Raw genomic sequence first — 273,606 nt, 5'->3', positions numbered from 1 at the left:
CTTATCTCTTCTATCATACATGAATATATGATGACATATATCGTGAGTAGTAATTAATATAAGAATGAGGTCAATAATTATAATTACCTATCTCACGCCATTTCCATCTATTAAATATTCTAACACATACTCTTAAACATATATTTATCATTATCTAGTTACAATAGATTTTATTTTGCATCACAACTCCATATGTATTCAATATATGTTTAGTTGAACTATTTGTTTGTGAATTGATATTCTTATCTCTTCCATCATACATGAATATTTGGTGATATATATCGTGGGTAGTATTTTTATATAAATAATTATAAAAATAATATATTAATAATGATAGAAATAGTAATTTAGAATTTTATATTGATGCACTTTAATATATTATTATAATTATATAATTTAGATTCAGATTTATGAGTAATTTCACTTGTAATAATAATAATATAATTGGATAATTTATATGCAAATTTAGGGAAGTATTTGTATTATTTTTATAATGGCATATGTGGGTAATTTATACAAATATTAAAGGGTTACTTTAGTTTATTTTTATAATGGCAGAGGTGGGTAATTTATTAGGAAAGATAACAGATTTGATGGTTATTATAATTAGAGTTGTTAAATTGATGGCTGGATGTTTCTGATTTTTGTGAGAATTTATAATATTTCTCTATTTTTTAAAGTGTCCCCCTATGATGTAAAAGTACCAGAGGAGCCTCCAATTAGTAATAGTAAGAAGGCGTGTGGTGACACTTTAGCTATGATGTGACAAAATAGCATTGTGGCATGCTGGTTACATCAACCAATCCTTATCACGAGAAGATGCATGCTTTGTTCGTGGAGAATGAATCATTAGCTATAGCTTCGGACCCCCGGCCGTCACCCTACCCCAGGACCCTGCTAGCTGCGGCTATATAAACGTGGGCAGAAGCATCTCATCCTCCCACCGCCACTGCACGGACGAACCCCGAGCTTCCCAGCGTTCGAGAAACAAGCCTCTCGCACAGCACCGTACCGCCACTAGTAGTAGAAACCAGCAAGCCACTGCGATCGACCTGCTCCTGCTCGGCTCCTCCCCACACACGAGCGGTTCGGCCTCAACCCATCGATCGATCAACTGATCAAGCGATCGAGACAATCCCGTGCCGCACCTAGCTAGTAACTGGCGACATGGCTTTCGCCATCAAGGCTGCATCGACCTCCAACTCGACTTCTTCCCCGGCGGTTCACCAGTTGTTATCGCTCACGACGCGGATGGCGTCGGCCGCAAAGATGCCGGCGGGGCGGAGGAATGCTGCAGCGGTCATCAGGGCGGTCGCCGCCGCTGTGGCTCCGCCGCCTGCCCCGGCGCCGGCCAGGCCAACGGGCGACCAGCGGTGCCTCAGACCATGTCCAGGCTCAAGGCGCAGGGCAATGTGTGCCCTCCTGTCATACATAGATTGTAGCCTAGGCTTTCATGTACGGATTCTTAACGAGCTTTGGTGCCGTACGTGCGTGATCGCAGACGGCGTTCATCCCGTACATCACCGCCGGCGACCCCGACCTGGCCACGACGGCGGAGGCGCTGCGGCTCCTGGACGCCTGCGGCGCCGACGTCATCGAGCTCGGCATGCCCTTCTCCGACCCCTACGCGGACGGGCCCGTCATCCAGGCACGCACGCACAACTACCAGCGCGGGCGCGCTCGAGCTTTGAGCTTTGCCTGACGCCTCGTGCACATGATCTTTAGGCCTCGGCAGCGCGGGCGTTGGCGAGCGGCACGACGACGGATGGCGTGCTGGCGATGCTCAAGGAGGTGGCGCCGGAGCTGTCGTGCCCGGTGGTGCTCTTCTCCTACTTCAACCCCATCGTCCGGCGGGGGCTGGCCGACTTCGCCGCCGCCGCCAAAGATGCCGGTGTAGACGGTCTGATAGTCCCTGACCTCCCTTATGCTGCCACGTGTGCCCTCAGGAGTGAAGCCATGAAAAACGAACAAGAGCTGGTAGTCCATTCCTCATCCATCGATTTTATTCCTATATATTCTACCTTATTGCTTTGACTGACCTGAACAATTGCTGCATCCATTGATGCATTGTGAGCAGCACCTGCATGCATGGATCAATGGATGCAGCAATTGTTCAGGTCAGTCAAAGCAATAAGGTAGAATATATAGGAATAAAATCGATGGATGAGGAATGGACTACCAGCTCTTGTTCGTTTTTCATGGCTTCACTCCTGAGGGCACACGTGGCAGCATAAGGGAGGTCGGGGACTATCAGACCGTCTACACCGGCATCTTTGGCGGCGGCGGCGAAGTCGGCCAGCCCCCGCCGGACGATGGGGTTGAAGTAGGAGAAGAGCACCACCGGGCACGACAGCTCCGGCGTCACCTCCTTGAGCATCGCCAGCACGCCATCCGTCGTCGTGCCGCTCGCCAGCGCCCGCGCCGCCGAGGCCTGAAGACGATCAAGTGCACGAGGGCGTGAGGACGCAAAGCTCGAGCCGAGCGCACCCGGCCGCGCTAGCTTTTCGCACGCGTGGTGGTGGGATCGCGTCGCTTGCTAGCTAGGTAGTTGTGCGTGCGTGCCTGGATGACGGGCCCGTCGGCGTCGGGGTCGGAGAAGGGCATGCCGACCTCGATGACGTCGGCGCCGCAGGCGTCAAGGAGCCGCAGCGCCTCCGCCGTCGTGGCTAGGTCGGGGTCGCCGGCGGTGATGTACGGGATGAACGCCGTCTGCGATCACGCACCGCACACCAAAGCTCTCATGCATTAAGAATCTGCACACGCAAGCTGATGCTATAATGTATATATGTACGACAGGAGTCAAAGTACACACTTTGCCCTGCGCCTTGAGCCTGGACATGGTCTGCGACACCGAGAGGCACCGCTTGCCCGTTGGCCTGGCTGGCGCCGGGGCTGGTGGAGCCGCCGCGGCGACCGCCCTGACGACCGCCGCAACCTTCCTCCGCCCCGTCGGCATCTTCGTTGTGAGCAACGACGACTGATAAAACGCCGGGGGGAAAGTCGAGTTTGAGGTTGACGCAGCCTTGATCGTGAAAGCCATGTCGCTAGTTACTAGGTGGCACGGGGTTGTCTCGCTCGCTTGATCGATGCGTTGAAGCCTATCCACTCGCGTGTGGGGGAGGAACCGAGCAGGAGCTTGTTTCTACGAGAGGTGGTGGTGTGCTGGGCTTTTTTCTCGAACGCTGGAAGGCTCGGGGTTCCGTGCAGTGGTGCTGGGAGAGGGTGAGATGCTTCTGCCCACGTTTATATAGCCGCAGCTAGCAGGGTGAAGACCGGGGGCAGCCGGGCAGGTGCCAGTCGTCGGCAACGCGGCGGCGTGTACGTAAATGGGCGCGTGTCGCCGAGCCACTCCCGATTTGTGCCGTGTGGCTAGCTCATGTATCCAGCGGCACACGGTGGAGGCAGCAACCGGCGGCAGCAGTCAGCGGAGTCGGAAGCGGCGAACGGTGGAGGCCGAAGCGGTGAACGGTGGCGGCGGCGGCGGCTGCGGAGACGAGATGCGACGACTAGAGGATATAGGAGCGATTGAATCTTGCCACTTGCTCGGAGCCAAGCCGCACATTTCCTGAGCCGAGCTAGCGCTGCGTCTGGCCGCGACCCGCGAAGATCGAATCGCAGCATTTGGAGCCGCGTCTGCCGTATGCCGTTGGATGCATTTTCTAGCCACGTGGCATAAATCGGGAGTGGTGCTGCATAGAATTTTTTTCCGCGTCGATTGGGATGATGTGCTATCATGCATGAATGCATCGATCGAGCATATTACTACATTCGCCGCGTCCAAAAAACGTGTGTGGTCTGCAAGTTGCATGGTCGATCTGAAGATTGCTACCATGGCACTCTTTATGATCAAAATTAGATGATTTTTAGAATATTTTTGGAGATATATACAGCAATCTTTATTGTACAACTGGAACCATTTGATGCTCATCCACAACTATGGTTGCGAAAAACAATAAGTAGAAATTAAATCTGATCATTTATAGGGGCATGTCGGGTAAAAAAGCTAGGTGTTTTCCCATCGATTCAAACCCAGCCCGACCAGACTATCGGGTCGGAGATTATGACCCGAGCCCGACACAACATGTGGTCAGGTCAGGTCGGGTCAAACCTGATTTTTTGTATACAAATTTTGGGGTTAGATCAAGTTTTGGGTAAAAAAAATTCAACCCGTATCCGGTGCGAGTTTTACATTGGGTCAAAAACTTTGACCTGAGCACAGCCCACGTATTGATTGCATCGGTTGGATTTTTTTCGGATAGCCTGGGACGTGTTTATCAGATTAGGCAGCCATGATCAAGTATATACACACACAACTTGTTCACTTTGACGTACACTACTAGGTAATGGAAGTTAATTAAGCTTCTTTATATATTTTTACAGAGGAACCATTCAAGGGAGAGATTGATCAGAACACGTCTTAATGTAGGGAGAAGCTAGCAGTAATTGTAATAATAGTTAATGTGCCATTTCAATTGCATATCCCTGACGGCGGCGTACACGTTGAAGGTTTCATGTGAGTGTTGAACAATTATTTTTCGGCCGATAGGAGGGCCAGTAAAAACTATAGTGATTTTAATTTGCCAAGTAAAAGTTGGCCATTTGTAGTCGGCCGGCGGCGTTCAAACTTCCCGGGCAGTTTATTTTAATTAAAATCGCCAATGAGTACGACTCATGCGTGTTGCTGACTAAAAACTTCAAAATTTCAGTGACATCATGTACAAATGCACCAGTTCGTAATTGGTGACATCATCTACACGTGTACTCCGTTTTGTACACGTAGATGACTACTGCATGTCATCAGGCTGTCACGAGTGTCCTAGCATGCAATTCTCGGTCGTGGAGTCTGCCGACTGCGAACGATATGGTAATATGATACCCGACTGTGGTCCGTGGTTTAGCAATTAGGCTGGGTTAAAGTCGGCCAATTATTTTTGACGCTAGGTGCCATTGGCAGGTAATGTATTCTGCGTGTTTTTAAACGAGTTGTCCTGCTCTCTTAATGCATAGTTTTATAGTACAGTTATCAAGTCTGAGAACTAGATAACGGTATCGGATGAGTTCGATGGACATGAGCGGAGCTACGTTGTAGCTGCTAGGTGCGGCCACACCCACAAATTTTTTAAAACAAGCTATTACTTCTAAAGTTTCACCATATAAACTCAAATATCATCCATGTGATCTAACTGGATCAGTTTAAGAAAGTGGGATGGTCACGAGAACCACGATGCCAGTGGCACATCAGTCACCACTCAACAGAACTCTAGGCCATTGGTTTCTCCAAAAATGGGAAAATAACTCCAGGGCTTGGGCTCTCTATACATCTCACACACTACTACAGAAACACTGATTTGTCCCAGTTGGAAAACCCCTATTGTCCCGGTTTCCCAACTGGAAACGCCAGGCCGGGGCAATAGGGGGTGCCCTTTTGTCCCGGGTTTGGCAACCGGGACAAAAAGCACTCTTTTGTCCCGATTGGTAACACCAACCGAGACACTGGCACACCCTTTCGTCCCGGTTGGTGTTACCAACCGGGACCAAATGTCCATTTTTTTCCTGTTTCTCTTTTCTCAATTTTTTTTCTATTTCAATTATACTTTTACATTTCAATTAAACTTATGTATTGGAATTCAGTGTGTAAGATCTCCACTAATATATACATATATATAGTTACTTATATAATATTTGTCCAAGATAATTTCCATATATATTATTGGAGGGCTTAAATATATAATACATACATACTCATAAATAGAAATATAATACATACACACACACATATATTTACATAGTTATATTCGTTCTTAATTATATATATACGTGTATATTATCATATTTGTTGCGATTGTCAATGTGAGATTGTCCATCATAGTAGAATTCGCCTTTTGGATCGAGGACTTGCTCAACAATAAATCCGGACAATTATTCTTGAATCGCCATAATCTTTTCCTCCGGTATGAGTTTATCGTGCATCTCCTCGACCTATGGAAAAGGGGAATAATTAATTTCGACTAATTAAAATACGAGTTCAAACATTAACAAGTTTTTTACTTACTTCCTCCTCCCAATCTGTCAAGGCCTTTGGAGGACCTACCAGACCCTGGATGTTCTCGCATACATAGTATGCACATAAATTAGTGCCTTATTTCTGCTTCATACACTTTAAGAGAGAAGAAATTATCTGGTATTTACATGAATATATAATAAAAATAATGAAACGTGCAACGAATCATCCAAGTGCGTACCGCAAAATCTGTCTTGATCTTCAATTCCTTGTCCAATTTGCCTAGATGATTTTTAGCGACTTGTTTCCAAACCCTGTGCATGATTAGAACAATTATAGTCAAGTAACAAAGTGATTCAAATTATCGGTTATCGACGGAGTAGTGGTAGAATTACTTTTTTATCATGTTAAGAAGATCTTCGTATTGTTCTGGATTTCTCCTCAATGAGTCCATAACCACGAGTAGGCTCTTCTCGGGAATTATGACAATTAGGACCCAGTATTCACTGCAAGATTATACGGATGCAGTTCTTGGTAGTTAAGGTTTAAACAATTCGATTACATAATAGAAAGAGTTAGACGGAAGGAATCACTCATGCAGAGTTGTAAGAAAACAATATCATTTGTTTGTTGTGATGAACGCTTATGTACTTGAACAAGTTTTGGAATATCTCATCGGAATTGTCGCGTAGAAGCCTCCAATTACAAGTAATTGGGTCGATGAAGCCGAGCTGAGAGTATCCCTTTCACCTGCAAGTTTGTATCTCCATTCTACATTATACCGAATAAATCAAGGGATTAATATGTTGAGATCATACAAAACAATATGTAAGGATAGTAAAATACTTACAGAACCCACAACCTGACCATAGAGATGTCGATGTCCTCCTGATGGAATAGTTGGTAAACTTCTTCCCAGTTTATCCATATAATGGCCTCCCCCCGTAAGAAATCGTCATCTTTAATCTTTGCACTCTGCATGAAGATGCAATAGGCCATCGCACGCATGTAGTGCTGGTGCAGCTTATACATTTTCGTTGGAAGCACAGACACTACTTCGGGGGGTACAAGAGATTTGCCCAGCTCATATGTCCATTTGACGACCACATCGGCCTTTGGAATATCTTCTCCCCCTGCAATCTGAGCCGCCGTCAGGTTTGATTCTTTCAAAAATGTAACAAAGTCTTGTTGTTGCGTCGTCTGTCCCACTACGAGAGGCTCTATTGATTGTTTATTTTGGGCTCCGAGCTGTGGAATGTCGGACGATGATGACTTTGATTGTCTCTTCTTTTTCTCAGTAGTTTTGATAATTGTGCGGTTGTAGTCTGAAGGGGGATCTCTCGGAATGAATTTTCTCTTATTTACTTCGCACATTCCCTTAAAAAATTTCAAATCTCCCGGATTTATCACTTTCTCGGGCTCCAGCTTCGCCTTCTGCTTGAAGTGCTCTTTAACTCTTTTAGCAGTCCTCCGGTCGCATTCTTCAATACTCAGGTCCCAGGGTTTAATAGGAGCCTCCTTGGTTTTTTTTCTTCTTTTCCTTCTTCTTTGGAGGCTCCTTAGCCGGTGCAGCTACCTTCTTTGTCGGCGGCTGTTTCTGCTTCTTTGCCGGCGACGGAGGGGGTGACCATGGAGAATGTGTCGGTGAACCTTGCCGAGACAGTGCTGCCCTTGGGGAGTTTTACGGAGATGACAGCCTTGGAGAGACATGCTGAGATGCCGGTCTTGGTGTTCGATCATCCGACTTTAGGACAATATAGCGGTTATCCCATAGGATGTAGCCATGAATGGCTTCTGCTAGTGTCCTCTCCCCATCGCCTCCAGGAATATCAAGCTAGAGCGTCTCCCAACCCTGGCACACCTGCTCCACGCCAACTCTTGTATATCCTGCCGGAATTTGCTGCCTGTGGTACACGTCGCCTGGTTGGGTTGGCATGGCGGTACCGTACGCAACAGTGAACATTAAGTTCTTAATGGCAGTCTGCAGATCATAAGGTGCCCGTTGGGTGATCTCATCCACTGGAAATCGTTGCAGGGCCAACGCTTCAACTGCGGCTTGGATCCCCGTTGGATCGACGGCGACGTCTGTGGAAGCGCAGCTGCTTTTCCGCTGAGACAGATGATCGGCTGCGACATTAGGCTCTGGAGGCACCGATTGCACTTGCTGTTGCTGGCTCATTGCTATGGCCACTTGGCGTTGAACCTCTTCCTCCAGTCTTTGATCGTGTGACATGAGCCGTTTCTCTAGCCTTTGCAAGTGCTCCCGCTCATCATTCTTTCTTCTTTGCCGGCTTCTATATGATTCAATGTAATCTCTGAACCCATACTTCCACAGAACCACGCCTTTGCCTCTTGTATGGCTCGGATGCTCTGGATTCCCAAGGGCGTAAGTCAACTTGTCCCTCTCTCTATCCGGCTTGAATGTTCCCTCGGCCACTGCTTGTATGGCCTCCTGTAGTCTCTGGGCAGCTAGCTGGATATTTGGCCCATAGATGCAGGCCCCAGTCAATGGGTCCAAGCTTCCCCCGTGACCATAAAACCAGGTCCTTGACCTTTCAGGCCAGTTCATGGTAGCAGGTTGGATGCATCTGTCAAGCAGATCCTGCTCCATCTTCTCCCATTTAGGTATTGCAAGCTTGTAGACTCCTTGGCCTAGAGTGTGATGGTACACTTTCTTCGAGGCGTTGTCTTTGGCCTTCTGCACCTTCTGAAGCCCAGGCTCTGAAGACTTGTATTGCGCAAATGCATCCCAGTGACCCCTGAGCTTTTCGTGCTCGCCGGTAAACACGGGCGTGGTCCCGGTCTTGATATATTTCTTCGTCAAAGTTTTCTTGAATGATCACAGCTGTTCGGCCATCTTGCTCAGGGTCCAGCGCTTGCATATCTCTTCGGATTCAGATGGAACCGTGAAGTTTTTCTTAAGCTCCCGCCAGCACCATTCTTTTTCTCTTTCGGGTACCGCATCCCGTTCCTCGCTTGGATTGGAAGCTTTCCATAGCCTGAAGCTGATCGGGATGTGATCCCTCACAATACATTCGGATTGTCTTATGAATTTTTTTGTGGCAGCTTCTGGAGCGATCGGTTCGCCATATGGACCAACTTCTGTTATAATCAACCGCCTTTCCAATTTTTTTGTCGGGCCTCGCTTCGTCTTTTTCTGCTGCGACGATGATCCAGACGGCTATAAAAAACATTCATAGTATTCATATAGATTCAGATGAAAATATGATTTTCCATACAAGTAAGTATAGTTGTGATATGTACATTAGCACTTTGTACATCAGCAGCGTCATCCTGAAAAGATGGTGCCTCAATTCCGTCACCGGACATATTCAAATATATGTCGGTATTGCTGCCATCATCAGCTTGTTCAGGGGCATCTCCTTGACCTTCGGCAATCATATTCAACAGGAACTGTTCGTCTTCCGCGTCTGTGTGTCGCGGGTCCATCGTAACTAAAATATGAATACAAATAAAATCCTTAAGAAAATTCTCTAAATAATCCACATATTTAGATCGGTAACGATCGGAAACTATCGGAAACGATCGGAAACATTCGGTCGGTATCGGTAACGATCGGAAACGATTCGGTCGGGATCGGAAACTATCGGAAACGTTTGTGTGTTAGCGCGAGTTTGCGAGCTCGAGAAGTAACATAAATAACATAATTAAATAATAAATACATGATACATTAAATAATAAATACATGATACATTAAAATTGAATTCTAATAATATATCCAAAATTAGATTCTATTAATATATCCAAAATTGAATTATAATAATATTTTCATTATTAAATTCTAATAATATATCCAAAATTGATTCTAATAATATTTCCATAATTGAATTCTACTAATATATATATATATAATTGAATTCTAATAATATATCCAAAATTGAATTCTAATAATATTTGCACAAAATTTGCACCTAATTCTAATAATTGAATTCTACTTAATATATAATAAATAAAATTAACACCTAATTCACTAAAATTTACACAAAATTTAGGGTTTGGGGGCGGGGCGGCGGCGGTCCACGGTCGGCGCCGTTTTCACCTAATGCAGCTCAGGGCGAGGTCGGGACGGCGAGCTCGGGGCGGCGCACGGGCGAGGCGGAGGTCGAGGACGACGATGGCGCAAGCGATGCGGCGGTGGACGATGGGCGCGAGTGGGAAGGAGGGACGACGTCAGCGCTCGGGGTGGGGGCTCGGGGCGGCGGAGATCGAGGACGACGGCGCGGTGGGGCGGCGCTCGGGGACGGCGTTGCTCGGTGCGGGGCTCGGGGATGGCGGAGCTCGGGACTGATGGCGCAGTGGGGCGGCTGAGCTCGGTCGGCGCGTCCTCTGGTGGCGGGGGATGGCGGTGCTCCGGGACAACGACGGCGGCGAGCAGGAGGCGGTGGCGCAGGGGACAGCGGCGGCACGAGCGAGGAGGAGATCAATAACTGACCAAGTGTTGAAGGAAGGCGGAGAAAAGGGAGATATATAGGGTGGGGGCCTTTTGTCCCGGGTGAAGCCACCACCCGGGACAAAAGGGTCTTTTGTCCCGGGTCGTGGCTTCACCCAGGACAAAAAGGTGATTTTGGGCGGGCCGGAAAAATTCCCAGCCCGCGGCCCACCTTTAGTCCCGGGTGGATCTACCACCCGGGACAAAAGGGTCCGTTTTCCCTCATTCCCGCCAAATCTTATGTTTATTTTTGTTTCTTTTTATTTCTCTTTTAAAATATGCTTTCATTTGTTAATTCAGTTAGAAAATTATGATTCCAAAAATTATAAACAAAATTTCTTATCTCTATATAAACTTGATACACACAACAAAAATGATTAATTTTCATTCAAGTGATTGGGTCAACGAAATATTTAACTTTTTTGAAATCATATTTGTTATTTTGACCATGCAAAAATATATTAGGTGTATAAATTTTTTCAAACTGTTGCTTTTCGACAGAAAGTGGATTCTATCAAGATATTAACGTTTAAAAAGTGAATTTTACATAAAATTAAGCAATTTCATGATATTAATGAGTATTGTGTGAGTTTGTGAGATAGTGTGTGTGTTAGTGAGATTGTGTGTGTTAGTGAGAGAGTATAGTGTGTTAATGTGAATGTAATTTCATGAAATAAATAAAATTAGTTGAGTAATCCATATTATTGTATGAAAATTATACTTGTGTCTGATAATTAAGTGGAAATTATAAAAAATAATATATATATATATATAACACATAAAGAATAAGGGTACAATACATATATAATAAAAGTATTCGAATTATCAATACTTTTGTATATAATAGTAGAAACTGATTCAAGTACATCAAAGATTAGCGGTAACAGACTCTCTCTTGAAAAATGTCCCTTGATTATGATCACGGCGCAAGTATGGAGCATCATCATTGGCTAGCAGGATGCATGGATCAGCATTTACTTCGAAAGGTGGAATGGCAACAAAGTTATTATATTTTTCTGACAAGTCTGTTTTGTCCTCCACTCCAACGATGTTTCTCTTCCCTGATAGAACTATGTATCGATTAGTCTCATGATCCTTTTGCTTGTTTATCCCCTTCTTTGGCTTGCTGGACATGTCTTTAATGTAGAAAATCTGAGCGACATCCTGAGCTAGGACAAACGGCTCATCTCTATACCCAAGATTGTTGAGATCAACTATTGTCATTTCATACTCATCTTTTGTTACCCCTCCTCTAGATAGCTTAACCTATTGGCAACGAAATAGAGGCACCTTGAAATTGGGACCGTAATCCAGCTCCCATATCTCTTCAATGTAGCCGTAATATGTGTCCTTTTTTTTCATTATTGACTGTGGCATCCATACGAACACCGCTGTTTTGGTTGGTACTCTTTTTATCTTGGGCTATTGTATAAAATGTGTTTCCATTTATCTCGTGCCCTTGGTATGTTAAGATATTCCAAGATGGTCCCCTAGCCAATAAGAACAGTTGTTCACTTATATCCATGTTATGCATTAGATGCTTCCGCAAGCAGCTGCCGAAAGTATTTATGTGCTCACGTGTAATCCATGCCTCAGACTTTTTCGGGAATTCGGAGAGCAGAATTTTCTTGTGTTCCTCGATATACGGGTCAACCAAGGATGATTGTTGAAGAACCGCATAATGCGTTTTCTTGAATGAGAAATCATTTGTGCAGACATAAAATTTCTTTCCTAATGTACCCTTTCCAGTTAGTCTCCCCTCGTATCGCGATTCAGGGACCCCAATCGGTTTAAGGTCATCAATAAAGTCAACACAAAATTCAATGACCTCCTCAGTTCCGTAGGCACTGGCGATGCTTTCTTCTGGACGAGCTCGATTACGAACACATTTCTTGAGTACTCCGATGAATCTTTCGAATGAGAACATGTTGTGTAGAAATACTGGTCCGAGGATATCAATCTCTTTCACAAGGTGCACTAGAAGATGTGTCATGATGTTGAAGAAAGATGGTGGAAATATCAGCTCAAAGCCAACAAGGCATTGCACCACATCGTTTTGCAGCTTTATCAAATTGTCCGAGTCAATTATCTTCTGAGAAACTGCGTTGAGGAAGGCACATAGCTTCATGATGGTTAACTGGACATTATCAGGCAGAATCCCCCGCAGCACAACCGGAAGAAGTTCGGTCATAAGCACGTGGCAGTCATGGGACTTGAGATTTGTAAATTGCTTCTCTGCCAAATTTAAGATTCTTTTTATATTGGATGAGTATCCAGATGGAACCTTTATACTGCTCAAACAGTCAAACATGGTTTCCTTCTCTTCCTTCCTAAGAGTATAGCTAGCAGGACTTAAGTATTCTCGTCCATTATCTCGCTGTTGTGGATGTAAGACATCTCGTTCTTCCATACGTTGCAATTCTTGACGTGCTTCTACTGCATCTTTTGTCTTTCCGTAAACTCTCAAGAATGCTATCAAGTTGACACAAAGATTCTTCGTGAGGTGCATCACATCAATGCATGACAAACATCTAACACTTCCCAATACGGTAGCTCCCAAAATATAGATTTCTTCTTCCACATGGGCGCCATTCCGTTTTCGTTCGAAATAGGTTGGCTACCAGGTCCCTTTCCAAAAATAACTTCTAGATCTTTTACCATGTTGAAGACGTTTTTACCACTATGGTGCATCGGTTTGGTTCGGTGGTTCGCTTGGCCTTTGAAATGGTTGCCCTTCTTTCGTACCGCATATCTGATGGGAAGAAACCGACGATGACCCATGTATATAACCTTCTTACAGTGAGTCAACTATATATTATCGGTATCATCTAAATAGTGTGTGCATGATTTATATCCCTTGTTCGAATGTCCTGACAAGTTACTAAGAGCAGGTCAGTCATTGATCGTTACGAACAGCAATGCTCGTAGATTGAAATTTTCCTATTTGTATTCATCCCACATCCGTACACCTTCATCGCCTCAGAGCAATAAGAGTTCTTCGACCAATGGTCTTAGGTACACATCATTGTCATTTCCGGACTGCTTTGGGCCCGGGATAAGCACTGGCATCATGATGAACTTCCGTTTCATGCAGAGCAATGGTGGAAGATTGTACATACAAATAGTCACAGGCCAAGTGCTATGACCACTGCTCATATCACCAAAATGATTCATGCCATCCGTACTCAAACCGAACCTTATGTTTCTCGAATCCAAATCAAATTCAGGGTACGTTCTATCTATTTTTCTCCACTGCGACCCATCAGCGGGGTGTCTCAACATCGAGTCTTGCTTGCGTTCCTCTTTGTGCCATCGCATCAACTTAGTATTATCTTTATTTCTAAACAGATGCTTCAAACATGGTATTATAGGCGAATACCACATGACCTTCGCAGGAACTCTCTTCCGGGGGGACTCACCCTCGACATCGCCAGGATCATCTTTTCTAATCTTGTAACGCAATGCACTGCATACGGGACATGCATCCAAATTCTCGTATTCGCCTCAGTTGAGGATGCAATCGTTGGGGCATGCATGTATCTTTTGCACTTCCAATCCTAGAGGGCAAGCAAGTTGTTTGGCTTCATACGTTGTGGTAGGCAATTCGTTGTCCTTAGGAAGTATTTTTTAACAAGTTTGAGTAATTCACCAAATCTCTTGTCGGATACACAATTTGTCACCTTCCATTGCAGCAACTCCAAGGTAGTGTCAAGTTTCTTCAATCCATTTTGACAATCTGGGTACAACAACTTACTGTGGTCCTCTAACATATTCTGGAACTTCAACCTCTCCGTTTCACTCTCACAGTCTGCCTGCACATTGTGCAATGCCTGCCCCAGATCATCGCTGGGACCATTTTCTGCTACATCTACTTCGGGCTCTTCCATGGGAATATCGTCATCGAATGCACCGAATCCAGCATTCCCGAGAAAGTGGTCGTCAAAATCTTCTTCTTCATTGTCTTCCATGGTAACCCTCTGTTCTCCGTGCTTCGTCCAACAAACATACTTCTCCATGAAATCATTTGCGAAAATGTGGCTGTGTAGGATTCTTGAAGATGAGTAATCCTTTTTATTATTGCAATGAACACACAGGCAGCACATAAAACCATTCTGCTTGTTTGCCTCAGCCGCAGACAAAAATAATGCAGGCCTTCAATGAATTCGTTCGAACGTCAGTCATCATTGTACATCCATTACCGGTTCATCTGCATTTTAAAGAAATCGATTTTAATTCTTTACACGTATCGAATAAATAAAATATATCAAACCTAAATTAAACTAAATGTAATATAACATGAATAATTAAAAGATCGGCAATATCCATCATACATCTTGATTAATTAAAAGGAATACTTAATCCATTACAGAACTTAACAAAGCAGTACTCAACATGAAACTTAAAAATTCGGACAACAACACATAGATTTTCAACCGTCCTTGCGTGGGAACGCAGAATGCTCTAACGGATTTCTTGCTGGCGCAGAAGAAGATGGTGGAACTGAAACCTCCGAGTTTGGTGGTGACGAACCGTAACGCCACAATAAATCCTCAAGATCAAACGGAGGTTACTTGCCCCTTGCCACGCATTCTCTATATTTTTTTCCAAATAACGGAGCGCTGCCCTATGAAAAGCACTGGGTTTCTTGGACCGACGACCTACTCGAGTTGTGCCCTTCTCTCCAGAAGGACAACGATCACCCCCACCGGCGCCACTCCCTCCACTGCTAAAGCCATATTTTACTGGAAAATACCTTTATTTTTCACAAAATTATAAATTCTTACCATTACAATGCAAATATTATTTACTATTATAATTACAATGATCAGATTAATAACTCTTGCAAATAACAATGAAATCATATAAAAAAGACAAAATTTCTATAACTCCTAATTATTTTGACACCCTTCAGTTCTAGGAGAACACTCTTTTCAATATCCAGAAACACCCTTTAGTGCCACCTCCGTTGAATGGAGATCAACATCGTATACTTGTTTCGAAATAAAGATTTTTTAAGCTTCTAGATGGTTTCAGTGTGAGCATGAACGAATACATCACTAGAGTGTCAAAATAATCCATTCATAATACAAAAAATTCTAATATACTCATTTCATTAATTCATTCATGAATACAAAAATCAACTATCCACAATATGGTCATATATACAAGTACATCACATGAAGTGTTTACACCCATTCTAAAAATTTCTACTATCCACATACTCATCTAAATCTAAAAGAAAATCACACCTACATATGCAATCTAAATGTCCAAGATATGAGCTAGCTACACATTTTCTCTATTTCTAAAGCATGAAATAAGCTATACAAGCCAAGGAAGAAGAGAAAAACAAGCCCCAAACCTTTAGCGCCGATGGATGGATGGGGAATCAAAGATCTTCACAAATATGGTGAAGAAATGAGCAAGAACTCCCCTCTTTCGTGTCAAAAACAACAAGAACAAGTGAGCTGAATGGCTCGGGCGGGGGAAGAGAGAAGGGGATAAGGGGGCTAAGGAGTTTTGTCCCGGTTGAAGACACCAACCGGGACAAAAGGGCCCTTTTGTCCCGGTTGGTGTCTCCAACCGGGACAAAAGACCCCTGTCCCCCTGCTGGCCCTGCTAGCCGTTGGACCCGGGACAAAAGCCACCTATTGTCCCGGGCCCAAAGGCAGTTATGATAAATGGCCTGGAACAAAGCCATGTTCTGTAGTAGTGATATTGGGCCTCCATTCTTATTCTGGACCGTACCACACGCTTTTTTTTTGTTATATTGTTTTGCTGACTGGATCAGTTTTTGCTAAACCAAGCCCATCAACACAAACAGACATAATCCTACCTCGGCCCATTGGCGCACATTTCAGCACACATGTGGCTCAGGCCCACTTCGTTATGACACGACCGGAGAGAGTGAATAAAAAGGCGAGGGAGCAACCCACCCACCACCACTCCTCGATCCCCACTTCACTCGCCGACGACCAGGCGGCCCCGTTCCGGGCCGTCGGCGGCAGCCGGAGAGTGAGGCCGAGCAACCAATTGTACCTTCGCCAGCAGGCGCAGTGGACCCGTCGTCGGGACATGGCCGGGCAGCCTCCACAGGGCCCGGAGGACGACTTCCTCGACCAGTTCTTCTCCATGGCCGGCGGCTCCTACTCCGCCGCGGCCGCGGGGGGCGGCCGCGTCGCGGGGGACCAGCCCTTCTCCCTCGCTCTCAGCCTAGACGCGGCGGCGGCCGAGGCTTCCGGGAGCGGGAAGCACGCAGAGGGCGGCAAGGCGGTGAGAGCCCCTCTCGCGTCTGTATTCTGCCGTCTCTGCTTTCCCCTTTTCTGGCTTTCGCCTTTGCACCAACCAAACTAGCGCGTGTGTGCTGCGTGCTAAGCTTCTCGCTCGCCTCTGCAGGATCGGGAGGTCGTGCAGCTCCCCGGGCTTTTCCCGCCGGTGTTCGGCGGTGGTATGCAGCCGCCCCAACTCCGCCCCAGCCCGCCTACCCAGGTACTAAGCACGCACTGCAGCGGAGGTGTGGAAATCATGCGTGTTTTCATGGCTAATTGCTGTTTTTCCCCCGCCTAACCATGCCATTTCCTTTTGTTTTCTGGTTGGGTTTTAGGTGTTCCACGCGCAGCAGCCGAAGCAAGGCGGGGCGGCTGTGGGGCCTCAGCCGCCGGCACCAAGGCCGAAGGTGCGGGCGCGGCGTGGGCAGGCAACTGACCCCCACAGCATCGCGGAGAGGGTACTGAACAATCTCTGAAGTCAAATCGTGTGCCTGGGTCTTCGGTTCCAGAATTATTTTGTTAGTGCGATCTGTATAAAGCCGTAACCTGACATTGTTAAGGGGATCAAGGATTAGATTTCGGTTTAGTGTTTCTCATGGTTTAGAATTGGGTTGCCGAGTGCTTACTCCTAGGTGGTTGTTCGATATCCGCAGGCAATCATTTGTCCCATGTGCCACTTTGCACTTTGTGAGTAACAGCTCTGAATTGTCCCATGTCCTGTTTTGTATGCTCTGCATTTTCCTTCGGTGCAAGCAATCAGTATCTCAGGTTCAAAGAGGGCTGTTGTGTTCACTAGTCTACGGACCGTGGTTTGGCGGGGGCATGTGGTCTTTTCTTCCTGAAGTCTCATAACTGTTATGTTATTGACTTATTGTATTGTATTATAAGTTGGATGATTCATATGTCATAGTGCAGTTGTGTAGCATGTGCTTTTTTCTTCAAGGTAGCCTATTTTCTTTGAACTTCAGTAATAACATGCATTAGTATCAGGAGAATTATGCCTGCTTCTTGTGCTTATACTTATGGATGTCCACCTAGTTTAAGCTTTACGTTCTTTTCACTTTTCATTTGTTTTCCATTTTACAGTCCTCTATTTGCTTATTCAGCAGTATTATGAACGTTGTTTGTTCTACTGCAGCTACGAAGAGAGAGAATAGCAGAAAGGATGAGGGCCCTACAGGAACTGGTGCCCAATACAAACAAGGTAATATTGTTATCATATTTGTAGGTGTTATTATAATGATGAGGACCCTATGTTGCTATGGTTCACATGCCTGCCCTTCACAGAATTTCAGCAAGTGGTCTAGGCTCATTCTGTGCTGACAACACTATACTAACATTGTGCTTTTTGTCATTTTGACAATTAAGTCTTGCGCTTTTGAAGAACGTATTATCTCACCTGATACTATGCTAGATGAGTGTAGTATGCCTTTTCTTGATATAAGCAAGCACGTATCCTCAGGATCATGTAAATATTTGGGACAACACTTGATTTTGAATTCCCAGATCCAGATTTTCTTTCACCTAGTAATATGACAAGATGACGACACACAAAATTCTGATATTATGTTTTATTTTAAACTATGCAGACAGATAGGGCAGCTATGCTAGATGAGATCCTCGATTATGTGAAGTTTCTGAGGCTTCAAGTCAAGGTGCAGGTCATTATGCTAATATATTTGAAGCGTTAACCACCAATTCCGTTACTGTTTTGATGAAACCTTGTACTGTAATGTTAGGTACTAAGCATGAGCAGGCTGGGCGGTGCTGGTGCTGTTGCGCAATTGGTTGCTGATATCCCTCTTTCAGTTAAGGTAAGCTGTGATTTGTGACTAATGCAGGATTATGGAGTATTGCCTTCTGATAACTTCACTTTACAGCCATGCACATAGATTTAATATGGGATTATCAGCGCAAGTTGCTCTTGATTTTTTGTTCTGCTGTATCAAAATCAAGACATAATCATACCACCACAGTTATGACAAAGTGTTGCTCTTTTGTGCAATTTTGTAAATCTTAATTACAAATTTTAACCCTAATGATTGCCACTTGCTTGTCTGTTTTTCAGTTTGTGAATTGCTGATTGGGAACACATAGTCTTGTACAGCAGCTCAGTGCTCAAACTCCAACCGAAATTGCAACTAAATTATTAGATTTGCAACTAAATTTTGGTGAGGTTTAGATATGTTAGGTATTTTTTTATCAGTAGACAACATAACATTTTTTTTCTTGCAAGAATAATTCCAGTTCCAATTTCAAAATGTATTAGTAAATTTGTCATTGACATATATTTCTCTCGTTGAAGTTTCTCTCTTGCTCTTTTCTAGGCAATGGTGTTGAAAGTGGGGTCCATTCATCATCTTGTATCAACCATGGATTTTTATTCATTTTATGATATATTTTCTGATGTTACTACAAACTATTTCTACTCCTTGATTTCAGTGACACCACTGTAGGCCTACCTGTTCAAACTAACGAATCATTTCATCTTTACTATACAGCAGCTAGATGAAGCATATCAGCCATACTTTCTTGATTTGCCATCGCTATCTCTGTATCGTCTAGTTTTTCTTATCAGCATGCTTCTTCATGGATTCATAGGCATATGCCCTGCTTCAAAGCCCAATTTCTGCGCCTCGCATATCCTCAGATTGCTATAATATAATGAGATTCCTTTCTTTCTCGAATCATCGTGCCATGAATCGGAAAAATGAACTTGAGTGTCGTTTTCCATCTCTATATTTTCGTATCTGTTGGTTGTTGAATTGGATCTTGCTTTGATTTTGTTAGGGGGAAGCAAGTGATAGTGGGAGCAAACAGCAGATTTGGGAAAAGTGGTCAACGGATGGCACGGAAAGACAGATTGCAAAGCTGATGGAAGAAGACATTGGGGCAGCGATGCAATTTCTCCAGTCCAAAGCACTCTGCATGATGCCAATCTCTCTAGCCATGGCAATTTATGACACACAACATTCTCAGGATGGCCAACCAGTGAAGCCAGAACCCAACACTCCTTCCTAGTACAGTAGCAGCAACCATAGCATGCATCCTTACAACTACTAGCAGGCACCAATCTATCAAAGTGTAAGATAAACTGCTGGTTTTCGATTCACTAACAAGGAGGCAAGAAAAGACCTAAAAGATCCTCTCCACTTGAGGTTGTACCAATGGTATATGATATCACCTTCCTTTTCCAATCTTTTTTTCAAAGGTGCTTTAATTGCAAGGATATGGTAAGCAATAACCTGCTGATGCTCCTACATCTTTCAATGCCCCCTATGAGTGTGAGTGATGGAGAGAGCTACTAAAGAGTCTGGCATGTTCTCATAATGTTTCTTTCTGGGTCTGTAGTGCACTAGCCATACACTTTGTGGTGGGGACTGCTTTTTCGGTAGTGGGTGTATGGACTAATCAAAAGGGTTGATGTATGCGTGTGTCTGCTGCCTGCACAAATGGTTGACAAAATTTGAATACAAGATGAAATGGAAGATGGTGTTGATAGCAATGTCGTTCTTCTCCATTTTTCCAAAGTGAAGGGCCGAGGCTTTGGTCAATGGAGGCTGAGCATGCATTTCGGCGTGCTAGTGGGTCTGCTATCTACTTGCGATACTTTATTTATCGATGCACACTCTTGATGAGAACATTAGTATAAAGTTGGGATGGGATTAATCCTTAAAAGTACTGGCATCCTCTGTCATGAGTTATCTTCTGCACCATTATTGTTTCGCATAGTAATTTGTGGACAGCAGGCACTGTTCACTGCCAGTAATGGCGTGTTTACTTAGGGCGTGTTTAGTCCGCGAAATTTTTTGGATTTGGCTACTGTAGCACTTTCGTTTTTATTTAGTTATTAGTATCCAATTATGGACTAATTAGGCTCAAAAGATTCATCTCATCATTTACAGCTAAACTTTAGCTGTGCAATTGGTTATTTTTTAAAACTACATTTAATGCTCCATGCATGTGTCCAAAAATTCGATGTGATGGGGAATCTTGAAAACTTTTGGGAACTAAACAGGGCCTTAGTTTGTGGACTACTTCTGAGAATCTACAATCTGGGAAAAATGAGTGATTGCATGACTTTGGTGGTTTGTTTTATGATACTGTAAATAGTGCATTGAATTGTGTGCTTGCTTCTTGTCAATTGTTCACGAGCATTATTCCCATGAAGCACCTTATCTTTAGATCGCTTCTTTTTGAAGTTAGGTTGTTTGGTGGAATTGCCTCTGCAATCTGGGAGCGTTTGCGGCTGCCAAACTTTTATGTTTACTGGTTTGAACTTTGAAGTGTTGGTTTTCAAGAAAGAGTGTTGCCCTCATGTCTGCTTGAGGCGTTGTATTTTGTTGCCATTGTTTCACCTGTGTTTCTGTTTGATCAGTGTTGTTGAAAACTATTTCTAGTTAGTGCTTTTCTTCTCCCAAATGGTGTGTTATACTAGAATCCTGGAGTTATATCTGTGGTGTTATGCTAGAATCATTTCCCCCAACTTATTTTTTGTTTTTCTGTTTTGACATAAGCATAGTCAGTAATACCAAAGTTTCACAATTTGTCTGCTCAAGATAGTGTGAAACGAACTTATGTTGAATAGCTTCACACACATAAAAATATACCTTTTTATGGTGATTGGTAACAGTTGTACATTTCTTTGGTTCCTTTGGCTTTGTGTGCGCGAAACCTGGTACTGCTACACATGTTACTCCATGCTCGACACTCAACACAGCTTAAAATGTCTCTGGAGCTGATGTTCCTTTGTAATATCGTGTTCTTTTTAGCAGTAGTGAATGGGCGATCAGACTGTTTCCCACGTAATGCTGGCTGATTGTGCCGCGCCTCTGTTTCCTCGCATCATTTTGGCAGAAAGGATGTTTCCATGTTGGGCTCTGAAACTGCTAAAGTGCTGAACCCGTTGCTGATCGGGAACTGCAAGGTAGGGGTGGGAAGGAAATTGGAGCTGATCATGCCGGATCATTGTTTTCTTGCGTAGTGGATGGCAAAAGGACGGAATAGTTGTGGTGTGGTAATAGGTCATGACCCTAATATTTTCTTTACAATCCAATTTGGCTTTTAATATTTTTAGTTCAAAATTGTATAAAATTAGAGTCGGTCCTTTTAGGATCCGGTTCTTAGATTATTTAGGTCAAAAATTAAGGCTCTTTACCACCTCTAGGTGTGAGGTATTCGTGCAATCTCTTTGATATGGTGTAAGGTGTTCGTGCAGTTTCTCGATTAATTCGTTGAGACCCAGACTTCTCATCTTCCACGCTCGCTGCCAGATGAGAAGATAACAGAATGGTGCAGTTGAGCTGACGGGCCAATGATGAACGAAAATGGACCAGCAAATCAAATAAACATGGCCCAACAAATAAAAAACATATTCATTCCACAGCTGTGGCACAAATTTTAAAGGAATCGCATCCATAGATATTTGAGTGAAACACCCTAGAGATGAATAGAAATTCCGTATATTTTTAGTAAGCAACCAAGCAGACCTAAATATGCAGGCAGGCCCAACAGTTCTGGCAATTGCACTTTTGTGGCGAAACGCGCGAAAGCGCACGACCCACCCGGACACGGCCCAATCCAAGCCCCACCTGGCCACCTAGCGGCTAGCGCGCGCCACGCGAGCGGAACGCTCCTGGTCTTCCTCCGCCTAGGGTTCCGGCCATGGCGCACGGCGGCTACCCACGCCGCGGCGCCGCCGTCCGCCGGCCCAAGTCCTCGGCCTCCGCCGGCGTAGCCGACCGCAAGCGGAAGCGGCCTGCCACCGCCAAGACCGCCTCGCTTAAGAACCAGGTCCGCTCCACCGAGCGCTTCCTCCGCAAGGTACGTGCCTAACCCCGGGGTCTACTCGGTCGAGCTCGGGACCCTCTCGCTGCTCCTTGTTCTGTCCCGTCGATGGGTTTTAGCTGTTGCCTGTGGAGCAGTGGCTGTTTGGCTGCGAGCCTCTCGGTTCTCCAGTTAACTGAGACATTTCGCCAACCATGGAGTTGGACTTTAACTAAACATGGTAGTTTGGCATCGATGATTAATTGCTCGATTGCTAGTTATTGTTCACTAATTGCTAGGCTAGAGGCCTGTTGATGTTTCGACTGAGACCTCCCTTTGTTGCATTCAGCTCAGGTTCATGGTGTAGCTGGATTACTGTTCGTTTAGACAGCTTGTAAAGGTGTCATTCAGTATCAATATTGATTGAAACAATTAACATATGATATCTGCTGCTCAAGCTGATTGATCAGAAAAGATTATGAAAGGTCTCCATTTGTTCTTGTCAGAAGAGAAGTGAGTGAGGGAGTGTAATTAAACTTGATTTAAAAGGGTAGTCATGACTATGCTCATGCCAAGGAGGTGCCTTGTCTGTTTCTGTTTTCATGGATCGAGATTCTTTTCTGTACTCCCAATTACGGCAATGAACCATAGAGCCCTTTTTGTTTAGCCATGTTGATATGTCGATGCTATATGTTCAATTTTCAGGACCTTCCTGATGACATTAGGATTGCTCAAGAGAAGAAACTTGAAGAACTGAAGAAGCAGCAAGAGCTTCAGAATCAACTGGCTGTTCAACGGACAGTACAGTTGAGAGATAGGAAGATAAAATTCTTTGGTCTGTTATTACTCAGCTGTTTTATTCCTATCCATATCTGGTGCCTTTTTTTTCTGCGTGTCTGTGCTTACAATTTTCTTGGTGTTGGTGTTCAAACTACAAAGAGAGGCAAAAAATTGAGAGGATGATACGGCGCCTTGAGAAGCGGCAACGCTCAAATGGTGATGATGTTAGCAATAAGCTGTCGAAATTGCGAGAAGACCTTGAATATGTTAGAGTAAGCTTCCTACACTACTGCCCTGATGAACCTGCTTGAATCTTTCTCCCATTGTTTATCTGAACCTGCTTGACTTGTCAGCTAAAGCTTATATATCCTTCCTCATGTGTAGTTTTTCCCAAAGAATGAGAAATATGTCTCACTGTTTGCTGGAGGGAATACTGCGGATGCGGTTGAAGAGAGGACCAAGTGGCGTAAACAGATCAAAGAGAATCTCGTGGCTGCTGCAGCGAGTGGAAAAGATTTAGAAGGTGCATGTTTGTGTTACTAGTTCTCTTGATGACCTTTGAATGTACTGTCCATTTGACTGGATATCTAGTACGTAAATTACTAAACTCAATTCTTGACCATTCAACAGAGACAGCAAGTGATGATGATACCTTGGATGTGAGTGATGACGACTTCTTTATGTCTGGAAGTTCAAGTGATGAAGAGGCTGATGATGAGTGGACTGACAAAAGTGCTAAGTATGATTCACAAACCACAGCTCTTGGCCATTGCAGTTGCAACATGCTATTATGCTATCACTTATTTATGCAAAGTTCTAAATCTAATAAAATTAATTGAACTGTTCTTGGGTGAGCATGCTAGTGCTGTGCTAATGTGTTCTTATTTCTTTCTTTCTTTTTTTTGCTTGGTGTGCTAATGTTACTAGTACTAACCTTCTGCAGGGAGCCAGCTTCCAGTGCTTCAGGTAGGGCAGCATCTGGCATGTCAAGTGATGAAAAGAACCAGGTACTTTTAGAAGGGGCTGTTTTAGTTTTCTTCTGAGTTCTGACAAGCTAATACAATTTGCATTTCCTTGTATTTAACCCCACCTATTCTGTTTTGCAGCGTCAGAGAGATGCTCGGGTTCTTATGCCACCACCTCGCTCATTAGCTCCAAATAGAGGCAGATCTGCAGATAAACGTGTGATATCCAGCTCAAGCAATACTTCAAACAGCACAAGCGGCGAATCATTTAAGAGTAGAAGATTACCAAATCGTCCTGGGGATCATAACAGCAATCTGAGTTCCAATTCTGGTGCTCATAAACCACGTCGCAAGAGGAGGCATAAGAAGAAAAAGAAGCTGGTATAAATTTGCATCAACACTGTGCATCTTTTTAATGAGGCAATATTTTACAAAACAAAAGATAAATTTGTTCTAAAACCTTGCATCCAACCTGTTTTTTTTTAACCGCACTATGAGGTTCTATCTCTGTGGTCCCTTGGATGCTTCTGTGAAATCTGCATTTTGTTATCATCGTATTAGTATGCCCAAATAATCATAGTCTACATGTTGTGTGGGCACTCATAAGGCTTCGAAATCAAAAGGATTGTTCATGTATCGTACAATTCGCAAGTGGGGATATACACAAACAGTAACTGTGATAAAATACCAATAGCTTGGACAATTCTTTTTAAGATCATAGGAAGGGAAATCTAGCCACATGATGTTTGTGTAGCTGGTACCTATGTTTAGATAAGTTGATGATGGTATCTGCCCAGTTGGTTTTGCCTTATACCATTTGTCTGCCATAAAGAAGATTGTGTGATTAAACGTCTCTTGTACTTGATGTTATTAATCGATATATGCAGTCTCACGATGCTACTTGTGTACCTCAACAGGCATGAATATTCCTGAAGCGCGTGAACCTTGGGGGCCGGAAACTGAGATTCCCAGCAATGTTTGACTTTGATGATTTTGTGTGGTGTGCCTGAGCAAGTTGATGATTTTGTATGTCCCTGGTGTAAAACTACTCTGCATCCATTTGTTCACGGATGTCACTTACAGTGCCTAGACCCTGGCAATCTACCAATTACAGAACGGCGTGTTGGGTTTCCTCGCGAAATTACGTTTTTCATGATCCCTCATTAACTCATGGTACTGGAATGGTGGAATAGGGACAGCTCCATGGCTCCATGGCTCCATGGCTCCTGTGTCTTGATCTGAAATGGGGTGCTTTTATCCTTGCTAGGCTGTGAATTGGTTGTCTGCTGGCTGCTCCCAGCTCTCTGAGATCTCATGACCTGTATGCATGATACGTATGTTGCATTGTCCCCCAGCTGTCTGATTCGCATCTACTGTGTGGTGTGGGTCTGCTGCGCGTTGTCCGTTGCTGGAGCGTTTTCACCGCCAGTTGCAAAGGGGGCTTTTACTGTTGTTCTATAGTGCCCGGATTTCCCCCTTTACCGAGTGATGTTTACAGTGCCAGTAACATTTCGTTGTCGCCTGACTCGCTGCCTGAATTTCTCTTGCAGCCATGCACTTGCCTGGAGGTCCCGGCTGTGGTGGCCGCTGCGCTGCAGTGACATTCTGGCTGCAGGTCTCCTGGTGCCGTCGTCATCGCCCATCACCCATCCAGGGATTCCTCTGCGTCTTCTGCTGTGCTCTATGCTACGTGTCGTCACTCTCTAGTGTTCATGTGGTAAGCATGTATGCATCTGTGTGTTGCACGGGATCTTTTACTGTTTGGACGCTTGTGTTGCTATCTGCAAATATCCATCATCCTGCGTAACAGAACAAAAGATCAAAGGGGATCGGGGAGGGAATGCGTGCCTGTTCCTTTTTGGAGATTTGAAAGCTTGTTTGCCAATTTTTGGCACGAATCTTTGATATTATCGGTACAGAGATGGTTGCGGAAATGCACGGTTGTCTTGTGCCTGGCCATCCATGGCGCAGTCTTAACGGCAATCTCCCTGCTGTACCAAATTAGTTGTAAACGATGGTCATTGATGGCTATCGGTTAGCAGAAAGGACTTGTCGAGTTTACTCAGATCTAGTGCCTTGCAAGTCGCGATTTTTTTTTCCGTTACGACTTTTTCTCTCATGAACTGCGACGACACGCACTGCGAATGGGAAGACATGCATGAAGAGACAATGAAAAAGAATCAGCTTTTTTATCAGACAGAGCAGTTGGCACAAAAGTTTTTTTGTGAATTTTGTCATCGGGATGTACTAAGAAGAAAAGAACGTCGACACAATTTTATATGAAATCAAATTTCCCTCTCTTTTCTTTCACATATTTCGCTCATCACACCATCAAACTTTTTCACACATACAAAAGGGAAATTCAAAATTACAAATGAAACAGCTTCAGCTTATGTACACAGATCCTAGTTCGTCCCCTCCGCTACTTGGCTGAATGTGTGTGATCTGCAGACCAACACAGCACTGCCCATCTGATGACACGGGACAGCATGATGAGTACCCCGCCGTCACGCCCGTGTGTGTGTGGGTGTGTTCGTGTATGGGCAACCTGGCCTTAGAACACGATGCACCTAGGCATGCACGTATGGGCTGGCCGCCCTCCCCATGCCGCAGGTATCCATCGTCCGACGCCTTCAATCCCATCCATGTCTGTAGATCGATAGGAGCACCATGCGCATCCATCGAATGATCGATGATAGATCTCTCGTGAGTCTGACCAGATGACCTATACATCTGGTCCACACGCGTCCAACAAATTCTCGCGCGATGTGCGGACCTCGACACTCGGATCATCTTGCTTCAGAGCCCCTCATGATCCTCAGCTTCTTGCAAGAACAGATGAACATACTGCGAAAATCCACAGAAAATATATAGCAACTCGTCAGATCAGCTGATCCCTCCTTTGATCCATATATCCATGCATGGATCGGTATTCAGATCTTGGTACTTACTCCCATGGCACGTCGCCGGCGAGCATGAGGTCGCCGTCCTTGTCCTCGTAGGCGATGGCGAACTGGCAGGCGCCGTCGGCCGCCGAGGAGAAGCAGCCGAAGAGCGCGTCCCTCAGCTCCCTGTACCCGCCGTACGTCCGCAGGTCCACCTTCCGGAGGTAGGGCGCTCCGTCCATGCTCACCTTCACGTACAGGCCCCCCTGCTCCCCCTTCGTCGTCCTCGCCTCCGCCGCCTCCGCCGCCGCATGGAACGCGTTCTTCCGGTACGCCCTCACCGGCGGCCACCCCACCACCTGCACCCTGCGCGTTCACAAGCACAGTACACAAAGCGTCAGCTCAAGCTCAACTGCTGCTGCTGCTGAGGAAATTCAGATGAATTTAAGTCTCGCCGTCATGGGCCGGCGTGCAATCAACACGGCACTTACTTGGAGGCCGGCGCGGCGTCGTCGTCATGGCCACCGGTCCCGGAGGCCTCGCTCTTCACCGCCGGCGACGACCGTTTCGCCGCCGCCGGCTTCCTCGCCGGCTGCACGACCGTAACATCGCCGCCGGGCGGACCGAGACGCAGCTCCGCGTCGATCATCTCCATGGCCGAAACCACAAAAAGATCTCGGATAGATGCAACGACGACGAACTCGCCGAGAAGATAGCTAGAGAGGAAGAGGAAGAGAGTGAGAGACCGTGAGCCTGCCTGAGTATAGAATGCTTGGCTTGCACTGCTCGTCGTTCGGTTGCGTGCCTTGGAGGCTCGCATATATAGAGGCGGTTGGTTTTTGGTTAGCAAGCAGCTAGCAGTTGCGTGCACTAGTCCAAGGCTCCAAGCCCACTTGAAGCAGGGCAGCTAAGCCAGCTCGGACCAGGAGTCCAGGACACGTCGCTAGCTAGCCGTATGGCAGGTGGGGCCAGGGGGACACGGAGAGCGGGCTGTGGAGGCCGGGGTTGTGTGGCGCGCCGGGGCCCGGCCGACAGGCGGCGGGCCCAGGTCGGGGGTAGATTCCTTGCGACGGACGGCCGTTGCCGCGGGCCGGCAGCGCATGTGGGTGCGGCTGGGGGGTGGGCCAGGCGCTGCCGCTGCCGCTGCCGCTGCCGCTGCCAACCAGGCAGGCGGGGCTCACACGTGTCGCGGCTCGGCCAGTCTGGTCTCGCTTGGATGGGCCGGGGGCGTACCTCATGCATGGGCCACGTCGGCGCGTCCTCCGTGGTGCTCTGGTGGAGTGTAGACGTCGGATGGAGCTAGTGGTCGTATCGTACGCGTAGAGCGAGCTAGCGACGCGCGGCACAGGAGATTCGTCCTGGCGCCCCCGCAGAAGAGTACCAGACAGCCAGACAGTGCTAGCCTAGCCAGCCTGGAGACTTAAACCCTCTGCAAGTAACCTTGTTCAAATCTGAAATACGTTGTTTACTTTTTCAAAAAAAAAGGTCTGAAATAAATTGTAACGTGAACTCTTAGAACACACCTCCATATATCCAATGAGACAACGATGAACAGCAGAAATGTGTTGAGGACAATAGCAAAACTACTTTTTATATTTACGTCGATTATAAGATTTATTCGAACAAAATCCTTAGAACGCTGCCGTTTCGATTCAGTTGCTCCTGCACAATCAGGGGATGAGGAACAAAATCAACATCCCGGCCGGGAACCAAGCAGGCAGGTCAATGATGAACCATGCAGGCCAATCAGCCGCACGATACACTCGCGCGGCCTGCCCAACGATCGACGGATCGGCCCGGCATGCACCTTGCGCGCGGATCTCATGCGTTGCTGCCCTGGGGGCATCGGGCATGGCCCAACGGCGAGCATGCACCAACCAGGCAGGCAACGCACGCAAAGAGGAAATCATGCGGCGCACGCGCACAGACACAAGCATGCCGGCGTGGCAGCTACTACAGGAGAGGAGGAGGGTATAGATGAGCGCACCAACCTACCCAGAGCAGAGAGAGCAGCGGCACCGGACCAGACATGCTTTCGCCTGCCCGGTTGGTGCCTGTCCCCCTCTTGACAAGGTGTAAGGCGACCTCCAACGGTCCCATGTAAATGGCCCTTCCCCCTACGTAGGGGGAGCTTTGGAGGGAGGGAGCCCTCCAACGGCTCCCCCCATAGCTCCCTCTATATATGAGGGGAGTTGGAACTCCCCCCACATATAGAGTGAGTTCCAACTCCTCCTATATTCTAATCACACCATTTCGTCGCGATATTAATCTCGTTTGAGCCCCGTAATATGATAATAATATGTATTATGACAGTACAAATATTGTATGATTTTTTTTAAAATTCAAAAATGATAAAAAAAATAGTTAGTTAATGAGTGATAGTATATATGGGGAATAAACATGGGGGGAATGATTGGATAGAAGGAGTTATAGAGGGAGGAATCTTTTGAAGGGAAGTGGTAAAATATAGTAAATAATACGTTTGGGGGGGGAGTTGGATGGGGGGAATGGTTGGAAGTAGCCTAAGGAGCCAGCAGCACGCACGCACACGCATCTCCTCTGAACTCGCGTCCCCCGGCCGGCCGCCGCCGCCGCCTCGCGCCACCCATGCAATGCAGATCAAATCCTCCCAACCCACTGGTGTGTGTCGCGTCCACAGCTCCGGTCATGGCGGCTCGGGCATGATGGGTCGGTTAGTTGCCCTGCCAGTAGGTGCGCGCATGCAGCGCCTGGAACGATCGCTCCAACTCGCTGTCACGCCCGCACGTACGTGCTGCGCAGCCGCGGCGGCGTTGATTGTTCGGGCGGTGGCCGGTGGGTCACGGCATGTGCAGTAGCTAGACGGTATCGGTGGATGGATGCGAGAGCGAGAGGGCATGCCTGCGATACGTCCATGACGCCCGGCCGCCGTCGATCGCGAGGGATTGGGGCAGGGGAGAGTGCCGATCGAGCTCCTACCGCCCGGCACGGCCACGGCGTTGTGCTGTGCAGAGATTATGGCGCCGATCGAGTTGCCCGGAGCGCCGGGTCGATAATAATTGGAGATCGATCGAGCAACTTGCGATCGACGACGCACTAGTTCGTTCCTGCAACTTGGAGACGGTTCGTTGAGCGGTCGAGCGCGTCCATGCCGGTCGTCGTCTCGTCTCCGGTGGCAATGGCATCATCGCGAGGCAAGCTATATTCCTGAACAGTGCCGGGGATTCAGAAAGAAGCTTCGTTCCAAGTTCTCCGAAATGAAATAAAAGAAGCTTCTTCGATCTAGCTAGCTACCTAGCTAGGGAGCATGATTGCATTGGCTCGCAGTGCACATCCTCCATCGATACGGCATGGAGGCACAGGGACGCCAGGCCGGATCGACACATCCGGGCCCGGCGGGGCTCCGATCCGGCCGGCCGGAGCAGGCAAGCGCACCCGCGCGTCAGTTACGTAGGAGTAATGGCCAACAAGTCCCCCACCAGTCCACCACCACCCCTTCTGCTCCACGGCCGCGGGAGGAGACAGGAGAGGATGATCACTCAATGCAAGCCGCTGCCGCCGCCAGTTCGTCCACGGGAGCTCGCTAGCGCGCGTCACGCCACGAAGCCGGGCCGTGCGCTTGCCTATGCGCGCCGCACCTGCCCGCTCTCTTTACTCGCCTGCCGGCTGCTTGCCCCCGAGCAGCCAGCTCCGCACCCCACCGCCGGGCCACGGGCAGAACACGCGTGGCGCGCGCGCCGGCCACCACCGCGACCGCGCGGGGCGCGTACGTGCCGCGCGGGCGCGCACCCGCCGGCGGACGGGCTCCCCCACCGGCGTGGGCGCGCGTGCCGTGACCCCCTTCCGGGCGTACAGCCGCATGGGTCCTTGTCGAGCTACCTGTTGGTTCTCTGAAACTTGCATAGTTCCACTGGAGATCCCTGTTCCTGATCTCCTACGTCTTCAGCCAACGCCACTGGCTCTGAGCAGACGCCAAGCTACGGCTTTGTCTTCAGAACTTCAGATCACAACCGCAGGACCGATACATTGTTAGGAACACGTACAGTTCGACAGATGTAGCTGAACATTCACCTTAAGTCCTGACCAAAGATCTCAGGATCGACCTTGATCGCGTGATCGAGATGGGCCTACCGATACGTCTTGGCCTAACCGACCCATCAGTGTCTTCAGGGATGATAGATACAGGAGTAACAGTAAACCGCACGGTTGGCATATGCAAGGGCCTCGTCAGGTTGGTCGATGTCGACAATGGCCGCTTTGAAACCCCAAGACTGAAGACCAGGTTCACGGTCACCATCTGGGTTCTCAACAAGATAAAGACGCCGGCTGAGTGGGTGAAGGTCGCTGTGCCCTCCGGGTGAGCGATGAGCTCTGGACGCTCCCAAACTTCCGGGACTCGCCGCTGCCTCGGTCGGCACCTCTGCGCCCAACATGGTGAGCTCCAAGGGTGTTGGTCTTTGCCACTTCATTCTGGAGGATAAGTACTGTCATTTTGAGGACTGGATGATCACGTTCAACATGCATCAGAAGCATCTGTTGTCGTACGGGTGCCGGTACAATCCTCCAGCTTCAGGTGATCATTGTGATCTGTCTGTAGTCCCTGCCAATCCTTCAGAGCAAGTAACAACAAGCCAGGGGAGATTATTCCCTATCCGCTTTTCGGTACATAGCGTCAAGTCTGATAAGATCCGCCAGAAAACCAACAATTCTTGCAAGCAGAAGTAATTCCTCATGGTAACAAAATTGAATTACTGCCGATGCACAATTGATCCAATTTCAGATAGTTTCGCCACTATTGGCTTGTTGTCCTAGTTTCTCTAATGGAATGTTTGCCGAGCTAATAATTTTTCCTATTTCTATGATATATATATAGGGCCAGTTTGTTTGAGGTGCTAGCCTTTTCTTCCTAAAGCTAATAATAGCTTTTAGGTGATGCATTTAATAATTTTCTGCACTCCAAAAGCTAAAGAAGCTAAAAAAACTAAGTTTTTCAGGTTTCCATATTAAGTTATTAACTCAGTTTTTCTAAGCTTTAGGCTTTCCGAAAGTTGCATGAGAAGTTCACAGTTTATTTGAGCATCTATTTTTTTCACACTGAAAAGGCGTCCAGAAGCTTAAACAAATATGGCCTATAGTCTCCTAGATCTCTAGCAAGTCTTATGAATGCCTCAACATACGCAGTGCACCTAGACAAATTTCATTTTATTTAACATCTTGGGCGATATCTTTGGTTTAAGCTTTACTTGCTTGCTCTTCGGGTAATGTTTGCGTCCCAAGTTGTATTTTTCAAATAGTCCGGGTGTAAATCTTCCATTGTTATAATATAATAGCTGTCTTGATTCCGGGCCGAGGAAACCGAAGCTGTGGGCCAGCGCGTCGTGGGGGAGAGTCGGGAGGGGAGAAGCCCCGAAGCCGTCCCTACGCCGCTTCGTGCTCGGGCTCTTCCGGCCGGCGGCATGGACAGCGCCGTCCTCGCTTGCGAGGCGACAGCCGCCGCGGCCGCGCCTGGGGCGGGAGGGGGCGGAGGAGTCGGGGACGTGGTGAGGTTGAAGCGGTCGGCGCTCGCGGCGTGCCTCACGTGCCCGCTCTGCGGCCGCCTCCTCCGCGACGCCGCCACCGTCATCGAGTGCCTCCACACCTGTGTGAGTGCTCACCCTGGCCCACCAACCTTCCGTAAATGCCGTGCTATTTTTTTTGTTTGGGCAAAGGTGTGTGTTCCGTGCCCTTTTGGTGTGTCGAATTCACGTACTCCGTAAGTTTGTTGTAGTCTTGTAGAGAGGCTAAGCTCTAATGTTCCGCTCCCGGATGGAAGGCTGGATTCACTTTTTGCACTGTTTTTATTAGGGAATTGAGGTGATATGAGCGGTCGATTGCATGAACAGTGGCGGGTTCTGCCTATATACGCCGTGATCCATGAGAAATCACATAGCTTCTGCTTTTACCAGGAGGATGTACTAGGTAATGTTCAATTAAATGTTTCTTATTCATGAAAAGGTTACTTAATATTTTTATTGGGGAATTGTGGTGATGGAGGCTTGCGTTAACATCATAACACGGGGAAGGACTTTTTCTAGATTGCTCCCCCTTATACGGCAAGATTTGTTGCGAGCCTTTTTGTGAACGTGTTTGGAATAGGTGTATGCCACATTGCATGAAAAGCAACAATTTTGTGTATGGAAACATAGTTGTTGGAGTTTTATCGAGTGGGCTTGTTTTAAATAGTAACTATATGATTGTGTGGTTTGATGATTTAATAGTTCGCACCCAAGGTAAAAGTTAACATCGTAATTTTTTATGCTTGCCATCTGAAATTAGTAAATGTCAGGAAGTGAGGGGCAACCTGCACCTTTAGAAGTTCTGGTGAGTGTTCCAGTGTCTTTGTAAAGTTGGCCTTCTTGGTTAATGCGCACTCTGCAATATGTTAAGCAGATATCTATGTGTGAATTATAAGGTTTATAGGGCAAAAATGTTTTTTTTTGTTTATCCTGCTCTGGAGATTGTTCGATAACCTCTGTCTTGAGAAGAAATATGTTGTGTTGCATTCCTCGGTGAGGGAACGAAGTCCTTATTTATGGCGAGGTGCTATAGCATGTCGCCAGAGGGACTGAGGGAGAGCTGGAGGGGGGGGGGGTGACTTCTGCTATGTTTTTTTATAACTAATCAATGCACTTTCAAATCCAGCTGTGTGATCTGCTCAGCTGTGCAACTTCTAGTTCACTAAGGCCAATCTCAGTGGGAGAGTCATGGGAGTGTCATGAGCATTAAATTTGCTGATGTAGCAGAAGAGAGAGAAGAGGGAGTGTCATGAAATATGAGAGGAGTGTCATCACCATAACACTCCCACAGCTCGATTACCTAGTTCACAGTCTAGGTAACCGTGTGATGACACTCCCCACTGAGACTGGCCTAATGTTTCCCTTTGGATGTGCCAGCTGTGTGATCTGGTCAGACCCAGTTCACTAATGTTTCTATATCTATATTAGATTTGCAACTTCCAAAAAGGTAAATTATAGTTGTGCCTCTGCCATTAATTTTATAAGTACTTTTAATCAGTTTGCAGGAAGTGCATATTGGAAGAGTTCGTAAATAAGGAGTCTGCTGCTGCCCTATTTGTAGCATTGATTTGGGCTGTGCTCCGTTAAAGAAACTCAGGTTTTGTTTCTATTTTCTTGAAATATTTACATTCATTTCATTCCATAGTATTGCATTATCTTAGACTTTTTAGCTAACTTAAGGCATTGTTCAATTTAATTTTGTATCACTGCAAAGGTACCCCTTTTGAGTTATGGCATCAGTATTGAGTAAGCTAGTGCGAGTGTGCAACATTGCACAACACATGCACCAAATCTGGAAGAATATTTTATTGAACACCTCCCCTCCCTGGTATTCAGAAGTGAGGTACCCTGTCCTTAGCGATCTACTGTAGCATGTGCCGCACTGGCTTTTTGACATTTTGTTGCATGAAACAACATGTCATGTTGGGTCAACTTGCTTTGACAATGCCATGATTTTGGTGTATTAGTTGCATGATTTCATCATTTAAATTGTTACCAATCCATGTAATCTCCTTATGTACAACCGTGGCTACATGATGGTCATAACATGCTATATGTATGTTTCCTGTCTTATTTGGTTATCTTAGTTTTCTAGTTCCTCTGACCACAATAATGTGAAGATGCTTAATTTTTTATTTCTGAAGTGCCTAGATCACCCCATTAATTTTAACTCCAATAAATTCATCCCTTTTTAGTTTCAAAGCAACATATAATATATAGCATGTTAGGTTTTCTTGAAAGGTACTTGATCGATTTTATAATTTATGGCTGACATCTAATTTTCTGTACAGAATTGATCATAGTCTACAATATGTAAGGTCAAAGATATTTCCTAAGAAGCAAAAGGTTGAGGGCCCAGAAGTCAAATCATCAGTTGCATCACCTATCAAGAGGAAAGAACAATCTTTATTTTCATTGACGATTCCTGCTCCTCGAGTGTCTATGCAAAAATGCTTGACAAAGAGGAGAACAAAAGCTTCATGTTTAAACCTCTCTTTGGTATGTAGCTTTTCTTTTTTCTGATATCCTTATTAAATGATTGTACTGAGAAATTCTGATGGTTTTAGTTTGATAAATCCCACAGTTTAAAAAGCTGCTAGTGGCCAGATAACTCACTCTTGTCTTTGCCTATTTTTTCCTCTATTTTGTTTGCACATACATGTAGTATCAGGTGACTAATAAGATAATGCATATCAATTGATCCAACTGTTTTGAACCGATTAGCGTGAGCCTTAGAGTGTTCCTGTATGTGTTATGCCTTGGGAACATTTGTTTAGTCTTCCTTTTTGTCTCGAACATTGATATTTTCCATGTATATCGTTATCACTTTCCATGTTGATAAGGTTGCCTGGAACCTGAATGTGATTTATCCACGCATCATATGCACAGTGGACCCCAGAGCAGCGTGAGCAATACCTAGGAGAGGATGATGCACTCCGCCAGGCAGAGGTTCAGGCAGGACTCGTGGGCATCCAGACCATACTTCACGGTGATGATCTATCTAAGGATGACTCATCCGATGCTGACTTCGTTATTCCAGATGTCACACCTTTCAGACGCACTCACGACGATGAGGTAGGTGGCTCTGGTTCAGCAGCACCTCAGGCTACTCAGACTCCTCCAGCTCCATTGGCTCAGTCCCCAGTGCCTGATCTTGCCTCACAGCTAGCAGTCTTAACTGATCTTGCCTCACAGCTAGCAGTCATTAAGACGATGGAAAATAAAACTCAACAGATGCACCAGGCTTATCTTGTAGAGTCGCAGAAGGCAGAGGATAGGTTTTGGGTTATGCTTGAGCACCAGAAGAGATTGCTTGAGACCATTGAGCAGCAGCAGCGCCGGTTAGACTACTACTTTCAGTACATGTTTCATGGCGTTCCTGTCCCTCCTCCACTACCTGCCCAGACCGTTCCTCTTGCACAGCTTCAGAGTCCGGTAGTGCCTCCGCTGATATTTCCAGTAGCTACACCAAGAGTTATTCCTCAGATACCGCAGCCAGCTGCTTCCGTGCCATACTCACTTGGCACTTGCGCAGCTGGATGTTTCGATGTCGTTTCGCTCTCGCACATCAGCGCTACTAGGACAGGATGCCACTACTTCGACACCAGCAGCGTCTGTCTCAGTGCCAGCGTCAGCTGGTGGGCTCGCCTAGTATTCTGTCACTCGCCAGCTCGGTTTTACCTATAGCGAGCTTACTGGTCTGGCTACTCCATCACTATCAGCTTCAGCACAGATGGATGCCGAGCAGACTGCAGCTTAGACACGTGCCCATACTTCAGCACCAACAATTCTGCAAGTTCCAGATATGGGATTCTCAGTTGCACCGGTTCTTACAGCTACAGCAGTTACCACTGAGTCCGTCCCATGTGTTATAGCTCCCGTCGCACCCTCAACGTCCCAGTCCATTGAGCAGTCCTCCACAGAGTCAGATCCAGTGATGGTTGCTCTTCGTGACATGACTCCGTCTCCCAAGGACACTCCTGCATCTCCTCCAGCTTCTGGCGCCTAGAGTTTTTGATGCTTGACGCAAAAGGGGGAGAGAGTAGAGAGATAGAGTCAGGGGGAGCTTCTGGTAGCTAGGCTTTTGGATCTTAGATGTGCCACTCTCATGCATCATATTTACTTTTGTGCACTTGTATATATTGCCGTATATACTGCCTGCTACCGTGTTTGACATGTGTTTGCGCCTAATCCATATCATTTGCCATGTCTTTTGATAATTGCTTATGTGTTTGATCGCTTGTATCTTTATTCATACGTGTTGTTGCATTTGACTTGCATGAACTTGGCTAACACTTTTCTCCTATTTGGAACAAGTTCATGCACTTCAAGTATGTCGTACCTCACATTCCTTTCAAATTATTTATTTTGACGTTGTATTGTCATCAATCACCAAAAAGGGAGAGATTGGAAGAGCATCTAAACCTCTAATTTGATTTTGGCGATTAATGACAACATAATTATTGCGACTAACATGTGTTTTGCAGCAGCAATCTTAAGTTAGTGCAATAATAGGTTTTCTTGGTATTCTTGGCCCTATTGTTGTGGTTTTCATTGTATTGTTTCAAATGGTATGCTCGAAGATCAAGGATAAGCTAGTTCTAAGTGTCATTTGATGTTGAGAGACACTTAGGGTAGTTTAGGAATTTGTTTTTCCTTTGGCCGTACTATAAAAGGGGGCAAGGAGTAGTAGCTTGACCTAGATAAGCGTAGAGTTAGGTGTGATGCACACTTGTGAAAATCTAGTACTAGATAGCTTAGCTCAGTTCAAGCCATGAGAAGCAAAGATATGAGTTAGAAACTCAAAGAGATTGAATTGGACGAGTTGACTTAATTCAGAAAATCTAATCTATGTTGGCAGACTAATTCGGCATGTAGTAGAAGTGGTGACCGACTAATTCTTCTTAGCCAGTCGCACTGTGACTGGCTAAGAAGAAATCCAGTAGTGACCCCTTAATCCTGTGGTAATTATTTTTGGTTACTGAATTAGTCGGTCATGGAGTTATTCATTGCAAAACCTTTCTGGATTGATAGATTAATTCGGTCAGGGCATGGACAGTTGACTGAATCAGTCGGTGGGGGTATTCAGCGTTGCAAACCTCTCTAGATTGGATTGATCCGGTGTGTGTGAACAAATATCATGATCGAATCAGTCAGTCATGTGTCAGTGGCCGTTGGCCGACCGATTGATTCAGTTCGATCAGTGCATTCTTTCTATGACTGAATGAGTCGGCCAGTGTTGCGTGTGCAGCATTTCTTTGGCTTGGCTCTATATATTAGCGTGCGCGCTCTCTCTCTATATACACTCTGTTCGTTTGGCTGCAGTTGATGGCTGGTATTGATTTGTTATAAAAGAGAAATATTGCTGTCTGGTGTTGATTTGGTACGAGAGCACTGCTGGGGACTGGTTGGCTGGGAAGCCAAGCAAACAGAGTAGTAGTTTATTCCATAACCGAGCCGGAACGAAGACGAGGTATAGGTAAATTTGTTTTGTATTTTAACTAGGGCCTTGGTATTTGGAATTGAAGATTTTGCAATGAGATACATCATAATGCCCAACAAGCTTATATTTTCCTTGTTTGAAGACAACCACGGTACACTTGATTAAAATCAATGCATATGTGCCAGTACGTGGGCAACACAACAATTGTTCCAAGGTAGTGACGCCATGTAATCAAGGGATACAAATTGAATATGATAAAATCCAAATTTATTATCTATCTGCTTGAAGAACAGTCTTGTCCGTTGTAGTCATTCTTTCAGCTAGCTTTTAACCTCTTACACAATGGCATTGTAGCCTGCAATGGAATCAGGAAAAAAGATGTGTACACCCATCTGTGACAAGATGAACCTTCAATTATATGCTAGCAAAGTAAGGTTTCTGCCAAATGAAGAGAGTGACCCATAAAAACATAAGATTTGCAACCACACAAGCCTGATAGCAAAATCTATCATGCTTGGCCGGATGAAACCTAATGAACCAGAAAGCCACAATTATCTGAAGCCAAACAAATTGATCACAATCAGTGGCGGATCCAGGATAAATATTAGGAGGGGCTTTCTTCTACCTCTAGATAATTTTAGCCTCTCATCGCAGTGTATTAATGTCAAAAAGTTGGCTTAGGAGGGGCTCCATTGATCCAGCAGTGGTAGGAGGGGCTGGAGCCCCTCCAGACCCACCGCTAGATCCGCCCCTGATCACAATACTTTGATGTGTGACTAGAAAAACTTCAATTAGATGGGATGTAGCAGAGATAGGTTTCTTGTCACAAATAATGACATATATGCACATGCAAAAAAGATACTATCTTCTAAAATAGTGCAACCGAACCATAAAAACCTCAGTTATTGGCGACCATACTAGTCTACTCACCAATTCTGCAGTCTACACACTAGTCTATGCATTGTGGATTTGTGGTACATAATTTGTTAGCAGCAAATAACAACATATTTAAATGTAAATAGCTTACCTACCAAACACCCTGGTATAATATACCAAGGATAATGCAGTTTGCAGGACCCATCTCATGGAAAAGCCATAACAAAATGTTGGAGCTGAAGAATAGACTGATGATATTCAAAGGTGCAGGGTTGCAGACAGGAACCTAACCTATGGTCATGGAAGTTTCGCAAGAAGATGGTCCTGGAGCTCAAGACTTGTATAGAGGGTGTTCCACAGGCAGAGGTCAGGTTAGCAGTAGCACCAGCAGAGGTTGGATTCATGAGATGTTGATTGCGGTCTAGCTATCGCCTCCAGCAGGGTCAGAATGGTTGTCGCAGAAGGATCGATCCGATCATCCGTATCCATCTGTATCCCTCCAGAGACAACAAAAAGGAGATGAGGCATTGGGATTCAACAAGCAATCCAGATGTATACCTCTAGGTAATTCAGATTTCAGGAACATTAAAAAATTAAGCAACACAAGAAATCGAGATTGGATAGGGGCAGCATCATGATTAGGAGAGGATAATTGCTTTTGACCATCCGAGCAGCCTGGTGTAACTGACCTCTTTTTTTGCAGAGCTCGTCTGTGTATGCCCTTTGTACAACCGTTGTTCGGCAGCCTCATCTCCATGGTCATGAAACCTGCAGTGGCATCCTGATTCAAAAGAAAAAAAAAGAATTATCTATGCTGCACCAATGAGTATTTCCAACATTCAAGAAACAACAGTGATGGCAATGATATGCAGCATTGATAAAGACAAGCTGATAATATACTGGCAATGCTGTATATCTCTGGGAAATCAGTAGCATTTGTGTCGATGAACACAGGCTGGCTTTACTAGGCAATTAAGCTCACCTCTGTATCAGGCTTTGCCAGAAAAATAAGCAGTGCAAAGTTTAGGAAAATTCGCCAACATATATACGAAAGAGCTTAAAACTGCATATGTCCTTTGTCAAAAAGAAATAAATCACCAACTTATATACAAAAGCTACTTCAGGAAATGAAGTGTATGTTTCCATTAATATGATAATCATAAAATAATTAATTGCATGGCTACAGGAAAGAAGCAACATGCATGTATCATATACTGGAAGGATATACAATTTAAATAAAGCTTTGGTCTGCCTATGACAGCACTACTAATTGGAAATCACAGAAAATGATGATGTATCTTGAATACATATAAGAAGTGCATAGAGCCACATAGGTTGACACCCGAACACCTCAAAAATAGTGGCTTTAATCTTCTTTTGCAGCCTACGGGCTGAATAGCCTAGTTTAGAATCTGGAGATAATTGACACAAATTTACAAACTAAACAGAACCTCAGCAAGGTAAATTTTAAAATTTCTATATATGCAGTATGAATTCGTTTCAGAAAAAAATGCCATGGAATATGGGCATTTTTGTTCAGAGCAGATAAATACATCCATCCACCCAAAAAAATATATTTGTTAGTTTTGTGTTCCTTTCATCCATAAATGTCAACCACGATCAATATTTAAGGTCTGCAAGGTTCAACATTCCTGATTATATGATTGGAAGGATAAGGTTAATTCTTATAGTCAGATTCTGCAAGTGGAGTTTTTTAAATAGCAATTGGTTCATGGAAAAATACCAGAGATACAGGCTATATACCAAGTTAAATATGTAGTTATCTCCCTCCAGAAAACAATTTAATGACCAAATCACACCATTCTTCCTAGAATTATTTAAAACTAACTCCCCTTGCTCAATCAATGAATCGATAAACAAATAAACGTTATGACCAATCAATGTTACCGCAAGACACCAAAATCACACTCTCCAATCTCAAGCAGTAGCTTATGTTGCGATAAAAATTAAACAATAATTTGCACTGGGCATCATCATCATATGCATCCCAAGAATTTGAATGAAAATATTCTATCATCAACCAATCTGAACAGAGAGGATTTTGCTGGAATTACACGTCAAACTTTACACCTCTGGATACAATTCAAGTTATATGTCTCAATGTGTATTCATTTTCACGGATAAAAGCAAACCAGGTGACATTAATTTGCACATATAAAACCTATTAAACTGGAGAATAATTCTCTAAGTTCTTAAGAAAACTGCAAAAACAAAGAATACATACACCTGCCTGGACAGGATGTACATTAGAAGATGCTCCCCGGCAACCTCTCCTACACCCAGCTAATGCACCAATGCCATGACGACGACCACGATGTCCCGGCTGTGATCAGCCACATGACCATCGACCCTGGTGTTTTCAGGCTGCACAAGTGAGAGAGATAAAGAGCAGAGAAATCTACTGACTGCATATAAGAGGGGGGGGGGGGGGTATTTCGTCGCGCGCATGTTCACCTTTGTTGCCTGCAAGCAGTGGCGGAACCAGGATTGAGTCGAACCCCGGGCCGAGTTTTAAGTATAGACGTCCACAAACTCACAGTTCAAAAGATACATGAAAATATAAACAGAAAGATAGATAACATACAAAAAGCGTCATCGCGAAGTAATATATTTATTCTTCTTCAGCAATTGATCCAAGTCATTTTTCAACAATTAATCTAAATCCAGAGGTAAAAACTACTGCAAAATGAAAAAAATTTGGGCCGAACCCCGGGCCACGGCCCGGGTGGCCCGGGGTGTGCATCCGCCCCTGCCTGCAAGGCTGCAATTAGCCAGCACAGAAATTCGAGCTCCACAGCCAAAAGATATCAGGGCTCCACGACCAAACGTGAGAGAGCGGCGTCGAATGAGAAATCTCTGGGAGAGGGCGCGTCGAGTGAGAAATCTCGGAGGGAGAGGGCGGCGACCGTTTCAGATCCTTCGAGCTTGACGTTGTATTTGTTAGAAGCGACGGCGAACAAAACGATGAAAAATAGAAAGATCAAACCGCAGAAAGACACGAAGATTTAACGTGGAAAACCCCTCCAATGCGAAGGGTAAAACCACGGGCGCCAGCCAGCAAGAACTTCACTATATCGGGTGTTTGTGTACAACGCCTAGCGGCGGCTTACAAGAGGAATAATAGGATTGATATTCTCCGGTGAAGCCTATGGGTTAGATATATATAGGAGAGTCACGTGGTCTCCTCAACTTCTACTAGCAATGTGGGATTAAAAGTTTGCACCACATGGGCCTTAATGGGCCAAGCCCAAATTCCAACACTCTCCCATCAGAATTTGGATCACAATATAACATACTCCACCTTGAGACAAATTCCTTCTTGTAGCATATCAAAATCATCACCTGAACACAACAAAGAACAGAACTTCTGGCGCCAAATAACCTCTTGGGCTAAACTGTCAAACCAACTAAGTTTGAGCAAAGCTCAAACTTAGCTACAGGAACTGGTTTAGTCATCATATCAGCTGAATTATCATGAGTACTGATCTTGCATACCTTCAATTTACCTTGTGAAATAACATCACGAACATAATGGTACTTGACATCAATATGCTTTGTCCTTTCATGAAACATCTGATCTTTAGTGAGGCAAATAGCACTTTGACTGTCACAGAATAGATCAATGCAAGAACCAACTCCACACAGCTCAGTAAACAAACCTTTCAGTCAAACTGCCTCCTTGCACGCTTCAGCAATAGCCATATATTCTGCTTCTGTGGTAGACATAGCAACAACAGGCTGCAAAGTAGCCTTCCAACTCACAGCACAACTGCTAACAGTGAACACATAACCTGTGAGTGACCTGCGCCTATCCAAATCAGCAGCATAATCTGAATCCACATAACCAATGAGTCCCTGATCAGTTCTCCCAAACTTCAAACAAGAATCTGCTGTTCCTCTGAGGTACCTGAAAATCCACTGAACTGCCTTCCAGTGTTCTTTACCAGGATTAGACATGTATCTGCTAACCAAACTCATAGCATATGATAAATCTGGGCGAGAGCAAACCATGGCATACATCAAAGAACCAACAGCACTAGAATATGGGACTTTTGACATGTATTCAACATCCTCCTCAGAACTAGGGCACTGAGCAGCTGACAATTTAAAGTGAGGTGCAATAGGAGTACTAACTGGCTTTGAATCATGCATATTGAAACGCTGAAGAACCTTGTTAATGTAATTATGCTGACTAAGAAATAATAAACCAGATTTTCTGTCTCTAGTAATCTCCATACCTAGAATTTTCTTAGCAACACCAAGATCCTTCATATCAAATTCACTACTCAACAATTTCTTTACTGTAGTGATTTTTTTTCTGCTCTTGGCAGCAATAAGCATGTCATCAATATATAACAGCAAGTATATAGGTGATTCCTCAACAATCTTAATGTAAACACAGCTATCATATTCAGATCTTTTAAAACCATGTAACAACATAAATGAATCAAACCTCTTATACCACTGACGAGGAGACTGTTTCAAACCATACAAGGATTTCTTTAATTTGCAAACATAATTCTCTTTGCTTGGCACTATGAATCCTTCTGGCTGATCCATGTAAATTTCCTCCTCAAGCTCTCCATGTAAAAATGCAGTCTTCACATCTAACTGCTCAAGCTCAAGATCATGCATAGCAACAATACTAAAGAAAGTCCGAATTGAGCTATGCTTCACAACTGGAGAGAACACATCATTATAGTCAACACCAGGAATCTGACTGAAACCTTTTGCAACTAACCTTGTCTTAAATCTTGGAGGCTCACTAGAAGACAAACCCTCCTTTCTCTTGAAGACCCATTTGCAGCGAACAGTCTTCTTTTTCTCAGGCAAGCTTACAATCTCCCATGTGCCATTCTTCTCAAGAGACTGCATCTCCTCATGCATAGCTGAGATCCACTTCTCCTTATCAACTGAATCAATGGCTTCAGAATATGTTGCTGGCTCACTAGCATCCTCCACCTGTTCAGCACAACTCAAAGCATAATAAGTCAGATTACACTTCTCAATTAAACGGTTTGGAGGTCCACAACTCCTCTTTGATCTGCGAAGAGCAATAGGTAAATCTACATCCTCCTCATGCTGCAAATCAGACTGTGAAATTGGAGGTGAGTGCTGAACAGTATCAGGAACACTATCTGAAACATCATTACCAACAACTTCATTTTCCTGGTCATCCATAAGCTCCACCTGCACACTAACTTGTGACTGCAATTTCTCAACTAAAGCATCATCTGTGGACAAACTGTCAGTAAACATCACAGATTCATTGAAAACAACACTTCTGCTCATAAAAGTCTTTCTAGTTTCAGGATTCCACAATTTATATCCTTTGACTCCCGAACCATAACCAAGAAACAGACATTTAATAGCTCTAGGCTCTAATTTTCCATTATCAACATGAGCATAAGCAGTGCAGCCAAAAACTCTCAAGTGTGAATAATCTGCAGGTGTACCAGACCATACCTCAATAGGAGTCTTCTTGTTGAGTGGAATAGAAGGCGATCTGTTGATCAAATAACATGTTGTATTAGCAGCCTCAGCCCAAAAACGCTTGTTCATATGGGCATTGGACAGCATGCAACGAGCCTTCGAGATGATAGTCCTGTTCATACGCTCGGCCACACCATTCTGCTGAGGAGTGTATGGTATGGTGTGATGCCTAACAATACCTTCTTTTCTGCAATAATCATCAAAAGCATCCGAACAGAACTCTCCACCATTATCAGTTCGAAGCACCTTGACCTTCTTCTCAGTTTGCCTTTCTATCATAACTTTCCATTCTATAAAAGCAGCAAAAGTATCATCTTTGCTTTTCAGAAAATAAGGCCAGACTCTTCTAGAGTAATCATCAATAATGGTAAGCATATAACGAGCACCACCATATGAAGGCTTACGTGAAGGACCCCACAAATCAGCATGAACATAATCAAGTGTACCTTTTGTGGTATGAACAGAGGTATTGAATTTGACCCTCTTATGCTTACCAAATACACAATGCTCACAGAACTTCTTGCCACTCAGAATGCAGCCATCCAGCAGGTTTCTCTTCATCAATTCTGCCATACCGAGTTCACTCATGTGTCCAAGACGCATATGCCAAAGGTCAGTCTTACTAGGTTCAGCATTAGCAACATTAGCAGCAGAAACAGAACCATGCAAAGTACAACCTCTGAGAACATATAAATTTGAAGGATTGAGATCACCCAGCAAACATACAAGAGAACCTTTAGATACCTTCACAACTCCACCTGAACTGGTGTATTTGAGTCCTTCTTTATCAAGTGTGCTCAACGAGATCAGATTTCTTTTCATCCCTGGTATGTGCCTTACATTCTTCAGTATGCGAATCATGCCATCATGGGTCTTGATCTGAACAGAGCCAATGCCAATAATCTCACACGGGTTATCATCTCCCATGCGCACAAAATCACCGTTCTGCAAAGACTCATAGGAACTGAACCAATCTCTATTAGTGCAGATATGAAAAGAACATGCAGAATCAAGAATCCACTCATCATGACCAGCAACACAACCAGCAAAGACAACCAAACAATCTGACTCAGAGTTTTCACCAGCAGAAGCAACACTAGCCTTACCATCAGATTTATTTTTCTTTTTCTCCTTATTCTGCAATTTCCAGCAATCCTCAATCATATGAGATTTCTTCTTGCAATACTTACAGAATTTCTTCTTGGGACCTTTGGACTGGGAGCGGCCTCTACCGTCATTGCTCTTGCCACGATCGTTGTTATCACTTGAGGATCTTTGCTCTGATCTGCCTCTGACATGCAAAGCGTCGCCCCTAGAGGACGAGCCATCTGTCTGCACCATGCCTTTCATCTTCTCCTTAGACTGGAGTGCCTCACAAACTTCCGCAAGGGTTAGTTCATCACGGCTTAATAGTATGGTGTCACGGAAACTTGCATAAGAACTTGGCAAAGAGCATAATAAAAGAAGACCTAAGTCCTCATCTTCATACTTAACCTCCATCGACCCTAGGTCTGCAACGATCTCCTTGAAGACAGATAGGTGACCCATCACCGAATCACCCTCCTGCATCTTAAGCGTGTACAGCTTCAACTTCATATGCAATTTACTGGTAAGATCCTTCGACATGCAGATCGATTCCAGTTTTAGCCACAATTCTGCAGCAGTCTTTTCCTGCAGCACTTCTTGTAGAATATCATTAGATAGATGAAGCTGAATAAGAGAAAGAGCCTTACGGTCCTTGCGCTTCTCCTCATCGGTCCACTCATCCTTCTTTTTCTTCCCGAATTTTTCCAGCGCCTCATCAAGATCATTGGTTTGCGCCAGAATAGCTCTCATCTTGACTTGCCACAGCGAGAACCTTGTCTTGTAGTCCAACATCGGTAGATCATACTTCATCGACGCCATCACGAAACCCAAACTTGAAACCACGGCTCTGGTACCACTTGTTAGAAGCGACGGCGAACAAAACGATGAAAAATAGAAAGATCAAACCGCAGAAAGACACGAAGATTTAACGTGGAAAACCCCTCCAATGCGAAGGGTAAAAACCACGGGCGCCAGCCAGCAAGAACTTCACTATATCGGGTGTTTGTGTACAACGCCTAGCGGCGGCTTACAAGAGGAATAATAGGATTGATATTCTCCGGTGAAGCCTATGGGTTAGATATATATAGGAGAGTCACGTGGTCTCCTCAACTTCTACTAGCAATGTGGGATTAAAAGTTTGCACCACATGGGCCTTAATGGGCCAAGCCCAAATTCCAACACTCTCCCATCAGAATTTGGATCACAATATAACAGTATTGCCCCCGGCACCGTGGAAACTAAATCAGATCCACCATGGAATCAGCTTGTCGCCGATGGATGAGTTCCCGCGTGGGTCACAGGACTCCAGCCGGCGGTCGACGGCAACAGCGGCGGCAGGTACTGATCTGGGGGCGACGGCGCTGGGAAAGGCGCGACTCGCGCAGCTCGGAACGGCGACGGATGAATCGATCTGCTGAGGGCGAAAGGAAACCGTCATGAGGGGTGGTAGTTAAGGGCAAGTGAAGCACTAGAGTGATTTGCAAAGTTTTTTTTTAAGATTAAGGACGGCATTAGTGCTTAGAGAGTAGCAGGTGTGCACACACATTCTTTTCTTGATCTAGATCAAGTGAAGTCTGTTGTTTGTTACTCTTGGTGATAGGCATAACTAACGGCTTGGTGGTGGTGTTCTTGGTGAGCTAAGGAAGGTTGTGCTTGTGCTCAGTTTGGAATCCGCCGACATGGAGTTGGAGAATATCCGCTAGGGAGCACTTGATACTTGTGCGGATCAAAAGGGAAACGACACCCTTGCGTGGGTGGTCTCCCAAGAATTAGGAGAAGAGTGCCGATACTTTTGATACCTCGGAATAAAATCGGCATTCACCTCTAAAACTTAATTAGGTGCGGCACCTAGGGTTTGAACCCTGGGCGGGGCACCCCGACCAGTGGCCTTTGCCACTACACCATGAGCCCCTTCGCGTTCTAACTCTCTCTTTACTTTCGGCAATTTCAATTCCTAAATTATATATCATGCTAGTATATAGTTTAAACTAGATTGCAAAACTTTGAAACGACTAGAAATAGCCGCGCTTTCTAACATTTAGGCAGATGACGTGATTAGGCTTATGTATATGTCTTGATTCTGGAAAAATAAATTAGTTAGAGCGTAATTCAACCCTCCTCTTAGACATCTTGATCCTTATGAGGGGATACGGCACGTCCAGCGATACGGCATGGAGGCTCAGGGACGCGGCCGGGTCGACACATCCGGGCCCGGCGCCCGGCGGGGCTCCGATCCGGCCGGCCGGAGCAGGCTAGCACACCCGCGCGTTAGTCACGTAATGGCCAACAAGTCCCCGCCACCATCCCTTCTGCTCCACGGCCGCGGGAGGAGAGGATGATCACTCAATGCAAGCCGCTGCCGCTGCCGACACGGGAGCTAGCTAGCGCGCGTCACGCCACGAAGCCGGGGCCTACGCGCGCCGCACCTGCCCGCTCTCTCTTTACTCGCCTGCCGGCTGCTTGCCCCGGAGCAACCAGCCCCGCACGGCCGCACCCCGCCGCCGGGGTACGTGGTCCTGGTACGCAGGTTCCAGTTCCACGAACCGTATCCTTGCCTGTTGATTCTCTGAAACTTGCATAGTTCCACTGTGAGGAGACGCCAAGCTCCCGCTAACCCGCTTTGCCACTAGAGTTCAGAACTTCAGATCACAAAAAAGAAAAGAGCTGCGGCAAAAACACCTGAATCTATAAGCCAACAACAATAAAAAAAATACAACTAAGCACGCCACAGTTACAGACAACAAATCAGCAGCTACAATGTATACGCATCAAACAGCGGATCAAGTGCTTCACTTGAAGCTTTATTTATTTACGGGTCCATCCCCACCAGGAAAGGACATATCCAAATAAAGGTCGTAGAGTTTTTCTTTCAAAGAAACAAAAAAAAGGGGTCGTGCAGTATCTATGATACTAGCTTGGGCATATAGTTACATCTTTGGGTCGTGCAGTTATTTTATCTATAATATATAGCATATATCCAAGCACTTATCTAGTTCTTTTCTGCCTCGGCGTACTTCTGCGTGGCCGCCACCATCTCCATCAGGTCCATCTCCTCCTTCACATGCACAGTCTCCATCTGAGCTGATCCGGCACCGGCAGGCTCAGCGCATCCGAGGGCGGCGTCGTCCCACATCATCTCCATGTCAATTTCAGGATCGACCTTGATCGCGTGATCGAGATGGTTGAAGATGTAGCTCATGTCGACGTCGTCGTCCACCGTGAAGACTTGGAAGCAGCTGCCGTCCTCCTTTGTGTCAAACAGGCCTTCACACATGTCAACCACTGAAAAGTCATCACTGCAGATAGGGGCTAGGAGTTCTTCACAGGACTGATCAGTCTCGCTGCAATTGTACTCGTGCACGCCGAGCATCCCCTGGGAATCCAGTATGTCGGACGGGCTGTGCTCTAGCATTTCATCGATCTTTGCCGACTTCGATCCGGGAGTTGCAGGTGACGACGGTGGCAGTGTGGGCTGAGCAAGAGGCGCAACGTTCTTGCTTGGGCCGATGCCAAGGCCTTTGATGTAGTTCTGAAGAAGTGTGCCTGACTTGGGGCCCTTGGAGCTAGTACGGCTACGCCTTCGAGCAAACTGCCTCCTCTTTGTTGCGTTCCAGTGGTTCTTTATGGAGTTCTCTGTTCTACCGGGCAGGCGCTTAGCAATCTCTGCCCATTTGTTGCCCACTTCCTTGTGTGCTTGTATCAGGACCATGTCTTCCTCCTCACTCCAAATGTCTTTCTGCATTTGCGGGTTCCATAAGAAGGAGTGGGTTACTCTAATCCTTGTGTGAATGGTATTATTGAGATACTATCATGATGTCATGAAATTTTATAATACCAAAAAAGACATCTAAAATTGTAAAAAGCTGAATGCCAGTTTTGGGCTTTACAGTTTCTTGTGGTTTTCACCTTTTTTCTCTTTATCTTTATACACATTTCTAATGGTGATTAACTAAGCCTGATAGAATTTCTTTTCTTTTTTCTTTATATACATTTATCTTTATATACATTTCTAATGGTGATTAACTAATGGTGATATACAGTTTCTTGTGGTCCTCGTTGTTGTGACTATCTATCATTCAATTTTCGAACTTATTACATATTTGTTTTCCCCCATGTGCAGGTAAAGAGAAATTTTCTTCTGCTTTTACTACTAGACCAATAAAAATACATATAACTGATGCAACCAAATTAAAGAAAAATACATTTTAAGGTGAATTACATGCTAAGAGATAGTTAACTGCCAATTTGAGTATGTAAGTAACATGTGACTGCATACAATACTCTCTCTTCTCCACAAAAAAAAAGAAAATAATTCTCTGTCGTGTCCCTATCTCTCTGGTCTTTATGGTTCTCCCCTCAAGACACTTGATTATCTAATACGCAACCAAAAAATTACTAAGGTTGACTAGTAACTCCAAGAATTTAATGCGCCCATAATGCATTGCATGTTTGACTATGACCTTTGTCTAATATTACTGAATGTGTTGAGATCAAATTTACAGAAGGCCAATATTTTTCTTAAAAAAAATGCCAAGCACTGCAATGCAGAAATTAAATACTAGCATGACTGATAAGAATACTCCACTTTACTTCGCTACAGATTTAGAAGCACAGTATAATATTGGTTTTGTCCCAGCAACAACTCAAAATGAAAAATTGAACTGGAGAAAGAGGTGCACCTTGATGTTCGGCCTCAAATGGTTGTGCCATCTTTCTCTGCACTGCTTTCCCACTCTTCCTGGCAGCATTTGTGCTATGTAAGACCACTTCCTCAGTCCAAACTGTTCCACTAATTTTACCAGCTTCCTGTTAAAATTTCCAAAAATGAACCGATTGATAGACAAGAAAGAACAAGTCACGACTTGCAGTAGAGTTTTTTACTTCTAGGAGGATAAAAAGTAAGCATCGATAAATTTTACCTATCCTCTTCTGGTGTCCATTGCCCTTTCACAACATTGGGTTTCTTCAAAGAATTGCTAGAGGTCTTCTTTCTTGGCACAAACCTGTCACTCATCTCATAAGCCTTATATGATCCGAGGCCACTTTCTACGGGATGAGGAACCTCGGTTTTGGGAGTCAGCAGAGGCAGCTGAGATCCAAATCTGTGACCGATCGATGAAGCATGGTTGAAGATGGGCTTCTTGATTTCTCTTTCTTCAAAGTACTGGTGCCCAAGGTCGTCGAACGTTGCTGGGGGTACCATAGAGCCAGCAGATATATAGTCCCCAGTAGCTTCAAATGGATGATCAGCAGGATGGAAGTCATAGTATCCATTCTGCTGCATGCAATCAAATGGCAAGTAATTACAAATCCCTGCGTTGGGTTGAAAGCAACTGAAATCCATTGGGGATTTCAGAAGCTCTGTAAGGTAGGGGGAGAGAGAGAGATCGAGTAGCAACCCCTCTCAGGAAAGAGTATTGTACGGGGTGTCGTAATATATAGAGTCCTAAACAAGACTTGTTCCCTTCAACACAACAACTTAATGAAACTTAATATTTTATTACTTATTGCTAGTTAATGACCTTATTTACTGTCACTAATACTAAACGACTTCTTGCATTCCATGGAAAGGTAATAAAGGACCCTTTAATCTCAAACTTGGCATACACACATCTTACTGCTGCAGATATCACTAGTGGTACGGTATCTGATCGAGTGCATGGCTGCGTGACATCTAATGACACAACGCAATTCAGATGCAGGATACGGTATACGCAACAGAAAACACAATTCAAATAACAGTGTGCTAGTTCAGGCTTCGGGGGCATTCAGACAAGGAAAAGAAAGAAAAAAACTGTACGAATTGAACTATAGTGATCAAGAAACATGTGGAACCGGTTGAGGGTTGGTGGTCAAACTCAAACCTGGAGATGAGAATGGGTAGTAGGGTCACCACACTTACCAGTGCAGCCTTAGCTTGTGTAGGTAATCGACAGGGTTAGGATTGCGCTTGCTTGATGATGGGTGTCGAAGGATTTCTCCAGCCGGGTGGCGGATTGAACCCGCCTAATTCTAAGTGCAGGATGAGTTTGGGGACAGCCAAGGAATGCTCGATCTAGAGGCGTATGAACACGAAAAGCACACAAGGATTTAGAGTGGTTCGGGCCGCCGGAGCGTAATACCCTACGTCCACTGTGAGTTGTATTGCCAGAGCTTAGAGAGTGCTGTATGAGAGCTTGCTAGAGCCCTGGGCTTGAGCGAGAGTGTGGAGGAGGAGAGAGACCTGGAAGAAGTCCCGAGAACTTGTGTCTGTGTGAACTTGTCATCCTACCATGCGTGCTCTCCCTTTTATATGACCAAGGGGAGCACGTACACTAAGCGGGGCCCCGACATGTGGACCCGGCGATATATTATCTTACAACGTACGAATCTTCTGACCAGACGTGGTCTTGAGCTGTCCTGTCGGAGTAGAGTCTAGCCTCTGCAGCCGCGCGTCGAGGTCATGATGAAGCGCCGATGCGTCGGAGTAGACTGTTGCTCCAGTCAGTAGCTGATCATCATGACTCGTCGCCCATGCGCGCGGCGCTGAGTCTTTAATGCTTGCCTTGGTAACTGACGAGTCACCTCGGTAACTGGCGGGCTTACCGTGTTGTCATTCGTGCTTGTCCAACCCGTCAGAGGGTAGCCCATGCCCTGCTCTGACAGCACATGCCTCCTCCGCCCGCTTTTAATGCGGCAGGCGGGTTGGCTTCCGGCGGAAGGCTTGCGCCTGTGGGACACGTGTCGGCACCGGACCCGGTGGTCTGGCGGTCGCGCCTACAGGGGCACGTGGCGGCTCCGGACCCCTTCCCGAGCGGGGTCCGGGCGCCCTGACTAGCTCGAAGGCTCAGGCCTCCTGGAGGTCCGGCTTCCACATGTGGGGTTCCAGGACCAGCCCACGGGGGTTCGGGACCTGTCCGCGGGAGTCCGGATCCGTGGAAGCCGGCCCTGAGCACTTCGTCCAGGTGGACACGTGGCAGCACCGGACCTGCCACCTCGTGGGGAGCGGACCCGGAGGTCGTTGTCCCCAACTGTTAGGTCCGGGCTTTTGTGCCCAGCTGCCCAGAGGCTTAGTGCGAGGTACGGATAACCTCGTGCCTCTTTGGGCTTGTTGCTGTGGGAGAGGGTACCCCTGTCTGAGTGTACCGACAATGTGGTTACAGAAGGAACGTTTTTTAGCCCATGAACTCCAAAGTTAAACTAGTCTCCACATACACCAAGCTGATCGCACGTACAGGTGTCACAGAAACGAGCAGACCCCGGCTCGATCAAGTCTTTGCCGCCACCGCTGGCGGCTACGGCTGCAGATCACAGTGAGCGTCACGCGCACGGAGGAGAGGAGCGGGCCAGAGGCGTCACCGAGACGGCGGCAAAAGGAGAGGGTGGAGCGGCGGCCGGCGGCGAGAAGAGGCAGCGAGGACACGAGAAGCCAAACGGCGGAAAAAGGAGAGGGTGGAGCGGCGGTCCAGCGTGTAGACGTGTAGTGAAGTCGGCCCACAAAAACGGCCCAGGTCATGGACGTTTTGGGCTTAACCCCCTTCAATCCTTACTCAACTCAAACCTTTGAAGCGCCTCGTCGCCGAGGCCCACCCCACCTGGGCCATATTGGGCCTACCAAGACGTTTGATGGGCCCATTTAAACTCCGAGGACGGATCAAATTCCGGACTGCGAATTGGCTTGTAGTCCAATGGTAGGACGGTTCAGTGGGACGCTAACCACCAGAGTTCAAATCCTGGTGCTCGCATCTTTTCCTGGGATTTTCATAGGATTTACCGGTGTTACACGTTAAGTGGTAAGCGACGTTCCCGTCGACGACGAGGCGCCAGTGGTGACTTCGAGAATCTTCAGATCTGCCGGTGCTCAGTCCTTCGGAGGTGCTCATAGGTGACTGCCAACAAGGGGAAGCGGGCGCGGCCGAGCGAGAGGGCGCGGCCGAGCGAGAGACTGATGATTGATTGGAACTCGACGTGAGCCGACGGCCGGCGCGGCGCGCGTGGCGGCTCTCGCGCAGTTTATTTGGCGCCGGGGATCAGCTAGCGATCCGTGTATGATCATGTCAAGCTGGTGGCGACGATGTTCATCAGAGAGACCAATAACTGTTCCTGCGATCGGTCTCGCCGCAACTTGCCGCAGTGGATGGTGGAGGCGGTGGTGATTCGAAACGACAGGGCCACAGCGACAAGGAGCAGCGGCTAAGAGCTCCACTGTTGGCGGTGCGGTGGGCGGCGTTTAGGTGGGATGGATGGGCGGGAGAGGGAGCGGGAGGACGCGTCGTCGTCGTTGGGCCGTAGCTCTTGAACTCGAGCCCCTTGGCTCACGCCGCGGCGCGGGTACCACCTGGGTTCTCAACAAGATGAAGACGCCGGCGGAGTGGGTGAAGGTCGCTGTCTTCCGGGTGAACGATGAGCTCTGGACGCTCCCGAACTTCCGGGACTCGCCGCTGCCTCGGTCGGCACCTCTGTGCCCAATGGTAAGCGCCAAGGATGTTGGTCTTTGCCACTTCATTCTGGAGGAGGATAAGCACTATCGTTGTCAAGACTGGATTATCACATTCAACATGCATAAGAAGCTGCTTCATTCGTACGAGTGCCGGCACAATCCTCCAGCCCCAGGTGATCATTGTGATCTGTCTGTAGTCCCTGCCAATCCTTCGGCAAGGTATCATCAAGCCAGCCAGGGACGAAGATTAACGAAGTAACCACATGCGTCTCGCTGCCGATAGGAACATCACCTACCACTGAAAGCACAATGACGGTAGAACCTGAAATATTTGCTTCCACAAGGAATCGAACCTACGACCTAAGATGCTACTGGGGCTCTTGTAATTTACCAGCCCTTTCGTAGCTTTTGGAGCGGAAAACCTATTGCAGATTTTGCTTCTAAAAAGACAATATTAGCTTTTAGATTATGATTTCAGTTTTTTTTGACTCAAAAGGCTAAAAAAAACTCAGAGAAATAAGCTTTTCAGCTTTTTATATAAAGTTAACTTTCCTTAGCTTTTGGCTTTTCCGAAACTGCGTGAGTAGTTCACTGTTTATTTGAAAATCTGATTTTTTTTACGCTGAAAAGACGTCCAGAAGCTCAAACAAATAGGCTCATTGTCTCCTAGGTCTGTAGCATGGTCTATGATTGCCTCAACATACGCAAGTGTACCTAGACAATGTTCATTTTATTTAACATCTTGGGTGATATCTTTGGTTTAAGTCTTGCTTGCTTTTCGGGTAAATGTTTGGGTCCCAAGTTATTTTTAAAAACGGTAATGTTAGGGATAGGACGTCCGACGCATCGGACGGACGTCCCCGACCGCGCCTCGTGCTCCCCGAAGGCCACCGAGAGCCGCTCACAGAATGGAATCGCGCTCAACCTCTCAGCCTGCGCCTCGCTCCATAACACTCGTCGTGGCAGTCGCCAGCGCAGGAGGGGGCCTCACGAGGCGCCACCAAATTCATCGGCTCCAGTGAGCCACTCTTCAATTTCTCGCGGCAACGACTCTCCCTCGTCCTCCTTACCCTTTTGAGCCCTCACCCTTTCGCCACCTTGCAGACCCTCCTCGGCGACGAGCTCCACCCTGCCGCCGTCACTGTCCATGGAACGTCCTTGTTTCCGAGTCTCCCCACACCCACGCCTCATTGTGCCCCCGCGCAGCCCCTGCAGGCGTGCCCCTGCTGTTCCGCCGCCCCTTGCCTCCGGCAAGGCCACGCTCGCTGTCGCGTGTCACACTGTGCGCGGGCTGGTGGCCACACCCGATGTAGGGCACCGAGCTGAGATGTTGCAAAGATTTTTTTTGGATGTTACAAGAGATGATTTATTGCAACGGATGATCGGTTTTTATATGATGTTTTCAATTTGTCATTTTAGATGTTGCACGCACAATTTTGAATGTCCCAAAACGTAAGGGCCAATGTTGCAAACATTGTTTTTGCATGTTACCATTTACTAGGCAAATTGCACGTGCGTTATCACGGGCAAAGTTGGTATAAGTATCGGATATGTATAGTTGCTTGTCCATTAATTTGTAGAGATTTATTACGTGATCGAGGCGTGGACGAAGGGCTGGTCCGACTCACGTACGGATGGACTAAGACTCGCCTGTTAATGACACAAGACGGACCAAACAAAATACTAGGCGGAAATCTTACTTGTTTTAGAAATAGGTATAGATGAGTGAATATTGCATAAGACATGATGTACATATTGCGATGAGAATTTTATATCTCGGAATCAGATGTCGTAATAAATTTTACTTATAATTTCATATGTTGCAAGAGGTGATGTCCAATATTACATTAGTAAATTTTCAATGTTGCGACGGAGTGCTCGATAGAAAATTTTCAATCGGACGTCCGAGCGCTAGTAGCAGCACCGTTTTATAAATAGGTCGGGTGCGAACCTTCCATTATTGTGTATTGATTAATCGTTAAGATGGACCTATCGTGCACATACTTCGTCCGTGTACCTCTGTTCGTCCACACGCTCAACTTTATTCCAGATGGGTACGATGATGCTGGCCTGAGATCAGATGCAACTTGTTAGGACTCGGCGGGATCGAAGGACAGGGTGAACGGACATTAGCGCGGACATGCGGTGCTTGAACGCCGGCGTCGGTGGTCGATGTACGGACTGCACTCTTGCTGGGCCAATAGGCTTTTTGTTTCTTTTTGGGCCAACTACCGGACTCCTTAAGGAGTGTGTGGGCATACAGCTTGTGGGCCGAGGAAACCGAAGCTGTGGGCCAGCGCGTCGTGGGGGAGAATCGGGAGGGGAGAAGCCCCGAAGCCGTCCCTACGCCGCTTCGTGCTCGGGCTCTTCCGGCCGGCGGCATGGACAGCGCCGTCCTCGCTTGCGAGGCGACAGCCGCCGCGGCCGCGCCTGGGGCGGGAGGGGGCGGAGGAGTCGGGGACGTGGTGAGGTTGAAGCGGTCGGCGCTCGCGGCGTGCCTCACGTGCCCGCTCTGCGGCCGTCTCCTCCGCGACGCCGCCGCCATCACCGAGTGCCTCCACACCTGTGAGTACTCACGCGGTCCCACCAACCTTCCGTAACTGCCGTGCGTGTAGGTCTGCTTGGGTTCTGTGGCGCAAAGCCCTTTTGGGGGGTGCTGCGTCTTGAGACGCGGAAGGTGGTTGCGGCGATCGTTCCGCGCTTCGGATTTGAACTTTTTGCGGTGATGCGCAGAAGGTGGCAGCAGCTTGGGTCGTTGCAAGCTTTGAGAATTTCATGTGCCATTTTTGTTTGGGCAAAGGTGTGCGATTTTGGTGTGTCGAATTCACGTGCCCCGTAAGTTTGTTGTAGAGAGGCTACGCTCTAATGTTCCACTCCCGGATGGAAGACTGGATTCGCTTTTTTGCACTGTTTTTATTAGGGAATTGAGGTGATATGAGCGATCGATTGCATGAATAGTGGCGGGTTCTGCCTATATACGCCGTGATCCATGAGAAATCACATGACTTCTGCTTTTACAAGGAGGATGTACTAGCTTTAATGTTCAATTAAATGTTTTCTATTCATGAAAAGGGTACTTAATATTTTGAATGGGGATTTGTGGTGATGGAGGCTTGCATTAACATCATAACATGGGGAAGGGTTTTTTCTAGATTGCTCCCCATTATACGGCAAGATTTGTTGCGAGCCTTTTTGTGAACGTGTTGGGAATAGGTGTATGTCACATTGCATGAAAAGCAACAATTTTTGTGTACGGAAACTTAGTTCTTGGAGCTTTGTCGAGTGGGCTTGTTTTAAATAGCAACTATATATTGCGTGGTTTGATGATTTTATAGTTCGCACCCAAGGTTAAAGTTAACATGGTAATCTTTTGATGCTTGCCATCTGAAATTAGTAAATGTTAGGAAGCGAGGGGCAACCTGTACCTTTAGAGGTTCTGGTGAGTGTTCCAGTGTCTTTGTAAAGTTGGCCTTCTTGGTTAATGTGCGCTCTGCTATATGTTAATTTGATACCTATGTGTGAATTATAAGGTTTTATAGGACAAAAATGTTTTTTTTGTTTATCCTGTTCTGGAGATTCTGTAATAACCTCCGTCCTGAGAAGAAATATACTGTGTTACGTTCCTCAGTGAGGGAACGAAGTCCTTATTTGTGGCGAGGTGCTATAGCATGTCGCCAGAGGGACTGAGGGAGAGCTGGAGAGGGGGAGGAACTTCTGTTAAATTTTTATAACTAATCAATGTGCTTAGCCTTAACAGTTGAAGATATGCTAACTAATTTGTAATCGCTGCATTTTTTTCTCATCAAGCCATGCAACCTTTCCCCTTTGTATGTGCCAGCTGTGTGATCTGGTCAGACCCAGTTTGCTAATGTTTCTATATCTATATTAGATTTGCAACTTCCAAAAAATTTCTCTGTAAGTCATAGTTGTGCCTCTGCCATTAATTTTATAAGTACTTTTAATCAGTTTGCAGGAAGTGCATATCAGAAGAGTTCATAAATAAGGAAGTCTGCTGCTGCCCTATTTGTAGCATTGATTTGGGCTGTGCTCCGTTGGAGAAACTCAGGTTTTATTTCTAGTTTCTTGAAATATTCACACTCATTTCATTCTATACTATTGCATTGTCTTAGGATTTTCAACAAACTTAAGGCATTATTCAATTTAATTTTCTATGACCACAAATTTACCCCTTTTGAGTTATGGCATCAGTATTGCGTAAGCTAGTGCGAATGTGCAACATTGCGCAACACATGCACCTGCATGTTGGGTCATCTTGCTTTGACAATGTCATGATTTCGCTGTATTAGTTGCATGATTTCATCATTTAAATTGTTACCATTCCATGTAATCTCCTTCTGCAAAACCTTGGCTACTGGATGGTCATAACGTGCTATATGTACTTTTCCTGTCTTATTTGGCTAACTTAGTTTTCTAGTTCCTCTGACCACAATAATGTGAAGATGATTAATTTTTAATTTCTGAAGTGCCTAGATTGCCCCATTAATTAACTCCAATAAATCATCCCTTTTTAATTTCCAAGCACCGTATAATATATAGAATGTTAGGTTTTGTTGAAAGGTACTTGATCAATTTTATAATTATGGCTCATGTCAACTAATTTTCTGTACAGAATTGATCATAGCCTACAATTTGTAAGGTCAAAGATATTTCCTAAGAAGCAAAAGGTTGAGGGCCCAGAAGTCACATCGTCAGTTGCATCACCTATCAAGAGGAAAGAACGATCTTTATCTTCATTGAAGATTCCTGCTCCTCGAGTGTCTATGCAAAAATGCTTGACAAAGAGGAGAACAAAAGCTTCACGTTTACGTAACCTCTCTTTGGTATGTAGCTTTTCTTTTGTCAGATATCCTTATTAAATGATTGTACTGAGAAATTCTGATGGTTTTAGTTTGATAAATCCCACAGTTTAAAAAGTTGCTAGTGGCCAGATAACTCACTCTTGTCTTTGCCTATTTTTTCCTCTATTTTGTTTGCGCATACATGTAGTATCAGGTGACCAATAAGATAATACATATCAATTGATCCCACTGTTTTGAACCGATCTTCATGAGCCTAAGAGTTCCTGTATGTGTTTATGCCTGGCCTGGGAACATTTGTTTAATCTTCTTTTTTGTCTCAAACATTGATTATTTTCCATGTAGGAGTATAACGATATCACTTTCCATGTTGATAACGTTGCCTGGAACCTGATTGTGATTGTGGTAACTAGTATTTGGTAGCAAAGTCTTGACCACGTCTTAACCTCCTTTAGTTTCTGCATTAATAAAAATATATGTGCTGTCTTACGTTTTTCAAATTATATATGATTGCAATTCATAATATTTTTGTGATTAACTTATTTACTGCTCCTTATGCCATTGATACGCAGCACACCAAGTTGCGGGGCAGTAATATCACAAAGAAAGTTGGGGGATGGAGACCTTTAGGTTCTCAATTTAAAGCTGCTAAAAATAAAAGGTCTCTCAGATCTAAATCAGAAGATGTAAAGATGACAGAAAATAAATCTGATGATCCAGTTGATGAAACTCCTACCAGTCAATCAAAGACTAAGAGGCAGTTTACAAGACGTGGAAATCTGGAGAAGAGAACAGGAAGCAAGAAACTGTTGATTTTAACGGGAAAACAGAAAAACATCAAGCCAAAGCTGCCTAACAAGAAGAGAAAGTTGCGAGCATTATGGTTCAACCTTGTTGCTGCTTTTGACCAGTAAGAAACTAGACTTCTCTTTTCATTTATTGTTTTTTAAAAGGAGCATCACAAATCATGCTGTTGGGTTTACAATCATTTTCAGGAAAGGTCAGCCTCCTCTACCACAGGTAGCGTCAAAATTTTTGAGGATCAAGTGAGTTATCCCCTCGTGCTCTTTCTCAAAATGCTATATGCTTTTCTGTACTAACTTGAGATGCTCTTATTACTCTGTCCTAGGGATGTAGACTTGCCTGCGTCCTTCATACAGAAGTACCTCATGCAGAAACTTAATCTTTCAAGTGAAGCTGAGGTTTGTCTTTATTTCTCCCAGTGATAATCAATTAGTTACGTCTCATAAGGTCCAGTTACTTATGTTTGAAAAAACAATGTATATCGTTTCATTATGATATATTGATATCTGAATTATCCTGGAAAAACTCAACCTCTCATTTTCAAATATTGCTTCCTTGAAGCTGGTTCCAGTTTGATGAGTTTCTTGTCATTCTGTTTGCGGTGAACATCTACGAAAGCGAATAATAAGACCACCCAAACCCAGTTCCTTGTTCAATACAGCTGATAACAAGTAGCAAAGCTGTGTGCAGTACATAGCTTCCATAAGTGCAATAGCCCCCAAACTTTGCATAACTCAATGCTTTTGATCATGTTTTTTTTTCAAGAATGTCATTTGAGCATTTTTTTAAGAATGCCATTTGAGCATGTTTTGATAAACTTTGTTACCATTTGGCGTTGGTTGATGATATAGTTGTGGAACCGTGGCAGCGGCCATTTTGTTCCACGTTCATCTGGTACCAACAGAGGTGTCTGTTCTTGCAGGTGGATATATTGTGCGGTGGCAAGCCAGTAAGCCCAGGAATGACACTGCACGATCTAGCAGGTTGCTGGCTTAACAAAGGACAAAAGGGCCGAGTGCGGTCATCTGTAGGCACACCTGCTGATGGATTCATTGCGAAGGTATTCTATGGCAGGTCAGGGTCGTCCAAACCTGAAACTGAAAATAACCAAGACTGATCAAGAGCTTCCTCTTCATTTCTGAAGCAGCGACGCGGCATTTCATTCATAGGAGCCCTTGATTGCTCTGAGCATCTTAACATGTACATAGATGTTAGTGTTACAGCTTAGAAGCCTTGTTGGGCTTATTTTTATCCTCTAGTTTAAGGCATTGGCCTATGATCCTATCTAGTGTAATCCATTCTTTTCCTTTTCTTTTTCACTGACGAAGTGTGTATGTACCTAGGCTGTGTGACTATAAATCTGTAATTGTATAAGTTGTTGAGTCATTGGGTGCAGTTGAGCTGTAAGCGAGGGGCTTGTCGCCATGGATCATGTGATGTATAGTACTACCTCCGTCCCAAAATATAAACATTTGTTGACTTCTGCTGATCATGTTTGACCATTCGTCTTATTCAAAAAATTTGAGAAAAAATAAAAAAAATTAAAATATACTTCAAATATATACTATGATAAAACATGTCATAACAAAATAAATAATATTTTTACAAATTTTTTGATTAAGACGAATGGTCAAGATCAGCAGAAATCTATAAATACTTATATTTTGGGACGGAGGTAGTACTTGTATTGTTCGGTTACATAATAGCACTTGAAATAGTCCTCATTGAGGATTTGGCCTGAAGTAAAGACATTGAATATTGATCTAGGGTATGCTTGGTTGCTTGGTGCCTGATGTCCCCAAAAGTTAAGCAAAGTGTGGCCCGCTGAAAACAAGTACTCTCTTGTAAGTCATAAGTAAATTCTTTTCAATTCTAAGGGTGTGTTTAGATCACTTTGCATTTTTGTGTTTTTGGAAGGGAATCTTCAATATTTGAAGTATTAAATGTAGACTAATCACAAAACTAATTACAGATCTCGTCTGTAAACTACGAGACGAATCTAATGAGCCTAATTAATCCATAAGTAGAACACATTACTGTAGCATTACTGTAGCAATTTAGTGTCTGGTCGCATCATAATTAGGTTCATTAGATTCGTCTCGCGATTTACAGTCCATTTGTGTAATGCGATTTATTTTTTGACTACATTTAGTATATCATGCAAGCGATTTACAAAATTTTTGCATTTTGCGTTTTGGGATCTAAACAAGGCCTAACTACGAGATTCTTGAAAATTAATTATTTTAAATTGAATGAGTCACATTATATGAGAACATTATATGAGAACTAGTTTCCCAATGAATCAAGTAACAACATTTTTTACATTGTTAATCTTTTATAATATTCTAACTATTAACAATCAAAATTGAAAATGTTCCACATGAGACAGACTGAGAGGAAGTACCTGATAAAATGTTTTCCAAATTGATCCGATGTCTTTGTGAAGGTGAATGAACAATTTCTAGTCAAGTGGTTATTTGAATTTAGAAATTAATTGCTATAATTTGCAAGTATGTTGCGAGGACAACTTAGAGAAAGTTCAATAAGGCTTGGTTGCATGGCAAGTCCATCTCGTCTGGAGATAAACACAATAGACAAGTCCTACAATAAATAGGTTGTTGGGTTGGTTCAATAGAAGCAAAGTTGTATTTTATTAATTACACGGTATAACTCAAATACTCACAACACGCACACACTCATTCGGTCTCCCCCAATGAATGCATATGAGCAAATCCTATCCATATGAGCATCTTTGAAGACTAAGCTGGTAAATCATCGAGATTAACAAAGTCACTGCGAGGAGAACATCGCCTACCACTGAAAGCATAACAACGTTACATCCTAGAAAATTCGCTTCCATGGAGAATCGGATCAGGACCTGAGGTGCTACCGAAGTTCTTGTAATCACTATGCTACAAGTCCTTCTGCAGCAAAGTTGCATTTAGTTACTTATACATTACCATCATAAACACCGTCTTTGTGTTGCTACCGCAAATGGATAGATAGAAAATGTTTCATAACAACCGAACAAATTACGGGGAACCAGTCCGAGGAATCACGATATGACTATGATCAAATGAACGTGATATTGATCTTATAAAGAGGTTCGCATTGCATCAAAGGATTCAGAAAACAACATCTCGAAGTATCGTTTGCAATGCAACTAGAGCATTTGTTCTTCAAGATCTTCGCTCTCCGATTTCCGAAGCCCAGTTCCCGAAATCGACGCGGAAATATTAGGACCCCCGCCCGCGCACGGGCGCCAAAATGGTCCCCCACGACCTCCGCTCAAAACTCAAAACCCCCGCGTCGCCTCGCATCCTTCCTCTCCGCTCCATTATTACCCCCCCACTCCCCCTCCTTTCCTTCCCACTCTCCCTCCGTCCCTCTCCGCCTCGCGCTTCGCCTCCCCCACGCTGCTTTCGCCGCGCGCCGCCACCGCAGAAACACGCCTCCGACGAGCGCTGCCCCTCTCGTCGCCAGGGGAGCTGCTCCTCTTCGCTGCTCTCGGTGAGCACGTTGTCGACGCTCGCTCGCTTCGTTTGCAGTACTGCTTCCGCGAGGGTTTTGGGCGTGGGGTTCCCTTCCGTGCTGTAGGCGGGTGTGTCGTTTCTCCGATCGCGCTGGGGATCGTCGCCGGGAGAAGCTTCCCCGGCACTGGGCTGCATTTTGCGGCGCCCAGCAGCTCGCTCGGTTTGCGTAGCGAGCTCTGTTTCGCTTGGTTTGGCACCTGTGCCTCTCTGATTTGCAAGAAGTACCTACTGTTGTTGCTGCTCTATTGTTTGTTAGCGCTAAACTCTGCTCTAGTCATGAAAACAAGATGGCATTTAGCTACGGTCCCGCTGTATTTAACGAAACAATCCTCACATTCAATCTTTTTATAGTACCATATTTAATGAGTGAGCGGGTGCACAACTTGGTGTAACCTAATTGTTATGTGGTGATAATGTGTTTTCTTATTCCAACATTTTGATATGATTGAATTGAAAGGTGTACTTTCCAATTATTCATATTTTCATTACATCACAGGGGTACCCCTGTGCTCAAGAATATGTGGCACTTAGACTATTGTATTGTTTTCACAACAAATCTATATAGTAACAAATATATTGATAGTCAAAGTTGAGGAGGTTTGACCTGTAAAAATTTAAATTATCATATGTTTCCAAAAGGAGCACATGATTAGTTGCATTTAATATGCTTCTGATTTTGCTCTCATATTAGTTGCTATGCTTTAAATCCATGTAACAAGGTAGTTATTCCAGTAGGGTCGAGCAGCAAAACATTCACCAAAGCATCATCATCATGTTTTTAGTGAAGTTATTGTTTCCTATTATGTTAATTCCTAATTTAATTGCTAAAAACATTTTAGCTTGCAATCCGATGTTTGACATACTTGTTTTATAAATGTTTGTTGACATATTTGCTTGATTCTAAACTTTACAGAGGTGTTATGGCGAAGCATCCGTATCCTGCTGTTGCTACAGCTACAGGCCTTGTTCCCACTGCCTTGTAACTGCAATATATCACTTTTCTTTATCATTGAATTCTGTAGTGCACTATATGAGGGTGTGAACTGGGGCACAATTATTTTCTGTTTATGCATTAAAGATGTAAGGCTGGTATATGCCAGCTAGGTTACTTCAATTGAATCAATTCTCCAGTTTATGTTGTGCCTGTACTTTGATAATGATATGCAGCTCTCCTGCATGTTTGTGAAAAAAATGCTAGGATGGCTCTGATACATATTGATATGAATTAGGAAGCATCAACTTCAATTTCTACTTTAAACAAAGGGGACAACCCAATACGCCTTAATACAGATTGTCCTCAATTTCTCATTGCGGTTAGGTCATCAACTCATCATGAAACTGCTACTACATGAATCAACTTGCTATCTCTTGAGTTGGGTTCTTCATTCCTTTGTCCTCTCCACCGCTTCCTTCCTTCTCACCATTGTCTCCCTCACTATCATTCATGCTGTCCCCTTCCTTGATCACATTCTGCCATAGCTTGAGCAGTTGAGCTCATGTCAATGCCAAGGAGGCAAAGTGGCCGTTGCTTTGATCAAGGTTTCTGTTTGCATTTATTTGCAATCTTCGGTGAAATATAGGTGGGGGTAAGAGTGAGCACTAGAAAGTTGAAACACTTCTCAAAGGAACCCTTTGAAGCACCAAATTTAACTCAATGTCACTGTATGCGCTTAAACACTAGTGTTTATGAGGCCTCATGGATACTGGCTAGTTCAATGATTACATTTAGAGTCTTAGAACCATCCTTATTTCAGGACATGCTAGTCTGCTAGGAGCCAGGATATCCTAGTATGCTACAAGCAACGTTGCGGTACTTATGTATCCATTTGTGCAGAATTGATAGTTTGATACTGAAGTTCTGCAACTGTCTTCCTTTTTCAATTCAATCATACTATTGTGTCCAGTCTTTATGTAGTTAGGGATTTACCAGTCTGCAACTAAATTAGTATAGTTTATAAAACGTCTCTTGCAAAAAACAAGTATACAAAACGTCCCAAGTCCTGTCTTTCTAACTTCATCCACTCATCATCATCTTGCCTGACCTGCAGTTTTAAGTATCTGGGTAGGCAGCATATTCACTCATGTTATTAGTTAGGCATGCCTAGATTTGGTTATATGTACTAACAAATTGATTCAGCATGGTGCATCTTTTGCTGCGTGAATTGAGCTGTTGATTTCTGCATAAACTTATTTAAAGTCTATTAAATAAATTCTGTTTTTCAAACTCTTTTCCATGTTTAAATGAATGCATGTGTTTCAGATCGTCTCTTCCTTAGCATTCGGCTATTTTAATGTGTTCATTGCTCTTCTTGTTTTCAGTAACAAAGAAGCGCAAAGCAAAGCTTCAGAATACGGAAGTTGATTTCACCGAGAATGAAGAAATGGTGACTGAACATGAGGCTAAAACAGAGAGCAAGGGCACCACTGATGAGCCTGTCGTGTGCAAGAGACCAAAGAGGGCAGCTGCCTGTTCTAATTTCAAAGAGAAGGAATTGAACTTATCTGAAAAAGATTTATTTATCACAGTCAAGGAAAGTAGGGTGGAAGAATGGGAAATAGATGCTGTTACGTTGACAAAAACAGCACTTGAAGATCGTCGACCTTCCAGAAAACTCATTGATTTCACCTTGCATGATGCAGATGGTAACGTGCAGATCGTCGACAGGTCAGACATTCTGAATCTCACGTCTTCCCTTTCTCAGTAGCTTAGACTTCTTTTTCCTGAAATTTTTCTTTAGATGGTTAATTGAACTTATCTTGCTTTATCATGAACTAGCTTCCACCCAATGTTAAAATCATGTCACTAATAAGGAGGGCACCTTCCACTTCGAAGAAGAATAAAGGAAAGCAAATTTGTGAGGATGAGCTAGCTGGTTCAGACGAAAAGAAGGATGTGCTATCAGAGAACACTCTTGCAACTCTTGATATTTCTGCTGGTTGCGGAGGTTTATCTGAAGGATTGCAGCTATCTGGTATGCATTTGTTGTGCAGATTTTGATGTGGGTTGACGGGAACACCTTGACTACCACATTTGTTTACTTTCTGACCATACAATTCTGTAGGGGCATCACAAACAAAGTGGGCAATTGAATATGAAGAGCCTGCTGGGGAAGCATTTGGTGAAAATCATCCAGAAGCAGCAGTATTTGTGGAAAACTGCAATGTGATTTTGAAGTACGCGCAATTCATTCTTATGGATATGATTATCCATGCATACTGTGTCTTCAACTCATTTCTGAGCATTGTCGCGTAGGGCAATAATGGATAAGTGTGGTGATGCTGATGATTGCATCTCTACTTCTGAGGCTGTTGAACGGGCATCAAAAGTTTCTAATGGGAAGACCAAGGATCTGCCTGTGCCTGGCGAAGTAGACTTTATCAATGGTGGACCTCCATGTCAGGTATGTTGTTTTTCCTCTGAACAGGACACATTTTTATGCTTATTCAATCTTCTAAACCAATTACATGACTTTTCTGCGCATCCTTTTTGCAGGGTTTTTCTGGAATGAACAGATTCAATCAAAGTCCCTGGAGCAAGGTTCAGTGTGAGATGATCCTAGCATTCCTCTCTTTTGCGGAATATTTCCGCCCTAGATTCTTCTCCTAGAAAATGTCAGGAACTTTGTTTCGTTCAACAAAGGCCAGACCTTCAGACTAACACTTGCATCACTCCTTGAGATGGGATACCAGGTACTTGCCATTTTTCTCTTCTAGTACTTGCATTCTAGCATTTTGTTCAACACTGAATGTTGGAGCCTTTTCCTTCTCATTTTCAGGTTCGATTTGGCATTCTAGAGGCAGGTGCTTATGGTGTCGCCCAGTCCAGGAAAAGGGCATTCATCTGGGCTGCTGCACCTGAACCAATGCACGTCTTTGCTAGCCCTGAGCTAAAGATAAACCTACCCGATGGCAAATACTATGCGGCTGTCAAGAGCACTGCCGCAGGGGCACCTTTCCGGTCAATAACAGTTAGAGATACAGTTGGGGATCTCCCACCTGTGGAAAATGGCGCCAGCAAGCCAACAATACAGGTATGAGTCAGTGTCACTGCAACTTCACTCTGGTCGCTTTCTTCTCTTGGTGCCCTTGGTCTTGTAGTATCAACTCGATTTACTCATTTCTGTGGTGTATGGGAGCGAGCCAGTGTCATGGTTCCAGAAGAAGATCAGACGCAACACGATGTCGTTGAATGACCACATCTCCAAGGAGATGAACGAGCTGAATCTCATCAGGTTCTCCAAGGAGATGAACGAGCTGAATCTCATCAGGTGCAAGCACATTCCAAGAGACCTGGCTGTGACTGGCATGACCTGCCAGATAAGAAGGTAACCACATTATGCTCCTGGCGCCCACCACCCTCCCTCCCCCCCCCCCCCCCCCCCCCCCCCCCCCGGTTTTGTCCATTTCCAATGGTTAAGGTGAAGCTGTCAACCGGGCAACTGGTGGACTTGATACCCTGGTGCCTGCCCAACACAGCCAAAAGGCACAATCAGTGGAAGGGGCTGTATGGAAGGCTGGACTGGGACGGCAATTTCCCCACCTCTGTGACCGATCCCCAGCCTATGGGCAAGGTCGGCATGTGCTTCCACCCTGAGCAGGACAGGATCATCACAGTCTGTGAGTGTGCCAGGTCTCAGGTAATTCGCCAATTGGCACTGCAACAACTAATCCTACTTCAGTAACCTAAATTATCAATGCTTAGTAGCTTTTGCCTGCTTTATATTGTCTGAATTATCCAACGAGAACCACACACAGGTTCAGACTTGAGGGCACTTTTTGATATACTTTAGAGCATTTTTGCGTTTCTTCTTCTGAATCTCCTAATCCTATTTGCATGGTCGATGTATGCAGGGCTTCCCTGACAGCTACCGGTTCGCGGGCAACATCCAGTGCAAGCACAGGCAGATCGGGAATGCCGTGCCGCCTCCGCTTGCCTACGCGCTCGGGAGGAAGCTCAAGGAAGCCATCGACGCCAAGCGCTGAGCCGCTTGCATGTGATCGGCACTGGACTCTTCCAGCATTTTGTCAACTGTATACAGACATTTTGTACATCTAACGGGAGGAGGATGGTTAAGTGGTTAACACCAACAGGATCATAGCACTGGTGTTATAGTTTTTGTGGACAGTGATTTATCACAGAGGGGTATAATCTTTTGTGTACTGCTATGAAGGCATGAACCAATTGTGAAATTTGTGAGACTTTCTGGACATCTTGTCAAGCAGGGATGACCATCATCAGCTTTACTTTCTGCATTTCCATATACGCGCTCCACAATTTATGCTCACTTGGCACTTGATCAAAGTTCATAGCTAAGCTATTCATATGAATCTCCTGCTATATTTGTATGCTAGCTCCCCTGCATTTGTTTTAGTTTAATACTCCTATAAAAGTATTTAACTGGTGATATACAGTCGCTTCCCGGCAGATGATGCTCTGCAATTTGTCTTCAAAGCAATTTAAATAATCCCAAATCCCAATCACCTCAGAAATGAGCTATTCATATTGATCAAAGTTCATAGCTAAGCTATTCATATGAATCTCCTGCTATATTTGTATGCTAGCTCCCCTGCATTTGTTTTAGTTTAATACTCCTATAAAAGTGTTTAACTGGTGATATACAGTCGCTTCCCGGCAGATGATGCTCTGCAATTTGTCTTCAAAGCAATTTAAATAATCCCAAATCCCAATCACCTCAGAAATGCACAGAAATTACAGAATACTACATACAAATCAAAAGGAACCTGAAAATTGCTATACACAGCATGCAAACTACAAATGAAGTTAAGAACACGCTGCAAAAGTAGTAAGAACATCACAGCTTCAATGAACACCTTCCAAAATCCCAGGGATGGATCAGAACCACCAAGAATGAAGAATCCCCAGCCTCATCCAAGAACACAATCAACAATAATCTCATCAGCTGAATTGCCTCCGCTTCTTATCATCTCGGGAGCGTGTAGCCATATCCGTTATCGGTGAATGAGCTGCCGGCGACGTCGAACGCGTCCCTCTCGTCGAGGTAGTAGTTCACCCTGAACGCGGCGTGCACGCCGATGACGGCTGCGGCGACGACGAGCGAGATGAGGAGGTTGAGCCCGGCGCGGGTGAGCGCGACGGCGAGCACCGTGACGGCCGAGAGCACGGCCAGCACAACGCGGTCGTCGACCTCGCGGCGGAGGCAGACGAGCGGCTCCCCCTCGCCGCGGCCGAAGTAGAGGCCCAACCAGGCGACGAAGAGCGCCAGGAACACGAGCATGGACACCGGGCGGTAGACGAGGCCGAGGAAGACGAGCACGAGCGCCGCCAGCGCGTAGTTGGCGCGGAAGTAGGCGAGGTTCCGCCGCGCCCGCGCCCGGGCCTCCCCGCAACTCTTGGGGCGCGAGAACGCCGTCGGGTCCAGCACCTCCCGCCACGCGCGCGGCCGCCCCGCCGCGGACCCCGCGAACGCCCGCGCGCGGGAGAAGAAGGCGACCCCGGCCTCCGCCGCCGTGGCCGTCGCCGCCGGCGACGACGAGGGCGCGGGAGCCACCTCCTCGCCGCCTGCTGCCCCGTCTGCCACCGCCACCGCGGCCGCGACACCCTCCGGCCTGGTCGGCGGGGGCAGGGGAGAGGTGGGGACGGCGCCGTAGCGCGACCACGACGCGGAGGAGGAGGACATGGCGCGCCGGCGGGGCGAGGCGAGGGCGAGGGCGAGCCCTAGCCGGCGGGGCTGGCGCTGGATCGGGCCTCGGGCGGGGTGGATTGGTGCGGTGGCTTGCGGAGTTGTGTTCGGGCTGGCTGCTTGGCTTCTTCGATCGGGGGCGCTCTGAAGCGGATCTGAATGGAGAGAGAGAGAAGGGGAAAGGTTTGGGGATTGATTTTCAAGTGGCCAATTGGCTCATTTAATGTCATTTTCAGGCAGCGTCGGCAGATCAAAACCATTGAAAAAAATGGAAATGGTTTTGGGCGTGCGAACATGAGTGCCACAACCTTCTCCCAACTGCGAACGATCATGCAATGCATGCACTCAATTGGCTTACTGAGAATGATAAAGAAGACACGATCGTCGGTGTATCCATGCAAGAAAATTTCCCTATCGGTAGACATTTGGCAGATTGCTTTTTTTTTCTTTTTCCTTCTGTGAAACCAAATTTGGCACATGATCTTGGGCACTGTCCTTGTTGAACATGATGTTATTCCTCGTGCAAAATCCATCGAAATTAGAAGATGCACCATCTCATAGAAGTACGGAAACCTACAAAGATCGAAAGTACTCCGTCCGTAATTTTTTTATAAAAAAAGTTTAGGATATCGTTTTAAATTAAAGAAATTAAAGGACCATATTTGCAAACAAAACCGAAGCTTTGCCCTCGAGTCGTGCTGGTCTTCTGCTGCAGCTTTCGAAACAGTAGCCATCAATCTCGTGTCAGGCGACGTGTGTTTCGTTGGTTCCGGACACGGGAAACGGACACCCAACCGACCGGACGTGCCCACGTTGAACGGTTGAACCCGTACGTCTTCCCGACCTTCTCCGGCTCGCTGCCGCGGCCGGCGGGTCGGCTTGGGCGGCATGATCCCGCGCAGCCGCGCAGGGCTGCAGCGGAAGCGACGGAACCCCTAGCGCAATCGCAAGAATCGCGGGAAGGACATAGCGCATGGAAAAGCAGAGGGTTTCCATGGGTCGACGAGCTCTCCTGTGGCAGCGGTGCCATTCTTTTTTTTTCGAGTAAAGAGAGATTTATATTAATTGCTCACAACCGTATTACAATCATGGGCAATAGCCTGCTCAACACAATTCGGAAAGCGATCGCGCCACACTGCACTATGGTTCAATCGGCGGACACCGGACAGCTACAGCTCACTACTATACCGGACAGCTCTTGTGACTCGTTTGATGCTGCGTTTCGACTCGCCCGGTGGCAGTGCACGTCACATACTTTAGCCGTTTACCGAACAAAATGTAATTGAAACTTTTTCCAAGATGAATGAAAGGAAGATACTATTGGTAACTTTTTTTTAGGGTTCTCCAAGTTACGTATAAAGCGTCCACAGATCAAATCCGTTTAATCAAAGATTTATAGATTTATGGAATCGAAAATTGTGCGCATTACTAACATGAGTGGAACAAGTGCAACCTCCTCCAGGTGCAAATGATCATGGGTGTACGGTGCGCCATGTGGCTACATGAGAATTTCTTTTAAAACAATAAAAAAGCATTGGCTCGCTTTTGCAAAGTTCAGTCAAATTTATGTGTTTCCACGCACTTGAGCCTTATATCCTTCAAAAAGAAATCTCTCTTTTTGTGAAAAAAAAGAGATGAGGGAGAAATATCTCTTACTCGAAGCTAAGTTTTCCTCCTAGGATAGCTCTTCGTTTTGAACAAATCACATCGAGTCATGCAGCGTCTGTGTAACGAGGAGCAGGAGCCTATCCCTACAGCTTTTCAGAACAGTAGCCATCCATCAGTGTCGTGTCGCGCAACGGATGTTTGCTGGCTCCGGACACGGAGAAACAGCCACCGTACCGACGGGCGAGCCCACGCCCACGCCACGTTGAGCCAAGCCCCGTCTTCCCGGCCGCCGTCCCCGGCTTAGACGGCACTCGTCGGCCGGTCGCCGGGGGCAATCGCAGAATGGGCTGGAAGGACAGAGGACACGGCACGTGCCTGGCCGCCCAAACAGCGTAGAAAAGTCGGAACCGGATTTTTTTTTGCAAAGATGTCTATATTATACAGAAAGAAAAACATTCATGAAAACGTACGAATACAGACGCCTCCGTAGAGGATATAGAGTATACAAAAGTTGCAACCAAACAATACAGAGGATCCTAGAAAAACAACAAAACACAAGTAGGTCCCAAGGATCCCCGTGCTCACCGGAAGTGCCGCCGCCTTCACCAAACCGTCGACCAGTCGATCGCCAGAGTACAAAAGAGCAAGCACAGAACCCAAGCCGAAGAAGCTTCCCTCGCACAAAGGCTTCAAATGGAACCGATACCTGATACTCGTGGTGGTTCGCAGTCGGGGACGAACCCCACGCTTCTCCGACACCGGAGCCGGCCAGGCAGCTCTGGCCCGCCTATCTTCCTCCTCCCCTGCATCCAATCCTCCCCATCCCTGGTAGAGGAACCTCCACGCCGGAAAGCCGACGACACTGCCACCGCCCCCAGAACCGGCATGGACAACAAGGACTCCTATACATAGACTTAGGGGACCCAAAGCTTGCGCAGAAACCTCGGATCTAGGATGCCCCAACCTCACGGACCCAATGCCACCGCCGGAGCGTACGACGACGAAGAAGAGAGGAGTCCGGAGTACCTTATTCCACGAACGCGACGCCGTCTCCCTCATCCGAACGCCGCCGGAAAACCCACACCTCATGCTGCCACCGACCCATAAGGAGAAGAAGCAGACGAACCAGAAGCCGCCGTCTTCAACGCCACCGCCGTTGGACCCGCAGCACAGGAAGATCTGGCACACCAACGGCCCGAAGGCCATCTGGAGCAAAATACGCCGCCATGGTTCGAACTCCTCCACGTCCACCCGAAGACGAATGAAAGCAGAGACGCTCGCTCCACCGGCACCCTAGCTACCTAGTCCTACCTAAACTAGAAGCAAAAAACTGCACCAGCCGCCGATCCACTCGATTCCCTAGCCGAGCTGCCTCCGGAGAGGCCTCCGGCGAGGGGAATCGGGCGGATCGACGCCGGAAACGGCTCCTGTGACATCCCGACCCAACAAGGATGAATTTGAGCCCACTAGTGGCCCAATTGTGAGTGGCATGGCGTGAGTGTGGGGAGTTATCCCACCTCGCTAGTTGAGAGTGAGTCTCACCAACATATAAACCCAAGTGCCAAGTGCATTTCAACCCTCCGGGTTAACCCTTTTACGCGAAGCGAGGATGAAAGCGTAAGCGGGGTTGGTGCGAGTGCGTGTTTTACTCAACGTGCAGAGTAGAACTTAGCCATATTTGGGACTGGGCTGTTACAGCTCCGCCCCCTTCCGCCTTTCTCGAGTACTGTAGAGGGAAGGGGATTAGGGAATTTTGCGGAGATCAAGTCGGAACCGAATGTGGCGTGGTGAAGTAGCAGAGAAAAGGTTGCGGAAACCCCACATCATCCTGTCTGGTCCGGGGGCACCTCGCCGCCGGCGACCTCTGTCGCCGCCCGTCGCTCCGGCCGGGCTTGGTAGCTCTCCGGCCGGCCGGGCTAGCGTCGCGAGCGGACAGCGCCTCCTCTACTGTTCTTCTTCCTTCTTCTTTCTTCTTTCTCCTTCCTTCTTCCTTCCGCCGCCCCCGCCACCGTACGCCTCCCCCGGCTCCGGCGGCCTCCGCCGCCGCCATCCCTAACCGAGCACGCTACCGTCACGCCGTCTTCTCCCGCCGCCGGCCACTGGCCCACCGGCTGTCCTGCCTCGGCCCGTCCGGCCGCACCGCCGCCACCCCCGGGCCGCCGCCACCCCCGGCCCCCTCCTCTATGGTCTGCAGCTACCGCTCCCAACCCCGGCAACCCGAAAACCTAAAGGCCGCCGCCTCCCGCCACCACTCCGGCCGCCGGCGACCTTGCCGGCGGCCGCTCCGCCCACCTCCCACCCTCCCTGGCCGCCCCCTCCCTCCTCCCCTCAAACCCTAGCTCGCTCGGCGGCGGCGGCGGCGACGGGCGTGCACCGCTACGGGTATAAGAAAATCGCTCTCCGGCGGGCGGCGGCCGTGGCGCTCGCCGGCTCCTCGCTGGCTCGCTCCTCAAGCCGCCTGGCGCGCATGCTACTCTTAATAGTCCATACCACTCTGACCAAGACCAAATGACCCTCGGCTGGAACCCAATCTCATTACGAAGATGCCTCGGCGATAACTGGTAGGGTGACTCAAAGTCAAAGCTGGTAGCGTCCGGTTAGTGACCAAGTGCCAAATGGTAAAAACTAAAAACGTGGACCATTATGGCTAGGTAGCCGGCCACAGCCCAGACGGCCTTGGGCTCTTCAAGTCTTCTTTCAGTATAGTACTAGTAAGCACGATGGTGATGCGATGGGCCAGAGCTGACTCCGAAAGAAATGGGCTCGGCTCTCCCGAGTTGATGCGGCGGCCCGATGGGGTGGACCTGACACGAAAGTCACTGAAAAAAAGACAGTTGAAACTTCCAAGATGAACAAAAGAAAACAACTGACCAACCAAAAGTCAACACGTGGACATCCTTCCCCCCTCTCTTTCAGGGATCAAGACGCTATGAGGTTCTCTCTCTTTTTTTTTTTTGAGCTGACGCTACGAGGATCTCTTAATAAAACTTATTTTAACGTGACTGGTCAACTTACGATGAAACGCTCTTAAACGTGCTCCTGCTTGGGAAAAAAAGGCTCTGAACTGTCACTTCCGTTGTAAGTAGATGGTCGACGATCCTGATCCAATGGCCCGGAGCAAGTTCCTTACAGGGTGTGTTTAGATCCCCCAATTCCCAAAAAATCCAAACTTTCCATCACATCAAAATCACATCGAAACATTAAATATAACAAATAACCCATGCATGGAGTACTAAATGTAATTAAATAAAAAAACTAATTGCATAGTTTTGATGTACGTTGCGAGACGAATCTTTTGAGCCTAGTTAGGTCATGGTAGGACAATATTTACCACAAACAAACGAAAAATGATACAGTGTCCAATGTGACTTTTTCTCCCACTTTTCCAGGGATCTAAACACAGCCACAGATGGGCTGGGTTGACTCTGATCGCTATTGTGCTTTCCCACCAGACCGAAATTGCCCCCCCCCCCCCCCTAAATTTTTCTCTAGTATACTATACTACTCCACTAATGTTTTGGTTGCGTTTCATATCGTATCGTTATCATACATCGGTTACAGGAGTTTTTCTTATTGAACTATCAGGCAATTCTTATCAAAATCGTATGATATGACGTCAAGCTGGAGTACTTGAACAGCTAGCTTTAATTTGTGGGACATGCACTCACAAGTCGCAACGAACAAAAACTATTGACATTTTCAGTAACCACACGATGTCGAATTGTTGATCCTTTCAGACACTGAGCTGGAGAATACATAAAGTCAACATCAGTTGAGTCTTCACTGAGAAAGCTTCTAATTTAAAACCATTTTTATCATTTTTCTCTATCACCTTGTCAGCTTTAATTTACGCCCATAATTGACAAGCTTAAAAAACAAAAGAAAAGACAAGAGGATATAGTTGATAACTCGGAATGGGTGTCTTGACACCTTTGTTTGAAATAATCACAAGGCATCTGGACCGTCCATCATACCGACGGCCCTGATCATTTGATCATCGCCCTCGTTGACTTTCCTATTTTTTTATTCCGATCGTGCTCCACCTCTCACTCCCATTTGGAATATCATACTCGCGAGAATTACTTCCTGCACAAGTGAAGGACCCAATGAGACTGCCTCGCATCTGTTCTCCCTGTATAAGTTCACACAAAGATCTTGCAAAGACCCCTTCCAACGCCGCCATTGCTGCAATTCTTGCTACCTTTCTCTCCACTCCATTCATATCCTCTGGTACCAATTCATGTGCAAATCTATATTGCATCGTTGCATCTTCAGTCCATGGTCAAAATCTGATCTCTGATCGATTTTGGTCACCTTGATACTCCATTGCACTACATCAAGATTAGCTAGCGTGTGTGTGCTACTATCACTTGGATTCTTGGTAGGTTCAAGTTCCTGATATCGCCATGGAGGTGGTGGAGGAAGCCAACCAGGCTGCCGTGGAGAGCTGCAAGAAGCTCGTCGCCTTCCTCTCGCTGTCCGCTGGCGATGGTTTCCGGCCTATGCCCGTAGCCGCGGAGACCGACGAGGTGGTCGCCCGGTTCAGCAAGGTGGTCGCCGTCCTGAGCGACAGGCTCGGCCATGCCAGAGCAAGGATCGGCAAGAGCAGTCCGGCGATTCCCGTCGGCGTAGATGCAAGCTGCTTCTTGGACCATCCGTCGTTGGCACCGGTCCACACTCCCAACGGCCGGCACCTTGTCAGTAGTACTCCGTCACCGCCGTCGACGGCGCCAACTGCGGCGACGATGCGAAGCGTTGCGCCGGCGGTCCTGGTATCGCCTTGTGCCAACGTGGCACCGGCACCAGCGGCGGCCAAGAAGTTCGACACGAACATGTTCCTCGAGACGCCACTCCTGGAGCTGAACTCTTGCGGCGTGCTTCCCTCTACGGCCATGGCGGCGGCGCAGAAGAACACCTCGACAGTTGTTACTGCCCCCTCGCCCAATCCTTGCACCACCATCGCCGCTCATATCCAGTTCCAGCCGCAGCAGCAGCAGGCGAAGAAGCAGAAGAGCTTCCAGTTCGACCAGACGCCGAGAGGGGAGCAGTTCCACATCGAGGTGCCGGTGCCGCTTCCCCGGGGCGGCGGCGGCGGCGGCGCTGCCAAGGAGGTGGTCAGCTTCAGCTTCGACAACAACTCGGTGTGCACCTCCTCGGCGGCGACTTCCTTCTTCACCTCCATCAGCAGCCAGCTGATCAGCATGTCCGACGCCACGACGAGCTCCGCCGCCACGGCGAAGAAGGCGTGCGCCAAGAGAGGGGAGGACGGCAGCGTCAAGTGCCATTGCCCAAAGAAAAAGTAAGTTCCATTTCGCATCTTTGGTTTGGGTTTTGTTCTTTGCAGTGATGCTGCGATTGTGATCTGTTGCTGGCGAATCAAATCTGCGCAGGAAGCCGAGGGAGAAGAGGGTGGTGAGGGTGCCGGCGATCAGCGACAAGAACGCCGATATTCCGGCCGATAACTACTCGTGGAGGAAGTATGGGCAGAAACATATCAAAGGCTCTCCTCACCCAAGGTATCTTGAGGATTTGTCTTCACACCATTGTTTCCTTGGTACTCAATGAGTTTCCCCTTGTGCCAATCAAGCTCCCATGCCGTCTTGTCTATGCCATTCTGCTGCTACTCTTTGATCATTGTCAGACCAATTGCATTTTGCACCATCGTGCTTGGTTTCTTCTAAATTCCCGTGGAATAGAATTGGCAGTCCGACGATGATCATTACTCTGACAAACGTTATTCTAATCAACTAATTTCAGAAGGAAATAAAACCAAGAGACTTGGCACATTGTACTACTTAGTATCTGATTCTGAACGAGACGAGTGATGAACATTTCATGATCTCATCTATTGTGCGTGACAGGGGGTACTACCGGTGCAGCAGCAAGAAGGACTGCCCGGCGAGGAAGCACGTGGAGCGGTGCCGCAGCGACGCCAGCATGCTGATCGTCACCTACGAGAACGACCACAACCACGCGCAGCCGCTGGACCCCTCGGTGCTTACCGCGACCGCGGCAGAAGCCCAAGAGGATCCGAGCCCGTCTTCCTTGTCATGAGCGACGAACTGTAACTGAAAGTAGCCTGAATTCTTTCCAAGATGTACAGTGATCGAGGACTTGATTGGCTTCCACGCACTGCTTCTGAATCGATTCTCGTGTTTGTTTAGACGAATTCTTTCGCCGAGGCCTCTGGTTCGTGATTGCCAAAGACCAACTAAATCATTTCATCGTTGTAAACTCGTAGTCTTGTACCCTTATTCTCCCTCTCCCTGACTCCCTGTCTGGTTCATCTTACTACCTTAGCTTATGTTTGATCTCGGCAAAGTACTGTTGCTGTGTGATCTTCCCTGCAGAATTCACGCGTGACCAACCTGTTTCGTCATACCTAACTGATCTTTCCGGCTATCTACCGCGGATGGATGCGAGGCACACGAGTGCTGCATGCTGAATAATCACAGATTCTCCTAGCCGCAGCTAAGCACGAGTGATTAGGTGCCTGCCATGCCTCTTTAGGGCTTGTTCGGTTAGACATGGGTTCATTCCGGATTGAAAATGATAGAAATAATAAAAAATATAACAAGAGATCGAGTTTCATTTCAGATCAAAAGCTAATTGCAATAAAATAGGTGCCGTCGCGTCTCTTTACTTTCCGAACCCCGAGCCGAGCCATCAGCAGCATGCGGTTGAGCGGATTCCGTGGAGCCCTGATTGGCATTGCCATCATAGCGCACGCTCCATAGTTTAGTCCCCCGCTCATGCTGTTCGTCGTTGCAGAGCACGCGACGAAGCCGACGATGCAGTTAAGCAACTGTCAGCAGCTGCTATAATCTGGCTGGATCGGCCGTGGCCTGGTGAGATATCCACATGCGCAGGATCGTTAGGGCATTTAATGCGCCCCCCACGATGAGCGCCGGTGATTACTGGCGCTAAGCATGTGCGCGCCCCCCGTGCCGTGGATCTTACTGACACTCTAATCCTGATTATGTTCAGGAGAGACAGAGCTGGCAAGCAATTATTTCGACATTGCTTGAATGCTTGATGAGATTATCTGCTGGGCTTGTGGGCTATGCTTATCTGCTGGGCTTGTGGTCTATGCTTTTTAGCATATCTTGGCAGATTTGATCTGTGTATAATGAATCAAATTGATAAAACGGGAGTCATAATAAGGCTGGATACGGTGTGTACAGTCTGTTCTGTTCTGCAGTTTCCGTAGTCCATGCAGTTGCAACTTGTTCGTCAGTAAGTTACAGCTTGGTTGCTCTGTGTACTGCAGTAGAGGGATTTCTTATGAATTTGCAGTAGGATAGTGGGGTATTGGCTGTACACCTCATGTTTTTCTAGTGCAACAAGAGGATGGTATTTTACTCCCAATTTGGCTGCTCCAAAATTATTCAGTTATTAGTGGGAGCAAGCAAGCACTGTTGATTTGTTTTAGCTCTAATTCATGGCTTGCATCACTGTTCTCGGTCTGACTAACGATGCCAGCGGCAAGGCTAAAAGGCAGAGGATTAGAATGATAGGAGATGCCTTGAGGGGGAACAATAATTAAATCCAGTGTAAATTAGTCTTGTCTCGAATTGAAAAAAGCAGCGGTCCACGCGGCTAGCTAGCTAGGGATATGATAATAAGTGAAAACTAAACACCGGGAACCTAGTAGAGGTTGACAAACAAGGCAAACGAATGGGAATTTGACTGCTGATTTGTCCTTTTATTATAATTACAAAAACTAAGGAACAGCCGGTAGCACCCCGCGGCTGTAGGGTGGTAGACTGTAGTACAGTCATTAGTCAACAAAATTAGCCGCCACTCGCAAAAATGGAAAGAAGGAAAAAAAACAAAAGTTAGGAAGCAACAAATTTCTATTTCTTTATATATGGGCCACAACTGTAGGAACTCCAAACATATATCAAAAATCCTGAAACTTTAGGATACTTGATCGGTTGATCCACCAAACTTTGTGACAGGTGATGTCTTTATATGTTTTTGCATAAAAATTCGCATGGTTTAAACGTAATACATAAAATGAAAACGTGAGCTTTAAGAGACGATGCAACCCTGCAAGCAGTGCCGTTTCAAAAAGCAATGCAAGCTGTGGACTGTGTCTTGACTCTTGAGTGCATCTGGAATCGAAGCCGGTCTCGCAGCATTTCATCGCCTCTCCTACGGCCTGCTTCAATCACGAGCCTTCTCCAATGCCTTGTCACCCTGCGGTTGTCTATTTACCTCCCTGCTGATATGTTCTTCGTTGGATTTAGAGACTGGTGAATCGCTCTCTTTTACACTAAGTACGAGTTACCCTTTTTTTTTAACTAACCATAAGCACTGAGCACATTCAAGGAAAATAAGGACGCACCATGACATAATACAGGGGCAATGAGGTGTGGAGATTGAAGATGAAAGGTGCTTTTGGGCTGGGGAGGAGCTGGATGGGCGATAGCATAGAACTGGGGATGGAGTCCACTGATCCTTTCTAATTCTCAACTAAACGAACTAATTTTTTTTTGTTTGCCTGGCACAGATTAAGCTGAACTAGAGTGGAACAATGGACTCAAAGTACCAGGACTATACTGCTGTCCATACAAAATACGAGCCAAATGTCCATACAAAATACGAGCCAAATGAACCCATACGACCGAATCAGTTGCAGAACAAGTCCAGTTGCCAATCGAACAACAAATAAACATAAAAAAACAATGGTTTAGAACTTGGTGCGAATTTGACATGAAAATAATTTTTAATGAATGTATCAATCATTTGTCAAGGCGAGCACCAATCTATCTAAATATAACTGCAATCAACTCTCATTCCAGCAACTGAGTGCAGCAGAGATGCGGATGTTGCAGTGGTTTTGCTGGCACACAAGGAGGGATAGAGTCTGGAACGAAGTTATTCGGGATAGGGTATTCGGGATAGGGTCGGGGTGGCACCAATTGAGAAGAAACTTATCCAGCATCGGCTGAGATGGTTTGGACATGTCCAACGAAGACCTCCTGAGGCGCCAGTGCGTAATGGGGTTCTTGAGTGGGTCGATAATGTAAAGAGGGGTAGAAGTAGAACTAAACTGACGTGGGATGAGTAGGTTAAAAGAGACATTAAGGATTGAAATATTTCTAAAGAAATAGCTTTGGATAGGAGCGCTTGGAGACTAACTATCAATGTGCCTGAACCTTAAACTTATTTCTTTCGAGTTTCTAAAGAGAAAAAAAAGGCTATGTTGTTGTTGTTGCAACTCTCATCCCAGCAGATCCAGTAGCCTGAGTGCATGACAAGACGAGGCCATGACCAAATGGCAGAGAAAAGTACAGCAACAGGATATAGTGCAAGGATGGATAAAGACAAGATACTAGATACATGAAAGTAACTTTTCATTCGACGAGCCGAAATGGTGAAAAGGTGATTGAAATAATACATCAAAATAACATAACAGTTAATAAAAGGTTCTGAATAGAACGCTCAGTACATCTCAGGTATATGGAGTTCAACCTGACTGCCCAAACTACATGGAGAACCAAACTCTGGAAGTGAACAAAACCCCATATCTGGCCTCACTTGAGGGGAATGAACCGCGAGGAGTGGGTAGCACCGATACCAGGCCTACCGTGCTTGACAGGCTTGTACGAGATGGAGAACTCTGCGAGGTAGTGGCCAATCATCTCAGGCTTGATCTCAACCTGGTTGAAGGTCTTGCCATTGTAGACACCGATGATGCTACCAATCATCTCAGGCACAATGATCATATTGCGGAGGTGGGTCCTCACGGGCTCTGGCTTCTCACCGGCAGGTGCATCCTTTTTCTGTTTAAATGAATTTCGTGCAGGAGCGCATGATCAGCATTCTAGAATATTAATAATAAGAGAACTACTGTACTAATAATATATGCTAGCAAATCTAATCCTATCAAAAAAAATGAACAAACACATGAAACCCTGTGGCTTTACTGAAGGCAAATAAATACATATGGCAGCCAACTCATGTGAGTTCACCTAGTCAGAAATATGATAGCCCACAAACTATAAACAATTTGAGAAATAAATTTCCATTTTGAGTCAGGCCACAATAAGTTACAAGGTATTAGCTTTCTAAAAGAAAAAATAATCAACATCTAAAACATGAAAACAGTTGCTCCAGAGCAGTAAACATGAAAATCAACAAATATGCTTCAGGTAGAAATAGAATGCGGCCTAGTATGCAATATTCAATGGAACACAACAGAAATTACTGGGGAATTTATCATCCTATACATACTATCAACATCGGCACAAAACTATCCCTGCAGTTTACTTCCATTAAATCAACATTACGCGGCTCTACACTAAATGAACAGAAGGCAATAGATAGAGACCACTACGCATCCCTTCAGTTCCAATGACAATTCACCTCAACTGGTAAAGCCTAAAATGATCAAGCGGAATATACAGCTGATATAGAAGAAATACAATTGCCATGCCAGCGGTAATGCACCCACACAGTTAACAATCCAACTCAGAGCTCAATACAAGCACAAGCAGACCTACACAAGCATCGCATCACACAATTCAGAACTAAACTCAGAGCAAAAGTAAACCAGACACCCACCGCCTTGCGCAGCTTCTTGATGAGCGCCATGGGCTTCCTCTTCAGACCCCTCTGGAACCTGCTCCAATCGAACACTTCAGATCAGATCATGAGACCAAGCCTAAAACGGCAAGAGACACCGCCGTAAGAAGGTCGTTACCTCCGGCGTGCACGCGCGGGGAAGAGCTGGACGAGGTCGTCGGTGGACATGTCGAGGAGCGCGTCGAGGTCCACGCCGCGATAGCTGTACTTGCGGAACGTCCTCTTCTTCGGCTGCCCCGTGGCCGCCACCTCCGCATCCACTTCCCCGTCCGCCTGCCACAACCACAAAGCTTAGCATGACGAAGATGAAGAAGAATCGGATAGGATCCAGGAAGATGCTCACCATGGTCGAAGGGGAGAGCGGGGGTTCGAGACGAGGCGGGCGCGGGAGATGGGAGCGGAGGCGCTGCTTGGAGGAGGAGCAAGCGGCGGCGGCGGGTAGGGTTTGGGGAGATCGTTCGTGAGGGGATTATATAGTACCAGTAAGTGCCGCGTGGCGCCTGCCTGATTGTTGTTTGGGTGGTACGGTTGCTGGGCTGAAAACCTGGGCCTATATGAGCTGAAAACCTAGCCCGGGGAGGCCTATCTGTGAGGGCGGTTTTTTTTATTATTTTTTATTTTCGTTTTTTACAAAAATATATTTTCGTGTTCGAAATTTACATGAATATACCCCGGCCGCCCCGCTGCCGGGTGGCCGGGACCTGGCCGCCCGGCAGGAGCTTATCTGCAAAAAACTCGACAAAAAATGCACCGAGGTCCCTGGAGAACCGGCCGTCCGGCAGCGGGGCGGCGGGCCCTGGCCGCTCGCCGGCGGGGCGACCGCCCCCCTCCGACCCTATATAAGCTGTTGGCTGCCCCTCACCCCCTCATTTGCCTCACTTAAAATCCAGAAAAAAAGAAAAGAGAGGGAGGGAGGGAGAGGAGGGGTGAGGGAGAGGCAAAGCGGCGAAGCCTTGCCGGATTTTCAAGCCGGCGACTGTAGGTAACTAAAATTTTCTACATTTTATAAATAAATTATGTTGTAATTATTTTTTTGAAACAGTAGATTAGCAATCAGTTCAATTATTGTTAGGAATGATTAGTGGTACATTTAGGTGTAGTTACTTATAGTGATTAGTGTTGATATATTACATTTAGTGTTAGATTTAGTATTAGAAAATACTAGAAAATTGTTAGAGAAGTATTAGAAAATCAAAAAAATTACAAGATAATATTAGAAAAATCATAGAAAATGTTAGAAAATTGTAGAAAATTATAGAAAATGTTAGAAAATTGTAGATAATGTTAGAAAATTGTAGAAAATTATAAAAACTATTTTGTTGAAATAGTAGATTAGCAATCAGTTTAATTATTATTATGATTGATTAGAGGTACATTTAGGTGTAGTTACTTGTAGTGATTAGCGTTGATATAGTACATTAGTAATCTAACTAATTAATATTAAAAATTGCAAGATAATATTAGAAAATTTATAAAATGTTAGAAAATATTAGAAATTATTATAAATCGTTAGAAAATCTTAGAAATTATTTAGGAAATATAAGGAACTATTAGAAATATTTAGATGTGTGTGATTGTATTGTATTGTTTTGATCTTACGTGGTAGGTATGGCCGGGGTTACTCCTGCGTTGCTTGACCCATGCACTATTCCTTACTGCAATTGTCCTTGTCACAAGAAGAAGGGCCCTGCCCCTCCGGCACCACCGCCTGCACCACCTGCAATGGGTGGATACTGCGGAGAAGACTCAATGCAGTTTGCTACGTGGGGGTACGGCTACTAGGACTACCTAGTGCTAGTGATATGCTGCATCGTTGTGTTTGTTATATTTTTTAAAATTACCTAATGCATGTTAGCTTAGTTCAGAATCTGTTAATCGTAGTTGCAATGGGTTCTGCCATGCCACTGCATGTCTTATGTGTGTTTTATTAACGTTGTATTATGATGTAATTCATATGGTTTACATTGTGTATTGCAGTTTTTAGTTCTTAATTATTACCGTTATATTTGATGTGTGGTTCATAGTATTCTAGTCTCCTGAAAAGGTCCGAAAATATTAAAGCCAAATTCGAAGATTCACTAGATTGCTTGTGCTTGCGTGTCACCTCGGCGCCGTGATCTGTGGCGCCAAGACGTGTTATCTCGGCGCCACATATTACGGCCCCAGGGTCTATTTCTGCAAAAAGTTACAAAAAGGATACATATGTGAAATTATTTCGCGAAAAGGGCTAAATTGCAAAAATTACGTCCGGCCGCCCCGCTGCTGGGCGACAGGCCCCCAGGGGCCTGCGCGCAATTTTCTCCTTGAATTTTTTTTCACAAATGCCCCTGCCGCCCCGCTGCCGGGCGGCCAGGTCCCGGCCGCCCGGCAGCGGTGCGGCCGGGGTATATTCCTGTAAATTTCCAAATCAAATATATATTTTTTGTAAAAAACAAAAATAAAAAATAAAAAAATAAAAAAACCGATATATGTGAGCCAGTTCTGCCATGGGCCGATATGGAGCTGAAAACCCCGCATATTTTCGTTCTCCACGTACGGTGAACTTGCATGCTAAAAAAACTGTAAGACAAGAAACATGTACTTGGTATTTCTTGGACAACAGCATCGAGTTCATCAAGATATCGAAAGAGGAGGATTTTCTTTTTTTCTTTTGCCGGCGATATGTGCCGGTGAAAATAGTTCAATAAACCATTATTGTCGGGTACCATAATTAAAGGCACCCTAACCAGGGGACTAAATCACCCTTAAAACACAAAACATATATTGGGCGATCGGGCCCACCAAGACCTACAGCCTCCCTCCAATCCAAAGGAAAGAAAATGACTCAAAGAAACCCAATCCACGGTCCAAGTACACAGTGCGGCCCATCCGCACCCCCCGAACCAGCGGGGCAATCTCCGCCTCGCTCGAGGGCCTCCCGCCGAGACCCTCAAAGGCGCTCCCCATCTGCGTCTCGCTCGAGGGTAGCGAGCCTACCCTCGAGAGAGAAGATTGACTCCGACTCGCTCGAGGCCACCCCTCTACGGAAAGGACAAACGGCCCTTCCGCTCGCCCGCCCGCCGTACGGAGGCATTAAATGTCAACCACTCCTCCACAACGCCCGAGTCAGTCGACGTCAGGCCTCCATTCCCCATAGTGGCTGTGACCGGAGTCCCGTCCGCCAACTCTGGTCACTGCTTCGCCATTCCGGACGCTGTGGCGCTACTGTGGGAACCTGCGATGCTGTGCGAGACGTGCTCGGCACTGCTCCAACCACTGTGCTGCCAACTCCCCGTACTTCCCTCGTGCTTTCCCCCTCCGCGGAACCCTCGAACAGCATGGGCACGGAGCACTGCCACGTCGAACGCGGGGAACGGTACTCTCCACAGGAACCACCATGCCGTCCACTAGAGCTGTCAGGACGCCGGCGCGATCTCCACAAGGCCAAGGACGACTGCCACGCCAGACGTCATACCCCACAGTGTACTTTCTATAGTGCTCGACCACTGCACCCCCGTGATTCGGGGAAAAGACGACGACTTCCGCGATCTCCTCCCGTGCATGTACACCGCCCCTCCTTGTGTCTATAAAAGGGGGAGGTGGGCTCTATCTTATCCATCCGGGTAGAACATTACACTCAGCACCACTCATAGAGCACACGCGCTCTTGCGTCCCGATATTGGCACTCGCCTCAATCTACTCCTCTAGCAGAGACTTGGGAGCTTCCCTCCCTCTCTCGCCTCGCTTGTACAACCTACTGCAGGCACCCCCGGTGCAAGATAGTACAGCGCACTCGCACACCCTTTTGCTGGACGTACGGCCCCACGATCGGAACCAGGATAAACCCGTGCGTTACTGTGTTGCTTCTTGCATCAACCATCTGGGACTAGGGACACGCAGCATCATCACTAGTTGGTGCCGGACCATCGGGTCAGGACACCGACAGTTGGCGCGCCAGGTAGAGGACGATGTGTGACATTTCTCTTTTGTTTCCATTTGATCTCCAGGGATGGCGAGCAGATCCAACCCATTTCCCATGGGCGCCTCGGATCCGCTTCCAGCGGGATACGAGATTTGGTTCGGGAGTCTTGAGTTCAGGGCAACCGGCAACGGTTACCTCATGGAGCTCCTCTCGCCCAGACGCAACCCCGACGCTCCGACTTCACCAGCCCGGCACAACAGGCGCTCAGGCCAGCGCTCGCGACAAGCGCGCATGGAGCGGCGCAGGGCGGCACGCCTCAGCTCCCCCACGTGGGTTGAGGTTGGCATGTCACAGCACAGCGTCGCGGCCGACGGAGCCACCACTTCGTCATCATGTGCTCTGGCGCCATCTGCGCCGGCACCACCATCGACTACAGCCCCAGTGCCTCCCAGGGAGGGCGCGACTGCGCCGTCGCCTTTCCCTTCGGGATGCGCAACACTGCCACCTACGCCTCTTCGTCCAGCACCAACATCACCGAGTACATGGATCTGCCGAGTCATCACTTTCTCTCGATCCACAACCTCATCGCGTCATCTCTTGACGACTCCTACCCCGAGATGGCGGGCTCGATCGCCGACGACATCAATTTCTTCATGGACAACTTCACGGTCGAGGAGGCCGAGGACTACTCCGGGGTCCGTGACCTCGACGCTTTCCGCTCGTTCCAGCTCGCGGCGGTGTACTACCTCACCTGCTCCGAGGACTCCAGCGAGGGGGATTACGATCCCACTCGGGAGTGCTTAATGGTCGAGCTCACGGACGGGCAAATCGACGACACTCCGGGCAATGACGGGAACGGCGGGGTAGACCCGCAGGCAAACCAAGCGATGATGCCTGTCGCGACCCCTTCTTCTTCTTCAAGCTCGGCGGCACGGCAGACACAGCTGGCGCAACTCAAAGAGCTTCAAGCCAAGATCGACGAGCAGCGTCGGCAAACACATGAGTTGCGCACCGCGCTCGAGCAACAGCGCACCGCGCGTGGCGCGCATGCCCAGGCGGCGGGGCGTGTCGTCCGGGAGCGGATCCTAGCCGACGACAACGTCGACAAGCCACCAGAACTGAAAATGGCCGGCGAGAAACTCGTCGTTGTGGCCTACCTACTCCAAGCAATGCCCGAGCCATCGACGACTTCGGGTCGCAACCTGCGCCGTGAGGCACAGGTGCTCATCGAGCAGGCTGCGGTGCAGCAGGCTGAGAGCTCCGCATCTCGAATGCGTTCAGCGGCACCGGCAAAGGCCGGGGGGACTGCACAGCAGGACCGCGAGGCTTCGGTGCACACTCCACCAGGAGGGAAGGGAAAGGCAGCCGCAGCGGACGGTGCGAAAGCACCCTCGGTGCATGACCACATCGGAAGGACTCCCGCAAGGGAGCGACTCCACGACACGCGCGGGCACGCCGGCGACGGCGACGCCCATAATATCATCAATGGCAGGAAGTACACCCCTCGACGGGGTGGTCGATTCGACCCCGAGCACGACAGGAGCAAGTCACCGGAGCCTCTGGGCACCCGTGTGTTCAGCCGGGAGATTCGCACCGCTCCCTTTCCCCCACGCTTTCAACAGCCCACCAGCCTCGTCAAGTACTCGGGGGAGACGGATCCCGCGGTCTGGCTCAACGACTACCGCCTACCATGCCAGCTGGGCGGTGCGACGGACGACGCGGTCATCATCCGCAACCTCCCCCTTCACCTCGCGACGCCACATGAACGTGGCTCGAGCACTTGCCCGCGGACCAGATCCACGACTGGCCGACCTAGTCAAGATCGTCGTGGGCAACTTCCAGGGCACTTACGTATGCTCTGGGAACTCCTGGGACCTCAAAGGGTGTCGGCAGAAGCCCAATGAGTCCCTGCGCGACTACGTGCGGCACTTCTCCAATCAATGCACCGAGCTCCCTAGCGTCACCTACGTCGAGGTCATCAACGCCTTCCTCGAAGGCACGACGTGTAGGAACCTGGTGCACGAGCTTGCGTGAAGCCGCCCCGCCAGTACCAATGAGCTGTTCGATGCCACCACCAACTATGCCGCCGGGGAGGAGGCAGTTGGTGCCATCTTTGACGGTAAGGCAAACAAGCGCAAGGAAGATGCGCCCGCAGAGGGCAGCAACGCCAAGACCAACGCCCCCGCCAAGAAGCAAAAGCGGGGAAAAAAGTTAAGAAGCTGGCCCCACCGAACCAGCGCAAACCGGGACAGGTGGAGGAGTCCGACAAGGCCTTCGTCGCTGCCCCGGACCGCAAAGGACCTCGAGGCCCCCCTCGAGGCGGTGGTGGCCTATTCGACGACATGCTCAAGAAGTCGTGCCCTTACCACAAGGGCTTGGTCAGCAACACCCTCGAGCAGTGTGAGATGCTGCGCTAGTACTACAATCGTGTTGCGCATCGCGACGAGGACAAGAAGAAGGATGCTGGCGACAAAGGTGGAGACGACAAGTTCCCCCCGGTGGAGAACGCCTTCTTCATCTTTGGAGGGCCAACGACGAACATGACCTCTCGGCAGCGCAAGCGTGAGCATCGAGAAGTTTTTTCCGTCACCAAGACCACGCCATCCTACCTCGACTGGTCGGAGGATACCATTTCCTTCGGCCGCGAGGACCACACCGACTACGTCCCGCATCCGGGACGGTATCCGCTCATTGTCGACTCCATCATCGGCAACACCCGCTTCTCCAAGGTGCTCATGGACGGGGGTAGCAGTCTCAACATCATGTACGCCCACACCTTGGAGCTCATGGGGATCGGATTGGACAAGCTCCGCCCCAGCAAGTCGCCATTTCATGGCGTTGCGTCGGGGAAGCAAGTCCAACCCCTCGGCCAGATCGACCTGCCCGTCTGCTTTGGCACGGCGGCCAGGAGTGCTCACCTTTGAGGTGGTGGGGTTCCGGGGAGCCTACCACGCCATCCTTGGCCATCCCTGCTATGCCAAGTTCATGGCCATCCCCAACTACACCTACCTCAAGCTGAAGATGCCGGGCCCGAAGGGTGTCATCACTATCGGCTCCTCGTTCGAGCACGCCTACGAGTGCGACGTCAAGTGCGTCGAGTACGCCAAGGCTCTAGCGCTCGACGAGGCCCTCGCCGCGCAGCTGCAAGGAATGGCCGAGGAGGCCATGGACTCCAAGCAATGGCACGCGGGCACCTTCGAACCTGCCGAGGGCACCAAAGACGTTCCTCTCAACCCGAGGACCCCCGATGGCAAGACGCTGAAGATCAGCGCCACGCTCAGTAGCAAATAGGAAGTGGTGCTCGTCGACTTTCTCCGTGCCAATGCTGACATCTTCGCGTGGAACCCCTCGGACATGCCTGGCATTCCGAGGGAGGTCGCCGAGCACTCCCTTGATATCCAGCCGAACTCCAAGCCGGTCAAGAAACGCCTGCGGCACTTCGACGAGCTCAAGCGGCGCGCGATCGGCGAGGAGGTGCACAAGCTCCTGGAGGCCGGATTCATCAAGGAGGTATTCCATCCCGAGTGGCTTGCTAACCCTGTCTTAGTTAAGAAAAAGAGTGGGTAGTGGAGGATGTGTGTAGACTATACTAGTTTAAATAAAGTATGTCCTAAGGTTCCCTTTCCTTTGCCACGTATTGATCAAATCGTTGATTCAACTGCGGGATGCGAACTTTTGTCCTTTCTTGATGCATACTCCGGTTATCATCAAATCAAAATGAAAGAGTCCGACCAGCTCGCGACTTATTTTATTACCCCTTTCGGCATGTACTGCTACGTCACGATGCCGTTTGGCCTTAGGAACACCGGAGCTACGTACCAGCGATGTATGCTCCATGTGTTTAAAGACCATATCGGGCGCACCGTAGAGGCATATGTTGATGACATCGTTGTGAAATTTAGGAAGGCGGACGACCTAGTAGCCAATCTCAAGATCGCGTTCGATTGCCTCAGGGCTAAGGGGGTGAAGCTCAACCCCGAGAAGTGCGTGTTCGGAGTCTCTCGAGGCATGCTCTTGGGCTTCATTGTCTCCCAGCGGGGCATTGAACCCAACCGTGAGAAAATCTCGGGCATCACTCGGATGGGACCGATCCGGGACCTAAAGGGGGTACAGAGGGTCATGGGATGCCTGGCGTCCCTTAGCCGGTTCATGTCGCGCCTCGGCGATAAAGGCTTGCCTCTGTATCGGCTCCTAAGGAAATCCGAACACTTCTCGTGGACCCCCGAGGCCCAGGAGGCCCTCGACAAACTTAAGGCGTCGCTTACTAGCGCTCTGATCCTAACGCCACCGGTGGACGGCGAGCCCCTCTACCTATACGTGGCAGCCACGACTCAGGTCGTCAGCGCGGCTATCGTTGTGGAACGACAAGAGGAGGGACACGCTCTGCCTGTCCAGAGGCTGGTGTACTTCATCAGTGAAGTGTTGTCTGAAACCAAAACACAGTATCCACAGATCCAGAAATTGCTCTATGTAGTGATCTTGGCTCGGCGCAAGCTGCGCCATTACTTCGAGGCCCACCCTGTCTCCATGGTCTCATCCTTCCCCCTCGGGGAAATAGTCCACAACCGGAAGGTCACGGGTAGGATAGCCAAGTGGTCAGTGGAGCTGATGGGAGAGACCCTCACCTATGCACCTCGCAAGGCGATCAAATCCCAGATCTTGGCAGACTTCATAGCCGAGTGGACCGACACTCAGCTGTCCCCACCCCAGATTCAAGCGGAATGTTGGCTCATGTACTTCGACGGGTCGGTGATGAAGACCGGCGCAGGCGCGGGCCTGCTTTTCGTCTTACCCCTCGGGGAGCACATGCGCTACGTGGTGCGTTTGCACTTCCCGGCGTCCAATAATATGGCGGAGTCAGCAGAACTGGAGGGTTGAGCAAGAACGAAAACAAAGCCAAGATCACTTACTCCGACCAGGCGCTCTTGCTATGCTTGCCTGTGCCGCCCCTCCGGTCCCGCGGCACGCTGACGCCTCCCGATGACTGGCCCGAGGGTGCCACCCTCGGGTCGGCCTGGCGCCTGGAGGCCGTCTGCACGGGCGTCTCCGCACTTACTGCGGATCCTCTGCCGCCCGTCGACACCGCGGGCGTGGGCGACCTCTGCCCCATCACGGGCGTGGGCGACCTCTGCCCCAACACGGGCCCAGCTTTACCCTACGCGGAACCCTCGAATAGCATGGGCACAGCCCTCGGAAGCGGCCCGACCTTGACCAGGGCAGGACCCCCGCCTGCGGGACCCTCGGAGCGCCGCCACGTCCAACACGGGGAACGATACTCTCCACAGGAACCACCATGCCGCCCACTAGAGCTGTCAGGACGCCGGCGCGATCTCCGCAAGGCCACTAGAGACTTGAGAGCTTCCCTCCCTCTCTCGCCTCGCTTGTACCCCCTACTGCAGGCACCCCGGTGCAAGATAGTACAGTGCACTCGCACACCCCTTTGCTGGACGTACGGCCCCGCGGCCGGAACCAGGATAAACCCGTGCGTTACTGTGTTGCCTCTTGCATCAACCATCTGGGACTAGAAACTCGCAGCAGCATCACTAGTTGGTGCCGGACCATCGGGTCAGGACACCGACAATTGTTCAACTCTATTCGATAGTTCAATAAACCATTGTTCAACTCTATTCGAGGCAAGAGCGAGTCTAAAGGGGATCAGAGGGCTCCAGCCCCCATACCGGCCTAAACCCATTGATCCCCAAAGTCTCCCAATATTTTTTTAACATGAATTAAGAAAAGGAAGAAGAAAGTAGATAGCGGGGAGAAGAAAAGAGGAAGAAGAAGAAGAAAAAGATAAGGTACATGCATGCTTGCTCCATTGATATTATGTGGTCCTTGTCTTGGGACATATGTGCATGTATATTAAGATAAGGTAGCAGGTGGTAGACTTGCCCGTCCTTCCATCTTTATTGTGAGAGTTGGATGGTTTTACCAGCTTGCTATGCTACGACGCTCCACCCGCCAGTCATCAGTTTAGGGTTATTTTTATAATCCATACTCCTATAACTGCCGTAACTTTTCCTTTAGAGCAAAGCAAACTATCGCCTCCCCGGTGCCGAGCTACACCTCAGGGTCTTTTTGGGGGTGCCGAGCTCCATCCCAAGACATGGGGGTTAGGTGGTCCCATCTCGCATGCCACTCCCTTGCGTAATGGCGGTCGAGCGTATCCATAAATCGTCTGCGTAGGAGACCCTTGTTCCTTGTACGCCGACAACAGCACTATACTTCTAGGGACAAAGAAGGCATCAATTGATCAGACGCGCGGCGGTCATCCTCTACGACATTCATGTGGAGGGTGACACATTTCTGGTGGAATCTATTCATTCCGCATGTTCGCAAGTCCAAAAAGAAGTCACATGAGCGGATCTGCCGGGGGCTCAAGGCCCCCTATCTTCCTAAGATCAATGGATACTTCACTTTATGTCCTATCGATTAGGTAGCACAAATGGCACAATATCACCGGACTGCCCATTTTTAGAGGCCGCTAAAATTAAATCTATTAATCACTAATAAACATGCTATTTATATTAAAAACCTAAAGCCCAATAGGCCAAGGTCCAAAGCCAGTAACGCAAGCAAGAAATCAAGGGACACCGTTCATGCACAAGTCAAGATCGAGTGGCGACGATTTGTCTTCCCTCCGGCATCCTCGACGCCGCAATCGTCGCCGCCTACTGGCGCAAGTTGTCGTCGAGGCTTTCCAAACAAGAAAAAAAAATCAGAATTCGAATTGTTTTTGGTAAGGCAAATTCACGGTTTAATCCTTTAGTATGCATGAATTTTTTTTTTGAAAAATGCCGGAGCTGCTACCACTGGGCGGTTCTCAGCATGCATGCATTCTTGTAGTTATTGAGGGACCGAAGTAGGCGACCAGAGTGGGGTGAATGGGAGCCGATCAAAATTTCTTTCGAAATCGATCTGTCGGCCTATATCCCAAAAAATCACCGCAAGCCCTCAACCTAAGATATGAGAGAATAGCTATGGACTAGCTATCTCACAGCAGCACACCCTATGAAACTTTGCGGAAGCAAAATGAGACAAACCGCAGAACTGTCTGCCTGGACCGGTCTGACCGGTGCAACGAACCGGTCTCACCGGTCGTGGCAGCCTGAACAGGTCTTGACCGGTCTGACCGGTCTTGCCGTCCGGTCTGACCGCTGGCACTCAGAAAAACCCGTGAACAAGACTTCAAAAGAAGAATCTCGAGCAAACGAAGTCCAAATCCAGCGAAACTTGGAGGATACCTTCACAACTGTCCCGTGAACATATCCCCAAGAGATCTTTCCCAAAAGATTAATAGATCGTGAGAAATCAAGGGAAGATCAAAGAGGATTGGGGTTTTCTCAAGAACTCAAAAACTCCAATTCGTGAGAACTCGCGATTCTAGAGGGTTTGGCACTAGGCTAGATGAATCAGAATCGTCACAACGAGTCCATCAAAATACGAATCGAAGAGCTTGACTCCTCCAAATACGAAACACACCAAAAGAGGAGAATTCGAGTCCAAAACGCAAGAGAGGAAGGGGAGGACGAATACTTAGTACACAAGGGTGAATCTTAACCAGATTTCATTCACAAATCTCAGAGGAATTCACCTATACAAGGCTAGAGCCATCCACCCATCATCCTACCCACTAATTTGAGAGATTAGCTAAACCCTAACCCTCGTTTGCGTTGGAGTCCTTGGCCCTAACCTGGAGCAGGGGAAGGGAAAAGGAAAAACGAAAAGGATTCGAAAAGACTCCAAAGACTCCCCCAGCCACGGGCAGGTGGGGGTATTTATACCCGCCGAGACCGGTCAGACCGGTTCCACGGACCGGTCAGACCGGTTCCAGGGACCGGTCAGACCGGTTGGTCTGCAGCATTCCCCTGTACACGATCTCATCTGACTGCTGAGGTTCTTTCTTCGGAATGAAGTCTTCTCCACGATGCCGTCATCTTGATGAAGATCTGGTCTACTGTTTTGGAAGGTCCGTGAAACCCGGGTAGATGGCCGGTTTTGAGAAAACCGCCAAAACTCCTCGCGCGGGAAGATTCCCGCCTCCACGCCGTGGCCCTAGACGTCGTTCCCGCATCGGCCTTCTGACGGCCCTAGACGCCGCCCGACGCCCGTCACCTCCTCGCCCGTAGCGAGGCCCTAGACGCCGTCGACGCCCGTCGTCTCCGTCAGTCCTGAGACCGACGCCCGTGCCTGCATGACTTGGCGTCTTCAACCGCCGTCCGCCTGCTTGGTTTTGTGGCGCAAACCAAGAAACCCGCCTTCCGTCATCGCTTGCGCCCTCGATCCAGGAGTGGACGCCACAGCTGCTGCACGGCCTGAGCTCCTCCACGGCAACTCTCCGTCGACACTCGACGCCCGTGTACCTGCAATCCAAAGACCAATCGCACGATCACACCGCACGGTTGACAATTCACTCATCACAAGCAGGATAGAGTACTCAACATTCCTCAGTTATATTGAATATGAAGTATGAATATATTTTCATTATTTGTATTTTATAATATAGTTATCGGGCTACTATTTGTGTTTGCACCAATGCCTCGAAAATTTTGGTGCGGTCTTGCCCACTTCTAGAAAAGGATCAATGATAGATAAGCCCCCTCTTAACTTGGCTGTTGGATTCGCCGTGACCTTAGATCTAACGGATATTTAGTCACTTGCTCCAGATTATACATCTAGCTTCATTTTTTATGTTGCTTCGCTGACCGGGAGCTGGATTGGACAAGTAGAAGCAAGTTGAAAGAATTCGTGGTGCTTTTAGTCAAATTTTCAGCAGAAGATATATATAAAAAGGATTTATGATACGGTCCAGTCTGAAGTCTACAGCAGTTAAGAGCGTGTCAATTGCTGATGTTTTAGGTGGTGTTCGTGTCACCTGTTGATAAGAGATGTCAAATACAACTTCTAACGATGAGGAATAGGTCATGAATCTCTCGACCTCGAGCGTGCAGTGAACGAAAATAGGTAATGCATGAATACAACCTTGAAGGACTATAGTGCCATTGGGAGTTACAATTTGGACAAGGCGTGCATCTTGGCCCAGTGGGTGCTAATCATATATATATTCATCCCCTTGGTTAAAAAAATGTAAACAAGAGCTTTTTGCGTGTCAGTTTTATATGAGGAGGATCAAGACAGGACGGGGTTTTTTGTTAAGAGGAAGAGATCGGAGTTTTCTTTACAGCGCCTTTTGCCCTTTTATAAGCAAGCATGTAAGTTCAGAGGTGCCGATGGGGATTCTCCAGTCAAGACAACCACTGCCCGGCCGGCCAAAGCTGCTGAGGTGCCGATGCCTTTGGTGTCGGCAAGTTCAGAGCTACGAGGACGACGCTCTAGCACAGCGGTCTTACTGATCGAGGCAAACAATGCAACGAGCTGAACCCTCGAGCTCGTCACCGCTAAGCCCAACTAGAATTGCGCCGACCGGTAGATCGAGCACCCGATACCCGCGCCGGCCGTCCGATCGCCCCATTGCTCGCGTCGATGCCCCGCCGCTTCCTGCCTGCCTTCACTGCACTAGTCCGTCGTCGATGGAGGAGCCAAGATTTGGCTGCCGGCCGGGACACCTCTCCACTCTCCGCTCCGGAAATGCACCCGCACGGCACGTTCAGAATGCGAATGCCGCCGGGCACCGTGTCTGTACAGGTGCAGAGGGCATCGACAAGCTAATACTAGTACTACTCTGCTTGGTCCGTCGTCGTCGTCGTAGATAACTACTTCCAGATCTATATGAATATGATGATGAACTTTGACCGGGGAGGTGGAGCACGCACCGTATCGTACTGTGTCCACCCCCATAAACGGGTGAAGAGTGGAGTGTGTTGCATAGGCTATATTTGGTTGGCCCTTTAAAAATTTTCATGAAAATTTTTCGGCCCTTTGACCACTAATTAGAGGTATTAAATGAAATTTAATTACAAAATTAACTCCATAACTATGGTAATGTGACAGTTATTGTAGCTAATAAGGCCTTTGACCGTATGATTGGAGGATGATTAGATACGGTTACTGTAGCATCACTATAGTCAATAAATGGTGGAACTTGGCTCATTAGATTCGTCTTGAAAAGTTATACACATCCATGAAAAGATTTCGCAAATAAATTTCATTTAGCACTCCATGTATGCATTCGTCTTTTTGTGTAAAATTTTACTAAACACAGCAATAGTCGTATGGTGTGCGTGCAAAATATCTAAAAAAAAGAAAAAGAAAAGAATTGAGAGCTGCGAAGCTCTAACTATTCTACGCTGCTGTAACCACGGAACAACTGGCTGCTAAATTTCACGAGAACTTCCCCTTCCCTGCTGCTCGCCGGTTGTAAACTGCAGGTTACCACCAGGCCAGGTTAACTGATCAGCATGCACTGACCAGACCCCCATCAGCAGCAGCAAACGGCCGGTGCTTTACTGCTTGGTGCGAGCCAATAATAATTTGCTCATCAGATTCTTGTCAAATGTGTCATCAAAACCAAAACAGAAGACCAGTTGTCCAGCATGCATGCAGGTTCTCCGATATGATGCTGGTAAAACGATTTGGGTAGGATAAAGAAAGATGCAGGAACGATGCGTGCTCCCTGTATAGAGCGGTAGATACCCTGCCGGAGCCCGGAGCGTCTGTCTAGCCTGGGAGATGGTGGCCAACCTCAGCAGGTTCGTTCGGTCCTCCAGCGAGACGTACGCCCGGATGTCTCGATTCAAAAGCAGGACCCAGGAGCGGAGCCACTGTGCTCTTGTCACCACAAGCCTGAACTGGACGCCGAGAGCAAGACGAGATTCTTCACTCCTCGCAAGCTACAGAAAGTCGCAGCAAAACGAGTTGCAGTCCCTTTCTAGGACATTTTCAGTACGTGCTTGGTTCACCACATTTCTTGTTTGTGCTGCGATCGATCATCAGAATGTCTTCGATCTCTCGTCCCTGACCATCTTGTGGCAACTTGGCACGAGGTGCGTTTGCGTGACAAGCTAAGCTGCCAGTTAGCGATTCGTCAATTAATTCCGCGTGCGATTCGTTTTTTTTAAAAAAAAAACAGCATGCGATGAAGATCCAGATTGCAGTCGCCTGCGTGCTAGGTGATCCAACAGCGGCTCCTCAAACCGCCTGGAGAGGTATGCTAGTACGAAAACCAGGGGAGGAGTACTCATATCCTGTATACAGATCTTTTGCAGGTTTCTTTCCAAAAGAAAAGAAGATAGCTACTGTACTATTGTTTCAGCCATGTGTAGCAATGAGTGCCATTCGTTTTTTAATTTTTTTTTAAAAAAAGAGTGCCACTGGTTTGAGCTGCCTCAGCGAGTCCAAGCCTCAGAGCACGAGAGCAGGCTACATGTGGAGTGCCGTGGGCTTGGCTCGCTACGGTCTACGTCTACGGATCGATCGAGAACTCCTGGAACAGCAACCCGCCGGCTGCACCCCTCCTGCGACTGCGAGGCTGCGACGTCCTTGTCACCGCGCCGAACGAGCGTGCCAACGCAGGGCACAAACTTGTGCGCATCTGATCACAAATCCATCAAAGGTATGTAGGTGCCTTTCCGCTAGGTGTCTTCGGGGGCGGTATCGCTTTTTGTCTAGATATTTTAAGGTTCGGATTTTAAAAAAATTAGGGTTTAATTTTATTCAATTTTGAGCTAAAAAAATAAGTGCCAATTAAAATTGTGAAGAGAGCATTAGAGCCATAATTTATTACGACCCCTTGCTGCCATATCGCCGTTTTCCATGGCGAGATGCGACGAGATTCCGCATCCAATAAGAACGGGGACTGCTTGCATTGCTTTGCTTGTGTCGACCCCAGGTTCCCGGCCTGCTACAGGCACATCTAATAATTTCGGCGAGGTACTACGTTAAACCTCTGTAACTGTAACATTTCGATTTCGACGAGCTGATAATGAATATGCGTAGCTAGAGTGGCATGGAGCGGCCAGACAGGTGTTGCGTTGCGTGTAGCTCCAGGTGCCATCAGAGCCAGGAGCCCATTCCTGCCCGATGCTGCTCGAGTCTCCAAACTCCTTGACGTCAGCAAGCAAATCTGCATCCATGGCGAGTTCAAAAAAAAAAAAATCTGCATCCGTGGCGATGATACACTGACTGTACATCAGCATCACCCCCCAGCCCAGCTTAGCTAGCTGCCAATAACAGACCACCACCGAGAGCAGTAGTAGCACCTGTTTGGAGGAGCTAAATTTAAGTGCTAAATTTAACATATATTTACACATATGCTAAAGTTTTTAAATCTAGCTAAAGTTTAGCGCACTCCAATAGCACTCTCGTTTTCATCTATCAATTACTAGCCTATTAACCCGTGCTCCCGCACAGTCTAATTAGAGTTGTTTTAAAAATAAATCATACAACAATTAACTATAATTATCTATCCCACGCACTCTCATCTATTGACTATTCTAACACATACTATAAAATATATATTTATCATAATATAATTGCAATAGATTCCATTTTGCCCACACCTCCATCTGTGTTTGATATATATATTTAATTAAACTATTTATTTATGAATTAGTGTTCTTATTTTTTTCATCCTACATGAGTACATAGTGACACTTATCGTGGGTAGTATTTTTACATATATAATAATATAATAACAATAGAAATAGTAATTTAGAATTTTATTGATATACTTTAATATTTTATTATAATTATATAATTTAGATTCAAATTTCGGGGTTACTTTAACTTTTAATAATGATATAATTGAATAATTTATATACAAATTTAGGGGCCGTTTTGCATTTTTTGTTTTAGTGGCATAGGTGAGTAATTTATACGTATATTAGGGGGTTACTTTAGATTTATTTTATAATGGTAGATGTGGGTAATTTAGATACATATTTAGGGGGTTATTTTAGTCTATTTTATAATAATAGAGGTGGGTAATTTATTAGAAAAGATAACAGATTCAATGACTATTATCATTAGATTAGTCAGATGATTGGCGATTTTTGTGAGAATTTTTAGAACTTCTCTATTTTTTAGAGTGTTCAGTTAGGATCCTAGGTGGCTTCATGTGAAGATTTCAAAGGAGCCTTCAATTAGTAATATAGTAAGATAAGATAAGATGATCCTCAAACTCAACCGATGATGTGCTCGTCCGCCGTGCAATGCGTTCGCGCTTGAACGAGCGTGCCAGCGCAGCGCGCGGCACCAACACGCCCACATCCAGATCCAGTAAAAACGTGTGCTCGTCCGATCACGAATCCATCCAGTTACGGTGCGGTCTCTCGTGGTTTTCTACGGCGAGATGCGTGGAGATTCTTATGGCGAGACGCATCAGATGATAGGTTCAGCGTTCAATTACTGCAATTAATTGTGAAATCTCGAGCCCGTCGAGCTCAATTCACACATTTCTTGTACTGCCATAGTGCCATCGATCATCAGAACTTGGCGTTGCCGGCCGGCCGGGGAGTTTTTTTTTTCTCTCCCCTCCCGGTGTTGTGCCAAAACACCAAGAGCAAGCGATGCGAAGCTATCTCTGCATCGCGTGATGTGCGGCAGCGGCACGGACGAGCCGTCGATGGCACGCGGCACGCCTGCTGCTGACCATCTTCGATCCAGTACGCTTGCGTGCTAGGAGATCCAACACCCGGTTCCTCAAAACGTACGCCTGCTGTACGAAAACAAGTAGCTAGCTAGCTAGTGCCCTGTATAAAGAATTACAGATATCATCAACCGGCCGGCGAAAGAATCTTTTGCCAGTTTCTTTCCAGAAAGAAAGAAAAAAGATTGCTATTATTATTGCTCGAGCAGATTTCTCTGTAAGATCGACGATCGATACGGCGAGCCATGTGCAGCGACGAGTACCCTAACTTCTATACGGCGTGGAGAGGGAGCCCTCTCCGCGCTCCCTTCTCCCGGTAGCGACACGTGGCGCCACCGGAGAAGACGTCCGACGCGAACCGTCCGATCGATTGTAGGAGGTTGATCTAGGCCACTCATTGGCTTTTTGCAAAAAGACCCTTCAGTTTGTTTGTAATCAAACACGACGTCTATGTTTTTTTTTGCAAAAAACCCCCCGCCGCCTACCCTCCCAACAACTGCCCCCTCCTCCGCGCACCCTCCCTCGGCCTCCCCAGCCCCTCCCTCTCAGCTAACCCTAACATTCCTCGCCACCGCCCCGCTGCACTCCGCCACCGCCGGCGGGCGCCACCCTCCGCCCCTCGCCCTCCTCTCCTACCACCGGTCGCCGTCCTTGGCCGCCACCCCTTCCCGGGCTCCCCACCTCTCGACCCCTCCCCCCACCTTCGCCGCCCCTTCAAACCCCGGCGTCCGCTCCGCGCCGCCGCCGGCGGGGGATCCGACCAGCGGCGTGCCAGCGGCGGATCTGGTGCTCCGCACTTCGGCGCCCACGTCCGTGGAGGTCCCCGCCCCGTTCAACCTCCTGCTCCACCCCGGTCGCCGTGGGCCTCCGCCTTGGCGGATCTCGGCATGCAGGCGGGGGATCTGGCCGGTGGCGGATCTGGCCGGCGGCGTCGACGAGGTGGCACGCAGGCGGCGGGTCTCCTAACCTCCCCACCTCACGCCCCCTGTCGCCGCCGTCCCCTTAGCCCTCCCGCTCTCTCACGGTCGCCGCCGCTGCCACGCTCCTCCGCCAACCTCCTCTTCGCTGGATCCGGCCATCCAGGCGGCGGATCTGGCCCGCGGCATCGCCCCACGCCACCCTCCGCCCCTGGCGCCGCCAGCCCGTCGCCAGTCACCGCCGCCACCCCCTTTCCCCTCCCGCTCCCTCATGGTCGTCGCCGCTGGCCCGCCCCACCGCCGACCTGCGCCTTGCCGGATCTCGACGTGCAGGCGCTGCCCGTCGCGGGTCACCGCCTGGCCTCCTCCGCCCACAAGCCGGCCTCTTTTTTTTTGGCTTTTCTTTTTTTTTCTTTTCTTTTTCCCCTCTTTGGTAATGTTTTCATCTCTTCTTCTTTTTTATCTTTGTGCTTTTTTTCTTTACGCGGCGGAGCGCGTGAGATGTCCTAGTGCCATTCGTTCCAGCAGACGGCCATGCCTCTGCCGCCACTTCCGCGCACAGCCATGAGCCATGGCACGAGCGAGAGGTTGAAAGATGACGCAGCCGGCGGCCGCCTACATCTGCATGCCGCCCACTGCCCACCAGCATGCCCAGCCAATCGGCCGTCCGGTGAAAAGCTTGTGCTCGAACCCTGATGCCGGTCAATCACTTCATCACGGTTGCAGTGAGGCAGCAGGCCTAATGCTCGCGGTGTTTGCGTGCTATGCGATGCAACGAAAATGTGCAGGTAACTAGTACCATCTACCATGTGCGGATGCAGGCCGGCTAATCCTTTGTTGGTTTCTTTTCCTTTGAAACGAACTCAACAGATACCTAGCGTTACTGGTAGGAGTTGCAGCACTGTGCTGGGCCATTTGGCTAAGTAGAAATGATATAGTTTTCAACCGTAAACCTCTCCTAACTCATATATGCAGGTTATATTCAGGGGGATGTACTGGGCAAGGTTCTGATCTCAACTTTCTAGCGAAGAAGAGAAGATTCACATGATGAACAATTGCCGGGTGATTGAAGGACCGGTCATGGAGCTTTTTGCCAAAAGGGGCTGGAATTTTAGACTACGATTGACAAACTAGCGGTGTTGTTTAGTTTAGTTCTAGACTTCTAGTCTGGTCGTCCGTTTTGAACTATCTAAACTCTTTTATGGAGGTTGTTTAGTGTTTGCTAAGTAGCGGTCCGCGTACCGCATCTTTGTATGGTTAAGCTGTAGCCTCTCAACTGTGAGAGGTCAAGGCTGGATCTTCCTTAATCTAAAAAAGCTAGCGTTACTCTTGTTTCAGCAGACCATCCCCCCCCCCCCCCCCCCCCAAACACGATGCTGTCACAGCCATCCGTCTCAGCGTCCTAAATACACCCGTGTGGACTTGTGCTCGCGTACTATCGCAAACCCACACTCAGTGCCCAAGAAAACTCCATTCCTCCTGAGTGAACTAGCACGTAAGATTTCGCAGCGGAGTTCGACAAGTAGCAGGTTACTAGCTACTACGTACAGCAAATGTTGCTTACTACTCCAAATCGCGAAAAAGCTTGCTGGTTCGTCAGACACTGCATCGAGTTCAGGCGAAACACGTTGAAAAAAGCCAGCTGCTCGATCGAGCGGAATTTCTTTCTGTTTCGGTGTTAGCCTACTAGTACTATGGGAGAATGGTGCTCGAGCCTCGAGCCTCGAGCCAAGGCCAAGGGGGGATATCGCACGGAACGGTCAAACCAGGTGTAGCTCAAGTGCTATCCGCGACAGCACCAAATTCCTATCATGCCTGCCCAGTGCCCAGAGATCTTCAGTCCCTAGAGCGGCTAGACTCCATGAACGTCCCGATCCAAGGCTAGCTGTCCAGGTTCATGGTGAACCGAGACCATACACGCCAAAGGCCTGCTATCGTAGTGGTAGTATCGCTGGAGGCACTCCCCAGAGGTCCTGGGTTCGATCCCCCTCGGGGGCGAATATCAGCTTTTGGGTTAAAAAAACTCCCTCGCTTGTCCCACGTCCAAAGCATTGTGAAGCCCGGCCTAACTCACAAGGCGACGGGCCCCCGTGTACGGGTGGGCAGGGGTTCGGGGGTTTTCTTGGTCTGCTATGAAAAAGTCATTGTACCTCTCAAATAATGCCATAGGGGCGGTCACTGCCCGAGGTAAGTTTTTTTGAGACCATACACTCCGTGCACCCGGCCGTTTCATTCTCCGCTCGGAAGAACTGGACTCGCCCCAGTCATAATAAAAACTTTTAACTTTTCTAGTAGTCCCTCGCCATTTGGAACGTAAGATTGAACGCATGTGAAAGTTCTTGGCCAATTCGATCCAAGTTCTCGCAAGTCAATCCGTTGCCTCGTCGATCAGGGAACAAAAATTCGCCAGGACGCTTTCGTGCCTGCTCGCGTGTGCCCGTATCACAAGTTCATCGCCGCGTATGGGCTAGCTTGGCCTGGCCTGTCACGTATGCACGGCCATAACATGAAAAAAAAAGGTTCACGATGATGTTGCAGCTAGTGCAAAGTTGTGGCCAGAGAGCACGCTGCACCTGGGAATAGTAGCATCGGGTCTAGCATCGTTTCCTCATCCCCTCCGGTGACGTCGTTGTCACCCCGACACACAGTCGCGGAACTCGCGGATCCGCCCAGTTGCTGCAGTCGTTTGCCTCACCGGCGATCTGCTTCCTCGCCGGCCGGGCTCGAGATCGGCGAGGGGGTTTGTACGGCGACACGGGGTCCAAATCAAGGGCTGGACGACCAAAGTGCCCAGGAAGGAAAGGCAGGCGTGTTGAGAAATCGCAGGCCACGGCGAACTACTAGGTAGCGCCCCGTTTCACCTCTCGTCACCGACCTGCGGCATCAGCGGCACGAGATGGAGACGGGGATGATGAATTGATGATTGCTCGGCGATCCGAATTCTTGCTAACAACAACTCCATCGAATTCTGGGCGAATATGTCGAACCGGAACCGAAAAGGCGAAAACTAGTTGTGTTCGAGCAGAATTTCGTTCATCTTTAGCAGCAATTCGAGCTAAGATGCTAAGATGAGCAGCAAAAGATAAGATGTAGCGATGCCCTTTATAGATCGATGGAGCGCCTTGAGTGGCATGATGGAATGGTCATCAACCACGTTCAGCTCGAGTGCTATCTGCGCCAGCAGCAGCCATTCGAGCTGATGAACCAGGCAAAATAAAAGGCCATCAGCATTTCACCACGGTAATTATTACTGATCAGTGAAAATTACCATGCGACCTCGAACTCGAGGCCCTAAAACTCCATGGACGAGGTCACGCAGTTGCCAGAAGCAACGCATCCATGGCGTGCCGCGCGGTGCACGGACGAAACCGAGGATGGATGACGATACACCTGTACAGCCCTAGCTACCAATGATCCCGTCCGTGTGTTCATCTGCCATGATGAGGTGTTGGCCGTCGATCTAGCTCACGATCCGGCGCTGCGTGCAGTTTGCAGCAGGCATTGGCGTGCCAGAGCTGCGTGCGAGGCGAGTTGCCGTGTGCCCGTCCGTTCCAAGACTGCCCAGGTTCATGGTGAACCGAGACCACACACTCGTACACCCAGCGAGCTTCCGTTTGGTGAAACAGGATTAGCCTCAGGTTTAAACCTGCAAACTTTTCTTTTGGCAAATCCTTGACCAGTTGGGACGTGAGATTGTACGCATCCAGGAGCAGGGAATCAGGTATAAAAGGCTTCTTGGCATGCCAGTATTGGAACGCCGATTTGACCACCAGCCCCAGCCCGTTCCATCATCAGGCACACGCGTACACGCCCTGCCCTACTTTGACCTCTTCCTGGACGGGTTCATCCGTCACTGCAGTAACAAAAACTCGCAAAGATCCAACCCAGTTCACCGTTCCATCACGAGATCGACGCGAATCGTGCCGTGCTCCGAGCAGAAGACGAGCTCGACGAGCAGAATTGGCCTCACAAGTAGACCGAGGTGGCTCGTGGCACCGGGCATGCTTTCCCCAACGGCGGCAACCAGCTTTAGTCACTCTCGAGCAAGCTGGCCCGAATCCGAGTGCCGAGAAGCAAATGCAGCTGCGGGGCCGTCTTGCCCACGGACCGGCGCGCCGGAGGGCAGCGGTGCTCCGGCGAGCCGGCCGGCGCCGGCGCCGGTGGGAGGCGCAGAAGTGGCCGGAACTCGCACACGGCCCAGCGAGGGTGCTCCGAGGTGTGTCAGTTGCGTCGCGTTCCGCCCGGCCGTAGACCGTCGAAACGACGTCGGTTCGACGAGGTTCGAAGCTCGCCGGCTTCCTCTGCTAGCCTGCTACGCGCCCGTGCCGCCAGACCGGATTGTTCGCCGGCGCGTCCCGTGTCGCCGGCCGGAAATCCCGTCCAAACTCACACAAAGGCGCCGCCCGGACCAGTTGGGATTCCCGAGCTAAAATCTCCGTGAATTCCCAACCAAATCCAGCAAGTTTATACTCGTTTGAAATCTATGCTCCACACCTGCGACACTTCAAAATTTCATGTGAATTCGTTCATCAGGCGAAGAGATATTCGGACGCAAATCGGGAGGAGAAGCACACTCTGCGGTCAGTTCTCGAGCCCGGCGGCCGGCTGCGGGGCAGCAATCCGCGGCACCGCGGGAGGCGCGTTGGCGACCGTTGGATGAGACAGGATCGGACAGTCCAGGTTCAATGTGGGGCGCTGAGGGGGGCAATCCGAGGCGAGGCCCTCTCGACCAATCAGCGCGCGGCGTTGGGCTCTCCTCGTCTTCTCGTCGTCTCCACTATATAAGCACCGCTTCCTCCGCCCCGACCTCCTCACCCACCATCACGCATCACCGAGCTCTGCATCTCTCTCGGCACGCGCGCGAGCTCTCCTTACTCGTCGAGGTGCCTTGATGGCGACCGAAGTGGCTGACGCTCCGGTGCCGCTGCCGGAGGCGGGCCCCGACACCGCCGCGGAGGCCCCTGCCGCGGACGCCGCCGCGGCCGCCGGCGACGCGAAGCCGGCCAAGGCCAAGAAGGCCGCAGCGCCGCGGAAGCGCGCGAACCCGACCCACCCGCCGTACGCCGAGGTAATTGCGCACCTCCGAGCCCTTGCCTTGATCCTTCCCCGCCCTTGTTCTGCTGCTTTTCGTGCCGCCGTTGCCTCGCGTCGCGCCTGGATCTGACGGGTTCCGTACGGTGGTTGGTGCGCAGATGATCTCGGAGGCGATCACGTCGCTCAAGGAGAGGACGGGGTCGAGCCAGTACGCGATCGCCAAGTTCCTGGAGGACAAGCACAAGGACAAGCTGCCGCCCAACTTCCGCAAGATGCTGCTCGTGCAGCTGAAGAAGCTCGCCGCCGCCGGCAAGCTCACCAAGGTCAAGAACTCCTACAAGGTGCCGTCGGGGCGCGCCCCGGCCGCCGACAAGCCCAAGCCCAAGGCCAAGGCCAAGGCCAAGAAGCCTGCTGCCGCCAAGCCGAAGCCGAAGCCCGCTGCGAAGAAGCCCAAGGCCGCCGCCAAGCCCAAGGCCAAGGCGCCCGCCAAGACCAAGCCCGCTGCGAAGCCGAAGGCCGCCGCCAAGCCCGCGGCCAAGCCGAAGGCTGTCGCTGCGAAGCCCAAGCCAGCCGCCAAGCCGGCTGCCAAGCCCAAGCCAGCCGCCAAGCCGGCTGCCAAGCCCAAGCCGGCCGCCAAGCCTAAGGCCAAGCCGGCGGCCGCCAAGCCGAAGGCGAAGGCTGCTACTGCCAAGCCAAAGCCCGCTGCGAAGACGAAGGCCCCAGCCACCCCTTCCCGGACGACCCGCCCCGCCAAGGCCGCGAAGACGTCGGCCAAGGACACTCCGGGGAAGAAGGCGGCTCCGGCGGCCAAGAAGCCCGCGGCGGCAGCGAAGAAGTCCCCTGCCAAGAAGCCCGCTCCGGCGAAGAAGGCTGCGGCCCCGGCGAGGAAGGTGCCGGCTCGGAAGGCGAAGAAATAGAGCGTTCGGCGTCAGAGGAATCTAGGCTTTCGTTCTCGTTTGGTTCCTGTAGCTGTTTCTCTTTTTTCTTGTCGAGGGGATGTCAGGGGTGCTAGCTTGTAAATTCGATGTGGAGGCGGGGGGTACAGTGGCCATTCCGCACCCGTGGGGAAAAGACGACGATGACGACGAGTTTGTTAGGGGCTGTATTTTCTGTTGCTGATATGGGTGTTTAAGGTCCGCATTGTGTTTGTTGTTAAAGTTTATTATGAGGCTATAGTATTTTGTCGAGAATTACTATAAGTTTTGCTGTGATCTCTTCTGAATTCCAGATCTGAAATAGAATGATTTGGTGTGGATTTCGTGACCCACCCAACCCGACTTTGTACAGCATCCTTTGGCCTCCGGTTTTGCATGTTGCTTTCGCCCTACGTCTCGTTGTACCTACGTGGATTTATGACCTGGAGATGGTCTTCAATTATGGTGGCCGTTTTCTGTAACTGTTCCGAATGAGATTGGTCTCGGTGGGCTTTATTGTAGCCTGCTAAGATTAGCACAACACTCGGCGTTGGGCTGAAACTATTTGAAATCGTCGCGGGCCCTCGTGCTCTTCTCGTGAGAGGGCCAACCCCATCCAACGGTCGTCGTGGCCATGGCGTCCGTCACGTACCCGACTCCGGCTTGAATTGGATCAGAAACGCAGGCCAGGCAGGGTGGATGAAGATTCGCCGCGAGTAACCGCCGAGCGCCCTGCCCCAGCCAAGCTGACAGACAACTGCAGAAGCACAGGTTGGGGGCAGGGCGGGCGCCTCTTTTACTGTGGAACTTTCATCTTTTGACCCCTCCACTGGGCGCCTCTGTTCTCTCTGTTCTCACCGTTCCGTGCAGCGCATTGTTCTCAGCGCTCTCCTGAAACTTTTCCGTTTCAGCGCTTCAACACAGAGCTGCTGCCGAGCACGTCGAGGTGGATCACTTCCACTGTAGCGTGGTACTGGAATGGAACTCGTAAACGCGTGGCCTGCGTGGTAAAGTAAGACGAGTCCTCATGATCGGACCCACGACGTGTTGACGAGCTTGTGCCGCAGCCGGCATTGGCCCTTGGGCCTTGGCAGACTCGTGAGGGCGGTCGGCGCAGGTCGCGAACCGGTAGCACCTGGCGAGGTGACCGCGGCGTGACTACTGGGCACTGGCTGCCGTGCCACTGTTCGCCGCGGCCGGCCAATATGAGTGTAGGACTGGACGACTCGGGCTCGGTGCACCTAGCCCGGCCGGAACATGAGCCCGGGACGAGCGAGTAGCTCGCTTGTCGTCCCGGGCGGCCGCCCAACGTGGGAGCTATAGCCCATTCTGGGAGAGTTGCAGGCTATACTAGCGGCTAATTCGGCGGTTGCAGAGAGCCTGAGATGAGCGACCGACAAAACCTGGCAGAAGAATACATTATTAGCAGTGATTTAGTTACGAGTTTGCATTTTTTTGCACTAGGAATTTTAATTTCCTTTTTTGTATTAGTGATCTAAAAGTCAATTTTCAGTTGATAAAAGTGTACACTCGCGCGCTAGTTGTCCTGCAACCCTCTGGCTGGTAAGCTCAGCTCCCACATGAACGAGTTCCAAGAAAATGCCACGTTGAAAGATTTAACTTCTCATGGTATTAGCTTAAGCTTCAGCATCAAGCTCCTTTCGGCGATTTTTTTGCCTGCCACAAACCGTTTGCTTTAGAGAAGCTAAAGTTAGCATTAGAGTGTACCATAAGACAGCACCAGCGTGGAAGTTTAAGCTTTGCTTTAGTGTAAAGAATCACCTTTTTGTAATAATCCCAGTAGATAAGCCGTCATCAAAGGTTAATCGCCACTGCTCACCTGTACTGGACTACTGGTCTTTTTTTTTTGAGCAGGGACTACTGGTCTTTGATAAAGCACGACGGGTTCCCTTGCGGCTGACTCGACCCGTAGAGGAAAATAACGCCTGAAAAAGACGCGCAGACAGCGTCTTTACGGTACACTGTCATCTCCACTACATGACATATAGCAATGGTGAGGCACAAAAAATCAAAATCTTAACCACATCCTGCATTTACTGTTTCTGAATGAATCCTTTCAAAACAGGGGATAACCTCACACAAAATCCATGGAAACATCTCGAATCCTCAGGAGGGACTCCATTCAAATATTGGGAGTGTTTTCTCGTCATCAGAATAACAGTACACATGTAGAGCGTCTACCAAACACGTTGTGGTCCAAATTATAGTACTAGTTATTAAATACTCGGAGCACGTCCGGAGCCGATTGATGGGGGGCGCTGTGCGGTGAGGCTTACGGTTGACCGGCTTAACTGTCAGGTACAAGCATCCGATGTTAGAGGCAGTAGCGAACGGGGACCGGAACCTCCGTGTCACCGACCGGCCCGGTCGCCGTCCTCGCCGGGCTCGGATCTTCTGAGGCAGTGGTCAGAAATTGCTCAGGGCTCGCAGTGACTGGATGGCTGCCATGGCTGGGAGTGATTTACCACTTACCAGCTAAGTTCAGGGTGTGTTTAGTTCATTTTGCAAAAACTTGTAAAGATGTAAACAAGGCATTTGAAGTATTAAATGAAGTCTATTTGCAAATATTTTTGCATAGATGAGTTGTAAATCGCGAGACGAATCTAATGATGCTAATTAATCCATATTTAATCAATAATTAGCGGATGGTTACTGTAGCATCACTATTGCAAATTATGGATTAAGTAGGCTCATTAGATTCGTCTCGAGATTTACAGTCCATCCATGCAAAAAGTTTTATAAATAGACTTCATTTAGTGCTTCAAATTAGGAAGATTTCGTTTCACTTTAATGCGTTTACGACTTTTTTGTGTTTACATGTAAAGATCTAAACAGAGCCTTAACAAGACCTAATCACCAGCCTACACAGTGAAAACAGATAGTTTATGCTATGGGGCCGATTAGTTCCCAAACCAAAAATTTTTGGGTGTCACATCAACAGTTTGACCAGATATCGGGAGGGTTTTTCGAACACTAATTAAAAAATTAATTTTAGAACTCATCTGGAAACCGCGAGACGAATCTTTTGAGGACTTTGACCGCATCATTAGCAAATGTGGGTACTGTAGCACTTATGACTAATCATTCACTAATTAGGCTCAAAAGATTCGTCTCGTCGTATACATCCAAACTGTGTAATTAATTTTGTTGTTTAACTACATTTAGTGCTTCATACATATATATTCAAAGAGAAAGGCACAAATTTCGAGCGAAAATTTTTGGAACTAAATGCCGTTTGATTTTGGAGCGTCGACGTTTTCAGGACTGTCGCCTGTAGGAGTACCATCACTTACACGTGGGCCCAAGCGGCCATCACGGCTCACTCCTCGGTCACTTACACGTGGGAACTAGTGAAGGAAACTGGAAACACACTGCGAGCCTCCCAAAAAAAAAAACGCATTCCACTTCCACCCAAGCGGCTGCGGGGCGGGGAGGTGGAGGCGCCGCCAGCCGCCGTGAGCCCGTGACTAGAGGGGACCCGGCGAGGAGGCGGCGGCTACGGAGGGTCTCGAGGTCCGGAGGGGAAAGCTAGAGCTACGGTGCTAATAGAGGAGCGGCGGGCTCGCGCTGTTCTGTCCCTCGATGGCGGCCAGCGGCGAGAGCGGCGGGGATCCGGCGGCGGCGCGCCGGCGGTGGGATCTCACCAATAAGGGGCCCGACAGCACGTAATGCCACTGCCTTTAGCTGCATTCTGGTCGTTTCCCTTTGTTTCCGAGGATTTGGGGTGGGTGGCTGTGTCCTCTTGCCAGCAATGCTGGCGCTGGAGCTCATCCTTTAGCTGATTGGTAGATCTGGTTGAGGTATCCTTGATTTACGAGGTTTTTAGTGATTTTGGGGGATTTTTTTACTTAGTCTAGGCTGGCGAGTTAGGGTTTGGTTGTTGTAGAGATAGCTTGACCTTGCAGATGTGTAGCTTGAGGGGAAAGAGAAGGCAAGTGTTTGGCATGTTTCTGGAAGAGTCGCTATAAAATCGCCAGTTTTGTAGTCCTTATCGCATTGCATCGCTCATTCTTGTTGTTTGTGCAAAAGTTTCGTACAAAATTATTATTATTATTATTATTATTATTATTATTATTATTACGGACAGTAGTTTCTCCCAAGCAATGCGCTCTTCAAGAGGCCCAAAGGGTGCTTCGTCAACAATTTGTGTCAATGTGGGCAACTGCTGAGGGATTACAAGTAGGGAATTATTGATGCGAGCTTCTTTTTGAAGAGGCAAATTTCAACCTTTCGTGTTCCAAGGGCAAATCTTGTTGAACATGCTGAAGCATTCTATGGTGCTTTGAAATTTCTTATGGACGTGTTTCTAAACAACATTGAATATTTCATGTCGCATTTCTTAGACATCTGATTTGAGGTTCTAAGGTCCCAGGCAATCTGTGGCTTCCTGCTAGAATTTTCTGAGTTGGTTGATTTGTTTCCCTTATTACATATCCTATGATTTCTGAATGTTCACACAGAGTTGACATCTTCTGATATTTGCGGCCAATTCTTGTACACCCATTAGGAATTTCGTGGACTATTTGGATGCAGCACATGGTTGTTATTACCTGCATTAGGCGCATAAGTAAATAAGTGTGTAGTGAATTTCACTAAAAAAGTATAAAGCAAAATCAATGTTTGCTTGTCCTGGGACAATGCATTTTAAATGTGTTCAGTTTGGATACGAGTCTGTAGTCACATAAATCAATGACCGCCAAATATTGCAACTGCAGATCTGCCATCGTGTTTATAGCTGAGTATAGGTTTGTAGGTAATATTCTGCCAGAATACTCTAAAAGATTGAGGTCCTTCAGTTACCTGATACCATGATTGCAGTATTTCTGATGTAGGTGACATGTTATTTGTTGTGAATAGTTCATAATACGTTCATTTTGTCCATGATGGTGGTGTGAGCCACCGACATCAATTGTACTATGTACCGTATAATTATTCTTCTCTTTTATTTGAATTCACATTCGACTCCAGCTGTCGACTTATATGTCTATTTATTCTATATTAATTTCTTTTTCTGCAGCCCAATTGTGAAAGAGACTGTGGAAATTTCTACAGACGAAGAATCAGATGGTGCTGTTATATGCCATCCAAATGGTAACAGTAATACTGATGGATGTGACGAAGCCACTAGTGGCAATCTCGATGATGATAGCCCGGAAGGCCAAGTAACTAGTTCTGTTAAGGACCCGGACATGGAAGGTGACACACAGGAAGACAAGTGTGTAAATCAAGATTCTCTGAAGTTGATTGATCAAGAGAAGTCTGCTCCCCCCAAGTCCCCGGCAAAGTCTGCAAGTTCTGGATCGGAGAGGCCTAAACGTGTTGTTCCCCAACCATTCTCCCTTTCTTCTCAAAGAAGGTCTTCTGGAGGAAATGGTGGTGTGACCAGTCCACCCATCAATAAGGGAAAATCCAGTGACAAAAATAGCATCTCTCCAGCAAGCATGACAAAGAAGGTATGGTCCTGGTCATTTGCATCTTTCTCATTAAATGTTGACACCGCTACATTATTTACCTCTTGCTTTGAGGCTGTTATTACCTAGCAAGTTTTTGTTTTGGCCCTATTACCTGTTGCACAATTATTGGACACTGCTATTTCTTACTGGCTAATATCATATGCATTCTATCTTATGCATTGAAATTTGAAGCTATCTGATCAGATATGGGTCATTTGACCACATGAGAGTATCTTAAATTTGTTGTGCATAACTGAATCCATACATATCATCTCTAAATTAATTGTGAACATATCTCATTTCTTCACTTAATCCGATAATATTCTTCAAAACTTTTAGAAAAGGAGGCTATACTAACAGATTTACTCTGGCTATTTATTTCAGAGTACGCCAATGGCACCTAGGAAGATTTTGCAGCCTGAGCAGACATTTCACCCTCAGGAAGAAGACTCGTGTTCCGTGACTTCTTCGTATCATTTTTCTATTTACTTAGATGTGTTGAGCTTCTTTTTCTTGTGATGTTCCATAGCTATGCACAGTTTATGAAAATGACCTAACTTTTCACACCTAGTTACATATGGATGGACTAATAATACATTTGACTCTTCAAAGACAATCAGAAAATTACATACTGGATTTTCTTAAATGAGCACTGAATTATCTGATGTTTCCCATTGAATAATGTAATGATGAACACTGAATCTTCTGTGAACTTGAAAGCATGGTCCTCATGGTTGTTTTCCATGTCTTCTAAATTGAAAACATTTTGTTATGCACACGGCAAGTATTGTCAAGATGATGCATTCGTTCTCAGTTAATTGTTTGAACTTGTAAACAAATGAATTTACAAGCATTCTGCATTCTGGAACTGCATGTGACCCCCTTTCCTGAGCTGCATAAAGAACTACAACGTCAACAAGAGCTGGTAGAACTAAGACAACTGTCCCCGTTGCCCCTTCATTTGTGTGTGCTAACCGAGCTGACAAGAGGAGGGAGGTGTGTATATAATTGCTCGCATTATTTCCAGATTGGTTGTTTTTTATGAATTATTGATAGTTATGATGCTGTTAATTATCCAGTTCTACACAAAATTAGAAGAGAAACACAAGGCTTTGGAAGCAGAGAAGGATGAAGCTGAGGCCAGGAAAAAGGTAAGAACTTCTTAAATCTGATCTTTCTCTTGGGAGTTGGAAGCAACCAATCGTAGGTCAGGTGACTTGAGTTTTGTAATGATTGTTCTTATGATCTATATGGTAATGCTGTTTGGAAAAAGCTATAATGGAATGGGCCCTATTCAAATAGGGTTATTTCTGAGTACACTGAAAAGGAGCTTTATTTTACGTTTTCTTTATAACAAATTTACAAAATTTATGGAAGATTCTCACTGACCACACATAGTCCTGCCTTCTGTTCTAGTTACAGGCTAGTCTTATTTCTTCCTTCCCTTTGTTCTTTTTCAGTTTCCCTCTGTATTCAACTGAGGTTTGAGATGTCGAAGCCTTTTGCACATACAAGAAATGGGAACATTGGATATATTGTATTTCACATATATAATTAATAGTTTCATGACATATAAACAGTTATAGTCTCCTGTTTACTGTTGTAAACACTGTACGTACTTTCAATCTGACATCTCAATTTTTTTTTAAAAAATATTGTTGTGGTCATCTAATCAATGATGGGTCATTTAATTATGGTTGGTTGAATGCCATCTACTATCTTAGGGCTATCATAGGCATCTAGTCAATGTTTTTGCTAAGTTAGATATTGCTGTTCGATGGCATTGACCATCATATACTGTTTCATTCAACTAATCGTCTAATTGACATGAGTTATATTGACTGTATGCATCTGTGCTTTTCCTTTAGTAAGTGCATGTGCTAGTTTTTTTAATATTGTCTAGTCTTGTGGAAAGTACTATCATTGTCTTTTATCTATCCTTAACTAATCTTTTTTTTTTTGGTAGGAAGAGCAAGAAGCTGCTTTAAAGCAACTAAGGAAGTCATTGGTCATTAGAGCAAAACCCATGCCAAGCTTCTATCAAGAAGGGCCCCCGCCAAAGGCTGAACTTAAGAAGGTAATTTCAATGTTGTATTTCAATTAAAACATTTTAGCTCTGAGTCTGTGATTGTTATCCTATTTGTTGTATGCCACATATTGTTTAGGGTATAGTAACATACTAACATTGCAAGAGGGAAATGTGCATATACTGATAAATGAGGCATACTTCGTTCCCTTATTTTTATTGCTCCTAACACCAAGCTAATCATCCAATAATAACATGGGTATAATTGAGCAAGTAGTATTTCAGAACTATTTTTGTGCGAAAAATTGAATTGCATGATTATTGCTTGTAGCATTAACTGTTAGTATACATAGCTACTTTTTCCCATTATTTAATAGTTCTAGCTGTGAATTTGAGTTTTGCCTTCTGCTCTTGTCCAGGTGCCTCCTACTCGTGCCAAATCGCCAAAGTTTACAAGTTCAAGAAGAAAGAGTTGCAGTGATACAGCACAGTCACCAGAGGGGAAAAACACTAGTGCATCATCTGCGCGGTCACATCGTCACAGTATCGAAAGTTCTAAAGATGCTAATAGAGTACAATGCTCACCAAAGAATGGTGTGGCAACTAAAACCAGAGCTGTCAAACCTGAGCTGAAGGCCCTTTGAAGAACATGGAGCAGCCAAGCGCTGTGATTGTCTCTGTAGAAACCTAATTACCTAACTCGTAGCCATTTCCAGTTTCCATGACATTTTGCTCTTATTTTACACCTGAAATCCCCACCAAAAGAAGGCTGTATGGCCAAGTGCATGTGCTGCTGGACCTTATCCATTCTCTTTCATTCCCCTAGTACTTGTAAGAAACTAAGAACTCTGTTGCTGGGACCATGTGATGTTCCATGTAAATTACTTGAGGCTCTTTGTAAGGAGTCTCACGATATCTTGGTCCTTCGAAGCCCTTGAACTAATCTGTGGGCTGAAAAGCTGGTTGGAGTGGCATTGTTCTCCTTGATGTATGCCTGCATATCCTGAAGTTCCATGCCTTCAGCTGAAATGCAGTTTGGCCCGACAGTTGCCCAATATTCCTGGTGGTTCCTGGCATCAAGTGATGGCCGATTTCACTTTGAATTCAGGGAGAGGACAGTGAATTTTCAGACTGGAATTCAGGCTGGATGGTAGATGGTGCCTGTTACTAACGCCTCATTTCGAGGCCAATTAATATGAGTAATTTTGGCAGATATTATCAAAGGTGTAGTGTGTAATGACATAGGCCCACGTTTCAGCGTCAGAGTCAAGGTTGATATAGGAATCGAATGGATAATGAGAAAATTCTTTCTAAGGCCCTGGAAAAATTAGAGCTCCCCTCTGTGGCCCTCGCAAAACGAAACTTCCTTATTTTACACCAATTTTATTTTCTATCCTCTCTATAGCCCTACCATTACCTCCGTGAGCAACTTCCGTTCGTTTCCTCAGTTGCCGTGAGAGTTTTGGATGGCGTCGGCGTTTCCTGGACGTGGAGCAGAGCAGCCACATGTGCCGGTCACGGCAGCAACACGCACGCTCCACCGTGCCGCACGACACGACCTGTACGCGGCCACGGCCCTGCACGCAAGAGCAGCAGGCAGGACTGCGCCTCCTCGGCTTGCCCTTGACGCATGGCGGCGGCCTCAGGAGCTGCTCTAGCGTGGTGGGCAAGTCCGCGGGGGTCCTTGGGGCCACTGGTGACTGCCGGAGCAGCTGGAACCCGGCCGCCACGGCGCAGCGCTTGCGCGGGGAGCCGAGGGCACGGCGAGCCGGGCGAAGAGCTTGAGCAGGCGGCGGCGGCGGCAGGAGCGGAGGGAGCGGTCGAAGGTGGCGGCGAGGGCAGTGGGCGCGGACAGTTGAGGGACATGAGCAGACTTCCCCGGGGCTTGGTCGCAACCAGCCTAGTGCAGCGGTGGCGGCGCGAGCACACGGCCCCGTCCCAGTGTGGTGGCGCGGCGACGTGCCACCCTGGCCGACGGTGCGGTGCGGGCGGCCGCGGAAGGCCGGCAGGGTGAGCGGTCGGTGGTGCAGACAGCCGGCGGGGCAGCGGGGTTGGCGGGGCTAGCATGGCGGCTGTCTGAGGATGCCAGGACAGCGGGGCAAGACGTGCGGCGTGCCTACGGCCTACGGCAAGGTTGGAACCACAGGCGGCAGGGAACGACGCTAAAGGAAACTAACAGAATTTGCTCACGGAGGTAACGGTAAGACTATAGAGGGGATAGAAAATAAAATTGGTGTCAAATAAGGAAGTTTCATTTTTACAGGGCCATGGAGGGGAGCTCTGTTTTTTCTAGGGCTGCAGAAGGAATTTTCTCATGGTTAATTATCAACGCAAGGTATTTATTTGCTACCGGCTTTAAAACTTGGGACCCAGAGCCAGAAAATGAAATTTATGAAAGAAAAAGGTTGACAGAGTATAATAGAATACTATAAAGTAGGCGCGCCTTTAGCGCACGAGCAGGACAAGTGAAATAAAATGATAACAATAGGAGTTTGTTTCAGTTGAGAAGTTAAATTTCTTTGTAGTAACACAAATTATATTTTTTTATATACCCATGCTTGCAGTTGTTAACCGCTTAGATTTATTGATGCTTACATGGATTTATTTATAAAAAATGATGAAATGATGAACCATACACTGAAGAAGTCGATGGGAACTCTTTGTAGGTTGTTTATAAACTTTTGATCCTTGGAAGAAGGTACCTTTGTTTTGGATGAGCACATAGCAAAATCAATATTTTGGGAAATGACTTTTAGTTGGAATGCTGGGTGCACGCAATATTTTTCTGAAGCACACATAGCTTTACTCACTTATTCATGTTCTACAATGTAATAGAATTTAAACATTTTGATTTACCAACTCTTGTAACGTAAAATTATTTTTTGAATTGAATTTTAGTGCCGTCATATCTTCTAATGATTTCTTACAAATTCAAGAATGAAATAGTCTCATATTGTTGGGGGTTGGTTCTATAAAATTGAGGTTCCTTTTCGAAGAAAAACGTGCCATGAGGAGCATTGATTGATTTCGTGCTATTTCTCCAGTATAGCAAACACTCTGGGCAGAACAATCATAGATGCTAGCAAAAAACTGGAGACTACAATCAAAATTGCAAGATCAGATAAGTTTAACATATTGGCAGAGAGCAAAGTTATAAAGCTACCTGATGGGTCCAACTTTCACAATAGAAACCAACATGGTAAATCTCCCGTGCTCGAAAATTTCCGACAAGCCAGAAGCATGTTCATGCAAAATTGCACTCGAGAAAGCTATAGGGGTCGACAGATCCAAATACAGAACATGAGGATTCTCCAACTATAGCTTAGCTGCTTAGGTAGGTATTTAGACATCTCTCATGCTCTGAACAATCTTAAGCAGAGGTGGCAGCCGAAGCCTTGGCGGCCGCAGAAAGCTTAGACCTCCTCTTCGCCAAGCTCTCGCTTCGGCGCTCCCTCTGCTCCTTGAGCCTCTGGGCAAGAAGCTTCTGGTACTCAGCAGCCTCAGACTTCTTCTTGGCAATCCTCTTCTTCTTGTCAGTGATTCTAGCTCGCTTCCTCTGGAGGGTCAAGGGGGTCACCAGACGCTGGATCTTAGGAGCCTTGCTCACCTTCTTGCCTGCAACAGAATTTTTCAGGTTAACAGGTTAGTTGCACAACTTTAGAAAACAACGATTACGCAAGACTCATTTCAACTCATCCTCAAGCGTTTTGTCAAAAACAAAAGTATTAACCACATCACTGCACAACAACACTAAAATAACTAGCACCTTACCTTTATTTTCAAGACACGAGGAAATTCAAAGCAGAAGTGACAGAATAGCTAGGTGTGGACTTGAACCAAGAAAATAATCAAGGTATCTCTGCAGCTTGACAGAAGAAAGCTCACCATTCTTGGTAGTGAATGTCCTGTCGTATGTGTTTACATACTTGCGGACATCATCATCCTTCGCCAGGTTGAACAGCTTCCTGTGTTGGAATTAGTCCCACATTGGTTGTGGGGGAGAGTTGAACCAACATAAAAGTGGGGGGAGTCTCTCACCTCTTGGGCTAGCTTTTGGGGTGTAGCAGGATTTCCTCCCGGGTGTATGCCCGGTTGGGCCGACTCTCCTAGTTTTGGGCCGACAATTGGTATCAGAGCTGGGTCCGCAATCTCCTGTGCCCGTGCACACTCGGGTGGTGTAGGCCCGAAGCCCAGTGGACCCGTGGGTGTGAGGCCCGTGTGTGCTCGTGTGTCGAGCCGGTCAGTGGTGGACCGCGGGTGCGAGGCCCATATGTGCTCGTGTGTGGAGCCGGTCACTGGTGGACTGTGGTGTGGGCCCAGTCAGTGCTAAGGGGCACCAATGTGTGACGGGGGAGATTGTTGGGATTAGTGATTAGTCCCATATTGGTTGTGGGGGGAGAGTTGAACCAACATAAAAGTTGGGGGAGTCTCTCACCTCTTGGGCTAGCTTTTGGGGTGTAGCAAGACTTCCTCCGGGTGTGTGCCCGGTTGGGCCGACTCTCCTGATTTTTGGGCCGACAATTGGTATCAGAGCTGGGTCCGCAATCTCCTGTGCCAGTGCACACTCGGGTGGTGTAGGCCCGAAGCCCAGTGGACCCGTGGGTGTGAGGCCCGTGTGTGCTCGTGTGTCGAGCCGGTCAGTGGTGGACCGCGGGTGTGAGGCTCATATGTGCTCGTGTGTGGAGCCGGTCTCTGGTGGACTGTGGTGGTGTGGGCCCGGTCATGCTAAGGGGCACCAATGTGTGACGGGGGAGATTGTTGGAATTAGTCCCACATTGGTTGTGGGGGAGAGTTGAACCAACATAAAAGTGGGGGGAGTCTCTCACCTCTTGGGCTAGCTTTTGGGGTGTAGCAGGATTTCCTCCCGGGTGTGTGCCCGGTTGGGCCGACTCTCCTAGTTTTGGGCCGACAATTGGTATCAGAGCTGGGTCCGCAATCTCCTGTGCCCGTGCACACTTGGGTGGTGTAGGCCCGAAGCCCAGTGAACCGTGGGTGTGAGGCCCGTGTGTGCTCGTGTGTCGAGCCGGTCAGTGGTGGACCGCGGGTGCGAGGCCCATATGTGCTCGTGTGTGGAGCCGGTCACTGGTGGACTGTGGTGTGGACCCAGTCAGTACTAAGGGGCACCAATGTGTGACGGGGGAGATTGTTGGGATTAGTGATTAGTCCCATATTGGTTGTGGGGGGAGAGTTGAACCAACATAAAAGTTGGGGGAGTCTCTCACCTCTTGGGCTAGCTTTTGGGGTGTAGCAAGACTTCCTCCGGGTGTGTGCCCGGTTGGGCCGACTCTCCTGATTTTTGGGCCGACATCCTGATCTTGGAGGCCCTCTTGGGTCCCCTCATCCTGGGTTTCTCAGTGTCGGTCAGACCAGGCAGATCATTCTCACCCTTCTTGACAATCACCAAGTTGATAACAGAGAGGTCTTGGCTGACAATGCAACCACGGACAGACTTCCGCCTGCGCTCACCATCACGCCTACCATAACCACGGAAGCATGGAGTGCCTACAAAACTCATAACAAATGTTCAGCAAAGAATATCTAGGAAGGAGGGAAGATATAAGCTGATCGATAAGGGTACTGTGGAAACAAGACCGCAGCCACTAACCCCTGTGTAGCAGAAGGCGAACACGGCCAGAAGTTAGCACTCCTTGCTTCATGGGAAAGCCTTGCTTGTCACAACCCCCCATGATCTTGAAAACGTAACCCTTGAACTCCTGCAAAACAAAAAAAAATTATACAGAACTCATGACAAAAAGGCTATGTTGTTGTTGTATTTAAGCGTGGAAGACAATGGATTAAGGATAAATAAGTTATCCAAAGATTACCTCGCCCAGAGCATCACCATTGACCTCCTGGGAGATCCTTTTGTCAAAAAAGAGGCGCCTGTAGTTGATACAAAGGTGTTAGCTATAGGAACCAAACAAATAAAGCAGAGCAGCAAGGACTTAGCTATAGCCTATAGAAACATCATATAAGCTATAATAAATGCACAAGGCAGAGAAGCAAGCAGTGGCACTTCAACAAATAATTAAATAACTTACTATATGCTATCGTTTTGACTTTTCAAATTGGATTTCAATTTTTGGGAAATATTCATGTTGCACAAGTCATAATTAGTTGCCTTCAGAAAATCCTGACAAATCCCACCCAGTGAACAGAGAACAGTAGGTTTTAAATATCACCAAAACATTTTTACAGACTCACCAACGGCTTGACAGCACCAACGTGGGCCATTCAACAACAAAGAGTTGACGATATTTGACAGAAATTCCATAAGAAACAAACACTAAATTTCCACATGCAACAAACATCTCACAGCAAATCAGAAAAAAACCGCAAGCAAAACATAGCTTGCCCACAACACAACTATTCTTGCATTTCAACTAGATTTTAAAACGCTATGCCGCAAAATTTAAAAGCAGTATATCCTGAAGAATTACCACTGCCCTCGTGATGCCCAACACACCTCTACATGAAGCTAAGCAGTCAAACTAATGAAGGAGATGCACGATCCCTAGAGAAAACTAGGATGAGAAGCTGAACAGTGTTTAGTTAAAGCAATACATCACTCACATGGATCTAAAAGGAACATAAACGGCAAACACGTCTAGGGCACGAAATACTCACAGCTTCTGGTCATCATCTATCTCAAGCTTCTTCTGGCACCCGGTGCTCGGGTTGGCGATGTTGCACTGCAACCACAAAAGGCAAGCAAATCAGACACTTAGTCACAAACCCCATCTAAGAAGAACACCCAGAGTTGCGCATCAGCGCGGGTACGGAGAGGAGCAGCGTACCTTCATGGCGGCGATGCAGCGCGAGCTCGCGGAGGACAAGGAGCTCGAGCGCTAGGGGCGGAGGCGGTGGCGTGTGACACCCGTGGCTACCGATCGATCGGCAGCGTGAGAAGATCAACAAGAGCACACGATTCGGGTTAGATCTGGGGAGGGCGATGAACCCTGGCACCCAACAATGGAGGTTTCTATTATTAGATTTTTGGAATGATCCGTCTCCACGCGAGATCCCGATACATAACGCCCCGTGGGGATTACAGCATTACTGACGGCTGGACCCTACCGGTAAGCGAGATAACAATTATAATGTAACACGTAATGTCTACTTGACGCTTTCCTCTTGGCTTGACACCCCGGTCATGACACCTCCCCCTCCTTCAGAACTTGCTGGTCCTCCAGCAAGTTGATCTGGGAACCGGCGCTGCAGCACGTACCAGTCCTCCCAGGTGGTCATGCTTGTAGGCAGTGTGCTCCACTTGACCAAAGCTTGAGGGATCGCCTTCCCGCCCTTCTTCACCAGCCGACGTTCCAGCACCTCTTCAGGCAGCAAATTGCTTGCGTCGAGCTCTGCAACTTTAGGTAACTCAGAAAACACAGGTGTATAGTTAGGCAAAAATGGTTTCAACTGAGACACATGGAACACTGGGTGAAGTTGGCTGTGCTTTGGAAGATCCAAACGATAGGCTGCCCGCCCAATTCTAGCTTCCACCTGGAATCGCCCGAAATGTTTGAAGGCCAACTTGGGACATGGTCTATTCACCAAAGACGACTGAGCATATGGTTGGAGTTTTAGTAGCACTTGCTCTCCCACCTGGAACACCTGATCCTTTCTGGATCTGTCTGCTGCTTTGTTTCATCTTGTTTTGAGCTCGAGCCAAATGTTCTTTCAGCCATGTGTTCTGAGTCTTGATCTCCTGAACCATCTCATTCACTGTGGTAGAAGATCCTTGACTCATGGGACCAGCTCCAAAGTCTGGGTCATACCCATACAATGCATGAAAAGGGGAGCAACCCAGAGAGGAATGAAAAGATGAATTATACCAGAATTCCGCTTGGGACAGCATTGACTTCCACTTCTTTGGTGTATCATATACCACACAGCGCAAGTACATTTCCAAGCATTGATTCACTCTCTCGGTTTGACCATCTGTTTGGGGGTGATATGCCGAACTGAACAACAGACGAGTGCCCAGCAAACGAAAAAGCTCCGTCCAAACTGTGCTGGTGAAAATCTTATCCCTATCTGACACAATAGTCTTGGGCATTCCATGAAGCTTGATCACATTATCAAACACTGCTCTGGCTACAGTAGGAGCTGTAAAAGGGTGTCTGATAGATATGAAGTGAGCACATTTGGTAAATCTATCCACTATCACCAAAATAACATCATAGCCTTTAGACTTAGGAAGTCCTTCTATGAAATCCATGGATATGTCTTGCCATGCCCCTTCAGGTATTGGTAGAGGTTGCAACAACCCTGCAAGGTGAGTATTCATGTGTTTGGCCTGTTGGCAAACCTGACATTGTTTTACAAAGTCCTCCACTGCTAGTTTAAGCCCCTTCCAATGAAACAATCTGTGAATTCTGTGATAGGTAGCTTGTACCCCTGAATGACCTCCAAGTGCACTAGCATGGAATGCAGTGATGATCTTAGTCTGCAAGGCTGAATTCTGGGCCACCCATAACTTATTCTGGAACTTTATCACCCCTTTGTCCAGACTGTAGCCATGCTCATCTGGGCTCTTGATAGCTAGCTGTGCTAGTAGCTGTTGTGCTCTTGGGTCAGTAGTGTAGGAGTTCAACAATTCCTGCACCCAAATTGGCTGTAAAGAAGACACAACCTGTATAGCCAATAGATGACCAACTCAGGACGGTGCATCAGCTGCCAAATTCTCCTTTCCTTTCCTGTATACCACTTTGAACTGTAGCCCCATTAATCTGTTCATAGCTCTACGTTGCATGTCAGAATGCAAGTTCTGTTCAGCGAGGTAGGTCAGACTTTTGTGATCAGTTCTGATGAGGAATTCTTGATGTTGCAAATACTGCCTCCACTTCTCCACTGCCATGATCAGTGCCAAGAACTCCTTTTCATAGATGGATAACTATTTGTGGTGTTGGGCCAAGGCTTTGCTCATATATGCCACTGGCTGATTGTTTTGCATGAGGACAGCTCCTATACCCACATCAGATGCATCTGTTTCTATGACAAAAGGCTCCTTGAAATTAGGTAGGATCAGCACAGGGGTACTTGACATAGCTTGCTTGAGTGTTTCAAATGCCTATTGTGCCTCATCTGACCACTGGAATTGTTTCTTCCTCAAAAGCTGAGTAAGAGGATGAGTTATCAATCCATAGTTCTTCACAAATTTCCTATAGTATCCCGTTAATCCAAAAAATCCCCTCAATGCAGTAATTGTTGTGGGCACTGGCCATTGCAGCATTGCTTCAATCTTAGAAGGATCCGTAGAGACACCCTTATCAGAAATAATATGGCCTAGGTATTCCAGCTTGGTTTGAGCAAAAGAGCACTTGCTAGCCTTCATATATAGCTGGTGTTCTCTTAACTTGTCCAAAACCAATGTGAGGTGATGTATGTGAGTAGCAAAGTCAGGGCTATAAATCATGATATCATCTAGGAACACCATCACAAATTGCCTTAAGAAGGGAGCTAAAATCTCATTCATAATGCATTGAAAGGTAGCTGGTGCATTGGTCAAACCAAATGGCATCACTTTGAATTGATAATGGCCTTGATGAGTTTTGAATGCTGTTTTGTACTCATCCTTAGGTTTCATTCTCACTTGGTGATAACCTGACCTCATATCTAACTTGGCAAAATATTTTGTACCAGCTAGTTCATCCAAAATCTCCTCTATCAGTGACATAGGAAATCTATTTTTAACAGTGATGTCATTCAACTTTCTATAGTCAACACAAAACATCCAGGAGCCATCTTTCTTGAGTACTAGCAAAACTAGACTAGCAAAAGGGCTACAACTTTGTGTGATCAAACCATCAGCTAATAACTGTTTAACTTGTTTCTCTATTTCATCTTTGTGATGGTGTGAGTATTTATATGGCCTAGAATTAACAGGAGTGGAACCAGGTATAAGGGGGATGTGATGATCATAGAACCTGTGGGGGGGGGGTAGCTGCTGTGGTTCTTGAAACACATCCTGATATTGGTGCAATAGTTGGTGTATAGCTTTCTGATGGTGCTGAGGATGGTCTTCAGTGACAGGCTCCACCACTGCCATTGCCCGGACATCATTACCTTGGACCCATTTTTGTACTTGAGTGATTGATATTTCTGAAATGGATGCCACTTGAGGTTGGATGCCCTGTAGCTTCACTAGTTTACCATCCTGCTGGAATTCGAGTGTTTTCGCAGCCCAATTGCAATTCATGGGACTATTAGAATGCAACCAGTCATAGCCTAATATAGCATCATATGCTGGTATATCCAGGACCTTCATGTCTGTTTGGATAGTATGCCCCTCACTCCACCAAGTCAGTTTGGGAATCCACTGGTCTGTCACTAAAGTGGTACCATTAGCTAGCTTTACCTTCTGGGGCAGCATGGGCACTGTTGGAATGTTCAGCCTATGTACCAATGTCTGACTGATGAAACTGTGTGAGCTCCCACTGTCTATCAGGATTAACATCACTTTGTTCTGAATTAATGCTCTCACCACCAATGCCTCTCCTTGAGCAGTACCAGCTAATGCATTGAGAGAGAGTTGGCCAAAATCTGATGCTAAAGTATCTTCCAGCTCTAACTGTTGAAGGATATCTTTTGTTAACACTGCATCCAACCCATTAATTGCTAGTGCATTCTACTGTTGCTGGGGTCTTTTGGTGCAAGTCTTGATGTGGTTAGAATCAAATGGTTCTCTGTAGTAGAAACAGAGCCCATTAGCCCTCAGATAATCTCTAGTATGTCTTTCTTTCCATAGTGGACTGGTAGACCCATTGTTATTCCCATCTGTTTTGGAAGAGGGTACAGGAGGTTTGTGGCTGTACCTAGTTTTCTGCCCTTTTGTTCTGCTCTTGTCCACCACCTGTTGCTGAATCTTTGCTAGGAGCATAGCCCTCTTAAATGTGTCAGGAATTTGAGCTTGCACCACATTGCCTATTTCTGGCTTCAGGCCTCTCAAGAATTGAGTAGTGAAAAACAGCTCCCCCAATTCACTATTATGCATTGTCACCTGATATTGAAGGTCCTCAAATTGTGAAATGTATTGATCCACCGTTGACCCCTGTTGCAGTTCCAAAAGTTCTGTCAAGGCTTCTCTATAGTCATTGTTCCCAAACTTCTGTTCCACAGCAGCCATGAAAGATGCCCAATCTCCCAGTCCATGCTTCATTTTGTACACCTTCAGCCACTTGGATGGTTTCTCATCCATGTTCATAGCAGCAATGCTGGGCCACATGGTTTCTGGTAGATCAAAGATCCTGAAATAGTCTTCACACTTATCCTTCCAAATGCAGGGATTGGAACCATCAAAAGTGGGGAACTGCATCTTAGGCATGTAGGTCCTTGAGCTATTGTACTCAGTGTGTCCAGCTCTTTCTCTGTTGGTTGCTCTGTGTGGTGGAACAGTAGTACGACCATGACCAGAGCCACCAGGAGCAAACTGCCTACGATGGTGAAAGCCACCATCCTCGTTACTGTCACTAGAAGCTGGGCTAGGGGGTCTGTCCTGACGGTGGCGCATTTGGTCAATGGTGAGTTGTGCCACTGCATTGCCTGTAGTTTCCATTTGTTTGGCTAGAGTTTGTTGATCCAACAACATCTGTTCCAGTAACTTGGTAGACATGTCGAACTGGTATTCCATTTTCTGTTGACGCTCCTCCACTACTCCAACTTTGGCAAATAGAATATCTAGGCTCTCCATCACACTATCCCAATGTTCTTCATCAATTCGAGCGCGTTCCTCCATTTGGGAAATGAGGATCTGAGTCTGTGCAGAGGGCTTAGGGAGCGCCGTGGTGACTACACCGGAAGTAAGGGGATGGCTACTCGATTTGATATTACCTCGAAAAAGGCCCGAGCAGTATCAACCCAAACCGACAGGTTTCAGTAGTCTGCCACCAGATCCCGCGAGCAAACGTCGAGGTGTTCGACGTCGCGCCCGTGCTGCAGTAGTCTCCACTCCACTCGCCGATGAAATCCTGGAAACGAGGAATTCCGCGACGAGAATGACCAATCCCCCCACAACTAAACCCTAAGCGGCACGATAGTGACTGGTCAACGGCGCCGGAACGGCTAACCGTTGATTTGCGATGGCCACCGTCGACTCAAGGTCGGTAGGCGGGGCGTGGACGCCGGAGTCGAAGTGATTCGTGGCGGAGCAACTCGAAATTGCCGGAAAAGTGGTGGCGGCGAGACGGGATCGAACGAGGTAGTACACGAGCGGTAGCGCGCCGAAGACGCTGAATCTAATACCACTTGTGACACCCATGGCTACCGATCGATCGGCAGCGTGAGAAGATCAACAAGAGCACACGATTCGGGTTCGATCATGGGAGGGCGATGAACCCTGGCACCCAACAACGGAGGTTTCTATTATCAGATTTTTGGAATGATCTGTCTCCACGCGAGATCCCGATACATAACGCCCCCGTGGGGATTACAGCATTACTGACGGCTGGACCCTACCGGTCAGCGAGATAACAATTATAATGTAACACGTAATGTCTACTTGACGCTTTCCTCTTGGCTTGATGCCCCGGTCATGACATGGCGGTGGCGGCGGTGGAGCGAGGGCTAGGGTTATGGGGGAGAGAGCTGCGCGGAGAGAGAGACGGGTAAACTTATCAAGCCGTTCGGCTGGGCTACATCCAGCCGGGTGGGCTGTTTCCGGCTGGGCCGTTCGGCTGGTGGGCTGCAGCGTTCGGATGGTGGGCCCCCAGATTGAGATCCTCTGCACTCGACTGCGTGACCGACGACGCGTGAGTCTGACACTCTGCAGTCGACTGCAGAGGAGCTGATTCCCCCGCACACTCGCCGCCGCCTTCGTTCCCGCCGTCGGCCTCCTCCCGTCCTTGCCACGGCCTCCAGCGGCCAGGTCCAGCCGGGGGCGGCCAGTCGCCGGAAGATTCGCTCCCACCGCCTCCTCTCCCGACTACCCAACGCTCGAGGCACCGCGGGGTCGATCCGGCTGACCGGGACCCGGGGTCCCGCCCACCACCGTGGCAGGGACCCGGGCTCCCGGCGGACGCCCTCTGCTGCTCGCCGACTCCCGTCGCCTGGCTGCAGCACAGCGGCCATCCCCTGATCTGCCGACCGCCCTCCGCCTGCAGGCCTCCTCGGAGCTGCTGCCGGCGCGCACCAAGCTGCCGCAGTCCGAGCTGCCGCGGGCCTGCACCAACGAACCCGCCACCGCCACAGTCCGGCCGCGCCGTCGCCTCAGAGGACGCCCCCAACCAGATCCTGGTGAGTGTTGACATTTGTGGCCGAGTATCAAAGCTGTCCATTTAGCGAATTAAAGTCTGGACGAAAATAGGTTCGAGGACATTATCTGAATATAGAGTTTAATGTACTGCCAAAGCAGCGAAGTGATATTTTTCCCATGAAATCTAAACACGTCACCTCATTTAGTAGCAGAATAAATTGATATTTACCCTTGCATTGGTAGTAAGACGAAAAGGCATGAAATAAAGAGTGCAGTAGCAATGTTCTATAAATGCAATTATCATGGATTGATTTTGGAATACATGAAAAGTCGGGGTATCAGTTCTTTTGCGGAGTTTGTCCCAACACGAGCATCCCTGCACTTCATAATTCAGAAAACTAATTCTGTGTAGTATGCCCTTGAACTTGCTAATTGCTTTAAATTTTTTATGTTTTTTATGAGTACAGAATAAAGAAATCTTTAGCAGATGATGCCTTTTCATCTTTTGCATAAATTATTGATGTACAACCTTCCATGAATACATTGTGCAGATTCCCCTATATAATTGATAATTCCCAACTAATTTTCAAATGAAGCTTCTGAACAAGCTCGTTATTTGGCAACATTGACTTGGCTTTGACCGATTGAACCTGTACAATTTCTATGAAAAATACACTAGTCTGCTTAAGTTCTCGTATTCTTTCACTTCGAAAGCTGAGTCTAGTTTCAGTTTGTATTCAGATGTACACATGGACTTGAGAATAATTGTGTTATGGACAGATTAGCTAATGACAATGTAGTTTTGTTATTGTGCAGCCTGTTTGCACTATTTTCCAAGTTCAATTGAATTGGATACTAGTGCCCATTACCTTGAGTCTGAGCTTTGCTTTACCTCTGCATTTTTTGATGAGAAAATTAACCATGCCATGCTGATTGTATACTTTTCTTCCTTGTACCAATCACTTAAGCATTAGTCCAGTATTCTTAATTGATGCATTGTTGACTTTTTTTGGTGCAGAGAGAAGCTTAGAATCCAGCAAGAATACAGCCTTAAAAGTCCATTCTTTATCCACAGCATCACTACCTCCATTACAGAAAACAAGTGAAATCACAACAACAAAATGGGAGCACGGAACACGCTGGGACAAACAACTTGGATCAACAGCAGAACACAAATGACCAGAAGAGAGAGGGAGTTCACGGCAGCTTCGGCATCGGACGGCGTGAACCAACCACTTGCTCGTCAAAAGTCTGTGCCGCTGTCCTCCATGTCAATATCGTCAGCGTCAATGCCACCCAGCTCCATGCTCCCCATGCTGGGGATCTTCCCAGTGAGCTTCATACTGTCGCCAGGCTTGCGGGCCTCCTGTATGATGGCCATGATCTCCACCAAGCTTTGCGGGGGGACGCTCATGTTGGGACTTTTGTGATGCAGCGAAGAAAAACGGACTGTGGATTCATTTCATGAGTAAATATGGTCTATTTTGTAAATTAACGAATGGATGAGTGGTTTGCGGGTTATTTCATAGAAATTTGAGGTTCCTTTTGTGAAATAATCAAATATGGACTGAGGGTTTATTTTAGAAAAATCTGAGTGGGTTTCAAAAAAATACAGAGAGGGGACCTTGATAGCGGGTTGATTTAAATGAAGCTCGAGGGGTTTATGAAAAAATATATGAACTGCTCTGGACTGTGGGTTGATTTCTGCTAAATATAAGAGTCTTTATGCAAAATGTCCGAGGCATGATCTGCATCGTCCGCACGCCCAATCCGACGGATGGAAAAGCAGGCGATGTTTATTTTAAAAAATTGTTTATGCAAAATCGTAGTAACAGATTTTAATTGAAAATTGAGAAAGTCACCTCTACAACGTTTAACTTAAAAAAATTTAAAAAGGAGAAAAGATCAGCATTCGCTTGCCTCTTTATTTATTCTCTGTCTAACCTTCTGTACTATCACAACTGTTATGACGAATTCCAAGAGGTACCCGACTTTAATTTCTCGAATTGATATCTTCTTCCATGTCCTCAAATTTATTTATTGATGCAAGTAAAGAGTTTGTTTTTCGGTTTTATTTATTGGTTCCATGGTAGTTGGCCAGTTGTGCTCTGGGGGCACGTATTGGGGGAGATCTGAGCAAGCTGTTCTTTTCCTCATTCCTGTCTCCCATCCAAAGAAGAAGCCAAGAACGCCGATGATCACCTCAGAAATGTGATGAAGGTATGTTAGATGAGCCGTTTGATCTTCAGTTCCTTGAATCCTTGATACGAGTTGGGATTTCTTGAGTTAATTCAGTTTTCTTGATCGGACTCTGTACTGGGAAGGTAGGATTGGAAGTTTTGGCTGTGTGAACTGGTTCTTCATTCGAGTTCTTGCTGTTGGTTTTTGTGGCTGATCCAGTGCAAGCTGAATTTTCTGCGTTCTTGCACAGTTTTCGTGTGCAGTTGGTCATAAGTTGCCTCTAATTTCATTCAAGGCTGTAGGCTGTTGAAGTTTTTTTTTTGGTTAAAAAAAAATCTTATGTTACTGTATAATCTTGGATTTTACTTTAGGAGCCCCTCTAAGCATGGATGGAATCACAAGTTCTATTCCTAAAACCTTGTACCCTAATTCCCCCCTAGAAATGGAAATTTAAGTCGGCATGTTCGAGGTGATTGTAACTACATGGTTTTTTGGTAGTGCTGGGGTTGCCACTTGACTTATGTTCCAGAGTTTAGGCTATCGTTTTGCCTCTAATCTAAAAATATCTTTTGCAGTATCTATCCAAAATATCATCATCCCAGGAAAGATACAAACTATTTATCCAGTGACAAGTTTCCAGCCGAAATCAATGGCTTCAAGACCAAGTACTGGTAAACCTTGGAGATATCAGCATCTCTCTGCTCTATTATTTTCAGCAATCCTAGAATGGGTTTTGATGCTTCTGCTGCTGCTTGAGGGGCTACTCTCCTATCTGGTGACGACATTTGCACACTTTTGCAAGCTGCAACCGCCATGCCCAATGTGCACAAGGTTGGATCATGTCTTGGGCAAGGCGCAGAAGGGCTTTTACTGCAACCTTATGTGCAGTTCTCACAAGGCAGAAGCATCATCATGGGCATTTTGCCACATCCACCAAAAGCTTGTTGATATCCACAGTATGTGTGAAGCCTGCCTTCTTTCATTTGCTACTGACAAGAAGTCAAACCTTGAGACATACCGATCCTTGGTAGGGAAACTTGGTGTCGGCATTGACAATGCAGGTTGCAGATACAACTTCGCTTCGGGAAATGATGCAACTGAAGCACCAGTCCTGAAGGAAACTCTATGCTCATGCTGCTCAAGGCCATTGGAAGTGAAGTATCATCCTTTTGTCGTTCTTCAGAACAAAGCTAGTGGCATTGGCATTGAGGGGATCTGTAGAGTTGCTTCAAGAGATAATCAGAGTATCGATGAGATCAATTATGTCGCGTATAGTGAGCTGAAGACCTCTGACACTGAATCAGAGCCCTGGCTGCCTGGTTGTAATGTTGGAAATTTGCTAAAGGGTGACTATATCAACTTGAAGGAAGGTTTTGCAATGGGCCATCATCAACTAACAGAGATTGCAGATGACATGCCTCCATATGACAACTCGCAGGAGAAAAATCCTGAGCTGTCTGAGTTGACACTAGTCCAGAATGGTGGTTCTGACAGTAAGGCTACTGAAAATTCAGAAGAGTTGCGCAACATCCAAGATGATGGAAATGGAAAGGCAAGCCTCCAGTCAACTGATCTTACCATCAAAGATGAGCAGCAAATTACTAAACATACCGGCACAAAAGGTCTAATTTATCAATTTATCCTCAAACATACTCCCTCCGTCCCGCAAAGAGTGTAGTTTTAGAAAATTTCAAACACATTACTCATCTAAAGAAATGACTTTGTTGCCCCCAATTACTTCTACCAATTATGATTGAAAACCATGTTATTTATTTGGTTTTCTGGATCCTCAAGGAATGCATATGCATTGGAACTAGAAAAGTAATATCTACTAAATATTTGATTGGCTCTATGCATTTTCCTATGCAATGCTTTCTTGGTACTTGGTATTATTTTGATTAAATGGATCTTATTACAAGCTAAAACTACACTCTTTGTGGGACAAAATTTGAATGCTAAAACTACACTCTTTATGGGACGGAAGGAGTATTAAGTATCTTTCCGCCCTTATGATTCTTTCATTCATATATTGACAATGCTATCTCTTTTTCATTAGATAAATTGGAAGATGATGTTTGGCACAATGCTCTTAGTTCTACTGAGGAGTTATCAGTAGACATTAAATCAGCTGAAACAGACACCATAACCAATGAAAAGAAAGCTGAATTTACTCATACAGCAAGAAGGAAGGAGTCTTTTAGAGTTCATGAAGATTTGAAGTCACTGTTGTCACAGCTTTCTGTTGCTTCACAGGCACCTGATTTTGATAGTCCGACCGTCCAGAACCAACATGAACAAGCCATACTTCACAATATCACTAGAGCACTCTCCCTTGATAGGAATTATTCAGGTATCTCTGAGAGTATGGTGCATGAAGCTGAAGGAGAGTGCACAATTGATCAATTGAAGCAACAAATCGAATTAGACCGCAGGTCAATAAACCGTCTTTGGAAGGAGCTCGAGGAAGAAAGAAATGCTTCAGCTGTCGCGGCGAACCAAACAATGGCCATGATCACTAGACTACAGGAAGAGAAGGCAGCAATGCAGATGGAAGCATTGCAGTATCAGAGGATGATGGAAGAGCAAAGTGAGTACGACCGCGAGGACCTTCAGAAGATGGCCCAAACAGTTCAAACACTCCAAGCAGAGATTGAAGGCTACAAGATAAAACTTAAAGATCAGTTGCCCGTCGACGAAATACGCAACCACATGCGCCTTTCATGTCCGAAAGAACATGGTACTAGCATCTCCAGAGTCAAATCACTCTCGGGTTTTGAGGACGAGAAGACGTACATCTCAAAACGCTTGAGAAATCTGAGACAGAAGCTTCATGAATTCTCAAACAATAGCAAGCTTGTTCCATCTCCCAAGCTCAGTGATGACAAAGAAGGTTCAGTTGATGACAGAAACAACGAGGATGCGTGTGAAGATGTCAACGAAGATGACAATACAGACGATTCGGAATTCAACAAGCATCTAGGAAGAAATGGGGACACATTCAGGGACTTGAAACACGGCAGAGGACATGATCCAAAGGGGCAGTTCCATGCCATGGTCAGTGAAAATGACTTGGCTTCTTTCGAAGACCAGATATCTGAAGTCAGTGGGAGGCTGATGATGCTGGAAGCGGACCGGAGCTTCCTGGAGCATAGCGTGAACTCGCTGACAAATGGCGAGGCAGGTGAGAAGCTGATCCGCGACATCGCTAGCAGCCTCAGGGAGCTCCGGAAGATGGGGATCTGGAAGGAGTACGATTAGCTGAAGATGGCGGCCACTGCTGTAGTAGAGGTAGTGGGATGTTTCAGTCAGCCCATTGACTGAACTGAAAACGTCTGATTCTACTGAGTCTCTGATCCAGTGTTCTTTTTTTTTTACTGTTACGAGTTATTTATCCTCAGCCTGACTGAATTATGTGACGGTTGTCAATTTTGCAGGGTGCAGATAATGATGAGCTGATTGTAGACTTGTAGTGGAGCATGTGCCTGCGGTTGCTGTCATTTGGTTGTGGTTGTGGGTATGCAAGTGTGCCGAGCATTTCGCGTGAAGTCATGTGCATTGCATTGGAGAGTTTTGATGCTTGCGTGTGACCAGTGTATATGCACTTTTGAGAGCTTTCTTTCTCTCTTTTTCCGTGAAGATGATGTTTGGGGCTTTGTTTTCAAAAAAAAAAAAACAGAACAGTTTTTGTTTATTTTTATTTATGTTTCCTGGGAGAGTTTTTGGGTTCAAAACCCTGTCCTGGGCCTCCTTGCCAACCAAACGTGTCTGACGCGAAAATTCTGATGCGAGCCGACCCATATTTTGATGTAAGAATGTTGCCACTTCACAGTTTACGCTGGCTCTTTAAGGACACCATCAGAATTCAGAATGCAAGAAGGGAAGCAGTTTCGAAACATCCTGCCTCCCTTCACCGCCGCACAGTTTCCTCACGGTTGACCTCCCATCAGCACGCGCACCGGAGCACGCGCACCGCGCCGGCGGCCGTGCGGCGTGGCGTGTTCCGGCGCCGACGATGGTTTGCCGTAACATTCTCGCCTCGCCGCCGCCCCATTTCCGGCCATCAGACCGGCGCCCGTGCGGGAGGGGTGTGACAGCCCGTGGCCAGTTGGGCCGGGCTGAATTCGAGTTACTGTAGCACGGCTACTGTAGCGCGAAAAATACTGTAGCTCCGGAACAGTATTCCCAGTTTAGTCCATACCGATAAACGGTGACGAGCCAGACCGACTTAAATAGCCGGATTGCGGGAAGCTAATAATTCCGGCTGCAGCCTTTTGCGCGAAGTGAGGACGAAAGCGCAAGAGAGTTATTTAGCAGGTGTGGTTTACTCAACGTGTAGAGTAGATCTTAGCCGTTATCCCGGACCGGGTTGTTAAAGGGTGCGCGTGGGTGCGCCAGTCCACGTGCGTGTTCGCCTGTTCGGTGTTCCAGCGCCGACGATGGCTCGGGCTGCTGGTGCTCTCGATCCAACACGCGCGCACCAGACAAGAGCCGAAAGGGCTCGCGTGTTAGGCCCGCCTCATGATCCGTCCGTCCCTTCCCTGCGCCAAGGCAAGCTCTGACTCTGATAAAAAAAAGGCAAGCTCTCACTCTGAGCTAGCTGCAGCCACGTCCCCGAGCTCCGGTTGCCAGGTTCGCCGAGCTCGGCAGCAAGTGCTCCCTGCCTTCCAAAGTGCTCGCCGCCGTCCTCCGCTTCCAGCAGTCAATCACGCGCACAACGATGAGAGAGAGAGAGAGAGCTAGAGCTGTCAGGCTGACACGTCGAGAAAAGCAAAAAAAAAAGGAATTAGAATGCATCGCCCTCCTTGTTGCTTCCTGGACTGAAGAATCTGAATCGCCGGGTGCATGCATGCAGACTGCAAGTCTGAATCTGAGGAATAATGCGCGTTCCAATTCCAGACCCAACGCCGGTTTTTTCTCCCGCCTGGACGACAAAAGCATTCCAAGGTCAGATGCCAATGCCAGACGTCTCTCCCTCTCATCGATCATCTCCCCTATTTCTCCACGCAGTTCCATCTAGGCGTGCCCGTGCGCGTGTATTTATAAGCATGCATCGATCCACGCTGCAACACACACAGCTCACATGAACGCACTGACACAACAGCTAGCAGCGTACCTAACCTATATCAAAGGTTCTTCGGATTCCGATCGCCTGATGATGAGGTCGACAGCGCTTGCAGCGACGGTTCTTGTCCTCGCCGTCGTCGCCGCCTCCGGCGGTGTCCTTGGCGCGGCGGCGCGGCCGGTGGCGAGCCAGGGCGGCGGCTCCGTCGTCGTCGCGGTGGAGTTCACGGGCACCAACTCCTCGGCGCAGCCGTCCAACTGCACCTACGGGAACAACGTCGGCGGCGTGTGCCCTCCGACTCCTCCCGGTGCCGGGCGCTAGCAGGAACCTACACGAATTCTCTCCTTTATTTAGGATCCGAAACTCAAATTTCCACCCACCATTCCGTACAATCACAGAAAACGTTTACGGTTGAGGTATTGTATCGTTATAAGCTTGTTTATATAGTTCACTCGTCTAAACAAATTCGGTTTTATTTGAATAAATTCAACTTATACGACTCATCCAAATTCCAAAGTTGCACGTCTTGGGCCGATTGGCGTGGCGACCGGACTGGGCCGTGGCCCAGCCGAAAAATTACTGTGTTTCACGCCGCTCGGCCCATCAGGTCCAGAGTGCACAGAATCCACTCACGGAAGCCCATCCAAATTCCAAAGTATTCTGCTCTTTGTTTGGTAAATATTAGTAAAGTGCACGTGCGTGCCGCACGTGTTTTCGAAAAAAACTATTTGTATTAGCTCCGCATATTCATTCGATCAGTTTCCATCGTCAAAAGAGAATATTGTAGTACACAATGTTCTAAATCGCCGGCTAAGATGTTTAGCGGCAGGGCTGCCGTTATGGCGTTTAGCAGGCTATAGCAAGCATTTAGCGGGATATAGCCGGCTTTAGCGGACTAAATGCCATAGCGGCTCCCTTTTCTAACAGCTATAAATGGTCTATAGCGGAAGCTATAGCCAGCTATTTAAAACTTTGGTAGTACATCAGTATAATTTCTTTCACTAAAGGGACTTCTTACTCCCTAAATGAATGTATTTTCTTTAACAAAATTTGCATTGATCAGGCCATAGCCAACCAACAGTATAAGTAATACAACCATACTTTAGTTATTGAAATAAATAGAAAGGTCAAAGGTGCATCAACATTTGCAAGCGCTGTTATTGAGCATGACATCTAAAATATAGGAACACATGAACAAAAATTAATGTAAGCATACATTCTGCATACAAGCAGTGACGTAGCTCGCCTAAAGATTTAGCTAGGGCATAATACACCTTAAGTCTTCTGCCAGTGTAGATACCTACTCTACGACTGCCGCTGTGCAAAAAAAGAAAAAGAAAAAAAAAACTAAAAAACATCCGCTATGGCATTGTCATTGCTGCCACAGCTGCTCCCATTGCTATCCCTCCCGGGCCTTCCAACATTTCGGTCTCTTCCAAACATATATGCTTGTGGACTCGCTGGCCCAGTTGTCCCATAGCTAAGATTTGTTTCTATTCACCTTTCTTCTTCCTTCGTTTGACGCTATTATTGACGGAGACCTCGCAAAGCCGCTGCGATTTTCCACGCCATATCTCACTCATGAAGAGGGGGGAGAGGGGTCTTTGCTCTGCTGGGAAGCTGGGGTAGCTGCCCCCACCTGCGGTATGGGGAGCTACGCCTCTGCATACAAGCCAAACATGTATGGCGAGAGCATTTCGTCGAACACCTTGGCTGCGTCCTCGACACACCATGAAAGTGGGGCGGTGAACCGACGCTTGTGCCACCAACCACAGACGGCACGAACCCGAGCACAATGGAGGACTCGCCAGAGACAACCTTCTGGAGGAGGCGGTGCGCGAACGGCATGTTGGGGCCGAGGCCGCAGGCCTTGTGCTTGTTGATGTCGGCCGGAGCGGAGGCGCGGCGATGACCTAGCGGCGGGATGCGGCGAGGTGGAGCACACGCGAGTGCGGGCGGAACGGCGCGGGCAGCGGGTAGGGCGCGAGGCCCCGGCCGGCCATGTTGGACTGGCTGGCAAGGAGGAAGAGCAACTCGGGGTGGCCGGCGTAGGGGGAGGCCAGGAAGGCAAGGACGAGGAGGAAGGAGGAGAGGTGCGCGCCGAGCGCCGGCGGCGCGACGAGGAGGACACGTGCTTGGCCGGTGCGCGCGTTGCGTGTCGATGCCGGCGTGGGGCGGAAGCGCAGCGACGATCCAGCAGCGGGATACGGCAAGGTGCGGAAAGCAGTGGGTGAGAAAAACAATTGAGAGCCCGTTTAGTTTCAAACACAAAATTTTTTTACGTCACGTCAATAGTTTGACAAGATGTCGGGAGAGTTTTTCGGGCACTAATTAAAAAACTAATTTCAGAACTCAATTGGAAACACGAGACGAATCTTTTGAGGCCTTTGGCCGCATCATTAGCACATGTGGGTTACTGTAGCACTTACGGCTAATCATGCACTAATTAGGCTTAAAAGATTCGTCTCGTCGTGTACATCCAAACTGTGTAATTAGTTTTGTTATTTAATTACATTTAGTGCTTCGTACATGTATTTAAATGGGATGTGAAAATTTTTGGGAACTAAACGGCCCCTGATTTTGGGCAGAAACACCCTATAATTTTTAATTTCTATCTCCACCCCTTCCCATCTATCTGGTATTTGGACTCTGACAGATGTGTCCAGCGTGAGGGGTAAGATAGGTCTCATCTGAGTAAGAAATATTTTCAATTATTTTTTATTTTTATAGTATAGATAAGCACACTCTTGTTGTTGCCACTTGCGCTGGCGGCCACTCCAATAATCCTAGGCCCAGACCAAGAAACTCACACTGGCCTTAAGCAGCAAAGCCCATCCCATTGTTTTTTTTTCTATCTGGAAGCAACAGGAGGGGTTTCCCCTTGTCGCCTGTTTTTGACGTATAAACATATCAAGAACCAAATAGTTTTTCCTCACAAAATGTGTCTTTGTTGAGTCCTTGATTTATCTATGTTCTTGTTAAGTCGTTGATTTTAGTAGGACTTCATTGGGTTTTCACAGTTTTTATTGGATTTGTCTGCTGTGTCCATATGGTGATCGTGTTTGTTGAACTTTTACACTACGCAATCTTTCACATATTGTCGCATCCATCCAGAAATTAACACAAAGAAACAAAGAACTAACAATCAATGATCATAGCACTCGCAATTCCACGCAGACGCAGAACTAGGCCAAGCAAAATTCTTGATCGAGATGAAAATCGTGGATTACGTTCTCAGAACAGTTTCAGTTCGATCAGTCACGAACAGTAAGTGCGCGGTCGCTCCGTTGAGCACAAATTAATCATGGACAGAAAGAGCAGGTCCACCATTTGGAACGTGTCCACAACACTAATCCAATCCCCATGTGAATCTCTTGATATCGAGTATCGACGGCCTCAAACTTCCATAAAACAAGCTAAACATTTACTCATTAAGTGGCTGCCATGCCACAGTTTCCAAAATTTCCCCTTTATGTCGTTTTACTACAATGTCAATTAGGCAACGCTTTAGTACAGATCGTCATCATGAAAGCTTCATCCAGAAATTAAACAAGGAATATATACTACCAATGATCATAACTGTCGTGGTGCTGCAAACCACGGCCGGGTGGCGGAAGGCACCCGCCCTAGCCCAGAGGGTGTGTACTCAGGGGGTAGCTAGTCTTAGATCGATCTCCCTCAAGAACACAAGGAACACAGCAGGATTTAAAGTGGTTCGGACCGCCGGAGCGTAATACCCTACGTCCACTGTGTGTTGTATTGCCTTCCCACGAGAGTGAGGAGGTGCGAGAGCTTGAGTCTGTATGGATCTGTCCTGTGCACAGCGAGAGCCTCCCTTTTATATCTCAAGGGGGCGCGTACACAGCCGTTGGATCCCCGACAGGTGGGTCCAACGATGCAGTATAAACTAACGTACTGTTCATACATTATGGTGTCGCAGGCAAAGGAGATCTCTCTCTTGGATTCCCTCGCCTGCTCCCGGAGCCCTTCGTCCATCATGTCCTAGCGTCGTCTTGTCAGGTCGGGCCCGTCGTAGCTAGTGGCACCGCCCGTCACATTGCTTAAGCGGGTGGTGTAGCTTGCGGCGTAGGCGGCATGATGGAAAAGTGCCGTGCTGTCGTATCCATTTAATGCTGCAGGCGGGCCCTGCGCGGGTGCGGCACAGGCGGCTGCACTGTGCTTCTTGGTAATACGCGGTGCTCAGCGAGGCCTGACAAAGGCTGTCTCACGTACCGCGGCGGCAGAGCACGCCTTGTCCACCACATTAAATGCGGTGGGTGGGCGAGTCCCCCTGCGGAAGACTCGCGCACGATCCCGCGTCCTCGGGACACGTGGCGGTTCCGGACCCCTACATGGTGTGGGCGTCCGGACGGGCGCAGGAGGTCCCGGACCCATATGGGGGTCCGGGCCTCGGCGGTCGGCACGGAGCTTCCCTTCTTTAGGGATACGTGGCGTCTCCGGACCCTTCCCCAGGCGGGGAGCGGGTCCGGGGCCGTTGGCCTAGTGAGGGAAGAGCCTGACCGGTGGGGCCTGGCTACTCCGCCTTTCCCGCGCAGCTATGGACAACTACGCGGGTCCTGCCTTGCTGCAGTAAGAGTGGGTATCCCTGTTACAGGGTACCGACAATAACACTAACAATTTCACTCATGCCCAAGGCATTCTGAAATTAAAATAGCACTGGAACTAGGCGAAGAAAAATTCTCGAGATGAAATCAGGGATTCAGTTGTCAGACTAGTTTCAGCTCAATCAATCAAGAACTTAGTTCAACGACCTCAACTCTCAAAACCCTCGGCACAGAATCGAGGGAGTGGGAAAACCTTCTCGTATAGCCGAATCAAAGAACAAAAAGAAAGAAAGAATCAAAGACAAGAACTGCTCGGATCATGCGGATGACAAAACCCCCCACTCTTCACCTCGACCAATGCCTCGGATTCTTCCTTGCCGCCGGCGTGGACGCGTGCGGGTCAATCCTTCCCGCCGCCGTACAAGATGAACTCCGAGCCGTGAAACTCCACCTTGGACGCCACCTGCCGCTGCCTCCTCGCTGCCTCCGCCGCCTCCGCCGCCGCCAACGTACTAGCGGTCCCTCCGGACGCGGCCTTCTTCCCGTTCCCGCTGCCGTCGGCGGTGGCGGGAGTCGAGGGGGGCTTGTAGTACATGCGCCCCGTCTGAGGGCAGTGCCCGTAGGACCGCACGGCGATCCGGGCGCCCATCTCCAGCAGCTCCTCGCACACGCGGCCGTACCGGCTGCCAATCGGCGCAGACTTCTTCCCCATCTTCTCCGGCCCGGGCAAGAACTCCTCCCAAGAACGGCGCGCGGACGGCGGGGCGGGACGAGCGCGGCGTGGCCGGAGCTGATGATCGGGCTCTCGGTTTCTTTCCTCGATGTGGCCGGAGCGCGGCGCGAGTTCTTGGTTTCTTTGTCGCGTCGGATTGATGGCTGGAGCTCGAGACTGGCAGGAGGTACCTCGGAAAGAGGGATGCGTGGCGTGGGTGGGTATTTGTAACCGCGGGGGGCGGGGGAGGGGAGGAGAGGAGAGGTCGGCGCGGCGGGCGGGTGAGTCCGACGACGGCGGGGGCTGGGTCGGTCGGGGACGCGCGCGAGGCCGCCAAGGAAACTTCAAAGGCCGCCATTCTTCATCAGAGACAGAGATTAATTGGCCCAGAGCCCAGGCCTCAAACTTGGCCCATCTACAGACCGTAGGGCCCAGCCCAATTTTCCATCTTCCAGTCCCCTCCATCCCCATCCCAATCGCGAGCTCGCGACTCAGGGCACCGAGAGCCGCCGTCGAGAGGGGGGACGACGAGGGACCGTGAGGTGCTGCGGGCGGCGAGTTAGCCGCCGTTGCCGCGGTGGGCGGATTCCGGATCCGGCGGTTCCCTCTGTCGGACCACAACATCCTGAGCGCCGGCGGCGATTGGTCGACTACTACTGGTGGAGTCCAAGGTCATTCTCTGCCTCGCCTGCTCGGCCGCCGGCTAGGGGGCGCCGGCCCCTTTTTGATATTTCATTCAAGTTGATCCTGTGATCGATTAGATTTAGAGTGATTTTTGCTGAATTAGAGGATGTCCGCACCACCACCTAGATTGTGTCGCGTTATCTCTATCCATTGGTTGCGATGATGCTATCTGTAAGCAGCTCGTTTGGGGGCAACATCGTTGTTCATGTTATCTGTGAACCTCATTCTGCGAGTAGATTTAAGTTGCTCTGTACCTTTAAAATCCTGATAAGTGTTGCATATTGCAGTGTCATGTGTTCAGGAATTGAGATACTGCTAACTACTCAATTTTCATCCTGCATTTGTGTAAATTCTCATTATGTTACCTGATCACATGCATGCCAGCCCAGTTGTCTCTGTAGAGTGTTCAATATTTTTCCTTTTGTAATTCTTTTGCAGAAATTGCCTCCACCTATCGATCAACAGCTTCAACTTAAGGTTTGATGGAAAATGACAGAAGCCAGCTTGGTCAGATCGACCCAAGAAGAGCCCGGTTTCCTTGTTGCATCGTATGGACTCCAATACCCTTCATCACATGGTTGGTGCCATTTATCGGCCACATTGGTATCTGCAGACAAGATGGTGTGATTCTGGACTTTGCTGGCCCAAATTTTATATCAGTTGACAACTTTGCATTCGGAGCTGTTGCACGCTATATTCAAGTAAACTGTGATGAGGTTTGTACCTTGTGGTTTATGCTTCTCTCTATGGCTCATCACTGTGTGTAACATTGAAGTGCTGAATGCTTGAATCGTGCTAACCAAACATTGATATTTTGGAATCTGCAGTGCTATAAGCTTCTTGAACTTGAAGGAGATGCCACATGGGACGGTGCACTGAAGAAAGGCACGCAGGAGTTCCAGAACAGGAACTACAACCTGTTCATCTGCAACTGTCACTCCTTTGTTGTGAACAATCTGAACCGTCTGTTTTACTCCGGCCACGACAAATGGAACGTGGTCAGCCTAGCTGCTGTGATGTTTTTACGAGGCCACTGGGTGAGCACGGCGTCCGTGGTGAAGACCTTCTTACCATTCGTGGTTGTTCTCTCCATCGGTACCCTCCTTGGTGGCATGAAATTCCTGATTGGCATTGTGGCTTTTGCCGTAGTGATGACTGGCTGGTTCCTTGTGGGCACCTACTGCATCCAAGGCCTCATAGAGTTGTGATTAGGGTAAGATATGATGTGTTTGGTGTTCAAGAGCACGCACTTTTAATTGTTATTAATACCTTCCTATATGATTGGTTCTTGATGGTATTCATCTATAGATGTGAATGGATCATGTGGAATGAATTGTTTAGCTTGATGTACTGGTTGTTGCCACTCTTTCTCCGTGCTGTTGAAGGGAACATGCCACAGCTTCAAGTCCATATTACATGGTCTATAGGTCATATATCAAAGTGATGGTTGGACTGAAGAAAATATTGTGTTCCATATAGAACCTTTAGTTGCCAATTTACCATGTATCAAAGTTCATGATCTTGGGTAATCTGCAAGTAGTATTAGTTCTTTTGCGCTGGTTACTGACCTACTGCTAAGTTCACTTGTCATGTCAAACATTTAGGAGCAGATTTTTGTTTGCCCGATCTCATCTCACATGTACACACAATACAAAAAAAAAAGTAGGAGTAGAAGGGATGGAAACCGGAAGGAAATAGTAAAATGGATATCAGAGATATCCGAATTTGTTTTCATGCGTATCCGATCCATTTCCATCCTAGCTATTACTGGAGATGCTCCCACGATTCACAGACAAATCGTTTTATTCGGCTGGCTGTGGCTGGTGTTGATTTGTTGTGAGAGAAAAGTACTGCTGACAGATTGTTAGCTGGTGATTGATGATGATTTGGTTTGAGAGAAAAGCACTGTTGTCTGCCAGATTAAACGGAACGAATACGTTTTGGACTTTTGGTGCAAGATGAAATGATAATTCACACGAGTACACGACCGACGGTCCCGATGGTTTCTTCCTAGCAGTCCAACGGCGGACGCTCGGCTGCGCGGCAACTGGGCTTATCAGTTATCTCCACCCCCACTGCAGCCACGCCGCGGCTAGCCGGCAACACCACCATGGCGCTTCTCCTCCATCCCCGCCTCCCCTCGCACCCTCCCCGCGCGGCCACCCAGCACCACCACGCCATCTCGGATGGCTCCTGCCTCGTTCCCCTCTCCGGCCTTGCGGGGAAGCGCACGCCGCTCGCCGTAACTTGCCGGGCGGCAAGGGTAAAGGAGGCCGCTCCGACCACGCGCGCCGCCCCGCCCCCGCCGGCGTCGCTAGCGAAGGAGGCGCACAAGTACTTCGACCACGCCGTGGTCACGGTCCGCGCGGGCGATGGCGGGCACGGCGCGGTGCTCGCCATGCCGCCCGCGCCATCCCCCGACGCCGCCAAGCCCCGCGGCAGGTTCAACAGGGGCGAGAAGAAGAGCAAGAAGGTCTCGTACAAGCGGAACTACGACGGGTCGGTGGCGCTGCCCACGGGCGGGCACGGCGGCGACGTCGCGGTGTACGCCGACGAGGCCGAGGAGACGCTGCTGCGGTTCCACGAGAAGGCGCGGTACTGCGCCAAGAGGGGCGGGAACGTGGGCGCCGCCGGTGGCACGCTGAGCTCGCGGATGCACAGCGGGTTCGCCGGGGAGACGCTCAGGATACCCGTGCCTGTAGGTTTGTGGATTCGGTGCTGTGAATTCCTAGCATTTTTCCTGTGTGAGGATGGGTACATAATCAATGCGTTGGCATCGAATTGCAGGAACTGTTGTGAAGCGCAAGAAGGGGACTGTTCTTGCTGATTTGGCTCATCCCGGTGATGAAGTGCTCGTTGCTAGGGGTGGACAGGGCGGGGTGAGTTTTTACGTACTGAAATTTTGTCAAGAGGAAATGTGAATTCCTAGTCCCAGAAACATATCCCCAAACTTTATGAAACATTCCCTTTGAGGGCCCAAAATGGTATGGGGGCATAGTTAGCATTTCCCCATCGTGTCATTGTTATTCAATATTACTTTGAACACAAATGTGTACAGTGCGTGGGTAAGAATTTTAACCATCCCTCTTGCTAACTCATTGAAAGCTGTAACCGCTCTAGCAAAGATATATAACTTGATTATTCATGGGTACTGGTGTGTTATAAATTGGTGCCAGTCACTGGCTTGCATATGAAAGGTGTTGATTTCTATTTTTGCAGACTAGAAATGGCCACAGTACCAATTCCTTTAGTTACTGAGATCATAGTATAAATATTCTGCCTAGCTTTGCAAATTTGCTTCTTTCATGTATCTCTGTGCCTTGGATTTCTTTTACCATTCACTGTGTTTATCCCCTCTTATATTTCATGCTATTATGACCTTCCATTCTTACAGGCCTAGTTTATATTTTTTTCAGATCAGCTTGATAGATGTGCCTGAGTACAGGAGGAGGAAAGCCATGGCTTTATCACCAAACATCATGCGTGATGTTAGTGACAAGGTAAGTTGTCAGTACTCAGTATTGCCATTCAAAAGTATTAGATGGGAGCTTGAAAGACATTTTACCAACACGTTACGTTCGTTGTATCTTCTACCCTGGGGAAGGATTTATTGGGGATAAACATAGTTATGTGTTTCTAATGATGCATTGCTTGTTTAGTGCTTAGGTTTGTACAAACAGCATATCAGAAATCATAGTGCAATTTAGTTGATTGCCTCCTCTCACGTGCTTTTCATGTGCCGTGCTGCTTACAAGTGTGCAATGACATGTTAAGCACACGTTTATCTAAATTTCCAGACTATGGTTATGATTGGTCATGAGAAGAAGACACCAATGATACTTAATGCTAATAGTCAACTATATTTTTTTAACATGCGGAACACTGAACTGCTGGTAATTATTTCTGTTAGTGTGATGGATTTTTGATAATCTAGGCATTGTCAAGTTGATTTTGTTGTCTGTTATTCTCAATACCCATAATTACTTCGCTTGTTTTTGTTTGCAGGTATTAACTCATGGTCAGCCCGGTGAGGAAGTAAGCTTGGAGTTAATCTTAAGGGTAGTTGCTGATGTTGGCCTTGTGGTACGGTGTTTCACTAATCCTGGTATCTCAAGTTTTCAGGGAACAAGACAATGTTTCCATCATTTAGTTAAATAGTTTTCATCTTGAGTTTGTCCTGTGGCATAGGTTGCAGATGTTTGCCAAATTTTGAGGCTTTCTTCATTGCTATTTTCCCGCATGTTACCATGCTGGTATAAAGTGTCTTAATTGCATCTTCAGGGACTTCCAAATGCTGGAAAGTCAACACTTCTATCGGCTATAACTCTTGCAAGACCAGACATTGCCGATTATCCATTCACTACATTAATGCCAAATCTTGGCCGGCTTGGTGGAGATCCTGCTTTAGGGGCGCTGCAGTTTTCCTCGGAAGCAACATTGGCAGATTTGCCAGGTCTGATTGAGGGCGCTCATCTGGGAAAGGTACTGCTTTTACTTCTATGTCCTTATTGGTTCCACTGCTTCCCCTTCCTATTTTCTTTGGACTCATCATGTGGTTTCATTGAACTTCAGGGTCTTGGTCGCAATTTCTTGAGACATCTAAGGAGAACTAGAGTAATTGTCCATGTCGTCGATGCTGCTGCAGATGACCCTGTGAATGATTATAAGATTGTCAGAGAAGTAATTTCTAATTGCTTTCATCATTCCCATTTATACTGTTTGGTTTTCAGTTTTCACTTCTCAGTATTACGTTGTTCACTATTTGTATTTTCCATAGTTGTAGCCCTGATTCTGTTAGAATAGCATCAGTGGCAAGATACCTAGGCTTCTAGACAGTTAGCAAAAATATCTTAGAATAAAACTTGCTCGCTTAAGACATTGCAAATTACAAATGGGGATATCAGGCTTGTGATTTGTGAAAGTGAAAACTGAATCATTTGTCTATATTTTGTTTCTCAAGCCATGAAGTCAAGGTGAAGTGTTGAACAGTGACCTTGCATGCATATCTTTGCAGGAATTAAGGATGTATAACCCCCAATACCTAGAGCGACCTTACGTTGTGGTTCTGAACAAGATTGATCTTCCTAAGGTGCACTTCAATTCCTTAATTTGAGTTAAATATTGTCTTCCTAATTGTAGGATGCAATTTTCTGTTTCAACTAATCTCCTGAAGATTTGACCTGTTGTAGCTTTGACCCCCCCCCCCCCCCCTCCCTCTCCCTCTCCTTGTAGGCCCATGATAGGCTATCATCACTGGCTTTGGAAATATCTTCAATTGGATGTGAAGAAGCCCATAACAAAAATGACATCAAAGGTAACCTAAATGGAAACATAAGCGAGCAACAGGTCCCATTGGATGCTGAAGTTGAAGGCAGTGAAAAGGAACTTGAGGACTATCCAAGACCTCAAGCTGTTGTTGCTGCAAGCGTATTGTATGTCTCATCACCTTACCCAACTAAACTGCATGTTTATAATGCCTTCAATTTCAAGCTGTTCATATTCCCAAAACAAAGTTCATAAATCTTCTGTTCTGTTTATAGTGCAAACATACAACCTTTGCTATTAGCATTACAATTTTCTTGGCTGCCTAACACTTGAAGCAATACCGTTCTAATTTTGTCTGCTTATTTCCTGCCCTGTTTTAACATCACCTCGTTCTGTTCTCCAGGAGGCACATTGGGATCGATGAGATGCTGAAGGAGATAAGAGCAGCCCTGAGAAAATGCTTTGATCACAAATTGCCAGAGCCATGAAGCCTGTGATATGGTGAGGGAGACAAGGGCGGCCCTGAGAAAACACTTTGATCACAAATTGCCAGAGCCATGAAGCCTGTGGTATGCCCAAGGAGACAAGTTCAGCATATCATAGGCCTACTACCATTGTTCAGTAGAAGAAAGGGAGTGAAGTGGACGGTCCCTTGCACATGCCCAAGAGTTCCCAACGGCAGTAAAAAGCAGCGGTTTGCACGTACAGCAACAACACCAACTTTTGAAGGATGAAAGCCACACAGGGGCGGACCTAGCATGCGTACACCTAAAAAGTTTGGCAAAAAAAATTGCAATCTCATAGTCATAGCATTTGTACATAATGCCGGTCAGGTGAGAAGAAATGCAAAAACAAATCGTCTCATCCCTTTGGTTTCGGCACGATGTTACGTAGACATCAATACGGATACGCCACTTTCCGTTAACATGATCAGCAAGTACATACATTAAATAATTGAAAATATTGCCGATTATCACATGAGGTGGTAATTGAGGCTAACCTTGCATATAAATTGTATATTTTTATCCATCCATGGCACGCTCGTGGATGAATTTCAGCTCAAAACATACCTCGAAAAAGTGACGAACGTGAGAATTTTTCGTAGTGCGCGGCGTTGTAGATCTCCACGGTTCCATGTCCTGGTGTCCATAGTCTCCACGATTCAAACCCACCGCGCGCGCGCGCCGCCCTATGGCCCACGGTGTCCAGCGAGCTCCGGCGGCGGCGATGCACACAGCCCACGCGTACTCGCATAAAAACGAGCCCGTTGTGCCGGCGAAGCGGTGCGCTCGCTTCGCTTCGCTCGTGCCGAGACGCGAGCGAAAGACAGCGACGCGACATGCCGGGCTAACGCGCGAGCGCCCGGCCGATTCGCACGCGGGCGCGCAGCCGGCGCGAGCATATCTCTAGTGGATGCGGCCGACGATTCCGTGGCGCACTCCGCCCCGCCCCGACTCCTCCGCCCAACGCCTCGCGCCGCGGCGGCCGGCCGCCTCCCTCGTCTCGTCTCCTCCCTAAAATGTCCGAGCGCCAACAAAAAGCAGAGCAGAGCCAGAGCTGCAGAACCTCATTGAGGCCATCGCCCACAAGGCCACCACCACCGCTGCCGTCCTGATGGCGGGGAACGGCGGCGAGGGTGCGGTCGGGAAGGTGACCTGCGCGGCGTGGATACGGCGGCGGGAGGATGAGGGGCCGCCCGGCGTCAGCCGCCTCCTCGTGGCGTTCGGGCGCGGCGCCACGGCATCGTCCCCGCCGCTCGTCGACCTCCTCGAGTTCGACGCCAGGGCCTCCGCCCTCGCCTCCGAGCCCCTGGTGAGTGGCGACTGCTTCCCCTGTGGCCTGTGGGATGTGGGTGAGAGGGAGGGCAGGTCTGACTCTGATCGCGCGCTGAGCTTATGCGCGCGATTGCTTGTGGTTTCGCAGGCGAGGGTCGTCGTGGGCGAGGAGGCAGCCGACACGCCACGGGCGATCGCTGTGCACCCCGGCGGCCGAGAGTTGGTCTGCGCCACCGCCAAAGGGTGCAGGCGAGTATCTTGTACTAACACATTTGCTTGATGTGCTGCTTGAATTGTACTTAGGAAACTTTCCTTGTAGATGTAAGTGCTTGATCTCTGGCAAAATACGTGATTTGTATGTGCAGAGGACTGGAGTGTCATCTCTTGCCTACCTGCCTATGCCTTCATCTGAATCCACTTCACCGTTGTTTTATTTGAACTTGTTTTCTACTCCAATAAAATTACTGACAAAACAACTGCTATAGTAGGCAAGCATTAGCATTCTTCACGCTTGTAATATAGAAAGTTTTGACTAAGCGTGTGTGTAACTGCACTGCTTGTAATATTAGAAATGAAGCCATTCCCTCAAAAAAAATATTAGAAATGAAGCCCTTGTTTCCTATACGAGGATCAGTTCCCTTTTTCAGTGTCTTTTATTTCTTTCAGATTATCATATATGCTTTGTTGCTCATGTAGGGTGTTCAAGCTGCTTTGTAGAGATTTTGGTATTCACCTTATTCCAAACGATGCTTCACCAATCCAATCTGTTGGGCCTCAAAAATGTTTAGCATTCAGCACTGATGGTACTAAGTTTGCTATTGGTGGCGAGGTATGAGCTCATCCTGTATCCTTATTTTAACTTCTATTGGTGATCTTTTTGTTACTGTAGTAATGATACGATGTGAGTTCCCTTTTTTCTTGAAGTATTTTACATATGTTTTGTTCCAGAGTTATACAGCTTCAATGAGTTAACTTTTTTTTAATTAAATTTCCAATTTTCCATCTAAACTCTCCTAGTGTATTTTACTATGACAGGATGGGCATCTCAGAATATTTCATTGGCCAAGTCTCAATGTGATTTTGGAGGAACCTAAAGCTCACAAATCCTTCCGTGACATGGACATCAGGTGAAGAAACGAGGAAGCTGCTTTTATGTGACATTTTTTCCCTGCATGATTGAGACATGCATTATCACTGCCTATTAGCTACATACTCAGATAAGTATATAGGATTTGGTCATGCACATCGTACTTGCCTGAGTTCCTTGCTTGTAAGAGAGAGTTACTGCACATTCGTTACTTTGCAAGCTAAATGCCTATATTCATGTCTTTTGATATAGTTCTTCTACCCTTCTTATGTAGCTTAGATTCAGAATTGTTAGTGTCGACATCTAATGATGGATCTGCGAGAATATGGAAGATTGATGAGGGGTCTCCACTGATCAATTTGACAAAATCTCTGGTGTAGTATAATAACTTTCTATATTTCCTCATCGTAGTTGAAACTTCTTTGTTTGAACTTCTTTTTCTTATGTTTGTTTACAGGATGAGAAGATTGAGTATTGTCGCTTTTCTAGGGATGGAACTAAACCTTTCCTGTTTTGCACACTTGTAAAAGGTAATCCTTTAAATGAAGTTAAAGAACTTCTGCAGCAGCCAGCTATAATTAAATCTTTGTCTCTCAAATAGGGCATAACATTTTGACTATGGCTGTGGACATAAGTAATTGGAAAAGAATCGGATACAAACGGTTTTCAGCAAGGCCCATCTCCACACTATCAGTTAGCTTGGATGGGAAGTATCTTGCACTGTAAGTGAAGGAGATACTACTAATCATTGAATTATCTCTGACAGCACATTTCCATCTACCATTTTACTTTCAGGAACAAATGCAGTGCCAATGTTGCAAACTAACTGTAATAGTTATTTTTCCAAGATTGGCAAATTCCTCTTTCTGTTACATTTTCCATTGGCTGTCCGTCTTATTTGTGAACATTGCTGAGCTGAAATCATTATTTTCATTATGTAAAATACATATATATATGATGATAAACTGTGGCCAATAGTATATATTTAGATGCAACATTTCTAAATATATCCAAAACTGCAGCCTTTTTGCAGATAAGTAGTGACAGCATAACCTGAAGTTTATCCATCCAATTGACTAAAGAACATTTAGCTAGCCAACATATAATGGCTATTCTATTACAATGTTCTCAACCAATTCATTATATTGAAAACAAGATACCTGCTCCGTTTTCCTTTTCTACGAAAGGAACATATCCGCTTGCCATCCCAGTTACACTTCTTTGAAACTAAATTTGTACCTATCAATGTTTGACCACAAACGCTTGATTTTCCTTTGGTTGTGAGGTGTCATTAATATGGATATAATTTCACCTTTATTTAGAGGAAACCGTGATGGCAACTTTTGTGTCGTGGAAGTAAAGGCGATGGAGGTAGCTCACTGGAGCAAGAAGGTTCATCTTGGCTCTCCAATTTCTTCCATTGAATTTTGCCCTACTGAAAGGTATTTCTTCGTCTTTGCTGCAATAAGAGAGACAAACCGAACATCACTAGAGTGATAGGTTAGCATTACTAAGCACTCTATTATTTAGCAACGATCACTTGCTACATCAAGAAGATCACTAGATATGCTAGGAGTCTCAGTGGAACAAGCAAAATTTTTTGCTCCACATGCATCCACACCATACTCAACATGCCTTACCCTGGTGGCAACTGGCAAGTGCAACTGTTCAAGTCATGGGATGCACTGTGACTGTGATAACTGTGTTTGGATATGCAGGGTTGTAATCTCCACCTCACATCAATGGGGAGCAGAGATAACAAAACTTGACGTCCCTCCTGAATGGAAAGGTACGCGTCTGCGTCTCTGTAGACGAGCCTTGCTCTATCCAACGGTTTACCAAAATGCGGCCTCATTTTCACTCTCCTGACTACTACTGCAGTGTGGCAAATCTGGCTGGTACTGATAAGCCTCTTCGTGTCATCCGCCGTCCTCTTCTACCTGTTCTTCAAGCATGCAAGACTCAACTTGTTGCCCTGAAGATTGGCCCATGCTGAGCTTCAGCATGGATGTCGTCTGCCGACAACGACAATAACTCCGTTTCCCTGACGAGCTTTCCTCACTCCAACCATCACCATTCATTTCTTAATTCTGTGCCTGGACTGTTCCACATCGTGCCTTAGATTGTTTTCGACCTCTCAATAAGTGAAGGAAGCACAGCTCGTTGTGTCCAGATCACCAGATGTGTTACCTAACCGAGGCTGATCAGTCTCAAGCCTGTTTCTGCTGGGCGTATTGTTCAATCTGAATCTGATATGTGTGACACGCTGACGCTGTCGGCTCATCACTGTCAGGTCATCATCTGATTCTGTGCCAAGTGTGAACGTTTCCTAGAAGCTCACAGCAGCCAGAACGCCGTCGCAGCTCGCTGGTCAGCAATTGTCATACAGGACAGGGACTTGCTTTGACTTGCAGTGTTTTGTTTCTGGTCACCTATGTATCACCGATACGCGATACGGGTACGGCAATACGTGAGTTTAAAAAACGACATAGTGGTAGTATAGAGAGAGTATCGGAGTATCGAAGTATCGGATACACAAGTATCGGATACGGGTACGGCTGGGTTAGTGAAGTATCGGTGATTCATACCTGGTCACCGGTTAGACCTCTCGGCGATCGTCCGTCTTCGGATCCATTGCCTTCTTTTGTGGACTGCGCTGCGGAGCATCTTCTGAGCTCTGAAACTAAACGCATTGCATGGGGACGGGAAACTGAGCAAGTTTGTGTCGCTGCGCTGTGCAGCATGCTTTCACCGACTATTCAGCTAGTGCGCAGAGAGCCAGAGACTTTGAGTTCCATCGCTCTCGCCGTTTGGTTCCCACTTCTTGGATCAATCAGAGGACCTATGCGTTGGACATGAGATGCTACTGCCAATCCATCGAGCACCTATCTATCCCCTTTCGTTAAACTACATGGATACTTTTTCTGAACAAGATGTTGGTTCAGATCAACACTGCTTCTGGGCTCCAAGTCCTGAAGAGACACGTTGCAAGGTGCCGGCGTGCCGCCAGGAAGGATATCTTGGTGGAAATCCTCCTACTCTGCCTACCAGAGGGTGGTACATCGTTTCAGTCGAGGTGACCGGTCTGATGATCGATCCTTGAGGTCTGGGAATCGCAGTTAGGCGTCACTGCTCTTCTTGGTTGTGGCCAATGATCACCTCAAAAACAAAGCCAAAATCCAAGATTGTGGTCATGGTGATGAAGTGTTCTGGAGTGGGAGGTGGAAAGGGCGATTTAAGATGGAGGTTTTTGGTGCTTTTCGCGCACAAATGGGAGGAGAATCTCCTTTCCTTTCGTCCCCTCGTGCAGTCGTGTTCCTGCCGCGCCGATTCCTTGGCAGCTAGCTGCTTGTCATGCTTGGCGAAGCCGTGTCCTGTTTGTTCATCTTGCACGTTTGGTTGGTGTGCCGACTCGTGGCCGGTGCCCCTGAAAGTTTCAGCTCAAGTGCGTGGCAGCTGGCGTATCATCCTGAAAATTACGTTTTCCTTTAAACACTGTCGTCAGAGCTGATTTACCTTATTACTTTATTAGTTATCGCCCTGTTCGCTGTGTTAGTGCTGGAGGCTGCTGCTGGAGTGACGTGAGAAAAAAACATTGCTGGCTGACTGGTGGCCGGAGGCTGCTGCTGGAGTGGTGTGAGAGGAAAACACTGTTGGCTGGTGCTGGAGCAGAATAGGGTCAATAAAGCACAGAAAAGAAAATACCATACTCCTATTACATTTACCTATCATTAATTAATTACTAGTATATAAATTTTTTCTTGTTCATAACCATATGGTAAATAAGAATAAAAATATTAAAATTTTGCTGTATGACAAGGGACGGGGGTAATATGTCCGTAAAAGAGGACCATAGCATGTGTTGCAAGTGCTTTCTATACCAAAGAAAAGACGAAGGAGAAAAAAGCAACTCAATGACGCTGCTAATAGTAAACCAAAGGTTTGGCAAAAAGGTTTGCTTCCCTTTTACTTGCACAATGTGGGTCGATGGGCCTCTGACAGATACAGCGACTGTGGCTCCTCCACGTTTTGGTGAAACGGACATGCATCTCCGTCAATTTCATGACCGAAACAAAGAGCAACTCCATCCTTTTTTGGATTTGCCGTATTGCTGGTGTATATGTGTCCACTTGGTGGCCATCACTTTCTAGTTTCTTCATTATTATGGATGGTCTCTGTGACATCCCGAAAAACTTACCAAATAAATCACACGCTAAAAACAATTTTAAAAATAATTTTTCATCGTTGAGCTCGTTAACCCTAATCCCCTCCAGAGTTTCCGACGTCCTGATATCCGATTTCAATCGTTGTTCCATCTTTTCTACTGACCGTACTCTCTTTTTTCCCGCCGCCGTCCCATCCCGCGCCGTCCGGCAGCCTGTCGCCCACGCGCGACCGCCGACTGCGAATATCGCCGGCGCACGCTCACTCCCGCTCTCTCTCTATCTCTCTCTCCTTTTCTTTTCTTTTCTTTTCCTTTTCCTTTCCCTTTTTCCTCCCTTTTTCTTTTTCTTTTCCTCCTCCCTTCCTTCTCCTTCTTCTCTGCCGCTCGTCCCCGACCACTGCACAGCTCGCCGCCGCCCTCGCTCCCCGCTCCAGCGCGCCCCCGGGCCCCTGCTCCCGACCACGCGCTCCGCGTGCCGCACACACGCGCACGAGCAACGCCGCTGCCGCCCTCTGCCCTCGCCGCGCAAGCCGCCTCCACGCGCACACGCTCGCCGCTCCGCTCGGCGCCGCCCGCGCGCACGCGCACCGCGTGACCGCTCCGCTCGCCGGCCGCCCCGATCCCACTCGCCTCTGCTCCTGGCCCCGCCCACGCACGCCAAGCACCGCGCCCACATGCGTTCGCTGCGCCGCCTGTCGCCTAGCGGCAGCGCCGCCACGCGCTCTGCCCAGCGCACGCGCGCGCACGCCGCACGCCGCCGCTGCCACCCCCCTTTGCTCGCCACTGCTGCCGCTTACACCGCCCGAGACGTCCCGTCACCCCTGCACCGGCCTCGCCGCCCGTGCGCCGCTCCACGACGGCCGCAAGCGGCCGGAGCGCCATTAATGACGCCCCGCGATGCTCGCTAGCTGGCCACCGGCCCCGCACCGCTCCACCGCCTTCCCGCGGCTATAAAGAGACCCCTGCATCGCCTCCGAGCTCCGCAAACGCCACCACAACCCGCAGAGCCGCCCAGCCCAGCACCTCCCTGCCCCTAGCGCCGCTGCCAGAGCCGCCTAGCGCCGCCGCCGCCGGTCCTCGTGGCCCGCCCTCCCTGCTCCACCCCAGCTCGAGCTAGGTAGGGGAATCGAACCCCCACCTCCTCCTCTCTCTTTTCCCCTCCTCCCGAAGCGTCGTCGAGCCCCAGGCCGCCGGCCTCAGGCGCCGCCGGCGTCGCGCCGCCCTCCCCTGTTTTCCTGTGAGGGGAGGAGGAAGGGGACGGGCGTTTTTGCCCATACCCCCCTAACCTTTCTTCTAATTCTTGAATAACCCTTCCACTCACTAGTTCCTTTACAAAAGGGACCCTTCCTATTCTTTTATTCGCAAATAAACCCACCCATAGTTTCATTTATACCCTACACTTTTCCAGAGTGACCCCGGTGTTTTCTAAAATTACAACCAAGCCCCTGTTATCTCAAAAATAATTACAAAGAAGCCCTTTAATCCCTATTTAGCCCTTCCACTTTTATTTATTTAGAAAACTAACCCTCCACCATAAAAACTTAATACCCAACAGACCCCTACACCTTTTTAGTATGCTCCGGATATTTCTAGAAATTATGATCAAGACCTTCCACTCTAGGAAATATTTACAAATAGGCCCTTGAGTCCCGGTTTAACCCCTAAACCTCCCTGTAACCTATCATTTCATGCGCCAAACAACTCTCGATCGACCTGAAACTTTACCATGCCATTTCTAACATAGTTTTGGCCATGCCATTAGGAAACCGCCCTAAAATATTACTCCTATCTCCATATCATAATTGTTTCCGATTCGAGCTCAATGATAAAATTTTTATTTCTTTTTCTTGATTGTGTGTTTGTTTGTATGCGCTGTAGATCACGGTGTGAACGAAGGAGAGCCCGTCGACGAGCAGTACTACGAGCAAGCGAACGAGGACCAGTTCTGCGACCCCGAGCCCAAAGGACAGCACTTCGATCAGGAAACCCCGGAAGGATTTGAAGACGGCAAGTTCAATCTCATCCTTTGATGCATGCTTTTGTCCTAGTTTTTATAAACATAACCTATTGGCCTATTTTACAAAATTGCATATGTTTTGCCTGCTGAAAACACGGTTGGATAGCCACCCCTTGATTTGTTATAACCATTCCTTGACCACCTAGATTAATGTCTGAATGTGTTGTTTGGACATTAATCACTACTAGAACGCTTAGGACCTCATACACAATACAGCTTGTTTTATAAAGAAAATGTGTGTGTGTGTGGGAAGGGAGAAAAGTGGAATTTCGAAAGGTGAATTTAGACGGGATGGATGTCATTTCTGTGTGACTTGCCGATGGGTGTGATGGGTGTGCTCGTGCCTGTGTGGCAGAGCAAGGAAGGGAGATATCCATCTTGTCACAACTAAGGACCGAGTTGGTGTGTCATCTCACCTAACTCCACTATCGTGCAAACCACTCGACCGTTGAATGGGCAACGGCTTAGCATAAACCCCACTAGTTAGTCTGATAGCCATCAGGAGAGCTGAGAGCAACGGGTGATCAAGGAGAAGGGATTAGCTCTGTGTGACTTATGCCCCGGTTAAAAACCTCTGTGATAGGTCAATGACCCCTTGGTGGATCCCGTGATGGCTAGTCAGGTCTAGCTAAGGTGAGTAATGGCTTTGTTGGGATCTGCACCGACACTACGGTGATCGAGTTGTGGTATCCCACTTGTGGGTAAAGTTGCACACCTCTGCAGAGTTAAAATCTATTCGAATAGCCGTGCCCACGGTACTGGGCGAGTTACGGTGTGGTCACATAACTAGTGTTTATTGTGGGATGGGTTGGCGTGAGTTGTTTTTGGAAACGTGTCCGGCAGTTGTGCCGTGTGTTACGGCGGATGAGGAGTCTGGTAGCAGTTTAAAACCTGGATCCTGTGTGGATCAACACCATGTGTTACTCAAAAACTGGTTTTGGAAATACTTTCTTTCAAATGAACCCCTGCATAAAATCTAGCTTTCCGCAAAGTAAACCTTGAACTTATCCTTGAATTATCCTGTGCATTATATTCTGTTTATACCTCCTCCGTGGGTGTGGTTGGACTTGCTGAGTACGTTTGTACTCACCCCATTCTTATTTTTTTCAGAGGAAGATTCAGACTACGTTCCCGAAGATGTCGAGTAGGGTACCGTCCTGCACCCAGCCTTGCCTGTGGAGTAGGGTCACCCGCAGGAGGTTCCGCCTGGCGCAAGACTCTGATGACCCCCTCTTCGTAGTTAATGTAGTTGTGTGGGTTTTAGTTGTAATCCTCGCGATAGTGGCGCTTCACTGCCCATTACCGCGTAGAGTTGTACGGTGATGTACCATCTGATGTAATAAATGTGTCATTAGCCTCCTGGGACTGATGTTTGTATCACATTTAAGTCTTTTCTCATGAGGGGACGCTTCAGTCTCTCACTCGAAGGCTTTTGCTACTTGTTGGTGCACCACTGCTTAGCTAAGTTCTACAAAGAGGTTGGCTTCTTATTGAGTACCAGCCAAAAAGTTGCAAAAGAAACTTTTTTGTGACTGCTGGAAAAACCACAGGTAGAAAAGGGGGAAAGTGATCGAGGGTTTAGCTGTATTTGCTCGTGTGTCACAGTGAAATAAAGAACAGTATTGACGTAAAAAAAAGAACAGTAGAAAATGATAGGAGAGAAGATGAGTGATGGGTGTGGCCGCCCAACTTCTCGGCGCGCCATGAAAAACCAACAGCTGAGCACCAAAGGTTTGCTTTCTGGTGTTCTCTCATCACTTGGATTTATTGAGGCAAACAAGAAAACGTCACTGTGCTTGGACAGTGAGGACAAATACATGGGACAAAAGGAATCAAGAAACGTTCACTTGAGAGTTGGCTGGAGACTTAAGGTTAATTATTTCCCTTCTCTGTGTTCCCACTTTAGCCACTAATCAAACCCCTAATCCCTCACCAGAAATTATATTTTAGTGACATTTCAGCTCGTCTCCTAGTGTCAGTCATGGAATTTTATGGCAGGACAAAGTTTTCTTTAAAAATAATATCCCAGGAAGGCATGCATTTCCGAACTACCAAACCAAAAAGTAAAGATGTTTGGTCTCTGTGGATAAATACCACAGCAGAGATGTGTTTCATGCATTGTATAGTAGCCGCCTACCGGGCTCCCAACTTGGCAAGCCTTATCAAAAAAAAAAAACTTGGCAGAGCAGATAAATATATGTCTTCATCTCTTGAAAGAAAGATCAGCATATGACTTGCGCTCAAGCACGAACACGATCTATGGAAGCAGCAGGTGTGGTCCTTTTCACTTTCCAGAACTTTTGACCTTTTTTTTTCTTTTGAGAGAGAGGGTATGGATTGGCCGCCGATCGATTAGGGGAGATCTATCTTGGCATTGACATGCACACGCATCGCTCCTTGGACGAGATTTCTCCGGTGGCGTTGACGTGCACGACGATCCATGGTGGTAACAGTGATAGACTGATAGGCTCATGATCTCAGAGTCGATGCACGCACAAACTAAGCGTGGAAGCAAGCAAGTGCATGCAAGTCAAAGCACGCGCGATGGATATATAGTGCATGCTTATCTAGAGGCAGCCAGGGTTCACCTTACCGGTGGGAACCGGTCCGGTTTGGGCCGGTACCAAACCGGTCCAAATTTAAAATTTAAATTTAAATTCAAAAAAATGAAAAATTCTCAAAAAAATCCTAAAAATACTTCAAGGTGCGACGAATCTAATGGTGTCAAATTTTCTCAAAAGTTCGTTCATTTAGTATAGTTTGCGGGGATTTGAAGTTAAATAAAAAAACGTGCATACAAAAATATACAAATACAATGTAAAAGTAGTACAAAAGAGGGTTGGAGGGTTCATTTAGACTAAAATATGTTATACAAATATTTATTTAGTATACTTTGCGGGCATTTGAATTTAAACCAAAAAAGAAAAAAATTTGAATTTGACAGGTTACCAGTCAAACCGGCCGGTAAACCGGTCTAACCGGCCGGTATACCGGTACGAACCGATTGAACTGCGCCATTTGAATTCAAATTTGAATTTGACCGGTTTCTACCGGTAACCGGTCAAACCGGTCCGGTAAACCGGAACCGGAGGCCGGCGGTTACCGCTAACCGGTCGGATATTTTAACCCTGGAGGCAGCATCTAGCGCAAGAGATCCGGAGCAAGCTAGAAGTGCTCTTGGGGGGTATAGGCTATAGCTATATATAGCTCTATTCAGATCAAATGCTAACGAGTGAAAGTGTTAAATTTTAGTACTAGTCTATCCAAACAGGTGTACTAATAGTGTGAGTTAAACTGTAGCCAACATTTAGAAATTTTAGCAAAGATATGATTAGATACTAAATTGCTACAGTAAGCATGTGCTAATGATGGATTAATTAGTTTCAATAAATTCGTGTCATAGTTTACAAACAAGATCTGTAATTAGTTTTGTGATTAGTCTATGTTTAATACTTTAAATATGAAAAGATTCTCTTTCATAAACTTTACACAGTGCATCTAAGTAGCAATTTCTGTATCTTGAATTGAAATGTGTAGCGGTGGGATTTTTCTTTAAAAAAATGAGTCATGGGTCATTTAATAGTGAAACCTGTTAAAAGAAAGGAAAATAAAACGAATTATACGCTTTGTTTGGGTTGAGATATGTGCCTTTTGTTTATACAATTCTTTAAGTGTGTGCACAAATCAAAGAGCAAGGAGTCGACGACAATAATCTTGCACAAAAATAAAAGAATGTCACCACCTGTTGTATCGGTTGTCTGCTATCTCCAGCTCGGTGTATGTGCCTTGGCCTTTAATTTGCCAGCTTGTCGAGAGACAAATATAGGTGTTTGCAACGTACTTGTATGTTAAGGTTATTAGCAACCTAGCATCTCGTGACACCATTTTTGTGTAGCTAGCTAGCTGGTGCCTACATTAGTTTACTCCCTGTGGTTAACATACTTGACCTAGGATATAGCGAGATCTTGACTTGGTTACCGGCCGGTGGGCCACACATGCATGCGTGTTAGCGTGAAGAAGCGTGCATCGCAGACGACTCCAAAACAAGTAACCAGCCAGATGCTAGTGCAGGATAACACAAGACACAACTTGCATCAAACTGATAAGAACTGATCCAAACATTATTATATTTTTTTTTATTTTAGAGCACGAGCAACGTTAACAGCGGCCGCACACGATTTTGAACGAATTGTGCCTATAACGCTAAGCCACCTATTCCATCAATAGAGAATAGAAGATTGCGTCAAACGGTCAAAGTCTACATGGCGTAATAAAAAAAACAAAGGGAATAAAGCTCGAATGATTCGCGGAGGTGTGACTTCCTGCACATAGTATAGTAGGGATCCAAAAGCTTCACACATATCGTCGTGTTTCCTCTCCTTTTTTGTCATTTTTTTTCCGCGAAAGGCTCCTTTTGTCATTCACGTAACTACGTAAGTAGGTCGAAGGTTTACCCAACTTTTGTATTTTTCCCATATCAAGTCATACCTACCTTTTGAGGAAAAAAATACGAGGAATGACGCAGACCAATTGGAACACTGAAAAGCCTGGAACGAACTGGTCTCGATGCCCGTTGCCATTTCTCTAAGGGAACCTTGACAAAAATAAACAACTGTCATGATCCAGTAGTTGTCGTTAGCCGTTGTCACTGCAGTGGAATTCTTCGCCAAGCGGCAGAATCCACACACTGCATATATCCTTCCCACGCGTGGCAGAGCTGAACCCTCTTAGTCACCAGCATCAATTCTTAGCTACATATCTCTTTCTATGAATTTCGTCTAAATATCCAAAGGAAAACACAAGATGGTTCACTGACAAGCCGGTCCCACCTCTTCGGATAAGCAGGAGAGCCGGTTGCGAGAGTCCATATCAGTTCTCAGCATCACAGCATGCTTCATGCACACACTCTCTCTCTGTTTAGTCAACAGAGATCGTTCTCATTAGTCCTCGCAAATCCTCCCAGTAAACCCTCGAGTCAAGGTCGTCGATCCGACGAATCATGCAGCGACCAGTGATGAATGCATGAGGATTGCATCTGAGACCCTGATGACCAAATCTGTGAAGACCACAGCCAATCTCCAAGGATCATGGTCATGGCTGCCGCTCAGAGCCAGCCAGCCAGCCATGTTGTTCCACAGGCCGCCTGCTCTGTTTCGATTCCCTGAAGACCAGGGCGAAAACAGTAGACGGGCAGGCCATTCCTTGAGGACCATGGCATGTCTTGGACCACAGCTCAAGACGGCAGGATGAATGAGCTGCCAGATAGTTTTGCCACACTGATCATCATCTAGCTTGGTCCGTTTGCTTTGCAGCGTGCTAGTAAATAGTATCAGTTTGACCGTTAATTATGGTGTCAAACAAAGCCAGTTTACAAAACCAACTTCAGAATTCCCGTGCCAGTGATCCTGAAGAATCTAATGAGGTCTTTGACCGCGCGATTAGATGATGGTACTGTAGCATCACTGTAGCAAATCATCGATTAATTACCATCGTTAGATTCGTCGCGAAAAATTACACTCATCACTGAAAAAGTTTTACAAATAGACTTCATTTAGTCTTTCATGCGGAGACTAGAAAAGGCGCGCTAGGATCCTAGCGCGCGAACCAAACAAGGCCAAGTGACAAGGCAACGTTACAGCTGAACTAGTTTATATAGAGAATCTAATTAATTACAATATCAATCACATCGAATCTTCGGATATATGCATGAAGTATTAAATGCAGTTAAAAATAATTAATTACATAGTTTTACGGTAAATAATTAGACGAATCTTTTAAGCCTAATTAATTCATGATTGGACATTAGTTGTTAAATAACAATGAAAGTGGTATAGTACCAAAATAAAAAAAATTCGCGAACTAAACAGGGCCTAAAGTTCAGCACGAGCGGACATCTTGGCACCAAAAGCTCATCTAATTTGGCCAAAACATTCTAAAAATTGGGCAAAATCTGTGGTCATTTTTAGTGGCCCCAAAATCTGTCTCCAACCAAAACATATCCATGTGCCACGAGCGAGCCTTCTCCTAGCATATCCACCCATTACCCCCGCCTCTATATATTGCACAGGCGCAGCGCCCCCTGTCCTGGGTCACTCACCGGCGCGGCTCGCCACCAGACAAGCGGCTGCCGAGAAGTTGGAGGGGGAGTGTGCGCTTCGGTTTGGCGCGATGGTGTTCGCGTCCGGCGCCGGCGCCGGCGGCCCGCAGGTGCTGACGGCGCGGTTCGTCCGTCAGGTGGTGCTTGGCCGGTGGTTCATGGTGTTCGCGTGCCTGCTCATCCTGTCGGCGTCGGGGGCGACGTACATCTTCAGCATCTACTCCAAGGTGCTCAAGTCATCGCTGGGGTACGACCAGCGCACGCTCAACACGCTCTCCTTCTTCAAGGACCTGGGCGCCAACGTCGGCGTCCTCTCGGGGCTCATCAACGAGGTCACGCCGCCGTGGGTCGTGCTCGCCATGGGCGCCGCCATGAACCTCGCGGGCTACCTCATGATCTACCTCGTCATCGACGGGCGCACCGCGCGGCCCCCCGTGTGGCTCATGTGCATCTACATCTGCGTGGGGGCCAACTCGCAGTCCTTCGCCAACACCGGGGCGCTCGTCACCTGCGTCAAGAACTTCCCGGAGAGCCGCGGCATCGTGCTGGGCCTGCTCAAGGGCTTCGTCGGCCTCAGCGGCGCCATCTTCACGCAGCTCTACCTCGCCATCTACGGCGACGACGCCAAGTCGCTCGTGCTGCTCATCGCCTGGCTCCCCGCCGCCATCTCCATCCTCTTCGTCCACACCGTCCGCATCATGCCGTACCCGCGCCCCAGCCGCCGGCGCGGCGCCGCGGGCTCGTCGGCGGCGACCAGCAACGACGCCTTCTTCTGCTTCCTCTACATCTCCATCGCGCTCGCCACCTACCTCCTCGTCATGATCGTCGTGCAGAAGCAGGTCAACTTCTCGCACGCCGCCTACGGGGTGTCGGCCGCGGCGCTGCTCCTCGTCCTCTTCCTGCCGCTCGCCGTCGTCGTCAAGCAGGAGTACAAGATCCAGAAGGAGCTCGAGGAGTCCCTCCGCGAGCCCCCCACGGTGACCGTCGAGAAACCAGCTGCCTCGCTGCAGATGGCGGCGGCAGCCAAGAGCCAGCAGAGCACCACCACAGAGGCGAGGCCGCCGCCGCCGCCGTCCAGCAGCTGCCTGGGGTCGTGCCTGAGGCACATGTTCAGCCCGCCGGCGCAGGGGGAGGACTTCACCATCCTGCAGGCTCTGGTGAGCGTGGACATGCTGGTGCTGTTCCTGGCGACCATCTGCGGCGTCGGCGGCACGCTGACGGCGATCGATAACATGGGCCAGATCGGCCAGTCCCTGGGCTACCCGGCCAAGAGCATCAACACCTTCGTGTCCCTCATCAGCATCTGGAACTACGCCGGGCGCGTCACCTCCGGGTTCGCCTCCGAGATCTTCCTGGCGCGCTACAAGTTCCCGCGGCCGCTGATGCTGACGCTGGTGCTCCTGCTCTCGTGCGTCGGCCACCTCCTCATCGCCTTCGGCGTGCCGCAGTCGCTGTACGCGGCGTCGGTGGTGATCGGCTTCTGCTTCGGCGCGCAGTGGCCGCTGCTCTTCGCCATCATCTCCGAGGTGTTCGGGCTCAAGTACTACTCCACGCTCTACAACTTCGGGTCCGTGGCGAGCCCCATCGGCGCCTACGTCCTCAACGTCCGCGTCGCCGGCGCCCTCTACGACGCCGAGGCCGCGAAGCAGCACGGCGGGTCGCTGGACGCCGGCGGCGACAAGACCTGCATCGGCGTGCAGTGCTTCCGCAAGGCGTTCCTCATCATCACGGCCGCCACGGTGGCCGCCGTGCTCGTGTCGCTGGTGCTGGTGTGGCGGACCAGGAACTTCTACAAGGGCGACATCTACGCCAAGTTCAGGGACAACGCCGACGCCGCCGATGAGGAGGAGGAGGATCCGAAGCGGCCGAAGGAGGTGGAGGCGGAGGCGGAGTCAACATCGGTCAACGGGAGGAAGGGCTAGCGTCCATGCCGGCCGGCGCCTGCGTTGACTCGGTCCAAGCACGCGCGCACAGTCTCACAATGAGCTGTCGCTCGGTTTTGACTTGGTATACGGCTTGTCTCCCAATCCCAATCCTTGCTGTTCTCAAGCTCAAAGGGAGCTCAACCGAACGGCAATGGAGGGCTCAGTCAGAGCGCAGCTGTCATTGCATACGGCAGGTGATTGGGTGCGCGATTAGTGTGTAATTTTAGCAGACGAGTAGCGATGATGACAACAAGTGCTTTCTTGTTACTGCTGTTTGGATGTAGTATACTACTGTTACAGCCACTCTTAAATATTCTACTAATTTTTTTTAGAAACAAGATTTTCCCGCTTTATTTCGAAGAAACAAAGCACCGAGTGTAGAAAATTCTGTTACAGCAAATTCAATTCAACGTATTCTACTAATTCGAGAGAAAAGGGCCAGGTTCCATGGTTAAAATGTTCTTTTGACAGTTTTTCGCGAAAGGAAAGTTCTTGGTAGGCTTCCCTAACGACATCACATCATTGCAGGTGATTGGCTCCATACTGTCCAACCGACAGTACTACGAGTACAGAGTACTACTGCAGATTTGCGATTAGCCATGAGGTGAGACGGCTGCTTTGGAAGCGGAGTTAATGGCCGGTCGCCGCCGAACGGCACCGGATGGACGGACCCCATCCATCCAAATCCAGGACATACGGAGACTGAAATGAATGCCAGCCACATCCTATTCTTTTCTCGGAGGTTCATGGGCTATGGCCAGGGCCCAGCTCTCCCTTCCTGCAGCAATGGCGACAGTGATGTCTGAACCATGATGGCACGGCGTGGACGAGGACGACACCTCGGCTCGCTTCGGTCTTCTATGGTTGCTCCCGTAAAAGTTTTGAAATAAGGGATTGTTCGGCTCATTCAATCTCGACTTGTCTCGGCTTATCTCCTTTCACATAATACTATTAATTCTACTAACCGAACATTATTCACTGGATAAGCCGAACAGGCTCTAAATCTTTTTACATTTGAGATATTAAACATAGATTAATCATAGAATTATTTATAGAATTCGTTTGTAAACTACGAGATAAATTTATTAAAACTAATTAATCCGTCACTAGCACATATTTACTATAGCAATTTAGTGTCTAATCATGATTTAATTAAACTCATTAGATTCGTATCGTATTTTACAAACAAACTATGCAATTGTTTTTTATTTCGTCTAGATTTAGTATTCCATATATGTGCCACATTCAATATAATAATTTTAAAATTTTGAATGTTTGTAACGTCCCGCCTCCCCGAGGCAGAGCACGCTTACATCTGACAGTTTTCTAGGACATAGACTACCCTCACAGACCAACACATGTCTTTTCTGCGCACTTTGTCCTCACTCGTGCGTACCCGGGAAGAAGTTTCCGGTCGGTCACCCATCCCGAAATTGCAACTTTGGAGTTCTTTCGAGATCGGCTTCCGAAAAAGAAATTGCAACTTATTGATACGAGTATTCTATCAATCCTATTAAGCCCTTGGGTTGGGGTGTCACATCCTCGCCCCCTTAAGAGACCGACGTTCTCGTCGGTCAATCCCAAGCCAGGAACGTCCTCTCTTGGCCACGTCTCGTACGTCCAGTACCAACGGCCCATGTGCGACGTCCGTGTGTTCAGTGCCAACGGTCCCTTTGCGACGTCCGTGCGTCCAGTGCCAACGGCGCATTCCAGATGCCCGCACACTGACCCGCCACGCGTCCGTCCACATGTCCGTACACTTACGCCCGTACATGCCTGTGAAACCGCGAGAGTTGGCTCTGATACCATTCTGTAACATCCCGTCTCCCCGAGGCCGGACCTGCTTACATCTGACAGTTTTCTAGGACATAGACTACCCTCACAGACCAACACATGTCTTTTCTGCGTACTTTGTCCTCACTCGTGCGCATTCGGGAAGAAGTTTCCGGTCGGTCATCCATCCCGAAATTATTCCAGGCTAAGTTTGGAGTTCTTTCAAGATCGACTTCCGGAAAAAAGTTGCAACCTATTGATACGAGTATTCTATCAATCCTATTAAGCTTTTGGACTGAGGTGTCACAATGTTGTATCTAAATCAGGCCTCATCGGATCAGGCTTTGGCAGACGCGGTCCAATTACGCTTTGCTAGTTATGCACTCTGTCGTGGAGCACGGCATGGGTCATTGGGTCAGTAGGGTCAGGACAGGCCGAGAGGGATTCAGGATCTTCAGATTAGCCACAGCCCAAAGGCTTTGCTAGCACTGCCAGTTTTCAGCCAGGATTCAGAGCTTCTTCCGATGGTCGTCGCTCTAAAACTGACCGCTATTCTTTGAGACCCGGTTGCTCAGTCATGTCAGGCCTGAATATTCGGTGTGGATTAGGAAGGATACATGTCTTTAAAGATCCATTCGGATCCGGGTGACTGAACTTTACTCACGTCACATTGAATATTTTGATAGTAATTAAGAGTATTATAAATATAGAAAAATTACAAAACCAATTGCATAAATGAAGATTTATTCATGATACGAATCTATTAAATCTAATTAATCAATCATTAGCACATGTATACTCTAGCATAACGTGATCAAATCATAGACTAATTATACTTAATGGATTCATCTTTAGCATCCATCTGTGTAATTAGTTTTGTAATTAATCTATATTTAATACACCAAATTAGTATCCAAACGGCCTTAAGGCCGAATTGAATTAATCCACCGTTGGGGCACACTAATTGTCATGGCACCAATCGCTACTTGCATCCAAGGACGCCTTTTTCCTTTCCCTTGTTTTCAATTTCTGATCTGAATCACATCTTCACCATTTAATCACAGGCTCCATCAAGGATACATAGAGACTGGACAGTAATTCCATTTTAATTGGAGGATGAAGTTAATTCCATTTAGCAGGCCCATTTGGGCCTGAGGTGTCTTTCACACCGTGGGCCATCTGTATGGACGGGCTCTTTACGGTCCAGCCCAACGAATATGAATAACTGACCTCACAAATTAATCCGCTATACAATTTACCAGCCCAGAGCCCACGACTCTGTGCAGCTTCCCTCTCATCGCCGACATGCCGAAGCGGGACCGCGACAGCGAGGGCCGGCGGCACTCGTCGTCGTCGCGGCGGCGGCGCAGCCCGTCCCCGTCCGCCTCGGACGCTGCCTCGGACTCCAGCGGCTCGCCACGCCGGAGGCGGAGCCGCCACAGCCGCCGCCGGAGGGACTCCCCGTCCTCCTCCAGCGACGCAAGCGGCAGCGGGAGCGAGGATTCCGGGTCAGACTCCGGCGGCGGCCGTGGACGCCGGGGGAGGAGTGGAAGCCGGAGGCGCCGGGACGTCACCGAGGAGCAGATCGTGGAGTACATGGCCAAGAAGGCGCAGAAGAAGGTATTGGAATTGGGCGGTGGAGGTGGGGGGTTTCCCTTTGTTTGGGCTGGAATTAGGGTTGCGGTCAAGGCTTTAATTGCTGACTCACTGTTGCTGGTGGCGGTTGGTTGTGCAGGCTGAGAAGGTAGCGAAGAAGCTGAAGGCGAATGCGGTTTCTGGGTACTCCAATGATTCGAACCCCTTTGGCGATCCCAACCTGACGGAGAAGTATGTGCAATATTTTCCCACCTGCAAAATTTTGCAAAACTTAAGTAATTGTTCTTATCTCGGGAGGAGACTTGGGCTCAAATTTGCCCAGAGTGCATTGACAAAACTAGTTCATATATTAGCACCATAACAACATAGCAAACATCTTATTGCTCTTACCCATCTTGTATGAATAAATACTGCTCCTAATGGAACCTATAATAAGACTGAAGAAATAGAACTAACATCTTGTGGCAACTAGTAGCACATTCTAGATGGTTGTACTTGGGCACTTGGGCAGATACCAGGGTTATTTTACTTGTACATCAATTCTGCTTGCTCACTGGCATGGGTGATAAAATTGTAATGGTATTTGCCATTACCAGTAGCAAAGCTGATTTAGGTTGCTAGATGCAGCTGATAGCTTGAGGAAAATAATTTGGCATCCTGACTAATTAGGCTATTATGGAAACAATACATGAACAGTTGAACAGCTTATGCTGTAGTAAAACCGAAATTGAAAGTGGAGCTTAGCGATGCAACAACATTATTACTATCGCAGTTACGATAAGTTTTCTTAAATGGCTAGTTTGACCAGATTATGTTTTCATGGAGAATTTTCTGACATGACCGTGGGGATTCTATTTGTTCGCAGCTTATATGGTTCTTTAAAGTTATGCAAATTTTAAACACAGCTTTGGAATCATAATGTTGTTCATTCGAATTTACCTAATTAAATACGCTCATTCAAATGTTCTTACATTCTTACTTTTCTATCTTATGCATATGTTTCCAGATACCATATTTTGTCTTATAGTTTGGCATGTTACTGCACTTTATGTTCACACTTTTATGATAGTATAAATTTACTGTGGGATAAGTTTTCTAATGTTAATCTATATTATCAAGAAAAATAAAATGTTTGTGGCTTCCTTTAAGACCCAGATTATTTGCTACCCTGCTTTTTTGCATTACTACTATAAGGTTCCTTGAACCGCTGCTTTCACTTGTGGCAAAACAATATTCAAAGAAGAATGCCCTCTATCTTGTCTCTTCAGGTTTGTGTGGCGGAAGAAGATAGAGCGTGATGTATCTCAGGGACAAAAGGTGGACATTTCTGTCAAATCTGAGAAGAAGAGACAGCAAGAAAGAATGGTACTATGAACCATGAATTTCTCTACTAGTTCTATATATCTGTTTCGATTGCTCATGAGTAAAAACTTAAAGCATATCATACTCATTGTACCCTCCTTTACTTGGAGATGTACTTTCATTGAACTAACAGGGTTCATAACTCAATGTATATTTATTTTATTTTTAGTTAAGTTTTTCATTAGTTTTGTACTGTACGGTAATTGTTTTCTAGCCAGCAAATATGTTGTTCAGTTTTCTTCCAAAAGAAAGGTGAAGATTATGTTTTTCTTGCAGCGCCTAATCCTTATACTCACTCTGTCAAATATAGGCTGAAATAGAAAAGGTTAAGAAAAGAAGGGAAGAAAGAGCAATTGAAAAGGCTCAGCATGAAGAGGAAATGGTTCGTATTTGATGATCATATGTCTCTTTTACAGTAATTTTAAAGGTTTATGTCTCATATATTAGATACAAATCATTTTTGCATTCGGAATTAAATACATGTATTTTCCATTTTGAAGGCATTGCTGGCTAGAGAAAGAGCACGTGCAGAGTTTCAGGACTGGGAGAAGAAAGAGGAAGAGGTTACTATGTAAAACCTGATGAACGCCATGTAATTCTTGTTGTAGTCAGTATGGACTTTTTATTTATCTAACTTTTCTCATTGTGGAATGCAGTTTCATTTTGATCAAAGCAAAGTCAGGTCTGAGATCAGGTTGCGGGAGGGGCGTACAAAGCCTATTGATGTTCTCCTGAAGAATCTTAGTTTCTCAGATGAATTTGATGTTGAGTTAAATGAGCCCTATCTGGTGTTCAAGGTAAGATCATTTGTTCATCTTTATGCCATTGCAGTTTAAATTGGGCAAAAAAACAAAGCCAATCCCAGCAGCATTTACCTTATGCATTATTAACTGGCTGCCCTCAATTAAGGTAGAGAAAAGGGACTGCCCTGTGTAATATTCTGTACGGGTTTCAAAACCAGCCATTCTATTTAATCTCATGACCATCGTACAATAGGTTTAAAAGAGATGGTGTTTATAGCTTAGCACTTTCTGAAACATGTTTTTTTGCTGAATATCAGGGATTAACAGTGAAAGAAATGGAAGAGCTACGTGATGACATTAAGATGCATCTTGATCTGGACAGGGAAAGCCAAACAAATGTGAAGTACTGGGAGGTACATGTCCTTTACTTTTACCTTTTTTTTTTCCCGAACAGCTTTGGTGGCATTAATATGCATCGTTATATTATGTTCTTCCTGAATAACTGTGAGCGAGGTGTATAAAATGTATAATTTTTTATGTTGAAATGCTTAATATGGAACAGTGTAGTCCTAGATAGGGATAGGTGGGATACAAAACTGACAGTAGCCTCCATTCTCTTATGATAGATTCTATTTGACTAGGGAAAAATGATGTAGTGTAGTTTGTCAGTATATAATCTCTAACTCCTTATATGATTTCCCCTTAGTTCCTTACAAAAGCTATATCAAGTTTGATATTTAGTCCCTAGTATGACGGGAAAAAACTTGGGCGTTCAGGTTATTTGGTTTTGTGTTGCTCTGTCCATATGATTAGCAAGAATGCTAATACATAATGTTTACGTTGATCTGAATTCATCAGGCACTCATGGTGGTATGTGATTGGGAGCTAGGTGAGGCTCGGAGAAGAGATGCCCTAGATCGGGCTAGGGTCCGTGGTGAGGAACCACCACCTGAGGTTCTTGCAGAAGAGAGGGGTTTGCATGCTAGTATTGAGGGGGATGTAAAAAGTCTCCTGGATGGTAAAACTTCCACAGAGCTTGAAGATATGCAAAGTCAAATTGAGTCCCAAATGCGCTCTGGAACTGCGAAAGTTGTTGAATACTGGGAAGCTATTCTGAAACGGCTTCATATTTATAAAGCAAAGGTATGCCGGTGGCTCTGTAAATGCCACCCACTCGTACTTTTATACATTCTCTGATTTGTATAAAGATAGTAAAGGATTAATGGGTATATCAGTTAGACCTCTCAGTCATAGGCAAAAACATAGTCACAGTTCCCGGGTCGACCGGGTCGTGGGTCGGGGTCGAGGGTCGAGGGTCGAAGGTGTATAAAAATGCGGGTCGAAGGGAGTAGTTTGGAACGAATGACCCCGATTAATCCAGGTCACTGGCCGCTGCAGTCGCATGCTGCAGCCACAGCCGTCATATCTTTCCTCCCCGTTCTCCCTCTGCTCTGTGCCGCCGGCACCAATATGGTAGCTGTCTGCAGCACCTGGCCGTGTGCGCTCCGGTGATGAATCGGGACATGAACCTGCTGGAATTGGGTCGACGACCCTGGTCGTCCCCGACCCTCGATTCGGGACGGCGTTCCCGGGTCGAGGAACGTGAGGTCGACCCTGAATCTGGTGACTATGGGCAAAAAGGCACTACTTTGCCACCATTGGCTGGTAGCCTGTGGTGCATTTGCATGATCTTCTTTAAAGGCTCATAATCTGGAGCTGTGCTATCTAACTTTTGAATAGTGATTTTGCAATTTATCCTTACGGAAAATGCTTGTTTCCATTGCAGGCTTGCCTGAGGGAGATCCATGCTTCTATCTTAAGGAAGCATCTGCATCGTCTGGAGCATCCTGGCGCTGCTGAACAAGATGTTGAATCTGAGAAAGAAGTGGATGACAAAGTGGAAGATGAGATACATGATGATGAAGGTTTACCTTCATTTCTGATTACTTCACTAACTCTGTCTTCGAGATGCTTGAGTGATTTCTGATATGTGTAATATTTGCAGATGATAAAAGATATTCGCCTGAACCTATACTTCAACAGACAGATAATCATTTGGAAGAAGAAGATGGATCCTTTTCTCCACAGCTAATGCATGGCAATGAAGGTGAAGATGCAATTGATCCTGAAGAGGACAAAGCTGAACTGGTAGAGTCCTGCGTTTCCTGCTGTGTTTCTATTTCTTATAATATTATTTGCTGCAGTGCAGTTAGATGAGTAGATTAATTGCCATATATGGATTCTTATAGATGTTGTTGTTGTTGTTGTTGTTGTTGTTGTTGTTGTTGTTGTTGTTGTTGTTGTATATGGATTCTTAGTAATTGGACACCAAACTTGGAACAAAAAAAGCTATCCAACAATATTAGGATGAATAGTCCCTAAAAGAAATACTAGGACAAAGAGGTAAAGTCTTTTTTCCTTAGGACAACCTTTCAAGCTTCTGCAGGCCTTCATTCATGCATGTCTTACCCTGAGAGGGGCATTGATTCATTTAGATCTTTCTTTTTATGGCAAAGCTCCTTATTATGGCGACTTCCATTTGAGGGCTCCCTAGAGTTCATATGCAAACAAAATGGTTATTAATAACATGTTGCTATGATTCATTCTATGAGTTGACATTTGGAATGAGGTTGGCATTAACTTATGTGCTTTTAATTTAATTATATCCAGGACCGAAAACGTGAAGCTGTAGTTTTGGAGCATCAAAGAAAGGCTCAGGAAGCCATAAAAGCAAAGGCAAGAGTACCTGATGAGATGGAGATGAAGGCCATAAAAACAATGGGAGCCATGGAGGAAGGGGATGCAGTATTTGGTGCAGGTGCTGAAGTGAACCTTGATTCACAGGTTTGCATGATTTGCCTTCTGGATCCTATTGCATTTCTTGCATTGTAACATGACAGTAGCTGTTTATCCACACTGTCCATTATTCTGTTTCTGTACTGTATTGGTGGGAGGGCTCTCTGAATCCAGCTGGGATTTGGCCTAACTGTGACAATTTTTTATGCTGCTCCAGGAAGACTTATGGTTATCTTTTTACATTTTGAACCGTATCGAGCACACCTAAATTTTTTCAAATAATCTCATAAAAACTATATATTGAAATCTGAATTCGTTTATTTTGTAATTGAGTGCTGACATTTGAATATAGGGCTAATGCTGTATTTGAGTTCGATACCGTCAGTGGTAATGAGCTTTACACACTAGATAGAAGCATGATTTAACAACTCCGGTGCATGACCTACTGCATGTAAATATTTACTCAGCTGGATGCTGATGGCATATCCTCGCAGGTATACTGGTGGCATGACAAGTATCGACCAAGAAAGCCGAAGTACTTCAATCGGGTGCATACTGGATATGAATGGAATAAATACAACCAAACTCATTATGACCATGACAATCCACCGCCTAAAATTGTTCAAGGCTACAAGTTCAATATATTTTATCCTGATCTTGTGGATAAATCAAAGGCACCAACATACAGTATAGAGAAAGATGGAAGCACTGGCGAGACTTGCCTCATAAGATTTCATGCTGGCCCTCCATATGAGAATATTGTAAGCCTTGTGCCTCCATTTTTTTTAGTTTTATTTTTCTTAGCTTTTTCCATTGGCAGCTTATTCCCTTTGTTTTCCTCCACAGGCTTTCCGTATTGTGAACAAGGAATGGGAATACTCACACAAGAAGGGGTTCAAGTGTACATTTGAGCGCGGGATTCTCCATCTCTATTTCAACTTCAAGCGTTACCGCTACAGGCGTTGAAACATCGGAGGGGCAGGAAAGAACTGTATCAATTGGACTGCTGCATTGTGGTTCTGCTTTCTGCTCGCATGGATCAGTCAAGTATGCATCAGAAGTTAGATCCTATGCAAAATGAGATTGTACAATTTCCCCCCCTTTTTTTTTCTCGAATACGCAGGAGAGCTGCGTATCTTTGTATTAAGAAGAAAAAGGTCCAAATACAAAAGGAACCACTCCCCCGTTTGGACCAGATTTTCCCCTTTTGGGAGGTTTAACAATATTACAGCGTTGCAAGCTGATAGTTTTTCTATCAAAATTTTAATGCTTGCTAGTTTCTGCTTTCAGTAGAATGGAGATCTGTACTAGATTTGCGTAAACGATAGCTGTGTACATGCGCCAACTGGTATACGCCGGATGCCCTTCTAATTCCATGGAATTATCTTTTGCGGCAAAAGCAACGAGGCTGTTTATGCAACCTGTGAGGTTTGTGCTTGCTTTGTATATTGTACTACTGGTGTTCCAAGTTATAGCACGGTCTTGCTCCATGTACTGGAACACTGCGGAGAGGGTTTGGTCACAGCCCAGCAATGGCGTAAAGAATTCAGCAGAACAGATCACATATCGATCTGTAGAGTATTTTGTTCATGTTATACACCCATCTAGTCACGTGTACAAGACCACCATTGATTTGATACCATCTAACCAAATGATTATATTGAGTAGATACCATCTAACCAAATGAACACAGCTGGACCCCGCGAGTTAGTAGGATCTCATCAGTTGCAAAGTCCGGCCAAGGAGAGGCAGACCCTCCCCGGTGTTCCGATGGCAAGCAGACCAAAAACCGGCACAGGCCACACCAGCAATGAAAGCTTATGCTGCACTCAGAAAATAGAACTAAAAAGCATCTTCTTATGTACCCAAACTTCACGAAAGCATGACCAAGAAGCAAAGGATTACACTATCCTTTTATACAGGAGATACAGGCCAGAAACAACAATGAATTGCTATCAGCAGACATCACATTGAAGAAAACTTGTGATTTCAGAAAAGAATTGAAAGGTTCACAGTTGCTATCAGCAGACATCCATGTGGTTCTTTGAACTCAATCGGAAGTCAATTTACAAGCCACGAACTTGAAGTTTGTAACATGTAGAATGGACTTGACCATCCGGAGTCCAGAACCAAATAGATCAAGACTGATTGTGCCATCAAAAGGATTAAGTGATACTGAAAAACTCCATCTCGTTTGCTCTAGAAAAAATTACATGACAAGCAGATAAGCAGCAAGGTAGATATATAAGAAAATAGCAAACAGCAAGCCACCGAGAACATAAACTTAAGGAGTGCTTGCATTGGTTTCATCAAGAGTTTCAGGCCTTGAAGACCAATAAGCTCAGTCATAACCTAGCTACTGCGAATACAAAGATGATAATACGAGCAGCCAGCTCCAAATTCAGGATGTCCATCAGAAGAAAACCACCAGAACCATCAACCACCTCTCACCAACATCTTGGCATCCCCATCACCCAGCAAAAATAAAACTTAATGCAAACTTGGAGCAGATCAGCAGTAGAACATAACGTCCTTGACGTTGTCCTTGATCTTCGGAAGTTGACGCACCTCCACAGGTCCCTCACGAGCTACTGTCTGCCCGCTGCTGCCAGGGGTTGAGCCACCGTCCGAGCTTTCTCCTTCCACATAGTAGCGAGCACGGAATGCGGCAAGGTGGGCATAGTAGGCAGGTGGGACTGGAAAATAAAGAGCACCCCATTAGTGATGACTGGTTAACCAACTATATCGCAACTACAACATAAGAGTATGAAGAAATGATGCATGGTTCAAGAAAATAGATGTCCATATGATATTTGCAGCCTTACAAGGCAACAGAAGGATTGACCATAACAAATACATGACGATCATGAATCAAGCAGATAAAGATGATGTTTAGAGCTGATAACAATATACTTGGTTATTTATTTCAATGAAAATTCAGATGACACATTGCAGAGACATTAAGAATACTACATGTGTTCTCTCAGTGAACCAATCTACATGGCAATACATCAACAGTTTTCAAACAACATGCTACCAAAGAGCTTGTTCTTTATTTTACTCCAGTTTGCAGTTAGAATTACATAAAAGAACTTGACATTTCTCAAGTTTCATGCTCACAGAGAAAGAGCTTATATCAATGAATCAAGCTTCAACTGAGAAATACTAGGAAGTAAAAGAGATTGGATAAGAACTTACCCACTGACACAGCACGGGTGCAACGAGCATAGCTGCATTTCACCAATGCAGAGAGATGTTAAGTAGAGCAAAAGTCAGTGAGACAGAGCATTCATGAGGGAAGGAGTTGGAGCTTACGTGTAGCAAAGATTGTTGGTCAGTGACTGTAGGCAGTCAGCAGTAAAATGATTCTCATCATAAAGGACATGGTAATGGGTGGGCCGACTTGTTCCCTGACAATAAATATTTTGACACTCAATATCTGGATAAACGATTTTCTGTAAGAAAATGTGTGTGACAATGTACCAACTTAGTTACCTGAATACCAGCATGACTACACAAGTAGAAATCAAACTCAGTAGGATGACAAATCCTTTGGTCAACCACAGTTCCTGCAGCACAAGCAAAGCACAAGATAATCCCAGATCAGCAACTGCTTACAGAAGCATCAGCTATATTGTTCACAATAACAGTGACCCCAAAACCACTAACCTGGAAGAATGTTTCCACTTCTGTCAGTCATATCACGCCTTCCATGAACCTCAGGGAAAAGCCTCGTGTGATGCCTTTTCTGGACAACCACAAATGTGACTGGGGGTAGATATCCTTCCTCCAAAGAGGCACAAGCCTTGAAACGGAAAGGGACAATAGTCACAAAACCATCAACATCATGGGCATATATCAAAGAAAACAAAAATTAGAGACAAATGATGATGCAGGAAAATGTTACCTTTCTGATAGCATCCATTTCATGAAGCAGTACATGGCTGAATTGACCTTCACTTACACCATCCCTGTATACGAGTGATCATTCAACATTATTCACTCAACTGAATACAAAGATGAACCGAAAACAAGAATCCGGAACACATACCTGTAGAATATTATCCTCTCAGGCCTGCGGTTTGTTTTCCTGCGGAAAGCAATCAGTAGCTCCCTACAAACAAGCTCAAGTCAGTTTCCTGGATAAACATATGAGAATTAACAGTAAGTAAACTCAGATCAATCACAAACTAACCTGATCATGCCACCATTAACATTGTTCCCCTTCTGCGGATCTTTACTGACAGTGAATAGATCTTCTATTATCTCTTGTCGATGTGGTTGAGCAGAAACCAGACCTCTGTACTTGGTGATTTCTGGCCAGTCCATTGATGCCACCACCTACACAAATTCAAGAAAACATACAACAACATCATTACTAGAAGGGAGGAATATCAAATTGTAAGATCAGATCATACAACTGAATAATGATCGAGAAATTGACAGTTATGAGAAGAAACTAACAGCAGCAATGGATGATGCAGAGTCCTCTCCTGGTGGTGGGTGTGTGACATCAGCGCCAAAGATGATAGTTGGGACTTCTGACACAAAGGGTATGCCATTGCGTACAAAGGCTCGCTCAAGAACTGTGTTGCGCCCTCCAACCTGCTTAAGGAAAAGAATCATTACATTCCTGCAAGAAAGAACTGAAACAACACAAAGAGTGTAGATATTGAGACCTTGACATTGATTTTGAGTGCAACATTTTCCAGATACTGCTTGTTTGGCCTGCTAGCATGCTTTGGCAAGCAACATTGAGATACAATACCAATTTCAGTCTCACAGACTCTTTTAATTTTTCCTGCAAAAGTAAGAGAGTCAAATATACAACAAAAAATCCAATAAATAGCAAAGGTGTGTACAACCCGTGTAGTAGTATGCTTACCATAAGAACCACTAACTTCAGGCAGAATTACAATTAGAAGCTGTAGCTGATTTCCCGTTCCCTGTTGGGCAACCATTTGTGTGGCCCTCCTGTGTACATCTCTCAATGCATTCTCTATATGGTTAGGAGCAGCTGACTTGACTTCAACAAATGGACGTGGATTGACATTCTATGATAAGAAGCCAACTGTAATTATACCAAACTTCTGAGAATGAAATACATCATAACACACCCAAGAAGTGGACAACTTACCATTCCAGTGGCATTGCACATATGAGTCAGATCCATACAGAACCTCTGTACCTCCTCAGGACGCATGCGTGAAAAGTTCAAACAAGTCCAGTTATCAATAGTTCCTCCATTGATCATTTTCTGGAAAAGGTTTGAAAACAAACAGTAGTAAGACAGCTTTCTTACATCTTAATATCGATCTAGAAAAATTGGTATTGATAGTTTTTCCAACATTAACAAAAAAAAAGAGATACTCCTAACTCCTAAAGGTTGGCAAACAGTGCAGAGTCATTTGTAGCTAAAAGCATAGCATTCACCTTGTTGATCATGTTCCATTGTCCAACACTTGGCGCACAGGTTTTCTCCCTACCAGAGTCATGATATTTCAACTGAAACACAATAAACAAACTGATTAGTCCTCTAAAAAATGGAATGACAAAGTGATCAATTGACACTTGATACTTCTAGCAAACAAAAAAAGAATCTAACAAATTTACCAAGGGTGGAGGCAGCACGCGGGCTTCAACAGAAACAAGGTCATTGCAGACTTTGATGCCAAATTCCTGAGCAAACTTATCCTCCACGTAATTGTTATGTAGAACCATCTATGTGGCACATTAAAAAAACTGCCATAAGAAATGATATCCAACAGAGAAAATAATTATTCTAATAAACAGCAGAGAACTAAAAAGGTCTTGATGCGTACATCACGGATGCTCTGCTCCCTCTCCTGAGGACGTTTACAGGTTGCTCTAAGTATGTTGGTCACTTGTCTGTCATTTAGCTTCTTAGAATATCTCTGACCTTCAACAATCTTGCAAACCTAGAAACATTTTTTTGAATAAAACATCAAGCATGACACAAATAATTTAACTACAACTGAATGACGATGGATACGGTACCTCCATAGGCAAATATACAGGCCGCGAATCACTGCCAGCCTGAAGACAGGGCCAAGAACCATACTTCAATCTGTAGTTATATTTTTCCCAAAAATACTGCACAACAGTCTGTCTAGTTCCCTTGTCATCAACAGGAAATCTAAATGACAAAAATGTATGGTAAGTTGATATGGCAATGTTGACAAATGTCAGAGCATTCAAATTTTGATAATACAGAACAAATTAGCTAGCAGTTAGTAAGTGTTTTACAAGCAATTCATATTTCCTACTCCCAGAATATGTATTATATCTATCCCACATAAAACCACATGCAGGCATGCAAAATCTTATAATTAATTATCCAAAACATAACTGCTGTACAGAAAAGGGAAAAGGAAGATAGCCTTTGCAGATAGATACTTACATCAGCTGGCTCATAGGCATGGGAGTAACCCCAGTTATCTTGTATCTTCTGATCTGGTCCTGTTGATGAGTTGTTTCAATGCGAACTCCACGAAGTGCTTTCTTTATCTGAACATCATTAAAGTCAAACAAGATTAGTCAACAAAAGGCAGCCAATAGCTTGTCGTACTGTATAGAAGGTCTTTACCTTCACACGATCTCTGTCTGACAAAGGCCGAGAGGTATCACGTATGCTCAGGAACTCCTCCACAAATTGGATCACTGTCACAGGCTTAAAAAATGATGTTGCAGATATATCTGAAAAAAGCAACAGGAAAAACAATGTAAATTACTGCATCAAATATATCAAACAAAAATAATGCGGTCAATAGACAACGATACCATTAGAGGATGTTACCTATATTCAGTGAAAGCCCCATTTGTGTTGGGCGTAGGCTCTGGTAGTAACCTCTCCAACACTCAAGCCCCTCGCCGATGTCTCCTCTGTGACCAAAAGTAGTAGAGAAAAAGGATCTGGATACTGTAACATAACTGCAATTAAAATGTTACCAAGATTCGTCAGTGCCCCGGATAGAAGGTTAGTTAAGAGAATTCAAGAGAAGAACTTGAGTACAGCTATTATACTTCCAAGACGGAGACTCCCTGAGGACAACATCAAGTACTTGTATGGTCTCTTGAGGCATGTCCCTCTGTCTTCCACGCAGAAACTGGTGAAGGTGGTACATGTCTGTTCTTCCAGCAATTCGAATTGTGATCTTGTATTCTCTCTCCGCCCTACAAAATCGAAAGGATTAAATATCTGCAGATAAGAAAAAAAAAACTTTCATATAGTACGGTAAAATGTCCCAAGAGCTGGGAAGACCTTTCTTTCTCCTTCTTTTCCCGATCAACCAGGGTAACCACAAACTCCTCTGAATCAAAAGGAAGGGAACCAGCAGTATACAGACTCTTCCGTCCATCATAGGCAGGCAATTTGCCACCCAGAGTTGACTTCCCATGCAACTTGATGAGTTCATTAAGAACTTCCCTGTTCGTTGCTCTTGACTTCGACTCAGGATTAATAGCAACCTGAAGCAAAGTAAATGCCAGGCGATCTTAATCACAATCCTGAGTTAAACTAAAACATAGTTTTACAAATCACATCATACAAATAAACACTAGAAATTAGCTATCCTAGATTCAGTGAAAGCCAAACAAAATTGTCATCCTAGACTCAGTTAACAAAACAGAATAGATTCACATGCACATATAGTCAGGGTGCTAACATCCACATAATGGAGAATTTGGAAAAACTTTTGCACCAAACTGTTCACATTCATGCAAGTAAACAAAATTTAAATGAATTAAATTAACCTAGATTCAATGCAAACGAACCAAAATTCGCATCCTAGGTTCAGTTAACAAGACAGAATGGATGCTTCCTTACCCTAGGGCTAGGTAGCAGAAAAGATAGCGTGCCAATATCCACAGGTATCACTTTCGGACAAATAAAACCATTCATTCAATCAGACACCAACTGTAAACAAAATGTAAGTGACTTACCGCAAATTTATAAAGAAAATCGTCAAATTCTGGGTAGAACAACAAGCCAATCAAACCAGAGTGGGGTTGAAGAATGTTCGTATTTGGGTTTGGTGGCGATAGTGTTAGTTGCTTGGCACGATTGATCGTGTGAAGCGGCACTTCTTTGGCGACAGGGCCGTAGAGATCCAGCAGCTAAGATTGCTGGCCAGTAATCCAGCAGGCGCAGCGGGCGGATTGTGTTGGATCTATCTTGCGAAACGGCGGGGGATGGGGATCGGGGTAAGTGGAGGCCTCGGGTGAGGGTTGGGGACGAAAGGGCGTGACACTGACAGCTTTATCTCCCAAAAAAAATCCTGTCCGTTGGTGAGTGGTCCTGCGGATTTCTTTGCTTTGCGACTCGAAACAACAGATATGGCATATTCCTGTCCAGCACAAACAGTTTCCTTGGCTATTTGCAGCAGGTCCCGTAGGTCAAGTAAGTAAATGATGCGAACTAAAAAAAAGGACTTTTTTTAGCATAAAAAAAAGAGTTCCAAAAAGGGGGAGAGCACAAAGAATCTATCTAGTCCAGAGACAAACCGAGAGACAGAAAACGGCCTGGGCCTCTGTACAACTTGTCTATTTGCAGCACAACATGGGAGGCTCACTGTCCAAACTCAACAGGATATCTGACAGTAGCAAAAGCAAAAGTTCAGCAAGTACGCTTCAAAATCAACCAGATTGTGATAAAGAAGAGCAAAAAATCCAAAAGGAGAACGAAAGTAAAGAAGATGCCAAATACTCGTATCAAGCAGTAGCTGCAGCATCAAAAGCTGCTTCCCAAAGGACAGCCAACCGAAGAAATTGCAGGATGCATCTCTGCCTTGTTGCTTTTCCGGTTTTGTCGCCATCTCTCACACAAGAAGCAAGAAACGCAAGTTTTCAGTCAAAATAAATCAAGACATGCCCTTGAAGCCCAATGGGTGCACTACAGAGTATCCAACACAATCCTCACCACACAGAGGAACAGGGAAACGCTGGTTGGAGACCTAGTATGAAACGGGGACTGGTCTGCACATCTGCAGACCCACTACCTCAAGATAAACCGTCCAAAAGTAAGAGCAATTGTTGCAGAGAAACGCGATCACTGCAGGCTGCTGAACACAAAAATTGACCAACCAAAACCATCACGATGAGGAGCTGCCCACACAAAAAACGTGTTGCTGCCAGGGCCGGCCCTGTGTTTTTTGGGGCCCGGGGCAAAGCTAAAATCGGAGGCCCCTAATTGATATAGGTATCCAACTAGATCAGTTGCAAAAGTTAATTTCGATGTATATAAAATAAAGTTTTAAATAGCCGGCTATAACTACCTTTATAGACACCTATAGCTCCTAAGAAGGGCAGCCACGATGGCATTTAAAGTCTACTAAAGTCGACTATAGCCCATTAAATAAGCCCGCTAAATGACATAACGGCAGCCCTACCGTTAAACACCTTATAGCCGGTGATTAAAAACCTTGATATTAAAAAAACCATACGGTGAAAACAATGTTATATCATTACATCAAAATTAGAGCACAACTAACATTTACAAGAACTTGCATCCCTAATCCCTTTCTCTTAGAACAAATGAAAATCCTACTAACGACGGATCGAGCACTAATTAGTTTGAGATCGATGCTTCCTATCTACGGAGAGCCGATGAGGAGGTACACAGGCGTGCAGTACCGATTTTTCGGTAGCTTCGATGATACGCCAGCAGGCCTGTACGCTTGAAATATGGATGGCCTCACCCATCCTCAAGGGCCAAAGTTGTCGATGGGCTGATTTGTAACTGAATATCACAGTTTGAGCTAAATCGATAGTGGTCATTTATTTTGTAACAAACTAACATCATATCACAGTTTAGCATTTAGATCTTAGTAGTTTTGTATATACACAACGTGTACATGATGGGGGCCCTACAATTTGGGGGCCCAGGGCGACTGCCCCACCTGTCAACACTACAGGGCCGGGCCTGGTTGCTGCCTGCTGCATGCTACTGGAGGAAACCTGTCGTTTCACTACAAAGGTGTGGGCGCTTAGACCGATCTCTCATGGACAAGAGAGTGGCCAGATCAAGATCAATCCCATCACCGACCCAGAAGATGAGCAAGGATCCAAGAAAGGCGGTCGAAGCAAGGGGAAATGCAGACCGGGAGCTATGTCGCACTGTGGCACAAGAGAAAGCTCCCATATGAACGTGCGCTCCAACCAAACATCAGCAGGATGGGATTGGAAGCGCAAGCTGTTCATGTACTGCTGCAACGTTTCCCACACATGGCCAAGTGCAAACGAGAAAGCACAAGAACACAAAAAGAATACTTTTCAAAAAAAACTCAAAAAGAAAAATTGGATCTGACAGAACAGAAAAAAAATGCACCGTCCAAACGAGAGCAGACCATCACACACCGCATATGACAACACGTAAGAATCCATATCTATTTCATACGAAACTACCAGATCTAACGAGGCACATGCATGTACACGAGCAGATACGATCGAGTAAATCCAGCAGGGGAGATAGAGGAGGAGGGCGGGTTAGCTCACATCGTAGTGGAAGAGGTTGTTGTCGGCGACGTCGACGAGGAAGTGGTTCGCGCGGATCTTCACACTCTTGCCGGCGGTGCCGACGCCAGGCCGAGCAGGGTGCGCGAGCCCCTTCTTGGAGACCGGCGCCAGATCGACGTCCTCCGCGTCAGAGGCAGCGGCCCCCTGCGCGGCCGCCACGGCCGCAGCAGCAGCCGCAGCCGGCGGCGCCAGCGCGGTCTCGGACACGAACAGTTTCTTCTCGACCTCCTTTGCCACCGCCGCGGCAGACGGCGCGGAGGAGGCCGGGGCCGGCTCGGACGCCAGCGTGGTGGCGCCCTGTGCCCCCTGCCGTGGAGCCGGAGCCGGAGCCGCCGACACCGAGGGAGGAGGCGCCCGGATGGTGACCGCCACCGCACGAGGCGCAGGCGAGAAGGAGACCGGAGGCCCCGCGGACGCGGGCGCCCGGTACACGGCCGCCGGCGCCCCGTACGCGGCCTGGTGCGGCAGCACCATGGGCGCGCGGTAGCCCATCGGCACCTGGTACTGCACCGGTACCGGGCGCGGCGTGGACGGTGGGGGTGGCCACACGAAGCCGCTGCCGCCCCCGCCTCCTCCGTACGGTGGGCGCTGGTCCCCGCGGTCGCGGTCGCCGCCGCCGCCGCGGCCTCCCCTGCCGCCGCCGCGGTAGGCCATCGGAGAAGGGTGGAAGAAGAGGCTCTAATGCTGGTGGTGGTGGTACCCCTCGCAGTGGATAGAGAGGAAGCAAGAGGAAGGGAGGGAGAGGGAGTGGTTGAGGAGCGGAGGGGAGGGGAGGCATTATATAGGCGGAGGGGGCGAGGAAACCCTAGACCCGTGAGGTGGGAAACGAGCTCGGGAATGGAGGGGTGAGGAGGCGGAGGAGGACGCCTCCCAACGAAACGGTAACGTTACCGCCCTCTGTCTGTGTCCGCGAGTGAGCCTAATCCTGTTTTACAACTGCCTTGATGATCAAGTAATGATCAGCACCAGTGGAGCCATTGGTTCTTTAGGTTTTAATTAACTTTTTAGGGCCCAAGTCTTTGTTAATTAGACCGGATGGGTGGAGATGCTCAGGTACTAAAGGTGCATGGACATGGTGCACAAGACCCGGTGTAGGGAAGTTGTGCCTACTTTTTTCGAGGGGTGAATGACAGTTTGGTCCCTGAGGGTTCCTTCTCAAGTACAGAATATCAGAATGTGTCATGCCAGTCCTCAGGATTTTTAGTTTTTTAGATGTTATTAGTTCTAAGAAACACCTAAACTGAGTTCGCTTGGCATGTGTCATGCTAGGGTCAGAATCTAGTCAAGGCCCTGTTTAGTTCCCACTCCATAAACCCCGTAAACGCAAAAAAAAAACGTCACATAGAATGTTTCGACACATGTATGGAGTACTAAATGAAGTCTATTTACAAAATTTTTTGCATGAATGGGCTGTAAATTGCAAGACGAATCTAATGAGCCTACATAATCCATGATTTGCAACAGTGATGCTACAGTAACCACCCGCTAATTATTGATTAACCATGGATTAATTAGCGTCATTAGATTCGTCTCGCGATTTACAACCCATCTGTGCAAAAAGTTTTGTAAATAAACTTCATTTAGTACTTCAAATTAGTAAGATTCCGTCGCAAAAAAAAATTGTGTTTCATCTAAACACACCCCAAATAGGATAGGATGGTTACTTGCTGAATGACACCAGGTGAAATGATAGAGGAGAGACCAATTAAATTCTATAACCAACTAGGTTCCTTAATTAAACATTATGCTGTCCTTTCATTTGTTTGCTCGTCCTTCCCATGTATGCATTCTTTTTATTTTCATTAATATAATGGTAAAAATCTGGTGATCATGTTGACGATCGAAGTTACAAAAGTTGGACTCATGTCAAACCCAGATGGTTTATATCATTTACTACCATAGGAAGTATATATGTGAGATTGGACGCACACCACAAATATGCTTTTAGCAGGTTCATTTCACGGGACAAAAAGTGAAACATGATCGAATTACGTTCAGACAAATTTAAGGATCAAACATGAATGGCTACCGCCCTGTCTAGGCATGTGGTTCCTTTTTCCTAGGGGTGAATGCATGACTGTTTGGTCCTTAATTAATAATGTTTAATTATTATTTTTGAAGTAAACTTTGGTCTTTCTCAAGTTCAAATGTGCCAAACCGGTCCTCAAACAGTTTATAGACTCTAGTGAAACAAGAAACACCTAGCTAGGTTGCCGGGTTATATTAGCAACTCGATCCTCATACGTGTATTTGTTTGCTTTTTTCCTTGGAAGCAGATAGCAGATGACCACCAGCGCAGTTCGAAATCGAAATCCCTATCTTGAGCAAAGGCAACCGTACCCCCTCCTCTCCCCCGTCTCGCCTCGGCAGGCACCGCAGACGCTGCAGCTGCAGGGTTGGTAGAGGGCAGGTGGTCGGGGCTCTGGCTTGCAAGCGCGCGTCCAGCCAACGCAGAGCGGAAAAAGCAAAAGCCCCGCCCCGGCGTGATCGATTGCAAAAGCCAGAGTTGGGCGAGCCGTGTGCGGAACCGGCTGACCGGCACGGCGCGGCTTGCCCCGGCGATGACGATGGCACCTTGCTTGTCACCGTGCCGAGCGATTTCTTCCGATTTCTGTCTGTGTCCGCAAGTGAGCCTAATCCTGCTTTGCAACTGCCTTGATGATCAAGTAACAATCAGCACCAATTGAGGCGTTGAGTCATTGGTTCTTTAGGTCTTAATTAACTTTTTAGGGTGTCTATGTTAAATAGACCGGCAGGGTAGAGATCCTCAGGTGCTATAGGTGCATGGACATGGTGCACAAGATCCAAGTGTATGGATGTTGTCATTAAGGCTGCCTACCGAGCCGGCTTGGCTCGACTCGGCTCAGCTTGAGCTGGCTCGTTATGGTAATCTATGTTGCACCGATTCTGACATGCGTGTCGGACACGATAAGTGTCGGACACGACAATTCGCCATTTTCCTAAAAACATCGACACAACGACACGCCATATACTACTTCGTCTAACTTCTTCGACCAATGATTAAAAAACGTGGAAGTTCTATAATTTGGCCCAACAGCCCACAATACGAAAGCCCACTACCTTAACCTACCTCGTCAATTTTTGTTGCTCCTCCCTCAGCTTGCCCCCCCACACTCGCAAGAGCGTCACCACCTCTCTCGTCTCTCGATCTGTCCCACTCGCTCAGGCCTCCGCCGCTTCCTCCATCTCTCCCATAACCCGTGGGCCACCACCGCCCCCTCCCTCTCTCCCGCAGGCCACCTCCGAGCGGGACGCTCCGACTCTCGCTCGCTGCTCGCCCACTTCTCGGCCCCCGGCTCGCAGGCCAGCGTTGGCGGCACATCGATCTGAGGAGGAGCGGGCGAGCAGCAAGACGGCACCAGCAGCTCATCAAATTGAGGAGCGGCTCCTCGCCGCTGCGCTACAGCCCTTCCTCGACACCATGTGCGTAACCAGCTGACCGGAACCCACGCCACAGCGTGCCCCGGCGATGACGATGGTACCTTGCTTGTCACCGTGCCGAGCGAGTTTTGCTTCGGATCCAACGCTCAGCCCGGGAGGTCGGGTACCCTCCTCGCGGCCAAGCATGTCCACGTTCCGCCACCAAAATATCATCTTGTTTCCTGCCACGTATGCCAAGTGCTTGGGATATGGGAAGGAAGAGTCAGCGTACATGGACGGGAGGGCGGCCGCTGCGTAGGGCCGGCCGGTGACACCTGCATGCAGAGGGCTGCAAGCATGCAGGCACGGGCGCGTTCCACCAAGCGGCGAGGCGCCGCGAATCCTCTTTTTGCCAGCGATCAAGAAGAAAAACTAATGCTCGTCTCAGTAATTAAACATTTGCCTCAATTCATAAATACTACAATTCTAACCTTTGACTAGAAATATCTATAGAAATATATTATCTTAAACAAAAAGGTGAGGTTATATATTATCAAAACCATTTATATGGCAAATATCATAATGTTAATTACTGCATTATAGATATTGTTATATTTTATTATAAACTTGGTCAAAGTTGAATAAATTTAACTTAGGACAAACCAAATATGACATATACATGAAAATGGAGGTAGTAGACATCAACATGAGAGACCAACTCTACAGAAGAAAACTCAACTTTTTATTCACTATAACTAAATACAACACATGCTTCTGTACTATTTATGTGGTTACCATACCATGACGTAATTGCACTTAGCTATCGTACTACCTCCTACTTAAGACCTCTGATACCAAGAGGGGAGTGGGTGCACCTTTATTTATAGGTGTTCATGGATGTTGTGTTACACACTTTTCTTTACAAAATATCTAACTCTAGAATCTTCCCATTCTTATCCAACCGTGCTAAATATCTTATTCTAATAAACTCTTATCTTGTTACGAAGCATGACAACTCCTCTCTCTTAGTATTTTCAATTTTTTACAACCTTCTCAAATATATTATTATTTTTGACAAAGTCAAATTGTATAATAATCTCTCGATCTCGAGATGATTCATACAGAACTACATGCATGCCTTGAATTTGAATCCTAGTTGATCCGATTTTCCTCGTTTGGCGGTGGTGGTGGGTAGAGAGGCTACCGTGCTGGGGATTTTGCTAAGATCGACGAGGGATGTAGGAAGAAGTGTGGGTGGGGAGGGATGGTTTTATAGTGAGGGCCCGTGGAGGGACAGGCCGACATAGAAAGAAGCCAGGAATAGGATGGCCGGCGTGGCTCTCACTGTGCATCAGCAAAAACTTCCGTTCTCAGCGAGCATCGCCTGCACTGTCAATGCATGTCTTTAATGTATAGACCAGACTTTCGTCCTTTAAGCTAACGCAGCCTTCCGGAGTTGTCAACTGAAAATTAGACATGAATAAGCCACCTACTAATCAGTATACCGCTAGTGGCGGAGGCAGCACAAGCTGGTGGGGGCTCTCTTCCCCTTCCACCTCCATGTTCACCTTATTATCCTCTCTTCTTCTTCTTCCTCCCTTCTCCTCTTACCTCCACCTATTGCTCTAATGAAGTTTCATGGTTGTTGGGGGCTGGAGCCTCCTTAGATCCGCCCTTGTAATATATCGCCTACAATTGAAGTTTTAACATGTACGACTGGGTCTCAATATTTCATGAGCATGTTAATCACCAAGGTTCTTTTTAAAAAAATCGCCAAGGATGGATTGAATATCGACAAATCAGAATCATGCAGCTTCTAGCTAGTCAACAATCGGGTTGCACTACAACACGTACTGGTCTCACTGTTTTGGTAGAACTCCGGTCAGGGGTGTTGCCCGCGTGGCGTTGATCGACCTGATGGTACCGATTGCGACTGATCGAGCTATTTGTTAGAACGGCACTAAAATATCAGCTCGTTTCCCTGCCACGTACGTACGTGTGCTTGAGATGTGGGAACGAAGGAACACGTGTGGGCGGTAAGCGCCCATGGCCGGGAGGGCAGCCGCTGCACAGGGCCGGCCGGTGATGCCTGCGTGCAGAGGGCTACAGGCAGGCAGGCATGTGTTCCGCCAAGCGGCGAGCGGCCGCAAATCCTGTTTTGCCTGCAACCGAGGATGAAAGCAACCACCCCGGATCGGAATTTATGGAAGATTAGAACTTACCTGAAAAAAGTTTATTGAAGGAGTTAGTCACTTTGTTAATATGGTTAACTCCGATATCCCATTACCTTTGTGCGGAAATAAGGTGAGGCCGCTGCCTCCCTAGGCTGTGGGAAATAAGAGTGGGAATGAGGCTTATTTCACAGTGCGTATATCTCTTTCATCTAGCGGTGCACACCTTCAACACTGGGTTAGCATTCTATACTATCTATTTATTTTCCAAAGGCGGTTTCTATCTCTCTTTTTTTTTCTTTTTAGAAGAAAAGTACCGATAAGTAGGGATAAGCATGAGGCATATATGAAATTTACACTGTTGGCTTAGTTGTGATCAAGACATTGTAACTCGAGATGACTGAAGCTTGACGGTCAAGTCGACTCGCATTCGTACTTGCGACTCACATAGATGATGCTAATAGCTTCTCATGTGGATGAAAGCCCCTTGGCTATACTCTACTCTTCGCATCCGGCTGTTTTGTTCTCTCCTTTGGCTCGGCGGAGCTGAGCTGAGCTGGGTTCCATTACACTCTGTCGGTGAAAAATACATCAAGAATGTCAAAACAAAGAAAAGATGATTATCTTATATGAAGACTTCTTTCAATGAATACTCCAAAGCATATTCTTTTGATTTCTTCACCAGCCTATTGTTTGGCACAAGAGTAATCCTGTTTGCTTACCAGAGTCGCCGGACACGACCAGTCTTCAGCCGTGTTTAGATCCAAAATTTCAAAATCCAAAAAATTATAAATCATCTGCATGGTGCATTAAATATAGTTAAAAAATAAATCGCATTACACAAATGGAATGTAAATCGCGAGACGAATTTAATGAATCTAATTAGGCCGTAATTAGACACTAAATTGCTACAGTAAATCTACGATAAACATATGCTACTGATGAATTAATTAGGCTCATTAGATTCGTCTCGTAGTTTACAGACGAGATCTATAATTAGTTTTGTAATTAGTCTACATTTAATATTTCAAATGTTGAAAGTTTTCCTTTCAAAAATTCAAAATAGAGAAACTAAACAGACCCTTCCTCTTATGCTCATACATTTTCTACCCGCTTTGCCGCTTCCGTGAAAGCGCAACGCGTTTGGTTGGTGGCGACAAGGAGGGCGCTGGAGCCTGGGGGTGTGTGCTGCACTGCTGCGTCCGTGCGTCATCGCTGCACCGGGGAACACGGGCCGACCGGCACGACACCGCGCGCAGGCAGCGACGGTGGCAGGAGCCTTCTGCCAGCCCTGCTGCAGCCGCCTGCAGGCGATGAGGACGCGGAGCGAGGAGAAAAGCAAAGCAAAGCTTGCCGTTTCCGTGAAAGCGCGGTGCTCGCGGTTGGTGGCGAAAAGCAAGCAGGACTGGACTGGGACTGGGACACGGGCCGACCGGCACGGCCACCGCGCGCAGGCGGCGACGATGGCAGCCTGCTGGCGACGACGCACACCGCCACCACCACGTCGCCGCAGAGGCCGTGGATTGAAGCGGTCCTATCGTACTTGCTGTTTTGCATCAGCTGTGAGGCAGCCATGATCATGGATGGCACTGCCCGATCTATCAAACTATCTATCTATCCATCGATGGTATGGAATGGAGTACTAATCTATCTGCACTCAGATTATAGTATGCATGAATGCCTCTGTGATCGACTCCTTGTTCTGTGTTCTGTCGCTCGGTGTGTTGGATCCTTCGGTTCGATCATTGCATCAAAAAGCTTCGTTAATTGTTGCATTTGCATGCTGAGTGATGCGGTTGTAATCGTGCTGCGATCAACGTGTGATGAAACTGCTTATTCGGAAAATTACAAAGAAAACTCCGTGTGAGGTGAAAAGTGCTGTGATAAAGCAGGGATCAACGTGTTCCGGATGGGGAGAAGAGGAGAGGAGGGGGGAGGATGGGAAAAGCTGCTGAAAGAAGCGAGCAGAGCAGGGAGCAGGCGGCGCAGTCTGCCAACGGTTGCTTTGGCGACAGGGAGGGCCTGGCTGGCCTGCAGCAGTGGCAGGCTCGGTTTTGTCCGCATCGTGGGGCAGTTGCCAATGGGACAGAGCGAGCGGGCAGAGAAGCCGTGGACGCGTGGGGCAGAGAAGTCCACCCCGCGCATTCGTCTCGTCCGCTAGCTCGCACGATCAGTGCGTACGGAGTACATACAACCACAGCCCACAGCGCCTGCGACACGTACTCTACTCCGAGATCGAGGCGCCAGACCCAGACCAGACTAGACCTGGACATCCTCCGGACCGGATCGGGTTCGGGTCGGGTCAAAAAAAGCCCGGTGTTTTTTCTAGCGGCCCGTGCCCGACCCGACCCGGTGGCCGGGCCGTAAAATTGAGCCCGCACCCGACCCGACAGCTAGTCGGGTCGGGTCGGGCCGGGCCTATGTAAAATGTCGGGTTCCTTCGGGTTTTTCGAGTTTCGGGTCAAAATTTTTAGCCCGTGCCCGGCCCGTCAGTCATACCGGGTCAAAAATTTTGACCCGAGCCCGCCCATCAAACTCTTCGGGTCGGGTCGGGTCGGACTATTTTCGGGCGGATTGGGTCGGGTCCGTCGGGTCGGGCAGCCCATACCCAGGTCTAGACCAGACCAGACCAGACCGGAGCCTGACCGCCGGACTCATTCCCCTCCTGCCTCCTAAACCCGTTGTAAGTACACAAATTCATTAGCATGTTGCTGGTAGCAACCTAATTCACACCTCCTAGTTCTATTTTACGTCTTTAATTTGTATCTTGATTAAAGGCCTTGATTCTATGATTATTATAGTCAACAGAATATACACTCTTTTCAATGTTTATATTTAAAATCCCTATGATTCTGATCTTACTTTAAGCCCTTCGATCAGTTTCGAAATCTATGATTTTGACAACCTTGCGTCCACGTCAGCCTCATGTGCCACTAGCAAGCAACATGACAAGGCCAAGTGGCAGGCACGCTCTCCACCTCCTCCATGATCAGGGTTGGATTGCTCTTAGTTGATCGGCTTAACAAAGCATTCGAGGAATAACTATGTTCCACAAGCCACATCCTTCTCCTCGCGTGGGAATATTTTGTCAATTTCCGTACAAACCAACTAGGCATTTCCCCCCTCGCGCCCTACGGCCTAACCTCACGGGGAATAAATCTTCAATTGGGACCTATGTCGTACCTATACAGCAGCTAATATGCATACATTTTTGAATCACACACACGTGTGAAAAAAGCATCACTGTTTTTTTGGCACCCAAGTAGCTTTAAATTAAAATCTAGTTACCAACTATTTCATGTAAAGAGTTATGATTTTTCAAAACTAATTTTCATACTTTGAATTACTGCACGTTTTCTATTCGGAAGAACAAAAAATTACTATTTTTCACACTTTGGATGTGCAAAAATATCCGAGTTAAATGCATCATTAGTACATAAACATGGCGAGAGGGTGCGCTTAGATACATCATCTCGCTAATCTCTTATTTTGAAGCAACAAATTGGTAGGCGTGTGCAAATAGATCACCAGGATAACACATGGGCAAAAAACAGAAGCCATGTAGGCACCTCACATGTAGATTTGGATCTTACATGCACAAAACTTGTGGTTACGCACTAATGCAAATACCCCCCCCTAATTTATTTGCTCCTTGTTTGTTTGGACTCAATTTAGTTGATGTATAGAAGTCCTTATTTATTTGGACCAAAAATTAGAATATAAGGGATAGAAGTTTTGACAAAGGGATTAAAAGAGTTTTGGCATTAGCTAACGGTGAAACACGGCGGTGCATTGGACGCCGCCGAGCAGTCTTTCGCCAAGCGATGGGACTAAGACAGAGGGAACCTAGCAACCTAGCTCAAGATTACAGTGAGTTTCATTTATTCTTTCCCTTCTCTACTATGTGTTTTCTATATTTTTATGGATTTCACTTAGCGATAATAATAATAATAATAAAGCGTTTGATTTAGAGCTAGTGCGAAGTAGAATTGTGCAAAAAATTGTTTTGGGTGTAATACCCCTCACCACCGGTGAGCGTCATGGCATGAGCACAACAATTTGATCTAGAGAACAAGAGTTGGCGTGAGGAAGAAAAGTATCTTCTCCTTTTGTTTCATGTGTTTTTGTTTAGATAATAATTTAGATGCAGGTTCAGAATATAGCACCTCTTTGTATATCATCTCTCTTACGTTGCTCAGTGGGCTATGGAGGGCTTTAGCTCATCACTCCAACTCTCCGACTGTTCCTTTTTGCAATAAAAAATAAAGCATACCCTACACTAAACATTTGTGTTTCATTGGATTGTAGGCAATTCGTCACTTTTCTTCAGTGCAGAAGTACACCATGAAAAAATTTATCCTTCCAGCGATCAGAATGCTATAAATTGTGAAATTGTATTTCCCACCATCACCGTTCTCCTAATTGCAAAGAGAAGAAATCAAATCTCAACTTGAAAACCACCAAGACATAGGGGCTACGGATCAACTTAATTGAGTCCAAACAAACAAGCAGCAAATAAATTAGGGGTGCATCTGCATTAGTGCTAAAACATGGGATTTTGCACACGTGAGCTGCCTAAATGGCAATTTTTTTCTCATGTGTCATTCTGGTGATCTATCTGCACACACCTGCCAAAGTTAATGCTCGGTCACTTGCTCCAAAATAAGCAATTAGGTAGATGATATATCTAAGCGCACCCTGCCACCATGTGTTATGTACTAACGATGCATTTAACTCGAAATATTTTCACGCCTCCATAGAGCGAAGACGTGCATATACAGTGTATGTGCATAGGATGGGCCCTTGCATGGCTCTGCTCGGCTGCTCGCTCATCGCACGCCCTGCTGGCAAGCACGAAGAGACATGAGGTGATGTATATAGCATACTACACTAAAATTCAGTAAGCATGAATAATGAAGAAATTGCAGTAGTAGAACACGTACTGAACACGATTCCAACCTGATCGAGCAACCCTCGATCTAGCTCTCCCGCTCCCGCACGATCACCTGGCCGGTCGGTTGGATACGGCCACAGGGCAGGGGGCGCGACGCGTACGAGATGACGAGGTCACGGAGCCAGGCCAGAGCCGGGCCGCCAGAGGCAAGGTTTCTTAAAGTATGCGTTGTCCTATTCCTGGAATCCTGGCTAGGCGTGGTACTCCCTCCGTCCTAAAATAAATACAATTTTAAAGTTCAAAATTTATTCCACAAAAAATATTAATTTTGATCCACCTACCACAAAAGATAAGTCAGTTTCTAGAAGCATTGACCGTTGCTTAGAGAAAACAGTAGCATTGACCGCGCCGGGCCAAAATTCTGATCGCCGAGGACAGTAGCCAGTAGGTTATGAGACCACATAGATTGAGATCAGCAGGAACTATTTTTTAGCTGCTGCTAAAGCCCCATTTGGTTCAACTAATTAAGTACAGTATTATCTATGAGAACATAGATTTGGACAGAAATAATAGCCTAGTTTGTTTGAATCCCTCAATTAAAATATCAGCTGTTAATTATATTGTTTCCCTGATGCAACGTACTACGGTGCTTTGGATTTGGAAAGGGGAACCCTGCCACGGTCGCGTGAGCGGCCAGAGGGCCGGCAGGGATCAGCTGTGACGACGCGCATGCCGAGAGCAGCTGCAGGCAGGCGCAGGCGCGCGTCCAGACAAGGGCGTCCTGCCGGTGCCGCCGGCCGGCGACCGAGGAGAAAAGGTAGCTAGCGCCCGGCCGGCGTCGCGCACCATACCGATTACCGCCGCTTGCCGTTTCCACGAAAGCAGGGGCCTCTGCGCCTCTGCGTGCATCCTGCACCGGAACGGGCCGACCGGCACGGCCACCGCGCGCAGGCGCAGCGACGGTGGCAGGAGCCTGGCAGCCTACTGCCCGCCAGCGCCAGGCCACCACCACGTCGCCGCAGAGGGCGCGCCACCCCGCGCGCTCGCTCGCACGATCGCCGGCATGCCACACGTACGAGATAGAGGCGCCAGGCCGGAGCCGGACCGCCGGACGGTTACAGGCTTGCAGCTTTCCGAAACGATCTTTTCGAGACTTTATTTCCACCAACCTCCCCTCCTAAACCCGTTGCACGCAGCTACCTATATTGTACACAAATTCATTAGCATATTGTTGATAGCGACCTAATTCACAGCCCTACGTGCATGCTTAGTTGTAAAATCGTGGTTGTGTCCTATTATTTTACGTCCTTAGTATGCTCTTTACAATGTTTTTCTATATGCATTTAAAAAAACCTATGATTTCAATCTTACTTTGAACCCTTTGGTCCAATTCAAAACCTAAGATTTTCGACGGCCTTGCATCCACATCAGCCTCCTTTCCCACTAGCATAGAGCAATGAGGCAAGGCCGAGTGTGTCACGCACGCTCTCCACCGGTGGTACCTCCTCCTTGATCAGGGTTCGATTGCTTGCAAACGGCTTACAAAGCATCGCGGGGCCGGTGGGAATATTTTCTCCATTCCTGTACTCGCCAACTAGGGGTATTTTTCCTCGTCCCTAACCTCATGGGACATGAATCTTCGATTCGGACCCTTGTGTGTTTACCTATATGCATACATTTTGAATCACGCACACGTGGGAAACGCATCACTGTTTTTTACCAACGTAGCTTTAAACTAAAAAAAAGTTGCCAACTATCTCATGTGAAGTGTCATGATTTTCCAAAAGTTAAGATGGATTAATTTTCATACTTTGAATTACTGCAGGTTCCAACTATTTGTTTCTAAACTACCTTTTCTAGCTATTTGGAAGAGCGAAGGCATTACTATTTTCACATTTTGAATGTGGACAAATATTTTCGCGCCTCCATAGACTAGAGCGAAAACGTGTATATACCGTGTAGTGCAGAGGGGTGGGCCAAACACGCATGGCTCGGCTCGGCTCGGCTCGCCCGGCCTACTCCTGCCAACCGCATGTCCGCATTCGTGCAGGGTGAGTTCCGTGCACACCTCACGTGCAGGGTTTACGTTATCACTGATACATGGTTTATCAGTGCCCTCCGGTATCGATAATCGATTGAAAATCGGTGAAATATCGCTAAAATCGACTGATAAGGAAGGTCAAATTCAAATATCGATAATCAATGATTTATCATTGATAATCGATGCAAATCGGTCGATTTATCGAAAATTCGGCTGAGAAATGTATTTAGCAGATGGAAAATAGAAATTTTTATAGTATTTTTATTTGGTTTGTTAAGTATGGTATTTTATAAGGTAAATTATACATACATACGTAGCTTACGATAGAATTGCATTAGAAATAAACATGTACATATATTTTGGACATAAATTGAATAAACTATAGATACATATTACATATATCCATGTTATGTATAATTATGCAAACCACACAAATAGGCATACACCAAATGAAATTGCACATAAATACAAAAAAGTACATAGTCCATACAAACCACATTGTCCATATTAGCATAAATTGACACAAGTTTTATGCAAATTGGTAACAGACTCATCTGACCACATCCATAATTCATACAGAAAGGCACTTAAAACATCCATTTTTCATAAATGACACTTTTTTATAATAATTATGTAAACCAGTTAGACATAGTTTTTTTAGTATAAGCATACATATTATAGTCAACATTGAAGCCTATTGTATCCTAACTGATTTAACAACAAATCAACATTGAAGTCTTTCTTCCCACCACTAATATTTAACACTAATCTACATTGCAAATTATCAGTATAACCATCCATTTGTAGCATAATATACAACAATATAGTAAATACCCCATGCATATTTGGTCAAGTTGGTGAAAGGAAATAGAAAATCAACCAAAATTGTTGAATATCAACTGATTTGCATTGATTATCGATGGATTTGCATCAATTATCAGGCTTTAGTATTGGAAACATTTTTTGTCTAAGCAAACGGTGGTTGTTTTTAATATGTGACATCATTCTAGACTATAGAGAGGCTCTAGTTTTTTATAGAATTTTTTCCACACTAGTTATAAATTTCTTTGAATTTTTAAAATTTGGATCGAAATCCATCGAAAAATCAATTGAAAACCGATATCAGTCAACATCGGTAACGGTAAATTTCACCGATAATCGCGATTATCGAGCGGTTTTGTATTCCATGGCTTGGATGGATGCCACGAATCATGCCCGGAGCTAATCAAACTAACTAACAACGATTACCTTTTTTTTTTGAATCACTAACAACAATTGCAGTTTGTCACACATTCATCCATTTCATGCAGATAAGGGGTAGGATCACGAACCGGATTCTTTTTGTTGTAGTAGTGCAGGCAATCCATGGTAAGCTCGCGATCCAAAGCTAATCGCTCGAAGTGGCCCGGCTGATGATGACTGAATAAATAGAAGGGATAGATCGGCATTGAATTGTAATATGCGCAATCGAAAACGGAACGGATGGAACGAGGGGTGTTACCGTTCAATCAGATCCATCTGTTCCCCAGTCAGCTGCTGATTGAAGGGGATGGAGCGGGGATCGAACCGGCCGAAGGCCTGGCGCCACAGCCGCGCGAGGCGCGAGAACAACGACTGCTTGGCTGGGGGGGGGGGGGGGAGCAACTCGAAGAAGGCGTTCCAAGTCCTCTCTCTGCGTCGGGGAGAGGCGGCGCCTGATCTTCGCGGACGCGGCGGCGCGGGGGGCCTTGGCATCCTGCGCTGGCACGACTCGGATGAGGGGAGCAGTCTCAGTCTCCGTCTCCGTTCACCACTCCGATGAGGGGAGTAGACTCAAGGTTTAAGCTGTAGCTTCTAGACTGGGCGGCCGTTATAATATTTAGCCCGTTAAATTCCGGCTATAGCCCATTAAACACTATAATGACAGTTCTACCGCTAAATGTTTTAGCCGGCGATTTAAAACCTTGAGTAACTCCGTCTCCGCCACCGTCAGCGTGACCGAGGCCATGGCTGCTCCGATCCGAGCGGCCGCGGCAGGTAGGGCTGGTGTATGGTGCATTGGTGCGACGAGTCGTCGAGACGACAACCAGAGGGAGGGAAAAGGGAAATCAGATCACCTGACGTCGCTGTCGTCGACTTTCCTCGGCAGTCGGCAATATCTGACCGTCCTGCAGCTATCCAAGGGTGAACGCGGCCACGAGACCCCCACGCTTCCATCTACCAGACGCTGAGTCTCGGCCCAACAAAAGCACGGCCTGTTAAGCTGCGTACCGGTTTCAATTTTAAATAATACAGGAGTATTATTTATTTTCTCAAAAAATAAAAATGTATCTGCGTACCGTTTTTTTTATAGGAAAACGACGTATCCGCATATCGGGATACACGGATTCACCATCAATGGTCACGCATCTGATCCTCACTGACTGATGAGGTGAGCCGACCCACGCATGAATTGCCACTTCTTAAGAGTGGTAAAATATTAAATGAACACAACTTTTCTCTTTTTTTGTGCCTGTGTGTAGTATATATATTTTCAGTGCATTTTATTAGCAGCCTAATAGCTCTTGGTTAAGCCTGCAGCATGTCAACTCAAACCCTTTTTTTCTAGTTTTATATGGATCGACAATGATGAGAATTAGATTGTTATGAAAAGGTACTTTATTTTTCGTAATACATTTCCCATTTTAAGTCTTTTTTAACAACATGGGCTTGTTTTCGTCATGTGCTTTATTGACTATATTGTTATTGCAACGTCTCTGCTTGCAGCTGTAAGAGGATGAATAGGAAATATTGTGTGTGTGTGTGTGTGTGTGAACATGTGGGTACACCTCCTCTGCTGGTATATATAATCAGATAAGGTACCATGTAACATATTTTACTTCAACTTGTTAGAATTGGAGGAATTGTCGTATAGGTAAGGCTCCAAAACAGATTAATGCCAGCGTGCAGCTAGCGTGTCACAGGCAGTCTGACCTATGCTCTATATTCGGATTCGCCAGATAGAAAACCTCACAACCAGGCAGACAGGCAGCATTGTTATTTGATCGATGCGACGTTGTATATACTCCCTCCATACCCAAAAAACCCTGACGTTTAGGATAAGATTTGAGTCAAAGTTTGAGTCAAACCTTGAGAATATAAATCATGAATAACTCTCAAGTTATTGAGTTTGAAAATATAAAAATTATATGAATAGATTTGTCTTGAAAAATATTTTTATGAAAGTATACATATATCACTTTTTGATAAATATTTTTAGAGAAATAAGAAGTCAAAGTTGTGTTTTGGAGACCATGTCGCTGTCCTAAACGTCAGGTTTTTTGGGTATGGAGAGAGTATACTACTAGTATATAAATCTGTCCACGTACACACACTATATATATATTATATAATTTTTTTCAAGATATTGTATAATGTTTCCGCATTTAAATATTTGTCGCCATTGACTTTTGATCACGAGTTTGACTATCTGTTTTATTAAATTTTTTTTGCAAGTTTCATATATCTTATGTATGATCCACTTCATCATCGAAAGTATTTTAACTATAATTTATGTTTTTTATTATTTGCATAAAATTTTTGAATAAAACAAGTGGTCAAATTTATGACAAAAAATTAAAGTAACAAATATTTAGATATAGAGGAAGTATGTTGTATAATTAACCAAGATACCCCTAGGCGCGCCAGAATTGACTGATGCAGCAAGCAAACAAAGTACACGGAGCGAGGAGTTGATACCGTACAGTAGTTCATAGTCGAGAGAAGCTGTCCCCAACACACTCCGCTCCGAGCCGAGTATATCCGATCCGGGGAAATCATCATCGCGAAGTCCTTCATGGTCGTGGGGTCGATAGGTTTGGGCTGAAGTATTTTTCAATTTAGAAGGGGGGAGGGGGGCTTGCTAGCCCATGGCAAAGTTCAGTACTGGGAACTTGATTGAGGCCTTGTTTAGTTGCATAAAAGTGAACTTGGAAAGCACTGTAGCACTTTCGTTTGTATATGGTAATTATTGTCCCGCCATGAATTAACTAGGCTCAAAACTGTGTAATTAGTTATTTTGTTTAACTATATTTAATACTTAATGTATGCATTCAAAGATTCGATGTGATGAGAAATCTTGTAAAGTTTTGGAATTTTGAAGAAAACTAAACAAAGGCTGAGTTGTCAGAATCGGAATATTCGAATAAAACCGTTTCGAACTGGTGGACACGTGAGCATGGAATACAAAACCGCTCGATAATCGCGATTATCGGTGAAATTTACCGTTACCGATGTTGACTGATATCGGTTTTCAATTGATTTTTCGATGGATTTCGATCCAAATTTTAAAAATTCAAAGAAATTTATAACTAGTGTGGAAAAAATTCTATAAAAAACTAGAGCCTCTCTATAGTCTAGAATGATGTCACATATTAAAAACAACCACCGTTTGCTTAGACAAAAAATGTTTCCAATACTAAAGCCTGATAATTGATGCAAATCCATCGATAATCAATGCAAATCAGTTGATATTCAACAATTTTGGTTGATTTTCTATTTCCTTTCACCAACTTGACCAAATATGCATGGGGTATTTACTATATTGTTGTATATTATGCTACAAATGGATGGTTATACTGATAATTTGCAATGTAGATTAGTGTTAAATATTAGTGGTGGGAAGAAAGACTTCAATGTTGATTTGTTGTTAAATCAGTTAGGATACAATAGGCTTCAATGTTGACTATAATATGTATGCTTATACTAAAAAAACTATGTCTAACTGGTTTACATAATTATTATAAAAAAGTGTCATTTATGAAAAATGGATGTTTTAAGTGCCTTTCTGTATGAATTATGGATGTGGTCAGATGAGTCTGTTACCAATTTGCATAAAACTTGTGTCAATTTATGCTAATATGGACAATGTGGTTTGTATGGACTATGTACTTTTTTGTATTTATGTGCAATTTCATTTGGTGTATGCCTATTTGTGTGGTTTGCATAATTATACATAACATGGATATATGTAATATGTATCTATAGTTTATTCAATTTATGTCCAAAATATATGTACATGTTTATTTCTAATGCAATTCTATCGTAAGCTACGTATGTATGTATAATTTACCTTATAAAATACCATACTTAACAAACCAAATAAAAATACTATAAAAATTTCTATTTTCCATCTGCTAAATACATTTCTCAGCCGAATTTTCGATAAATCGACCGATTTGCATCGATTATCAATGATAAATCATTGATTATCGATATTTGAATTTGACCTTCCTTATCAGTCGATTTTAGCGATATTTCACCGATTTTCAATCGATTATCGATACCGGAGGGCACTGATAAACCATGTATCAGTGATAACGTAAACCCTGATCCAAGCACAGCACAGGCTCTATTTACTCTTTCCGGCTGATTAGGCTTGCATCATCTATACTAATCAAGTTCGCGGCTTCTGTTCAGATAAGGGCCGCAACAAATATACATCTCGGTGTTTCAACATCCATTTTTGCTAGTTTTCCATGCACCCATAACGATTACAGGCCACAGCCAGTACATTGGTTAGTGTTAATGCATCCATACCAGTTAGAGGTCTGCAGCTTTGTCTCCTGATTAAGGTTGCAGCAGATATACTGATTATGGTCGCACTGTGTACTCATTATGGGCGCAGCTTGTGCACTGATTAGGTGCCAAAGCATCTATAAGTATAATGATTATTAACTTGTTTACCTATTAGATCACAAGTATAATGATTAACCTGTGTACTGATTAGTATCACAAGTATACCGATTAGGGTTCAGCACCAATTTTGATTAGTGGCCGATGCAACCCATTAATCTAGTTTTTGGTACTGTTTTTGCCCTGCTACACATGCAAATTTCCCTACCTCGTGAGTGATTGGATTGGTTTGAGTCAGGGCAATGAGTATGAGCCTGCTCCAGGTAAGGTGTACCGGCACTCCTATTATCACAATGGCGTTTGCTGGTCTCATGGGAACTTCGTGGCTCGCGTAAGAAGCGCACTGGTTAGTTGTCATTCCTTCCTGCCGCGAGGACTCTCTTTTTCTTTGAGCTTGCTGGTACAAAGGATTTCAATGGCATCGTCACATGCACCCACTTAGGTATGCTCTACTTCTTTCTTGATGCATCTTCTCTCTTGTTTCTCTTCTATACAACACACCTATCTTGTATGTACTCGTTGGAAGAAGATCAGTACAGTTGTGATCTGATCTGTTTGCACTTTTTTATATTGTTATATAAACAAACCTCATGAATACCTTTGCGGTTACATTGTAATGCTTTCTGTATAAATTAATTTTTTGCCTTCTGTTCCTTATGTTTTCAGATGAACCAGTTACTGAATCTCACAGTGTATTGGGTTTCCGTCTTGGGTTCTCTACTCGTCGTAGTGGCAAATGTATGAACCCCCTCTCCCCGTCCTCTTCCTCTTCCTCCCTCTCTCACACAGACCTCAATCGTTCACTTTACTCATTTTTATATACTGCTTGGCTTCGTGTGTTTTTGCAGTCGATTCCTTTTGCAAGACGTGCTCCGGGCGCTTTGATGTTCCACATCCAGCATGTGAACATCAGCATGTGGAGAAAGTCTGTGGAATGTGCTATCTTCGCTCCGATGTGCTGCATCCGCGCCCTGGAGAATTCGCGTTTGGCTATCACAGTCCCTACTAAGCACTGATGATGTCATCGATCACTGTGGATGTGAAAACTGGCTTCTTAGCTTGCTACTTAACATAGACTTGTCGGTATTGCTAACAGCTCCATAGTGCATGTGCATAGGGTAGAAGCTCGCGTGGTTCGGCTCGGCTGCTCGCTCATCGCACGCCACCCTGCACCGCGCCGACCGCGTGCCATTCGTGCAGGGTGAGTGAGTGAGTTCCCCAAAGCAAGTTCCCAGTACTGGGCTTTGCCATAGGTCAGAAAGAGAGCTTGAGCTTGCAGGCCCCCTTTGAAAATTGCAAAGAGTTGCTAGCCCACATACTTCAGCCCAAGCACATCGACTGATCAAACTTATAGATTTCCAAATGGGCCAAGCACGATGGGCGGCCCATCGTGCTCGGCCCTAAAAAACACGGCCCGAGCACGGCCCTACGCCCGGTCCATAGTGCCTCGGGCCAGCCCAGGCCGATAGGGGAATAGTCCTTAGGCCGCTACCCCGGCCCATAGTGCCGGCCCGAAGCACAGCACGATTATGGACCGGCCCAATGGCGGCCCAAAGCACAACACCATCATTTGTGCCTCCCCTCATCCGTGCCCCCCCTCCCCCCTCTCTCTCAGTCTCACTCCCTCCCTCTCCAGCTCTCCCCCCTCCACTGCTCAAGATGGCAACGGGTAGAAAAAACCCGCAAATCCGCGGACACCGAACCCGTTGGGCGCGGATTCGGGTCTGGGTTTGTACCCGCGGGCGCGGGCGCGGATACGACTTCAAACCCGATGGGTATTTGCTAACAGATTTCAAAAGTTGATACTCGAACCCGCAAACCCACATATCCGCTGACATGTGGGCCCAAAAACATGAGTATATATAATAGTTTCTAGGGTTTGCAGTTCCCAGTCTCCCAGCCGCCACTCACCGCCACTACTACAGAATAGGCCTTTGTTCCAGATCATTTGTCCCGGTTACCTTTGGACCCGGGACAAAAGGTGGCTTTTGTCCCGGGTCCAAAGGAGCAGGGGGGACAGGGGCCTTTTGTCCCGGGTGGAGCCACCAACCGGGACAAAAGGCCCCCCTTTTGTCCCGGTTGGTGGCTCCACCCGGGACAAAAGGTCCAACCCTTTTTATCCCGGTTGGTAACACCAACCGGGACAAAAGGGTGACCCTTTTATCCCGGTTGGTGGTACCAACCGGGACAAAAGGCCCTTTTTGTCCCGGGTGGAGCCACCAACCGGGACAAAATGCCCCTCCACGTGATAGTTCAAAAGGGAGTTATTCTTTACTGAGTCACATGTACTACTTAGATGAGTTGGCAAGCAGGCCATGCGCTAGGCAATAGGTCTTGGGTTCCAATCCCACAGGGCGCAAATATTTTTTAGCGCGAGGGACATTTTGTCCCGGTTCTACCACCCGGGACAAAAGCCTCCAGCGCTTTTGTCCCGGCGGCCGAATCCCGGTTCCAAAACCGGGACAAATGGCCATATGGAACCGGGACAAAAGGCTGTTTTTGTAGTAGTGCGCGACTCCCAGCCGCAAACCGGGCGCTCGGCCTCCAGGGCCGCCGGCTCCCCTCCGGTCGGCGTCTCCCCCTCCGGCCACCGCGCTCTTTCACCTCCCGCTCTCGGCACCCTCTCCCACCCTGACCAGGCCTCCGCAACCGGCGCTGGCCGCGCCGCCGCTCACCGTCCCCGCCTCCCCTGCCGCCGCCGCGCACCGTCCCCGCTGCCGTCGCGCCCTCCACCCTCCGCCTTCCCCGCCGTCGTCCGTTGACCCCGCCGCCCTCCGCCTTACCCGCCGCCGTCCCCGGCCGCCGCCGCCCTCCGCCTTCCCCGCCGCCGTCCCCGGTCGCCGCCGCCCTCCGTCGTCCCGGCCGCCGCCGCCCTCCGCCGTCCCCGGTCGCCGCCGTCGCGCGCCCTCCCCAGATCCAGCGGCCGGCCTGGCGAGTACGGGCATGCCCGCGGGCATGTGTTACCCGCAGGTAGTGGGCGCGGGCGTAAGGTGGTGCCCGTTGCGGGTGACGGGCGCGGTTTTTGCTCTGCGGGTTCGGGTTTACAGAGTCACTATCAGCGCGGATAGTATCCGTTGCCATCTATATCCACTGCCCGCCTCTCTCTCCCTCCACTGCTCGGTGCTCGCCGCCCCGCCGCCAGCGCGCAGCCGCCGGACCCTCTCTCCTCCCTCGCCGGGTGGCGCCGCCCCCTCCTCCTCCCTCCGCCGCGCCATGGCCTGGATCCATGGTCGCAGCGCCATGGCCGAGCTCGTGCGGCGTCGAGCTCCGCCGCGCCGAGCTCGACCGGATCTGCGGCGGCGACTCCTCCGCCCCTCCACCCCCCCTCCCTCCCTCTGCGGCGGCGGCTCCTCCCTCGCTAGGCGGCGCCGCCCCCTCCTCTTCCCTCCGCCGCGCCATGGCCTGGATCCATGGTCGCGCGCCATGGCCGAGCTTGTGCGTCGTCGAGCTCGGCGGCCTCGAGCTCCGCCGCGCCGAGCTCGACCGGATCTGCGGTGGCGACTCCTCCGCCCCTCCACCCTCCCTCATTGCGCGGCGGCGGCGGGGCGGGGGCGTAGGACTGCTCGGCTCTGCTCGAACCCGGGCGCCCTGCTCCGGTGCTCCCTCCGCTGCCCTCCAAGCTGGGTCGGCCAAGCTCGACGGGCCGGCCCGGGCACGATGGCCCGGCCGTGCCATCGAGCCAGCCCGGCACGAAAAAGAGGCCTTAGTGCCGGGCCTGGGCCGTTAGTTAGGCACGAGGCCCGGCACGAAGAATCTATCGGTCCTGATAGTGTCGGGCCACTTCGGGCCGGGCCACATCGGGCTAGGGCCGGGCGGCCCATTTGGAAATCTATAATCAAACTCCGCCGCCGCCAGTCAGACCATCATCGTCAGTTCTACTATCATCTCCACGTCCGGCAGCCGGCGAGCTGGAAGAGACACGAGGAGATGTATAAAATTAAAACACACTATACAATTCAGTAAGCGTGAATAATCGGGCACAGTTTCTATGAAGAAATTGCAGTAGCTACTGATAAGATAATCGTGAATAAGAAGCCACGTTTCGATGGGCCTTGAGAGTTATTGTCCTAGCTATTGCCGCCTTCAAAAGCCCAGTACCAAATAAGGGGCCTTTCAATTCAAGACCAGTTAAAACCCAGCTCACAATGTTTTTCTCAAAAAAAAAAAAAATCTATGATGTGATCAGCAGACTCTGTGAGAAATAAATATGAAATGTACCTACACAGACTAAAGTTACTCTGCTATGGTTCTACTAAAATCACTGAGTGACGGCATATAGCTCGAGAGTTTGCTCTGCGTATACAAGCAAAACTGAAAAAGTGAGAAAATTTTACACAACTGTAATTCACACGTAAGTGTGAACTCTGAATACATCAGAAACAACTTCGTCGAGACTTATCAGATCATTAGGCATTGGCTGACTTCTTGAGGGATCGAAGTACATTCCACATGACAGTTGATACAAGGAACAGAAAGACTCCAGTGACAATCGCATATTTCAGACCGAGATTCATGAGCAAGTTCACCAGCAGCCCTGCTAGGATGACTCCCACAAAGTTTGCCGAGAAACCTGACCAGAACGGCATGGTTAAGACAGATGCAATTATCGCTCCTGTCCATGCCCCTGTTCCTGGAAACGGAACAGCAACAAACAACATCAGTCCAAGCCATTGGAATTCCTCAACAGGTGCCGCTTTCCGTCGTGCCCGCTTAAAGAGGAGGTCGATAAGTCGGGTTGCAGAGGCGTTTCTCTGGGAGAGAAAAGTCGCAAGTTTTTTCAGGTAGAGGATGATAAACGGCACAGGCAACATGTTCCTGGAGAAAGACATGACAGGAATCAAAACATGTATATCTACCGCACACCTTTTTCTTCAGAGAATGAATCAATAATAATTTTGTACTAATTCTGACAACAGGCAGTTCTCCTATTGGATGTGTTACTGAAAAGGATATAAACATCACTACAACAGTAGTCACTTACAATAACTGTAAGGACTAATCATCCAAATGCGCTTTTTTGTAAACGAATCATCCAAATGCTTAATAAACAAAAGAACAATTATCTTTAATTCGCTACTGGTCAGTGATCCCATCTTATTTTCAGTCCCTTGCTTCTTCATCTTGTGTTTCCTTTAACATTTTATACTCCTTTTCAGTTAGAGAAAAATTAAATAAGTAATCAAGTGTTGTCATCTTTTGATCTCAGCAACTTATATACTGATAGACAATTAATTACACTCCAAAGCATATACAAGGTGTAAATAAAGGTAACAGGTAAGCTGTTCTGTGGATGAACTTTAGCTAACTAAAACATTCAGTTAAAACACTGAGGGCCCGTTTAGTTCCCAAAAATTTTCGTGCGCTACAGTAACTTCGAACGTTTAACCACTAATTGGGAGTGTTAAATGTGGATAACTGACAAAACCCATTCCACAACCCCGGGCAAAATCGCGAGACGAATCTAATGAACCTAATCATGCAATGATTAGACAATGTCGTGCTACAGTAATCAATCTCTAATGACGGATTAATTAGGCTTAATAGATTCGTCTCGCGATTTCCTATCCATCCATGTAATTAGATTTACAATTAGATCATGTTTAGTCCTCCTAATTTTCGGTTGAAAATTGCTACAGTAATTTTCCCCAAAAATTTTGGGAACTAAACACACCCTGAATAAAACGAGCCAGTATATATTCACTTAGGTCACATGTCATGGCAGCTATCATTCTGCAGTATATCCTACACAATCCATAAATTTCAGAAGTTGTTTGATTATGCATAGTTCAGTCATCCAGACAGGTGAATTAAGCTACTACCCCAATTTAACATGTGAATTTCATTGCATTAAGCCAGGTTCTGAAGTGTTCACTACTTTTATTCTAGACATTAGTTCAGAACAAATAGCATATATCCTACAATTTGGATTGGCATTAAGAACTATTCGGCGTGCAATCCCTGCCACTCTGAACTACTGGGAATCGGCAATTCATCGAACACCTAGTGGTCAAGTACTGGTGCAGCATTGACCAAAAGAGAGAGATGAAATGGATACGAAGTTACAAACCCAAGAACGGATAGGACGGTGAGGCGGACTGGGTGGAGCCGCATCCAGTACCCGACCGGGATCGCCCCCCGCAGCTCGATCACCGGCAGCGTCGCGAGCGCGAACACGACGGCGTCGTCGGGCCACCCGAGCCTCCGCAGCGACTCCGCCACCCGCAGCCCGAACCCGGACGCCTTGATCGAGTCCTCCGCCGCCGCCCGCGCCGCGCCGCAGCCGAGCACGGCGGCTGCAGCGCAGCAGCCAAGCGCGACCAGCGCCACCCGCCTCAGAACGTCCCAATCGGGCGCCTCCTGCTCCGTGACCGCCGCCTTCGCAACCGCCGGCGTCCTCGCGACGGCGGCTCCGGAACAAGGTTTGCGGGGAATGGAGGTCCGGAGAGGAGAAGCGGGCGCCCGCAGGCGCCGTGCGGGAGGCGGACCCGCCCTGGGATGCGCCGCGAGGAGAGGCCTCCATCTCCACGATGTCAGCTGGGGCGAGGTCGCCGCAGCGGCGGTGAGCACCGAGGCCGCCATGGCCATTTGGGATCCCCTCGTGGATGGATAGAGCCGGAGCTTTGGACCGGTCTATTCTGGCGGCGGTTGCGAGGCAATGAGACGCTGGAGGAGGAGAGACCGAGGCTGCTCGCGCAATCGCGCCATGGGAGGGGAAACCGGGGGCTCTGGCTTGTCACGCTTGAAGGTGGGGTCACATTGGTACCACCTGTCAGTGAGGCTATGGGTTTCGGGGGTATGCTAATTGGGGGGAGAAGTCAAACTCGCATGGACTATGGAAGTATACCGAACATTCAAAGCTGACTTGGAACTTGGAAGTTGGAACAGAAATTACTCACATGATGTGCGAGCACCGAATCCTTGGTAAAATCATCCAAATTACTCGGTAAACTCGCATAGACATGCCAAATTCACCCGTGAAGCCGAAACAGATCAACCAAATTTGTTCGAAACACACCGAAAGCATAAACCTTGGTGTTTTGCCAAGCAGAAACTACCAGCACAGCATCAGCGCCTCCAGCTCTGTTCCAATTCTGAAACCGATGCAGCAAACTCATATGATTCATTTCGAGTAAACCGGGCAGGCAGACTGACACATTCACATCCAAGTCTCAGAAACTTATTAACCCAGGCAACGTTTGTCACCGACCGGTTCACATAAATTCTGCACCACTAAGAGAAGAGAACAACATGGCATTTCAAGTTTTCAACCTGGGCAAACCACAGGACCCCCCAGACACCGGTACTATGATGGGATCGCATGCATTGTTAAGTTAGTATGACTAAGATGATCTGAACGTGCCGATCTTCCTCTCGAGTTCATCTTTCTTCGCCCCAACCACACGGCTCACCTCCTTCCCACCCTTGGCTAGTACGAATGTAGGCATCGCCTCAACCTTCCAGGTCCTTGCCACATCCTGAAAAATTCAAAAGTGTCATCAATTAGAAACCTTCAGTGCTGAATATGTAAACTGCCATCGCAGCCTTGTGAAGGAAATTTCAAAGTTGCCTTCACCTACATTAATCAATCTTCATTTTTCTGCTCCAGGATGTGGAGCTGTGCAGTCTTTAAAATATGTTCTCAAAGTGTAATCACTATTCAGAACATACAAAAATTTACCCCCGAATACTGTCTAGCATGCAAAATTAATTACCCCCGAATACAGCCTTCAATTTCAATATACTCTATCACTGAACTTTTCAAATCCTTGTAACTTGTGAATCCAGATGGATACAGTTGATCCATCCAAGTAGGCGCTACGAGGCATCCATTATAAGTTTATAACCAATTCCATTAGCACCTTGATAGCATCAACACTTTCACATAAACATAATCTGTCCCATTCAGGTGGGCGCAAACGCAATTTATATGAGCTCAATATCATGAAACAGTTCTTATTTGAGGCTGAACCTGACCAAATTACTTGTTTAGTGCTACTGCTAACCGGAGCCCCGAAAAATTGCATCAGATTCTGATGGCCTATATCTTCACTTTCAGGCTCACAAGGACAAAAAGGTATGCACAGCGTGTTCTAATAATGCAATAGACCTGCTTGAGCCCTCTCCTCCAGAAAACGCATCAATATAGGTCAATACACAGTGAAGTTTGAATCTAATTCTATTGAACGAGCAGCCACCATGATCAAGATCAAGCTTAGTACAACTAAATGCAAAGATGCATCCAGATTCCCAGATTAGCAGAACTGAGGTCGATTTTCGCACAGCTATATATCGGAACATCTGGATGATTGGGGAAAATCAAAACAAATTCCCCACTCTTCCGGTCTCCGAACTGTTAGATACGACTCTGCGAATGCTACTTGCAACACGATCGTACCAAGGCTAGGTCAGAATCTTTCCCCAACCACAACACAAGCGCCAATTCAGCGAGCTCTCGCTGGCTTCTCACCGCGGCTGCCGAATTCGCCCCCGAGGCGGCGAACAAAACGCACCGGAAGAAGGAACGAAAGGAGGAGGCGTACCGCGAGCTCGTCGACGTCGATCTTGACGAAGACGACGTCGGTGTAGCGGGAGGCCATCTCCTTGAAGGCCGGCTCGATGAAGCGGCAGGGCCCGCACCAGGACGCCGAGAAGTCGATCACCATCTGCGGCGCCAAGCAAGGCGGCCAAGCCCGGTCAGATCCAGAACACCCAACACGGGGCGGGGGGGAGGAACGAGGAGAAGCAGAGGGAAGAGGAGCAGGGGCCAGCTGACCAGCTTGCCGCTGCTCTTGGCGGCCTCCCAGTGCTGGTCGTAGGCGGCCTTGGAGTGGGCGGCGACGACGGCGGAGTTGGGGTCGTCCGCGGGCGGCGGCGTGAACATGGTCGAGAAGAAGGAACCCATCTCGCTCGCCCGCTCCGCCCTCCCGGTGCGGTTGCTCGTCTGCTTGCCTGTCGGCTTGCCGCCTCGCTGGTTGTGGCTAGTTGGTTCGTTCTTCCTACCACCGGTCGCTGCTGGTGGACTGGGTGGTGGTGCGGGGAAGAGCCAAGGAATAAAGCGCCACGGGCACGGCACGGCGGTGAAGCGAAGCGAGGGAATCGTTGCTTGACCCCACAATCGCGTGGGTGGTGGGTATCGGGTCCGGGCTTTTGACCTTTTTGAGGACGGGGGAATGGGGGAACCTCACCCTCACCTCCCCTTCTCTCTCTCCATTTCGCGCCGAAAGGGACCCCAAACCCTGTCGATTTTGCGAGCGAGCCGTGCGATTTCACGAGGGGATGGGATTCCTCGTCACCGGGTAATACCTCGTGCGTTGTTGCGAAATTTTTTAAAATAAATTGTAAAATAAAAATTAAAAATAGAAACACTAAGATAATTGCATAACGACACTATCTTATATAGATGTTGCTAGTCACAGAAAAATAGTACAAGACATAAATAGATGATTATAGTGGGTGCTGATGTGACGTCTGATACAGTGGATTTCTATACGGCGTGGATAGCTTATATGTTGAGAAAAATAAAGTTAATAATTTTAGTAGGTGTTGTCTGTATAGTATACATAGATATGACGGTTTAGATTTAAGTGATGATATGACTTCATATGGTTGCAGAAAGAGATGACACATACATTTTTTATTTATCAAGATCTAGTAAAAATCGGTAAGATAATAGAAGAAACACCAATAGAATATTCAACCACATTATAGAAGAATAGATGATGGAAAAAATAGTGCACGTATATGACTTTATGTTAATAGAATAATATTGGATATTTTTTATAGTTAATAAGCTAACATAAAAGATTACATGAAAGAATTGCAAGCTAGTGGGATACTTAGTGAGAAAGGATGTGCATATTTTGCATGAAAAGAGGAATAATTAGTGGGTTCCCATATATAGGATATATACAGATGCGCGTGAGATAGCAGTGCAAACACGCCTTGTTTAGATGCCGATCTGTTCTGTCTCGCATCAGTACCATTGGCTGTGGACATCATGTCTCGGGACATTTCGGCGGCTTCACGAAGAGCGTCGTGTAAGCCAGCCCACCGGAACGGGGGCATATACGCATATGCCGGAGCAGAACGCAAAACCGTGTCAGCACAAGGTAACTAGGTTCCTTTTTAGGTAAAAACTAGAAAGGCTGGCGCGGCGTTGCCGCGCCATTAACTATAGACCAGGGATTGTTACAAATGCTAGTGATGTTTTTACAAAATTTTGGAGTACAGGTTATTTTTTAGAAATTTTAGGGTTTGTTTAGTAAAAATGCAGAGACTATGGGTTGATTTTCACAAAGCTAGGGGACTTTTAGTAAAATTTTGGACTGCGGGTTGATTTGTAAAAAGTTCAGGGTCTTTTTCATAAAAAATATGCAGACTGCGGGTTGATTTCTGTAAAGTTGAGGGACTTTTCTGTAAAATTTAGGTTACAGGTTATTTTCTACAAATTTTAGGGTTTGTTTAGTAAGAATGCAGGGACTATGGGTTGATTTCCACAAAGCTAGGGGACTTTTTGACAAAATTTTAGACTGCGGGTTGATTTGTAAAAAAATTAGGGTCTTTTCATAAAAATATATAGACTGCGGGTTGATTTCTGTAAAGTTGAGAGACTTTTCTGTAAAATTTACATACGATCCAATGGCCTAGATCTCTTTGCTGGCCGATCGGACGGCTCTTCTTTTCTTGATGACGTGGCTCGACCTGGAGGCAAAAATCGCCCCGCATTTAGGTCTTTAGAAGATGCCACCACCACGCATCGCTTTCCAGCATCTGCCAAGAGCTTTTTATTTTACAAACCCACCGTCAAGAGCTGATTCAGAGTTCGTGCTTCAAGATCATCACATGCACAATAAATAATTAAAGTATGGTGGCAATGTTGCAGGGATCCAATGGTCTCTCGCAGAGGTGCATCCTCCTGTGATCTTGTCCTACACTAGAATCTTTCCTTCTTTTGATTCTTTTTCACGCTTGCGATGGTTGGCTCTCGGCAGTCGACACCCACCGCACTCTAGGTTCTAGGGTGCCAGTTTGCAAATGAAATTGTGCCTGGGAGTGTCAGAGAACTAGCGTACAATGGAACATCCTAAAGGAATACTGCTTACAGTTTGCTTACTCAACGAGGCGACCACTGTGCCAAACGAAACGAAACTAGCGTTGTGGCTTCAGGTCGCTGTCGATGTACTGACTCACAGCATCCTGATTTCAATGAAAGATAAACCTCGTGTTCTTTATCAGCGAGAAAAATCAGAAGCTAAATAAGTACAACTGAGGATACTTGATGAAATGCATCAGTAATTAACTCTGTGAAATAACATGAGAAAACGTACTATCTATTTTTTACCCCAAGATCAACGACAGCAAACTACTAAAGCAGTCAATTTAAGGAAAAAGTAATTGTTACATACCTGCTTTACAAATCATCACCGCATCAATTCATACTACATGAAGTCCGAAATAACAGAATGGCAAGATGTAAAGTTTGAGTGGTTACGTCCTATCAAAAAGAAGACAATAAACTATATAGTAATCAATAGAAACAGCTTTTGAATATCGAGTAGTACTATTTAGAAGTGGAACACTCTCTGTAGTTGTATCACAAGAGGATACGAAAAGGACCACATGAATAGTTACCCACAAAAAGGTGCATTGATTAATCACCAAGTCGCAAATGTATTCAAAAGTGAAGGTTTGAATATTATTTTAGGAACAGGGCAGGTGCTCTGCCTTTCATTATAGGATTGTAGATATGCAAGCACAAACCAAGGCTGGCCAGTCAGAACATTGAGGAAACAAAGACTGGCACAAAAGATCAGCCAAAGAGAAGAATGTGAAAGGAACGTATGAAGGTTGCGATTATAGAAATCACAGGAACGGGAAGTATGGGTACCTCAATTAATAAGTCAGAGCTTAAGTTGATGCATTTGTAGCTTGGAATTACACATGGAGTATTAACAAAAACTGGACATTTCCCAATGTTCTTAATATGAAAAGACCCAGCTTCATCCATCTTCATAATGGTACAAAAAGTGTAGTAGAGTAGAAAAGAAGCTGACTTAGCAAAACAAGAAATTATCATCTCGTAGGGCAGTGTGCATAATAAAGGGGAACAGTGTATGGTGTGATCAGTAGAATGCAACCAACTGGGCGCCACAATGTGAACAGATATCTATTAATTGTTTTTGAAATCGGTCCAGAATGATATGATCAACAGAGTATTGAAAAAATTATTGCAAGCGGGAGTATGAGCAACAAGTGCCACAATTTTAGAAGTTCCTATTTCCAAAACAAGCCTTTGGTCAATTTACACAGATTGAATTTTTTTTTACACATGGCACTTGAAAGGAAAAAAAGGTGTTAAAAGCTGCAAATTCCCCAACAGAAAACACAAATACATTATATTAAACTAAAAGGAACCTAAATGAAACACAATCCATCGATGCCAGCTTTCCAGCCCCTAGTATTGTCTATGGGATAAAGTAGACTGCATTGCTAATTCAAGCAAACCTCACAGCCTGCATGTTAAAACGTGTTTGAAGAGCATCAGAGCATTGTACCAGTTTTTATCAAATCCAACAATGTGGCGATGTCAATGTGGCATATAGAACAATTGTGTTTGCCAATCAGAGATAATAATCATTTTGCCTTAAATACACCACAGTTAGGACGATGTAGTGAAAAACAAGAGACAATAAATCTTAATCTCTCATTCTACAGAGCATATATGTTCTTATCTTTTTAACACACACACACACACACACACACAACAGTTAAGTCCACTATTATTAGCCATTTCCTAAGTAAATGTAGGTGATATTTCTTTACACATAATGGACAAATCAAGGAATTACCTGTCAGCGAGATATTTTATTTGCCCTTCCTTCTTTTCCCAAATCAATGTCAACTTTAACATCTTCTGTCTCTCTTCCAAGTCTCTTCCAAGAGTAACCTGCATGAGCAAAGAAAAAAATTCAAAAGATGGTAGCAAGAAATATACAAGTATTCACTGCATACTCCATACACAAACAAAAAAGCAACAGGGTTGAATCTCCCAGCTCCTAATCAGGATCTCTCTCGGATCAGAATACAAATCCCAAAATGGAAATAAAAAAGACCCTGGGTGTTATTCAGAAATTGCCAGATATATATCTCAAGTTCTAGAAACCAAAATTGTATGTACCTGCATCTCTAAGTGACTGGGTGTTAATGCAATGCCCCTGCAACTGCCACCACAAGATTAGTATGGAAATTGTGCACTTAGCTGCCCCCCTCTCACTTACATCCTACAGCCGATTTAGCTGAAACAGATTGCTGACCTCAGGATCCTTTTTGTAGTATTTCAAGTGCAGTCTATAGATAACTGCAAAGGCACCACGTGACATGATAGCTCTGTTCATTTAGCAAACCCCCTGTTCCAATCTTATCAATGTCTTCCCGCTTTCCGGGTGATGAAATCTGGTAACTGAAATTTTCAAAAAAAGAAAAGAAAAAGAAAAAGAAAAGAATACATTGTGTTCCAGCATATGTAGTTTTTATGGTATACCACATCAGTGTTGTTTGCATTGAAATTGTGATTAAGAGGAAATGATCACATATATGTTGCATAGTGAGTCCACACATAGCAACACACACTCTTACACTATCACAAGAACAACTCATTATACAAATATATACTCCTTAAACCCTCAGCCAACCAATGCCCTGTCAACGTTGCATCCAGCCTTTAAAGATTCTAGACTCAGCAGTACAATACTTCTTCAACCAACTCTGTCATCACAGAACACTAATGCTAAGCTTACAAAACGGGGAAAAAATCTCTATATGGAATTTGATTAATTTGCCATACATATCTTGAACAGCAAACAAATTTTGTAATACATAGACATTTACCATCAGGATGCATCAAATCAGTCTTGATCCCATAGGACGAGATCCTGGTCAAGAATCTGCAATGAGCATGGTACGTGACTAGTCAGAGACGTCAAGGTAAAGAGCTCCTAGTAGTGAGCTAAATGATATATACCAAAGCTTCACTTTTCAAAACAAAAAAAAAGTTATATACCAAAGCTTCTAGATCGTAGTAGTTTGGAACAATGTTTCATTGTCAGGGATTCTTCTGCTAGAGCTGGTGTTGACACAGTTGGAACAGGGTCTTGAATACCCAGATCTGAAAATGCATTTGATGGCATACAGTTCTGTAGAGCAGCCTCATCACCTAATCCTGGTTGACCATCAAGTGACTTGTGTTGCATCTGATCAGGAGCTTGAACTGAATTTTGTAAGTTAAACCATGAGAGTTATCAAAACTCTCCCATTGTTGAACTACAAGGTGATCTTCACCAAATCCAGCCGTGCTGAAAGAGGGCAAAGCTAGCATCCATGTGTGTGTTTGTGTGTGTGTGTGTGTGTGTGTGTGTGTGTGTGTGTGTGTGTGTGTGTGTGTGTGTGTGTGTGTGTGTGACTCATAGCATCCATGTGTTTGCGCATCATTTGTGTCAATGCTACTATTCAAAAGGCCTACAGTTGTTGAAGGACCTTTTGTTGGCTTAGCTCCTAGGAAACCACCTTTATCATGTGACACGAAACTTCTTTTTGTTCTGAAGTAGTGAAGTGGATGGCCTAATCTTCGTCATTTGGAAAGAAGGTTGGGCATTTGCCATATCTTCCACCTTTATGGACAAGTCATTTGCTCTGGAATATTCAGCATTCTATGTAGGGTTGGTTGCAGGGGAGGCTGAATAGGTAGTGTTCTCGGATGACTGGCCCAAGGTGCACTGCTCAATAATAGTGAACTGTAAGCCTGTGACGTGTGTCAATTCCTTCTGATAGGTAAACTTAATTTTGGACCAAATTGGCTTTAAGAATGGTTATACAAATTGTTTAGACAATTCGATGGTCGCTTGATTTTTACATGTCACATCGAGCAGCATAATAAACCACTAAAGTGTTGTTGGCAGTTAAGGAAACGATTGCACACAACGTGAAGCAACATTCCGGTCAAACCCAATGCCAATGGCAACAAACAACAGCCAACCCTGTCATTGTTTATTGAGCAGTACATTTACAATTTGGTCACGGACAAGAGAGAGATCACACAATTCAAATAATTTTTCCACACAATGCGCACTAAACTAGTTTCCTGATCTGATATCTTTCAATGAAGGAATGAAGAGATGAATCTTACAGATAAGCATTCCCAACTAATATCACCGGAGATCAGCATCTACCATATCACCAAAATCATGGTCCTCAACATCCGTGTCGATTCATGAGGCAGTTTGGAAAGATTCTGCTGCTACATGGTACACCAGTTCATGGCTAGAGTGAGATGGCCTATGTGTCTTTCTTTGCTTTTGCTGTAGCTTGGTTCCGTTCCCTGAAGAGCTCCTTCCAGAGGTTCCAAATCCACAGGTTGCTGACAGCAATGGCTGTGCCGACAACAACAATCCAAGAGATCCGCACCCACCACGGGATGACATCGACAGCCTGGCCGGACAGGTAGAAGACGGTCATCTTGACAAGGAAGAGAGGGCCAGCGACGCCCCTGACGAGCGTGTAGAGCACGTAGAAGGGCGGAGAGAGGGCGCCGTAGACACGCGCGGCAGCAGGGGACTGGTCCCGCCAGATCCCGGCGAGCGTCCAGACGTTCTGCAGCAGGCTGGTGACCTCGGCAAGGACGAGGAGGACGAGGAGAGCGTACGCGCCGTGGCGGACCATGTAGCGGCAGGTGAGGAAGACGAAGAGCGTGGCGAGATGGTGCGCGATGAAGAGGACGTCTCCGGGAAGAAAGGCGAGATAGTGGAGCAGGTCCATGGTGAAGTAGGCGATGCTGTAGTCGAGGACGTGGTCCTGGAGGCGCGCGTTGGGCGCGGCGAAGGAGCGGAATCCCGCGGGCAGCGCGAGGATGGCTCCCGCTGCCGCGAGCGCGGCGGGGGTCCCGTGGAAGAGCGAGATGAGGCAGCTGGAGCCGTCCAGACGCTGCCGCGGCGCCCACCGCCGGAACACGAAGAGCTGGCCGACGCAGTAGATGGCGGCGTACATAACGAGGAACGCCGGGAACAGCCACCGCTCCTCGGCGGCCAAAGACGCCAACAACTCCATGGCCGGGCTGCGCCGCGAGATTCGCGCCGGGAAGGCAGGAACCCGCCGGATCGATGCGAATCGAGCGCGGCGGGGCTGGGGAGATTGGTTGGAGGTGTAGGGTTAGGGGCGGCGGCGGAAGCGTGGAGGGAGGGGACGGCTGTGCGGCTGGGTTTGGTTTTTGCGGTTGGGAAGGGGAGAAGGCGAGGCGAGGTGGGAGTGGGATTGTTGAAATTGGTGGGGAAATTAACAAGGGGGAGAGAGATTTAAACAAGAAGAAGGGAGTTTTTTTTTTTTTTGCCGTTTGGTTTCGTGTGATTTGAGGCTGATTTCTGATAGGCTAGTGGAGAGTTCCTGTTTGTTTCAGCTTCTAGCCAATTTTAAAGACTTAATTTTAAAAATCAGGTAACTCCTATATAGAATCCAAAATCGAGAATCTATAAGCTGAAACAAACACAATCTTAAACTCCTACAGTACATGAAAATGACTTTTATCTCGTTAAAAGAATATTTTCTATAATTGAATTAATAAAGTATATTTATAATGATCCACATATACAAGCATAATTTAATTTGACCTACTTTAATTTATTTATCATTAATTATACAACAATTATTTATTTAGTCATAGTGTTGCTAAATTCATCAATTCATAATATATTAGGAAAATAAACATAATTTATATATCAATTTGGAAATTAGATTAACAAACATGCACGTGTGTATGTGTTTGTAATATAAAAATAAACAGGATGCAAGAAGGTGTATGTTAAAAATTGTTTCATTTCGAATTTATGTTAAAATGTCGTACTATCAAATGTATAGGTGACAGAGTGATATGATCTAAATATTCAAAGTACTTTATTAACATCAAAGTAAGAGGCACGAATCATTGCATGAGCATCGAATTTTCAGTGCCTAACTAATTAAGATACCTTAATACATAAAAGTTTGGATTCATGATATAGCCTGATAAGTTGCACTGCTAGCAGGTTCGTTATTTACCTGTTCGGAGATATTGGTTGAATAAGATAATTTTCTCTTAAACGCAAATTGTATTCACATGCTTACAAACAGTATCTTTTATGTATTCTATGGTGGACCGAGCTACTTAGATTTGAGATTGAAACAATCATCACAAAGTTATCATCATAGACATGGCTGTAAATATGAATACAACTGCCCATTCTAAGTCAAAGGTTCGGATTCAAGTGGATAGGTTCCACTATAAGTGGCCTTATCAGTTTGCAAAAAAAAAAATCAGTAAGGAAAAATTGCTATATATCAATAAAAATAAGCTTTCCAAAGTGGTCATATTAACGATGATAATTAGGAAATTATCATTGTAAAAATCTTCTTGGGTGGTTACATCCCTTTTCCTTATAAACGTGTGTGTTAATGGAAACATTATTCTCTGATTCTTACATCATACGATCATTGGTTTTATACCTACTTCTTGCCATACAACAAACGTGAAAGCTCTATCACATGTACATTTGCTCAAAAGTTAATTACATATACCAAGTGTAACATTGTTGGAGTTGTCATGCTACCTATCTATATCTTATCTTACTATAAAAGTTGAAATAATTGAAACCCTTTCTCACCAAGATTAGACCCACCGTACCCCTCACGGAGGACTCACTTGTCAGGCCAAAAGATTTGACGAAAGGGAGGGAGAGATTGATTTTGTCTACTAAAACCCATCAAAAACTAAAACTTTTTTCACCAAACTTTTGTACATACCCACCCCTTGCTCTCTTTCTCGGTTTATTGACGTCCACCCACCCTCCTCCATGCACCATGCACGTTTATTTCTTTCCAATGCACCATGCAAGTTAAGTTTTTTTTCATAAAAGAAGCATGCACGTTTTTATTACTTTCCATAGAAGTGAATCACGGATTCTAGGCGATGATTGCTGGAATAACTATTTCCTTGCGTCGGCGCCTCTCCACCGCCGTGGCTGCACGCGTCAGCATCTCCCTCCGACCTCCTCGCCAAGGTCGATTACGTCCTTGGCAATCAGGCCTACGCTGGCCAGACGGACTCCGAGGTTCGTAGTAGCTACTTCGCATGCATCTGCTGATTCTCCGGCGACCTCCGCTCCGGCGACCTCCGCTCCGGCGACGGCTACTTACCCGCGGTGCTTGCGCGTGTAGGGCGTGATGAGCAATCATGTTTCTCTTGGTGATGTCACTAACACCACCAGGCATGGTTCCAGACGCAATGTTAAAAGCCCACTAGAGAATTCAGGAGTCAATATGGTTGGTGGTGAGAACTCTATCTTATGTGTGTTTCTTCCTTTAAGCAATTTTATATTTTCTTAATTTTGTCTATTTAGCCGCATTGTAACTCATGTTTTAAATTGTAGCTTCTACCAATGGCGCCGTTGAGACGGCAGAGCGTAAGCGGCAAAAGGCAAGGGAGAGATATGCAAAATATGCCAGATGAGATGAAGGCTGAGAAGCAGTGGCGGACCTACGATTGAAACTAGGGTATGCCGCGTCAAAATTTTAACATCCAATTCGATATTCAGTACCATCTAGAAAAATTTGGTACACAAATCACAAGCAATTAGATATACAAGCAGTTAGGTTCAATATTTCTATAGATTACAATATAAATAGTAGAAGCACACTAAGTCCTAAAAATACATAAAATAAGCATAAAATAAAATACAATGAATCAATAATCAATCCATGTATCAATCATCAATTTATCTTACAAAAATGGATCACATGAGTTGAGATTTTGGAATCAAAGAAAAACCTACTGCTTAGGCCATAGGGTTAAGGAGTTACCTTCAGTTTGGGGCTTTGGCCTTTGGGAGGTTGGGAGGGCGTTGGCCGGCTGCATCGCGGCAGGCGGAGGCTGCTGGGCGGCGGCCGCGCACCGGCGGACAGGCAGAGGCAGCTGGGCGGCGCCGCGGGCCGCGGCGGCTGCTGAACGGCGGACAGGCGGCGCGGCGTCTAGATCCAGCCAGCTCCGGTGCCCGGCGGGCGGCGGGCGCGGCTGTGGCCGGGCGGTGCGCCGGTGCCGCAGGGAGGGGCTGAGGCTCGGGCGCTCGGCGAGTCGGCCGCGTCGTCGCTAGGCAGGACGTCTCACGCCACCGCAGGAGATGCCGAGTCTGGCACTTGGACAGGCCGGCTGGGAGTGGGGATCCGTTGGTGGGCCAAATCTTAGGGTATGCCATAGCCCACCCGGACCACCCACTGGGTCCGCCAGTGCTGAGAATAATGCAAAACAAAGAGAAGATTACCGTCATAGACAGGCTGCGAAACAAACATCCAACACGACGGAACAATCTGGTAATTAATAATTAGTAAGATGATGGTGTGCACGTACATCATGTAGTATTAGTTTGCTTAACCCCTTGGTTTGACAAGATAATTGATGTTATAGGCCCTCCGTTTGTAGCCAGCATGGTAAACCCAACTCTTATTTCACACAGGATTGGACCAGATGATGACAGGGGCCAATATCTTGATGATGTCAGCCATGACTGGCTTCACCGAAATGAAACATATACATGCATAGAAAGGAGTAATAATGGTTCTTGGGATCCTGAGGTGTGTCAGCTTTATATAATCGAGATGTGTAATAATATGCATTTATGCACTCACATAGCCATTTCCTTTCGTGCTCCTTCTAATCACATATATTGTTCCCGCAGGTCACGGGGTGTAAAGATTGTGAGTGTTTATGGCTTATCTGAATATTTTTCAGATGCTAGAATTCATGATGATTTAACAAATGATGTGTGCCTTGATCTTGATCTTGATATGCGACATGTCCATTATAGGATTACTCCTATATATATTATTTTCTAAAATTTTGATGGGTATGACTGCATTTATATTTTTTTACTCAGCTATATCATATGAGGTTCCCAATGAATGCTGAAAGAAAAATTTTAAACACGTGCATGTGGTACATGCATTTCCACTAGTACCTAGTAACAAGATGAGGATATTCGAAAACAAAGAGTTTCTAATATTATTCGAGCAACTTAACACTTGCAAGGCAGCATAGTAATTTTGCTTTAAAATTCTATCAATTTTTTGTATTTCCTAGATCTTGTAATAAAGACTTTGCAAACCTCTAACATAAGGCATTGCGACACCTCTTTGAGCAATATAAAGACCTTCCAAATAGGAGGAAAAAAATTGTTCGTTTCATCTACTCATCTACATAAAAGAGACATGCAATGTACCTACCTTGACATGCATACCCTTTTTTAAGCAAAATACACAGTTTTTTATAAAAGGTTTTTTTTGCAAAAAAAACTTTTGAAGTACCTTCTCAAGTCCTAGGAGTTCGAATCCTGAGCCGGACTGCCAGTCAGCCGTCGACACAGCAGCGCGTCAACTCGTCTCATTCCGATCGAACCATTATAAATAAAACAAATGGGAAAAAGAAAATAAATAAAAATACGCGCGACGAACAGAGCAGCAGAGCACAAACACCCGCACCGATCCAAGCCAAGCCAGCCCCCTCGGGGACAGCCCACGCTAGATCCAACCCCGAGTCCCGACGCCGCGGGCGAGGCCGACCAGATCCACCTCGCCAGGCGGCGCGGATGGCGGCAGCATCGGCGGCGGTGAGGATGCTCCCCGACGGCGGCGCCGACGACGAGGAGCGGTGGCTCGCCGAGGGCATCGCCGGCGTCCAGCAGAACGCCTTCTACATGCACCGCGCCCTCGTAAGCGCCCCGCGGAACCCTACCCCCTACCTCCCTCCACCTCCCAACTGCTGCTTCCTTCCTCGGTGTGTGCTCCAACCGTGCAATTTGGGCGTAGGACTCCAACAACCTCAAGGACGCGCTCAAGTACTCGGCGCAGATGCTCTCCGAGCTGCGCACCTCGCGACTCTCACCGCACAAGTACTACGAGCTCTGTGAGTGATTGTGGATTCGGAGCGACTGGGTGTGTCGAATTCTGGGAGTGGGATCGGTTGGGGTCTGACGGGATTGACTTGTTGGGCTGCAGACATGAGGGCGTTTGATGAGATGCGGAAGCTGGAGATGTTCTTCAGGGAGGAGACCCGGCGGGGTAGCTGCTCCGTCGTTGATCTGTACGAGCTTGTTCAACATGCTGGCAACGTCTTACCGAGACTGTGAGGCTCCTCTGCCCCTGTCCCATTTTGAAAATTCTTAGTTCTAATTGCCAGGCAATAAGTGCTAGTGAGGAAAACAAAGCACACGTCCCTTTTCAGAACGATGAGATAGTTTGCTTATCTTGAGAGCTCAAATTGTGAGCGAGTCTTTGCTGTGCTGAAAATACTACCTGGAATAAAGTGGATATGTGCTGGTGTGTCATGAGTGAAGTAAATTATCAAGTCTTTAACTCAGTAACATCATCATCATGTCAGGTTGTCACTACTCATTTCTCTTTCTCTTGTAGTTGTTACTTGCTCAAGCGGCAAAAATTGTTTTCTCACGAGGAGTATTGCAGCATCTTAGGATAGCTCCCAGAACTGCATGTTGACAAAAACTTTCATCCCAAAAGGCTCACATTCAATGTCCCTGAGTTCTCTATAATATATGCATCCAGAATAAAGAACTTCGTCATACAAGACTCTCGGTCAGATTGTATTGGATTAACGTACGAGTGTATGAGTCAAGCTGGTGTGCTGCGTTCGCTATCTTTCTGTTAAGGTCCACATGAATGACAATGTGATTGCAGTCATGAATATCCTATTTGATTGGAGTTTTTACATGTTTAACTAAAACAAGACCACGAAACCAGGAAATTCTTTCACACTGGTGTGCAAGCCTTTACTAGCACTTGATTCTTGGACAGCACTTTCCAATTTCCCTGTATATCTCATTAAATTAAATCCACTGTAATCAAACTAGTTCTTTTAGCATTGTTGAGTAGATTAGTATTGTTTTAGCCTCACTGAGCCCTTATCTATAGATGTTAGTACTGCGTTGATTTATTCATAACATAAGGAAGTTCACACACTATAAGCAGGATGTTACATTCATGGTATAATACATAGATCATGACTGCAAGCATTATTGGACTTTACCTATTCGCTGTTTACTGTAGTCAGCTTGTGTAAAAATTATTATACGAAAATCAGATCAACTGAGGTTCATGTTTTCCAGTATACTCTTTTTTTTTTGTGAAACCACTAGTACTTAAACATTTGTGAAACTTATGATTTATGAAGAGTCCCCCTCCCAAGGAGTTTGCCTATGATTCATGAAAAACGTACATCTGATTTGGTGTTGTTACATGCCAGCTATCTCCTGTGCACAGTGGGATCTGTGTACATCAAGTCGAAAGAGGCTCCTGCTAAAGATGTTCTTAAAGACCTCGTTGAAATGTGTCGGGGCATTCAACATCCTCTTCGTGGTCTTTTCCTGAGAAGCTACCTTTCTCAGATAAGCAGAGACAAATTGCCAGATATTGGTTCCGAGTATGAAGGGTACTGCACCTTTACTTCATGCTATGCCGCTTCTTCATCCAGTTCATTTTGATTTGAGTCCCAGTAGTATCATGCTAATTCTCGAACTACTGAAATGTGTAATATGGTTTCTTTTTCTTCCATTTATTTCTTAATGAATGCACTGCTGACTGGCACAAAAATAGCATAAATTGCTGTAGATATTAAAGATGAGCCTGGTGTTGTTTCATTTGGCTCAACAGTAAAGCCTTTTCTTCATTTTGTACAGTTCATACCTAATGCAATCTTGCACTTGGTTTGGTGCTGTGCCTCCTGTGCTTTCAGGCTCATCAATTTGTTGTAAACCTTTGGAGTTTTATTGACCATATTAAGCCATTTTGTTAGTTGTATATTCCAATTCCAAAAAAACTTGACCTGCGGAGAAGACCTCTTGCGTAGGCCAAGAAAACCCCCGGACCCCTGCCCCGCCCTTACACAGGGGTGCCGTAGCCGGTACCGTAACCCGAGTGAGAGCGGCCGGGATCTATTTTCCATGTGCTTTGGCATGTAGGCAGGCGAGGGGACTTTTTAACCCTAGCCTGCCCATCAGGAGACGAACACAGGACCTGAGGAGTGCTACTGAGGCCACCTAACCAGTCAGGCTAGGCGCCCGTTCGCATATTCCAATTCCTAACTCTCTCCAGATGGCACTGGCTGTTGCCCTGTTTGAATATGGATAATTACAATGACGAAAATCTGCAGTTAGTTCTATTCATTTTAACTGGGAGTTGGACATGCAGAATGTAACAAGTTTTCCAGACAGTATATATTCCTCTTCAAATGTAAAGTTTTTCTATTATATAATGATCTCTATAGGTCCCGTCATGTTTTGGAACGTTAACTATGCAGGGATGCTGAAAGCATTAATGATGCAGTTGAATTTGTTCTTCAGAATTTCATAGAAATGAACAAACTCTGGGTCCGGATGCAGCATCAGGTACGCTCAGGCTTGTAACCTACAGCAGAACCTGCCTTCGCTTCTTAAATTCTTGCCATGCATTTCATCATACCATATGAATGGCACAAGTAACTAAGCCATTCATCTGATTATACCATCCTAGCTTAAACCATAAAATGATTTGTCTGGTCTGCAGGGGCCTGTCAGGGAAAAAGAAAAGCGGGGGAAGGAAAGAAATGAACTGCGTGATCTGGTAACTCAAATACATTTCTACATATTTTACTCCACTATTTTTTCTGAGTCATGTCACTTACAAAAAAAAACTTTCAATCTTTATTTAGGTAGGCAAAAACCTTCATGTACTTAGCCAGATTGAGGGTGTTGACCTTGATATGTACAAAGAAACTGTGCTTCCGAGGATATTAGAACAGGTTTGCAATCAGAAATATATTGATATTTGATGATTATAATAGCTTGATTTTATTGGAAACTGAAGTAGTGATATTATTGGCAGGTGGTCAATTGTAAGGATGACCTTGCACAGTTCTACCTGATGGACTGCATAATCCAAGTCTTTCCAGACGAATATCATTTACAGACATTGGAAACACTATTGAGTGCATTTCCCCAGCTACAGGTTGCCAACTTTACCTTCTCTTTCTTGGCTTGATATCCCCTTGCATTTGTCAATGTGAACTCAGCATTTTAATCCATCATTCTGATACCTGGAGTCCGTTCACGTAGGACTTGATTGTTTGCTTTGCCTGGCCTTTTGTTATCTAGATCAAATTGGATCATAGATTTCTTTTATCCTGATGTTAAAAACTGGTTATTTTGTAAATTGTATTACTGACAAGGAGTAGCCACATGATTCCAACAGTTCAGCCAGAATAAGCTCACACGCTCATGAATCCTGTACTGATTAATTACACATACAAAATAACTGATTCATTATGTCTCTGGCATCTGTTTTGGGTAAAACTAGTGCCTTGTGAGAGCAAAAACTACATTATGTCTATATGCTAATACTGTGGTACTATAGTAGCATGCTTAGATGATGAAAGTTTGATTTACAGTCCCCTGACATGCTACCTTGTAGAATTGTCCAACCAAGCTCAAACACTGAATACTGTGAAGCTCGATTTATTTTTGGGAGTTTGCATGGAATTCTATTTATTACACCAACAAGGCAACAACTAAACTCATTTTTAAATTTATCTTGCAGCCAAGTGTTGATATCAAAACAGTACTGTCGCAACTTATGGACAGATTGTCTAACTACGCTGCCTCAAGTCCTGAAGTAAGCATCCTTAGATCACTTGTTCAAGGCAAATTCTATGTATGCTTGACGTAAATGAATTATGCAGGTATTGCCAGAGTTCTTGCAAGTTGAGGCTTTTGCGAAGTTCAGTAATGCTATTGGGAAGGTAACTTTGTTTTTTTATTCCTGTTCAAATTGCATAGCTATTTTGGCTCTGGCTATGGAAACCTAAATGGCAGAGTTATGGTTTTTTGGCAGGTGATAGAAGCCCAACCTGACATGCCGGTTGTTGGAGCAGTAACTCTATATGTGTCGCTTCTGACATTTACTCTCCGTGTACATCCGGATCGGCTTGATTATGTTGACCAAGTGCTGGTTAGTCTTCTTTAGACAATCATATGAATTATGTCACTTATCATGGTTTGTTGCTAAATCTATGAAGCTGTAGTATTGTAATTGATAGTATGCCAATTATGTAAATTTATTAATGATCTCGTGCTAATTTAACTTTCAAGCTCATATGATATTTTTCATTGTACAGGGTGCATGCGTCAAGAAACTTTCAGGCAAGGCAAAACTTGAAGATAGCAGGGCAACAAAGCAAATTATTGCACTTCTTAGTGCTCCCCTGGAAAAATATAGCAACATTGTTACTGCATTGGAACTTTCAAACTATCCTCGAGTTATGGATTATCTCGATAATGCTACAACCAAAGTGATGGCTGTGGTAATAATTCAGAGCATAATGAAGAACACAACTTGCATATCTACTTCTGACAAGGTAATATTTCAATGTATGATATTGCTGTGCCAATTACTAAGCAACTAATCGTGTGGCTCTGTGCTGTTTCTTGCAGATCGAGGCACTGTTCGATTTAATTAAGGGGCTTATAAAAGATATGGATGGGGCTCAAGATGATGAGGTGAAACCATACATTTTGTTGTAAAAGTGTATTTCGACTTGTTTGTGGTCTTCTTCCCGCTACTTACTGCTGTTATCTTCTTGGGCTACATCAGCATGGAACATTTGAATTTCAATTTAAATCAAGTTTGCTCAAACTATAACTATGTTTTTTTATTGTTTTAGCTTGATGAAGAGGACTTTAAAGAGGAACAGAATTCCGTAGCACGCCTTATTCACATGTTGCACAATGATGATCATGAGGAGATGCTGAAGGTACATTTGTTATACTGATATCGTTGAAAAGTATACAAAAATACACTGGTGTCCATCATCGATTCCACTTTGTGGATGTGTTTATTTACTATGCATATGTGTTGCACAAACCTTTATTTTTGTGTATCAGCTTGCATAAACTGATTTTTCCTGTTATTTTATCATATCACTAGACCATGTTCGTTCTCCCAAAATAAGGAAAAATGCCATTTAATGTTAGTTGCTGATCATGAAACTCTGTTGCTAGGCAGCACTTATTTATATCTGCATGCATGTGTTCAACCACTTCAGTTTCAAAGCTCTAATTGCAATATGCTTCTTGGTCTTTCAGATCTTATGTACCGTTCAGAAGCATATACTTCTCGGAGGACCCAAGCGGCTAACTTTCACTGTACCTTCATTAGTATTCTCCGCTCTCAAGGTTTGTTCTGCCACTTTTAAAAAATATTGAGATGTGAGGAATCTGGTTAATTCAAAATATTTTCATGTTATGATTGAATGTTGATTTTTAGTATGCAAAAGACTCTTACTCTCAATAAGACTATGCCACTGTGGGGGTCCTTTTCCACTTGTGCTTTTAGATTGCTTTTTATCGAGACAATATTAGTGATTAGATGCATCCATATACATTATCCTCCGAAATTGAAGAAACACATCCATGGTACTGGGAACAAAAATAAATAGATCATATTTTGTTCTACATTGATCTATGCAGCTATTATCATTGAAGCATCTATGTGGATAACTCATCTTATTTGCAGTTGGTTAGGCGATTACAAGGTCAAGATGGAGATGTCACTGGGGAGGACGTGCCTGCAACTCCAAAAAAAATCTTCCAGATCTTGCATCAGGTTATTTCATAGATTTATTTTCATGCATATTACTTTGAATTCCACTCACAGGACAGGCATGCAGCATAAATATGCTTTTCAATTATAAATAATTTTGCTTTCCATGCCTATGTATAAATTGAATAGGAAAAGCCAAGGAACGCTATATATCTCTCATCATTAATTAACTCGAAGATGTTGGCAAATTATGGTTAATAAGTAGTAACCTGGCACACCCAATTTTAGATGCATAATTGCAAATTGTTTCATAGGATCTCTCCATATTTGTCTGCACACTCATTGTTCTTATTATGTCCAGACTATTGAAGCGCTTTCATGTGTTCCTTCTCCCGAGTTAGCTCTGAGACTGTATTTGCAGTGCGCAGAGGTATGTTTGTAACAATCTATTCTTTTCCAAGGAAAACAAAAAAAAATTATCGCCAATTTTCATAATTCTCGCTATTTTCTGACTATGATTCTTAATTTAGGCTGCCAATGACTGTGATTTGGAACCAGTTGCTTATGAATTCTTTACACAAGCATTCATTTTATATGAAGAAGAAATTGCGGTACGTCCCCCTCCCACCTCATTCCATCTGTGAACGACTACTTACCTGAGTTGTTTGATGCAACTTTGTATTGTATCGTGAATGCGCCTTTGTAAGGACATTTGGTTGCATTTATATCCCGTTCCATTTTTCACTTATAATGTTTCTTTGCCGCAAGCAGGATTCAAAGGCTCAAATAACAGCAATTCACCTAATCATTGGAACCCTTCAGCGAATGAATATATTCGGGGTGGAAAACAGAGACACCCTCACCCATAAGACAACAGGGGTAATGAGTCTTGCTTTAATGTAGCCTTCTCAAACCCTGTTATTTGCCTGGGACCAATTTTCTTTCGACCGACTGCAAAACACCTCATGTCAATAACATTGCTACTGTTTTGTGCAGTACTCAGCAAAACTTCTCAAGAAGCCTGATCAATGCCGAGCAGTCTATGCGTGTTCGCATCTTTTCTGGACTGATGACCAAGATGGAATAATGGATGGTGAAAGGTAAGACGATTGATCGTACTCAGTGTAAACACACTGCTTATGGGTCTCATGATTATGTTGCCCATCTTTTGGTTAGTAGTGCAAATAAATTGTTAGCACAGCTGTATCACAACAGTATAAGATAAGTATCTATCATAATTTCATGGGTTCATGTCTGGTCAAACTAATTGCATGATGTCATGGCCCCAGATCTCATGGCTATACAGAAAAATGTTAACTAAAGGTTTTATATAGCCTTTAGAACTGTTATTGAATAATATCTGAGATATTTCTGACTTCCTAATTTGAACTTTGTTCCAGGGTCCTCCTTTGTTTAAAGCGTGCCTTGAGAATCGCAAATGCTGCGCAACAGATGGCTAATGCAACAAGGGGAAGCAGTGGATCTGTGACTCTATTTATCGAAATTTTGAACAAGTAAACTCGAGAACTATATTTTATTTGTTTTCTGGTTTATAAAATATATCTGCCTGTGTAAACCCTCATACTTTCACCATTTTCAGGTACTTGTACTTCTTTGAGAAAGGAATCCCACAGATCACAAATACTGTGATTCAAGATTTGATCGAATTGATTAGGACTGAGCAGCAAAGTGACAACGCTGTAGCTGATCCATCTACGGAGGCCTTCTTTTCTAGCACTTTACGGTACATTGAATTTCAAAAGCAGAAAGGTGGAAACATAGGTGAAAAATATGAACAAATAAAGACAAGCTCATGAGTCAGAACAAGCACGGCACCATGACAGGTTTCGATTTTGTCGAGAGAATTGAGTCTCTTTTTTTTGGCATGGTTCAGTGAAGTAGGAACCATCGGTTTCAGCTGCTTTGGACCAAAAGATGTTTATACGAGCTGTTATTTGCAAGTCTCACGGTCCGAGTGGGTCTGCTCATCCATTGGCAACACTGTCGGGTTTAGTCAGGTGGCAATAAGCTCGTGCTTTGGGGAGCACAGGTCTGTACAGGATAACTCATGTTTATGGTCCGGTTCTACTTCGACAAGTGTGTCGTATATTTCCCCACCTTCTGCAAAGCGTATTGATTTTAGGTTCCTGTAACATTCGAGGACAACTCTTTTCTGACTGGACTATTGATTGGTTAATAGCGATCAGTTGCGAGCAACTTGAACATGTTGGATGCCCGTTCGTTGGCATATATTGTTACAAATCAATTGGCCACGTGCGCCCGACATCACTGGGCGATGGCACTTGGGGAGAACAAACTTGACTAGTTGACTGTAAGTAGACGAGCAATGCGTTGGTGGCTTGAACTTTTATCTACTCCAAGTAGTTTTGTTTTTTTAAATACATACTATTTTCTATGTATCTAGATCCATGTTATGTAAATCTAGATATATGTTATGTAAATTATGTATCTAGAAAAGTTAAAACAACTTATAATTTGAAATGGAGGGAGTATTTGTGTAATTATGTATCTAGAAAGCCGGAACAACCTATAATTCGAAATAACTTATAATTTGAAATGAAGGGAGTATTCAGCAATTAGCAACATGAATATACTAATGATGTAATGGATCTTGCTGCGCTTTCTGTTCGACCTGTTAAGCTGTCAATGTCGCTGTGCATCACATCAGGTCACAACCTAATGAGCAGTTGCACATCGCAGCAGCAGACACCCTTGGTCTGTCTCGGGCAGCGGCAGCACCTGCGCATGGTGTGTGGCGCGCCTGTTCGGCCATGGTGCCTAACTGACAATGCTAGGCCGTGCTGGGTTGCTGACTCTTTCGGCTGAGGGTCCGTTCTCAGGCCCGGTTTATATTCCAAAATTTTACACCCAAAAACATCACATCGAATATTTGGACATATGCATGAAGTACTAAATAAAATCTATTTGCAAAACTTTTTGTACGGATGGGTTGTAAATCGCAAGACGAATCTAGATTCATCTTGCGATTTACAACATCTGTGCAAAAGATTTTATAAATAAACTTTATTTAGTGCTCCGAAATAGTAAGATTCTTATCCAAAAATTTACGCCAAAAAATAAACACACCCTGAGATAGAACGGAGCTTCAGCATAGCCTCATCAGCACACATAAAGCGCGAATCCAAAGACTATATACCCAGGATCTGTGTTGTCCGTGACAACCCTTGTGTGTTTCATTTCCAATCCAAAAACAAGTCACAAGTATGCTGCTTGCAACCGTTTTTTAGTAGACGGCGTGAACTTTGTGATCAACACAAGCGTTAGATAATAGATACATCAGGAAAGAATAGGAACAGACTGCTACCATCAGGACACATCAAAAGAAACAATGTGGAAAATTGCTTTGCACCAAGGGGGCACATGGCTCGTTGAGCAGCAGTGAAAGTAGAGCAATAGCTGATCAAATGAAGAACAAGAACGAAAACAAGACAGTCTGCTCTATATGAGGGCTTTGATGCCAGCTTGTTGCATCTCACGCAGCCGCCAAACCGGGTAATATGATTCTTCTTCTGGCACCTCATCGCTGTCAAGAAGTTGCATAGCCCATGAATAAAAGACGGTTTGAATGGTATCCTGGAACATTTACACCAAGAAAATAGAATTAGCATTTGTTACATATGTCAACTGCAATGTCACCTGTCAACTATGAGGTGCAGTAAATCTTGGGCTTTTCACTGTCATATATATGCCGGTGGATAAAAACTTGAGCTATTCAGATAAACCAATGTAAACATTTAACGACCTGCTATGTAGGAGTCCCACCATGGTACCACTCAGGTTCAAGTAAAACTGCCCTTGTCGAACTAAAATGGAAACATTTCACCTTCACAGCACTAGATACATAGCCTACCCAGAGAGTCAAAAGTTCCAAACTCAGGTGGAGGGTTTGCGATATTACTTTAGTTTTCATACCTAAATGCAATAAGGTTCACGGGCATATTCACCAGGTTCTATCAAGCATGGAGTAAAGCATGAGAAAGATCATGATAAGAGACAAATTCAGTCAACCAGATCACAATGAAGTTACCCTATAATCAGCCTACCACACATGACAAACATATAGAAAAGATGGTTATATATCCCCATGGAAATAGCCTACCTGTCCTCCTTCCATGACTTGTCCTTCTCTATCTCGGACACAGTATATCTGTTGCGTTTGGAACTGAAATATATTGGAGACAAGCATGCATTGTAAGCAGGATAAACTCAGAACAACAAAAAAAACTAATTACAGCTAATGTACTTACACGCAAGATAATCAGGGGTGAAGATCCAAACATTTTTGTTTCCAATACATCAGCTTCTGAAATATGCAGGATCTGGAAATGCCATGAAATATAAGATTTTATTTTTTCTTCATTCTTTTTTAAGAAAGCCAGAAGGCTGTTCCCAGCTTAGGAGCAGCAAGTTACAGCCAATACAAAGAAAATATTGTACAGAACACTGTGACTAAATTCAAAAAGAGGGAACATGTTTCAACATTTTACTCAAAAAAGCTTTGGGAAAAGGGAATGTTCAACACATAAGTCAACAATGGCCTACCTTGTGGTCAAAAAATATGCCCTGTGATGCATACGCTTGTCTCTCTCCTTTGCAGCGCTCAATCACTTCCTTGGTGCAATATTTTTTTAAAGTCTCCACATCACCCTGAAAGCAGCATATGTAATTGTTAGATAACCAAAGATTCTTAGAAAGAGAATCTCAATCGGTCCATTTGAACTTATCAAACAAATCCCTTTGAAATTATAACCTTATCTGAAACTCGCTAGTTTCATAATAATCGCACTATCACCAGATATATGTAAAGAAGCACTCCCTCCATTTCAAAACGCAGGGCCCAATTTTACTCAGTGCAGTTCTAATAGAAATTTGTACGTCAATATCTCATGTGTTGTATTATAATGTTCATGACCATGACATTGACATCATATTAAAGTGTGTTCCAACATGAATCCAGTGGTACCATTATAATCTACAAATCTTTAAACTAGTTGATCAAGAAAAGGTGGGAGTAATACACAACCAACCCATCTCGTTAGTACAATCAGCAATCATGCTAGTTCAATGAACGAGAGGATTTCTCCTTAGTACGACAAGAGTTACCTTTGAATATGCAGTGAGAACAGGCTTGATCATTTCTTGAACATCAGCAACAAAATCAGATAAAGAAAAGGACCTGTGCACAAAATAGTGAAACATAACTCAGCTACCTCCTAAGTTTCTCAGATATGTTACACGCGCCTTACGGGTCTCGTTGCCGGATTTCTCTGAATGTCACCGCAGCTGTGGTTTCTTCAAGCAAAGATTCGTTCAAACTACAAGGCAAGAACAAAGGGAAACCAACATGTCAGACGCAAAATTTAATTGATTTGCATATACAAGAAAGTGATTAGCATTTATTTTTCATCCCGTTTGTGTCATTAACAACACCAATGGATTTGCAACCATGAATGCACCACTCAGTTGCCATACGTGGTGCTTTCAAGACACAATATCTAATGTCATAACTGATAAGAGAAATAAAGAGAAGATCAAATTTTGTAATCAGATAGAACAAAGAAATGATGGAGTACATCATACTCTTGGATTTTCTGAACTACTGGATTGTCACTTGTCTCCCATCTTTCTCGGACGTCCTCAGCTACCTGCATTTGCATATGCAAAACATGTATATCACTACAAGGGAAAACTATGTTTGACCAAATACATCAAATACAACTGTACAGCATTGCGATGGTACCTCTTGTCCCTTGGTTACAACAGGTTTGGTGTATTCATCAACTCTCTTATAGACTGGGTGACCTCGGATCTTATAGAAAGAAAAAAAAGGATTTCAGATAGGGGATTTATATGAAAAAGATAGGAACAAAAGTTGAACAATCTTATCTAAATATACCTTATTCTTAAATGCTTCCCATTTTTCACCCAGCACCGACTTCTTTGTTGGCATAATAACTAAATCAGTTCTTGTACTCTTTTCTACCTTAGCAGAAGCATGTCTAGCTTGATGTTTCTTCTTTCTGCTAGAGGTAGAGCTTAATTCATCCTTGATAACTTCATATCCCTGTTTAGCTAAAGTTGATACTTTTGTATCCTTCAACTTTGCAAATGCACCAGATACAACAGGTGAAGCAGATGAGATTGTTGACTTCAATTTAGTAAATAATGTATGGCTGGCATCTTCAGACGCGCGGTCTGAATGCGAGGATGCCTCGGTTTTCTCATTTTTTGAAGCTCCAGGCGAACCATCCTTGCAACTTGTACTCTCTTCTTTTCCAAGTCCAAAACTTTCCTTTACCTGTTAACCATTCAATCAAGGAAAAGAATACATGCATAAAGAAATTCATATGCATACCGTATCAAAGTGATATTAATTATCACTTACCTCTTCTTTAGCAGCAAACACTTTTTCTTTGATATTTGCAGTAACCTAGAAATGAAAAAAGAATGCCCCCCACAAGTCTATGAGCACAAATAAACAAAGAAATGAATAGGACACATTTGTATAAATATTAAACAATCATCCTTGACACACACTGTGGCTGACTTACCTTTTTAGATGTCTCCTCAGCTTCAGTCCAGACATCATCAACACTTTTGTATATTGTCTCTGTTGTTTTCTTAGTTCTGCATAAATTGTAATTGTGGTGTCCTCAATAAAGACATTCAAAAGTACAGATCTTCTTCATTAAAAAGTATATCCTAATTTTAACCACTATATGCAGACGATTCAAAATGAAAAAAATGTGACACTTCTGCCAACTTGTACCTTACTTTGAGGTCTTCCTTTACCACACCAAGTTTCTCGCTAAACTCTTTCATGGATTTCTGGAGTTCAGGATTACTGCAACAAAATATAATAAATGAAGCGAAAAAATGTTGATAAGCATAATTGCTTATAAAAGGTGATCAAGTAGTATAGAATTGAAAAAGAAAAACATACAACTATTATAATGTTATATGACTGCTATATTGATCTTTTTGTTCATTTTTTCTGGGTTTCCATAGCAGTGGAGACCTTAGAAAATAACACATACCTCTTGGCCTCCCCCTTTAGTTGCTTCGAGAACTCATTGAAAACACTTAGATTCCTGTTATTCAGATGTCTATATCCAGTAATTGCTTGCGCATTTGCACTCATTGCCTACACCATGTAACAGCAATCAAATGGCAATTAGTAAAATGCAGGCAGCAATGTAATATAAAGGAATAAAGTATGAAAATAGGGTTTGCTAATCAAACTCCAGAAACATCCCACATTGATTAGATCACATACTGGACAGACAAAAAGGCCTAGTCGCCTAGATAACTTTGTTCTTGAATCAAGAAACTATACCTACCTAACCTATGCAACCATAGTATTTGTGGTAAATAAGCGACCTAAATGAAATGAAGCTGTCACTTGTCTCTTGTTAGTGCAACCATAAAAATAATTCATGGAATTAATTAATTTTACACAAATCTTCAAATCAGTCAAAAGTAAAGGATGTGTATCACAAACGTAGCAAACAAATGGCTCCATTTTGTTGAAACTGAAGGAGAGAATAAATTTTCCCAATGGAAGTTATGTCATCTTTTTTTCTCACCAAGAACTTCAATTCACACTAGTGGTTACTCCTCAACAAAGAAAACAATCATCAGCTTTTTTTTTCAGATGATAGACTTTCTCGACAGAATAGAGCAAATGCTCATCTGCTATTGCAGAAAAACATGACCTTTACTCATTATCCCTTTGTCCCCTCCTAAACTACTTCTAGACACCAACGCCCCACTTGTAGCTTGCTATTCAAATCTCAGTAGTAGGATTACCAAAGAGATAAAAGATACCAAATTCCACTCACCAATCGCAGCGCGGCTTCGGGCGAAGGCCGCCGGAGAGCGCGGAGCAGCGCGGAAGTCGCCATCCCTAGAGCAATTAGCGGTGCGCGGGCGGAAGGCGGTCGCGGCGGCGGAGAGCCTTGACGCACGGCGATAACTGGGTCACGCGTGCGGGGGGAGGAGGAGGCGGCGGTAGAGTCGCCAGACGCGGCCGGAGCTGGCGGCGCGCGTGCGGAGGGAGGGAGGAAGCGGCGGCGGGAGAAGGGGGATAGTAGGTTTAAGGTAAGAACAGGATGGGGGAAGGACCAGGTTGCAATAACGGTAAAGTTTTGTGCCTATGTTACTCGACTTTTGCAAATTTTGCGTAAGCAGAGAAGGGGGCTAGCTGTAATAATTGGAAAATGCGTGTGTATTTCCGGTACCAGTGTGCATATATTTTCTTGGGGCGAAAGATGGTCGAATCTTGATTGATTTAAACTCCTATCTGACGGTCAACGGAGGGAAAAGCCAGGCAAATTCTTCACAGTTTTGCAAGCATTTTATTCGAATTTATGCAATTTTGTTCATGTCCATTCATTTCGTGGATGATTCATCAGTTGGGCAATGGCAGATCGATTCACAGTCCATAGCTTCTTTTGCGATCATGTGCCCTTGAGGCCTGCAATTTCTTTCTTTAGTTCTCTACATGGCACTCATTATGCTGGATGGTGTGTAGCAGTATTCAGCTATAAAATTTCTGCATTGGAAATGAGATCCCTTTGTTTTTTTAACATCAATTTTGTGCGAAAAAGAGAGTAAATAAATGGGTCGGCAGCTTGGCTAAAACCTTGTTTAGATGCAAAAACTTTACATTCAAAATGGTTGTAAATTTTACATTTCAAATGGCTGTAAACTTTGCATCAAATGTTTGGACACATACATAAAATATTAAGGGTCTGTTTGGCAGGACTCCAGCTCCGGATTCTTCGGCGGCTCCCGCTAGAGCCCTACTAAACACTTACCGTGTGTTTGGTTGCGGGATCAATGGATTGGGTTGGATCCAACCCGGATTTTGGGGACGGAACCGACCCATCCATTGTTTGGTTGCACTTCTGATTTTGGGGATAGAGTGAACCCATTTCATGTTTGGTTGAAAGAATTGGGAATACGGGTTGGATGGCATGATAACACCGTTAATGAGGGTCCCACTTGCCACCAATAGACCCCACCTGTCAATCTCTCACCTTTTTCTTTTTTTTCTAACCCTTATCTTCTTCCTCAGGGGGGCACCGCGCCCGGCCCCCCTCCGGCGGCCTGCGCCCGAAGCCGGCCGCCTGCGCCCGGCCCTCGCCGCCGGCCGGGCTGCGCAGCCCCTGCCGGCCGAGCTCGCCTCCTCTGACCGCGGCGGCAGAGCTCGCCGCCTCGCCCCGACCCTCCGCCTCGCCCTGTCCCGGCAGCCGGAGGTCCACACCCTGCCCCGCCCAGCCACGTGCCTGTTTCCACCCTCCTCCGCCGCCCCGCCCTCCTCCGCGACCGAGCTCGCGCCGCCGAAGCCCCCCCGCCGTCACCCTGCCTCCGATGCCCTACCGACGACGCGCCACAGCCCGGCCTCCGCCGCCCGCTGCCGTCCAGCCGCAGACGCGCCGTTCCTGGTCGGGGCTCGAGCTCGCCTGCCGTGGCCTCCCAAGTCGAGCACGCGCGTGGCCTCCTGCCCACCGGGTCCGCTCCTGCCCGCCGCGACCTGCTGCCCGCCGGCGCGGTCGCGAACGAGGACCGAACGACGCTCACGGCGCTCCCAACGAAAGAAAAGGGGGTTCGCTCCGTCCGCCAGATTTCAGCGGACGGAGCCGACGCGCATCTCACGCGAATATTCGCTTCTGGGTCCAACCCAACCCACCTCGGATTCCATCCAAATAGTCGTAGGGACGGGTCCAACCCAACCCACCTCACCCCAACCCTCAACCAAACACACGGTTAAAAAGTGGAGCCGCTCCATACTGGCATGGGAGAGCAACTCCAATAAGTTAGGTAAATAGACTTGACTAGCTAAATTTGAAACAAGGACAGTAAAAATCCCCATCCAACAGACTCTCCATCCTCCTCCACTCGTTATTCGGTTCGCTATCTCCTCGCTATCTTCCTCCCGATGCGGTCATCCTCGTCGCTGTCCTCCCGTCCTCCGGCCTCCGGCGGCGCCCCTCGGCCTCGGCGGCCCTCGACCTCCGGCGGCGCCCCTCAGCCACGGCAACGCTCCTCTCATGGCCCGTCTGTGCCTCTCCCCGAGCTCCTCCAAGGCCCGCCCGTGCCATGGGGAGGGCTAGCGGCCAGCGGCGGGGGCTGCGCGCGCCTGCCCGCGCCTGCAGTAGGGCTAGCGTCCGGCGGCGGGGGCCGCGCGTGCTCGCCCGCGCCCGCGCTTGCGAGCGGCGGCCGGCGGCAGGGGCCGCGCGAGCCCGCGGGCGGCCGGCAGCGGTCGACGGCGGCGGCCATGCGTGCCCGCGCGCACCGGCGAGCAGCGGCCGGCGGCGGCGGCCATGCGTGCCCGCGCGCACCGGCGAGCAGCGGCCGGCGGCGGGGGACTGCACGCGCCTCCGACGAGATGCAGGAGGTGCGGCGAGTGTGAGGAGCTGGAGGGTGCTGACGCGGTGGGCATGGCTGTCAGTGGCTGCTCGTGAAGAAGGGGATGAGATGGGGAAGGAATTGGATGGATAAGCTGTTGGCTTTCCCATCCTTATCCTTTAGATAGCTAAATAGTTAGCTAAATGACTAGCTAAACATTATTTAGCTAGTGTAATTGAAAGAAGCTGTTGGAGATGCTTTGAGTAGGTGGAGCCGGTGGAACCACAAAACGCAACTCCACCTGCTCCGGCTCCACCCTTTTTACAAGGAGTCGGAGCCCTCCCAAACAAGGCCTAAATATGGACAAAAAAACCAATTGCACATTTTGCATTAAATTGCGAGACGAATCTTTTGAACCTAATTGCATCATAATTCGACCATGTGATGCTACAGTAAATATTTGCTAATAACGGATTAATTAGAATTAATAATTCATCTTATAGTTTACAAAACAGAATCTATGTTATTAATCTACGTTTAATACTTCAAAAACTTTACAACCCTGGAACCAAATCTTTACATCCATAACTTTACAAAGGCCTGTTTAGCTCCAAAATTCCAAAAAGTGATCCAGTTTTAAAAAGTTTTGGTTTTGGGTGCATCTAAACAAGGCCTAAATTGCAGCAACATTCAAATGCAACCGCTACAACAAATGTTCGATGAAGTAGGTGGAAGCAAAATTAAACAGTTTACCTCAGTAGTCGAAAACCTGTAATGGTCACGAAACCATCAATGTTGATCATCTATACGTTCGAGATGTCTGTGCACAACTGCTCACAGTACCAGAGGTATATCACAGCAGAAGCAGAACTGCAGAAGTTGCCAGTATCTTCAAGGGTCAGTTGGATCCATGCCACTACAATTTCACGATTTTTGATTTCATGTTGAAATCGATGCCATTGAGTGGCATGATTTTCAACGTGAAACCCAATTTCACGGAGTTGTGGTGGCATGAATCGAATTTTCCCTATCTTTTTCAAATGTGCACCCCCAAAAAAACTCTCTTTAGTCTCCAGGTGTTAAGCATGTCTAACAAATAGTATTTCTACATGCTAGCAGCAGCCAAAAGGACAGCTGCAAGTTCGTCTAAAAGAAATCTGGAGAGATCAAAAGTTCTTTATCAGAAAAGTTCTAATTGTAACAACTAAACATTCAAGTAATAACAGATGCTACAATGTTGACAAATGACCAACCATGCTCCCTACCAATGTATGAGCTAAAACTACAATGTATAAGCTACAGCGTGTTCCAGGTAAGGATGCAGCTTGATTCGATGGATGCAGCTTGTCAGATCAAAAGAAATGTCACTTTGACCCCACAGTCCTTGTATGGTAAGCTTGGACTGATCTTGACGTTCTGAAAGAAAGCATTCTTGTGAGACTACAAGATGCTCCTGAACTCAATCATAGCGAGGCAAACTGCATACTTAAACACAGTCCTTGACTTCCCTTGCAGTATTTCCACCAAAGCCTTCTCCTTTTGGAATCAATCTCCAAAAAAAGGTAAATTAAAAAGATGGCCTCCCACCAATAGAGCACAAATTTACTTAACTTTATCCAAACTCAATGCCTAATTGCCCGACTTCTTGAATTGGATTGGGAGACAAACTGTTCTCATCTTTCATCTCAATGACGATGGTGTCAGAGGTGATGATCACTCTACATGGTCCAAGATACTCTCCATTAACAAGGTCGCAGTTTTCATACAGACCTTCAGCTGGTGGCATGTTCAACATGCAGGAATTAGGAAGTACAATCTTTTTCCTTTCATGAAGGCACTTTTGGTTAACCATTAGCACAAGACGGTGTTTCCTCCCTAGTAATTCGGAGACATATTCCATGTCACCCATAGCCAATGCATGGCGGACACGGCTGGAAGAGACCTGTCCTTTATCACTTGAATTTATAGCAGCTGCAGCTCCATTATGAGATCTTTTTGCTGTGTCCATGACAGAGCGTACAATGAATGCGCTTAAACCAAATTCCTCACATAGTTTAACTAACTCAGCTGCATCACCTGATGCTTTATAACCAAATCTGTAATTTTCACCTGTCATTGTACAAAGAAAATATTAGTGAAGGGGCAGGATGGTGAAGCACAATACAGAACCTGCAGGATAAAAATAAAATGTCTGTACCTGCCACGACACCTTTTATTCTAAGATCCTTTGATAACCTTTCAACAAATTGCCGTGGAGATAGAGACCGGACCTTTGAAAACTCAACTTGGTATTCAAGAGGTACGACATTCCTACAGTATGGAGCCCAAGATGAAAGGACTCGCTTGCGATCACACTGAGCAACTATAGGAGGCCTGTAGAAAAGGAAATACTCATGTAAAGCCCTCGCTGATTTGGGGTTAATGATTGCCAAAGAGAAGTCTCTAAACTTCTAAAGGTAAGCTATGAAAGTTTTCGTGTAGGCTCACCTATACGTCCAGCCGAGTACTTCGGCCATTCCCACAAAAGAAAGAAGAAAAGGAGTCCCTGCTCTAGAAGCATGCATTGCTAGTTCCCGATGGCCAATGTGAAGGGCATCAAACTTTCCCAGCGCAACTATGCCACCTAAAAAATGTATGGAATATGAAGAAATTTATACATAAGAGCACAAAGGCGTTAACAATAGAAGTGTGTAACAAAATCTCATAACTACAATAACAAAAGAACATGTGTTCTAGTTCTAAAGAAAAGAACATGTGATCTAGGCATCTAGCTACATAACATTGAGAGGTCAGATAGAAACACAAGTTCAACTGCAAGAAGCAACAAGTGTAACATGGAAAGGAGAAAACAAACACTGCAACTTTCACTACAGAAACATGAAATTTTGACCAAGTGGTTGCCTTCTCCTTCAGTTTTTATATCATAATTAGTTTGTACCATATGCGCTGTATCCTATGCCAGTTACTATTACAACAGTTCGTCCTGAAATAAGCTGATGGCCACCTTCTAGAGGTGCATGATTTCAATTCTGCCTGAAAATCGAAGTAACAATTTGAAACTTGGATGATATAAAAAAAATTTCCACAGGGAACTTACCGAGCACACAATCTTGCTCTTCCCCACAATCTATTAGTAGCTTGCCGTTAACTAAATCGTCATTGTTCTGTCTGACCCCTGAGTGTCCAGATGAGCTGAAGGTCTTAAGTGAGTTGCTACTCTGCCCCTTTGTCATGTCTAGAGGCCTGTTTTGACTGAAGTAGCATAAGGTATCGCCAAAATCTCAAATCTAATAGTCTAAAAGCAGTTAGTTTTAATAAACAAGTTCAGAAACATGTACTAATGTACACCAAAAAATATTCTCATTTCGATAGAAAAGTAGGAATCAAAGTGTTAAAGGAGGACAAGTTTAATCTTTACATGCCTACAAGTTTTTGAGTCTTAAGCAATTGATGCGTTCGTTAGTCATTCCCATACTACAATCTGGACCAATGATCTTATATGAAATTCAAATTAGTAGATGTTAAATGATAACTAACTTCTGGGGTTACCCAGCTTGCATCGCTAAACAATTAGGGAACAGTAAAACCTTACATGGTGCGTATAGCAGATATGGTGGCTCTCCCTTTTTTGCAAACCCATTTGCCCAAGGGCGTCCACACACCCCATATGGTGGCTTTACCCTTTTCTCAAACCCCTTTGCCCACACGACCACACCTACTTCGACATGCAGCCTAGCTTGGCCGATAGGTCCTAGGTGATCGAAATTTAGCCCAGCATGGTTCCGTAGCAACATGACAAACCGTTTTACCAAATCGCACACATGTAACGTAATGCTCAATTGCTTGCTATATCATCAGACTCCAACCTCCCATCCCAGAATCATGGACATGAAACAAACTTCAACTCCTTACATTAAATCCAAAATTATAGTTGGCCACCTACTAGAAAGTCAAAGCACAGAAATTCGTTGCGTTTGGAAAATGTTAGCGCACCTCATAAACCCTAGTAATAAGCCCAGAGAACTTAACCCTTCAAATTTGACTGGCATTTGGATCCCCACGCTCAAATGTCCCAAGCTTCTCATCGTGTTCCAGTATATATAGAAATGCTCTAACACGCTCTAACACAATTGCAGATAAGAGGGTGCCATCGACCGTCCCAACGCTCAAATGAACAGTCATTTCGTCGAACAGCTACCAAGCGCTAGCATCATTTCAGTATATCCCGCTGACAGCAACAGAGAGGAAAAACGGAGCAACAGCAGCAATAACAGGAGGCAGCTCGTCACCTGAAGCGGAGCGCGGGCGGCAGGAGGGGGCGGGGAGGCCCGGGCGGGCAGCGGCGATGGCAGCGAAGGAGCGGCGGCCACTGGGGCGCCGGGGACGGGGAGGGAGAAGGGGAGCGGAGGGCGCAGCCGAGCGCCGCGGCGGCGGCCCTCTCCATCCCACTACCACCACGCGCCGGCCGGAGGACGCGGCCTTCCTGTTCCTTTCGCCGGGGGAAGCTTGGCGGGCCGTGTCTTCTTCCTCGCCGCCTGCTGGCTGTGGCGGGTGGCGGCAGCCTGTCCGGCCGCTGCCCGTCCCCTGTCGCCGTCTCGGCCGGGGTCAGGACCGGTTTGCGTGCGATGCGCAAGCAGGTTCCAACGCACAGGAAGGGACAGGCCACGTCGCGCCGAGTGCGTTTGGCCATGAAACGACCGAACTATCGAGTTTATAGGTTGTTTTGTGTCAAACTATGGCCAATTTTAATGAAGTGTTATAAAATATTATAAATATTAAATGTAATGAGATATCAGTAAATTTACTAACATAGCATATTTATTTATGAGAAGAAAAGAGGGAGTTTTTTTTATTATAGGATAATGAGGAAGAAAAATCTAGCACCGTTACCGAGTTCGAAGTCTTGGTAGCTGTATATTGCCACTTCCTACTAAAATCGGTCTAAATCGTGCTAGATTTAGATTTCTTAAAAATTAATAAAGCTTGATTATCTAAACATCCTTTTATCCTTCGAATGCTCGAAAATAGCAGGAAAAATGATATTCAACCAATGTGAATAAATGTTAAGAGATGAGGTTGGGGTCGCAAGCTTCTGCTAGCGGATTTGTACTTGGACATCTTTATACAACAAGTTGGTCCGTCCCAAGTAGTGGCGGGCCTGCCACTAGGGTCACCTGGGTCATGGCTTTAGTCGCGGCCCAATAATCTCCACCACCACTTCTTAATTTTGGTCTAAATTCCAAAGATTCAATTCACTGAAAAGTCTAATAACTAGAGGCTCATGTACATAGCTGAATTTGGTCCTAGTCATGGGCCGGAGCTGCGTCCGCCCCCGGTCCCAAGGTGGTAGACATGGCAGCATTGCTAGGGAAAATAGTGGGTGGCAATGTAGAGCGAGTTACATCGCGAAATGAAGAAGATGAAAGGAAAATAATAGACAAATATAATATAGTATTTTCCTTTATAAAATAATAACTTGCTCACCTAGAAAAAATATTTTGATTGATTCTCCATACAAGCTTTAATTTGCTTTTTAGATATAGTTACAACAAGCTTATTAGATGGACGTCTATGTTTTTTTATTTTGGCAACCGCACGCTTGAACAAAATATGGAGGTGTTCCACGCAAACAGTTGCGAAAGAAGAAAGCAACGCTAGTGCCACCTAGTACTGTTTTTTTTTCTTTGACAAAATAGCCGATTTAATTGGCAACTTTTCACTCGGGCTCAAAATCATTCTCTAATTATGAAATTGATCAGTCTAGTTCTCAAAATTTCTATTTTGGCTCAATTTCATCCCTGGTCCTATATGACGTGCTACATAGGCATACTTAGTTAACAATTGGTGATGAAAAATAAGTCAATAGATATAAATAAACTCTTTAACCACTAATTTTTCCTCGCATTTGATGCCTCATAAAAAAATATGGTTTAATATTCAATTAGAATGCACAAATAAATAAAAAATAAACCTTTTATTCATACACTCAAGATCAGTACTTACTTTTGCTCTATTAATAAATTATTAGTTAACATAGCACTTGAATTGATACATGTATTGCAATTGGTAACATACGAGAACTTTACATACACTTTAGGGTGACTTGGCAGGCCACATAGGTGTGTCACATCACATCAAAGTTGAACTTGAGCTCAAATAAAAAGTTTGAGGATTAAATTGATATAGTTTTTTAAAAAGAACTAAATTGATATCTTTGGTAGTTGAAAGACGCATTTGAATCTTTGAAAAAAGTAGAGGGATATATTTCGCTATTTTGCCTTGTTTTTTAGTGGAGACCTAATTGTTGTCTTGTTTACATCGGGGAAGAGCACACGAACCCGCCCGAGGCAAAAAAAAAGTATCTTCAAACCTAGCGCTACGTCACTTCTTCGGCCCCACGTCGTCAGTCGTCACTCTTGAGCGGGCCGTCCGTCCGAAAGCCCAACCTTTAAAAATTGGCCGAACCCAACAACATCTGCATAAAAGCCCATGACAGCCCACTTATCAGCCTCAACTATAAACCCTAGCCCAACAAAACCTCCCCGTCTCATCGTCGCAGCCGTGAAGCCACCCGGTTCCCACGGTTCCCCGACGCCGGCGATGGGTAAGCGGAAGCAGCACGGCGGCGGCGGAGAACCCGCCGCGGAAGGCGACGCGGCCACCGGCGGCACTGGAGGAGGACACAGCCCCTCCACCGTGTTCGTCTCCAACCTGCCCTACACCTTCAAGTCCTCCGATGTAAGCGCGAGCTGCCGAATGCTCAACTGCTACCTTCATTTACGGTCGTAGCTTGGAATTGAGCATTTCGTTGTCGTGCAGCTCGAGGCGGTGTTTAGCGAGGTCGGCCCGGTGCGGCGCTGCTTCATGGTTGCGGAGAAAGGTGAGATGGAGAAATTCGGTTGCTGTTTAGTTGGGATTGATATCGCGCCGGTTGGGCTTATGCGGCCATGCTCTTTTGTTGCAGGATCGGAGACGAGTCGAGGTTTTGGGTTCGTGCAATTGTAAGTTATTTCAGAAATCGCCTATGTTGGCATTACTTTCTGCTTGTGTCGAGATGCAGTTTTGAGCAAATATCGTGAAGCTTCTGAGCCAATTGTTTATGATTGTTAAACATAAGTTTGTCTATGTCAGAAGTTTCAAGTGGTTCAATCACCTGCAAATCCTTACTGCAATGTTTTACTAGAATTTAGAAGTGTTCATTTTGTCAGCAATTTAACATTGACTGGGCCAAAACCAAAATGATATAAACTTATCATATAGCTCAATGCCTATCCCAGTACTTGACTATTTGTAATGACTGTTCACGTTTAACTGTGCTGTTTCTAATAGCGTCTGAATGTTAACATAAGTTTGTCTATGTCAGAGTCTCATGTGGTTCAAAAACCTGCAATTCCCATTGCTCCAGCACTTTTATTAGAATTTTGAACTTTTTATTTTTAGCAAATTTGCTGACAATAGGGCATCATTCAACGTTCACTGAGCTAAAATGACCAAATGATATAAACTTTTATATACCTCGATGCCTGTCCCAGTACTTGACTACTTGTAATGATTTTTCACGTTCAACTGTGCTGATGGTAATAACATTTTTCTTGAGAATGTTAAGCATTGGTTTGTTTTAAAGTAATCTGTTCCCCTTGGTACCAGCGCAACTGTTCAAGATGCTGAGCGAGCTATTCAACAAAAGAATGGATTTCATGTTGCTGGTAGGAAAATCAGGATAAAACTAGCGATGAATCGTGCCCCGCTGAAGGAACGTTTGCAAAAGAAGGAGAATAGTAAGGCTCTATTTCTTACAATTTGTTGCTGCTGAAGTTCAATAGAATGTTGATCTGATGGTCTTGTGTTTTTCTCTTGCGAGCAGTGCAAGCAAAGAACTCTGATGCAATAGATGAAGCAAATGATACTTCTGCTGCTGCAAAGCTTAACGAGAACTCCATTAAAGCAGATCCAGGTTTTAATGGAAAAAATATTTTTTGTTGTTATGTATTTAGTCCATTGTTAGTATTCCTCAGTACCAATGCAAGATGTTATGCTGTTTCAGAGAAACCACAGATGTTGGCAAAGGATGCTATGGTATCAAAGGAAGCTTCCATTGGTGACACTGATAAAGTGAAAAGTTCTGAAAAGCAAAGGTGTGTGCTGGAACATTTTACTTGGTGAAGTTGTTGACTAATTTTTCTATGTCAAATCTGCCTACATCATCACCAACTCAGTTCTCAGAATTTTCTTGTTGCCATGAACCTACGTATTTATCTGTACCTTTTTTTTGTAAGCAACAAACAGGAGATTATAACTATAGATGGATGATTTGGTAGCATATAACATATTAATTATAATTTTCTTAAGGATATTATGTTTTTTGTTTGTTTCCCCCCTTCGGATTGACTGGCAATTTAATCTTGTTGTTATAAAGGGTTGCAAAAACGGTGATTTTTGGTGGTCTGCAAGACTTTGCCATGGCCAGTGAGGTTTTCCGTCAAGCTGGAGAGATTGGTCCTGTTGTATCTGTAAACTATCCACTTCCCAAAGAGGAAATGGAACTCCATGGTATGCTATTTTCATCTTCTCATTATTTATGTTTTAGTTTAATAATGTAAATTGTATTTTATGTGTTGTGATTTCCCGGTGGAAAAAGTTAATTCTGCAACAGTCATTGAGAGTTGTGATAGCTACGATTATTAGTTTCTTGCTCGCTTGAGTGATGATAACTATTACCTATCCTGGCAGCATCAAATAATCTATTTCTTATGTTTGTACATTGATAAAAATATATGCCACTGTTCCGTTTTGAGTTAGTTTTCAGCATCTACTGAATATGACATTTTCCAGAGGCTCTTTTGACCCACTACTTATATGGTTATAAATTGTTCATGACATCATTCCTATTTTCACCCAAGACCTTTTTGCATTGTCATATGCTTGTGAGCATGGTTATGTTTGGTCTCTGTACATTGCTAGCACAGATCATAATAGATTTCTGAATTTATCACTTGTCATAGTTCTCATGCAGTCATTCCTTATTGGGGACCAATATTTTGAACTCTACTACTCAACAAAAGGGTTTCCTTGTTTCAACTTCATAATGTTTGTCTTTGCCTGTTGCTTTAATGTTTCGATGGGAATATGTTGAAAACTCTTGCGTTACACGACATGTTTCAGTCCTACTTTCCTTTTTACTTGACAAAGCATCTAATGTTATTAACTTATTCTTGCTTACTGCAGCTAGCATGTGTAGTAACATGCCTATAACCATAACATATGACTGTGTTTCCATGCAGGACTTGCTGGAGATGGATGCACATCAGATGCAGCAGCTGTACTTTTTTCAAGTGTCAAATCAGCTTGGGATTCTGTTGTCCGCCTGCATCGTAAGGAGGTCAAGGGAGCAATTGTTTGGGCTCGTCAACTTGGTGGAGAGGTGACCTAATAGCTACCTGTTTCCATCATGTTTTTCTGCATATGCTGGTCTTCATTATCTAATTTGATTGATGATTCCATCAACTTGTCCCTGTACGCTAGTTTGCTTGTCTTAATCCTATTCTGTAACTAATATGTTTTGATTCCACAATTGTTTGTGTTTAACTGCCATCTGCATACACTTATGACATCTTCTACCTACGAAAGCTGTGCGATTCCACGGGCGGGGACCCAATCCACGTCGCCCTTTAACCCGTTAACCGTCGGATCTATACAGCACACAATTTTAGCCGTAGAATCGGGTCTCACCCACAAACCCGAAAGGTGCAGTGGATCGGGCCTCCTTCCTGGTAAGTGGACCGGGTGCGTGGATCGGCCCGTTAAGCCAGACCTGGGCGCCCGTGCAGCAGGCTCCCGGGCGTGCACACCCGCCGCCGGCACGTCATCGCTACACCGCGCGTCTTGCCTCCGCCAGCGTTCAGAGGGCCAGATCCGATCCTAGTTTGGGTAGATGTGCCGCTGCCAAGCCAAGATCCAGATGATGCATTGGCCAACGCGCCGGAAGCGTTGGCCGGAGAGTGCAGCGAGGCCGGCGAGGTAGGCTATGGGAGAGGTGGGAGGTGACGATGCACTCCAGAATGTATTGACGAAGCTCACCCGCTTCAACGCCACGATCTTGCCGCTCTGCAAATCCCGCACACGTTGTCGTAGGTGCCCTGGCCGATCTGCATGCGGATCCATGGCGGATTAGGATTTTAGCGATCATACCAGAGAGGAATCGATAATTTGTGTTTTGAAAGAAGAGGGGAATTAATTGACTTGTCCAGTCGCTCGAACGTGTCGGCGCGGCGGGATAGCCAACCGTTGACGACCTCCCCGGCGACGGAAGTGAGCCAAGAGGGCCACCTGGCGATGACGTGGTCACCGGAGAACCCCTGCGGAACGCTTGAGATTGCCTCGGGCGCGCCGCCGTCGGCGTCCGCCATGGCGCGCCGATGGTGCGTAGGCTTCCCCGCGGTGCTCTAGGACTTGCTGAGGGACGTGATGACCACCACAGCGGCTCGCCGAAGCCGCTGTCTTCTTCCACTGCGACCCCCAAGCTTAGATTCGAGGTAGAAATTGCTGAGGGACAGGAGCTCCCTGCTACTTTGCTGCTGCGCAAGATAAGGGAGTCAGGACAGGCGACATCGCCAATCGCGATGGATTCAGGGGAAAGCTAAGCAACAGCGAAGGAGGAGGAGCAGCCGTAAGCAACAACGCCATGGTTCTGAAAGAATCACTGTGGAGAGAAAAGCAGATAACCCTGCCTTGGGTCACAGGGGAGATAAAAATAAGAGACCAAAAACGAATGGTCTACAATGCTCACACATTCCCAGACAAGAGTGAGATTGTGAGAAAAAGAACGTTCAACATAGAGAGAGAATAACAACAAAAGTAAAAAAATGTAGATAATGTAGACAATGCATAGTAATACTGTGCATCAAACCTAAAGTACTCAGTACATCAGTGCTATATTGATTTCTTTTGTTAAATAAAAGGGTAATATAGGGACAATGTCTTAATTTAAGTCATATACCCCCTATCTAAGATGTAGTCGTATGGATTGATTCAAGCGTAAGTAGTTTCTCAAGTAGTTACGGGCACTTCTTTTCTAAAAAAAAAGCACACACAACAATATATACTGTACGTGATCCAAAAGCTAAGTAAATAGAAATTTAATTTGTCATAGACGATGAAACTTTCAGAGCGGCCTGGTCTGCTTGGCCCATTACACCACACAATAATATATACTATCATTAAACCAGAACTACAAAACCAAGTTGATTATCGATAGAGTATCTAAACATTGTCATGGGCAAAGAAACTTCCAGAACCATTGTCTGCTACTAGCTGTTGGCAAATGCAGCCACAACAACAGTGTACCAATTGTGTAGTTTATAATTCTCAGTATTTTATGTTTGCCATAATATTTGAATGCTTATTTAACACTTTTCTTTCTTCAAGTGGTTACAAAATGCATCTCCAAATAAACATTCATTGCCGACATCATCAAAGCCTCACATTTATCTGAATGGAAAACTTAGATTCATATTTTCATTCACATATAACTGAAGTCTCAACTGCTAAAATCAAATGGTTCTCTACTGGCCAGCGCGGCAATGCCGCGATGCCTTTCTAGTATTAAAGAAAAAATTTGAAGTGACGTGAACTATGGGTTTAGTTGTCTATGCCTCAACAAATCTTGGCAATACCTTATACAGTCATATATCACAGATCTTCACAATCTAAGTTTCCAATTAGTAGTCCTTTATGTTGCTTGGTAGAATATGATATGTTAGTGATTTAAGAAGTAGACATTGGTTACTTGTTTTATTTCATCAGTATAATGTTGGGGGTGGGACTTGACCATGAATGATACCAAAAGTCAAAGTGTTTTGGATTAAAACATAAAGTAGTTTTCTCTCTTTCTCCAAATGAGGAAGATGCTCCGAAAATATTGTATTCATGGCTGCTGACAACAAACGTGCTAGTAAGACTTGGCATGAATTAAAGAAAAATCTAGTTTTTTATAGATTTTGTTTCCTTTGGCTATCTGTAGAACTACCGCCATCCTTTCCTCATTTGCTTTCAAGTGCTTGAAACTTGCTTTCTTTCTATTTAGGGTTCAAAGATCAGGAAATGGCGAGTGATTGTCAGAAACCTGCCATTCAAGGTGCTTGTTTAAGTTATCACTCTTCCAATCTAATAGTTTTCTTTCTCTAGAGCAGATAAGCTAAATGTGTGTATATGAATGCTGCAGATTACAGAAAAGGAGATCATGAATATGTTTAGTTCAGCAGGTTTTGTCTGGGATGTGTCTATTCCACATAAGTCGGATGAGGGGTATGTTGATTCCCATTGAATCCTTTGCTCCATAAGTGGACTAATAAAACCTGTAAGATATGATTACATTTACTCTTTAATAGGTTATCAAAAGGCTTTGCTTTTGTATCTTTCACACGGAAGAAGGATGCAGAAAATGTATGGTCAGTGCCCTATTCAGTAGGAGTACAAAAATGCATTTAAAATTTTTAATGCGCCATGATTTTTTTTTTCTGAATCAGGCTATAAAAAACATTAATGGGAAAGTTGTTGCAAAGAGACCTGTGGCTGTTGATTGGGCTGTTCCCAAAAAAGTATACACTGTTGCTGCGAAATCTGATGCCAAGGATAATGGTAAATACAAAGTTTCCTTTATCTTCACCCTTCATTTTCATTCCTCAAGTCATTCGTTTATCAAGTTTGCAAAATTAAAGAGTTCTCTCATAGCTAATGCAAGATTTATGTTACCTGAATGATATTATAAAAGGCTTACATTGTGCCTTTGACATTTGTTTTAAAAAATAAATTAGGCTATTCCTTGCTGTGTAGCCAAATATTTGATGTAACACTTTTATATCATCTCAATTGTTATATTTGCTCTGTATTTTTCTTAATTTACTATTTGGGAGCCGCATCTCATGAATGTGTTGCATTTCCAGAGCTTGCCAATGTTCCTGACAGTGGCAGTGATGATGACACCTCTGAAGAGAACCTTGTTGGAGAAGATGATAGCTCTGAACTTGATCAGGAGATTCCTAATCATCCATCTGAGGATGATTTCAAAACTGAAGTAGATATTTCTAGAAGAATTCTTGAAAATTTGATCAAGTCATCAGAGAAGTCTGAACCATCTGGCATTGACGGTTTGAACATTGATACTGACACTGAAACAGAAAATGACACATCAGAAAAGAAGAAACCTGATTCACCTATAGTTGGCAAGTTGGCTAAGTCGAAACGTGTAACAGATGCAAAAATCACTGATCCTGCTTCCAAACCTGAGCAAAAAGATACTGACCTGGATAGGACTATATTCATCAGCAACCTTCCTTTTGATATAAGTAACGAGGAGGTAACAGTGCGCTTCTCAGTTTTTGGGAAGGTTGAATCTTTCTTCCCGGTTCTTCATAAACTCACAAAGTATGTTTAACCGTCTTGTTTCATCCATCTTTATTTTAAGTCGTATCAACCAGTGAATGTTCACTTGTCATTCTTGTTGACACTAACAGCTTTTGTGCTATCTATGCAGGAGACCTAGAGGTACTGGTTTTCTAAAGTTTTCGACAGCAGAGGCAGCTGATGCAGCAGTTTCAGCCGCCAATGCTGCTCCTGGGTTGGGAATATTTATGAAGAGCAGGGCACTTAATGTCATGAAAGCAATGGACAAGGAGTCTGCTCACAAAAAGGCACTTGAGAAGGCGAAGACTGAGGTTGAGGATAGACGGAATCTGTACTTGGCCAAGGCAAGTTCTTCAGCACTTCATTTTGCACGTGAACTGTAGTGGGTCTCTTCCATTATTATGTTACTGAAAGTTTGGTTGACATCAAGCAGGAGGGTGAAATACTTGCTGGAACACCAGCTGCTGAAGGGGTGTCAGATGCTGATATGAACAAACGCAACTGGTCAGAGTTTATCCATATTCTTCATCATTTCATATTCTAGCTAGTATCAATATTGGCATTGTGTTTATTTTTTCTGTTGATAATGTCTTCCATACTTATTGCTTCCATTTTTTTAATGTAAGTTGGCAGAATCTTACCAGGCCATTGACCGATATGCTTTCATCTCTTCTATTTAATGATCTTCACATCTTTGGATTTTATAATCATGTTTGGAAGGGAACTGCATTTCAATTTGTTACATACTAGTACATTAAAACGTTTATATTCATATTTGCAACTGCAGCTGCTAACACCATTTGTGTTACATATTCTATCAATGATAAGATTCTTTTTTCCTGATATACTTGCCACCCTAGCTCTGGCAAACATTTAATCATTTGTGATCTGACAATATATTTTTATTGTCTGTTTTAGGTTGGCTAGAAGGAAAGTGGAGATGCTTCAGTCACCAAAGTTTCACGTGTCCAGAACAAGGCTTATCATCTACAATTTACCTAAGACTATGACCATTAATGATGTAAAGAAGCTTTGCAGAGAAGCAGTCATTTCTCGTGCTACCAGACAAAATCCTGTCATCCGAAAGGTTTCATGTAGTTCCTTTTTTGTTTAGTTTCTTCTCCCCTTTTTTCTATGTGCGTTTTGTGATGCTTATTCCAATGAATATCTTGAACAGGTGAATATCCTGAAAAATGAAAAGAAAGGGGTACAGAAGCATTCCCGTGGTGTAGCCTTTGTTGATTTTCAAGAACATGAGCAGGCTCTTGTTGCTCTAAGAGTTCTAAACAACAACCCTGGTACTCTCCGTTCTTGAATAATTACTGCACTCATATTGTGTCAGTTGTTCTGTCTCCCTGTTGCAACTTTTGTTCTCTCAGTGAATTGATTTTGTATATTAGTAATCATTATATTGCCGGAGTCCTTAAGATTTATACTGGGAATACAGCACACTGGGACCCGGTTTGCTATCAATACTTTTTACACTGGATGAACAATGGCTCATCACCATGTCCGTCCGTCTTATCATATTGTTACTACCTTTGATCCCTTCTATTGGCTTTTTGCTTCTATTTATTTTCTTGAGGCTGTTCAGTTAAAATTTATCAGCGTTTCTGTTCTCTGCAGAAACTTTTGGTGCAGAACGGCGTCCAATTGTGGAGTTTGCACTTGAGGATGTTGAAAAGGTTAGGCTTCAGAAGATTTGGAAGGAACGTCATCACAAGTCAGCAGCAGAAGCTGCACAAGATCAGCAGAATCCTTCAGGGGATCAACCTGCAGGCAATGGTGGTCATGCAGATAGCAGCAGGACATTCAGAAAAGGAAACAAGCGGAAGTCACATGATAGACCATCTAAACCCTCTGATTCTGGTGAAGGGCCTGCCAAGGATCCTTCAGTTGCTGGAGATCGAAGTGCCGTGGAAGTTATGAGAAAGGGAAGACCTGCAAAGAGATCAAGGAAATCAAATGAGGGTCCCGTTTTGCCGGAGCGAGATCAAGATGCAAGCCCAAATGCTGCTAGGAAGGTAACTTTTTTTAAAAAAAATATTTCCTGACGATACTCATTAGGTTCATTTTTATATGTTAAATGGTTACCTATTTCATTGGATGCAGCAAGCTGTGTCAAGTGAGCGTGATCAATCAGTTGCTCCAAAGAAAAGGAAAAACATAAAAGACAGCTGGACAGAACAAAAGAGAGGAAAGGGTACAAAGAGGACAAAGAAAGAACCTACCAGGGAAGGACGCGTAGATAAGTCTCTGGTGGAGCAGTATCGTTCCAAGTTCTTGCAACATGGCGTGAGCAAAACCAAAGGGTAGTTGAGTGGGGTTGCTGTTGGAGAGCAGCACGGTGATTCGAATCAGCGTGTCAAAGGCTAATGTTTCCAATAGCACGGCTCCACAAACCTTTTCAGCCCCTTGCGGGTGTGCCAAAATTTTGGTTGTAATGTTGTGATTGTCTCCTGGATCTGTACCTTGGATGATAGCGACTGTTTGATCTTTGTTGAGGAATCTACTTGCAGCCGTATGATAGTGACTGAAAAATGCTGCGATGTACTTCAGAAACGAAACTTTGCAGGAAATGAGTTGCGCTGAGTGGGTGGATTCTTCTTGCTTATGACGCGACCCATCCTTTCCGAGACTGATTGCTTGTTATGAAAGAAGCACCATTGTTCTCGAGGGACGTTCTTCTCGCTTGAATGTGCGGCCTCAGCTGCGTGTTCCATGTGGCCATGTTTGCCACATCTGATCACTCTGTAAAAGGAGGTCTTTTGGTGTCTTGCCTAACCCCTCGCTCCCTCTGACGGTGATCCATAGGGACAAGAAGGGTAAACCAATAATCGTGGTAGCTGTTGGATAGCAGCGATTTTCTAACACCGCGTCTGCCTAGTGCAACTACTTTGAATTTCGCGCACCATTTTCGCCGTGGACTGCTTTCGACGCTGATGTGTGTGTGGCACCAGATGAGTTGATGTGTTACAGAAACGACGAAGAGAAGTTTAGCTACGCATTTAGCAGACCGATTACGTTGTGTTCGCTTGACTTGTCAGCCAACCAACCAGCAGTATTGTTTTCTCATACTAAATCAGTACTAGCTACCAGTTACCAGCCAGTTAGCAGTACTGTTCTCTCATAACAAATCAGCACCAGTCATCGGCCACAGCCAAGCGAACAAAGCGAACACTGTTTCTCGCCGGTAATAGCAGTAGTTCGCTGCGGAGAGAATCTTGAGAAGTTCATCATGCAGCATTGCGTGCGCGCAGAAGCCAGATTTTAATATGGAAGAAAATGACATGTCGGAGCGCCACTACGCCGCGGTCTATCCTACCCCTACGCTATTTCTTCTGCTTCCTTAAAAACTCTGAACCAGGCAGCACTGACTCATCGGCGTATGTACTCAGTTCACGGTCGCATCACGCTATCCGCACTCATCGTACTCCAAATTCACTCTCTATACAGAATATTCTGTCTTGATTATCAAAATTCTCTGTTCTATATCTCATTCTTCCGCACCCATCCATACTCCATATCGCTCTCTATATCAACTACCACAGATAGATCCCACACCACAGAATTTTTTTCCTTTTCTTTATCCCCCCTCCCTCCCCCTCTCTCTCCCTTCTCTTCCGCGTTGCCCCTTCCTCTCTCCCTACTCCGGAGGGCGCCGACGGCCCTGTCCCCCTCCTCCCTGCTCTGCTCGTGCGGCCTGTGCGGCCGGCAACGGCGACCAAGCGCGCGGAGGCGGAGGACGACGAGGCGGCGCGTGGAGCTCTCCTCCCCTCCCCCTAGATCCGGCTCGCCGGGCCCATCTCCGCGAGCTCCTCGCGGCCTCCGTGGCGGCGGCCCCGCAACAGCACTCCGGCGAGGAGGCAGCCGCAAGATCCGGCGAGGCGGCTGGCGGTGCCCCTCCTCCCCCCTCTCCCTGTGCGGCGGCTGCGGGGCACTGGGCCGGCTCCCGCACCCAATCCCGGCCTCGACGACGACGGCTTCGCGGACGGATGGGATCGTTGCGAGGCGGAGCTCGGGCGGCGAACGGAGCTGCAGCGGCGAGCCGGCGGCGGGCCTGCACGAGCACGAGCTTGGCACGACGACGGTCGTGGCGAGCTTGCCCGTCGTCCTCGCAACCACCGTCCCCGCGTCGGGCACACGCTCGCTGTCCCTCCTCCTGCGGCTCGCCGGCGGAGCTCCGCGCCAAGGGCGCCGCGCGAGGTGCGTTCGCGGCAAAGGCCCACGCGAGGAGCTCGCCGGCGAGAGTCCGGGCCCCTGGAGCTCAGCGCCGGCCCTGGACCTCGCGCGGTCGCCGGCGGGCACCCCTGCTCCCCTACGGCGCGCGTGGCCGGATCTCGTACGGCGCGCGGGGCGGATGCGCGAGGCGAGGAGGCGCGTGGTGAACGGTGCGGCGGCCCGCAGTGCGGCGGCACGCGCAGGACGGCACGGTGGAGGCCCCTCCATCGCCGGCACTCCATCGGCCTCGCCGTCGGCAAGCCTGCTCGAGCTCTGCCGTGCAGCTCGCCGGCCTTGCTCTCCTGCTCCCTCCTTCCCCGCCGCGCCTCCCTGCCCCGCTGTGCCGGCGAGCGCGTGGGGCTGTGCGGGCCCGAAGCAGCGGCGCCAGACGGCGTCCATGGAGCGGAGCTCGAGGCGTCCTCGAGCTGCGGCACGAGGCGGGGCGGCGGCGCAGGGCGGGGCGGGGCGGAGGCGCGCAGCTGCGGCGGTTGGAGACGGTGCGGGAAGGACGAAGGGGCCAGCCTCCGTCAGTTTACCGCATCGCACCGTACTGCGCTGCATTTTCAGTTTGAGCGGCGGTGCAGAAAGATACCGATCGGGTTACCGCACCCCGCTGCCGAGGTTTTCACGGAAAAGACGTACAGTAAAAGAGGTAGCACGCATTTTACCGAATGGGTTCGGAGCCCACTGCGGACAGCCTCAGCGAGGGCTAAAATACAGATAGCTTTTGTTGTTGCGCGACACCGCCGCAGGAGCAGCACGGACGGGCAGCCCATGCTTCATCACTAAGTCTGCGGCGAGCCTATTCACGAGGCAAGAAACAAATCAAGACTACCTTCAAAAAGAAACAAATCAAAAATAAAAAAGGAAAGAGACAAGCCGGATCGCTCGACTCCGCCGTGGCACCGCGTGACTGTTGAGTGCACGCACGCTGGATCCGACGAAGATCCGCGCAGGATGCGGGGCCTTGTTCCGGCCGGCGGCCAGGGCGTCACCGCGTCGGGTGCCAGTACACAGGAGCAGATCCCGGCAGGGCAGGCCCCAGGTCAAACCAAACTTGGATAGGCGCCGCACCAGAGGATTGACGAGGCTCACGTGTTAGAATAAATGTGTCGTATGTAATCCAAACTATTAAGGAGTTGTGTATCGGTTGGTTATTGATAGAGTTAGCTTTTCAAGTTGTATTATACACAACCTAAACCGATTACACATACCTTCCTTGTAACATCAGGAGTCTTTGGTACTCCTCCCTATATTAACGTGTAACCCGTGTGCTGCTGAGTTTAGCAACCACGGTTCCATCATATCTTTCATGGTAATCAGAGCATCTTCTTCCTAAGATACATCTACAAACTCGACCATGGCTTCCTCGTCAACCTCGTCGTCGTTTCAGCTCGGCCCGACGGTGTCCGAGAAGCTAACTCGAGATAACTTCGTCCTATGGAAAGCCCAGTTCCTCCCCACCATTCGTGGTGCTCAACTCATGGGGATTCTTGATGGGTCTGATCCTGCACCACCGAAGACCGTGGAGGACGACAAGAAGCAGCGTGTTCACAACCCGGAGTACGACTCCTGGAACGCCAAGGATCAACAGCTTCTTGGCTACTTGCTGAACTCCATTACCAAGGAAGTATTGGTGCAAGTAGCAACCGCGACTTCATCTGCTGAAGCATGGGAGTCGCTAGAGACAATGTTCTCAGCGCAATCTAGGGCGCGTGTGACAAATTTGCGCATGCAGCTCGCAAATCTCAAGAAGGGTGGCATGACCATGGAGGCCTACTTCAACAAGATTCGCAAAATCAAGGATGAGCTTGCTGCTGCTGGCAAGCTAGTTGACGATGATGAGGTGGTCTCCTATATCCTAAACGGCCTCGATTTTGATTACAATCCAATTGTTTCAACTATTCTTGGTTGTGCGGAGCCAATCTCGTTGAGTGATCTCTATTCTCAACTTCTGTCCTATGATCTCCGGATGGAGATGTATCAAGATGGCGGCCAGTATCAATCCTCTGCAAACGCTGCTGCTCGTGGGCGTGGTGGTAGAAACCGTGGCCGTGGCAGCAATCGTGGTCGCGGTCGTGGAGGACGCGGTGTACAGATCAGCAATGCTGGTCCAAATACACCGAAGAAGAACATCAAGGTGAGGTGCCAAATCTGCAAGAAGGTTGGTCATGAAGCCCCTAGCTGTTGGTTCCGCTACGACGATGACGAAGAAGATCAGCAGAATGACAAAACAGCAGGAGCTGCCACAGCTGGATATGGCTATGATACAAATTGGTATGCAGACAGTGGAGCTTCGGATCATGTGACCAGCGACTTGGAGAAGCTTACTGTTCGTGACAAGTACACAGGACGTGATCAAGTGCATATAGCAAGTGGAGCAGGTATGAAAATTAGTAATATTGGGCATACAACTTTACATACCCCTCTTAAGGTTTTGCATCTCAATAATATTCTTCATGTTCCTAGTGCTAGCAAGAACCTTGTTTCAGTCCACAAACTAGCCCGTGATAATAATGCCTTCCTTGAATTTCATCCAAATTTCTTTCTTATCAAGGACCAAGAAACGAAGGAAATCCTTCATTGGGGTAGATCCAAAGGTGGCCTCTATCCCTTAGCGCCAAGTTCTTCTAAAGGAGCCTTGAGCAAGCAAGCTTATGGAGTCAATAAGCCGTCTACATCTAGATGGCATAGTCGGCTAGGTCATCCAGCCATCCCTATTGTAGAGAGAGTTCTTAGTTTGAATAATTTACCTTGTGTTAGTGATCAAAATGCAGAGTCTGTTTGTGATTCGTGTCAGATGGCCAAAAGCCATCAACTTCCTTATTCAAAGTCAAATAGTATATCAAGCTCTCCTCTTGAATTAATTTTTTCTGATGTATGGGGACCAGCACCTCCTTCTATTGGTCGGCATACTTACTATGTGAGCTTCATAGATGACTATAGCAAATATACCTGGGTCTATCTCCTTCGCAAGAAATCTGACGTATTTCAAGTGTTTCAAGATTTCCAGAACCTTGTAGAAAGGAAGTTCAATAAGAAAATTGTTGCCATACAAAGTGATTGGGGGGGCGAGTATGAAAAACTTAATTCTTTTTTCCAACGAATTGGCATTTCTCACCGTGTGTCATGTCCCCATGCCCATCAACAAAACGGTGCAGCCGAGAGGAAGTATAGGCACATCGTTGAGGTTGGGCTTGCTCTTCTAGCCAATGCTGCTATGCCCCTCAAGTATTGGGATCAAGCCTTCCTTACGGCAACATACCTTATCAACATTCTACCCAGCAAGGTCATTGGCTATGAAACTCCAGTAGCTCGCCTTCTCCATGAAAAACCAGACTACAACTCTCTTCGAATTTTTGGATGTGCTTGTTGGCCCAACTTACGTCCCTATAACTCTCGAAAGCTCTCCTTTAGATCTACCCGCTGTGCTTTTCTTGGCTATAGCGCTCAACATAAGGGATTTAAGTGCCTTGATATTTCTACGGGCCGGATTTACATCTCTAGGGATGTAATTTTTGATGAGACTTATTTTCCCTTTGCTCACCTTCATTCAAATGCGGGAGCTCAATTGAGAAAGGAGATTGTTCTTCTTCCTGATCACCTTAAGAATCTGGGGGATGTTAGTTGTGCTAACCCAAATATTACTAATGCTTCTAGTGATTCAAGTGCTATCTCACAGAAATCTGCAGAAAATTTGGCTTCGGATGGTGCATTCTCCTTCCCGAACAACTTGCCACAGTATCCTCCGACAGACACCGAAGATCACGACGCCGAGTTCCAGGAGTTTTTTGACGAAGACGGCACCGGCGGATTGGGTTCCGACCTCACGGCCGATTCACTGGCCGGATGGGTCAGCCCCGTGCGGTTGGGAGCCAACTCTGGCTTGCCGCGTGGGGGGACAGTGGCAACAACACCAACAGCGCCAGCATCTCCGGCCGCGACAACGACCTCCCCGACAGCCTCTCCAAGCTCGATGCAGCGTGTCCAGACTAGCAACGATGTTCAGCAAGCTGTTCCTGAAGCTGCCAATCCTAGTGTTGTTTCTGAATCAAGTGTTGTTTCTCCACGACGCACAAGACTTCAGAGTGGGATTGTGAAACCCAAGAAGCTTTATGATGGCATGATAAGGTATGGATTATTTAGTTCAACAGGAGAACCTGATTCTTTGCACGAAGCTTTGGCAGATTCATTATGGAAAAAAGCTATGCAAGATGAATATGACGCTCTACTTCGCAATGGCACTTGGCATCTTGTTCCTCCTAAGCAAGGTACAAATCTGATTGATTCAAAATGGGTTTATAAAATTAAAAGGAAGGCAGATGGGGGTATTGATAGATACAAGGCTAGATTGGTAGCAAAGGGATTCAAACAACGCTATGGGATCGATTACGAGGATACATTTAGTCCGGTGGTAAAAATTGCTACAATTCGACTTGTACTATCGATTGCAGTAACAAGAGGATGGTGTTTGAGGCAGTTAGATGTACAGAATGCGTTTTTACATGGTGTTCTGGAAGAAGAGGTTTATATGAGACAACCACCTGGGTTTGAAAATGCAAAGATGCCTAACTTTGTTTGCAAATTAGACAAAGCTATCTATGGCCTCAAACAAGCTCCTCGTGCTTGGTATTCAAGGTTGAGCTCGAAGTTAATTAATCTTGGTTTTAAGGCTTCAAAGTCTGATGCTTCTCTCTTCATATATATCAAAGGCCATGTAACAATGTATATGCTTATTTATGTTGATGACATCATTGTTACTAGCTCATCATCAGAAGCAGTCACGGCTTTACTTCAAGATCTCAAGAAGGACTTTGCGCTAAAGGACCTTGGTGATCTCCACTATTTTTTAGGGATCGAGGTTACAAAGTGCAAAGATGGTATTCTTCTAACACAAGAGAAGTATGCACATGATTTATTGACTAGGGTTGGTATGACAAAGTGCAAGTCCTCATCTACGCCACTATCTGCTTCAGAAAAATTATCTCGCCATGAAGGAGAAACACTAAGTGCTGAAGACAGTACGAGATACAGGAGCATTGTTGGAGCATTGCAGTACTTAACCCTTACCCGGCCTGATCTTTCTTATGCAGTAAACAAGGTGTGCCAGTTTCTTCATGCACCAACTACCTTGCATTGGACTGCAGTTAAAAGAATTATGAGATATGTGAAGCATTCGGTTGGACTTGGCTTGCACATACAGAAGTCCAGTTCTATGATGTTGAGTGCATTTTCTGATGCTGACTGGGCTGGCAGCATAGATGATCGGAGGTCTACAGGTGGTTTTGCAATATTTCTTGGTGCCAATCTTATTTCTTGGAGTGCTAGAAAACAGGCCACTGTGTCAAGGTCAAGTACTGAAGCCGAGTATAAATCCATGGCAAATGCCACAGCTGAACTGATCTGGCTGGAGTCTTTGATGGCCGAGCTTGGGATAAAATTGAGACAACCTCCTTCGTTGTGGTGTGATAATTTGGGTGCTACTTATTTATCAGCAAATCCAGTGTTCCATGCAAGGGCAAAACACATTGAGATTGATTTTCATTTTGTGAGAGAAAGAGTTGTCAACAAACAGTTGCAAGTTCGACTCATCTCCACTCATGATCAGTTAGCAGATGGGTTCACGAAAGCTCTTTCTGCTGGGAAGTTTGGAGACTTCATCTGCAATCTAAATCTCAAGACAAAAGACAGTTTAGATTGAGGAAGGGTGTTAGAATAAATGTGTCGTATGTAATCCAAACTATTAAGGAGTTGTGTATCGGTTGGTTATTGATAGAGTTAGCTTTTCAAGTTGTATTATACACAACCTAAACCGATTACACCTACCTTCCTTGTAACATCAGGAGTCTTTGGTACTCCTCCCTATATTAACGTGTAACCCGTGTGCTGCTGAGTTTAGCAACCACGGTTCCATCATATCTTTCATCACGTGCCCGCGCCCCGTTCCCGTCCCCCCTCCCGCTCCCCGTACTCCGCGACGAGCCAACGACAAGGACAGCTACCGCGTGGACGCCGAAGAAACGCGCCCAAGCCCAAGAAACTGAAACAGAGAACAAAAAAAAAAGGAAAAACCTGCCGGGAATGGGCAGCTCGGACAACCGCGCGGTAAACGGAATCCTGCCCGCTCCCGTTTCCGCGAACCACCGCCAGCTTGGCTCCCGACGTGCCCCCGCCGCCGCCCTACCGAACGGGTCAAAACCCCCCGCCCGACCGGGGCCCGGGCTCCACACGCAGACGCAGCGACGCCTCCCGCCCGCGTCTTCCATTTAACGCCGCCCCAAATCAATAAGCCTCCTTCCTCCTCGTCACCGGCCACACCAACCTCTTCTTCTCCCCTCTGGCCCTCTCCCTCCCCCTCGCAGGCCCTCCCGATCCCCCCAGTTCCCGATGGAGCTGTTCGCGCGGGCCAAGGTGGTGCGGCTCAAGAGCCACCACGACAAGTTCCTGTACGCGGACGAGGACGAGGTGCACGTCACGCAGGACCGCAACGGCGCGTCCCCCAACGCGCGGTGGAGCGTCGAGGCCGTGCCGAGCGTCCCCGGCGTCGTCCGCCTCCGGAGCCGCTACGGCCGCTACCTCACCGCCTCCAACGAGCCGTTCCTGCTCGGCATGACGGGGCGGAAGGTGCTGCAGACGGCGCCCGCGCGCCCGGACTCGTCGGTGGAGTGGGAGCCCGTGCGGGGCGGCTTCCAGACGCGCCTCAAGACGCGGTACGGCCACTTCCTCCGCGCCAACGGGGGGCTCCCGCCCTGGCGGAACTCCGTCACCCACGACGTGCCGCACCGCACCGCCACGCAGGACTGGGTGCTCTGGGACGTCGAGGTCGTGCAGGTGCTCACGCCGGGGCCCGAGCGCGCGGATTCCGCGCCCGTCATGATGCCGGACTCGCCGCCCGCGCCGGAGCTCAGAGACCCGCCGCCGGCGCCGCATCACCGGCCATCCAAGTCCTACGCCGCACCCCCGCCCCCGCCCACGCTGGAGCCTGATGCCCCGCGCCCGGGGCCAAGGCTCTCCAAGCTCGAGGTCAGTGGCCAAATTGCTCCTGCGTTGATTAAATTGCCATGTGCTGTGCCTGACGGCGTGTACCCAGCATAGGTTGTGATGCCGTCTTGACAATGGAATTGACTTTGGCATCGTCCCGCTTGCTTGGTCTAGTTGGCGTAGTACTAGTAGCTCTGCTGTTTCGATTGGCAGACTGAAATGCGTTGGGGATTTTCTGAAACTTCATAATTGTGGTGACTCTGAAATGCTAATCGTGCTGAGGGGAATATGCTCTTCTCACAAAACACGGCGAGTAACTATGAATCTATGGATTTCGCACTGCTGATATCGATTTGTTTTATTTGTCCAATTGACAATGCTGTCATTCTGTAAAAAATCGTTTCTTATTTGAGAATTCTTCCTTCAACGTTGTAGGGTTGAACTAGCTCTATATCTTTCGGTTGATTAGATTCTTAAGTTCCTCCGAACTGTTGCTGAGAGTTGAGAATGCAAGCAATGTGCATCACGGAAATTCATTTTGTGCATCTTGAGCCATTTATCCGACCTGTTTGTAGTGAATCGCAATCAGGGTTTTTTTCCCAACCGGACACCCCAAACCGGAGCACTCCGGTTCCGGTAAACCGGACCGGTTTGACCGGTTACCGGTAGAAACCGGTCAAATTCAAATTTGAATTCAAAAAACTCAGTTCAACCGGTTCGTACCGGTATACCGACCGGTTAGACCGGTTTACCGGCCGGTTTGAATTCAAATCCAAATTTAAAATCGCATGTGTAACCGGTTTGGACCGGTATACCGGCCGGTTAGACCGGTTTACCGGCCGGTTTGACCGGTTTACCAAGTGGGCCTTAATGGGTCGTCTCATTTTTTTCCTTTTCTTTTTTGTTTTAACTTTAAATGCCCGAAAAGTATGTTAAACGAACGAATTTTTGAGAAAAATTGACACCATTAGATTCGTCGCACCTTGAAGTATTTTTAGGAATTTTTTTGGGAATTTTTTATTTTTTTGAATTCAAATTTGAATTTTGAATTTGGGCCGGTTTGGTACCGGCCCAAACCGGAACCGGACCGGACCGGACCGGTTCCCACCGGTAAGGGGAACCCTGATCGCAATAGCTAAACTACCTGCATCATATGATCCATGGTGGTGCATCATGGTGGTTTGGTTAGTTTCCCTATGTTATCAAATCCTCGTGCAAAATTCACTTTTGGTTAGCCTATAGTCCTGTACAGGCATGAATTGCATAGCATTATGAGTGGTCTTTTATTTTTCAGAATTTCCTTCTTCTAGTTCTATGCCATATTACTTCTCAGCGTTTAGTTGGTTCAGAATAAGAGTTGACATTGAATTTTCTCATATTTTCAGTCCTCGGATTCTTTCTCCGCCCCCTTGCACAAGGTGGAGGGACGTGCCATCCATTACCACATTGCAGATGATCTGGGCAACGTGGATGATGGTGCAGAGGGACACTCGTTAACATTTAATGGCAGCAACTTGGAGGAGCTCGCCCAGAAATTGCAGGAGGAGACGGGTTTGGATGACATCATCATATGCACATGCAGCCCTATCAATGGGAAGCTCACTCCTCTCCGTCTGCAATTGCCACCGAACAATGCAGCGATGCATATTGTGCTTGTCCAGGAGTCCTCAAAAGGTGAGATCACCATTCACCATTTCTGTCCATTTCTTTTACAAATTGCTTTGGCCTTGAGAACTGAAGATAGTTGCTGTCATTTGGGTCTTATGGAGTTGTTGAAGCACGATAACGGATAACCTGTATTGGTTTTTAGATGGAATCTGCAGCCAGGGCCCAGGGGGCAGGGCCCCTGTTCTCTCTGTGTTTTTTTAATCAACAACCACCCCGCTGTTCTCATCTTATTCCTGCATTCCTAACTGCTAAGCAGTTAAACGATTGGATATTTTCAAGCTGTGCAGGCCTTTAAAAATAACTACTATCTTTAGCAAGCAACCACCCCGGTCATGATATCTGTGCTACCCTATTTGGCCAATGCTTTCATGATGCCAATCATTACTTTAAGGAATTCAGTGCCGAGAGTGAATATCCACATAACTAACGTTACAATGCAGTAGCATCTTCTTTAATGAATTTGTAATTTTGTTTGAAAAGTCCCTATGCTAAATGTTGCTCTAAGCAAGTCAATCCAGCATAGAAAGAAAGTGCCTAAGCAAGGTAGTATTTCGGTCTAGTTTCACTAGACAGCATCCACTATGGCTCAACCTACTTAAAATGTTATCAGCATCACTTTACTATAGCAGTTGTGGAATCCTTCCATATATCTGGTCGTATGCTTTTTTATATAATATCTGGTCGTATGCTTGACGCTAACCTTATTTATCAAAAATGAAAAGAGCGAGAAATAAACCAGTGCATGTCTGAGATTTCCATTATGATGGGTTGCACGCCGTTACTTAGAGTGACCACAAATTATTCATGTTAAATGGCGTTGAGTCCAGCAGACACATTCCTTCCAATTAACGTACAAGAAAGTGAAGATGATTTCTTTCATTTAAACAAGATGGTATTATTCTGTCAGTGACCAACAAATACAGTGTCCATCGTGGACAGTTAGTAGTAACTATCCCGTGACCTGCATTGCAGACTATGTGCTGAATCTTCTGTAAATCAAAACAACCCAACTCATACACATGTCTAGTTATAATACTGTAACCAGATTACTAGAGATCTTATTTGAACTGTTTGCAATTAGCGGATTCCTCTTCGGTTCAGTGTACATTTGCTTGTTAGAATCATCGACCAGATTATGCTACAACTCGCCAGCTGACCATTCTTCTTTTCTGCTGTAAATTTCAGTGGTGAAGACATTTCCATGGCCATATGGTTCATAGTTCATAAATCTTTCGTTTGAAGACGGCTCCCTGAGTTTTGACGGATCGCGCATCTCGCCCGACGCTCCTTGCGTTCGTCAGTCGATCCACTCATGCTAGTTCTGCAGTTACAATGGGTACCACGAGCAACTACTGCTGACCTTGTGCCTCCATCAGGGGTCTCATTGCTGCACATGTACAAAGCGTTATATGTCTGATTAATTTATAGACGAGAGTTTGACTCTGAACCGTGTGTCCTCGATTGTATGAGTTGTTGGAGAGAATTTCTAATCGCTGCAGACTCAGCATCAGCCGGCTGCCGGCTCACTCCTACCCCAGTTGGATTGGATCCTGCAAGTATATACAATTCTCGAATCAATATGTTTTGAACCATCTGTCGTTGACTTTTGGGGCGAGGAAGATTGTTTTTTTTTTTGCGACTTGTATCATCATAGTGAGTATCGATAGCATATATAGATATATAGACATAAATAATTAGGATAATGCTGCAAGCCTGCAGCCATGGATGGGCCGCTGAGATAACGGTGCGGGAGGACGAGCATTTCGGATCATGCTTCCAGCGTGCTGCGTCATCGGGTCGATGAGGAAATGGAACGGAGCAGCTTTCTGAATATGGATCTGCATTCTGAATATGGATCTGCAGTTCTGCTGCACACGATTCTGCTTCCGCACCATGTTTGGTTTAGGATGAAAAAAATTTCGCGAAAACTTTTTTACTTTTCATCACTAATTTAGAGTATTAAATAAAGTCTAATTATAAAACTACTTGCAGGACTCTTGATAAATTCGCGAGACCAATCTAATGAGTCTTTTGACCGCACGATTGGAGGATGACTACTGTAGCATCACTATAGCAAACATGAATTAATTACCGTAATTAGATTCGTTTTGAAAAGCTACACCCATCCGTAAAAAAATTTCGTAAATAAACTTTATTTAGTACCCATACATATATTCGTCTTTTTGTGAAAATTTTTTCGTGTGTGTAAACCAAACACGGCCCCGGTGGCTCTCAGAATCTGTAGCCTGAGTTTCTGACCACACATGACGAGTTCCGGACTCCTGATTCCTGAGTACAAAATTCGTAGCCTGAAACCTAGGCCGTATTTAGTTGCCTCCTATAAAGTTTTTGAAAAAAATATTTTTCTACATTTGAAATATTAAACATAGACTAATTATAAAAATAATTACAGAACTCGTTTGTAAATCACGAGACGAATCTAATGAGCCTAATTAATCTGTCATTAGATGTTGTTTACTGTAACATTACTGTAGCAATTTAGCGTCTAATTACAGCTTAATTAGGTTCATTAGATTCGTCTCACGATTTACAGGCAGCAGTCGCAATACGTTTTTTATTTCATCTAGATTTAAGTCTCCATGCAGATGCTGGAAAAAAAATGGAATTTTGATTTTTAAACAAAACACGGCGCTACTCGAATTTCCCACGGCAATCGCAGATTCTCTCACACAACATTCCAGATTCCAGACGGAATCGGCCTCGTTCCTGCACAGGACACTCGGTCCTGCTCGCTGCTTTGCGACCGGGGCCTTCGCCATGCTACACCCCACTAGGAATAGTAATATTTGATTGTTAATTACAGTGTCAAATAAAACTAATTTATAAAATTAACTTCAGAAGCCCCGCGTTAGTGACCCTGAAAAATCTAATGAGGTCTTTGACCGCACTAAAATTAACTTCAGAAGCCCCGCGCTAGTGACCCTGAAAAATTTAATGAGGTCTTTGACCGCGCGATTAGAGAATGATTACTATAGCATTACTGTAGCAATTCGTCGATTAATTACCGTCATTAGATTCGTCGCGAAAAATTACACACATCTCTGAAATTTTTTTGTAAATAGACTTTATTTAGTACATGTGAGATTTTTTTCCGAGAAACGTGCACACTACAATTTGTAGAGGCTGTGTTTAGATCCGCAAAAAGTGGTAAAAAGGGTCACATCGGATACTGTAACATTTTTCGTTTGTTTGTGATAAATATTGTCCTATCATAGGCTAACTAGGCTCAAAAGATTCGTCTCGCAACGTACATCAAAACTATGCAATTAGTTTTTTTATTTACCTACATTTAGTACTCTATGCATGAGGCAAAAAATTTAATGTGATAGATGAATAGTAAAATTTGGAGAGAGATTTTGCAAATAAACACAGCCATAATGCCAAAGACCCGGGACGGATAACCGAAGCCAAGGCGCGCCGTCGCAAAGTGTGTGCCCGCCCGCCTTTGCTTTTCCGTTCTTTCTCTTCTCTGTTTCGTGTTTCCCATCGCGCCCCTCCTTTCGCCGTGTCGCCTGTCGCGCGTCAAAAGAAAGAACAGCTGCACGCCCCGCCGGCTCACGGCTGGATTAGCAGCTGCGAGCCTGCGAGGGCACGCCGAGGTGTTACAGCCGCAGCAGCCGCTGCGGCTTTGGTCGACCGCCGACCGGACATCTCGGTCTCGGTCTCCCCTTCGCCAGATCGCCAGTGCCGTGAGAATCAGATGGAAACGTTCTCTTCCTAGAAGAGAAAAAAATGCAAATAAAAGAACATTAAATAGGAAAGAGATAATTCAGAGGAGGAGGAGTATTTGCAAAAGGAGCATTAAAATAGGAAAGAGATAACAGTAGCTTGCGCCGGACCTGGACATGAAGAGACCGGTCGGTCAACGCAACATGCCAGCCGAGCATCAGTCCCGGTCAAAGAAAGCTTTGGCACGGAACGCCATGAATGAACCTTCCACGGGGCCGGCCTGTCCGGTGCGTGCCATCGACTCCCTCGATCTAGCTCACTACTAAAAAACGTTGATTTGTCCCGGTTGGGAAACCGCTGTTGTCCCGGTTTCCCAACCGGGAACGCCTGTCCGGGACAAAAGGGGGTGCCCTTTTGTCCCGGTTGTGGCAACCGGGACAAAAGAGGACCTTTTGTCCCGGTTGGTAACACCAACCGGGACAAAAGGTGCAGCCAGCGCCCACGTGGCTGGCGCACCCTTTTGTCCCGGTTGGTGTTACCAACCGGGACAAAAGGTCTCTTTTTTTTTTCATGTTTTTCTTTTCTCAATTCTTTTTCTATTTCAATTATACTTTTGCATTTCAATAAAACTTATGTATTGGAATTCAGTGTGTATGATCTCCACTAATATATACATATATATATAGTTACTTATATAATATTTGTCCTAGATAGTTTTCATATATAAATTAATTCACTTATATATATATGTATACACATATCTATACATGTGAATTCCTTTACATATGAAAATGTCTAGGACCAATATTATATAAATATATATATATACACATATATATTATTGGAGTGCTTATATATATAATACATACATACTCCATCATATTTGCATAGGTATATTCGTTCTTAATTACATAGTAGAATTTGCCTTTTGGAAATTTAATACATACATACATACTCATAAATAGAAATTTAATACATAGACACACATATATATTTACATAGTTATATTCGTTCTTAATTACATATATACGCGTATATTGTCATATTTACTGTGATTGTCAATATTAGATATTCCATCATAGTAGAATTCGCCTTTTGGATCGAGGACTTGCTCAACAATAAATCCGGAGAATTGTTCTTGAATCGCCATAACCTTTTCCTCCGGTATGAGTTTATCGCGCATCTCCCCGACCTATGGAAAAAAGAGATAATTAATTTCGACTAATTAAAATACGAGTTCAAATATTAACAAGTTTTTTTACTTACTTCCTCCTCCCAATCTGTCCAGCCCTTTGGAGGACCTACCAGACCATGGATGTTCTCGCATACATAGTATGCGCACAATACAGTGCCTGGTTTCTGCCTCATACACTTTAAGAGAGAAGAAATTATCAGGTATTTACATGAATATATAATAAAACTAATGAATCGTGCAACGAATCATCCAAGCGCGTACCGGAAAATCTGTCTTGATCTTCAATTCCTTGTCAAATTTGCCTGGATGATTTTTAGCGAATTCTTTCCAAACCCTGTGCATGATTAGAACAATTATAGTCAAGTAACAAAGTGATTCAAATTATCGGTCATGGACGGAGTAGTGGTAGAATTACTTTTTCATCATGTTAAGAAGATTTTCGTATTGTTCTGGAGGTCTCCTTAATGAGTCCATAACCACGAGTAGGCTCTTCTCGGGAATTATGACAATTAGGATCCAGTGTTCACTGCAAGATTATACGGAGGCAGTTCTTGGTAGTTAAGGTTTAAACAATTCGATTACAGAATAGAAAGAGTTAGACGGAAGGAATCACTCACGCAAAGTTGTAAGGAAACAATATCATTTGCTTGTTGTGATAAACGCTTATGTACTTGAACAACATTTGGAATATCTCATCGGTATTGTCGCGTAGAAGCCTCCAATTACAAGTAATTGGGTCGATGAAGCCGAGGTGAGAGTATCCCTTTCTTCTGCAAGTATGTATCTCCATTCTACATGATACCGAATAAATCAAGAGATCAGTATGTTGAGATCATGCAAAACAATACGTAAGGAGAGTAAAATACTTACAGAACCCACAAGGCGACCATAGAGATGTCGAGGGCCTCCTGATGGAATAGTTGGTAAATTTCTTCCCAGTTTATCCATAGAATGGCCTCCCCCCGTAAGAAATCGTCATCTTTAATCTTTGCGCCCTGCATGAAGATGCAATCGGCCATCGCACGCATGTAGTGCTGGTGCAGCTTATACATTTGCGTTGGAAGCACAGACACTACTTCGGGGGGTACAAGAGTTTTGCCGATCTCAAACGTCCATTTGACGACCACATCGGCCTTTGGAATATCTTCTCCCCCTGCAATCTGAGCGGCCGTCAGGTTTGATTCTTTCAAAAATGTAACAAAGTCTTGTTCTTGCGTCGTCTGTCCCACTACGAGAGGCTCTATTGATTGTTTCTTTTGGGCTCCGAGCTGTGGAACGTCGGACGACGACGACTTTGATTGTCTCTTCTTTTTCTCAGTAGTTTTGATAATTGTGCGTTCGTAGTCTGAAGGGGGGTCTCTCGGAATGAATTTTCTCTTATTTGCTTCGCACATTCCCTTAAAAAATTTCAAATCTATCGGATTTATCACTTTCTCGGGCTCCGGCTTCGGCTTCGGCTTGAAGTGCTCTTTAACTCTTTCTTGAGTTATCCGATCGCATTCTTCAAGGCTCATGTCCCAGGGTTTAATAGGAGCCTCCTTGGTTTTCTTCTTCTTTTCCTTCTTCTTTGGAGGCTCCCTAGCCGGTGCAGCTACCTTCTTTGCCGGCGGCCGTTTCTGCTTCTTTGCCGGCGGCGGAGGGGGTGACCATGGAGGCGACGGTGACGCTTGAGTGTTCATCGGCGCATGAGATGATGGTGATGGAGAATGTGCCGGTGAACCTTGCCGAGACAGTGCTGCCCTTGGGGAGTTTTGCGGAGATGCCGGTCTTGGAGAGGCATGCTGAGATGCCGGTCTTGGTGTTTGATCATCCGACTTTAGGACAATGTAGCGCTTATCCCATAGGATGTAGCCATGAATGGCTTCTGCTAGTGTCCTCTCCCCATCGCCTCCAGGAATATCAAGCTCGAGCGTCTCCCAACCCTGGCACACCTGCTCCACGCCAACTCTTGTGTATCTAGGCGGAATTTGCTGCCCGTGGTACACGTCGCCTGGTTCGGTTGGCATGGCGGTACCGTACGCAACAGTGAACATTAAGTTCTTAACGGCAGTCTGCAGGTCACAAGGTGTCCGGTGGGTGATCTCATCCACTGGAAATCGCTGCGGGGCCGACGCTTCAACTGCGGCCTGGATCCCCGTGGGCTCGGCAGCGGCGACGTCTGTGGAAGCGCAGCTGCTTTTCCGCTGAGACAGGTGATCTGCTGCGACACTAGGCTCTGGAGGCAACGTTTGCGCTTGCTGTTGCTGGCTCATTGCTACGGCCACTTGGCGTTGAACCTCTTCCTCCAGTCTTTGATCGTGTGACATGAGCCGTTCCTCTAGCCTTCGCAGGTGCTCCCGCTCATCATTCTTTCTTCTTTGCCGGCTTCTATATGAATCAATGTATTCCCTGAACCCATACTTCCACGGAACCACGCCTTTGCCTCTTGTGCGGCCCGGATGCTCTGGATTCCCAAGGGCGTAAGTCAGCTCGTCCCTCTCTCTATCCGGCTGGAATGTTCCCTCGGCCGCTGCTTGTATGGCCTCCTGTAGTCTCTGGGCTGCTCGCTGGATGTTTGGCCCATAGATGCAGTCACCAGTCAATGGGTCCAAGCTTCCCCCGTGACCATAAAACCAGGTCTTTGACCTTTCAGGCCAGTTCATGGTCGCAGGTCGGATGCCTCTGTCAAGCAGATCCTGCTCCATCTTCTCCCATTTGGGTACTGCAAGCTTGTAGCCTCCTTGGCCTAGAGTGTGATGGTACACTTTCTTCGAGGCGTTGTCTTTGGCCTTCTGCACCTTCTGAAGCCCAAGCTCTGAAGACTTGTATTCCACAAATGCATCCCAGTGACCCCTGAGCTTTTCGAGCTCGCCGGTAAATACGGGTGTGGTCCCGGTCTTGATATATTTCTTCGTCAAAATTTTCTTGAATGATCGCAGTTGTTCGGCCATCTTACTCAGGGTCCAGCGCTTGCATATCTCTTCGGATTCAGCTGGAACCGTGAAGTTTTTCTTAAGCTCCCGCCAGCACCATTCTTTTTCTCTTTCGGGTACCGCATCCCGTTCCTCGCTTGGATTGGAAGCTTTCCAGAGCCTAAAGCTGATCGGGATGTGGTCCCTGACAATACATCCGGATTGTCTTATGAATTTTTTGGCGGCAGCTTCTGGAGCGATCGGTTCGCCATCTGGACCAACTTCCGTTATAATGAACCGCCCTTCCAGTTTTTTTGTTGGGCCTCGCTTCGTCTTTTTCTGCTGCGACGATGATCCAGACGGCTATAAAAAAAACATTCATAGTATTCATATAGATTCAGATGAAAATATGATTGTCACTACAAATAAGTATAGTTTTGATATGTACATTAGCACTTTGTTCAGCAGCAGCGTCATCCTGAATAGATGGTGCCTCAATTCCATCACCGGACATATTCAAATATATGTCGGTATTGCTGCCATCATCAGCTTGTTCAGCGACATCTCCTTGACCTTCGCCAATCATATTCAACAGGAACTGTTCGTCTTCCGCGTCTGTGTGTCGCGGGTCCATCGTAACTAAAATATGAATACAAATAAAACCCTTAAAAATTATCTAAATAATCCACTCCAGAAATTTGCGGCTAGGGATAGGCGGAGGGCCGAGGGCCGAAGGCGAAGGGCTCAAAGCCAAGGGCCGGAGGCGCACTGGGGCGAACGCGGAGCCGGGGGGGACGTGGGCTCAGGGCGAGCTATGAGCAGAGACGGAGAGAATGATTCTTTTGCATTGGGGGCTTCCTTGCTAGGCTTTATTGAATTGGGTCCATATATGATACTCTCTCCATGTCAAAATAAGTATAGTTTTTTGCATCCAAATTTTGTCCCACAAAGAATGTAGTTTTAGCTTGTAATGAGATTCATCTAATTAAAGCAATACTAATTATACTCTCTCCATGTCAAAATAAGTATAGTTTTTTTCCTATATGATTTCTTGACGAGCTCTATTACGAACACATTTCTTGAGTACCCCCATGAACCTTTCGAATGGGAACATGTTGTGTAGAAATACTGGTCCGAGAATATCAATCTCTTTGACAAGGTGCACTAGAAGATGTGTCATGATGTTGAAGAAAGATGGTGGAAATATCAGCTCAAAGCCAACAAGACATTGCACCACATCGTTTTGCAGCTTTATCAAATTCTCCGGGTCAATTATCTTCTGAGAAACTGCGTTGAGGAAGGCACATATCTTCACGATGGTTAACCGGACGTTATCAGGCAGAATCCCCCGCAGCACAACCGGAAGAAGTTCGGTCATAAGCACATGGCAGTCATGGGACTTGAGATTTGTAAATTTCTTATCTGCCAAATTTAAGATTCCTTTTATATTGGATGAGTATCCAGATGGAACCTTTATACTGCTCAAGCAGTCAAACATGGTTTCTTTCTCTTCCTTGCTAAGAGTATAGCTGGCAGGACTTAAGTATTGTCGTCCATTATCTCGCTGTTGTGGATGTAAGGCATCTCGTTCTTCCATACGTTGCAATTCTTGACGTGCTTCTACTGTATCTTTTGTCTTTCCGTACACTCCCAAGAATGCTATCAGGTTGACGCAAAAATTCTTCGTGAGGTGCATCACATCAATTGCATGACGAACATCTAAGACTTCCCAATATGGTAGCTCCCAAAATATAGATTTCTTCTTCCACATGGGCGCCATTCCATTTTCGTTCGGAACAGGTTGGCTACCAGATCCCTTTCCAAAAACAACTTCTAGATCTTTTACCATGTTGAAGACGTCTTTACCACTACGGTGCATCGGTTTTGTTCGGTGGTCCGCTTGGCCTTTGAAATGCTTGCCCTTCTTTCGTACCGCATGCCTGATGGGAAGAAACCGACGATGACCCATGTATACAACCTTCTTACAGTGAGTCAACCATATATTATCGGTATCATCTAAACAGTGTGTGCATGCTTTGTATCCCTTGTTCGAATGTCCTGACAAGTTACTAAGAGCAGGCCAGTCATTGATCGTTACGAACAGCAATGCTCGTAGGTTGAAGTTTTCCTGTTTGTATTCATCCCACATCCGTACACCTTCATCGCCCCAGAGCAATAAGAGTTCTTCGACCAATGGTCTTAGGTACACATCAATGTCATTTCCGGGCTGCTTTGGACCCGGGATAAGCACTGGCATCATGATGAACTTTCGTTTCATGCAGAGCCATGGTGGAAGATTGTACAGACAAAGAGTCACAGGCCAAGTGCTATGACCACTGCTCATCTCACCAAAAGGATTCATGCCATCCGTACTCAAACCGAACCTTATGTTTCTCGCATCCAAATCAAATTTAGGGTACGTTCTATCTATTTTTCTCCACTGCGACCCATCAGCGGGGTGTCTCAACATCGAGTCTTTCTTGCGTTCCTCTTTGTGCCATCGCATCAACTTAGCATTATCTTTATTTCTAAACAGACGCTTCAAACGTGGTATTATAGGCAAATACCACATGACCTTCGCAGGAACTCTCTTCCGGGGAGGCTCTCCCTCGACATCTCCAGGATCATCTTTTCTAATCTTGTAACGCAATGCACTGCATACGGGACATGCATCCAAATTCTCGTACTCGCCTCGGTAGAGGATGCAGTCGTTGGGGCATGCATGTATCTTTTGCACTTCCAGTCCCAAAGGGCAAACAAGTTGTTTGGCTTCATACGTTGTGGCAGGCAATTCATTGTCCTTAGGAAGCATTTTTTTAACAAGTTTGAGTAATTCACCAAATCCCTTGTCGGATACACCATTTGTCGCCTTCCATTGCAGCAACTCCAAGGTGGTGCCAAGTTTCTTAAATCCATTTTGACAATCTGGGTACAACAACTTATGGTGGTCCTCTAACAACTTCTGGAACTTCAACCTCTCCGTTTCACTCTCACAGTCTGCCTGCACATTGTGCAATGCTTGC

The 273,606-nt window shown here is 46.3% G+C and overlaps 31 protein-coding genes, 4 long non-coding RNA genes, 1 other non-coding gene and 1 pseudogene across 49 annotated transcripts; 22 read left to right on the top strand and 15 right to left on the bottom strand.

Moving 5' to 3' along the window:
* Positions 1 to 1,167: 1,167 nt before the first annotated feature.
* LOC120687605 (indole-3-glycerol phosphate lyase, chloroplastic-like) lies at positions 1,168 to 1,960 on the top strand. Its single transcript, XM_039969628.1, has 4 exons — positions 1,168 to 1,407; positions 1,502 to 1,648; positions 1,726 to 1,900; positions 1,947 to 1,960. Exons 1-4 carry the CDS (start codon positions 1,168 to 1,170, stop codon positions 1,958 to 1,960), a joined length of 576 nt encoding a protein of 191 aa, XP_039825562.1.
* On the bottom strand, positions 1,848 to 3,239 carry LOC120688592 (indole-3-glycerol phosphate lyase, chloroplastic-like). Its single transcript, XM_039970955.1, has 3 exons — positions 2,813 to 3,239; positions 2,180 to 2,709; positions 1,848 to 2,080 (listed from the first exon to the last, which is right to left on the bottom strand). Exons 1-2 carry the CDS (start codon positions 3,038 to 3,040, stop codon positions 2,497 to 2,499), a joined length of 441 nt encoding a protein of 146 aa, XP_039826889.1. The 5' UTR covers positions 3,041 to 3,239; the 3' UTR covers positions 1,848 to 2,080; positions 2,180 to 2,496.
* A 13,142-nt stretch (positions 3,240 to 16,381) lies between these two features.
* Positions 16,382 to 20,225, top strand: LOC120687681 (transcription factor UNE12-like). Of its 2 annotated transcripts, none has more exons than XM_039969711.1 (7): positions 16,382 to 16,724; positions 16,848 to 16,940; positions 17,056 to 17,178; positions 17,859 to 17,924; positions 18,310 to 18,375; positions 18,460 to 18,534; positions 19,511 to 20,225. In XM_039969711.1, the coding sequence occupies exons 1-7, from the start codon at positions 16,527 to 16,529 to the stop codon at positions 19,739 to 19,741; spliced, it is 852 nt and encodes a 283-aa protein (XP_039825645.1). In that variant the 5' UTR covers positions 16,382 to 16,526; the 3' UTR covers positions 19,742 to 20,225. The 2 variants fall into 2 exon arrangements, with proteins under 2 accessions (XP_039825645.1, XP_039825644.1); XM_039969710.1 differs by having other exon boundaries at positions 18,310 to 18,381.
* A 2,013-nt stretch (positions 20,226 to 22,238) lies between these two features.
* On the top strand, positions 22,239 to 25,398 carry LOC120687680 (rRNA-processing protein efg1-like). The gene is made up of 8 exons (XM_039969709.1): positions 22,239 to 22,543; positions 23,192 to 23,321; positions 23,426 to 23,538; positions 23,651 to 23,789; positions 23,897 to 24,005; positions 24,210 to 24,273; positions 24,373 to 24,612; positions 25,149 to 25,398. Exons 1-8 carry the CDS (start codon positions 22,385 to 22,387, stop codon positions 25,152 to 25,154), a joined length of 960 nt encoding a protein of 319 aa, XP_039825643.1. The 5' UTR covers positions 22,239 to 22,384; the 3' UTR covers positions 25,155 to 25,398.
* Positions 25,399 to 26,479: 1,081 nt separating this feature from the next.
* LOC120687683 (auxin-responsive protein IAA14-like) lies at positions 26,480 to 27,940 on the bottom strand. The gene is made up of 4 exons (XM_039969712.1): positions 27,608 to 27,940; positions 27,183 to 27,482; positions 26,989 to 27,078; positions 26,480 to 26,958 (listed from the first exon to the last, which is right to left on the bottom strand). The coding sequence occupies exons 1-3, from the start codon at positions 27,934 to 27,936 to the stop codon at positions 27,021 to 27,023; spliced, it is 687 nt and encodes a 228-aa protein (XP_039825646.1). The 5' UTR covers positions 27,937 to 27,940; the 3' UTR covers positions 26,480 to 26,958; positions 26,989 to 27,020.
* A 4,502-nt stretch (positions 27,941 to 32,442) lies between these two features.
* On the top strand, positions 32,443 to 36,984 carry LOC120692599. Of its 4 annotated transcripts, none has more exons than XR_005682678.1 (6): positions 32,443 to 32,737; positions 32,940 to 33,053; positions 34,149 to 34,247; positions 34,365 to 34,488; positions 34,942 to 35,149; positions 35,540 to 36,984. XR_005682678.1 is itself a non-coding variant. In XM_039975958.1 (6 exons), the coding sequence occupies exons 4-6, from the start codon at positions 34,381 to 34,383 to the stop codon at positions 36,335 to 36,337; spliced, it is 1,119 nt and encodes a 372-aa protein (XP_039831892.1). In that variant the 5' UTR covers positions 32,460 to 32,737; positions 32,940 to 33,053; positions 34,149 to 34,247; positions 34,365 to 34,380; the 3' UTR covers positions 36,338 to 36,984. The 4 variants fall into 4 exon arrangements, 2 of the variants coding, with proteins under 2 accessions (XP_039831892.1, XP_039831893.1); XM_039975958.1 differs by having other exon boundaries at positions 32,460 to 32,737; positions 34,365 to 34,493; XR_005682677.1 differs by lacking the exon at positions 34,365 to 34,488 and having other exon boundaries at positions 32,453 to 32,737.
* Positions 36,985 to 38,437: 1,453 nt separating this feature from the next.
* On the bottom strand, positions 38,438 to 41,458 carry LOC120692858. Of its 3 annotated transcripts, none has more exons than XR_005682759.1 (5): positions 41,445 to 41,458; positions 41,215 to 41,354; positions 39,659 to 39,750; positions 39,261 to 39,466; positions 38,438 to 38,531 (listed from the first exon to the last, which is right to left on the bottom strand). It is a non-coding gene; the product is annotated as an uncharacterized LOC120692858 (long non-coding RNA). The 3 variants fall into 3 exon arrangements; XR_005682758.1 differs by having other exon boundaries at positions 38,481 to 38,531; positions 39,121 to 39,466; XR_005682757.1 differs by lacking the exon at positions 38,438 to 38,531 and having other exon boundaries at positions 39,325 to 39,466; positions 41,215 to 41,340.
* On the top strand, positions 39,400 to 40,001 carry LOC120692859. Its single transcript, XR_005682760.1, has 2 exons — positions 39,400 to 39,533; positions 39,673 to 40,001. It is a non-coding gene; the product is annotated as an uncharacterized LOC120692859 (long non-coding RNA).
* Positions 41,459 to 48,558: 7,100 nt separating the features above from the next.
* Positions 48,559 to 50,913, bottom strand: LOC120687595 (transcription factor MYB4-like). The gene is made up of 3 exons (XM_039969610.1): positions 50,489 to 50,913; positions 50,249 to 50,375; positions 48,559 to 49,305 (listed from the first exon to the last, which is right to left on the bottom strand). The coding sequence occupies exons 1-3, from the start codon at positions 50,911 to 50,913 to the stop codon at positions 48,559 to 48,561; spliced, it is 1,299 nt and encodes a 432-aa protein (XP_039825544.1).
* Positions 50,914 to 56,298: 5,385 nt separating this feature from the next.
* LOC120692398 (E3 ubiquitin protein ligase DRIP2-like) lies at positions 56,299 to 61,026 on the top strand. 3 transcript variants are annotated; one of them, XM_039975674.1, is made up of 8 exons: positions 56,300 to 56,553; positions 57,955 to 58,054; positions 58,619 to 58,829; positions 59,378 to 59,435; positions 59,526 to 59,715; positions 59,801 to 59,851; positions 59,935 to 60,007; positions 60,532 to 61,026. In XM_039975674.1, exons 1-8 carry the CDS (start codon positions 56,370 to 56,372, stop codon positions 60,724 to 60,726), a joined length of 1,062 nt encoding a protein of 353 aa, XP_039831608.1. In that variant the 5' UTR covers positions 56,300 to 56,369; the 3' UTR covers positions 60,727 to 61,026. The 3 variants fall into 3 exon arrangements, with proteins under 3 accessions (XP_039831607.1, XP_039831608.1, XP_039831606.1); XM_039975672.1 differs by having other exon boundaries at positions 56,301 to 56,553; positions 59,378 to 59,715; positions 60,532 to 61,016; XM_039975673.1 differs by lacking the exon at positions 59,801 to 59,851 and having other exon boundaries at positions 56,299 to 56,553; positions 59,378 to 59,715.
* A 2,281-nt stretch (positions 61,027 to 63,307) lies between these two features.
* On the top strand, positions 63,308 to 65,847 carry LOC120687587 (DNA (cytosine-5)-methyltransferase 1A-like). The gene is made up of 2 exons (XM_039969603.1): positions 63,308 to 64,102; positions 65,462 to 65,847. Exons 1-2 carry the CDS (start codon positions 64,063 to 64,065, stop codon positions 65,845 to 65,847), a joined length of 426 nt encoding a protein of 141 aa, XP_039825537.1. The 5' UTR covers positions 63,308 to 64,062.
* Positions 65,848 to 65,890: 43 nt separating this feature from the next.
* Positions 65,891 to 68,355, top strand: LOC120692028 (annotated as a pseudogene).
* Positions 68,356 to 68,768: 413 nt separating this feature from the next.
* On the bottom strand, positions 68,769 to 69,998 carry LOC120692029 (PRA1 family protein E-like). The gene has a single exon (XM_039975238.1). The coding sequence runs from the start codon at positions 69,799 to 69,801 to the stop codon at positions 69,085 to 69,087; it is 717 nt and encodes a 238-aa protein (XP_039831172.1). The 5' UTR covers positions 69,802 to 69,998; the 3' UTR covers positions 68,769 to 69,084.
* Positions 69,999 to 75,490: 5,492 nt separating this feature from the next.
* On the top strand, positions 75,491 to 77,575 carry LOC120691638 (protein WRKY1-like). Its single transcript, XM_039974780.1, has 3 exons — positions 75,491 to 76,711; positions 76,803 to 76,928; positions 77,274 to 77,575. Exons 1-3 carry the CDS (start codon positions 75,819 to 75,821, stop codon positions 77,464 to 77,466), a joined length of 1,212 nt encoding a protein of 403 aa, XP_039830714.1. The 5' UTR covers positions 75,491 to 75,818; the 3' UTR covers positions 77,467 to 77,575.
* Positions 77,576 to 80,739: 3,164 nt separating this feature from the next.
* Positions 80,740 to 82,498, bottom strand: LOC120691325 (40S ribosomal protein S15-like). The gene is made up of 4 exons (XM_039974367.1): positions 82,349 to 82,498; positions 82,124 to 82,278; positions 81,985 to 82,042; positions 80,740 to 81,203 (listed from the first exon to the last, which is right to left on the bottom strand). The coding sequence occupies exons 1-4, from the start codon at positions 82,349 to 82,351 to the stop codon at positions 80,955 to 80,957; spliced, it is 465 nt and encodes a 154-aa protein (XP_039830301.1). The 5' UTR covers positions 82,352 to 82,498; the 3' UTR covers positions 80,740 to 80,954.
* A 22,687-nt stretch (positions 82,499 to 105,185) lies between these two features.
* On the top strand, positions 105,186 to 106,658 carry LOC120690590 (histone H1-like). Its single transcript, XM_039973293.1, has 2 exons — positions 105,186 to 105,437; positions 105,562 to 106,658. Exons 1-2 carry the CDS (start codon positions 105,261 to 105,263, stop codon positions 106,318 to 106,320), a joined length of 936 nt encoding a protein of 311 aa, XP_039829227.1. The 5' UTR covers positions 105,186 to 105,260; the 3' UTR covers positions 106,321 to 106,658.
* Positions 106,659 to 109,698: 3,040 nt separating this feature from the next.
* Positions 109,699 to 114,799, top strand: LOC120690516 (protein WVD2-like 1). Its single transcript, XM_039973193.1, has 7 exons — positions 109,699 to 110,003; positions 111,356 to 111,791; positions 112,176 to 112,261; positions 112,694 to 112,787; positions 112,871 to 112,942; positions 113,758 to 113,868; positions 114,237 to 114,799. Exons 1-7 carry the CDS (start codon positions 109,921 to 109,923, stop codon positions 114,459 to 114,461), a joined length of 1,107 nt encoding a protein of 368 aa, XP_039829127.1. The 5' UTR covers positions 109,699 to 109,920; the 3' UTR covers positions 114,462 to 114,799.
* Positions 114,800 to 117,127: 2,328 nt separating this feature from the next.
* On the bottom strand, positions 117,128 to 120,620 carry LOC120687578 (40S ribosomal protein S6-like). Its single transcript, XM_039969594.1, has 7 exons — positions 120,615 to 120,620; positions 120,445 to 120,509; positions 119,643 to 119,700; positions 119,423 to 119,531; positions 119,124 to 119,319; positions 117,703 to 117,782; positions 117,128 to 117,432 (listed from the first exon to the last, which is right to left on the bottom strand). The coding sequence occupies exons 1-7, from the start codon at positions 120,618 to 120,620 to the stop codon at positions 117,188 to 117,190; spliced, it is 759 nt and encodes a 252-aa protein (XP_039825528.1). The 3' UTR covers positions 117,128 to 117,187.
* Positions 120,621 to 126,563: 5,943 nt separating this feature from the next.
* LOC120689727 (myosin-binding protein 1-like) lies at positions 126,564 to 132,905 on the top strand. 3 transcript variants are annotated; one of them, XM_039972117.1, is made up of 6 exons: positions 126,564 to 127,050; positions 128,028 to 128,992; positions 129,103 to 129,229; positions 129,766 to 130,812; positions 131,247 to 132,478; positions 132,625 to 132,905. In XM_039972117.1, exons 4-5 carry the CDS (start codon positions 129,840 to 129,842, stop codon positions 132,446 to 132,448), a joined length of 2,175 nt encoding a protein of 724 aa, XP_039828051.1. In that variant the 5' UTR covers positions 126,564 to 127,050; positions 128,028 to 128,992; positions 129,103 to 129,229; positions 129,766 to 129,839; the 3' UTR covers positions 132,449 to 132,478; positions 132,625 to 132,905. The 3 variants fall into 3 exon arrangements, with proteins under 3 accessions (XP_039828051.1, XP_039828049.1, XP_039828050.1); XM_039972115.1 differs by having other exon boundaries at positions 128,028 to 129,229; positions 132,625 to 132,637; positions 132,737 to 132,905; XM_039972116.1 differs by having other exon boundaries at positions 128,028 to 129,229.
* A 6,039-nt stretch (positions 132,906 to 138,944) lies between these two features.
* LOC120687567 lies at positions 138,945 to 139,824 on the bottom strand. Its single transcript, XM_039969581.1, has one exon. It carries the CDS (start codon positions 139,527 to 139,529, stop codon positions 139,218 to 139,220), a length of 312 nt encoding a protein of 103 aa, XP_039825515.1. The 5' UTR covers positions 139,530 to 139,824; the 3' UTR covers positions 138,945 to 139,217.
* Positions 139,825 to 139,980: 156 nt separating this feature from the next.
* LOC120692162 (protein RTE1-HOMOLOG-like) lies at positions 139,981 to 141,623 on the top strand. The gene is made up of 3 exons (XM_039975400.1): positions 139,981 to 140,200; positions 140,652 to 140,929; positions 141,041 to 141,623. The coding sequence occupies exons 2-3, from the start codon at positions 140,696 to 140,698 to the stop codon at positions 141,419 to 141,421; spliced, it is 615 nt and encodes a 204-aa protein (XP_039831334.1). The 5' UTR covers positions 139,981 to 140,200; positions 140,652 to 140,695; the 3' UTR covers positions 141,422 to 141,623.
* Positions 141,624 to 142,253: 630 nt separating this feature from the next.
* LOC120691026 (probable GTP-binding protein OBGC2) lies at positions 142,254 to 146,490 on the top strand. Of its 2 annotated transcripts, XM_039973978.1 has the most exons (10): positions 142,254 to 142,915; positions 143,001 to 143,092; positions 143,630 to 143,713; positions 144,219 to 144,296; positions 144,495 to 144,695; positions 144,786 to 144,893; positions 145,228 to 145,302; positions 145,446 to 145,645; positions 145,882 to 145,979; positions 146,053 to 146,490. In XM_039973978.1, the coding sequence occupies exons 1-9, from the start codon at positions 142,324 to 142,326 to the stop codon at positions 145,964 to 145,966; spliced, it is 1,515 nt and encodes a 504-aa protein (XP_039829912.1). In that variant the 5' UTR covers positions 142,254 to 142,323; the 3' UTR covers positions 145,967 to 145,979; positions 146,053 to 146,490. The 2 variants fall into 2 exon arrangements, with proteins under 2 accessions (XP_039829912.1, XP_039829911.1); XM_039973977.1 differs by having other exon boundaries at positions 142,255 to 142,915; positions 145,882 to 146,490.
* A 369-nt stretch (positions 146,491 to 146,859) lies between these two features.
* Positions 146,860 to 150,626, top strand: LOC120693152 (SEC12-like protein 1). Its single transcript, XM_039976558.1, has 10 exons — positions 146,860 to 147,290; positions 147,402 to 147,502; positions 147,950 to 148,082; positions 148,289 to 148,380; positions 148,615 to 148,714; positions 148,798 to 148,870; positions 148,942 to 149,062; positions 149,663 to 149,782; positions 150,059 to 150,129; positions 150,222 to 150,626. The coding sequence occupies exons 1-10, from the start codon at positions 147,093 to 147,095 to the stop codon at positions 150,317 to 150,319; spliced, it is 1,107 nt and encodes a 368-aa protein (XP_039832492.1). The 5' UTR covers positions 146,860 to 147,092; the 3' UTR covers positions 150,320 to 150,626.
* A 9,971-nt stretch (positions 150,627 to 160,597) lies between these two features.
* On the top strand, positions 160,598 to 162,967 carry LOC120690883. The gene has a single exon (XM_039973751.1). It carries the CDS (start codon positions 160,691 to 160,693, stop codon positions 162,539 to 162,541), a length of 1,851 nt encoding a protein of 616 aa, XP_039829685.1. The 5' UTR covers positions 160,598 to 160,690; the 3' UTR covers positions 162,542 to 162,967.
* Positions 162,968 to 165,576: 2,609 nt separating this feature from the next.
* LOC120690685 (cactin-like) lies at positions 165,577 to 172,213 on the top strand. The gene is made up of 13 exons (XM_039973430.1): positions 165,577 to 165,937; positions 166,053 to 166,144; positions 167,182 to 167,278; positions 167,586 to 167,657; positions 167,776 to 167,838; positions 167,932 to 168,072; positions 168,336 to 168,431; positions 168,877 to 169,161; positions 169,805 to 169,943; positions 170,024 to 170,166; positions 170,689 to 170,862; positions 171,309 to 171,575; positions 171,661 to 172,213. Exons 1-13 carry the CDS (start codon positions 165,623 to 165,625, stop codon positions 171,778 to 171,780), a joined length of 2,004 nt encoding a protein of 667 aa, XP_039829364.1. The 5' UTR covers positions 165,577 to 165,622; the 3' UTR covers positions 171,781 to 172,213.
* Positions 172,214 to 172,959: 746 nt separating this feature from the next.
* LOC120690700 (protein argonaute MEL1) lies at positions 172,960 to 182,016 on the bottom strand. 2 transcript variants are annotated; one of them, XM_039973461.1, is made up of 22 exons: positions 181,327 to 182,016; positions 178,097 to 178,302; positions 177,859 to 178,008; positions 177,632 to 177,765; positions 177,422 to 177,531; positions 177,236 to 177,342; positions 176,833 to 176,971; positions 176,637 to 176,753; positions 176,428 to 176,535; positions 176,248 to 176,319; positions 175,952 to 176,071; positions 175,700 to 175,868; positions 175,494 to 175,615; positions 175,279 to 175,419; positions 175,010 to 175,155; positions 174,866 to 174,928; positions 174,722 to 174,785; positions 174,484 to 174,619; positions 174,310 to 174,383; positions 174,130 to 174,224; positions 174,013 to 174,044; positions 172,960 to 173,510 (listed from the first exon to the last, which is right to left on the bottom strand). In XM_039973461.1, the coding sequence occupies exons 1-22, from the start codon at positions 181,999 to 182,001 to the stop codon at positions 173,326 to 173,328; spliced, it is 3,165 nt and encodes a 1,054-aa protein (XP_039829395.1). In that variant the 5' UTR covers positions 182,002 to 182,016; the 3' UTR covers positions 172,960 to 173,325. The 2 variants fall into 2 exon arrangements, with proteins under 2 accessions (XP_039829395.1, XP_039829396.1); XM_039973462.1 differs by lacking the exon at positions 181,327 to 182,016 and adding an exon at positions 178,661 to 178,794.
* Positions 182,017 to 199,188: 17,172 nt separating this feature from the next.
* Positions 199,189 to 200,556, top strand: LOC120687534. The gene is made up of 3 exons (XR_005680775.1): positions 199,189 to 199,928; positions 200,153 to 200,224; positions 200,335 to 200,556. It is a non-coding gene; the product is annotated as an uncharacterized LOC120687534 (long non-coding RNA).
* A 3,102-nt stretch (positions 200,557 to 203,658) lies between these two features.
* Positions 203,659 to 206,228, bottom strand: LOC120690473. Its single transcript, XM_039973126.1, has 2 exons — positions 205,554 to 206,228; positions 203,659 to 204,301 (listed from the first exon to the last, which is right to left on the bottom strand). Exons 1-2 carry the CDS (start codon positions 206,069 to 206,071, stop codon positions 203,893 to 203,895), a joined length of 927 nt encoding a protein of 308 aa, XP_039829060.1. The 5' UTR covers positions 206,072 to 206,228; the 3' UTR covers positions 203,659 to 203,892.
* A 359-nt stretch (positions 206,229 to 206,587) lies between these two features.
* Positions 206,588 to 208,629, bottom strand: LOC120690474 (thioredoxin H2-2-like). The gene is made up of 3 exons (XM_039973127.1): positions 208,260 to 208,629; positions 208,027 to 208,149; positions 206,588 to 206,961 (listed from the first exon to the last, which is right to left on the bottom strand). Exons 1-3 carry the CDS (start codon positions 208,386 to 208,388, stop codon positions 206,827 to 206,829), a joined length of 387 nt encoding a protein of 128 aa, XP_039829061.1. The 5' UTR covers positions 208,389 to 208,629; the 3' UTR covers positions 206,588 to 206,826.
* Positions 208,630 to 211,726: 3,097 nt separating this feature from the next.
* On the bottom strand, positions 211,727 to 218,760 carry LOC120691510. The gene is made up of 3 exons (XR_005682265.1): positions 218,366 to 218,760; positions 212,335 to 213,429; positions 211,727 to 211,998 (listed from the first exon to the last, which is right to left on the bottom strand). It is a non-coding gene; the product is annotated as an uncharacterized LOC120691510 (long non-coding RNA).
* LOC120691509 (TLC domain-containing protein At5g14285-like) lies at positions 214,497 to 215,786 on the bottom strand. The gene has a single exon (XM_039974585.1). The coding sequence runs from the start codon at positions 215,582 to 215,584 to the stop codon at positions 214,817 to 214,819; it is 768 nt and encodes a 255-aa protein (XP_039830519.1). The 5' UTR covers positions 215,585 to 215,786; the 3' UTR covers positions 214,497 to 214,816.
* A 1,228-nt stretch (positions 218,761 to 219,988) lies between the features above and the next one.
* On the top strand, positions 219,989 to 228,663 carry LOC120688085 (vacuolar protein sorting-associated protein 35B-like). Its single transcript, XM_039970237.1, has 22 exons — positions 219,989 to 220,266; positions 220,364 to 220,460; positions 220,553 to 220,679; positions 221,814 to 221,999; positions 222,867 to 222,954; positions 223,112 to 223,168; positions 223,257 to 223,346; positions 223,430 to 223,552; positions 224,141 to 224,215; positions 224,283 to 224,342; positions 224,435 to 224,551; positions 224,718 to 224,957; positions 225,034 to 225,099; positions 225,264 to 225,353; positions 225,685 to 225,774; positions 226,115 to 226,204; positions 226,503 to 226,571; positions 226,672 to 226,752; positions 226,913 to 227,020; positions 227,138 to 227,241; positions 227,542 to 227,655; positions 227,742 to 228,663. The coding sequence occupies exons 1-22, from the start codon at positions 220,144 to 220,146 to the stop codon at positions 227,956 to 227,958; spliced, it is 2,412 nt and encodes an 803-aa protein (XP_039826171.1). The 5' UTR covers positions 219,989 to 220,143; the 3' UTR covers positions 227,959 to 228,663.
* A 638-nt stretch (positions 228,664 to 229,301) lies between these two features.
* Positions 229,302 to 234,287, bottom strand: LOC120691117 (mitochondrial import inner membrane translocase subunit TIM44-2-like). The gene is made up of 14 exons (XM_039974089.1): positions 234,025 to 234,287; positions 233,221 to 233,327; positions 232,953 to 233,027; positions 232,735 to 232,810; positions 232,569 to 232,613; positions 232,080 to 232,481; positions 231,924 to 231,992; positions 231,764 to 231,828; positions 231,430 to 231,498; positions 231,287 to 231,359; positions 230,726 to 230,830; positions 230,431 to 230,502; positions 230,283 to 230,345; positions 229,302 to 229,756 (listed from the first exon to the last, which is right to left on the bottom strand). Exons 1-14 carry the CDS (start codon positions 234,085 to 234,087, stop codon positions 229,622 to 229,624), a joined length of 1,419 nt encoding a protein of 472 aa, XP_039830023.1. The 5' UTR covers positions 234,088 to 234,287; the 3' UTR covers positions 229,302 to 229,621.
* A 3,328-nt stretch (positions 234,288 to 237,615) lies between these two features.
* On the bottom strand, positions 237,616 to 241,214 carry LOC120691436 (FAD synthetase, chloroplastic-like). Of its 2 annotated transcripts, none has more exons than XM_039974504.1 (5): positions 240,826 to 241,204; positions 239,634 to 239,788; positions 239,024 to 239,159; positions 238,734 to 238,909; positions 237,616 to 238,645 (listed from the first exon to the last, which is right to left on the bottom strand). In XM_039974504.1, the coding sequence occupies exons 1-5, from the start codon at positions 240,978 to 240,980 to the stop codon at positions 238,149 to 238,151; spliced, it is 1,119 nt and encodes a 372-aa protein (XP_039830438.1). In that variant the 5' UTR covers positions 240,981 to 241,204; the 3' UTR covers positions 237,616 to 238,148. The 2 variants fall into 2 exon arrangements, with proteins under 2 accessions (XP_039830438.1, XP_039830439.1); XM_039974505.1 differs by having other exon boundaries at positions 237,710 to 238,645; positions 239,634 to 239,779; positions 240,826 to 241,214.
* Positions 241,215 to 243,080: 1,866 nt separating this feature from the next.
* On the top strand, positions 243,081 to 252,536 carry LOC120689745 (RNA-binding protein 28-like). The gene is made up of 19 exons (XM_039972142.1): positions 243,081 to 243,274; positions 243,356 to 243,416; positions 243,501 to 243,537; positions 244,184 to 244,314; positions 244,401 to 244,490; positions 244,581 to 244,671; positions 244,953 to 245,086; positions 245,818 to 245,957; positions 248,619 to 248,669; positions 248,757 to 248,839; positions 248,923 to 248,977; positions 249,061 to 249,172; positions 249,478 to 249,958; positions 250,068 to 250,281; positions 250,371 to 250,441; positions 250,856 to 251,024; positions 251,115 to 251,235; positions 251,564 to 251,961; positions 252,050 to 252,536. Exons 1-19 carry the CDS (start codon positions 243,137 to 243,139, stop codon positions 252,251 to 252,253), a joined length of 2,781 nt encoding a protein of 926 aa, XP_039828076.1. The 5' UTR covers positions 243,081 to 243,136; the 3' UTR covers positions 252,254 to 252,536.
* Positions 252,537 to 255,986: 3,450 nt separating this feature from the next.
* Positions 255,987 to 256,125, top strand: LOC120693653. The gene has a single exon (XR_005683110.1). It is a non-coding gene; the product is annotated as a small nucleolar RNA Z247 (small nucleolar RNA).
* Positions 256,126 to 260,415: 4,290 nt separating this feature from the next.
* On the top strand, positions 260,416 to 264,399 carry LOC120691882. The gene is made up of 3 exons (XM_039975082.1): positions 260,416 to 261,181; positions 262,525 to 262,813; positions 263,993 to 264,399. Exons 1-3 carry the CDS (start codon positions 260,546 to 260,548, stop codon positions 264,025 to 264,027), a joined length of 960 nt encoding a protein of 319 aa, XP_039831016.1. The 5' UTR covers positions 260,416 to 260,545; the 3' UTR covers positions 264,028 to 264,399.
* The last annotated feature ends 9,207 nt before the right edge of the window (positions 264,400 to 273,606 follow it).

The sequence above is a fragment of the Panicum virgatum genome, chromosome 9N (genome assembly GCF_016808335.1).
Source record: "Panicum virgatum strain AP13 chromosome 9N, P.virgatum_v5, whole genome shotgun sequence".
NCBI classification, from domain to species: domain Eukaryota; kingdom Viridiplantae; phylum Streptophyta; class Magnoliopsida; order Poales; family Poaceae; genus Panicum; species Panicum virgatum.
This window is presented reverse-complemented; position numbering and strand designations above follow the sequence as displayed.

Excerpts from the sequence above, each read along its gene's own strand:
- LOC120687605 (XM_039969628.1), top strand. The coding sequence starts at position 1,168 with ATGGCTTTCGCCATCAAGGCTGCATCGACCTCCAACTCGACTTCTTCC. Across the intron at positions 1,408-1,501 it reads GTCCAGGCTCAAGGCGCAGG|ACGGCGTTCATCCCGTACAT; the intron begins GCAATGTGTGCC and ends GCGTGATCGCAG. Across the intron at positions 1,649-1,725 it reads CGGACGGGCCCGTCATCCAG|GCCTCGGCAGCGCGGGCGTT; the intron begins GCACGCACGCAC and ends CATGATCTTTAG.
- LOC120688592 (XM_039970955.1), bottom strand. The coding sequence starts at position 3,040 with ATGGCTTTCACGATCAAGGCTGCGTCAACCTCAAACTCGACTTTCCCC. Across the intron at positions 2,710-2,812 it reads GGCTCAAGGCGCAGGGCAAA|ACGGCGTTCATCCCGTACAT; the intron begins GTGTGTACTTTG and ends GCGTGATCGCAG.
- LOC120687681 (XM_039969710.1), top strand. The coding sequence starts at position 16,527 with ATGGCCGGGCAGCCTCCACAGGGCCCGGAGGACGACTTCCTCGACCAG. Across the intron at positions 18,382-18,459 it reads GGCTTCAAGTCAAGGTGCAG|GTACTAAGCATGAGCAGGCT; the intron begins GTCATTATGCTA and ends CTGTAATGTTAG. Across the intron at positions 18,535-19,510 it reads ATATCCCTCTTTCAGTTAAG|GGGGAAGCAAGTGATAGTGG; the intron begins GTAAGCTGTGAT and ends TGATTTTGTTAG.
- LOC120687680 (XM_039969709.1), top strand. The coding sequence starts at position 22,385 with ATGGCGCACGGCGGCTACCCACGCCGCGGCGCCGCCGTCCGCCGGCCC. Across the intron at positions 23,539-23,650 it reads AAGACCTTGAATATGTTAGA|TTTTTCCCAAAGAATGAGAA; the intron begins GTAAGCTTCCTA and ends CCTCATGTGTAG. Across the intron at positions 23,790-23,896 it reads GAGTGGAAAAGATTTAGAAG|AGACAGCAAGTGATGATGAT; the intron begins GTGCATGTTTGT and ends ACCATTCAACAG.
- LOC120687683 (XM_039969712.1), bottom strand. The coding sequence starts at position 27,936 with ATGCGAGCCTCCAAGGCACGCAACCGAACGACGAGCAGTGCAAGCCAA. Across the intron at positions 27,483-27,607 it reads GACGCCGCGCCGGCCTCCAA|GGTGCAGGTGGTGGGGTGGC; the intron begins GTAAGTGCCGTG and ends GTGAACGCGCAG. Across the intron at positions 27,079-27,182 it reads GCCGGCGACGTGCCATGGGA|TATGTTCATCTGTTCTTGCA; the intron begins GTAAGTACCAAG and ends GGATTTTCGCAG.
- LOC120692599 (XM_039975958.1), top strand. The coding sequence starts at position 34,381 with ATGGCATCAGTATTGAGTAAGCTAGTGCGAGTGTGCAACATTGCACAA. Across the intron at positions 34,494-34,941 it reads CCCTGGTATTCAGAAGTGAG|AATTGATCATAGTCTACAAT; the intron begins GTACCCTGTCCT and ends TTTTCTGTACAG. Across the intron at positions 35,150-35,539 it reads CATGTTTAAACCTCTCTTTG|TGGACCCCAGAGCAGCGTGA; the intron begins GTATGTAGCTTT and ends TCATATGCACAG.
- LOC120687595 (XM_039969610.1), bottom strand. The coding sequence starts at position 50,913 with ATGGATTTCAGTTGCTTTCAACCCAACGCAGGGATTTGTAATTACTTG. Across the intron at positions 50,376-50,488 it reads TGGACACCAGAAGAGGATAG|GAAGCTGGTAAAATTAGTGG; the intron begins GTAAAATTTATC and ends AAATTTTAACAG. Across the intron at positions 49,306-50,248 it reads ATTTGAGGCCGAACATCAAG|AAAGACATTTGGAGTGAGGA; the intron begins GTGCACCTCTTT and ends CCGCAAATGCAG.
- LOC120692398 (XM_039975672.1), top strand. The coding sequence starts at position 56,370 with ATGGACAGCGCCGTCCTCGCTTGCGAGGCGACAGCCGCCGCGGCCGCG. Across the intron at positions 58,830-59,377 it reads GTTTACGTAACCTCTCTTTG|CACACCAAGTTGCGGGGCAG; the intron begins GTATGTAGCTTT and ends ATTGATACGCAG. Across the intron at positions 59,716-59,800 it reads CTTGTTGCTGCTTTTGACCA|GAAAGGTCAGCCTCCTCTAC; the intron begins GTAAGAAACTAG and ends AATCATTTTCAG.
- LOC120687587 (XM_039969603.1), top strand. The coding sequence starts at position 64,063 with ATGGCGAAGCATCCGTATCCTGCTGTTGCTACAGCTACAG. Across the intron at positions 64,103-65,461 it reads TGCTGTTGCTACAGCTACAG|TAACAAAGAAGCGCAAAGCA; the intron begins GCCTTGTTCCCA and ends TCTTGTTTTCAG.
- LOC120692029 (XM_039975238.1), bottom strand. The coding sequence starts at position 69,801 with ATGTCCTCCTCCTCCGCGTCGTGGTCGCGCTACGGCGCCGTCCCCACC.
- LOC120691638 (XM_039974780.1), top strand. The coding sequence starts at position 75,819 with ATGGAGGTGGTGGAGGAAGCCAACCAGGCTGCCGTGGAGAGCTGCAAG. Across the intron at positions 76,712-76,802 it reads TGCCATTGCCCAAAGAAAAA|GAAGCCGAGGGAGAAGAGGG; the intron begins GTAAGTTCCATT and ends AAATCTGCGCAG. Across the intron at positions 76,929-77,273 it reads AAAGGCTCTCCTCACCCAAG|GGGGTACTACCGGTGCAGCA; the intron begins GTATCTTGAGGA and ends TGTGCGTGACAG.
- LOC120691325 (XM_039974367.1), bottom strand. Across the intron at positions 82,043-82,123 it reads CCCGCGCGTGCACGCCGGAG|GTTCCAGAGGGGTCTGAAGA; the intron begins GTAACGACCTTC and ends CGATTGGAGCAG. Across the intron at positions 81,204-81,984 it reads TCAAGAAGCTGCGCAAGGCG|AAAAAGGATGCACCTGCCGG; the intron begins GTGGGTGTCTGG and ends TCATTTAAACAG.
- LOC120690590 (XM_039973293.1), top strand. The coding sequence starts at position 105,261 with ATGGCGACCGAAGTGGCTGACGCTCCGGTGCCGCTGCCGGAGGCGGGC. Across the intron at positions 105,438-105,561 it reads CCCACCCGCCGTACGCCGAG|ATGATCTCGGAGGCGATCAC; the intron begins GTAATTGCGCAC and ends GTTGGTGCGCAG.
- LOC120690516 (XM_039973193.1), top strand. The coding sequence starts at position 109,921 with ATGGCGGCCAGCGGCGAGAGCGGCGGGGATCCGGCGGCGGCGCGCCGG. Across the intron at positions 112,262-112,693 it reads TCGTGTTCCGTGACTTCTTC|AACTACAACGTCAACAAGAG; the intron begins GTATCATTTTTC and ends AGCTGCATAAAG. Across the intron at positions 113,869-114,236 it reads CAAAGGCTGAACTTAAGAAG|GTGCCTCCTACTCGTGCCAA; the intron begins GTAATTTCAATG and ends GCTCTTGTCCAG.
- LOC120687578 (XM_039969594.1), bottom strand. Across the intron at positions 119,701-120,444 it reads ATAGATGATGACCAGAAGCT|GCGCCTCTTTTTTGACAAAA; the intron begins GTGAGTATTTCG and ends TATCAACTACAG. Across the intron at positions 119,532-119,642 it reads ATGGTGATGCTCTGGGCGAG|GAGTTCAAGGGTTACGTTTT; the intron begins GTAATCTTTGGA and ends TTTGTTTTGCAG.
- LOC120689727 (XM_039972117.1), top strand. The coding sequence starts at position 129,840 with ATGGCTTCAAGACCAAGTACTGGTAAACCTTGGAGATATCAGCATCTC. Across the intron at positions 130,813-131,246 it reads TAAACATACCGGCACAAAAG|ATAAATTGGAAGATGATGTT; the intron begins GTCTAATTTATC and ends CTTTTTCATTAG.
- LOC120687567 (XM_039969581.1), bottom strand. The coding sequence starts at position 139,529 with ATGGGGAAGAAGTCTGCGCCGATTGGCAGCCGGTACGGCCGCGTGTGC.
- LOC120692162 (XM_039975400.1), top strand. The coding sequence starts at position 140,696 with ATGGAAAATGACAGAAGCCAGCTTGGTCAGATCGACCCAAGAAGAGCC. Across the intron at positions 140,930-141,040 it reads TTCAAGTAAACTGTGATGAG|TGCTATAAGCTTCTTGAACT; the intron begins GTTTGTACCTTG and ends TGGAATCTGCAG.
- LOC120691026 (XM_039973978.1), top strand. The coding sequence starts at position 142,324 with ATGGCGCTTCTCCTCCATCCCCGCCTCCCCTCGCACCCTCCCCGCGCG. Across the intron at positions 142,916-143,000 it reads CAGGATACCCGTGCCTGTAG|GAACTGTTGTGAAGCGCAAG; the intron begins GTTTGTGGATTC and ends ATCGAATTGCAG. Across the intron at positions 145,646-145,881 it reads GTTGTTGCTGCAAGCGTATT|GAGGCACATTGGGATCGATG; the intron begins GTATGTCTCATC and ends TCTGTTCTCCAG.
- LOC120693152 (XM_039976558.1), top strand. The coding sequence starts at position 147,093 with ATGGCGGGGAACGGCGGCGAGGGTGCGGTCGGGAAGGTGACCTGCGCG. Across the intron at positions 148,715-148,797 it reads TCAATTTGACAAAATCTCTG|GATGAGAAGATTGAGTATTG; the intron begins GTGTAGTATAAT and ends GTTTGTTTACAG. Across the intron at positions 148,871-148,941 it reads GTTTTGCACACTTGTAAAAG|GGCATAACATTTTGACTATG; the intron begins GTAATCCTTTAA and ends TCTCTCAAATAG.
- LOC120690883 (XM_039973751.1), top strand. The coding sequence starts at position 160,691 with ATGGTGTTCGCGTCCGGCGCCGGCGCCGGCGGCCCGCAGGTGCTGACG.
- LOC120690685 (XM_039973430.1), top strand. The coding sequence starts at position 165,623 with ATGCCGAAGCGGGACCGCGACAGCGAGGGCCGGCGGCACTCGTCGTCG. Across the intron at positions 167,279-167,585 it reads AGAGACAGCAAGAAAGAATG|GCTGAAATAGAAAAGGTTAA; the intron begins GTACTATGAACC and ends TGTCAAATATAG. Across the intron at positions 169,162-169,804 it reads TTCATATTTATAAAGCAAAG|GCTTGCCTGAGGGAGATCCA; the intron begins GTATGCCGGTGG and ends TTTCCATTGCAG.
- LOC120690700 (XM_039973461.1), bottom strand. The coding sequence starts at position 182,001 with ATGGCCTACCGCGGCGGCGGCAGGGGAGGCCGCGGCGGCGGCGGCGAC. Across the intron at positions 178,009-178,096 it reads GAAAAGAAGGAGAAAGAAAG|GGCGGAGAGAGAATACAAGA; the intron begins GTCTTCCCAGCT and ends TCGATTTTGTAG. Across the intron at positions 176,536-176,636 it reads GGGAGCAGAGCATCCGTGAT|ATGGTTCTACATAACAATTA; the intron begins GTACGCATCAAG and ends TGTGCCACATAG.
- LOC120690473 (XM_039973126.1), bottom strand. The coding sequence starts at position 206,071 with ATGGCCATGGCGGCCTCGGTGCTCACCGCCGCTGCGGCGACCTCGCCC. Across the intron at positions 204,302-205,553 it reads ACCGTCCTATCCGTTCTTGG|GAACATGTTGCCTGTGCCGT; the intron begins GTTTGTAACTTC and ends GTCTTTCTCCAG.
- LOC120690474 (XM_039973127.1), bottom strand. The coding sequence starts at position 208,388 with ATGGGTTCCTTCTTCTCGACCATGTTCACGCCGCCGCCCGCGGACGAC. Across the intron at positions 208,150-208,259 it reads CCAAGAGCAGCGGCAAGCTG|ATGGTGATCGACTTCTCGGC; the intron begins GTCAGCTGGCCC and ends TTGGCGCCGCAG. Across the intron at positions 206,962-208,026 it reads TCGACGTCGACGAGCTCGCG|GATGTGGCAAGGACCTGGAA; the intron begins GTACGCCTCCTC and ends TGAATTTTTCAG.
- LOC120691509 (XM_039974585.1), bottom strand. The coding sequence starts at position 215,584 with ATGGAGTTGTTGGCGTCTTTGGCCGCCGAGGAGCGGTGGCTGTTCCCG.
- LOC120688085 (XM_039970237.1), top strand. The coding sequence starts at position 220,144 with ATGGCGGCAGCATCGGCGGCGGTGAGGATGCTCCCCGACGGCGGCGCC. Across the intron at positions 222,000-222,866 it reads ATTGGTTCCGAGTATGAAGG|GGATGCTGAAAGCATTAATG; the intron begins GTACTGCACCTT and ends TTAACTATGCAG. Across the intron at positions 226,205-226,502 it reads TCTTCCAGATCTTGCATCAG|ACTATTGAAGCGCTTTCATG; the intron begins GTTATTTCATAG and ends TATTATGTCCAG.
- LOC120691117 (XM_039974089.1), bottom strand. The coding sequence starts at position 234,087 with ATGGCGACTTCCGCGCTGCTCCGCGCTCTCCGGCGGCCTTCGCCCGAA. Across the intron at positions 231,993-232,079 it reads GGGAAGCATTTAAGAATAAG|ATCCGAGGTCACCCAGTCTA; the intron begins GTATATTTAGAT and ends TCTTTCTATAAG. Across the intron at positions 231,829-231,923 it reads TTGTAACCAAGGGACAAGAG|GTAGCTGAGGACGTCCGAGA; the intron begins GTACCATCGCAA and ends ATGCAAATGCAG.
- LOC120691436 (XM_039974504.1), bottom strand. The coding sequence starts at position 240,980 with ATGGAGAGGGCCGCCGCCGCGGCGCTCGGCTGCGCCCTCCGCTCCCCT. Across the intron at positions 239,160-239,633 it reads AGAGCAAGATTGTGTGCTCG|GTGGCATAGTTGCGCTGGGA; the intron begins GTAAGTTCCCTG and ends TACATTTTTTAG. Across the intron at positions 238,910-239,023 it reads GTACTCGGCTGGACGTATAG|GCCTCCTATAGTTGCTCAGT; the intron begins GTGAGCCTACAC and ends CCTTTTCTACAG.
- LOC120689745 (XM_039972142.1), top strand. The coding sequence starts at position 243,137 with ATGGGTAAGCGGAAGCAGCACGGCGGCGGCGGAGAACCCGCCGCGGAA. Across the intron at positions 245,087-245,817 it reads AGAGGAAATGGAACTCCATG|GACTTGCTGGAGATGGATGC; the intron begins GTATGCTATTTT and ends GTTTCCATGCAG. Across the intron at positions 249,959-250,067 it reads GTTCTTCATAAACTCACAAA|GAGACCTAGAGGTACTGGTT; the intron begins GTATGTTTAACC and ends CTATCTATGCAG.
- LOC120691882 (XM_039975082.1), top strand. The coding sequence starts at position 260,546 with ATGGAGCTGTTCGCGCGGGCCAAGGTGGTGCGGCTCAAGAGCCACCAC. Across the intron at positions 261,182-262,524 it reads CAAGGCTCTCCAAGCTCGAG|TCCTCGGATTCTTTCTCCGC; the intron begins GTCAGTGGCCAA and ends TCATATTTTCAG. Across the intron at positions 262,814-263,992 it reads TGTCCAGGAGTCCTCAAAAG|TGGTGAAGACATTTCCATGG; the intron begins GTGAGATCACCA and ends TGTAAATTTCAG.